This window comes from Bos indicus, chromosome 11 (assembly GCF_029378745.1).
Source record: "Bos indicus isolate NIAB-ARS_2022 breed Sahiwal x Tharparkar chromosome 11, NIAB-ARS_B.indTharparkar_mat_pri_1.0, whole genome shotgun sequence".
NCBI classification, from domain to species: domain Eukaryota; kingdom Metazoa; phylum Chordata; class Mammalia; order Artiodactyla; family Bovidae; genus Bos; species Bos indicus.
In genome coordinates, this window is record NC_091770.1 from 102,919,992 (window position 1) to 103,163,784 (window position 243,793).

At 56.6% G+C, this 243,793-nt stretch overlaps 7 protein-coding genes across 22 annotated transcripts; 4 read left to right on the plus strand and 3 right to left on the minus strand.

Annotated features, from left to right (window-relative positions):
* The first annotated feature begins 32,919 nt into the window (after nt 1-32,919).
* On the plus strand, nt 32,920-35,066 carry LOC139185964 (beta-lactoglobulin-2-like). Its single transcript, XM_070799844.1, has 4 exons — nt 32,920-33,015; nt 33,517-33,656; nt 34,229-34,378; nt 34,994-35,066. The coding sequence occupies exons 1-4, from the start codon at nt 32,920-32,922 to the stop codon at nt 35,064-35,066; spliced, it is 459 nt and encodes a 152-aa protein (XP_070655945.1).
* Nucleotides 35,067-51,115: 16,049 nt separating this feature from the next.
* On the plus strand, nt 51,116-55,829 carry LOC109566578 (beta-lactoglobulin). 2 transcript variants are annotated; one of them, XM_019971082.2, is made up of 7 exons: nt 51,116-51,234; nt 51,904-52,043; nt 52,908-52,981; nt 54,102-54,212; nt 54,888-54,992; nt 55,215-55,256; nt 55,646-55,829. In XM_019971082.2, exons 1-6 carry the CDS (start codon nt 51,145-51,147, stop codon nt 55,229-55,231), a joined length of 537 nt encoding a protein of 178 aa, XP_019826641.2. In that variant the 5' UTR covers nt 51,116-51,144; the 3' UTR covers nt 55,232-55,256; nt 55,646-55,829. The 2 variants fall into 2 exon arrangements, with proteins under 2 accessions (XP_019826641.2, XP_019826643.2); XM_019971084.2 differs by having other exon boundaries at nt 55,215-55,231.
* A 10,242-nt stretch (nt 55,830-66,071) lies between these two features.
* On the minus strand, nt 66,072-74,600 carry GLT6D1 (glycosyltransferase 6 domain containing 1). Of its 2 annotated transcripts, none has more exons than XM_019969760.2 (5): nt 74,486-74,600; nt 73,340-73,419; nt 68,817-68,864; nt 67,981-68,118; nt 66,072-67,307 (listed from the first exon to the last, which is right to left on the minus strand). In XM_019969760.2, exons 2-5 carry the CDS (start codon nt 73,411-73,413, stop codon nt 66,641-66,643), a joined length of 927 nt encoding a protein of 308 aa, XP_019825319.2. In that variant the 5' UTR covers nt 73,414-73,419; nt 74,486-74,600; the 3' UTR covers nt 66,072-66,640. The 2 variants fall into 2 exon arrangements, with proteins under 2 accessions (XP_019825319.2, XP_070655637.1); XM_070799536.1 differs by having other exon boundaries at nt 74,416-74,584.
* Nucleotides 74,601-74,797: 197 nt separating this feature from the next.
* Nucleotides 74,798-79,293, plus strand: LCN9 (lipocalin 9). 2 transcript variants are annotated; one of them, XM_019970077.2, is made up of 6 exons: nt 74,798-76,453; nt 76,588-76,724; nt 77,010-77,083; nt 77,330-77,440; nt 77,634-77,735; nt 77,875-79,293. In XM_019970077.2, exons 1-6 carry the CDS (start codon nt 76,358-76,360, stop codon nt 77,892-77,894), a joined length of 540 nt encoding a protein of 179 aa, XP_019825636.1. In that variant the 5' UTR covers nt 74,798-76,357; the 3' UTR covers nt 77,895-79,293. The 2 variants fall into 2 exon arrangements, with proteins under 2 accessions (XP_019825636.1, XP_070655638.1); XM_070799537.1 differs by having other exon boundaries at nt 74,799-76,453; nt 78,149-79,293.
* A 15,421-nt stretch (nt 79,294-94,714) lies between these two features.
* SOHLH1 (spermatogenesis and oogenesis specific basic helix-loop-helix 1) lies at nt 94,715-99,056 on the minus strand. Its single transcript, XM_070798149.1, has 8 exons — nt 98,938-99,056; nt 98,449-98,586; nt 97,879-98,026; nt 97,304-97,422; nt 97,116-97,213; nt 96,236-96,422; nt 95,733-95,803; nt 94,715-95,137 (listed from the first exon to the last, which is right to left on the minus strand). Exons 1-8 carry the CDS (start codon nt 98,994-98,996, stop codon nt 94,917-94,919), a joined length of 1,041 nt encoding a protein of 346 aa, XP_070654250.1. The 5' UTR covers nt 98,997-99,056; the 3' UTR covers nt 94,715-94,916.
* Nucleotides 99,057-114,711: 15,655 nt separating this feature from the next.
* Nucleotides 114,712-181,814, plus strand: KCNT1 (potassium sodium-activated channel subfamily T member 1). 10 transcript variants are annotated; one of them, XM_070799543.1, is made up of 32 exons: nt 131,691-132,061; nt 136,208-136,249; nt 142,446-142,525; nt 143,087-143,186; nt 148,420-148,476; nt 149,819-149,867; nt 149,956-150,015; nt 150,228-150,302; nt 150,370-150,453; nt 151,056-151,150; nt 152,153-152,327; nt 162,038-162,208; nt 162,566-162,702; nt 163,622-163,685; nt 163,796-163,904; nt 164,313-164,421; nt 165,177-165,326; nt 165,587-165,825; nt 166,069-166,303; nt 167,500-167,605; nt 169,517-169,689; nt 170,060-170,131; nt 170,238-170,372; nt 170,471-170,582; nt 173,943-174,044; nt 174,413-174,496; nt 174,743-174,868; nt 175,150-175,170; nt 175,884-176,208; nt 177,568-177,630; nt 180,642-180,726; nt 180,860-181,814. In XM_070799543.1, exons 1-32 carry the CDS (start codon nt 131,706-131,708, stop codon nt 180,978-180,980), a joined length of 3,912 nt encoding a protein of 1,303 aa, XP_070655644.1. In that variant the 5' UTR covers nt 131,691-131,705; the 3' UTR covers nt 180,981-181,814. The 10 variants fall into 10 exon arrangements, 9 of the variants coding, with proteins under 9 accessions (XP_070655652.1, XP_070655649.1, XP_070655644.1 ...); XM_070799550.1 differs by having other exon boundaries at nt 166,075-166,303; XM_070799546.1 differs by lacking the exons at nt 131,691-132,061; nt 136,208-136,249 and adding exons at nt 138,790-138,913; nt 139,338-139,407.
* A 7,913-nt stretch (nt 181,815-189,727) lies between these two features.
* On the minus strand, nt 189,728-233,099 carry CAMSAP1 (calmodulin regulated spectrin associated protein 1). Of its 4 annotated transcripts, none has more exons than XM_070799540.1 (19): nt 232,905-233,099; nt 232,578-232,737; nt 217,973-218,235; nt 217,064-217,225; nt 211,405-211,485; nt 210,506-210,538; nt 208,264-208,405; nt 202,867-203,006; nt 202,680-202,776; nt 201,892-202,021; nt 201,393-201,484; nt 200,586-200,670; nt 197,664-200,013; nt 196,610-196,746; nt 196,306-196,514; nt 195,980-196,082; nt 194,488-194,603; nt 193,915-194,033; nt 189,728-191,611 (listed from the first exon to the last, which is right to left on the minus strand). In XM_070799540.1, exons 2-19 carry the CDS (start codon nt 232,735-232,737, stop codon nt 191,309-191,311), a joined length of 4,722 nt encoding a protein of 1,573 aa, XP_070655641.1. In that variant the 5' UTR covers nt 232,905-233,099; the 3' UTR covers nt 189,728-191,308. The 4 variants fall into 4 exon arrangements, with proteins under 4 accessions (XP_070655641.1, XP_070655640.1, XP_070655643.1 ...); XM_070799539.1 differs by having other exon boundaries at nt 194,488-194,606; XM_070799542.1 differs by lacking the exon at nt 210,506-210,538.
* Between the last annotated feature and the right edge of the window lie 10,694 nt (nt 233,100-243,793).

The window sequence follows — 243,793 nt, forward strand, 5'->3', positions numbered from 1 at the left end:
GGACACCAGGGTCAAAGCTGACGGGAGAGGGGAAGTTCCGGGGTGGTCGGGGTTCTGGAAGGATGAAAGAAGTCAGGGAGCGGCATGAGTGTGGGTCCCACTCCAGACAGGAGGACGCAAGGCAGAGCCCAGGTTCCCTGAGCCTCCTACATGCCCAGGGGCCAGCACTCACGGGTCCTCCCACGGCTCACGGGACCCAGAGCCACAGAAGTGTGGGTTCCCTTCGGAAGGGGAGCCTCTGAGGCCCCAGAGACACAGTCAGTAGTTATTCTTTTAGCCACAAACATCCAGTGACCGCCCACCACGTGGCCGGAGCCCCCACTTTGGGGAACCGCAGGTGCAGCAGGGCAGACGGGTGGTGAACCCATGTGTGCAGGAACGAGCGGCCCCACTGGGAGGAGAGCATGCGTTCAACTGGAAACCCAGCCCCGCCTCGGGGTCCGGAGTGAGGGGCTGGGAGGCCGGGTTCCTCCTCTGGGGCCCCGGGGTGGGACACTCTCTGAGGAGGAGATATCCAGACTGACCCCAGGTCATAAACCAGCGCCCCCAGTCCCACCAGGATCCGGGGTTTGCTTCCCAGGCCTGGGACCAGCCCAGGCAGGGGTGCCAGGTGGGTGAGAAGTTGGCTCTGGGGACCCTGGGACTCCACCAATCACACCCCATGCGTCCCTTCTGAAGCTCAATCCCTTCGGCGGGCTCCCAGAGAATGCGCCTAAGATCCCAGCCCAGGGCTCCGGGAGGGGCGCGGTGGAGGAGGGGAGGAAGCCTTGACCTTCGCTCTGGGCTGGGGCAGAGACACACGCGGCCCCCTTGCCCCTCACTCCCTGGCTGACTGTCCTCCGGGCGGCCGTCTGTGAGCCAGCACCCTCGGGAGGCGGACCTGGGACAGCATTGCGCGTCATTTACTCTGGGGCACCCGCTCCTCAGACTCTGGCGCTGAGCACACACACGCCCCCCTGACAGGGACTGGGCCGGGGTGCTGGGTGGGCGGGGCGGGGTCCATGCCAGGTGCTCCGGGTATAAACAGCCGCCTCGTGTGGAGCCGGCACAACTTCCCCCAGACTTCCAGATCCGCCGGCAGCTGGGAGCCCAAAGCCCCAGAGATGAAAGCCCTGCTCCTGCCCATCGCCCTCAGCCTGCTCGCCACCCTGAGGGCCCAGGAGCCCCCGTCCTGCCCTCTGGAGCCCCAGCAGGTGAGCCTGGTGGAGGGGAAGGCTGTGACCCGTGGGGGCCGCGGACCAGGCCCGTCTCAGGAGGAGGGCTCTGGCCCCAGGCTCCCCGCAGGAAGGGGTCGGGGAGCAGGGGGCTCTCTGTTTGCCTCTCAATCAGGCCCCTGCTGGTCCCAGGGCTGCCCGGGGAGCAGCTCCAGCTCAGGGCCCAGGGAAGTGACTCCTGGGACCCCCATGGCATGGCTGCACCCTCCACAGAGAAGACGCATTGGGGGCGGAGCCTGCTCCCTGAAGAAGATGGGCGTCCTGCCTCTGTCTAGCACCGGGAGCCCCGCACGCCGGGTTGTTCTGACCAACACCCGGGGTGTAGACGTGCTGGAGCGCAGCCTGCACTGGGGGAGGCAGGTGGTGGGTGCGGACGCGAACCTGGCCTGCCCCACGCTGGAGGCTCACGGCCCCTCCTTGCTCAGATCGCAGGAACTTGGTATGTGAAGGCCATGGTGACCGACGAGAACCTGCCTAAGGAGGCGAGGCCCAGGAAGGTGTCCCCCGTGACGGTGACGGCCTTGGGCGGCGGGGACCTGGAACTCACGTTCACCTTCCTGTACGTGTCGCAACAGCCCCTGCCCCGGGCCTGCGGTCCCCTCCCCTCCCCGTAAATGCCCGTCAGGACACCTCTTCCCACCCCAGGTCGGGGTGCTTGCTAAGATATGCGTCCCCTGGACCTCGAGGGGAAAGAGTCCCGGGCGGCAAGGGTCGACGGTGCCATCTGGGGGATGCTGGGCAAGAGGCCCACGTGCCAGGTGAGCTCGGGTGGGCCCAGGCATGACTGCGGAGCGTGGCTCCTTTGCTCCTTGTGTGTCCCAGGCAGGAGGCCCGCTGCCATGAGAAGAGATCAAGGATGCAGCCAACCGGGGAGCCTGGCAAATACAGCTCCAGTGAGTCCCTGCCCGTCCCCTCCCCACAAGCAGAGCCCTGGCCTCGCCCTCCCCGCGGGGGGCCTTGCTGCCCGGGGTCCCCACCCTGACCCCACTCAGAGAGTCTGACCCCTCCCTTCCCAGGGGTCTCGTCCTGACACCAGACACCAGATGGGACAGGTCTGTCCACAGCAGGATGAAGGGACCCCCCCCCCCACTTCCTCTGGGTAGTCCTGGCCGTCCATTCCACAGGGAAGCAAGGTTCTGGATGGGGAAGCAGGCGGGAAAGCTGCTGGAGCCTGCAGGGTCCGGCCCAGCATCCGAACCCTCCAGCCTCTCTGACTCCACACCTCCTGTTGAGACTTTCCCAGGAGGAGGCTTCTCTCCAGGGTCGGGCCTTGGCAGCAGCATGTCCTGGGCACAGGCCCATGGGGTCCCTGGATGACAGGGAGCTGAGTATGGCTAGGGTGTCAAGAAGTCCGAATGTTCCAGAAAGTTCCTTATTGTGGTCTCCAGTATGTTCTCTAGGAACTGAGACAATCCAGACGCGTTTTCTTTGTCCATCCTCAGATGGCGGCAAGAAGCAAGTGCACATTCTGGAACTGCCCCTTGAGGGCCACTACATCCTTTACTGCGAAGGCCAGCGCCAGGGGAAGTCGTTCCACGTGGGGAAGCTCATGGGTGAGGCTCCGCCCTCCTGCCCTCAGATCCCCGTGTCCTGACCCGCCCCAAGGTCTCTGCCTCTAAAAGCCAGAGGAACCGCACCGGTCACTCCTGTTTCCAGAATACAGACCACATGGTCCGTGTGCGCCCAGCACAGTTTACGGCCCGGGCAGCCAGTCCAGGCTCCTTCTGGGACTTGACCACTCCCAGGGGTCACTGCATATGCAGAGTCCCGCTTCCTGGGGTCTCAGGCCAGGGTTTGGTCAGCGTGGGGGAGGTAGGAGGCGCTAATGGAGGAATTCTTGGGGCAGGGACCCTCACGGGGGGTGAAGTTCAGGATTCTCTGGTCAGAGGCAACGCAGTTCCTCTGGGAGAGAAGCCCTTCCAGGTCAGGGGTCTGACCGTGCAGGTGGCTCTGGGATCCAGCCTGGGTCCCCCCGGAGCCCCCAGGGACTCAGGTGTCCCCCGGGGCTTCCCCACCTCCTTCCCCGGGACCTGTCGGCTGGGAGGGGCCCATCTCCTCCGCACCTGCTCGGCATCCACCCCAGACTGAGCCCTCCTGCCCTGCGCCCTCCCCGGGAGCTGGGACGGACCCCGAGGCCTGACTCACCGGGCACCTGGCCTGCAGGTAGGAATCCCGAGGTGAACCCAGAGGCCCTGGAGGCTTTTAAGAAATTCGTCCAGCGCAAGGGCTTTTCCCTGGAGGACGTCTTCACACCTGAGCAGATGGGTGAGGGCCCGGCCCTATGGCACCCCCCGGGTCCCCTCTGCGTCCTCTTCATGCCCCGGGTCCCTCCCTCCACCCCCTCCCGCCCCTCCCCGGCCCCTGCGTGGGGAGACATCAGCGCTGTGACGGGTCACAGGGAGCCCCGGGGGGCCCCGCTCTGGGTCTCCGTGACCCACGTCCGGGCTGCGGGCGGTGAGGGGTCTGGGCCCCTGTGCGGGGCATCTTCTCACTCCTGGCTTTGTCTTGGTCTCTACAGAAAGCTGCAAGCCTGAAAGTGACTAGGGTGAGTGGTCCTTGAAGCAGTCGAGGGTCTCGGTTCAACGGGGCTTCAGGGTCCACCGGGCTCCCCGGGGCAGGCAGGAGGGACCCGGCGTGGCCAGGAGGCGGCGTCTCTGCTCTGAGGGCCCCTCCGGCCGGCCCCGCCCTGCAGGGTCTGTTCCTGGGCTGCACTCCGCCCAGGCGCCCGCTCTGTGCTCAGGGCTCACTGTTGGGTAACTCGGGACATCTGTGCCTGCCCGGCTGTGCACCGGGCGGAAGGTGCATTCTGCCCCCGGCGCTGCAGCCCTAGGGGCAGGGAGAGCCCCGTCTGCCCCCTTCCTCCATGACCTTTCCCCTCCTCTCCAGGGCAGGGGCACCAGGCTCCACGGCAGCCCCTGGCAGCGCCATCAGGACCCACCATCCTGCGGGACGTGGGAGGAGCCCCTGGGACCTGGGCCTCCCCACCCCCTGCTCCCCTGCCCCGCTTTCTCGCCCAGCCCTCCCTCCCCTCTCCGGCTTCAAATAAAAGGCTTCAGCATCCCCAGGGGCTCTGCCTGTCTGTGGGGCCCCTCGGGGGGTGAGAGGGAGGACAGGGAGGTGGAAGCCTTGCAGAAAGGACCAGAGGACCGCTCGCGTCCTGGGTCCCCATGGTGTGTGTCTCTGTCCGATGGGCCTGGGGGTCCGGGGAGAGGTGGGTGCTGGCAGCTCTGCCCGAGGTCCCGGGGGGTCTCTGCAGGTCTGATGCCCACAAGCTCAGGTTTGGGTGGTCATGTGGCTGGGGGAGGGAACTGATGCCCACAAGCGCAGGTTTGGGTGGTCCCATGGTTAGGGGGAGGGCTGTGGTACCTACGAGCCCAGGTTTGGGTGGTTGTGTGGTTGGGGGGAGGGGTCTGATGCCCAGGAGCACAGGCTTTGGGTGGTCCCATAGTTGGGGGAAGGTGTGAGGGTGGCAGGGTCACCCCTGCCCCAGGTGGGGACACGTGTGCGGGTGGGGATCGCCCGGCCCCACGGGCCCCCACAAGCTGGAGGCCAAGGTGGGAGTGAAGGAGGCCAGGCTGGCCCAGGCTCACAGGATAAGGATGGCCCGACACTCGGCCCCAGACCCGGACGACTCTGCTGGTCCTCCCACACAGGCCTGGCTGCACACAGGCGCTGCCCCTGGTCAGGGGACCGCGTCAGCAGGGACCTTCTGGCTTCTTCTGACGCTGACCCCACAGTTTGCCCAGATCCTCCTAGGGCCTGGCAACGTGCCGCCTGACAGCCAGCTGATGGTGACCATGGTCTCCTTTCTCGTGGTGGAAGGAGGATCCCAGCCCAGCCTCCCTGGAGACTGGGGACAAGGGGTCCCTCCACACAGGGTCAGTGAGATTCCCCGAGTCCCAGGCCCCGCCAGTCCCCAGTGGGGGCGGCCTGCTCTCCCAGGCCCTCCTGGACACAGCAGGCCCCACGCGGAGATACCAGGTTCCGGGCACTTGGAGTGTTCCTTCCTGACAAGGAGACACTGGGCAGGGGTCCCCCTGCGGTGTGAGCCTCTCACCAGTGTGGGGGCTCCTGGGGCCCAGACCGTCGCAGGCCTTCGTGGCATATGTCTACTTTCTGTCATGACAACTCTCCTGGCCCCACTGTCCCTGCAACGGTGCGAGACCATCACGCCGGGAGCCCGACCGGGGGTCACGGTGAAGGCTGCCTGGTCCTTGGGTTTCTGTGTTGGGATCTGGGCTGGGCACCATCTGCCCACTTGGTGGTGACCTGTCCCTAAGTGATGGGTCTCCTCTGATCTGGCTCTTCCCTGGGAGGCAGAGAAGCGGCCGGGGGCTGGCAGGGCCAGGGCTCAGAGTCCTGATATTCCGGGGTAAGACTCGTGGTGGGGGTGCGAGGACCTGCCTGGTGACAGTCCTGCTCAGACCTGCCCAGGAGGCATCCCTCCACCTCACCTGGAGAAACCCGGGCTGAGCCGGGGGGCCCTGTGTCCAGCTCTGGCTTCTGTGGAGACTATTTTAGGGGTCCATCTTCCTGGGGGGAGGCTGCAGGGCCCACATGGAGATGCTCTCCTGTCTGGGAACCAAGCCCAGCTCTGCCCCAGCACTGTCCGCTCCTCAACCACCCTGGGCCTGCCTGGAGGGGTCCAGCTTTGCGCTGGGCTGGGGGCTGTGGGGAGGATGGTCAGATCAAAATGAGCTGGGGGCAGCAGGATCTGAACAGAATCCTGTAAGCGCGTGTCCCGCGAGAGGGACAAGGAGGACCTCAGGCGGCTGTGTCCCGGGGCTTGTGTCCAGCCATCAACCACTGGGCTTGTCCCCAGCTGAACCTGGCTCTGGCGTGGAGGCTGAGGAGTGGCACCCAAACAAAACCAGCCCCACGGGCTGGACTGACCCTCAAGGTCTCCCGGCCACTGCCCTTCCCCCCCGAGGCCCCCCAGGGGTGGGGAGACCCAGTCTTTCCTTCCCACTGCACACTGCATGGGGCGGCCAGCCTGCATCCACTCCCGGTCACCCGCACGGCAACACCTCATCCATGCGAGGAGCAGCCCAACCTGCACGTCTAGTTCGAAGGTGTCAGGGAGAATCCCCTGAATCTCGCTGCTCTCCTCCCTGGAAACCGGGGTCAGTGGTTGGCATGTCCAAGGCCCCGCCGTCCATTCAGCAGGTGGAGAACACTCACACCCAAGGGGCTGGCCCTGCAGGGTTCGCCCACCTCCACCCCCTCTTCTTCTTGGGTCAGCCTCCAGGAGTCCGAGCCATAGGTCGTGGGCTGCCCAGGCCACAGTGGCCAGCAAAGAGCATGGGTCATGGCACCTTTGCTCCCCGTCAAGCTCAGACACTCGGTGGCCCCTCCCCTGCTTCTGGGAGGCACAGCCTCCCCGCCTCACCCCCTCCACCACCTCATTCCAGAACATTTTCATCACCCTGGAAATGCTCCTCACCCTATGAGCAGTCACCAGCCCCATTCCTCCTCCCCCACCCCCGAATCCTGGAGACCACCACTGGAGACACCTGGATATCCCCCACGGAGATGCTATCTCCACGCATTTACCTCCTCTGTGTGTTTCTTATCAGTGAAGTCATATCATACGTGGCCTTTCATGAGCCTCTTTCACCCAGCGTGAAGTTTCAGGCTCATCCGTGTGGCAGGTGTGGCGGAACCACATTCCTTTTATGGATGAATGTACACCACTGTGGCTGGACCACATACGGCTATCCACTCTTCAGGACGGGTTGTTCGCATCGTTTGGCTGCAGGGAATAAACCCGGAGAACAGGCTTGGCCATGGACTCAAGTCCTGGTCTGCACTTCTTTTGGGTCAGGTAAGCCATGCAGATGACACCACCCTTATGGCAGAAAGTGAAGAGGAACTAAAAAGCCTCTTGATGAAAGTGAAAGAGGAGAGTGAAAAAGTTGGCTTAAAGTTCAACATTCAGAAAACGAAGATCGTGGCATCCGGTCCCATCACTTCATGGGAAATAGATGGGGAAACAGTGTCAGACTTTATTTTTCTGGGCTCCAAAATCACTGCAGATGATGACTGCAGCCATGAAATTAAAAGACACTTACTCCTTGGAAGGAAAGTTATGACCAACCTAGATAGCATATTCAAAAGCAGAGACATTACTTTGCCAACAAAGGTTTGTCCAGTCAAGGTTATGGTTTTTCCAGTGGTCATGTATGGATGTGAGAGTTGGACTGTGAAGAAAGCTGAGTGCCGAAGAATTGATGCTTTTGAACTGTGGTGTTGGAGAAGACTCTTGAGAGTCCCTTGGGCTGCAAGGAGGTCCAACAAGTCCATCCTAAAGGATATCAGTCCTGGGTGTTCATTGAAAGGACTGATGCTGAGGCTGAACCTCCAATACTTTGGCCACCTCATGTGAAGAGTTGACTCATTAGAAAAGACCCTGATGCTGAGAGGGATTGAGGGCAGGAGGAGAAGGGAATGACAGAGGATGAGATGGCAGGATGGCATCACCTACTCGATGCACATGAGTTTGGGTGAACTCCGGGAGTTGGCGATGGACAGGGAGGCCTGTCATGCTGCGATTCATGGGGTCACAAAGAGTCGGACACGACTGAGCGACTGAACTCAACTGAACTGAAGCCAGGTAAGCGCTGCAGGCTCTCAGCACACCCTCTTGGGGGTTCCTATTCCCCTTCACAAGCTTGATGTCTCTTGGTCCTTCTGTCTGATGACCCAGCCTGAGGACACTGGAGGTGTTGGTTCTGCCACAGACTTCTGAATGCAGAAGCCACAGTGGTTATTTATTTATATATATATATTTAGCAACCAAACAACAGCTTCCCAGGTGGCGCTGGTGGTAAAGAACGCAGGAGACACAAGAGACACAGGTTCAATCGTTGGCTTGGGAAGACTCCCTGGAGAAAGGCATGGCCACCCACTCCAGTATTCTTGCCTGGAGAATCCCCATGGACAGAGGAGCCTGGCGAGGTACAGTCCATGGGGTCACAGAGAGTCGGACACGACTGCAGGGACAGCACAAACCACAGCCACATTCATCGTTTATTTGGCTTTGATGGTCTTAGTCGCAGCACGTGGGATCTAGTTTCCAGACCAGGGATCGAGCCCAGCCCCCCTGCACTGGGAGGGCAGAGTCTTAGCCACTGGACCACTAGTCAGGAACCTTAACTACAAATACTGGATAAGACTCTAGCTGATTTAAACAGAAAAACAGTTCAATGAGATTCACGGGCATCTGGATCCAGTCAGAATTTCTGGATCCATGCACAGGAAGCAGGGGACAGTGGTTGGCCGGGGACACCCCCACCCCAACTTTAGGAAGAGCCTGGTCCGCTGGTCACGCTGAGCCTTCAGACCCTGGGCTGTGGCCTCAGGCATCACCGATTCTGGACCTGTACTGTGTTATCTTGACGACAGCTTCGTTTCAGACGCCTGGCCTCCAAACTGTGCCAGGACATATTTCTGTTATTTTAAACCATCAACATTGTGTGTGTGCATGTAGACACACACTCAGGGACACACCGACACTCTCACACAGGCCACTGCCGTGCCCACAGGTGAGCTTCTCATCTCAGGCTGAATTATCCCCTCTGAAAGCCCACCTGGAGCTCCTCCACCCCGGCCTTTCCTGAGGCCTGCCCCTCGTGAGTGGACACCCAGATGCCCTCCTGAAGGGGCTGACGTGCTCCACTCACACCATCTGCCCGCAGACCGGCGCACCGGCTCCTCCTCGGGCTCTGGGCAGAGCCCGTCTGCTCTCCTTCCCGGCTCTAGGGCTGCCAGCCCCATGGCCCGTAGCCCCTCCGTCCACCTTCAGACCCCACAGCGTCCGTGGAGCCCCTGCGCCGAGTCCTCTGACTCGGCCCACCCCCACGTCCTCCCTGCCCAGCCCCTCCCTCCCCCTCCTCATATCAGGGGTGATGACACTGGGCCCAGGATCACCAGGATCATCTCCATCTCATGCTGAGCTGACTGTCCCCCTGGTCCAGCCGCACCTTCAGGTCTTCGCCACAAGCCCCACCTTGGCATTGCCTGGCGGGGAAGGGCACGTAGGTGGCGCTGCCAGGACCAGCGAGAGGGACAGTTCCAGGGCCTCTCAGGGGGCAGTGCCCACTCCAGGCTGACTGCATGGAGCAGACGTTCCTTCCTGCCATCCGACAGCAAAGAGGGCCCACTGTGTGTGAGGAGCCACAAGGAGGGGGACACACAGAAGGGCTGAGCCCCTCGGGAGCAGCGGGGGGACCTCCCAGGAGGGGAGTCCCAGCCTCGTCTTCAGGGTGATGCGCCCCCAGCAGGGCAGCTGCATGGTCGGGGGAGGTGTCACAGAAGGTTCTGGGGTCTGGAGGGATGGGATCACCCACCACTGGAGTTAAGAGCTGTGCAGTGTGGGAACAGTCTGGAGCCTTCCCTACCTGTGCACAAGCAGACACACTCACACAGACACACACGCACATGGACAGACGTACATACACATGTGCACATGCATAGGAGACACACAGACACACTCACACAACACAATACACACACAAACATACACACACTCAGGCAATACAATACGCACACCCGGACATGCACAGACATACCCTCTCACACAGGCACATATCCACGCACAGCTTTGCATGTAAGCTTACACACACAGGTGAGCATGAGGACACCTGTGAACACACAGGTACATACGTGCACAGTATAGACACACTTAAGTGTGCAGTTCAGTCAGTCGCTCAGTCGCGTCCGACTCTTTGCGATCCCATGAATCGCAGCATGACAGGCCTCCCTGTCCATCACCAACTCCCGGAGTTCACCCAGACTCACGTCCATCGAGTCAGTGATGCCATCCAGCCATCTCATCCTCTGTCGTCCCCTTCTCCTCCTGCCCCCAATCCCTCCCAGCATCAGAGTCTTTTCCAATGAGTCAACTGCTCGCATGAGGTGGCCAAAGCACTGGACTTTCAGCTTTAGCATCATTCCTTCCAAAGAAATCCCAGGGCTAATCTCCTTCAGAATGGACTGGTTGGATCTCCTTGCAGTCCAAGGGACTCTCAAGAGTCTTCTCCAACACCACAGTTCAAAAGCATCAATTTTTCGGCACTCAGCTTTCTTCACAGTCCAACTCTCACATCCATACATGACCACTGGAAAAACCATAACCTTGATTAGACGGACCTTTGTTGGCAAAGTAATGTCTCTGCTTTTGAATATGCTATCTAGGTTGGTCATAACTTTCCTTCCAAGGAGTAAGCGTCTTTTAATTTCATGGATGCAGTCACCATCTGCAGTGATTTTGGAGCTCCCAAAAATAAAGTCTGACACTGTTTCCCCATCTATTTCCCATGAAGTGATGGGACCAGATGCCATGATCTTCGTTTTCTGAATGTTGAGCTTTAAACCAACTTTTTCACTCTCCTCTTTCACTTTCATCAAGAGGCTTTTTAGTTCCTCTTCACTTTCTGCCATAAGGGTGGTGTCATCTGCATAGCTGAGGTGATTGATATTTCTCCCGGCAATCTTGATTCCAGCTTGTGCTTCTTCCAGCCCAGCGTTTCTCATGATGTACTCTGCATAGAAGTTAAATAAGCAGGGTGACAATATACAGCCTTGACGTACTCCTTTTCCTATTTGGAACCAGTCTGTTGTTCCACGTCCAGTTCTAACTGTTGCTTCCTGACCTGCATACAGGTTTCTCAAGAGGCAAGTCAGGTGGTCTGGTATTCTCATCTCTTTCAGGATTTTCCACAGTTTATTGTGATCCACACGGTCAAAGGCTTTGGCATAGTCAATAAAGCAGAAATAGATGTTTTTCTGGAACTCTCTTGCTTTTTCCATGATCCAGCGGATGTTGGCAATTTGATCTCTGGTTCCTCTGCCTTTTCTAAAACCGGCTTGAACATCAGGAAGTTCATGTGCACAAACACAGAGATACACAGGTGCACGGGAGTGAGACAATGCCATTTGCACTTGGGCGGAAAGTTCTGGGCACAGAAAGGCAGAGGAATGGGGGCTGGGGAAGAGAGACCTCTGTGTTTCTGTCGGTGGAGTCGCCCCAGCACCTTGGAGCTGGAACCGGGGAGGAGCGGCAGCGATGGGGGAGGAGGTGGATTTGGGAGGAGGGCAGACAGCTCAGGCTGTGTGGGGAGCAGAGAAGGTTCCAGAGGGTCAGTCAGGCCTCTCGGATCCACTGGGGTACTGACCAGAGCACAGGAAGGTCGATCCAGGCTGAAAAGGGGAAGGGAGCTGCCTGGAGGGCAGGGGCAAGATAGGCCCAGTGGGCAGCCTGGAGGAGGTGCTCAGAGCCAGCCTGAGGCTGCACTGGGGGCTCAGGAGGTCTGGGGATATTGGGGCATCAGCTCCAAAGCGGGAGCTGGATCCCGGACGGGGACGGGCTCTCCAGGGGCCTTGAGGGACCAGGGCGCGTCCAGGCTTCCCGGGGCTGGTGCAGTGAAGGCCACGGGACGGGAGAGGGGAGCACAAGGAAGCCGCTGTCTTATCTCCTGGCTCTGAACCCAGAGGCACCGCTTTACGTTCTGATAACATTCTCCTCCCAGACAAGGCTTCTCAGGACTTGTCTGACCCGAGAGTCATGGGAGCTAATGATACGATTGAGAACCTCCATTCACGGGATCCAAAGAAAACGATGTCTCCCCTCCCACCCCACCGGACTGAGGGGCCTTTGTGAAGGGGAGGGGGTGGGGCCGCTGGTCCAGGGATAAAGGGGTGACCCCGAGGCCAGGCGCCCCCGGAGCGGACACGGGGACCCTGGCCGGGCAGCTGCTCCTCCTGACGGCTGGGCTGGGTCTGCTCTCCGTGCTGGGGGCCCAGGGGCCCCAGCTGACCCCCACCAGCGTTCAGAAAGTGAAGGGCTCTGAGAGGGTGGGGTCGTGGGACGAGGGTGGCCCAGGTCAGGCGCCTGCGCTGGGCTAGGGTCCCAGTCCTGCTGCTCCCGCCCCGGGTGGACTTGGCCAGAGTCCCCTGTCTGCGTCTTCGGGGTTGTCTCCAGGCAAAGCAGAGGGCTTCCTCCAGGGCCCGGGGCAGCGGGGCTTCGTGAGGCCTCAGACAGACGGTTCCTGATAAGGGGTCTTGCGCAACCCCCGGACCTGTTTCTTTACGTCTCAGGCTGTGGTTCCCAGAAACTTCTCTCTGTTCATCTGAGAGGACTCTAGTCTGACCGTCCACTTTGCAGTGAGAGGCTAGTGCGTGAAGGTCTATGTGAAAACCATGCATTTGTGCCAATAGCTTGTGACTCTTAAAAGCTCAGCTAAGATTTACGGTGAGACTCGGGGCCCTAGAAATGCCCTCCACCACCAGGGCCCTGTCACCGGGCTTGGGGTGTCCGGTGAGCCTCACCTTTGCTGCCCTCACCCCATCCCAGGTGCCTCTGGGCATCCAGGCAGCTGGTCCAGGTGCCCCCACGCCCCCTAGTGACCAATCAGGCACTCGCATCCCCTCCTGACCAGGGGCACCCGTCCCCCTACTGCCCACCCACTGTGCCCCCCTGTGCCTCCCTTCTCCGGGAGCTGGTCAAGCCTGTACTGAGAAAGCCAAGGCAGGCCTGGTTAACCCCACCCTTGCTCACGGACCAGCCGCCCCAACCTCGATCCAGCTTTTAGGAAACGTGTACATCAGGCGATGGGCAGGAAACAGGGCGATCCCCAAGGAGAAGAGGGGACACCCCCTGCCCTCCTCCAGTTTGGGATGAACAGTCTGGGCAAGCTGCAGTTCAGGACGTCAGCTGAGCACCCCTCTCCCACACCTTCCCTCACCTGCTGGTGGGTCCCCGGACCCGACCCTCCACGTGGGAAACAGGCCCGCTTCCCGCTGGAGCCCTTGGCCCAGGCCTTCCCTGCTGGACACCGGCCTCCTGAAGCCCTGATCCTGTGGCCTCGCTCCCCCAGACCCACGAAACCATGGGGACCTCGCCCAGCCCAACGTGAGCACCATGAGAGCCCATCCACCACTCCCTGAGGGCCTCACACACTCCCTCCTGTGGAAGCCGCAGCCTGGCACTGGTCTGGCTCCCACGCGGCCTCAGAGGCCTCTGCTCAGGGCTCTGTGGTTGGTGAGCAGACTGGGCAGGAGCCAGAAGGATCCAAGGCTGGGGCTGCAGGCGATGTGAAGGACTGGGAGGTCTGAGACAGACCCCTACCGGGGCCACCCAGCGCCAGGAGAGAGTGGTCTGAACCTCATTTGTTTGGGGCAAAAACTGCCCCAAATTGTCCTGAAGTCTGTGAGGGGGTCCTTCTGACCCTGCCTTGCCTGGCTTCCCTCCTGGCTGGGACCTCCTGAGAATACAGGGAGGGGGCGAGCTGGCCATGGGAAGCCGGCCATCACGGGGAAGGACGGACTGGGAAGACAAGGACCTTTGGGAACCAGCTGAGGTCTGCGGCCGGGCTGTGCACGGCACGGCCAGCACACCAGACCTTGACTTGACCCCCCACCTGCTTCCCCTGTCTGAATGAGGCGACCTTGTGGTGGGGACCTCGCTCCTGGGCTTCAGGGAGGGGCTCTGGGAGCCTGGCAGGCAGGGTGGGAACAAGAGCCTGGGTGGGAACAGGGGCTGGCAGGGGCTGGCCGGATGGGAGGGCGAGGCGGCTGGGCTGTGCTGTGTCCAGGCACCCATCTGTAACTCCTGCCTTCCAAGGAGCCCATCGGATGCCTGCAGTACAAGCTGCCCTTGAGCAGAGGGTTGAACCCCGGCTACTTCGGCACCTGTGCGTGGCCAGTGCCCGTTCCCCCTGAAGCAGACGGGGGTGGGGGGCTGAGACCCTGAGGGTCCTTGTGTCGCCGGCAGGGTGGAGGCATGGCATCTCTACAGACTTCCTGCTGGGGAAGGGGTATGTGGTCGTGCACTCCCAGGGCAGGATGGACGGGACCTACTTCCACATGGCCATGATCATCAAGCGCCAGCGCTTTCTGAGGTCCAGGGGTCTGGCTCGGTGGGTCCTGGTCCCCGACTGCGCGGAGCCTGCCTGAGGGAGGGGGATTTGCAAGCTCTCTCGACAGCTCTTGTCCACCATCTCGTGTAACCATTTCCCTTGTCCGGCGCCCACATCCGACTCAGGCACCCACCTCTTCCGTGGCCCTCCGCCCCGTCCTTCCTCAGTCGGCCTCTGGTCTGGTCATGCCCTGGATCGGGGGATTCCAAACGGGGTCCCCGGGGGCCCTGGGCGATGCTGGGAGACGTCCGTGGTTGCCGTGACCAGGGAGGGAGGCGGTCCAGGCACCTGGTGGGTGGATGCTGCTCCGCATGGTGCATAGAACAAACGGGGTCGGGAAGCCCCGCCCTCGACCTTGGCATGGCAGTGACCCCGGCCAAGCCGCGTCCCCATTTTGCAGCTGCGACTTTCTGACAACCAGCTCGCCTGTTTCTCCCAAGGATCTCTGAGCATCCAGGCCGCCCCTCTGTGCACTGCCCCTGTCATGCCTGTCCTTCCAGCACCCCCAATGTGCCCAGCAGGGACAGTCCTTGCCACGCCCCCAGCCTTTGCACCCACCAGGTCCCAGCACAGCCAGGCTGGGCTGGGCAGCAAGATCCAGGGAGAGGACGCCATCTGGGTGCCTCCCGTGACTCAGACCACAGGGCCTCAGCGGCCCCCAGCCCTTGATGTCCCCTCAGCATCCGCACTTCAGACCGCATGCCCCACCATCCAGCCTCCTTCTCGGGACATCTGGGTGGGGAAGGCCCCATCCGTGGGCACCCCCTTGGAGAGCGGGCTGGAGTCCTGAGGAGACGTGGCTGGCCTGCTCGGCTGCCCAGACCCATGTCCACCTGTCCCCTGCAGGCCGCTCCCCGGAGGAGAGCCCAGAGGCCCTGAGAAACTTCGAGGAGTTTGGAGAGCAAAGGGTAAACAAGACAGAAATGATCAGTCCCCTGCACGGGGGTAAGAGTTGGATCTTCCCCTCTTTTCCCTCCTGGCTGGGACCAGAGGCTCAGCCCCAGGGGTGCCCGAGGGTGTGCATGCCCCGTCAGGCCCACGGGCAAACGTCCACGGGGCCGCATCTGCTTGCGCAGCTGCCTGTGTTGGAGGAGCACTTAGCACTGGAGCCCACAGGACGTCGCCAAGCGCCGCCCGCTCTGGCCCATGGAGACACCCCGTCTTCCCGCAGCCAACGCCGCCCCCAAGAGGGGCGGACGCACCCGTTTCTAACCGACAGGGGGACAGGGGACAGTGACACCGTGGTCTTTCCCCTGGAAACCCCAGGGCCCTTCACCACCCCCACCCACTCCAGTTCCCATAGGACAAATCTTGTGTGATTCCACCCACATGGGACCCCGTGGAGACTGGACTAGACGGTGGGGCCAGGGACTGGGGTGGGGGTGAGTGTTTCCTGGGGATTTAAGGTCAGTTTGGGAAGATGAGAAAGTTCTGGAGAGGACAGTGGTAGAGGCTGCCCAGCAATGGGAATGTGTTGATACCCCCACGCTGAGCACTGAAGCCTGGTTAAGATGGCAACATTTATGTTACTTATGTTTTCCCATAAATTAAAAAAAAAATATTCCATTGATCATTGCTCTTGAGAAAACTAACATTTTTACATCGGGTTTCCTTATGCAAAGTCTTAGGCTCCATCTTCCTTTTGAGTTGCTGCGTGCATCCTCAGTTGTGTCTGACTCTTTACGACCCCATGGACTGTATGTAGCCTACCAGACTCCTCTGTCCCTGGAATCTTCCATGACTGGAGTGGGATGCCATTTCCTACTCCAGGGGCTCTTCCCAATCCAGGGATCAAACCCACGTCTCTTGTGTCTCCTGCACTGGCATGTTCTTTACCACTAGCGCCATCTGAGAAGCCATGGGTGGCTCCCTGTGCCACCCAGGAAGTGAAGTTGCTAGGAGTCCCCAAAAGGCTTTGGAAGCTTTCCTGGAAAAGTCCCTGCTCTTGTCTGTTATCCGTTGCAAGTGTTTATTATTTTGTTCATATTCCAATGGACTCTTCACCTGCTTTAGGACTTGTAACCGTTTGTTGCTTACATATGTATGAAGGACGCTGTTTCCCAAACTACTTTTATTTGTGTTCTTTTTTTACTCTAGAAATTTATTTATTTATTTTTCAGTAACTCGGTGTTTGTCTTCTTATGAGTCACCGAGTGTCTATCATTTATAGCTGACTTCTAGTTGATTTTCTTGGGCTTTCTAGACACACAAGCACATCACCTGTCTGGTGGTCGGTTCACTTTCCTCTTCCCAGTTTTTATACTTCTGTTTGTCCTGCTTGTCTAATTGCACTAACAAATGGGCTGGTACGATGTTAGGTAGTAATGGTTTTCATGACAGACTCTTGCTGTTCCTGAAATTTAGGAAATCTGTCTGTATAGGTCGCCACATGCACAGATTGAAAGAAAACTCTATGAGTATGTCATTAGACGCTGAAAAGCGTTTGATAAAAAGCCCCACACAACCAGAGTTCCAAACCCTCCAGGCAAACTGCAAACAGAACGTTTCCTCAACCTCATGAAGTCTGTTTCTCAGAAACCTGAGTTCAGACCACACTTAACTCTGAAACAGCAGATGTGTTCCCACAGTTTGGCAATGAGTCTAGAACACCCATTTCATCTCTGTGGGCTCCATCGTGCTAGTGATTACTGTCAATGCATTAAGACAAGGAAAAAAGATAGATTTATAGAGACTAGATCCGGTGAGTGTGAAGGGGTAGCTACCAGTTCTGTGATTTTCTACTTAGAGAAACAGAACGTCAGCTGGGAATCCCTGAACCGAGGGCAGAGTGTTGCCCAGATGGTGGTTGTCAATGATAAAACATTGCTGCCTTGTCAGTAAACAAAGAATGTTGCAGCCATTGAGCCATCATATTTCAGCTGCTGGAGGGTGAGCCCTGAGGGAACTCAGGATGGAGGCAGGATGCCCCCCACCTAGCAGTCAGCCACCCTCCCATGCGGCACCCTGAGGAGACTCAGGATGAAAATCCCAGGACAGGGGCCCCAAGTAGCTAAGGTACACATCAAAGGAATGATTTCAGTGAGCCCAGACTTCGCATCTGCCCATACATAGAAAAGTGCTAAATTCCTTCACTTGATGTATCTGGTTTCATTTAACTTACAGTAATTGTTTAATGTTCCCACTATCTGGTATTCATTGTAAAAACGCCTAAATATCCTGGCTCTTCCCCCTCCTTGCTTCTTTGGAATATTTTCTCAGGGTTATCTGAGATGCTGCGTCCTGGGATTAAGTCCTCAGTTTTGTCTGTGAAATAAAGTGCAACTCAGCTTCTTAGCTGTGCTTTTTTTCCCCCTAGTTGACATGGTATAGGGGGTTTCTTTTCCAAAACACCAAAATCCAGCTGGATATTTGACAGAAGAACGATGTGAAGTCTACATCAGCAAAAGTAGCAAAGCACCAAGGAGTAAACCTCAGAGCAAATGCGCAAGACCACGCACATTCCTCACGACTACGAGGAATCTACACAACCTGAGCTACAGGACCCCAGCCGTCACCACAGCAACACCGGTCCCCAAATAAATACATAAGTATGCCCCAAACACAGTAAAATCCCATGGTTTTTTAATGAAAAGTAGCAAGGCATTTTAATATTTGTGCGGAAGGATAAATGCAAAGAATGACCAATCTCTTCTGATTAAGGGAACAGTGAGGGGAAACTTGGCTGACCAGATACCAACCAGACGCAGATCTGGTGATGGCAGGTGGTGCTCCTGGGCATGCTGGGCACTGAGGAGCCCAGGGACAGACTGGTGTGCAGGTGGGGGTTTGCTCTGTGATTATGTTGATAAACCAAGTCAGAGAGGGAAATGTTTTTCAGTGTGCACACATGCGCGCACACGCGCGCACACACACACACACACACACTGGCACATGCAACAAAGCAGCAGTATTTAGAAGGCATGCATCAGAAATACACATAAATCGCTCTGCCTGGACAGGCTAGCTTGCTGTGGTGAACCATCCTCGGCTCTCAGAGGCTCATGACAACATGATTTCTCAACTTATAAGATGCAGAAAAAGCAGGACAACACGGTCTCCTGGTTAGGACACAGTGGGTCATGATGGGCTAGTGCTCACAAGACAAATAGGGTACAAAACCCAGGAATATCTGGTGAGAGAGCGGAGCTCACAGAGGCTTCAGGTGACGGGGAGGAGCAGTGCCCGAGAGGACTGGGGATGGATGGGACCCAGGCCCTGGCGAAGACACAAGCAAGTTAAAAGGAAGAATAAATGTGCATTTCTGGTTGAAAAATAAGGGAGGCGATTTCCCTCCCCTCCCTGATCTTTGAGCATTTACCCCCATCTGTCTCTGGGGGGAGTGGGCATCTTGCTCCAACCTGAAAACCATCTCCCATCCTTGACGTGAGAAGCTTGATCGTCCTCCATGAAGCCAGTTCGCTAACATGGTCATCCCCAGGTGAATGTGTGACGGGGGCTGTCCGGCCCTCTTGCAGGGGACAAGGGGCCAGGGTGGCTCCCATGTGGGCGAGAGGATGTGGCTGCAGGGACTTGCTCTGCAGCAGTGGTTTGGCCAGAAGCGGGAACAGTCTGGGAGCTTGGAAAACACAAGTTAAGAAGTTTCTGGGCCCTGTGACTGCAGCCTCTCGGCCAATACTTCCCAGAGGTCACACATGGATTATTCAAGGGTTTTTCACTTTGCAAAAACTGTGGAAACTCTCGAGCGTGCAGGGAGAGGATGGTGGGGTGAGCCCTTTGGACCCAGCACTCAGCTTTGACTGTGACCAGCGCCCCACAACCCCGGTGGTCCTTCCTGCAGTGTCAGACCCAGCCAGCCCTCCATATCTGACATCTACAGGAAAACACATCTCTCTATGTGGGATCTAAAAAAATGATGCAAATGAACTTCTTGAAAAAGCAGAAGCAGACTCACAGACTTTGAATACAAACTTACGGTCACCAAAGGGGAAAAGGGGGAGATAAACTAGGAGTTTGGGATTAGCACACACAAACTACTATAGAAAAAATAAGCAGACAACAAGGACCTAGGGAACTATATACACTCGATATTCCGTAATAACCAACATGGGAAAAGAATTTTAAAAGAACGACTGCATGTATAGCTGAATCACTTTGCGGTAGACCCGAAACTGACACAGCACTGAAAACCAACTGTCAAAGTGAAAGTGTCAGTCCCTCAGTCGTGTCCAGCTCTTTGCGATTCCATGGACTGTAACCCACCAGGCGCCTCTGTCCACAGAATTCTCCAGGCAAGAATACTGGAGTGGGCAGCCATCCCTTTCTCCAGGGGATCTTCCCCGCCCAGGGAACCAACCCAGGTCTCCTGCATTGGCAGGTGGATTCTTTACTCTCTAAGCCACCAGGGAAGTCCCCCCAAATCAACTACACTTCAGTACAATCAAAAATGAAATTAGGAAAAGATAAGACGACCTTTCTTGGATGTCACCCCAAGCAGAGCTGTGTGCCATGATCACTCTTCACTGACATGCACAACAATTTCTTTCCATTCTTACGGTTTCTTTTTATTCTTACGTTAAACCCATGAGATAAACTGTCTATTTGTAAGGCCTCCTCAGATAGCCATTTTGCTTTTTTGCATTTCTTTTTCTTGGGGATGGTCTTGATCCCTGTCTCCGGTACAATGTCACGAACCTCCGTCCATAGTTCATCAGGCACTCTATCAGATCTAGTCCCTTAAATCTATTTCTCACTTTCATTGTATAATCATAGGGATTTGATTTAGGTCATACCTGAATGGTCTAGTGGTTTTTCTCCGCTTTCTTCCATTTCAGTCTGAATTTGGCAATAAGGAGTTCACGATCTGAGCCACAGTCAGCTCCCGGTCTTGTTTTTGCTGACTGTATAGAGCTTCTCCATCTTTGGCTGCAAAGAATATAATCAATCTGATCTCAGTGTTGGCCGTCTGGTGATGTCCATGTGTAGAGTCTTCTCTTGTGTTGCTGGAAGAGGGTGTTTGCTATGACCAGTGCATTCTCTTGGCAAAACTCTATTAGCCTTTGCCCTGCTGTATTCTGTACTCCAAAGCCAAATTTGCCTTGTTTCTTGACTTCCTACTTTTGCATTCCAGTCCCCTATAATGAAAAGGACATCTTTTTTGGGTGTTAGTTCTAAAAGGTCTTGTAAGTCTTCATAGAACTGTTCAACTTCAGCTTCTTCAGCGCTACTGGTCGGGGCACAGACTTGGATTACCATGATATTGAATGGTTTGCCTTGGAAACAAATAGATTATTTCTGTCGTTTTTGAGATTGCATCCAAGTACTGAATTTTGGACTCTTTTGTTGACTATGAGGGCTACTCCATTTCTTCTAAGGGATTCCTGCCCACAGTAGTAGATATAATGGTCATCTGAGTTAAATTCACCCATTCCGGTCCATTTTAGTTCGCTGATTCCTAGAATGTCGACGTTCACTCTTGCCGTCTCCTGTTTGACCACTTCCAATTTGCCTTGATTCATGGACCTAACATTCCAGGTTCATATGCAATATTGCTCTTTACAGCATCGGACCTTGCCTCTATCACCAGTCACATCCACAACTGGGGGTTGTTTTTGCTTTGGCTCTGTCCCTTCTTTCTTTCTGGAGTTATTTCTCCACTGATCTCCAGTAGCATATTGGGCACCTACTGACCTGGGAAGTTCATCTTTCAGTGTCCTATCTTTTCACATTTTCATACTGTTCATGGGGGTCTCAAGGCAAGAATGCTTAAGTGGTTTGCCATTCCCTTCTCCAGTGGACCACATTTGTCAGAACTCTCCACCATGACCTGTTCGTCTTGGGTGGCCCTACATGGCATGGCTTAGTTTCATTGAGTTAAACAAGGCTGTGGTCCCTGTGATCAGATTGGCTAGTTTTCTGTGATTGTGGTTTCAGTCTGTCTGCCCTCTGATGGCCTCTCTCAGCGCCTACTGTCTTACTGGATGTGAGAGTTGAACTATAAAGAAAGCTGAGCACTGAAGAATTGATGCTTCTGAAATATGGTGTTGGAGAAGACTCTTGAGAGTCCCTTGGACTGCAAGGAGATCCAACCAGTCCATCCTAAGGGAGATCAGTCCTAGGTGTTCATTGGAAGGACTGATGTTGAAGCTGAAACTCCAATACTCTGGCCACCTGATGCAAAGAGCTGACTCATTAGAAAAGACCCTGATGCTGGGAAAGATTGAGGACAGGAGGAGAAGGGGACAACAGAGGAGGAGACGGTTGGATGGCATCACCAACTCAGTCAACATGAATTTGGGTGAACTCCCAGAGTTGGTGATGGACAGGGATGCCTGGCGTGCTGCAGTCCATGGGGTCACAAAGAATCAGACACGACTGATTCTGAGCAACTGAGCAACTGAACTGAACTGATCATCCCCAACTGTTATATACATGAGAAAATCAAGATGCAGAAATATATATATATGTAATCTTGAGGACTTCCCTGCCAGCCCAGTGGTTAAGACTCTACCTTCCAATGCAGGGGACATGGGTTCAGTCCCTGGTCAGAGAACTAGATCCCACATGCCACATGGCCAAAAAAATAATAATACTTAAAAAAAATTTTAAGCAAAAAGGAAATATGCATATGTATAGTCTGAGGATCACAGAGATACTAAGTGATGAGGTATGAAATTAACATGAGGCTGTGTGACGGTTCTTCATAACCTCTCTCCAGTCCACATTCTTGCCTTGCACTCGAGTGTGGCAGGCCAGTCCCTGCCCCGTGGATCTGGGTGTACCCCGGGGGAACAGCATCCTTGAGGGATTCTCCAGGTGATTCCAAGGAGCCCTGAAGTGTGAGAACTACTCCCTAAACAATGGGGAATGCCAAGATGGACTCACATTTGTTTCAGAGAAAAGACAAATTGGGTCACATTTGCACTGGAGACTTCCCTCTGGCAGCTGAATGTGCGACGGGGAGGGGAGGGGTGTTTCAGTCATCTTGCCCATAAACACTTATTTGTGGGTCTAGAACCAGGGAACTGCTATGGGGAACACAACAGGAAAGGTGGATTTAAGAGATTATTTTGGGGGTGAAGATGTCAAGACTGTGTGGCCAAAACACACTGACCCCAGGTTTTCCTGCTGCCAAACACACAGAGCTCTGGGACACAGAGGTGACGGGGTTGGGGGAGAGAACCCAGTTCAGGCTGTCGTGTCCAAGAGGATGACCCCGGAAGTGCTCCTGGAGCTGATGACCAGCCTGGACCCACAGCCCAGACACCCCCCACCCCAATCTGGGGCCTACCAGGAACCGTCCAGGCCCAGGACACAAGGGGCCTTCCTGCTCGGCCTCGGATGGAAGAAGGCCTCCTATTGTCCCGGTGGAGGAAGCTGCCTGAGGGCCCGAGGATGGGCCAGGGGGGATTCAGGGAACCGCTTGGCTGGGGGCCCAGCCTGGTCTGGCTGGCCGGCCCTCCTGCTGTATAAGGCCCCAAGCCCGCTGTCTCAGCCCTCCTCTCCCTCCGGAGCTCAGAAGCGCCACCCCAGCTACAGCCATGAAGCACTTCTGCTTGCCCTGGGCCTGGCCCTCGCCTGTGGCGCCCAGACTTTCGTCATCACCCAGACCATGAAGGGCCTGAGGCTGAGGGTGGCCGGGGGGGCGGCGAGCTGCAGGGGATCTGGGCCTCAGAGGCCTGAAGGCATACCCAAGGAAGACACGATGTGAGGAAACCCTCTTCAGGGCGCACACGGCTTGTTCCCCAAGACCCAGACGGTCCTAAGCGAGGCTCATGACGTGGACTTTAAGTCCACCTGGGTTAACAGGGAAGCATTATTTCAGGTGCGGGAAATTCCACAGCTCGGTGACCACTAGCGAGCAGAGAGTCATCCTATGTCACCGCCCCCCTCTTCAGTTAGACCCGGCATGGCCTGGTGGGGGTGGGACAGAGAGCCCACGGTGCAGTGGGGACCTCCTTTCTGCCCACTCCAGCCCAGGTGGCCGGGACATGGCACTCCGAGGCCGTGGCAGCCAGCATCATCTCCCTCCTGGACGCCGAGAGCACACCCCCACTGGTGTGTACACGGATGAACTGAGGCCCATCCCAAGGGACTGGAGATCCTGGAGATCTTCCTGCAGAAACAATGGGCGCCCCTCCCACCCCCAACAAATAACCCCCTCCCCGGGCTGCGGGCCTGCAAGGGCAGGGCTCCTGGCTGGACCCAGCTCCACTGTGGGCGGGACCAGGGCCCCAGGGAGCGGGGATGGAGCTCACAGGTCCCTGTGCCCTTGGAGCCCTGCCCAGGGCTTCAGGCCTCACGGGATGGCCTGGGGGTCGGTGTGGGGAGACGCCCGTGTAGAGGCCGCTGGGCAGCCGCAGGCCTGAGTCCTCAGGGCCTGGCGGGTTCCCAGCAGGGGCCCTGAATGGATGAGGGATTATAGTGAGTGAGGGCAGCTCAGGTTCAAGCATCACCACGTCAGGCTGGCACTGCCGGGCAGGGAGGACAGCAGGCGTCAGCGGCAAGCTCTCTGTGGGGAAGATGAGAGCCGTGACGCTCAGCACCGACTGACGGCGCCAGCCCCATGGGCTGCTCCAGGCTCAGCCCAGGGAGAGGCCGGGCCGCCTGACTCCGACCTGCCAGCAGCGTTTTGTCGGGGGGCGGCGCACTGCCTGGCTTGGGGGCACCCGGGCCCGGACACGAGCCTTTCACACGCGGTTGCCTTCAGCCTCACGCTAGAGCCGGGGCAGCATGAATTCCTCCAAGACCATTCTCATGGGTCGGTTCTGGCTCACTAAGAGCGGGCCTGCCCCTGCTAACACGTCTCTCTGAGCCCCCGGGCCCTTTGCTGGTGGTACAGGGACCAGGGCATCGCCCGAGAGAGCACACACAGCATCTTCTTGTTCTATTGAATTTTCCATGACCGTTTGCAACATCTGGGGCTTTCTGGTGAATTATTAAAAAAAAAAAAAGTGGAGACTAAATGTCCAGGGTCAGAGCCTCTTGTCTGCTTGTGGACAACTGTCTTAAAACAGAAACAAAAGAGTGCAAGAGAAATTGCTGGTGGCTCTTGCCCTGCAAGCGGTCTTGCTTCTCACACTTAGACTCACTGTGGGCCATCCTGACCCTCTTCCGAGTCCAGTCCCTCCACGTGGCCTGCCCTCTCAGCTCCTCCTTCCCACGCTAACCCCCTCTCCCGCCTTCCTTCAGCTCTTTCCGCCCCGACCCCGCGTGCTCGGCGTGTTGCTCCGCTGTTCAGAGGCCAGAGTCCAGCCCCAGCTCCTTGTGCGCCATCTGTAGCATCTGCCTCTGCCCTGCCCACCTGGCCTCCTGCCCACCTGGCCTCCTGCCCACCTGGCCTCCGGCCCACCTGGCCTCGCACCTTAGGTGGGGGCTTCGGTGTTGCAGGACTTGGTCTCTCCTTTCCTGCTCCCTCCGGTGCTGCCCCCTGGTGGCTGTGGAATGAAGGATCCAGTTACCTGCAGGGTACACCCAGCAGCATGGCTGTCGCCTTCAACAAGGATGAAAACAACAAAAAACAAAAAAGAGAAACTCAACAAACCCAGGCACCTGTGTCCCAGATGTGGGCTGGGAAGAGACGTGGAGGGTTTAGTTCACCTGCCAGAAACACCTGGGAGACACAAAGTCAAACATTTCCAGGAACTATCAGTGGCCTTAGATCGAGGGGAAGTTATTTAAAAGAATCATAAGGCACTGATTATACTGTTTGACAGTAACCTAATGTGCTTAAAGCCCCAGATGGATGATTTTCAAGGCAAGTATAACCTGATGCAAAGAGACAACTCTTTTGAAAAGACCCTGATGCTGGGAAACATTGAGTGCAGGATGAGAAGAGGGTGACAGAGGATGAGATGGTTGGATGGCGTCATTGACTCAATGGACATGAGTTTGAGCAAGCTCTGGGAGATGGGGGAGGACAGGGAAGCCTGGAGTGCTGTGGTCACGGGGTCGTCAACCACAGCAACAGCAACAATAAGTGCCCCAAACAGATGAGAGCAACTGGAGGAAAAGGAGACAAGTCCCGCATCAAGACAGACTGAGCTCCCACCCCAGCACCCCCACCCCAGCACGCCCACCCCAGCACCCAGAAGGTGGCGTTCTGGGAATCCCTGCTCCTTTAGGGAGTAAGCAGCTCCTGGGATGGGGGGCACAGGCAGAGCTTCACATTCTCCTACAGCCCTGGGAAAAGGTCTCCATCCAAGCCTGATGAGAAAGCATGGTGAAGGAAGCTGTAACGCTAACATTTAGTGTTTGCATAGCATGGAGGACAGTCCTGTGTGACTTACAGACAACTGGTCATTTCACATACCTCATTTGCTCACTGAGATCCAACAGTGGGCTCTGCCTGGATCAGCAGCTGACCCAACGTCCAGGTACCACCCACCCCGCCTCCTGCTTTTATGGTCAAGATATTCTGTGCATCTACACAAAACCTAAATGCCTAGCTGTTACCAGAAGTGGGGTCTGACTGCTCACGGCTTCAAAGCCAGTAAAGAGGCCAAGGTGGTGGAAAGGAAGACTTGCTTTACTTTGGAGGCTGGCAACCAGTGGAGTGGGGATCAGGGCAGGGGAGGCCAGACTCGTGTCCAAAAGCTGACTCCACCCCCCACTGACAACCAAAGGGCTAGAGCTTTTATAGATGGAAGGAGCGGACTACATGCAGAAATAGCAGTCAGCTCTGACAGTCATCTTGAAATTGGTCATGCGGTGATCTGACCAGCGTCATCTTGCTTGTTTTAAGTATAATTAATCTTCAATTCCAGGGTCAATTGGTTCCCATTTCCTTGAGGCCAGTTCTTGGAATTGTGGCAGCTTATGTCATGGCTACAGTCTGGTCATCATGTAGTTACTTGCTTCCACCTGGTGGAGGTTTCGGTATCTACAAGACAGCTCCCAGGATATGGCTCAGAATATCATCTACAGCCCTTGAAGAGGAACGAAAGGCCCTTGACTTTGCTTATTGACTGAACTAGTATTTTGTCCTGATGAAACGTTCCTGGCTGAAGTTCTCTACAGAGAAAAGGCAGGTGGAGGAGATGGCAGGGGGACCACAGGTCCTGCTCCTTCAGAGTTGTCCCTAGCATCCAACAGCCCAGCTAGCCCCCCGGGCTACTGTGAGACCCAGAAGACACCTCCAATAATGAAGGTCAAGAGCAGCAACGATTTCCGTGTGGGTGATGAGGTCTGTTACAAGCTCTTCCCTTAAGTTCTCTAAAGTGATATGGAGCGATTTCCAGGATCACTGTTCATGAAGCAAAGGGAAAGCAGAAGCTCAAATGCCCTGTGTGCTGACTCTCTTGGGAGAGAGAACAGAACACACAGGTGTGTCTGGAGAAAGACGCTCTCCAGGGATGCACGGACACTACGGGACCTGCTTCCTGGCGGGGAAGAAGTGGGCGGACAGTGGGGAGAGGACTGAGCCTGTGGTGAGTGGACGTTTCACGTGACCCGAGTTTTGAATCCGTTGATGGCTTAAGACCAGGCACTTCCCCGGGCTTCCCTGGTGGTGTAGTGGTAAAGAATCCGCCTGCAGTGCAGGAGACACGGGTTCAATCCCTGGGTCAGGAAGATCCCCTGGAGCAGGAAATGGAAACCCACTCCAGTATTCTTGCCTGGAGTACCCCATGGACAGAAGAGCCTGGCAGGCTGCAGTCCACAGGGTCGCAGAGTCGGACACGACTGAGCAACTGACACTTTCACTTTCAGGGACTTCCCTGGTGGTCCGGTGGTTAAGACTCCATGCTTCCAATGCAGGGGATGTGGCCTTATTCACTGGTAAGGGAACCAAGATCCCACATGTTGTGCAGCAAAAATAAAATAATAAAATAAAATGGGAGACTACAATAGAAAACAGAGGCAGCAAGCCATAGGGTCGCAGAGAGCTGGACATGACTGAGCGTCTTGGCACGCACACGTCACGCTTTTTTGGCTAATTTTAACATCTGTTCATCCTAATTAGTCTTCTTTTATCAGACTGTTACTGGTTATCAGACTCCTTGCAACCCCATGGGTCGCAGCACGCCAGGCCTCCCTGTCCATCACCAACTCCCGGAGTTCACTCAGACTCACGTCCATCAAGTCAGTGATGCCATCCAGCCATCTCATCCTCTGTTGTCCCCTTCTCCTCTTGCCCCCAGTCCCTCCCAGCATCAGAGTCTTTTCCAATGAGTTAACTCTTCGCATGAGCTGGCCAAAGTACTGGAGTTTCAGCTTCAGCATCATTCCCTCCAAAGAAATCCCAGGGCTGATCTCCTTCAGAATGGACTGGTTGGATCTCCTTGCAGTCCAAGGGACTCTCAAGAGTCTTCTCCAACACCACAGTTCAAAAGCATCAATTTTTCAGTGCTCAGCTTTCTTCACAGTCCAACTCTCACATCCATACATGACCACAGGAAAAACCACAGCCTTGACTAGAACGAACCTTTGTTGGCCAAGTAATGTCTCTGCTTTTCAATATGCCATCTAGGTTGGTCATAACTTTTCTTCCAAAGAGTAAATGTCTTTTAATTTCATGGCTGCAGTCACCATCTGCAGTGATTTTGGAGCCCCCAAAAATAAAGTCTGACACTGTTTCCACTATTTCCCCATCTATTTCCCATGAAACTACCACACAATTGCATTCATCTCACACGCTAGTAAAGTAATGCTCAAAATTCTCCAAGCCAGGCTTCAGCAATATGTGAACCGTGAACTTCCTGATGTTCAAGCTGGTTTTAGAAAAGGCAGAGGAACCAGAGATCAAATTGCCAACATCTGCTGGATCATGGAAAAAGCAAGAGAGTTCCAGAAAAACATTTGTTTCTGCTTTATTGACTATGCCAAAGCCTTTGACCGTGTGGATCACAATAAACTGTGGAAAATTCTGAAAGAGATGGGAATACCAGACCACCTGATCTGCCTTTTGAGAAATCTGTATGCAGGTGAGGAAGCAACAGTTAGAACTGGACATGGAACAACAGACTGGTTCCAAATAGGAAAAGGAGTACGTCAAGGCTGTATATTGTTGCCCTGCTTATTTAACTTATATGCAGAGTACATCATGAGAAACGCTGGACTGTAAGAAACACAAGCTGGAATCAAGATTGCCGGGAGAAATATCAATAACCTCAGCTATGCAGATGACACCACCCTTATGGCAGAAAGTGAAGAGGAACTAAAAAGCCTCTTGATGAAAGTGAAAGTGGAGAGTGAAAAAGTTGGCTTAAAGCTCAACATTCAGAAAACGAAGATCATGGCATCCGGTCCCACCACGTCATGGGAAATAGATGGGGAAACAGTGGAAACAGTGTCAGACTTTATTTTTTGGGGCCCCAAAATCACTGCAGATGGTGACTGCAGGCATGAAATTAAAAGACGCTTACTCCTTGGAAGGAAAGTTATGACCAACCTAGATAGCATATTCAAAAGCAGAGACATTACTTGGCCAACAAAAGTTCGTTCTAGTCAAGGCTATGGTTTTTCCAGTGGTCATGTATGGATGTGAGAGTTGGACTGTGAAGAAAGCTGAGCACTGAAAAATTGATGCTTTTGAACTGTGGTGTTGGAGAAGACTCTTGAGAGTCCCTTGGACTACAAGGAGATCCAACCAGTCCATTCTGAAGGAGATCAGCCCTGGGATTTCTTTGGAAGGAATGATGCTGAAGCTGAAACTCCAGTACTTTGGCCACCTCATGCGAAGAGTTGACTCATTGGAAAAGACTCTGATGCTGGGAGGGATTGGGGGCAGGAGGAGAAGGGGCCGACAGAGGATGAGATGGCTGGATGGCATCACGGACTCGATGGATGTGAGTCTGGGTGAACTCTGGGAGTTGGTGATGGACAGGGAAGCCTGGCGTGCTGCGATTCATGGGGTCGCAAAGAGTCGGACACGACTGAGCGACTGATCTGATCTGATGTGATCTGATTTCCCATGAAGTAATGGGACCAGATGCCATGATCTTAGTTTCCTGAATGTTGAGCTTTAAGCCAACTTTTTCACTCTCCACTTTCACTTTCATCAAGAGGCTTTTGAGTTCCTCTTCACTTTCTGCCAACTGCTCCTTAAAGTTGTGCTAAATTTTGCCTGTAAAACTGTCCAGAACTGGTGTTTTTTTTGGGGGGGGGGGGAGAATAACTCTTTAATAACTTTTTTTCTAGATTTTCTTGAAAATTAGTCCATTAATGTAGTTTTTTCACTGTCAGGTTGAGTAATTTGCATTTTTCTAGAAAATTACCTGCTTGATGGACATTTTCATCTTCCCCCATGGAGTTAAGCAAACCTTTTCTTTCTAATGGTTTTTCAGTTTCTTCTCCTTTTGTGGTCACTTTCACAATAGCATTTATTATTTTATGTGTTTTTCTCCTTTTTAAGATTGCTACCTAAAGGTACATCTATTTCATGGATAGTTTTGAAGAATTACCACTTGGTGAGGTACAGCACGCTTCTGTCCGGCTTATTGTTTATTCACGGCTGTGACGTGTCTCTGTGGCTGCACGCCGGCTCTCTCTAGTTACGGGGTGTGGGGGCTGCTCTTCTTTGCGGAGCCTGGGCTCTTGGCTCGTGGGGTTCAGTCGTTGTGGCCCCCAGGCTTCGTTACCCCTTGACCTGTGGAATCTTCCCAGACCAGGGATGGAACCTGTGTCCCCTGCACTGGCAGGCGGATTCTTAACCACTGGACCACCAGGGAAGCCCTCATCCTTCGATTTTCTAATTCAGTAGCTTCCGCTTTTATATTTGCCTCTCCTTCCACTTTCATGCATTGGAGAAGGGAGTGGCAACCCACCCCAGTGTTCTTGCCTGGAGAATCCCAGGGACGGGGGAGCCTGGTGGGCTGCCGTCTATGGGGTCGCACAGAGTCGGACACGACTGAAGCGACTTGGCAGCAGCAGCAGCAGCTCCTTCCTTACTCTCTTGTGTCTATTTTGTGTTTACCCCCAATTTTTCAGCAGTATGGCTAATTAATTCCTTTTCATTCTTCTTGTCTATTAAGATTATTTTTAGGACAAGTTCTCCTGGAGCACTGCTTTAAAGGGGTCCCTCAGGTTCTGATGGGCTGTGCTCTCCTTTGGATTTTCTCATATTCTTCCATTTTCTCTTTAACTCAAGAGTTGCGCTGCGATCTTCACCTTCCTGTAGTAAAAGGAACAGTAGAATAGTCTGACTCGTGAAGGAGGAGGCGCCGATGTTGATCACCCTAAAACATGAGTTGCAGGGGCAGAAAGTGTCCCTTTGCCGGGCTCGTTGTGTGTATCGAGTCCATCTGGTGGGGTAGGGATGCTGAGGGACGACACGGCGCGTGTTCAGGACTCCGAGTCCCACTTTTTGAGTGTGTGTGAATATATATTGGCACCACCTCAAAGCCGTAACCACCGCCCACAGCCCGGGGAGCTGCGGCTCTTTCTTTCCTGCCTCAGTTGACTAGGAGACTCAGCTACCACTCTGCCTTCACTCAGGGTTTTTGACAAATTCCAGATGGAGCCAAAAATTGAGCCAGAGAGACACAAGGACCATTGTGAGAAATGGCCTGGGGGTCTGCAGAATCTGGCAGGCCTGGGGCCCACCCTGGGCTCAGGAGGATGGCCCCGCACCAGGCCTTAGGGGTCCCTGGAAGGAGGAAGTGATGCTGCGTCTCCGAGCCAGCTTCTGGCTGACCTGGCTCAAGGCCAGCCTTGGTCACTAACAACGGTGTATCGAGGTCAGGTCCTTGGCACTGTGCGTCTCGTTCCTGCTGCCTGTGTGGGAGGCAGAAGTGACATTGGGCATGAAAGCACCTTGAAAGTCAGAGGGATCATGAGACAGAGAAGCCAAATGGCCCATCCGATATGAGTTAAGCAAGCCATCCACACACCCATGCATCTATCCATCCACCTGCCTCCCATCCAATCACCCACTCACACTGTCCCTCCCACCCTCCCTCCATCCACCCACCTACAGACTCATCCATCCACTGATCCATCCATCTATCCATCCGTCCTCACACCCATGCAACCACCCATCCTCCATTCACGCATCTCTCCATCTGTCCATCTGCCTGTCCATCCATCCTTCCGTCAGCCTCTCTATCCATCCATCCACTCACACATCCACTCATCCATTCATCCACCCACCCATCCCTCCGTCAGCCTCTCTATCCATCCATCCATCCGCCCACCCATTCTCCATTCACTCATCTCTCCATCTATCCCTGTGTCTGTCCATCGATCCTTCCATCAGCCTCTCTATCCATCCACCCACTCATCATTCATCCATCCAGGCTGTAAGAACATGTGTGTTGTTTTAACCCACCACCAGAAAGCTCCCAGGGCTGCAGGAGCAGACTGCCTTGGACCAGTGCCTCAGACAGCACACTCTGCCTCTTAGTCCGGGGGCTGGGAGTCTGACGACCACGTGTGGGACATGCAGGACCTTCGGAGGCTCTGGCGGAGAATCTGGGCCCAGCTCCTCTCGGCTCCTGGAGGCACCTGTAGGGCGGAGGCCCCTGGTCTGCTTCCACCCTCACGCCCCCATCTCTTGCGTTTGGACTGTGGTCCCAAAGGCCCCTCCCCGCGTAGCTCCAGGAGCCCAGGTGTAGGGGTTCAGGGGGGCAGCTTTCAGCCTCAGCGAGCTGCTCCACCTGGGGACTTGGACTCCTGGGTCCTCAGCCCCCTCCCCTGCACTTCAGCAGGTCCACCCCATGCCCCGCTCTGTGCCCAGGGAGCCCAGCCTGTCTGCATCCCCTGGGGTGCCAGCCCCCTCCAGTCTCTTCTCCTGCCCCCACGCGTCCCCCATGCCTGCCTCCCTGCATAAATCTTCCGGCAGCCTTGCCTGCCTGTCTCTGCTTCTCATCTCTGGGACATGCTCTCATTTAGGGGCAGTGGGCCCCCTGCTCCAGCATTTCCTGAAGCAGGCCCTGCTCAAATAGGGGGCTCGAGACCGTGCAAGGTGCCACCACTGCAGAAGAGATGGAAGCAGGCCTAGGTCCCGGATGGGCTGGGGGTGGGGGCGAAGGAGGCGGCTGCCCACGCTGCAGTCACTTAGAGCCAGCCTGAGAGGGTGGCACCGGAAGGGGACAAGGTTCCAGTGTGGGGGTTGGGCCAGAGCCATCTGGGCACCCTGTGTGTTCTGACCACGGGAGCTGGCACTGCCCCCTGGAATGTGCCCCTGGACCACTTGAACCTCGAACAGGATGTTGGCCTTTCCCACGGATGATGACTGGGAGCAAGATGTGTGTGTGGGGGGGTCACTTGGGCCACCCGCTCACAGAGCACGCATGGCCAGGCCGTGCACACTCAGGCAGCTGTGTGAACCAGGCACACACCCACGGGGACAGCTCACACAGGGGACCCGTGAGGAGTGCAGTGACCCGAGCCCTTTGTGCACGCAGACGGCCACTCCCTGGCCATGTCCCTGGGTCCTGGCGGGCACGGGGCTCTCTGGTCGCTGGCTGACCCACGGATCCGCCCTCCAGGACACCCTGTCCTCGGTGCTGGCTCTCACCTGCCCATCACAGTCCAAGAACCTGACCCAGGAAGTGTTTCCAATGCTGGCAGCCAGCCTGGACCCAAAGCCCAGACCCTCCCCGACTAGGGCCTGTCAGGAACTGTCGGGGCCCAGGACACGGGGGGCCTACCTGCTTGGCCTCGGACGGAAGGCAATGACACGGTCCAGAGGGAGGGCCTTGTGCTGTCCTGGAAGATAGTGCCCTTGTGGCCCCAAGGATGAGTCATGGGTGATTCGGGGCACCACGAGGCGGGGGTGGGCGGCCCAGCCCGGGTTGGCCAGCCGGCCCTCCTCCTATATAAGCCCCCAAGCCCGCTGCTTCGGACTTCCCGTCTCTCCTGAGCTTAGAAGTGTGACCCTGGCGGCAGCCATGAAGTGCTTCCTGCTCGCCCTGGGCCTGGCCCTGGCCTGTGGCATCCAGGCTGCCTACATCCCCCAGATGGCAGGAGACCTGGACATTAGAAAGGTGTGGGGTCTGGGGTGGAGGGTGGGCGCCAGGGGCTGGGGTCCGGGGCTGAGAGGGGACAGGAAAGCCTGGACTGCAGAAGTCTAACGCGGGACCAGAGGAGGCTGGTCCTGGGGGCGCCACCTGGTCCCGCAGACTTTGGAAGGACTTGTCTCCAGCCACCTGGTCCCCAGACTCTCCCGTTTCCCCCTCCATCCCAGGATGGACTCGTCCTCAGAGGGTCCACACCCTGAATGGGGGCTGACTTAGGACAGTGAGGGGGTAGGGGGGCAGGCAAAGACAGGGGTTGTTCCAAATATTCAAGAACCTCCCCCCTCCCACCCACGTGTCCGCGCACAGCAGGTGGTCCCCAAGTGCACCCGGAACCCGCGTGTATCATACTTCCTGAGAACCCTGGCCATGTAGGAGACAGCCAGGCCCGGCTGGGGTGGGACAGAGGGCCCACTGTGGGGTTGGGGCCCCCTTCCCGCCCCCGGAATGCAGCTCAAGGTCCCTCCCCAGGTGGCGGGGATGTGGCACACGGTGGCCATGGCGGCCAGCAACATGCTCCTCTTGGACGCCGAGAGCGGCCCCCTGAGAGCGTACGTGGAGGAGCTGAAGCCCACCCCCGAGGGCGACCTGGAGATCCTGCTGCAGAAACGGTGGGTGTTCTCCCCACCAACGTGGAACTCCCCGTCCCCAGGGCTGTGGACTCCCCCGGGGGTGGGGTGTAGGTGGGACCAAGGCCCCAGGGACGGGGAACGGGGCTCAGAGGTCCCTGTCCCCTCGGAGCCCAGCCCAGGGCTGTGGGGCAAAAAGCCCATCACACGGAGTGGCCCTGGGGTCGGTGTGGGGAGAGACCTGTGTGCAGGATGCTGGGCATCGGGCCTGGGCAGCTGCTGCCAGGAGTCCTGTCTGTCCCAGAGAAGGCGGGCGGAGACTTGAGGAATTCTGAGCCCTCAGGAGCCCAGCATCCTCGGAGGCGCTGTGTCCAAGCCCCATGCGGACGGGGTTAGTGTTGAGATGACCTGTGCCCTGGGCCTCAGGCCACTGGCCTGCTGGGTTCCGGTCAGCTCTGCCTGCCCGGCTGTCCATCTCCTGGGTCGCCTGCTGGGGTCCATGGAGGGCCAGCCCAGGTGCCCGCCTGCCCTGTGGACACTTCTCGGAGCCCAGCTCCTGTCCCTCTGCAGGGCTCATGAATAACCCCTTCCCCCGCAACCACCTGGCTTTTCAGGAAAAACCACGAGTGTGTGGAGAAGACCCTCATGGCCCAGAAGACGGAGGACCCTGCTGTCTTCACGGTCAACTGTGAGTGGCCCAGCCCGGGCCCCGCGTGCCCTCGGGGCAGCCGCGGTCCACACAGGGCCCCGCCCAACACTCTGAGGTGCTCACCGTCCTGGCAGCAGGAGTCGGCTCGAGTCTGTGGCCTAGGGCTGCACGCCAGGCCCTGCTTCCTGCCCGCACGGAGGTCATTCTTGGGGTGACGAGGCCTGAGGCCCCCACGCCCTCCTGCCCTGTTGGCACTGCCTGCTTGGCGAAGGTGGAGGGCAGGGGGCAGGCATCCTGTGCACCGCGGGGTGGGTTCGGTGGACAGACACATGACCAGCTCCCTGTTCACTAACTGGCCTGCGGCTCCTTAAAAATCTCCAAAACAAAGCAGACCGGTGGGCGGGCGCACTGTGCATTTGCCTCTCCGATCTGGAACCTGCTTCTGGAACATTCCAGGCCTTGCCCCCCGACCCCAGCCCTGGCAGCCTCCCTGGGACACACCCTGTGCCCCCAGATCCAGCCCCCATGCCAGGGCCCAGCCGCCCTCTCTCCGATCCACAGGGCCTCTCGCCTCTGCTGCTTGTCACGGCCTCGTTTTCATATATATTTCATTTAATTTATTTATTTATTTGGGGGCACACCAGGTCTTCCTCGTGGCACGGGCTTTTCTCTAGTTGCGGTGAGCCGGGGCTACTCTCCAGTTGCGGTGCCGGGGCTTCTCTCGTTGCAGAGCACGGGCTCTGGGCACGCAGCTGCCGTCGTCGCAGCCCGTGGGCTCGGTAGTTGCAGCTCTTGGGCTCTAGAGCGCAGCTTAGTAGTTACAGTGCCGGGCTTAGTTGCTCTGCAGCCTGTGGGATCTTCACAGACCAGGGATCGAACCCGTGTCTCCTGCATTGGCAGGTGGATTCTTTGCCACTGAGCCACCAGGGAAGGCTCCCCCATCCTCTTTCTGAAAGGCAGTGGGTGTGGTGGGGATCCCCTGCTCCTCACCTGCAGGACCTCGGGTCTGCCTGGGAAGGTGTCTGGACTTACCATCGTCCTGCTCCCAATTAAGCAGGGAATGAGGACCCCAAGGATGCAGGGTCTCCCCACGCTCCCCCAGGTCCCCCCACCTCTGAAAGACAGAGCCATCGCCACCCTTCTTCTTGAAATACTCTCCCTTCTGTCTTCCACTCTTTGCAGTCCATGTATCACTCCGGACTCAAGTTCCATCCTGAATTATTTGTTGATTGCTCAGGGACCTGGGCACCTACCTCCAGGGAGGGGGCCCACCTGCGATTTAGTGCCTGGGGGTTTGGAGGAATAACTGACTGAATGGACGCCACGTGCAGGACACGGGAAGCAGAGTCTGCCCAAGCAGGCGGTGGGCACACAGAGCGGCTTTGCCGTAGCATCAACGTGTCAGAGCTGTCGCCAGTCTCAGCCCAAGTGTGGGAGGGGGTGGTCTCAGCTGGATGATGCTGTCGAAAGTGTCCTGGCTGGGGGTCCATCAGACTAGTGCAGCCAGGGGTGGGCTTTCCGCACCTGGTAGAGAGGGCATTCACTGGGTGTCCGGAGAGGATACTGCCTGCCCAGTGGCTGCCGTGGGAAACAGCACTCCCAGGCGATGCTCGGGGCCCCCCAACAGTTGTGGTGGAGGGAATCAGAAGAGATTTCAGGCTCCACTCCGGCCCCTTTTCCAGATCACGGGGAAAGGAAGATTTCTGTGCCAGACACAGACTACAGCAGCTACACGATCTTCTGCATGGAGGGCCGATGCCCACCGATGAGGGCAGCGTGATGTGCCAGTGTCTGGGTACGTGGGGACCCTGCAGAGCGTGTCCAGAGGAGCTGCGCCTCACCGAGTCGGCACCCTTGGTGCAACTGTTAATAAGGGGCACTCGAGATGCCCAAACTTCACGGCCCCTGGCGGCAGGAAGGGGAGGGGTCTGCCTCACTGGCCCCCACGGGACACGCAAGCCAAGGTCCCAGCCTTGGCGCCAGACACTGGTGGTCAGATGTATGTGACACGTAGGGGGCAGAGTGCTTGGGACAAGGTCTGGGACGGGCGAGCGGGCTGAGGCAGAAGGCTCAGTGGTCTCTCCCCAGGAGGGGCCTCGCTGCCCAGTGGGCAGAACTGGCTAATATTAATCCAGGAGTCTTCTAGGAGGAGATTTTTAATGACTTCAGAACACTTTCAGATATGAAAGCAACTTTAAAGGGCGACCTTCTGGCTGAAGGAAATATAGCCATGATGCTGCCCCTGCTCCCAGGGGGGCCGTGAGCACCGGGCAGTCGCGGCTCCTGGTCCTGTCAACCCACTAGGGGTGGGGGGGGGAGACCAGGCTAGTGGGGCAGGGGGAGCCTTTCCTCCCGTGACCGTGCAGACACCCCTGCACCGCCCCAGGGAGGAAGCGGAGAGGAACGGGGCTGAGGGGGTCGGGCAGGGGCCCGAGGCTTGCAGACCACCCTGGGAGGCGAGGCAGGACCAAGCTCCTCGAGCCCCAGCACACTGGTGCCTCCTTCCTGGGCTCGCGCCCGGGTGGAGCCCTCAGGGTCTCTGGGCTTTCGGGGCTGGGGCTGCTTCAGGGCCTGACGCCCTGCCCCACGGCCAGGACCCGAGATGGATGATGAGGCCATGGAGAAATTCGCCAGGGCCCTGGCGTCGCTGCTGGAGCATGTGCAGATGGTCCTGGACCTGCGCCAGGGGGCGGGTGAGCTCGGCCACCCCTCTTCCTTCCCCAGGCCTCCCGGGAGGAGGGGTTGGGGTGCAGCAACCTGTGGGGGCCCGCTCCCCAGCTCCCTCTGTCCTGGGGTGTCCAGTCCCATCCTGACGCCCCCCCACGGCTCTCCCTCCCCCACAGAGCAGTGCCACATCTAGGTGAGCCCCTGCCGGCACCTCTGGGGTAAGCTGCCTGCCCTGCCCCACATCCTGGGCACACACATGGGGTAGGGGGTCTTGGTGGGGCCCAGGACCCCCCATTAGGCCCGGGATCCCACCTTGGGAATGGCTGGAAGCTGGGGTCCCTCCTGGCAACTGCAGAGCCGGCTGGCCGCATGCCTGCTGTTGTGGGGTGACCTGTGTCCTGGCCTCACTTACATGCTGACCTCCTCCACCTCCTTCCTGGCAGACCTAAGGGCCAAGGTGGAGGCCCAGGAAGTGGGCACCTAATGGGGAGGCTAGGGGGGTCCTTCTCCCAAGGAGGGGCTGTCCTGAACCCCCAGCCACAGAGAGGCTGGCAAGGGTCTGGCAGGTGCCCCAGGAATCACAGGGGAGCCCCATGTCCATTTCAGGGCCCGAGAGCCTTGGGTCCTCTGGGGACAGACGACGTCACCCTCTCCTCCCCCATCAGGGGACCAGGAGGGACCGGGACCGAGGTCACCTCTCCTGGGACCCAGGCCCCTCCAGGCCCCTCCTGGGGTCTCCTGCTCAGGGCCGCTTCTCCTTCAGCAATAAAGGTGTAAGCCTGTGCTCTCCCTTCTGAGTCTTTCCTGGATGACGGGCAGAAGGTGGAGGCAGGGACGGCTCAGAGGGTGACGGCAGGACTGACCGGGAAGGGTGATGTCTGCCCGCCCCTCGCCCCCGGCGCAGCCTCCTCTGTTCCGGGGGCTGTCGGATGCAATTTCCCTTTACTTCACCCACCTCTACTATCGCAGGGCTGCGGAAACCTTATTTGCTGGTAGGGCTGTTCACCCTGGAAATCATACATTTTCATTTATGTTTCTTAACAAAATAGATTTCTTGGCCCCTCCTGCCCTCCCCAGAGATGGGGGTGTTGGAGCTCCAGGGCGGGGAGGAGCCGCGGCCTGCTCTGTGGGCGCATCCACAGGGACAGCATCAAAGAGGCAGGGCCGCTGTCCCCGCCCTCTTGGAGCTCAGGGCCCCCTCCCCACGGGAGCCATGGCCGGGCTGATCCATGCCCCAAGAGAGAAAGGGGAGCAAGAAACGTTCTGCCGTTTCGGCTTCCTAAGCCCCTGCATGGTACTGAGGATGCTTCTTTCTCTCTGTAAGAGGCAGGAGGACGGAGTTGGACGGTCCAGCTCAGGGCTGGACCAGGCCCCAGGCCATTCGGCTCCACACCCCAGCTCTCAGCTGACACCAAACCCCTCCAGAGGGAAAGCTCCCAGGCAGGAAAAGAGGAGGAAGGCCAAGACCCAGCCCCCAAGCAGTGGGAAGGACGGAAGCACCTTTCTGTGACCACCCAGAGCAGCGGCCATCCCGGCCAGGTGCTGGCAGGGGCTGCAGGCCAGCCTGCTCGATGTCCCGCTGTCACTGCTCCTCATCTGTCCCCTACCTGTAAAATGGGGCACGCAGAAGGGGCGACCCCGTGGGCCCCAGTGAGGATGGAGGGAGAAATCAGCCATCCTGCTCCCGGAGCAGCGTCCGCACAGGAAGTGCTCGGTGACCACCAGCGGCCAGCATGGCTGCCCCGGCACCCCCATCCTGTGACCCCACCTTCTCCACCATCACCACCACCCAGTGGGGCCTCCATCTCCCCAGACGTCTGGGCCAGCCCAAGATGGTGTGACAGCTCCCTAGTGGGTACCTCCTGCCAGCAACACAGTAGTCCAAGTGACCATCGACAATCGAATGGATAAAGAAGCTGTGGTACGCACACTGCTCTATTTAAAATGGATAACCAACAAGGACCTACTGTATAGCACAGGGAACTCCGCTCGGTGTTATGTGGCAGCCCGGATGGGAGGGGAGTTTGGGGGAGAATGGATACTTGTATATGTACGGCTGAGTCCCTTCGCTGTTCACCTGAGACCATATCAGTGCTGTTAATCGGCTATCCCCCAGTACAAAATAAAAGGCTTTGTTTAAAGAATAAAATGTGGTACATACATACAGTGGGATATTATTCAGCCATAAAAAATAACGAATTAATGCCATTTACAGCAACATGGACAGAACTAGAGATGATCATACAAAGTGAAGTCAGACAGCAAAAGACAAAATCATATGATATCGCTTATTTGTGGAATCTAAAAAAATATGGTGCAAATGAACTTATTTACAAGATAGAAATAGAGTCACAGATGTAAAAAAAACAAACATAGTTACCAGGGGGAGAGGGGAGGGATAAACTGGGAGGCTGGGACTGACGCAGCCGCACTACTATATATAAAATAGATAACTAATAAGGACCTACTGTGCAGCACAGGGAGCTCTACTCAGTACAATTGCCTGTATGGGAAAAGAATCTTAAAGAGAGAGGATATATGCACATGTATAACTGCTTCACTTTGCTGTACAGCAGGAACTAACACAACAGTGTAGATCAACTAAAAATTAATTAAAAAAACAAGAAAAACATAGTCAATTGAAAGCAAGCAGAGCCAACTCTGGCAGAGTTTAATAGGAAACTTTCCCAAAAGACCATGGTGGCCAGACTTTCAATCTGGACAAGATGGTGTGACCCCATCTCCCCCTGGTATTTCTCAAAATGTTAGTTGCTCAGTCGTGTCCAACTCTTTGCCACCTCTCCAGGCTCCTCTGTCCATGGGATTCTCCAAGAACACTGGAGTGGGTGGCCATTCCCTTCTCCAGGGCATCTTTGCAGGCCAGGGATCGAACCCGGGTCTCCCACGTTGCAGGCAGAGTGTTTACTGTCTGAGCCACCGGGGAAGGCCTCATGTCTTCCTGCTTCTCCCCAGATGTGTACACACCCAATGTCAGAGCTTCCAAGCACAAGAAGCAAAGCTGATGAGCCGAGAGGAGAGAGAACAGACCTACGATTCGAGCTGGGGCTGAACACCCAGCCCCTTCGAGCAGGTGACTGAGGGGACAGAGTAAAACCAGTCAGTGATGGTCTGCACTGTGCAACCAACCGACCGGGTTTGACTGGCTCGTACACAACACTCCACTTAACGCCAGGACACACCTCTCCCCAAGCCCATGGACCAGTCAGCAAGATAGCCCACACTCCAGACCCCGCAGGTGAAGGGCCCCGTCCTACAAGACTGCCCCCAGATCCCACTGCAGATGCCAACTGGAGCTCTTACCCGCACTCTGACCACTCCCCTCTGGGCTGAAGATGAAGGTTCCAGTGACCCCCTCCTCGGGTTTGGTTAGTCTGCTAGAGCAGCCCACAGAGCTCTGAGGAACATTTTACTCACTCGATCGCGGGCGATTTATAAAGATTATACCTAAGGAAGAGCCAGGTGGGAGAGCTGTGTAGGGCAAGGAATGGGAAGGGTTGAGAAACGTCTGTGCCAGGTGTAACGCTCTCCCCAAGTCCCCACATGTTCACCAACCTTGTGAGTACAGTCCACTTTGACAACCTTGACCGCACACCCTGTCCTTTGGCTTTATTCTTTGTGTGTGCATAAGTGCTCCGTTGTGTCCGACTCTTTGCAGCCCCAAGGACTGTGGCCTGCCAGGCTCCTCTGTCCATGGAATTCTCCAGGCAAGAAGACTGGAGTGGGTTGCCATGCCCTTCTCCAGGGGATCTTCCCACACCAAGGATTGAACCCACATCTCTTTCATCTCCTACATTGGTAGGCAGATTCTTTAGCACTGAGCCGCCTGGGAAGCTGAAGAAAACTACACCAGGACACGAATAGCAAATTATTAAAAACCAGCAACAGAGAAAAAATTCAGGGGAAAAAAAGGAACAAAGTTAAGGATGGCAGCACTTTTAAGAATGATTTTTGCTGGAAATTGTGGTTTTATACATTCCATTAGGTTAAAGAAAGCCCTTCTGTTTCTATTTAAATAAAAGGTTTTGTTTTGGCTTGCTTTTAACCAAGAATTGCTGTTAAACTCTAACCAACATGTTTTCTGCTTTGAGATAACCAAATCGTTTCCTTTAACCTACTGAGGTTGTAAATTGCATTAATACGTTTTATAACATCAGATGATCCTTGCATTGTTGGGGAAAAAACAGTCACGATGGATTGTTATCCAGTGCTGATTTGATTTTCTACTCACGCCCTGGGGTGCATTTACCGCTTACATTCTAGGTAAGCTTTCTTATACTGTTGCGTCTTTTCTTTCTAAACACCAGCTGATCAAACTCAAATGAGGTGTATGTATCTTCCAAGTGACAGAGCTCGAGTCAAACATATTAGAAGTAATATCATATGGATGTCAATTTAAAGATGTGCCATATTCTTTATTACCAGCCTCTGGTTCTTTCCACAGAAGGAATTACTTCAGGAGCTATTAAACTAAAGACACCGCTACTGCTATATAAATGTTCCGTAGTTATTAAAATAATTATACGTTTAATAGTTGCATTATTCAGTTCAGTTCAATTCAGTCGCTCAGTCATATCCAACTCTTTGCAACCCCATGGACCGCAGCATGCCAGGCCTCCCTGTCCATCACCAACTCCCGGAGTTTATCCAAGCTCATGTCCATTGAGTCGGTGATGCCATCCAACCATCTCATCTTCTGTCATCCCCTTCTCCTCCCACCTTCAATCTTTCCCAGCATCAGGGTCTTTTCTAATGAGTCAGTTCTTTGCATCAGGTGGCCAGAGTATTGGAGTTTCAGCTTCAACATCAGTCCCTCCAATGAATATTCAGGACTTGTTTCCTTTAGGATGGACTGGTTAGATCTCCTTGCAGTCCAAAGGACTCTCAAGAGTCTTCTCCAACACCACAGTTTCAAAAGCATCAATTCTTCAGCACTTAGCTTTCTTCACAGTCCAACTCTCACATCCATACATGACTACTGGAAAAACCATAGCCTTGACTAGATGGACCTTTGTTGACAAAGTATTGTCTCTGCGTTTTTAATATGCTGTCTAAGTTGGTCATAACTTTTCTTCCAAGGAGTAAGCGTCTTTTAATTTTATGGCTGCAGTCACCATCTGCAGTGATTTTAGAGCCCCCCAAAATAAAGTCAGCCACTGTTTCCACTGTTTCCCCAACTATTTGCCGTGAAGTGATGGGACCGGATGCCATGATCTTAGTTTCCTGAATGTTGAGCTTTGAGCCAACTTTTTCACTCTCCTCTTTCACTTTCATCAAGAGGCTCTTTAGTTCCTCTTCACTTTCTGCCATAAGGGTGGTGTCATCTGCATATCTGAGGTTATTGATATTTCTCCCGGCAATCTTGATTCTAGCCTGTGCTTCCTCCAGCCCAGCGTTTCTCATGATGTACTCTGCATATAAGTTAAATAAGCAGGGTGACAATATATAGCCTTGACGTACTCCTTTTCCTATTTGGAACCAATCTGTTGTTCCATGTCCAGTTCTAACTGCTGCTTCCTGACCTGCATACAGGTTTCTCAAGAAGCAGGTCAGGTGGTCTGGTATTCCCATCTCTTTCAGAATTTTCCAGAGTTTATTGTGATCCACACAGTCAAAGGCTTTGGCATAGTCAATAAAGCAGAAATAGAGGTTTTTCTGGAACTCTCTTGCTTTTTCGATGATCCAGCAGATGTTGGCAATTTGATCTCTGGTTCCTCTGCCTTTTCTAAAACCAGGTTGAACATCTGGAAGTTCACAGTTCACGTATTGCTTTTTACTTTTAAATAATTTTGCTCTGGAGAATGGCTTAGAAAATAGCTGTTTTCCAGAATTTAACACATCGTTTAACCAGACATATTCTTAGCAGCACTCAAGACGTTCCGTGGAGTGGGTGTATTTGCAAATTCTGGTCACGCAGAGCTGATTCACAACCACATTTCTTGCTCTGTGGCACCAGTCTTTTCCCCCAGTCTCTCTTCTGAGCTTCGTGTTATCCTTTGCTGAATTTCCCAAGGAGAAGGCGGAGAATCTGGCTTCAGAATGTGTGTTTCCCTCAAAGAGACACCAAGCAGACCTTTCATGAGGACTGTCTCAGCTGAGATACCCGTCCTGCCCCTGGCCGTGTTTCTGGGGTTAGGGCCATAGACCCCGCAGGGCAGACGGGGGGGTCTGGGCCTGGGCTCACCTTTGTTCCCAGTACTGGTAGAAAAGTCAGAGAAACATATTTTGCAGTCTTTAAAAAAGAATCTTTATTATTAGGGTTACTAAACCAAACTTGGATGCTCTCACTCACACGCAGTAAAGCCAGTCTCCTGACGCCAGGGTCGTGGTGAAGAAAAGGGCAGTGTTTCCTGGGTTGGGAATATTCCCTGGAGAAGGAAATGGCAATCCACTCCAGCACTCTTGCCTGGAAAATCCCATGGGCGGAGGAACCTGGTAGGCTGCAGTCCACGGGGTCGCAAAGAGTCGGACACGACTGAGCGACTTCAATTTCACTTTTACTTTACTGCAGGTGCCAAGCAAGGAGTCCAAGTGCTCAGAAGACCCAAACTCCCTCAAGGCTTTCAGGGAAGGGTTTTTCAAAGACAGGAGTGGGCTACAGGTTATGTGGGCTACAGGGTATCTGATCAGCTTGTGGACATTCTTCTTATCGGTTAACGTTGAGGTCATCGGGGGTCACCGTGGTCAGCCTTCTAGTTCCACCTGATCTGGGGTCCACCTGGTCTGTGGGCAGCATATAGTTACCTTCTTCCACCTGGTGTGGGGGGTGGTTCTCAGTATCTGCAGAAAAACTCACAGGACATGGCTCAGGATATTCTCCATAGCCCTGGTTTAGTCGCTAAGTCGTGTCTCACTCTTTTGTGACCCCATGGACTGTAGCCCACCAGGCTCCTCTGTCCATGGGATTCTCCAGGCAAGAATACTGGAGTGGGTTGCCATAGCCCTTGAGGAGGAATTAAATGTCCTGGACTTTGCTTAATGGCTAAGCTATTGCTGTATTTACTTGTTTGACTGTTTCCCTTTCTTCTGTATTTTCTCACTTCTCTGATTAAATGTACTCTTTGGAAGTGCGTGAAAGCTTAGGAGGCTAAAGCTCTTTTACAGGTGTAGGACATGGGGTGGGGGAAAAGCCTGTTTTGGGGAGACCCCATGGGGTCCTGCTCAGTTTCACTAGGACATTGGAGAGGGCAGTGACTCCTCCCTGCCCCAGGACATCGCTGACCATATTTTTCCTGATTTATTTGAACTATAGTCCTGTAAACAAACCTTCATTAAAACTCAATCATGCATCCTCCTAACTCACGCACTCCTGCGTCTAGTCTGTCCACAAACACGGACCCTGCTGGGAGATGAATGAGCTCATAGCCCTGACCTGGAGCAACTCTATCTCATCTCCCTTTTTTTATGTGTTTTCTCTCAGCAGCCCCACCATGCTTTTAAGAAATTAGGAGACAAAGAAGGAGTGATGACTCTCTAAGCCACTCAGTCTAGTCCCTACTAGTTAGATCCAGTCCAAACCATGTGTGTTGAGGCACGTGTGTTGCGGTGAACTTCAGGAGGCCATTCTGACAATTAGCACAGTTGCCCAGGAAACAGCAGTGTTTTGGACGCTTCCATTAAGCGAGGCTCAGAACCGAGTCATCCGCACTCAGGTATCGCAGTCCAGGTAACACGCCTGTCTCATCTGGGCCCTCTTAGCCACTTCTTCCGCCACACTCAGGACCAGGATCTCACCTGCTGCTTAGCTGCTCAGGCTTCAGCATGTGCAGCACCACCCGGGGCTTTGTCATCAACAAGGATCCCGAGCCCCGACGCTTGTGAACGGAATCTCAGTCTTGGTGTGGGCCTGGTCATGGCTCGTTAGCTCCAAACTCCCCTCATGCACATTGCTGCTGGAAGTCAGACCCAGAGAGACAAGGGCAATGGCCTCTTAATTCCTGTTTGTGTTCTTAATATTTCATCTAATGTATCTTAAATATCTTTACTAAGATAATCTTCTCAAAAATCTCCAAAGGCTCCTTATTGTCTAGTGAATTAAGTAAAATGTTTCTCTGACTTTTTGAGATTTCCAAATACGTAAACCTAGTTAAAATTTTAATTTGTTCACTCCTAATCTACACAAAATGTACACAGGGTTATTTCATGTTTCATAAATACACATTATCCTTCTTGCCTCTAGCTTCGCTCGTTCTAGTACCTCTTGTTAAATTCTTGTCGGTGCTGCAGGTCCATCTCAAATGTTTCCTCTTCCTTAAAAGGAACGCACTGCCTACATTTTCTTCTAGGACTTTTAGTTTCAAGTTTACATGTAAGTCTTTAATCCATTTTATTTTTGTATGCAGTGTTAGAAAGTAGTCTGGTTGGATTCTTTTGCATGCAGCTGAAGAGTTTTCCTTACGAACAAAGCGAGTGGAGGTGATGGAACCCCACTTGAGCTATTTCAAATCCTGAAAGATGATGCTGTGAGTATATTGAGTGCTGCACTCAATACGTCAGCAAATCTGGAAAACTCAGCAGTGGCCACAGGACTGGAAAAGGTCAGTTTTCATTCCAATCCCAAAGAAAGATAATGCCAAAGAATGCTCAAACTACCGCACAATTGCATTCATCTCACACGCTAGTAAAGTAATGCTCAAAATTCTCCAAGCCAGGCTTCAGCAATATGTGATCCGTGAACTTCCAGATGTTCAAGCTGGTTTTAGAAAAGGCAGAGGAACCAGAGATCAAATTGCCAACATCTGCTGGATCATCGAAAAAGCAAGAGAGTTCCAGAAAAACATCTATTTCTGCTTTATTAACTATGCCAAAGCCTTTGACTGTGTAGATCACAATAAACTCTGGAAAATTCTGAAAGAGATGGGAATACCAGACCTCCTGATCTGCCTCTTGAGAAACCTGTATGCAGGTCATAAAGCAACAGTTAGAACTGGACGTGGAACAACAGACTGGTTCCAAATAGGAAAAGGAGTACGTCAAGGCTGTATATCGTCACCCTGCTTATTTAACTTATATGCAGAGTACATCATGAGAAACGCTGGGCTGGAAGAAGCACAAGCTGGAATTAAGATTGCCGGGAGAAATATCAATAACCTCAGATATGCAGATGACACCACCATTATGGCAGAAAGTAAAGAAGAATTAAAGAGCCCCTTGATGAAAGTGAAAGAGGAAAGTGAAAAAGTTGGCTTAAAGCTCAACATTCAGGAAACTAAGATCATGGTATCCAGTCCCATCACTTCGTGGCAAATAGATGGGGAAATTGTGGAAACAGTGGCTGACTTTATTTTGGGGGGCTCCAAAATCACTGCAGATGGTGTTTGCAGCCATGAAATTAAAAGACACTTACTCCTTGGAAGGAAAGTTATGACCAAACTAGACAGCATATTGAAAAGCAGAGACATTACTTTGTCAACAAAGGTCCATCTAGTCAAGGCTATGGTTTTTCCAGTGGTCATGTATGGATGTGAGAGTTGGACTATAAAGAAAGCTGAGCACTGAAGAATTGATTATTTTGAACTGTAGTGGAGAAGACTCTTGAGAGTCCCTTGGACTGCAAGCAGATCCAACCAGTCCATCCTAAAGGAGATCAGTCCTGAATATTCATTGGAAGGACTGATGCTGAAGCTGAAACTCCAATACTTTGGCCACCTGATGTGAAGAGCTGACTCATTTGAAAAGACCCTGATGCTGGGAAAGATTGAGGGCAGGAGGAGAAGGGGATAACAGAGGATGAGATGGTTGGGTGGCATCACCGACTCAATGGACATGAGCTTGGGTAAACTCTGGGAGTTGGTGATGGACAGGGAGGCCTGGCATACTGCAGTTCATGGGGTCACAAAGAATCGGACATGACTGAATGACTGAATTGAAGAGTTTTCCCAGCACCATTTATTGAAGAGACTGTCTTCCTCATTGTGTATTTTTGCCTCCTTTGTTGTCGATTAATCAACCATTATAGTTGAGTTCATTTTTTTACTCTATTCTGTTCCATTGATCTCTGTGTCTGTTTTCATGTTAGGACCATACTGCTTTGGTGAGTGTAGCTTTGAGCTATAGTCTGAAGTCATAGAGCCTGATACCTCCAGCTCTGTTTTTCTTTCTCAAGATTATGTTCTGCTGTTTGGTCTTTAGTGTCTCCACACAATTTTTAGAATTATTTGTTCTAGTTCTGTGAAAAATGATGCTGGTATTTTGATAAGGATTGCATTGAATCTGTAAAGCTACAGATATAGTCATTGGTATATCAGTATAGTCAGTATAGATCAGTGTCAGTATAGTCACTTTAACAATATTAACTCTTCCAATCTGTGAGCATGATATATTTTCCCCTCTATATCATCTTCAATTTCTTCTATCAGTTTCTTTCATTGCAGTTTTCTGAGTACAGGTCTTATACCTCCTTGGTTAGAGTCATTCCTCGGTATTTTATTCCTTCTGGTACAATTGTGAATGAGATAATTTTCTTAGTTTCTCTTTCTGATAGCTCAGTGTTAGTGTATAGAGAAGCAACAGATTTCTATGTATTAATTTTGTATCCTGCTATTTTACTGAATTCACTTATTAGCTTTTTGGTGACATCTAAAGATTTTCTTAAGAAAATGGCATGGTATGGTATGACAAGCTGTCAAGCCACCTGCAAACAGTGGTGGTTTTACTTCTTCCTTTCCAGTCCGGATTTCTTTTATTTCTTTTTGTCTGAGTACTGTGACTAGGATTCCCAGTACTGTATTGAATGAAAGTGGCAAGAGTGTACTTCCTTGCCTTATTTTTCTGGTCTTAGAGGAAATGCTCTCAGGTTTTCACCATCAATTATGATGTTTGCTATGGGCTTGTCATATGTGGCCTTTATTATATGGAGGTTTATTCCCTCTATACCCACTTTGTTGAGAGTTTGTATCATAAAAGTATGTTGAATTTTGTCAAAAGGTTTTCCTGCATCTATTGAGATGATGTTTATTTTTCAATTCATTAATGATTTTTATTCTTCAATTTGTTAATGTGGTATATCCCATTGATTGATTTGCAGATATCTTTGTATCCCTGGGATAAATCTCACTTGATCGTGAGCTTTCGATGTATTTTTGAATTCACTTTGCTAATATTTTGGTGGGTATTTTTGCATCTATATTCATCAATGATATTGACCTAAGGTGGTGTGTTTTTTTTTGTAAAGTTTTTGTCTGGTTTTAGTATCAGGGTGATGCTGGCCTCATAGAGAGAGTTTAGAAGCATTTCTTCCTCTTTGATTTTTTGGAATAGTTTGAGTAGGATAGGTATTAACTCTTCTTTAAAGGTCTGGGGACTTCCCTGGTGAGCCCGTGGTTGAGAATCCGCCTTCCAGTGCAGGGGATGTGGGTTTGCTCCCTGGTTGGGGAACCTTTAATAAGATCCCACATGCTGCAGGGCGACAAGCCCCCACGCTGCAACCACTGAGCTGCACCCACTGTGTGCCCACGGGCCACAGCCAGAGAAAACCCACAGACGGCAATGAAGTCCCAGCACAACCAGAAAAAGAAGTTCGGTAGATACAGCTGTGAAGCCCTCTGGTCCTGGACTGCTTTTGAGGGAATTGTTTAAAAATTATTGATTCAATTTCATTACTGGTAACTGGTCTGTCCATATTTTCTATTTCTTCCTGGCTCAGTCTTGGGTTTGTACATGTCTAGGAATGTATCCGTTTCTTCTGGGTTGTCCCTTTTATTAGACATGTGTGGGGGCACACAGCACCGACCAGTGAGACTCATACCGGCTTCCTGGGGCCAGGGTGGGGGCCCCAAGCAGCACGGCATCCTAGACTGTGTGAATGCCCACTGACCCTGCCCAGCCCCACAGTTTCATTCTGAGAGAAGTGATTTCTTGCTTCTGCACTTACAGGCCCAGGACCTGACCTGCTTCTGAAGAGCAGGGGTTTTGGCAGGAGGGGGAGATGCTGAGAGCCGATGGGGGTCCAGGTCTCCTCCCAGGTCCCACTCTCTGGGGCAGCGCTTGGAAAAGATTGTCCAGCCTCCCTCCCATAGTGGTCAGTGCCAGGTGCCCCAGGCCAGAGGTGCTTTATTTCCGTCTCTCTCTCTGGATGGTATTCTCTGGAAGCTGAAGGTTCCTGGAAGTTATGAATAGCTTTGCCATGAAGGGCATGGTTTGTGGTCACGGTTCACAGGAACTTGGGAGACCCTGCAGCTTGGACGTCCCGAGGTTGGTGGCACCCTGATTTCCTAAGCTCGCTGGGGAACGGGGTGCTATTTCTCCCTGGCTGACCTCCCTCTGCTCTGCATCACCCAGTTCTGAGAGCAGAGTGGTGCTGGGGGCACGGCCTCTCGCATCTGACACTTGTGTTCAAACCACCCATGCTGCTGTTCGGGGGGCCACCTATGGGGAAGGCTCCTCACTGCAGGGGTGCCCCTGTCCCCTCAGAGATCAGAAGTTCCAGTCTGGATGTCGAATGGCCGAGCTCCCTCCAGAGGCTCCAGGGAGGGATCCTTGCCCCCTCCGCCGCCGCCTCCAGCTCCTGGTGCTGCACCCTTGGGCCCGATCTCGTAGACGCCTCAGTCCAGTCTCTGCCTCCATGTTCACTGGCATTCTCCCCATGTCCCCTCTGTGTCCCCGTTTTCTCTCACAAGGACACCGGACATAAGATTAGCCCCCATTCCAGCATCACCTGAACAGCTCACATCTGTAAAGACCTAGATTCCAAACAAGATTCCATCCTGAAGTTCCTGGTGGACGTGAGTTCTGGAGCAACGCCCTTCAACCCCATCACAGCTTGCGGTTCATCGCAAAACACGGAACCTGGGATTTATCGTAAAACCCAGGTTCTTCGTGAAACACTGAGCTTCGAGGCTTGTTGCAAGAATTAAAGGTGCTAATACAGATCAGGGCAAGGACCGAAGCTGGCCAAGCCTCCTCTTTCCATCACAGGAAAGGGAGGTCTGGGGGCGGCCGGGGGTCTGCTCCCGTGGGTGGGCTCTTTCTGGTACAGTCACCAACAGTCTCTCCGGGAAGGAAACCAGAGGCCAGAGAGCAAGCCAGAGCTAGTCTAGGAGATCCCTGAGCCTCCACCCAAGATGCCGACCAGGCCAGCGGGCCCCCTGGAAAGACCCTACAGTCTAGGGGGGGAACAGGAGCCGACCCGCCAGGCCCCCGCTATCAGGAGACACCCCAACCTTGCTCCTGTTCCCCTACCCCAGTACGCCCACCCGACCCCTGAGATGAGTGGTTTACTTGCTTAGAATGTCAATTGAAGGCTTTTGTACCCCCTTTGCCAGTGGCATAGGGCACCCACAGCCTGCTGGGTACTGATGCCCATGTGGACTCAGCCAGGAGGACTGTCCTGCGCCCTCCCTGCTCGGGCCCCCTCCATACTCAGCGACACACCCAGCACCAGCATTCCCACCACTCCTGAGGTCTGAAGGCAGCTCGCTGTGGTCTGAGCGGTGCGGAGGGAAGTGCCCTGGGAGATTTAAAATGTGAGAGGTGGGAGGTGGGAGGTTGGGTCCTGTAGGCCTTCCCATCCCACGTGCCTGCACGGAGCCCTAGTGCTACTCAGTCATGCCCCCGCAGCAGGGGTCAGGTCACTTTCCCATCCTGGGGGTTATTATGACTGTTGTCATTGTTGTTGCCATTTTTGCTACCCTAACTGGGCAGCGGGTGCTTGCAGAGCCCTCGATACTGACCAGGTTCCCCCCTCGGAGCTCGACCTGAACCCCATGTCACCCTCGCCCCAGCCTGCAGAGGGTGGGGTGACTGCAGAGATCCCTTTACCCAAGGCCACAGTCACATGGTTTGGAGGAGATGGTGCCCAAGGCAGAAGCCACCCTCCAGGACACACCTGCCCCCAGTGCTGGCTCTGACCTGTCCTTGTCTAAGAGGCTGACCCCAGAAGTGTTCCTGGCGCTGGCAGCCAGCCTGGACCCAGAGCCTGGACACCCCCTGCGCCCCCACTTCTGGGGCGTACCAGGAACCGTCCAGGCCCAGAGGGGGCCTTCCTGCTTGGCCTCGAATGGAAGAAGGCCTCCTATTGTCCTCGTAGAGGAAGCAACCCCAGGGCCCAAGGATAGGCCAGGGGGGATTCGGGGAACCGCGTGGCTGGGGGCCCGGCCCGGGCTGGCTGGCTGGCCCTCCTCCTGTATAAGGCCCCGAGCCCGCTGTCTCAGCCCTCCACTCCCTGCAGAGCTCAGAAGCGTGACCCCAGCTGCAGCCATGAAGTGCCTCCTGCTTGCCCTGGCCCTCACTTGTGGCGCCCAGGCCCTCATCGTCACCCAGACCATGAAGGGCCTGGATATCCAGAAGGTTCGAGGGTGCCCGGGTGGGTGGTGAGTTGCAGGGCAGGCAGGGGAGCTGGGCCTCAGAGACCAAGGGAGGCTGTGACGTCTGGGATTCCCATCAGTCAGCTAGAGCCGCCTGACAAATCGCCCGCCAGGGCAGCTTCAACCAGGCGTTTAGTGTCTTGCATTCTGGAGGCTGGAAGCCTGCAATCCGGGCATCGGCCCAGCTGGCTTCTCCTGCGGCCACTCTCCGGGGAGCAGACAGCCATCTTCTCCCTGTGTCCTTTGCGTGCCCTGGTTTCCTCTTCCTGTGAGGTCACCAGGCCTGCTGGATCCACGCCCGCCCACACAGCCTCACGTAACCTTTGTCATCTCTTTAAAGGCCGTGTCTCCAGTCCTGTGTTGAGGTTCTGGGGGTTAATGGGACACAGTTCAGCCCCTAAAAGAGTCGCTCTGCCCCTCAAATTTTCCCCACCTCCAGCTATGTCTCCCCAAGATCCAAATGTTGCCACGTGTGCGGGGGCTCATCTGGGTCCCTCTTTGGGCTCAGAGTGAGTCTGGGGAGAGCATTCCTCAGGGTGCCGAGTTGGGGGGAGCATCTCAGGGCTGCCCAGGCCAGGGTGGGACAGAGAGCCCACTGTGGGGCTGGGGGCCCCTTCCCGCCCCTGGAGTGCAGCTCAAGGTCCCTCCCCAGGTGGCGGGGACTTGGTACTCCTTGGCCATGGCGGCCAGCGACATCTCCCTGCTGGACGCCCAGAGTGCCCCCCTGAGAGTGTATGTGGAGGAGCTGAAGCCCACCCCTGAGGGCGACCTGGAGATCCTGCTGCAGAAATGGTGGGCGTCCCCCCCAAAAAAAGCATGGAACCCCCACTCCCCAGGGATATGGACCCCCCCGGGGTGGGGTGCAGGAGGGACCAGGGCCCCAGGGCTGGGGAACGGGGCTTGGAGTTTCCTGGTACCCCTGGAGGTCCACCCAAGGCTGCTTATCCAGGGCTTTCTCTTTCTTTTTTTTCCCCAACTTTTATTAATTTGACGCTTCAGAACATCATCAAACAAATGAACACAAAACATCATTTTCGTTAACTTGGAAGGGGAGATAAAATCCACTGAAGTGGAAATGCATAGGAAAGATACATACAGTAAGGCAGGTATTCTGAATTCGCTGTTAGTTTGAGGATTACAAATGCACTTGAGCAACAGAGAGACGTTTTCATTATTTCTGGTCTGAACAGCTCAGTATCTAAAATGAACAAGATGTCATGGAGACAAAGCCGGCGGGGGAGAGGCCCGTGTGAAGGCCGCTGGGCGGCTGCAGACCTGGGTCCTCGGGGCCCAGGCAGTTCCCACTACCAGCCCTGTCCACCCTCAGACGGGGGTCAGAGTGCAGGAGAGAGCTGGGTGGGTGTGGGGGCAGAGATGGGGACCTGAACCCCAGGACTGCCTTTTGGGGTGCCTGTGGTCAAGGCTCTCCCCAACCTTTTCTCCCTGGCTCCATCTGACTTCTCCTGGCCCATCCACCCGGTCACCTGTGGCCCCAGAGGTGACAGTGAGTGCAGCCAAGGCCGGTTGGCCAGCCGGCCCCCTATGCCCACGCCACCCGCCTCCAGCCCCTCCTGGGGCCGCCTTCTGCCCCTGGCCCTCAGTTCATCCTGATGAAAATGGTCCATGCCCGTGGCTCAGAAAGCAGCTGTCTTTCAGGGAGAACGGTGAGTGTGCTCAGAAGAAGATCATTGCAGAAAAAACCAAGATCCCTGCGGTGTTCAAGATCGATGGTGAGTGCTGGGTCCCCAGGGGACGCCCACCACCCCCCAGGGACTGTGGGCAGGTGCAGGGGGCTGGCGTCAGGCCCCGAGATGCTAAGGGGCTGGTGGTGATGAAGACACTGCCGTGCCACCTGCTTCCCTGGCCTCCCTGCCACCTGCCCGGGGCCTTGGGGCCGGTGGCCGTGGGCAGGTCCCGGCTGGGCAGGTCTGACACCCCAGGGTGACACCCGAGCTCTCTTTGCTGAGGGTGGGGTGGTGCTCGGGGCCCTCAGGCTGAGCTCAGGAGGTCCCTGTGCCCACCCAGGGGTAACCGAGAGCCGCTGCCCGCTCCAGGGGTCCAGGTGCCCCACGATCCCAGCCCACCCCACGGCTCCTTCATCTCCTGAAGACGAACTCTGTCCGCCCTCGCTCATTCACTTGTTTGTCCTAAATCCAAGATGAGAAAGCTTCGAGGTGGGGTTGGGGTTCCATCAGGGCCTGCCCTTCCGCCGGGCAGCCTGGGCCACATCTGCCCTTGGCCCCTTCAGGACTCACTCTGACTGGAGGCCCTGCACTGACTGATGCCAGGGTGCCCAGCCCAGGGTCTCCTGTGCCATCCGGCTGCACGGGGTTTGGATGCTGGTCCTGCCCCCAAGCTGCCCAGACACTGCAGGGCAGCTGGGGCCACCCGCAGGCCTCGGTCAGGGAGAGCCCCAGCTGCCCCCGCTCAGCGCTGCCCCCCAACAATTCCCCAGTCCTCAGGACGCATCCCTCTTCCCTTGCTGGGCAGTGTTCAGCCCCACCCGAGATCGGGGGAAGCCCTATTTCTTGACCACTCCGGTCCCTGGGGGAGGGCGGCCTCAGACTGAGTGGTGAGTGTTCCCAAGTCCAGGAGGTGGTGGAGGGTCCCTGGCGGATCCAGAGTTGGGCTTCCAGAGTGAGGGCTTCCTGGGCCCCATGTGCCTGGCAGTGGCAGCAGGGAAGGGGCCACACCATTTTGGGGCTGGGGGATGCCAGAGGGCGCTCCCCACCCCGTCCTCACCAAGTGGTGACCCCGGGGGAGCCCCGCTGGTTGTGGGGGGTGCTGGGGGCTGACCAGAAACCCCCCTCCTGCTGGAACTCACTTTCCTCCCGTCTTGATCTCTTCCAGCCTTGAACGAGAACAAAGTCCTTGTGCTGGACACTGACTACAAAAAGTACCTGCTCTTCTGCATGGAGAACAGTGCTGAGCCCGAGCAAAGCCTGGCCTGCCAGTGCCTGGGTGGGTGCCAACCCTGGCTGCCCAGGGAGACCAGCTGTGTGGTCCTCGCTGCAACGGGGCCAGGGGGGACGGTGGGAGCAGGGAGCTTGATTCCCAGGAGGAGGAGGGATGGGGGGTCCCCGAGTCCCGCCAGGAGAGGGTGGTCATATACCGGGAGCCGGTGTCCTGGGGGCCTGTGGGTGACTGGGGACGGGGGCCAGACACACAGGCTGGGAGACGGCGGGCTGCAGCGCTCTGGTGTGACCATCACGAAGGAGCCGGCGGTCACTATGAATCTAACAGCCTTTGTTACCGGGGAGTTTCAATTATTTCATCAAATAAGAACTCAGGCACAAAGCTGTCTTTCAACTGTCACGTCCTGAAAACAAATGGCAGGTGACATTTTCCATGCCATAGCAGTGCCACTGGGCATTTTCAGGGCCCATGTGCCAGGAGGGCGTGGGCATCGGCGAGTGGAGTCTCCTGGCCGTGTCAGCTGGCCCAGGGGGAGGAGGGGACCCAGACAGCCAGAGGTGGGGAGCAGGCTTTCCCCCTGTGACGCTGCAGACCCACTGCACTGCCCTGGGAGGAAGGGGAGGGAACTGGGCCAAGGGGGAAGGGCAGGTGTGCTGGAGGCCAAGGCAGACCTGCACACCACCCTGGAGAGCAGGGGTTGACCCCGTCCCGGCCCCACAGTCAGGACCCCGGAGGTGGACGACGAGGCCCTGGAGAAATTCGACAAAGCCCTCAAGGCCCTGCCCATGCACATCCGGCTGTCCTTCAACCCAACCCAGCTGGAGGGTGAGCACCCAGGCCCCACCCTGCTCCTGGGGCAGGAAGCCACCTGGCCCAGGACCACCTCCTCCCATGGTGACCCCCAGCTCCCCAGGCCTCCCGGGAGGATGGAGACGGGGTGCAGGGCCCCGAGGTGGCCCCCTCCCCACCCCCTCCCCAGCTCCCTCTGTTCTGGGGTGTCCAGTCCCATCCTGACGCCCCCCCGCCACGGCTCTCCCTCCCCCACAGAGCAGTGCCACATCTAGGTGAGCCCCTGCCGGCGCCTCTGGGGTAAGCTGCCTGCCCTGCCCCACGTCCTGGGCACACACATGGGGTAGGGGTTCTTGGTTGGGCCCGGGAGCCCCCATTAGGCCCTGGGGTCCCCCCGTAGGAATGGCTGGAAGCTGGGGTCCTTCCTGGAGACTACAGAGCCGGCTGGCCACATGCTCGCTCTTGTGGGGTGACCTGTGTCCTGGCCTCACTCACACGCTGATCTCCTCCACCTCCTTCCTGGCAGACCTAAGGGCCAAGGTGGAGGCTCAGGAAGTGGACACCTAAGGGGGAGGCTAGGGGGGTCCTTCTCCCAAGGAGGGGCCGTCCTGAATCCCCAGCCACGGAGAGGCTGGCAAGGGTCTGGCAGGTGCCCCAGGAATCACAGGGGAGCCCCATGTCCATTTCAGAGCCCGGGAGCCTTGGCCCCTCTGGGGACAGACGATGTCATCCCCGCCTGCCCCATCAGGGGACCAGGAGGAACCGGGACCACATTCACCCCTCCTGGGACCCAGGCCCCTCCAGGCCCCTCCTGGGGCCTCCTGCTTGGGGCCGCTCCTCCTTCAGCAATAAAGGCATAAACCTGTGCTCTCCCTTCTGAGTCTTTCCTGGATGATGGGCCGGGGGTGGAGAAGGCCCGGGACAGGGTGGGGAGTGGTCTGGCTCAGAGGATGATGGTAGGGCTGGGATCCAGGGCGTCTGCATTACAGTCTTGTGACATCTGGGGGCCCACACACATCACTACGGCTCTTTGAAACTTTCAGGAACCAGGTAGGGAGTCGGCAGAGACATCTGCCAGTTAACTTGGAGTGTTCAGTCAACACCCAAACTCGACAAAGGACAGGAAGTGGAAAATGGCTGTCTCTTAGTCTAATAAATATTGATATGAAAACTCAAGTTGCTCATGGATCAAATTATGCCTTTTTATGAATCCAGCCACTACAGTCGGTATCAAACTTCATGTACTCAAAACGCACTGATCTTTTCTGTGCTAAAATGAAATAAAGAGATTTCCCCAAGATACAGGAGCTGGGCAAAAGAGGTCACGGTTGGAAGGGGACTTGTTCTGCACACACAGCAAGGAGATCCAGCCAGTCCATCCTAAAGGAGATCAGTCCTGGGTGTTCATTGGAGGGACTGATGTTGAAGCTGAAACTCCAATACTTTGGCCACATGATGCGGAGAGCTGACTCATTTGAAAAGACCCTGATACTGGGAAAGATTGAGGGCAGGAGGAGAAGGGGATGACAGAGGATGAGATGGTTGGATGGCATCACCGACAAAATGGACATGGGTTTGGGTGGACTCCAGGAGTTGGTGATGGACAGAGAGGCCTGGCATGCTGCGGTCCATGGGGTCACAAAGAGTCGGACACGACTGAGCGACTGAACTGAACTGAACTGAATGGAAAAGAGGTATACAGCAACGTGGGGATTTTTTAGATAATAAGAATAATTTACGCATAACATAGTGTATACTCATATTTATATATATACGTGAATGCTCAGTCACACTCAGTCATATCTGACTCTGTGACCCATGGACTGTAGCCCTCCAGGCTCCTTCTGTCCACAGAATTCTCCAGGCAAGAATACTGGAGTGGGTAGCCATTTCCTCCTCCAGGGGATCCTCCCGACCCAGGGATCAAACCCATGTCTCCTGTATTGGCAGGCAGATTCTTTACCACTGCACCACCAGGGAAGCCTGTGTTACTGTCTGTGTCCCACTTAATTACCAAAGCTGCTCCAAGAAAAAGCCCCTATGCCTCTGAGCTTCCTGGCCTGCAGGAGGTGGTGGGGGGACAGTGACCTGGGAACACCCTCCCGCTTCAGAACTCCCCGGTGACCCACACTCCTGCAGACAGCCACGTAGTGCTGCTTTTCACGGCTCATTATCTTAAAAAAAAACTGAGGTCTATTTTGTGACTTCACTGCTGTAATTTCCGAACCTCCAGAGCGACGGACAGCTTCCTCCCCAGGCCTCAGGGGCTTCAGGACGCCGGCCTTCACCCACGAGTCACCAGACACACGGGGGCAGCCCCGCCTCCAGGGTGCTCACAGTCTTCCCATCGTCCTGATCAAAGAGAGAGATCAATGACTTCTCAGGAGCAAGCGGACACCCACAGGACACTGAGGTTCACCAGACTGAGCCGGTCCTTTTGAACCTAAAGACACACAGCTCTCGAAGGTTTTCTTGCTTTGAATCTGGATTTAATGCCTATTTGCCCCTCAAGAGGGAAGACACTCCTACATGTCCCCAGGACAGCCGCTCGGTGGCATCCGAGAGCACTTAGTATTATCTGACGGCAGCCTGGAATTAATTGGTCCAAACTGGACATAAACCTTGGTGGGAAGTTTCATCCCAGAGGCTCAGCCATCCTGCTTCTACCACCTGCGTCTTTCTTTCATGTGTATATATGTATTTTGTTCTCATTTTTTGGCTGTGCTGGCTCTTCGTTGCAGTTCAGCACGCAGGCTTTCTCTCTAGTTGCAGTATGAGAACTTCTCTCATTGCGGAGTGCAGTCTCTAGAATGCATGAGCTCAGTAGCTGCGTCGTGCAGGCTTAGATGTGGGATCTTTGTTCCCTGACCAGGGATCAAACCCCATCCCCTAGCCTGGAAGGCAGATTCTTAACCACTGGACCACCAGGGAAGTCCCCTGCCTGCCTGCATCTTAACCTCAGTTCAGTCGCTCAGTTGTGTCCGACTCTTTGCGACCCGATGAATTGCAGCACACCAGGCCTCCCTGTCCATCACCAACTCCCAGAGTTCACTCAGACTCACGTCCGTCGAGTCGGTGATGCCATCCAGCCATCTCATCCTCTGTCGTCCCTTTCTCCTCCTGCCCCCAATCCCTCCCAGCATCAGAGGCTTTTCCAATGAGTCAGCTCTTCTCATGAGGTGGCCAAAGTACTGGAGTTTCAGCTTCAGCATCACTCCTTCCAAAGAACACCCAGGGCTGATCTCCTTCAGAATGGACTGGTTGGATCTCCTTGCAGTCCAAGGGACTCTCAGGAGTCTTCTCCAACACCACAGTAAACCTAGAAAACTGCAAATGTAGGAGGACTCAGAGCCTCTTAACCGTTACAGGTGAATAGGGTTAGCATCCTGTCAGTCACCTGCGGTGGGGCAAGGCCGCTCTCCAGGACGTGCCAGCCCCTCGTTAACTGGACACGTCAGCTATAGCCCTTTCTCACTTAGCCTCTGATGCCTTAGCCTCGTGACTGTCCTGGGTCTGCTAAGGCTGGTCAAACACGGTGACCGCCACCTGTGAGCCATGTGGGTGGGGTGCCCAGCCTCAGAATCTCATGGGTGTCTCTGACTTGCATGAGCAGGGACAGATTGAGGAGGGAGGAGGGGGAGGGAGGAAGGAAGGGAGGGGGTCTGGAGAGCACCCCTGCCCACCCACGCCTGGATGAAAGCCCCTATTCCCCCTACTTTCCAGATCTAGCTGTTTCCGGCCTGGGGCCCCTCCCTTTGGCCTTCAGAGAGGCCATTCTTTAGCGATGTATTCACTCTTTCATCAGAGTTCTTTAAATTTTCAGCTTGTGCATCTTTTTCAGAAAGGATTTAAGTCTTGGGTGTTGCTTCCTATTAAAGAGCCCAGCAGATCCACTGGCTGAGCTCGATCCACGGCCGCGCTCACAGGGGAAAGTCTGAGCACTTGGCCCCTGAGACTGGACTCCAAGAGCCAAGACTGGGGGCGCCACGTGGCCAAGGAGCCTCACCCGCCCTGTGCCCACACCCCGGCAGGCGGGAGGTCGCTGTCTGACCAACCAGCTGGCCGCCAGCCACGCACACCTGGTCTCCCCAGCTGACCCCCAAGACTCGCTCTCGCTCTCCATGCCATCTGGACCCGAGACGAGGACACAGAGCTCGTCTTGCTCTGGACATGAGCGTGTTCCCTGTAGCTCTCGGGGCCTCCCAAGGGACAGGCCAGAGATCAGAACCAGAGGGACAAGTGGTTCAAAGTCGAAGGCCAAACTTTAAAACCTCCAAAGCTTTATGAGGAGGGGCCAGTGGGAAACGCACACACAGCCCCCTCCTGCGGGGCAGCCCACAACCCCCACCCCCGCCCCATGCCCCTGTGGCCGGGGAGCCCTGGGTGGGCTGTGTTTCCAGCCCTGGCAGGTCAACTGGGGAGACCGATCTCAGGGGCCAGGATCTGTGCTGACCGCAAGGATGTACCACGGCCTGGATGACAGTCACACCATAGACACCACGCGGACCCCCTGCAGTCCCCGAGTCTGTCGGCACACAGCCCCGCCCCCCACAAGAAACTGAAGGCCCCTGGGTAGGGGGGCACAGAGCGGGCAGCCTAAGGTCAGCTCAAAGCCCAGGTGACCGGGCACAGCCAGGCCCCAGCCCCCACCCCAAGACCTGGAACTGCCAGCCAAGGATGGAGTGGGGGCCAAAGCCCCTCGCGCCCCGTGCCGGCAGCCGTGCGCCAGCCCCCTTCTCTGGCTGGGAGACCTCCAAAGCCCGGGGGTCCGAGAACCTGGGGGATGCAGGAACCCCAGAACATAGGCCAGCACCAGGCCGGGAGGGTGACTCCAGGTAAGGTCTCTTGTCTTTCCTAGAGAGGGGGTGAGCAAAGGACTGAAGGTCACTGTCCATCCCACGGGGCCCCGAGGCCAGTCCCAAGGCCTGGGTGAGTAGCCCACCACTCTGGCCTGGATCCTGCAGGGGGGTGGGGTGGGGAGCAGGGGCCGCCATGCCCAAGGCTGGCCCTAGGGGCAGGAAGAGATGTCCTCAGGGTGGCATCTCACGGTCCACGGGGCAGAACCAGCTGGGCACCTGCTGAGGGTCCCCGCAGTACAGGGAGGCAGCCCCAGGCTCCTGCGCTCCGTCAGCCCCCACTACAGCAGCCTCATCGCCTACAGCCATGGCCAGGAAGCGGCGGGACCACCAGCCTGGGGGCACTCCTGGGTAGGTGCCGGCTGCCCCGGGTCAGGGCTGAAGGACAACATCTTGCAGCCCGCTGCCCTGCGCAGGACAGAGCAGCCCCGCACATGGACACCATGGAGTCACATTGGGCTTAGAAGGTGGAAGCGCCTCGGAGGGAAGACAGGGCCCTGGGGATGGAGTAGGGTGTGGGCTGTGCTGGGCAGGGGGCCAGGCTGTGCTGGGCAGGGGCCTGGCTGAGCTGAAAACTGGCCAGGCGTGGGGGACCCTCCGGGGTCCTCACCAGAGGGGCCCAGGCCTGATGTAACCTTCCAAGGAGGCCTGATGCACTCCGGAGTGGCCTGGAGGGTCCAGCCCCAACAGACCCTGTGCCAGCCGTGCAGAGAGAAGACCTGCTTTAGAGGCAACACTCAGGCAAGGGGACAGGGCCGCGGCCATGGCAGCAACCACAGGGCCTGGCAGGGAGCCGAGAGGAGGACTCTCGTCTGAGAAAGGCCCCCAGTTCCCCGCCTCCAAGCACTGGCCCCTCTGAATTCAGCCAGCACAACGCCAGGGACCTTGAGTGGCTGGGGCAGTATCTTGAGTACATCTCCAGGTTCTAGCCGCAGGAAGCCCCCGCCTTCCACCTGGACGGTGAGTGCTGCCCTCCAGCCACCTCCCCTGTGCCCCCAAGAGCAGGGACAGGAGGAAGCGGGGAGGTCCTCTCCCACTAGCAGGACAAGAGCAGCTGGAAACATGGCCTGCCTCTATTGGGCACCGACACGAATCTCTTATCTGCCAGACCTCACAAAGGCCCTGCAACATGGTGGGTGGGCAGATATCCATGTCCATCCTGCAGGCTTGGACTCCGAGGCTCAGAGAGGTTCAGAAACAAGGCCAAGGTCACACAGCCCGGGGGAGGCAGTGGGAGCCAGCCTCTCCCCTGTACCCCTCCCCTGCACATCATTTAGTCGATCAACAAGCAGGAGGGCCAGCCCCACTCTGGGAGTTCAGGATGCAGGTGGAAAAAAGACAGACATTCCTCGGCTCTTGTGCGGATTACCCGGGGCCACTGAGGCTCAGTCTCTAATTTATTGGGAAGGGGGACCCCAGAGCAGGGGAGCTCGGCCAGGGAGGCTGCCTGGAGGAGGGAGCGTGCAGGCGCAGATGGGAAGGGGAGGGAGAGGCGAGCAGTAGGTGGGGTCGTGGAGTCTTGTGGGTCATCTCGGGGCAGGGGGCCGTGGCTGGACCTGGGGCTGGACATCAGAAGACAAGGTGGTCGCGGTGGCTGTGTGCCCTGGGCTTGATTGACGGGTGGTCTTCAGAACAAACGGACGGAGGCCCTAGAGTCTGACCTTGTTCTCAACCCTCCACAGCCCCGTGGCTCCCCACGAAGCCTAGCTCGGCCCCCACAGCCCAGATCTTCCTGCCGGGTCCCTCCTGCCCACTGTCCTCGCCCCCCCTCCCCTCCCCCACACCCGGGCTGGCCGAGGGGCTTTCTGAACCCCTCTGCACCCCCAGGAACCTCCCCGACCCCAAGCCCACCCCTCCCTTGCCACGGGCCACCAGGTCCTGCCAACCAACAGCTCAGAGGCTGCAGCCTCTCCCAGCCTGGTCCACAGGCTTGAAAACACTCTGGGTGTTGGGAGGGGTGGCAGGCAGCCCCCAAGTCCCCACCGAAGTAGACACAGCATTGCTGTCCGGCGAATGGAGCCACCATCTGGATCCTTCAAGTGACCCTGGGCGGGGCAGGGCTGGCACTGGCCGTCCGGCCTGCACTTCCGTCGGGCTCCGGACTCCAGGAGCCCGCACCCCCGTCCCTGCCCAGCCCAGAGGGGTGCTGAGTGACCACAGTGCCAGCCCAGGCTCCCAGAAGAGTCAGGTGAGCCCAGGCCTGTGAATCTGCTGGAGAAGGGAGCCGAGGCCGCCTCGCCCTCCCCTCTCCAAGCACCCAGACAGAATGTCCCTCCTCATCCCAGGCGAGCCAGCGGCCACCTGCCTGCAAGGCCAGCTCCTAGGAAGCCGGGTCAGGACCTCAACACTAACCTCATGGAAATGCCGGAGGCAGGCGTGGCCGGATCCTGCCTCAGACACGCCCTCGGCAACAGCAAGGCCTCCTGGGAGGTCACACCTCAGGAGGGCAGCTCCCACCACGGTCACTGCGCTAGGACAGCACTGCCGCAGGGGGTCCGCCGGCCACCTGTGCAGACCTCACCTGCCTTTCATGCAAGGGGTAGGGTGGTGAACAGGTGCTCAGAGCATGGTAACTTTCTTATGGACCAGCAATCCAGCAAGAAAAAGACAGGCGGCACGTTAAAATCATGCTAAAAAAATTCTCACGCTGGGACATTGAGAAAAATGACCTGAATAAATACAAGCTTGATATTCTTGCAAAGTCTTCAATGTCATAAATATTTAATAAGTTTAAGCTAACCTATCAGTTCAAGCAATTTAATCAATATTTCAGTGGGATATTTCCCTCGAATTGTATACCTGAATCTAAAAGCCACAGGAAGGAATAAACGTTTTGAAATATTTTAGATAGAAGAGTAATGCAAGTTGATCTACCATTCAATCATAACTAATAGGGAACTAAAATGACCGAAAATGCATGGCTTTAGCTGGGAGACAGGAAGAAGAACCAGTAAAACTGGACATAAAGTCAGTAAATGAACACAAGTCAGTACAGTAACTTAATATGTTATACAAGTGGCCCATCTTAAAAAGTATTATTTGTTCAACACGCGTGTGTGTGTGTGTGTGTGCACGCACGCTTGACTCAGTCACTCAGTGGTGTCTGACTCTTTGCCACCCCATGGACTACTGTAACCCACCAGGTGCCTCTGGGATTTTCCAGGCAAAAATACTGGAGCACATTGCCATTTCCTACTCCAGGAGATCTTCCTGACTCAGGGATCCAACCCTCACCTCCTGCTTCTCCTACATTGGCAGGAAGACTCCATTCAACAAGAAGTGTGGGAGAAATGACCAAGATATCTTGAGGGAAAAAAATAAGGTTATATATCTAACTCTGCACATTATCTTAAAATTAATTCTGAATGAAAAGAAATCTTGAAAGCTCTATATTATCTATAACTAAGGGATGAGATACCTACCCTATGGATACAAATATCAATATAATTATGAAAACAAACTTTGGAACCCCAAAACCACCATCGACAAAACTGAAACAGGAACGACAACTTGAAATGAGTATTTTCAGCACATTTGACAAAGGGTTTACATCACATTACAAACTCACTGAAAGCGAAAAAGGAACACCATGTTAGAAAAGTGAGCCAGACAGAAATTGGTCATTTGTACACGCACGAATCAAATGACTGACGTGTGCTAAGTCGCCTCGGTCGTGTCCAACTCTTTGAAACCCCATGGATTCCAGCCCACCAGGCTCCTCTGTCCACAGGATTCTCCAGGTAAGAATACTGGAGTGGGTTGCCATTTCCTCCTGCAGGTCAAATGGCTCATTCAGTTCAGTTCAGTTCAATTCAGTCACTCAGTCGTGTCTGACTCTTTGTGACCCCATGAATTGCAGCACGCCAGGCCTCCCTGTCCATCACCAACTCCCAGAGTTCGCTCAAACTCACATCCATCGAGTCGGTGATGCCATCCAGCCATCTCATCCTCTGTCGGCCCCTTCTCCTCCTGCCCCCAATCCCTCCCAGCATCAGAGTCTTTTCCAATGAGTCAACTCTTCACATGAGGTGGCCAAAGTACTGGAGTTTCAGCTTCAGCATCATTCCCTCCAAAGAAATCCCAGGGCTGATCTCCTTCAGAATGGACTGGTTGGATCTCCTTGCAGTCCAAGGGACTCTCAAGAGTCTTCTCCAACACCACAGTTCAAAAGCATCAATGCTTCGGCGCTCAGCTTAACGGCTCATAACTATAGTTTAAAATGAGGTTTGACAGTGCCCCCTAGTGGTCCCGGGGCTAAGGCGCCAAGCTCCCTGCAGAGGGCTCGGGTTCGATACCTGGCTGGGGAAATGAGACCCCAACATGCCTTGTGGTATAACCCCCAAAAAATTTTTTTTTAATTTTTAAAATAAAGCAACTATACCTTAAAAACTAAAAAAATAAAATAAAATAGGCTTTGATGTCCCAAGCAATCAAAGAAAAAGATTCTATGTTTGCTTATCAAATTAGCAAAATTTTTTAAAAATTTAACTCAGCACCCACCATGTGGGGAAACATACTTTTTCTGGGGGGATGGAATTGGAAAATGTCATTCAGGGGTGACCTGTTTGCATGAGTCCTTTAAACAAGTTTGTTCTTGAACCTGGAAATTCTAGGCATTAAAAATCTTTCATTACCAAGGAATTCACAGTGCTTTCATATTGATTCCACAATATCTTTCAAGGTAGAAGTTTAGAACCCTTCTCAGTAAACCCCCCTAGCCTTCTCCATAAATTGTTAGGGGGGAAAAAAAGTTAGTTTTTGTCTGTTTGTTGGTTTCAGCACAGTAGCTAAATCACACCCTCCCCTCTCTAGGTATGACCTAGGAGAGCCGATAGTGATCTTTGTGAGGTAGGGCTTGTGGCTAATGGAATATCATACTCTGTTTTGAAGTAATTTTATAGATTTTTTTTTAATCAAGAGCTGCTCTGTGGTGTAAGAAAGGATGAGTCACTGGAAACAGCATCATGATTTAGCCACAGGCGACAACTGAGACAGAAAAGGTAGAAGGAGCTTGTCGTTGTTGTCGAGTTGCTAAGTCGTGTCCAAGTCTTTTCGAACGATGGACGGTAGCCCTCCAGGCTCCTCTGTCCGTGGGATTCTCCAGGCAAGAATGCTGGAGTGGGTTACCATGCTCTCCTTCAGGGGATCTTCCCCAACCAGGGATCAAACTTCTCCTGCACTGGCAGGCGGACTCTTTACCACTGCACCACGAGGGAAGCCCTATGGGATGAGCTAACCTTGACATGTGTTCTTTAGGGAAACCTTCCTGATGAGTGGCGTCCAGGGCGGGGTTGTAGACATACCACGGGCCCGGACAGGGCTTCTCACTCCAGGGCTGGACATCAGCGAGTGTGCTCCTCTCGCTCCTCTCGCCTATCTTTCCGTGGCCTCTGGCTTCCACTCCAGGAAGTGTCAGTCTTCTGACAGTTTTAGTGTTTCGGTCGTGATGACTTTTGGATCGTGCACTGTGTTACTTTGCCACAGACTGGGGGCTTAAAGGACAGAAGAGCCCTTCTCCCAGCTCTGAGGGCTGGACGTCCGAGGTGGAGGAGGCCTCTCTCCCGGGCGTGTCCTCGCTTCACCTTCCCTCTGTCCTGGGCACGTCAGTGCCCCAATCCCCTTCCAGTGGGGTCACTGGTCCTACTGGACGAGGACCTTCCCTAGTGACCTCATTTTGCTTCAGTCATCTCTGTAAAGGCCTTTTCTCCGTATTGGTTATGGTCTGAGGTCCTGGGGACTAGGACTCCACGTAAGAATTTGGGGCAGGACAATACTGGCCTTCACACTTACGCAGCCTGCGTCCTCTCCCAGGAAAGAGGGTTCATTAAGAAGAATGGCTGTGGGCACGCCCCTGGCCATCTGAGGTCGAGACGCCGCACTTCCCACGCAGAAGGTGCAGGTTTAACCCCTGGTTGGGAGCCTAAAATCCCACGTGCCTCGCAGTGCAGCCAAGAGAAGGAGGAGGAAGACGGCTGCCTCCTTAGGATACGGGATTCTCCGGCCCTCACACTCACTGCCAGGAACAAACCTCTGCTAGCCACATCAGCCCCCATTCCCACCACCCATGGGGGCTGGTTTCCCATCCTGAGGCTCATGGCGCTCCGAGCTGCCCACGTCGAGCCCTTTCGAATGTGCAAAGGGAGTGCCACAGAGTCGCATCTCCCCGCTGCCCTGCAGCTGCCCGAGGACTCGGGCCAGTGGTACCCTCCCTGCACCTGGCAGACATCTGCCTCCACCCCTGTGCTCAGCCCCTGTCTTCTCAAAAATAAGTAAAATGCCGAGAGATTTTAGAAATGAACTTGACACTTCTCTGTGTGAACAATAAAAGAAAGATATGTATTTGGTAGGAAGTCTCTAGTTCATACATGTCTAGTCACAAGCTAGATAGGGTGAGACGGTTCCAGGTGCTTAAACACAGCAATGTGCCTCCTCAGCCTGAAAAGCAACCCCCTTGATGGACTTGCAAGCCATGAAGTTTCATTTTCTCCTCTACACATCATCCTTTGCCCTTCTGTGTCCATGTATATATATATATTTTTTTTTTCTGAACTAGAGCTTTTCTGCATTAAAAAAAAATTCATTTTATGCCTCCAATTATGTCCAGGTTATCTACAGTGTATAGATATTAACATCACCATGTGTTAAACATTCAATAAGCAGCCTTTTATTCTTTATCCTGCAGTGGCCAAATTGGATGGCCCAAAATTGCAGGGAGAAAAATGTCTTGTGGGTGAGTATAAACATCTGTGTCTCTCAAACCTAGGACATATGAAGACATCCCACCTACCAGGGGGAACCATTGCTGGTGGGGCCTGCGGTCCCGGGGAGTCAGTGTCTCCTTTTGGACTGCTGGGCCACCTTGACGTACTGTACCTGGGGTGGCGGGTAGAAGTCAGCGTCCCAGTTGTACTCTGGGGATAAGAGCTTGGTGGGCTTCCGGAGGAAAAAGTATTTGTTGAGGTGTTTTTCGTAGGAGCTGTTCAACCTGAGTCCGAGGTCGTGGATGACGCCATTCAGGTACTCCTCCGCGAGGTTCAGGACCTCCTGGGGTGTGCCGCCCACAAATGCACCATCGTAGTAGAAATCGCCCTGGCCAAATGGGATGTAAGCTGCCGACTTGGGCCTCCTCTCGTAGGGGAAACTCGCACGGTCCTTGAAGTACCACCAGCCATGGAGCTGAGCCACCAACTCGCCCAGGACCTCCACGCCCACATTGTTCTGGAAGATCTGGGTGACGGTCATGCTGAAAAGGAAGTCGACCTCGCCCTGGATGTCCCAGATAATGTGCTTGGCCAAGCTCTTCATGCGCACGACGTCGTTGTCCCACCATCTGCTCTCAGTGACGATGAACACTTTGAACTGTCGGAGGGGCTCCCACTTGATCTGGGGCAGCTTGATGAAGGTGTCCATCATAATGTAGAAGATCACTCTGTAGCCAGTCAGGAAGTACTTATTTGCCGAGTTCAAGAACAGCTCCAGGTATGGATCTGCAAGCCTGCGAAACACAGTGCAGAGGAGGACGCTCGCCTCCCTAAACGTTTTCGGAAGGGCATCACCAAACACTATCCACATGGGAGGCGCCAGGTCGACACTGCAGAATTCCCAGGGAGGAAGGCAGGAGGTCGGGCCTGTATTTCAGCTGCAATGGTTACAGAAGGGGGAGGTAGTGGGCTGGGGAGTCTGAGAAAAGCCTCTGAAGTTTTGGAATGACTGTTGGAAAAAAAAGAGTGTGAGAGCTAACTGGATGTTAGTGGAAAGACAGCTAAGTGGTATTAATGATCCAGCTAAGGGAGGAGAAGGACTTCACAGGGGGCTCCCGCAGTAAAGAATCTGCCTGCAATGCAGGAGACTCAGGTTCGATCCCTAGTTGGGAAGATTCCCCGGAGAAGGAAATGGCAACCCACTGCAGTATTCTTGCCTGGGAAATCCTATGGACAGAGCAGCCGGGCAGGCTACAGTCCATGGGGTTGCAAAGACTCAGGCGGGACTCGGCGACTGAACAAGAATAACAACAAGGAAGGAGAGAAAAACAATGTCCTGCTTTTCACAGGCCATCCACAAACAGTGGTTACAGAGGCCGATGAGTGGCCCTTTGGAGGTGGGAGGTCCGTGGACAGAGGTGTGCATTTTTCCAAAATAAAGTGTGGCACAGGCTTGGCGACCCCTACCTGCCAGTAGCAAAGACGGCCAAGCCCGTTGTGAAATTCTGCCTTCTGTAGTGTTTTTCCAGCATCTTTCTGCTGAAAGTGCCTTCCCAGACAACGGGAGCAAGCCAGCTCGTGGTCGTGATCACATCGGGGCGTCCTCTGTTGAACAAAAGAGAAACCGGTGGAACGGGTACCTTTACAAGGACAGCAGCGATAACAGGTAAGACTTGTGGAGCCCCTTTCTGCGTGCCGGACGCCGTGGCTCCTGCGGTCTGGGTCGTGAGCATGTCGTGGACAATTTTTTTCAATCTTTAAAGAGGCATAATGTAAACAAAAACTTAAGTATCTGCCTTGTTTGACTTAATGACTCTTTTGGGAATCTACCCCACAGATGAACTCACCAGACAATGTCAGAACGTGTATTAATATGTACAAAGTTAGTCACTGGAGCGTTCCTGGCAAGAGCTGCAAGGTAAACCATCTAAAACCAGGAGGGAATTGGCTAATGGATGATGACAGGTAATCAGGAAGCAAGGTACCCCAGAATCACAACAGGGGACAGGACTCTTCCCCGAGAGCTGAGGCCAAAATCAGGAGAAGCCGCTCATCGAATTTTCAATAAATCAGGAAGCTTCCAACAAGTGGAGCGGGTCAGCATGTACTCCAGCGACTGGGACCTCCCAGGATGGCTGTAATTTGGTGATTGGGGAAAAAGAAAAGACCTAGTTACTGCAGATTGAGTTCCTGTGTGTCTGGGTCTGTGTCTGTGAGCGTGTGTGCAAGTGTGTGCCTGTGTTGTGCATGTGTGCATGGGTGTGTGTGTGGATGTGTTCACAGGCAGACATTTTCATCTTTACCTGGGCTTGAACCAGTCTGAGAGCTCAAGTTCTTCTTCTTGATTTTTCCTGGATGTGAAGGGAAAACCAAGTTATTATGAGTCAAGCATTCATTCAACAAGTGTCTGCAGAGCCCATGAAGTGCTGTTAGGTGCTGGCCCTACAGCAGTGGGCCCGCAGCCCCGGACCCCACCCCCAGCACCTGGGGCAGAGGGATGGCTCTAAAGAGGCCCCAGGGTTCGGTGCCAAGGGGAGCCACAGAGCTTGGAGTGTAGTGCTGAACGCGGCACATCCAGCCCTGATTTGGGACCAGAGACAGCCAGCTGGGGAGGAGACATCTTCCTGGGTTTGGAAGGGAGAGATGTGCAGGGGAAGGAGATGACGGCCAGGGAGGAAGGCAGGGAGGAGCGTGTAGTTGGCAAAACTAGCAGCAGGTTAGAGCTGTGTCCAGACAGAAGGCAGCCCTTCCCCCGCTGTCTACTGGAGGCGCCCCACCCACCACTGTCTCCAGGTCGGCTGCCCAGTGAAGCAAGTGGTGCGGGGCCACCATCTGGCGTCCTGCCTCTTCCTGGATCAACACCAGAGTTCTTGCACTTATACCCATGGTACACACAGCTAATGCACTGACAGAGGGCAGAAAAGAAAAAGTCACTCAGTCATGTCCAACTCTTGCAACCCCATGGACTATAGCAGGCAGGCTCCCCTGTCCATCACCAACACCCGGAGCTTGCTCAAATTCATGTCCTTCGAATCGGTGATGCCATCCAATCATCTCATCCTCTGTACTCCCCTTCTCCCCCTGTCTTTAGTCTTTCCCAGCATCAGGGTCTTTTCCAATGAGTCAGCTCTTCGCATCAGGTGGCCAAAGTATTGGAGCTTCAGCATCAATCCTTCCATTGAATATTCAGGGTTGATTTCCTTTAGGATGGACTGGTTGGATCTTTTTGCAGTCCAAGGGACTCTCAAGAGTCTTCTCCAGCACCACAGTTCAAAGATATCAATTCTTCAACGCTAAGCCTTCTTTGAGGACTTCCCTGGTGGCTCAGACGGTAAAGCATCTGCCTACAATGTGGGAAACCCGGGTTCAATCCCTGGGTCGGGAAGATCTCCTGGAGAAGGAAATGGCAACCCACTCCAGTATTCTTGCCTGGAAAATCCCATGGGCTGAGGAGCCTCGTAGGCTACAGTCCATGGGGTCACAACGAGTCAGACACGACTGAGCGACTTCACGTTCACATTCACGAAGCCTTCTTTGGCTTCCCAGTTAGCACTAGTGGTAAACAACCCATCTGCCAATTCAAGAGACAGAAGAGATGCAGGTTCCATCCCTGTGTTGGGAAGATCCTCTGGAAAAGGAAATGGCAACCCACTCCAGTACTCTTGCCTGGAAAATTCCATGGACGGAGGAGCCTGGTCCACAGGGTTGCAAAGAGTCGGACACGACTGAGCGACTTCACTTAAAATCCACACTGTAATCTTTATAGGGAATCGCTATGGCAGCCCACACATTCCGCCTCCTGCGGGGCAGTGTCTCCATCGATTACTCGGGATTCTTATGAATGGGGTGTTGTCTCTTCTCTGTCATCTATGTTCTTGTTGATTCAGTCCTTTATTTATATCAATGTGCACTGAGGAAGATCTGCTTTATGCTTTGGGATATAACCCAATACAACTTTCTTTTCTTGCTCAGATTCTTCCCACTTTATCCACTGGAAGCTCTTTCACAGGCTCTTTTGTCCCTTTGCTCCAGGCTCATCCTGTATACATTCTGTCTCCCGTCCTAGAAACAGCCACGTCTCCAAGGAAGCCTGGCTTGGGGTTTTGCTTTGTTTTGTAGAATAATATTAGAAACCAAGGTCTGGGGCTGGGAGTGCTCGCTGCTCCTGCGGGCTCCTCGTTTCTAGGTCCTCTCAGCTGGGCAAGCAGGGAAGGCATGTGTGTAGTTGTCCCAACTGGCACAGAGGCATGTATCTGGAAATACTTCCCCAGGTAACTCTCCCCTGCTCCATGAAGCTACAGGTCAGTGCAGACTGGTGTCTCCAGCTTTAATGCATCACCGCAGGTATCACCTAACTGTCCCTGGATTACCCATGCATGGTCACTCACCGTCCACTCACTCAACTGTTCCGTCCCCAGATGCATGCATGCTGGCATCAGAGCTGCCATCCTGCCCTCCTGTGGGGAAGTGATGTTATCCACTAGAGACAGTCCCCTGCGTGGCTGTCTTCCCCTTATGTTTGCAGACTCCAAAGAGCTGAGCCGACTCATTGGAAAAGATCCTGATGCTGGAAAAGATTGATGGCAGGACGATAAGGGGGCAACCGAGGATAAGATGCTTGGATGGCATCACCAACTCAATGGACATGAATTTAAGCAGATTCCAGGAGTTGGTGAAGGACAGGGAAGCCTGGCGTGCTGCAGTCCATGGGCTGAGAAACAACAAAGCACAGACTCCACTGGTTTCCAAGGTGACTTCTCTCAGCACCTTCCTCAGCCCTCAGGGAGCTTACTTCTGGCATGTTTGATACAGTTCGATGACTTTGGTCACATACAGCAATCCTTCCTGGGATTCCCTCGACTTCCTAAATGAGAGTTGAATTTGTCTAGGTTAAAATTCACTCTTCATTAGAAAATTCTAAGGGTTTTGAAACAGGTGTAGTGTCACAAGCCCACCGTAAGCAGTTCCACTGCCCCAGACCTTCAGTGCTCGTCCAGCCACTCCTCCCCAAACCCCGAGACCCCTGATCCCTTTACTGTCTCTGCAGTTTTGCCTTTTCCAGAATTTCACGTGGCTGGAATCATACAGTAGGTAGTCTTTTCAGATTGGCTTCTGGCTTCTTTCCCTTACCAATGTGTACTGATACTTCCTCTGTATCTTTTCCTGGCTTGATAGCTTGTTTCTTTTCATCGTTGAATCATATCCATTTATCTGGATGCACCGCAGTTTATTTACCCTTTCATCTACTGCAGGACATCTTGATTGCTTCCAGATTTTAGACATTGTGGATAAAGCTGCTATATAACCTTATGTGGGCTGTTTGTGAACATATGCTTTCAAATTACTTGGATTAATGATACTTAAGAACACCCAAGCTGGATCACCGGAAAGACCATATTTAGCTTTGTAAGAAACCATCACGCTGTCTTCAATGTGGCTATACCATAGGGCTGTGCTAACAGACGTGTCATGGTGCCTGGTTGGTGTCTTAATTTGCAATTGAAAGTGAAAATTGTTCAGTTGTGTCCGACTCTGTGTGACCCCATAGACTAAACAGTCCATGGAATTCTCCAGGCCAGAATACTGGAGTGGATAGCCATTCCCTTCTCCAGGGGATCTTCCCAACCCAGGGATCGAACTCAGATCTCCCACATTGCAGGCAGATTCTTTACCAGTTGAGCCACCAGGGAAGCCCAAGAATACTGAAGTGGGTAGCCTATCCCTTCTCCAGGCAGGGGATCTGCCTGACCCAGGATCGAACCAGGGTCTCATGCATTGCAGGCAAATTCTTCACCAGCTGAGCTACCAGGGAAGCCCAATTATCTAATGACAAATGATGTCCAGCATCTTTTTGGATGCCTACTTGCCATCTTTATGTCTTCTTGGGTGAGATTTTGCCCATTTAATAAAGTTTTTCTTTTCCTTGTTGAGTTTTAAGAGTTCTTTGCATATTTTGGATACAAGCCTTTTTATCAGATCTGCGTTTTGCAAAGGTTTTGTTTTTAAAGACATTGTCTCTCATGATAAGACTGCTTTTCAAATGGCATCTGGGAAGTTTGCACTGCTCATGAAGGAGCCCACAAGACATGGGCACAAATGAAGGAAGAACTTGCATTTTTCTCCATGAGAAACTGAGCTGGCACAGATGCATCCCTGGCTCACACAGGCTGCCGGGGCAGGTCACTGCTGTCCTGTTTATGTCCGAACAAGATGGAACTTTGGGACCACTTGTAATTTGTCTGAAATAGCAACTCGGTGCGATGACTGCATTTTAGTTTTTCTTGGTGACCTTATTTATGTAAAATAGGCTATCCCAGGGACTTCCCTGGTGGCCCAGTGGCTAGGACTCTGCGGTTCCAGTTCAGGGGGCCTGGGTTTGACCCCAGGTCAGGGAACTAGATCCCACTTGCCAAAACTAAGTGTTTGCATGTCGCAACTAAAGATCCCGCATGCCACAGTGACGATCGAAGACCCTGAGTGCTGCAACTGAGACCCAGCGTGACCAAACAAATAAATAGCCTCTAAAGTTATCCCCAACGCTCTGCTCTGTTTGCTCTGCCTTCTCCCCCTGCGACCTTCTCCCCCTATTACCGTGGCTCCTTGAGCACCTAGGACAGAGCCTGGGGCCCAGCCAGCGCTTGATCACTACGTGCTGGATGTTTAAAAATGAAAGAATGAAAGTATACTTGGCTTGGTCCCACAGAGAGGGGAGGTAACATCTGATTCATTTCGAAAGTGTTATTAACAGCTTTGGACAAAACTCGGGAGGTTTTGAGCAGCTCTGCCAAGCACTGCAGGCGTCGATTCCCTGAGATCTTCTATTTACCTGGAATAATGATCAAACAACAGGAGCAATGAAAGACCCAGAATCAACAGCAGCATTTTCCTTTTACAGTTCATCGTCTCCTAGAGGAGAAGGAGAGAGAAGTCAGTTTTAAACAGAGTTGAAAACTTCTGCCGCCTCCCGATGACGGACTCGTGGACTCATTCAGACACACTGGGGCGCCAACCCAGGCGTCTGGCCCCAGGATGCTCAGCCCTGGGGAGAGGGCGGGGAGACGGGGACACCTCTGCTCCACTAGGGTCTCCTTGGGGTGCTGGCCACTCCTCTGGGGACTGAGTGCCATCTTGGATACCCCTGGGCCTTATCAATGTCCACCTTGGCTTCATGGAAGACATGCGACAGACCCTCCACTTGAGACCAGGGACAGCAAAACGAGGTCGTGACGAGGACGCAGTCTGCCCCCAGAGTTAACCTTTTCCTCTTTCTCCCCCAGCGACAGTAAGATGCACCATTTGCCCCAGGACTACAGCAGGCTAAGCACGCGTGAGCTTTCTCCAGGCAGTCGCTGGAACGGGGATTATGACCTGAACGAAAGGCGTCAGGTGCTAACATGGAGACTTTGGCTCTAGCCAACGCCGGGGCTTATGTCACGTGTTCTATGCGGGGTCGCTGTGCGCATGTCTGCAGGGCTGTGGGCTATGCACTGAGCAGAATGGAGACGCTGAGGTTTCGCTGCCAGCACCCAGTTGACCAGCACGCGGCCTTAGCTTGCACGGACCAGGAGTAGCCACGTGTGGCCGTCAAGCACGTGAAGTGTGGCTGGTCTGAGTTGGGATGTGCAGCAAGTGCTCAACACAGACTAGGCCTTAAAGACGAAGGAAAGAGTTTTATCTCATCAGTAAATTGATAGCGATTACGTGGATTTGCTGAGCTAAGCGCAAATGTCTGACGAAACGTACTCTACCTATTTCTTTTGATCTCCTACTTTGAAAGCCAGCAAAGGCTGGTCACGTCGTACTCCAGCTGGACACCGGCCAGGCTTCCACTGCCCAACAAGGGGGCACTGCCTCCCCGACCCCCGCCCCCGTGAACCCAAGCAATGCCACGGGGCAGGGTACCACGGCGGGGGAGTCTCCAGCAGAGCGTCTCAGCGACAACACTCCTGAGGCAGGCGCCAAGGCAGCTCACCAGCTTGGATGCTTTTCAAGCATCTCTTTGGGTCTCTCTTTGTAGAGTCCCAGGCAGACACCGAGGTGGGCTCGTGTGGCATTGAGCCTTCTGTGGGTGGTGATGTCAGCACCCCCTTTGATGATGTAAGCCCCAGAAAGTCCGGGTCACAATGATGCCGCCCGGGGCTCCTCATGGTTGCCGGACGACAGGACTTTGTCCTGTTTGAAAAACTAAAGGGTATTTTTTTTTTAATATTTATTTATTTAGTTGCATCGTGTCTTACTTGTGGCACGCTAGATCTTCGTTGCTCGTGTGGAATCTTTCTCTGCGGTGCGCGGACTCCTTAGCTGTGTCTGTCATACGGGCTCAGTAGCTGCAGTGCACAAGCTTACTGCTCCAGGGCAGGTGGGCTCTTAGTTCCCCAGCCAGGGATCAAACCCACGTCCCCTGCCTGGCAAGGCAGGTTCTGACCATGGGACCATCAGGAGAGTTTCTTAGTTTAAATTCTCTCTTGCATCTCACTTCCTCTGTCATCCCTCCCTGCTTCCTAGAGACTGACCTTACAGAGGAGTTTTAAGTAGTTTGTGCACGGTTGTGACAGAGAAGGGTGGCCCTCTCCTCCGTCATCTCCAGGCCGTGGACTCCCCGAGGAGAGCAAACCCCTCCTTCTGCTTTTCAGCACATTTTTTAAGTACATCTTTCTGGTTATAGAAATAACACCTTCAAGTTACAAGATCTGTCAGATGCGTTAAAGCATCTGGGGTGTGGGATGGGGCCGTGTGCACACATGTGAGTGTGCATGGGTACGCTTTGACACGTGCATGTTTGCATGTATGTACTTGTGTGTCCATGTCTGTCATCGTTCCTGGAGCCTAACATCCATGGCTGCGTCTCGATGGGAAGGTGACCCCGGCAGGCACGGGGGCGAGGGTGGTGGGGACAGGCCGTAGACACTCCTCTCCCGGGCTCAAGAATCCAGCCCCTTCCAGCAGCCCTGGAGGGCCCTTCAAGCAGGCATCACCCTAGACAGAGTCACAGGGCCCCAGCGCCAAAGCACCGACCCCTCAACTTGTCCCGTGGGGTCACAGACGCCTTGACCCCGGAAGGCATGTCAGAGCTGTGTTGTGGTCACAGCCATCCTCCATGACAGAGTCTGTGACCTTCCAATCAGATCCCGGGGGCTGTCGGTGTGCAGAGAGCACTTCTGTGAAAAAGTGCCTCCCGGCCCAGCCTCCAGGAATCTGGCTCATGGACCAGAGGCATCTCCTGAGACTGGGTGCTTCACTCTAACCCTAGAGCCTGGACACAGTAGGTGCCCAATAAAAAAAAAATATTCTATCAACACATAAACCGTGTCTGTTCTCTAAAATAGGACTTAGCATCTGATGCCCCAGTTGGTCCAGCTCAGCCTGCACCCTGACCACCAGCCCACCTTGTGCCCGGATGCACCAGGGGAATGAGGAGCTGTCCATCGAAGCTTAGGACCCTGACCTGCACGCGTGGCTGCCAGGACCCCTCAGTGCTCTGAAATCAGAGCACCCAGGCAGGCTGGGCTGGAAGGGGCGCCATCCTCTGCCGCTCGCATCTGAAGGCTCGGATAGGCCCTGGTGCCACCCGCCTCTGTGGCCGGCGTGGCTTCAGGCCAAGACACCAGCCTGTCCCCACTTCCCTTTGCGACTTCAGACCCAGCCAGGCCCCCATCTGGGCAGCAGCCAGAGCCAGTCGTTGCCTGCGGAGGACGGGGGCGGCCACGGCGGCTTTTGGCCAAGTTCCCAGTAAGCGGAGGCCTGTGCAGAGGATGCAGAAGAGCTGGGGCCGGAAACCAAGGCACAGGGAGGGGAATAAAGGGAGCGGGCAGCAGGCAGGCCAGGCGCCCACCCACTGGAGGGCATGGCGCTGCTCCTGCTGAGTCTGGGGCTGGGCCTGGTCTGCGCCCAGGATTTCAACCCCCAGCGCATCGTGCAGAGGAACTATGATATTTCCAAGGTGGGGCTGCGGTCCGGGCCCTCCCCGGGGGTCTGGATGCTAGGTGGGAGCTGCATGCCCACGACCTGGCCCCGGGAGGGAGCAGGCACCAAGACGTGAGGATGCCCGCACCCACCGTGACCTCTGCCCTCCAGGTCTCTGGGACCTGGTACTCCATCTCCATGGCTGCAGACAACAGGAAGCGGATAGAGGAAGATGGAGACCTGAGGATCTTCATAGAGGGCATTCAGGTCGTGGAGGACGGTGGTCTCAAGCTCAGTTTCCACTTCATGTGAGTGTTGTCCCCATCCTCCGGAATTGGGGAGCACGGAGGCCCCCATCCACCCTGCCCCCCTGCAGTCTCACCCCAGGCCCCACCCATGTGGATTGGCGTCTGACCAAGCTGGGGGTGAGGGGGCGCTGTATGTGGGGCAGGGGGCACCGGGTAGGGGGCAGCAGAGTGCTAAGGCTGGGGCAGGGGTTCAGGGGACGTGGTGAAGGTGTGGGGAGGAGTGGGGGGCGCTGGTCACACGCGGTCAGGTGGGGCTGCGCTGTGAGCATCACCCCTGGGCTCCAGGTTGCATGCAGAGTGCACGGACGTGGCCGTGGTCTGCGGCAAAACAGGCAAGAGCGGGGAATATACCATCAACTGTAAGTGGACCCTTGTCTGACAGCCCCACTCCCGGTGAGCCCCGATTTAGGGGTTTATGGGACTCCCTGACAGCCGACCCCAAAGCGAGGAGGGTGGGCCTGGCCTGTAAAGGGCGGCGGGAGGGCAAGTGGGGGCCCGTGCATGGGGAGCTCTGGAGCACCAGGGGCCCCGCCGGCCCCTGCACCCTCGAGAGTCTGTGGTGCGGGCCCCAGGGGCTGCAGGCTCTGAGCAGAGCTTCTGTGCAGACCTGGGGGAGAACAGCCTGCGGATCCTGGAGGCCGACTACCAGCGTTACGTCATCTTGCACATGCGGAACTTCAGGAATGGGACGGCCACGCAAGTGCTGGCACTTTACGGTACCGTGTCCCGGGGCCCCTCCTTGCTTCCCGCGGCCCCATCCCCGGGGAGGTGCGGGTCTGGCCACGCCCTGAGGTGCCCGCAGCCCGTGGCATGATGTGGCGGGTGCCCACCTCGTCCAGGTGCCCCACACCTGCCACTCCTTCCCCTCGCCTCCCCTCCCCACACGGCCCCAAACTGTTGTGTCCACAGGACGGTTCCCAGAGCTGAAATCCAGCTTCCTGGACAGATTCCACAAAGCCTGCAGATCACACGGACTTGGCCCAGAAAAGATTATCCCCTTCAGCAACCAGGGTAGGCGTCACTGCCTTCCACGCCAGCAGCCTGGGCCAGCGAGGCACTCAAGGGGATGGGGGTGGGGACGGAGCCCAGGGCCTGGGGTGGGGCAGGGACCTCAGGCAGTCCCTGTCTGAGAACCTGACTGTCTTCCCAGATCCCTGTTACACGAGGTAGAGGCGCCCATCCAGGCCTTCTGGCGCGTGAGCTCAGCTGGGGGCTGGCCGGGCGGCAGAAGAAGCCGGAGGGACTGTGGGGGCCCCTCTCCAAGCCCATCCCTCACCCTGCATGCGAGGTTCATCCTGCCCCCAAAACGGGGAGCCTCCTGGGGTGGTGGGGGCTGGGCAAACATGCCTGCCTCCGGGTCTGGGGTGGCTGTAACGCTGGACCGCAAACCGGGCCCCAAAGAGCAGCAGTTCGTCTTCTTGCAGTTCTGAGCCCAGAGTCTGAAATCCAGGCGTGAGCAAGGCTGAGCTCCCTCTGGAGGCTCCAAGGCCCCTCCTGCGTCTCCCAGCTCCCCGGGCCCGTAGCCGCATCACGCAGTCTCAGCTCCTGGTCGCACTGCTCCTCCTCTGGGTCCGTGTCTCTCTCTCTTTCTGTCTCTTTTGAGGACACGTTGTTGGAGCGAGGACCACCGGCCTTCTCCAGGACAACCTCATCTCAAGATCCTCACCCTTATCCCTTCTGCAGAGAGCTTTCCCTAAACAAGATCCCATTCCCAGGTTCTGGACACTGAGATCTGAGGGCAGACGTCTTGTTGGGGTTGGGGGGACTGTCCACCACACAAAGGCTCCTCCTCCAGCTGACCTCCCCTCGCAGGAACCGGCCTGGCCCCTGTAAGCTCACCCTGTCCTTCTGTAGGGACTGGCCCGCCAGAGCGTCTCTTCTGAGAAGCAGGGGCCTGCAGGCCCCTCTGATGAGGGTCTGCGTGGTTTGGGGGGAGGGGTCCCCAAGGTCGTCAACCAGCCCATGCGCCTCTCTACTCCCTTCCCTCTGATACCAGCGACCCCTGCCCTCACCCCACCTCTTGGTGAGTTCACTGGGAGGTCCTGAGCAGCCCACAGTTGCTTCGTGGGTTAAAAGTTGACTGTCCACTGGGCATCCACCCGAGAGACATGAGATCATGCCCACACCACGACCTCTGGGCAGCTCTGCCCAGCGTCCCCCAGCTGTGACAGCCCGGGGCTCCCCGTGGACCAGCAGCCGAACAAAGTGTGGTCGAGCCTCACACCAGAGACCACGCAGACGACGGGCCTCCAGGGAGTCAGGTCGAGTGAAAGCAGCCAACCTCCAGGGCTCGGTTTCCAGGGACAAAACCGCAGCCATCTCAGGGGGCAGCGGCGGGGGGCCCTGGAGGAGGGCAGGGCTCTCACGGGGCCGGAGGCTCTGGGCAGCGGTGGACACGGCTGCCGGGCAGGAAGGACAGAGAATCTGCAAGGATGGGTGGTACCCACCCCAGCACGGGTGGGGGCAGCGTGCTGCCCCATGGCCCTGCAGGAGGTCGGCATCAGGAGAGGGGATGAGGGGGACTGGGAGCTCTCTGCACACCTGCCTGTGAATCCCCAGTGCTGCAAAATAAAAGGTTAAAAAGAGAGAGCGTTGGTCCTTCCTTCCCAGAAAATGTTACTAGGCTCCTCCCCCTCCCCAGGGCCTGGGGCACTTCCCACCAGCCCCGGCTTCACCGGGGCCCAGCCCCCACCACCCCCCAAGGCCCCTGCCCCCACCCCAGGGTTCCCTCTGCCTCCCCAGCCTGCCCTCTGAATAGGGACCAGACCACCCCCGTGTGCTTGCCAAACCCCTACCTGCCTGCAGTGCAGCTCAAGGGGGAGCTGCAAGGCGGGTCAGGGGGCACCACCCCAGGGTGAGGAGGAGTTGGTCCCATCCCTCCCCCTGCAGGGGCGCACAGCCTGCTGCCCTGGAAACCTTGCGGATGGGGGCCAGGGCTGCGTGGAGGACCAGGAAACCCACCCCGCCCAGGACCACTGTCTGTTCAGTTGCTGAGTCAGCTGCCCTGGGAACAGGGCCCCAGGCGGCGGGGATGGAGAGCTTTGAGTCCCTTCCTAAGGAGCCAAATGCAGGACAAGGAGACTCCATCTGGATGGCCTGGAGCCTGGGGAAGAGCACACTGTCATGGGCCCGGCCCCCAGCTCCCTATCTGGAACCCCACTCCAGCCTGCTGGGCCATGGCAAGGGACACGTAGGAAGCTGCCCACGTGGCTGGGGCCTGCTGGTGTGGAAAGCTGGTGTCTGGGGAGAACTGGGGCAGCCCAGAGGGACACTTGGGTGGGGGCTCATGACTCTGGACCACAGGGAAGCAGCATCTGCTCCAGAAGGAGGCTCAGAGGGGAGCTGAGCCCAGAGCAGGGTGTCCCCAAGCTGCTGGCTGTCTGAGCCAGGCTCTGGAGCTCTGTGTGGGACTGGGGCTGCCCACTGCCCAATGCAAACCCAGAGACTCCCAGGTGGAAGGAAACAGGTGCAGCGGGCAGCGAAGTTGGAGCCCACAGTCCACAGTCAGAGCACAGGGGTGAATATCCGGAGGAAACTCTAACTTGAAAAGATACACGTACCCCAGCGTTCACCGCCTCACTCTTTACAGCAGCCAATGCACAGAGGCGACCTAAATGTCCCCCTGCAGGGATAAATAAGATGCACATACATACAAGGGAACACTTATTTAGCCATTAAAAAGAATGACATAATGCCATTTGCAGCAAGATGGATGGAGCTAGAGATGATCATACTAAGTGAAGTAAGAAAAAGATAAATATCATGTGGTGTCTCTTGTGGAATCTAAAAAAATAAATGAACTTATTTACCAAAGAGAAATAGACTCACAGACATAGAAAACAAACTTGTGGTTACCGAAGGGGAAAGTGGGGTACATAATTTAGCAGTTTGGGATTAAAATATACACACAACTATGCATGTTGCTGTTCAGTGGCTAAGTCGTGTCCAATTCTACAGACTCCACGGTCTGTAGTCCGCCAGGCTCCTCTGTCCATGGGGAATTCTGGGCAAGAACACTGGATTGGGTCGCCATTTCCTTGTCCAACAACTATATATAAGAGACATGGGTTCGATCCCTGGGTTGGGAAGATCCCCTGGAGGAGGGTATGACAACCCACTCCAGCATTCTTGCTTGGAGAATCCCATGGACAGAAGAGTCTGGTGGGCTACGGTCCATGGGGTCATAAAGAGTCAGACACGACTGACTTATATTGGCTGCATATATAAGACAGATAATAACCAGGAACTACTGTATAGCAGAGGAAACTATATTCAATACCTTATAAAAACCTATAATGAAAAAAACTGAAAAAAATATATATAACTGAATCACATTGCTGTCCACCTGAAACACTATAAATACACTATACTGCAATTTTTTAAAAACTAAGTTGCTTGACGATGGTTCAGTTCAGTCGCTCAGTCGTGTCTGATTCTTTGCGACCCCATGGACTGCAGCACGCCAGGCTTTCTGTCCATCACCATCTCCCGGAGCTTGCTCACACTCATGTCCATTGAGTCGGTGATGCCATCCAACCATCCCATCCTCTGTCGTCCCCTTGAACAGTATGAAGAGGCTTGAGGACAGTAGGTAGAAAAGACATCCAGTTGCCCCAGAGTGCCAGTGGGGTCTTAAACAGGAATGTTCTTCTCAGCATCTGTATTCGTTTTACCTGCTATGATGTGAAAGACTTTGTTTCCAGGAGAGAAGGACAATGGTAGCCCTGACAACCCCCCATCCGGCCCTACGTGGCCCCACCTGAAGGTGCCCATTGCCAAGGCAGCTGGGCCAGAGTCAAGCACCCAGAGCGTTGGACAGGATGCCAGCGGCAGTTTTGGAGGCTGGGTCCGGCAGAGGCAGGGGGCATTGATGTCCTGAGCTTTCTGGACTTGTGAGCAGGGGTCCCCAGGACCCACGCCCACTAAGCCGCATGAGTTACTCCTGGTCGGGACTCTGCCAGTCCAGTGCGGGTGTGGGCAGACTCCAGGGCGGAGGCAGCCCCGGGGGGCTGGTGGAGTGCGGTGGGTCAGACCACACGGCTGGCCGGGGGAGGACAGGAAGGAAGGACGGCTGAGCCCTCCCGCCCAGCCGGGCAAGAGGCACCCAGGCATGCAGCTCTTTCATCCCCGATCCCCCACACCTTTCCTCTCCGGAAGGGAGCAGCCTTCTCTCTCGGCCTCGGGCGGCAGAGGGCAGGAGGAAGGACCCTCCGGTGGGCTTTGTCCAGACCCGGAGCCGGCCCGACGGGGCCTCTGGCTGAGCAGGAGCAGGGTGCGGAGGGCTGGGCCCCACATGGGTGGGCCTGAGGGCACGGAAAGCATCGCAAAGCCCCGTGTTGGGGGAGAGGAGGCCAGGAAATAGAGGCCAGCCGCCCCAGGCCACGCCTGAGCTCCAGACACCGCCCTGCAGACACGGCTGCTAGAAAGAGGGCCAAGTTGGAAAGGCCTAGGTTCGATCCCTGGTCAGGAATCTAGACGTCCCACGCCACAGCAAAGAGTTCACACGCTCAGAACTAAAGATTCCGCATGCTGCAACTAAGACCCAGCACAGCCAGAGAAATCTTTTTTCAAAAAATGAAGAGCATGTCAGCAACCATAAGCAGGATCCAAAGGCCTGATGCGCACTGAACTGGAGCCTCGTGGAGAGAAGGGAGCGACACAGGCCAACACACACACACCCCAAAGAAATGACCAGAACACTTTAAAGAAATAACGGAGAAACAAAAACCCAAACTTGATAAAGGACAATGTTTGGATTCTAGACACTCGACAAACTCCAAGCAATGCAAACCACTGTCAGGCCCCCTGAAACTCAAAGGTAGCATCACGCAGGAAACTCTGGCTTCGCTTTTCCTCCGAGATGACGGAGGACGGAGGATGAGAAACCGTCCCTGGAAAGTGCCGATGGGGTAAACAGACCTTGAGCCAGAGTTCTAACCCAGGAAGTGTCCACTTCTCCAAGGAACAGGGCCCCGCGATGGAGGCCGTCGGCTCTCGCCCGTCCCCCAGGGCCGCAAGCTGGAATCCGGGAGTGAGGCTCCAGAGGCCTCTCTGAAGGCCTTGCTACAAAGCCAACAGCGAAAAACAAACCGCCCAGTTTGAAATCAGGCAGCAGGTGGGAACAGACACTTCACAACAGGAGGCAGACGAATGGCCAACAAGCCCGTGAGAAGGTGCCTGCCATCACTAGTCACCAGAGAGGTTAATCCAAGCCAAGGTGTCCTCCGACGTCACACCCACTGGAACAGCTAAAATTAAGGGCTGACTCACCCCGTCTCCGCAAGGATGCAAAATGAGCATTCTGGAGTGCTGTCGGTGGGGATACCAAATGGTACAGCCATTCTGCGAAAAGCTTTTGTAGTTTTTAATAGAAGCACACCTGCTCAGGATCCAGCGATTCTACTCTTTAAATATTTAATTAACTATCTAGTCATTCCTTTAGTATTGAATGTTTGTTTAGTATGCAACACTAAATATTCAGTTTTGGTCCACAAATAAATGGAGTTGTAAGTCACTAAAGGACTTCCAGATTGAGGGCGGGAGGAGAAGGCGGTGACAGAGGATGAGATGGTTAGATGGCATCACTGACTCAGTGGATATTAATTTGAGCAAACTCGGGAAGATGGTGAAAGACAGGGAAGCCTGGCATGCTGCAGTCTGTGGGGCTGCAAAGAGCTGGACACGACTGAGCGACTGAACAACACCAGAGGACTTCTACGGGCGAGAGTCAAAGGCCACAAGGAACCCAAATGTCCACTGACAGCAAGATGATCCGAGCAACAGCACAGGACTGCTGCTCAGCAGTGAGGATGGCCTGACCACAGCTCTGTGTGACGAAGAGGAACATGGGTGTGCCCACGAACGCCACCCACACTGGAAAGGAAGACATAAAATTACCTGTTTGCAGATAACACAATCTTTTTTTTTTTTATGGTATATTTCTCCATCTATTAGTGTCCTCTTTGATTTCTTTCACCAGTGTTTTATAGTTTTCTATATATAGGTCTTTAGTTTCTTTAGGTAGATATATTCCTAAGTATTTTATTCTTTTCGTTGCAATGGTTAATGGAATTGTTTCCTTAATTTCTCTTTCTGTTTTCTCATTATTAGTGTATAGGAATGCAAGGGATTTCTGTATGTTGATTTTATATCCTGCAACTTTACTATAGTCATTGATTAGTTCTAGTAATTTTCTGGTGGAGTCTTTAGGGTTTTCTATGTAGAAGATCATGTCATCTGCAAATAGTGAGAGTTTTACTTCTTCTTTTCCAATTTGGATTCCTTTTATTTCTTTTTCTGCTCTGATTGCTGTGGCCAAAACTTCCAAAACTATGTTGAATAGTAATGGTGAAAGTGGGCACCCTTGTCTTGTTCCTGACTTTAGAGGAAATGCTTTCAATTTTTCACCATTGAGGATAATGTTTGCTGTGGGTTTGTCATATATAGCTTTTATTATGTTGAGGTATGTTCCTTCTATTCCTGCTTTCTGGAGAGTTTTTCTCATAAATGGATGTTGAATTTTGTCAAAGGCTTTCTCTGCATCTATTGAGATAATCATATGGCTTTTATTTTTCAATTTGTTAATGTGGTGTATTACATTGATTGATTTGCAGATATTGAAGAATCCTTGCATCCCTGGGATAAAGCCCACTTGGTCATGGTGTATGATCTTTTTAATGTGTTGTTGGATTCTGATTGCTAGAATTTTGTTTAGGATTTTTGCATCTATGTTCATCAGTGATATTGGCCTGTAGTTTTCTTTTTTTGTGGGATCTTTGTCAGGTTTTGGTATTAGGGTGATGGTGGCCTCATAGAATGAGTTTGGAAGTTTACCTTCCTCTGCAATTTTCTGGAAGAGTTTGAGCAGGATAGGTGTTAGCTCTTCTCTAAATTTTTGGTAGAATTCAGCTGTGAAGCCGTCTGGACCTGGGCTTTTGTTTGCTGGAAGATTTTTGATTACAGTTTCAATTTCCATGCTTGTGATGGGTCTGTTAAGGTTTTCTATTTCTTCCTGGTCCAGTTTTGGAAAGTTGTACTTTTCTAAGAATTTGTCCATTTCTTCCTCGTTGTCCATTTTATTGGCATATAATTGTTGATAATAGTCTCTTATGATCCTTTGTATTTCTGTGTTGTCTGTTGTGATCTCTCCATTTTCGTTTCTAATTTTATTGATTTGATTTTTCTCCCTTTGTTTCTTGATGAGTCTGGCTAATGGTTTGTCAATTTTATTTATCCTTTCAAAGAACCAGCTTTTGGCTTTGTTGATTTTTGCTATGGTCTCTTTTGTTTCTTTTGCATTTATTTCTGCTCTAATTTTTAAGATTTCTTTCCTTCTACTAACCCTGGGGTTCTTCATTTCTTCCTTTTCTAGTTGCTTTAGGTGTAGAGTTAGGTTATTTATTTGACTTTTTTCTTGTTTCTTGAGGTGTGCCTGTATTGCTATGAACTTTCCCCTTAGGACTGCTTTTACTGTGTCCCACAGGTTTTGGGTTGTTGTGTTTTCATTTTCATTCGTTTCTATGCAAATTTTGATTTCTTTTTTGATTTCTTCTGTGATTTGTTGGTTATTCAGCAGCGTGTTGTTCAGCCTCCATATGTTGGAATTTTTAATAGTTTTTCTCCTGTAATTGAGATCTAATCTTACTGCATTGTGGTCAGAAAAGATGCTTGGAATGATTTCTATTTTTTTGAATTTACCAAGGCTAGCTTTATGGCCCAGGATGTGATCTATCCTGGAGAAGGTTCCATGTGCGCTTGAGAAAAAGGTGAAATTCATTGTTTTGGGATGAAATGTCCTATAGATATCAATTAGGTCTAACTGGTCTATTGTATCGTTTAAAGTTTGTGTTTCCTTGTTAATTTTCTGTTTAGTTGATCTATCCATAGGTGTGAGTGGGGTATTAAAGTCTCCCACTATTATTGTGTTATTGTTAATTTCTCCTTTCATACTTGTTAGCATTTGTCTTACATACTGTGGTGCTCCCGTGTTGGGTGCATATATATTTATAATTGTTATATCTTCTTCTTGGATTGATCCTTTGATCATTATGTAGTGACCTTCTTTGTCTCTTTTCACAGCCTTTGTTTTAAAGTCTATTTTATCTGATATGAGTATTGCTACTCCTGCTTTCTTTTGGTCCCTATTTGCATGGAAAATCTTTTTCCAGCCCTTCACTTTCAGTCTGTATGTGTCCCCTGTTTTGAGGTGGGTCTCCTGTAGACAACATATGTAGGGGTCTTGTTTTTGCATCCATTCAGCCAGTCTTTGTCTTTTGGTTGGGGCATTCAATCCATTTACGTTTAAGGTAATTACTGATAAGTATGATCCCGTTGCCATTTACTTTATTGTTTGGGGTTCGAATTTATACACCATTTTTGTGTTTCCTGTCTAGAGAATATCCTTTAGTAGTTGTTGGAGAGCTGGTTTGGTGGTGCTGAATTCTCTCAGCTTTTGCTTGTCTGTAAAGTTTTTGATTTCTCCTTCATATTTGAATGAGATCCTTGCTGGGTACAGTAATCTGGGCTGTAGGTTATTTTCTTTCATCATTTTAAGTATGTCTTGCCATTCCCTCCTGGCTTGAAGAGTTTCTATTGAAAGATCAGCTGTTATCCTTATGGGAATTCCCTTGTGTGTTATTTGTTGTTTTTCCCTTGCTGCTTTTAATATTTGTTCTTTGTGTTTGATCTTTGTTAATTTGATTAATATGTGTCTTGGGGTGTTTCACCTTGGGTTTATCCTGTTTGGGATTCTCTGGGTTTCTTGGACTTGGGTGATTATTTCCTTCCCCAGTTTAGGGAAGTTTTCAACTATTATCTCCTCAAGTATTTTCTCATGGTCTTTCTTTTTGTCTTCTTCTTCTGGAACCCCTATGATTCGAATGTTGTAGCATTTAATATTGTCCTGGAGGTCTCTGAGATTGTCCTCATTTCTTTTAATTCGTTTTTCTTTTATTCTCTCTGATTCATTTATTTCTACCATTCTATCTTCTAATTCACTAATCCTATCTTCTGCCTCTGTTATTCTACTATTTGTTGCCTCCAGAGTGTTTTTAATTTCATTTATTGCATTATTCATTATATATTGACTCTTTTTTATTTCTTCTAGGTCCTTGTTAAACCTTTCTTGCATCTTCTCAATCCTTGTCTCCAAGCTATTTATCTGTGATTCCATTTTAATTTCAAGATTTTGGATCAATTTCACTATCATTATTCGGAATTCTTTATCAGGTAGATTCCCTATCTCTTCCTCTTTTGTTTGGTTTAGTGGGCATTTATCCTGTTCCTTTATCTGCTGGCTATTCCTCTGTCTCTTCATCTTGTTTAAATTGCTGAGTTTGGGGTGTCCTTTCTGTATTCTGGCAGTTTGTGGAGTTCTCTTTATTGTGGCTTTTCCTCGCTGTGTGTGGGTTTGTACAGGTGGCTTGTCAAGGTTTCCTGATTAGGGAAGCTTGTGTCGGTGTTCTGATGGGTGGAGCTGTATTTCTTCTCTTTGTTCAGTCGCACTGTGGGGAGGGAGGGAGGGATGCTGCAAACAAATAACACTGGCGAGCGCTCGCAGTGCCTCAGCCACATTGGGTCTGCCCCCGCTCACGGCGCGTGTAGCCTCCCTGCCCACACTGCTCGGGCTCTAGGTTGTTCCGCCGGGAACAATCCGAGGCTGGCCCTGGGTTGCATGTACCTCCCAGGTCCAAGCCGCTCAGGTTCAGGCACTCGGGTAGTCCTCAGAGGCTCAGACTCAGTTGGGCCTGAGTTTTGTGCTCTTCCCAGGTCCGAGCAGCTCAAGTGATGAGGTGTTTGGCGAGCGCCAATGCTGCGACTTATCACCTCCCCGCCACTCGGTTATCTGGGTGTAAAACCGGCGCACCTTCTCAGGCAGATGTTAACCGTCCAGACCCCCAAGAAGTTTTAGTTAGCAAAGAAGCCTGCTTACAGTTTTATAGATAATGTCTCTCTGGGGCTGCGATTGCCCCCTTCCGGCTCTGGCTGCCTGTCACCGGAGGGGGAAGGTCTGCAGCCGGCTATCTCTGTTCAATTCTTTGTTCCGTGCGCGGGCCTGGCGGTGTCTTAGCTTGGGGCTGGCTTTTCGCGTGGTAGATATCCCACAGTCTGGTTTGCTAGCCCAAATTATTTCGCTCAGATAGTGCTCAGGGTATTCAGGCCAGATTCTTACTCTAAGCGATGCAGCCCGCGCTGCGCCTCCCTGCCCAGCCCCCGCTTGCTAATGGCGCGTGCAGGCGTCTGCGCTGCTTCTCCGCTGGGGGAGTTACCGTAGGACTCGCAATCTTCAAGTTTTAATTATTTATTTTTTCTTCCTGTTATGTTGCCCTCTGTGCTTCCAAAGCTCAGCACAGATTCGGCAGTGAGAAGGTTTCCTGGTGTTTGGAAACTTCTCTCTTTTTAAGACTCCCTTCCCGGGACGGAACTCCATCCCTCCCTCTTTTGTCTCTTTTTTTGTCTTTTATATTTTTTCCTACCTCCTTTCAAAGAGTTGGATTGCTTTTCTGGGTGCCTGATGTCCTCTGCCGGCATTCAGAAGTTGTTTTGTGGAATTTACTCGACGTTTAAATGCTCTTTTGATGAATTTCTGGGGGAGAAAGTGTTCTCCCCGTCCTACTCCTCCGCCATCTTGGCTCCTCCCTCTCGGATGTTGGCCCAGATAACACAATCTTATGTGCAGAAAAGCCTTAAAGATCCTACCAAAAAAGAATTGAGTACTAAGAAAAGAATTCAGCAAACTTGCAGGACACAAGGTCAGCACATAAAAATCCGCTCTGTTTCTGTACACGGACAATAAAGAAAATTTGCAAACGAAATTGTGAAGACAATTCCATTTACAATAGCATCAAGAAGAGTGAAACACTTAGAAATAAACTTAACCAAGGAGGCAAAGACTAGGACACTGAAAAACAATGCTGAAAGAAATTCAAGATGCAAACAAATGGAAACACGTGCTAGGTTTGAGGATTGGAAGACTTCACATTGTGAAGATGTCAGTACCGCCCAAGCCTTCAACAGTTCATTGCAACCCCTATCAAAATCCTAAAGTTTCTTTTTCTTTTTTTCAGAAATAGAAAAACCCATTATAAAACCCATATAGATCCCAAGAAATAGAAAAGCCCGTTTAAAAATTCTTATGAGAACTCCAGGGATGCCAAATAGCCAAAACCACCTTGGAAAGCAGGGCAAAGTGGAAGACTCACACTTCCTGGTTTCAAAACCTACTACAAAGTTACAGTCATCAAAAGAGTGTGGCACTGCACAAAGACAGACTACAGAGTAATGCGGTAGAGCAGAGGGATCAGAATCTAACCCTCACTTCTATGGTCAAAGGCACTGCATAAAGACAGATTACAGACCAATGCGGCAGAGCAGAGGGGTCAGAATCAAACCCTCACTTCTATGGTCAAATGTGTTTTGACCAGGGTGCCAAGACCACTCAACAGAGAAAGAACAGTCATTTCACCAAACAGTGTTGGGAAAACTGGATCTCCACATGCAAAAGGATAAAGGTGGACCCTTACCTTACATACGTACAAAAGTTAACTCAAAACGGCTCAAATCGAAGAGCTAAACTGTAAACCTCTTACCACGTCCACCACTTCTAACGGGATGGCTCCGTGGCATCAAGCACGTTCACATCGCTGCACACTGGGTGCTAAGACGCAGGGAGAGCTTCGTAACTGCGGGTCACGCCAAGGTTTCTTGAATATGAAACCAAAAGCACAGATGATAGAAAAAAAAAAAAAAAAAACTGAACTATGTTAACAAGGAAACACAGAATGGGAGACAACTTTCGCAAATTCTGTATCTGATAAGAGACCAATATCCAGAATACATAAAGGTCTTTTCCAACTCAGCAAAAGACGCTTACTCCTTGGAAGGAGTTATGACCAACCTAGACAGCATATTCAAAAGCAGAGACATTACTTTGCCAACAAAGGTCCGTCTAGTCAAGGCTATGGTTTTTCCTGTGGTCATGTATGGATGCGAGAGTTGGACTGTGAAGAAGGCTGAGTGCTGAAGAGTTGATGCTTTTGAACTGTGGTGTTGGAGAAGACTCTTGAGAGTCCCTTGGACTGCAAGGAGATCCAACCAGTCCATTCTGAAGGAGATCAGCCCTGGGTGTTCTTTGGAAGGAATGATGCTAAAGCTGAAACTCCCGTACTTTGGCCACCTCATGTGAAGAGTTGACTCATTGGAAAAGACTCTGATGCTGGGAGGGATTGGGGGCAGGAGGAGAAGGGGACGACAGAGGATGAGGTGGCTGGATGGCATCACTGACTCGATGGATGTGAGTCTGAGTGAACTCTGGGAGTTGGTGATGGACAGGGAGGCCTGGCGTGCTGCGATTCATGGGGTCGCAAAGAGTCAGACACGACTGAGCGACTGATCTGATCTGATCTGAACAGCAACAGCAACATTTAAAAATGGGCAAAGGACTTGAATAGACATTTTCCCCAAGAAGACATACAAATGGCCAATAAGTACTTTTAAAAAAAAGGGTCAAGATCAATAATCATTATGGAAATTGAAATCAAGCTATCACTGCACACCCATTAGGGTGGCTGTTATAAAAACAAGCGTTGACGACAACGTGGAGAAAACTAGAACCCTCCTGTCAGTGGAAGTGAAAACCAGTGCAGCCGCCACGGGGCGCAGTATGGCAGTTTCACAAATAAACACAAGAGCTTTTAATTGATCCAGCTATTACATATCTAAGCACACACCCCAAATAATGGAAAGCAGGAACCCAAAAAGATATTTGCCCACCCAGGTTCATAGCAGCACTGGTCACGTCAACCAAAAGGTGGCAACAACCCAGATGGCCACAGACAGACAGGTGAACCCATGTTGCATGTAACAATATTTATTCATAAAATATTCACAATGGAATATCATTCAGACATAAAAAGTGAGAAACTCTGACACAGGCTTCTTTACCGTCTGAACCACCAGGGCCTGTAAGAGGTCCCTCAGTTCAGTTCAGTCGCTCAGTCGTGTCCGACTCTGAAACCCCGTGGACTGCAGCACGCCAGGCCTCCCTGTCCATCACCAACATCACCGGAGTTCACCCAAACTCATGTCCATCGAGTTGGTAACGATATCCAACCATCTCATCCTCTGTCATTCTCTTCTCCTCCCGCCTTTAATCTCTCCCAGCATCAGGGTCTTTTCAAATGAGCATCAGGTGGCCAAAGTATTGGAGTTTCAGCTTCAGCATCAGTGCTTGCAATGAATATTCAGGACTGATTTCCTTTCGGATGGACTGGTTGGAATTCCTTGCAGTCCAAGAGGTCCCTAGAGGAGTCAAATCCATAGAGACAAGTGTAGACGGTGGAGCCCAGCGGCTGGGGGAAGAGAGAAGAGACAGTTTTTTGTGGGGACACAGGGTCAGTCTGAGGAGATAAGAAAGTTCTGGGGAGCTAAGAAAGTTCTGGGAGATGGATGTGGTGGTGGTTATACAATGATGTGAGTGTGCCTGATACCCTAGATCTGCAACCTTCATTGTAAAGCAATTATCCTCCAATTTAAAAATACATATATATATTTAAAAAGCGGTTGAGACAGTAAACTCTACATTAGGTATGTCGTATCATAATGAAAATGAATTTAAAAGTAATGTGGATGAGTCTCACAAACATAATATTCCACACAGAATAACTGGACACAAAAAGATATGCCCTGTGATACTGCTTTTGTGGATTTCAAATACATGTAAAATCAAAGTATGAGAGACTCCACCACATATGAGAGCCATTCCAACAGCCGCGCCGGGGACCCCGGGAAGCCATATGCATCCTGGTGACAGGAGTCTCTATGCAAAAGCCAGGTCTTCACTTCCTGGTCTAAGGTCCACTGGGTCAGTGGCTTGGCCACCTGCACGCTTGCCACACTCACACCCACACCACTGGAGGACACAGCAAGGTCCGAGGCAACCAAAGGCTCCTACTGGGAGGACGTGAGCAACGCGGGCGAACCAGCCCTCCGGAAACAGCCCACTGGAGCGGAGATGCCTGCAGACACAAGACCAGCCTCACGCACGGGCCAGGGCCAGCGGGCAGCCTGGGGCCAGCACGCACGGCTGGATGAGACGCATGCAGGACACCTGAGTCTCCATCCTGCCAACCTGCGAGGTGGAGGCTGAGGGAGCCCTGGGTTTGGACCTCAGGGCCGCCAGGCTGGGGGCCTGCAGGGTCACTTGAACAAACACCCGTGGAAGGCCCGCGGCCAGCCCCCGGACAGGCTGGTCTCCTTCTGACCACCTGTCCAGGGGCGGCTGCCGTGCTGCTGCAGAGCTGGCTGTGGTATTAAACAGCTACCCACGGGCTGGCATTTTCAGGGCTACCCTGGCTTCCGTGGTCTCTGTGGTAGCTGAGCAAGTTGGGCACTCTTGACATGAATGCCCGCATGTGGCTGAGGTCACCTAGGCCCTGGGACAAAGAGAAAGCTGTCTGCCACGTGGGCAAGGACACAGGGGTGCAGGGGCCTCAGACAGGTCTGTTTCAGGAGGCGGCCTCCACAAGAGCTTTTGTTCCTGCGGAAAATTTGCATCTCAGGAAGCTGTTGTGACCCTGCCAAGGGGCCTGCCCGGGGCCCTGGGCAACGTGATGTGGAGCGGTCAGGAGCTGACGTCTGGAAGCACGTGGCCTCATCAGGAGACCTGCCTGAACTGGAAACACAGAGGCAGCCAGCTGAGCCCTGGCCACCTGCGGAGAACACCCTGGGGCCTGGGGAGCACAGGGAGGGCAGCGCCGGAGGAGGGGGCCACAACCGGACCGACCTACCACCAGCACTCCGGGCGCGACCTCGCGTGACCTGCCAAGCCTCACCCCACATCTGGGAAAACAGGCAGGGATGCGGTGAGCCCAGCACACGGCACTCCGGCCCCTCCGCGGCCCCTCCGGTGCCGGCGTGCTGGCTCAGGCCCCCCTCACAGCACCGCACTCCACAGGCCCAAGCGGGCTCAGCCCCGATGCCCCACACGTGGACCGTGACTTGGGCTCCCGGCAGTCACCGACCACTCCCAGCTTCCCCCATCGGCAGCCTCTTTAAGCCTCCCTCACGCACGCTGGTCCCCACCGGACTTTGTCATTCAACCTAAGAGAGTGCCCCAACAGGAGAGCTGCTGGGCTCCCCGTGTTCGCTGGAGTGTGAGTTTGAGGGTTCCCTCCTCACGGATGGATGTGTCCTTGCCAAGAGGAGGTCACAGCCTAGTGGTGGGCAAAGGACCCTGGGACCACAGCCCCCTCCCCAGTAAGTGGAGCCTTCCAGCCCCTGAAGGGCAGCAGAACCCGCCCCCTCCTAGCTCTGCGGAGAGCCTCCAAGCAGGCCATGCTCAAGGGCAGGACCTGTGACCAGAGACGGCGTGAGTCCTGGGTGGCACTGGGCACCTCTACCATGACACCAGCGAGTAGTGATCCGTGGTGGCCGCCAAGTTCAAGGAGCAGGGTGGGCAGCACAGAGGGGCGGGGGAGGCAAGCTGGACCGAGGGTGCTGGCCGACGGCTGGTCAGCTCCAGGACAGCCAGCTGCCTGCCACCGAGGCCTGGCCGCGCTGGCCCGAGCTGAGGGATGGGTGGGCCTGGGAGATGGTGCAGCCCCAGGGTGCCGGGGTCCCGCTGGGCCTGGCACAGCCTGCTGTGTCCTGGGGCCAGGCAAGCAGGACCCCCTGGGGTCGGGGGAAGGAGAGTGGATCACCTTGAGAGATGGGGGATTGTGCTGAGGCCTCCCCAACTCACAGAATTAGCCAGTAATCACCGGCTGGCTGATTTTCTAAACTCACCCCCAGACACACAATTGCAGCCAACAAGATACGCAATCAGCCTCGCTGATTTGGTTCAGCGAGGGCCAGAGAAGTGGAGGGGGCGGAAAGCAAGCAGTTTCGTGGACCCCAGCTCCTCGGCTCCAGCGGTCTTGACCAGGCCAGGCAACAGCCTGGGTTCTCCCCTCCGTGGGGGGGCTTTCTCTCTACTCCCCCCAGGCAGCTGCAGCGAGAGAGGCCAGGTCCCAGCCACCAGCCCGGGGTGGGGTGGTGGGTCGTCTAAAGCGTTCAACGCAGCAGCTTTGTGTGTGCAGCCCCAGGGCCCAGGGCGGGTGCAGATTTGGCGGGCGCTGCCCTTCCTGCCATGCTCCTCCCACAACAGCCCAGGCACTGCTGTCAACCCTGGCCCAGGACCATTTCTAGCACCGGGTCCAGCCCCCCGTCCCCAGCCATGGGATCGAGGCAGCACAAGCCTACCACCTGGGGCAGGGTCCTATCCCTCACCTTCTAAGCGTCCAAGTAAGACGTCTAAGGGTCAGGGTGCGTCCACCTGTCCCCCTGGGGCCTCAGTCAGGCTTCTGAAAGAGCTGAGCCCCTGTCCCATCCCCCTGCCTCCCTCCTGGGGTGTTGGGTTAAGGCTGCCCAGAGCTCAGATAGGGTTCCTCCAGGTGGGCCCAGAACCCGGAGTCTCCAGAAAGGGACACGCAGAGGCCAGAGAGGAGTGAGCCCCTGACCAGCCTGGCTCAAAGATTGGCACCACCTTCACAGTGGCTGAAAGGTAGCGGGACTCAGACAGGGTCACCCTGCCATACCAGAGTGGAGGGGCACTCCTCCCAGGAACCCAGTGCTTCCCAGATCCCGGGGCGGACGGGAACAGCTAGGAGTTCAAGCGTTAAAAGCCAGGCAGCCTCTGCCCCGGACCCCCAACAGGCCCCGTGAGGGGAGCACCGAGGCCCCCACCTCGAAGACAGAGGTCCGTCCTACCCCGGCACCTCCTGGCCTAGAGACAGGCCTCCCCGATGGATGTCTCTGGAGCTCCTGGGACCAGTATTGCAGGGGCAGACAGTCCCACACCCACCTCTCGGGGAGCAGGCCCAGGACACAGGAGTCTCAGTCCAGGGAGCCCCTGCCCCCGCCAGCCCCAGCGCCGTTATTTAGAGATCGCACAGGCCGGGAACCTCACAGAAACAAACCCAGGCAGGCGCCCGCACTGTGAACGGAACTGGTGCCACGTGCCCAGTGAATCGCATCAACTGCACAAAAGCTACACAAGTTTTGCTTCCTCCAGGAAATCGCTCTCCTCTTTAATCCTCAGCCTCCGCTCCCCACCAGCCTTCGCTGGAATTAGACCACAGCTGCAGCCCAAACCCAGAATAAAACCCCACCCGAGTGTGTGGCACGTGCTGCCGAAAAGGTCCCGTTCCCCTGGTCTCAGCAGGCGAAGAAATCGGGGAAGATGCTGTCCACCTCATCCCGCAGGACTGGGCTGGAGCAGCTCCCATCCGAGCCCCACGGCTCCAGGGGCCCGTCCGGGGACTCCTCCTGGGGGCCAGACTCGGGGTCTCCCAGGAAGCCCGGCTCGAGCCTGTCCAGCGGGCTGTTCCTGGTGGCTACCCGAGAAGGGGCGCCGCTGCCTCTGCCCTCCAGGGACCCTGGAAGCAGATGGGACGTGTCAGCAGAGCAGACAAGGACCCCAGGACCCATGGTGGGCAGGGTAGGGTCAGCGTAGAGAAGATGACACCCTTCCCCCCACCCATCTGTCCCACCCCACCAAGAAGTCCCCTGCTCATCCTCAGAAGGGCCCCTGACCAGGTGGGTGGGCCCACTCCTGCTGGCCCTGCTCAAGACCCCTGGGAGGGCCAGAACCAGGGAGGTGCACCCCCTCCACGCCAGATCCTGCACACGCTCGACTCACCCCGCACCCACGTGCCTCTGTGGGCACGAGTTCTTGGGGGAAAGCTCTGAAGCCGACTTGCAGCCACTGACACCCAGCACTCACACACTCTCACCCACAGATGCCCACCGCCGATCAGCATGCACCTCACCTGCCATCCCCCCCACCGACCCAGGGGTCCCCAAAAACACCAGCAGAGAAGGGAACGAGAACTCAGATGCAGACACTGGAACCTTGGCATCACTCGGCAAGCTGGGGCCCATCTCCCCACGGTCCCAGCTGCCTGCCCCCAGCCCTGCCTGAGGACCAACCCAGGCTCCAAGTTGGGGGTGGTAGGAAAGCGGTCCACTCACCCAACCACCAGTCAGGCCCAGGGCTCAGCAGAACGGACGCACCATCTGCCACGTCACATCCCGACACAGACCTGGACAGGACGAGAAGGAAGCCCCACCCCGGTCGTCCCAGGTGGACCCTGGGCCTTGCACCTCGAGAGGAGGGCGTGGGCCCGGAAAGGCAGCTTACTGATGGGCTGCTCCCTCCCGCCGGACCCTGCCCACCCAGCCCGCTGCCAGCTCCTCTCCAGCCCCCCGAGAGCTCTCAGCCCACGCCCCAGCTGGTGGAACTCACAAAACACAAACTCATTTACCATCAGCCAAAACAGACGACAATTAGGGAGACAGTAGTGTTTCCCAACACACACACACTACAAAGCCACACGGCAGAGTCTGGCCACCCGGGCACAGCAAGGACGGGACGGGCAGAGACCTCCTGGGCAGCGGGTCCGGGCAGCTGGGGCCGGGGTCGGGGGTCTGGGAGGAGGCCTTGGCAGCTCATGCACACGCACCCGGGCACCCACCTGGAGTCCGGCATCAGGGCCTTGTCAGCCCCCGTAGTGGGGCGCCCCGCCTGGCCCAGGCAGCTCCGGGGCTCCTCACTCACCAGTGGGGAAGGGGACTGCTGCGAGCGGACCGGCCACAGAGGGGACGGCCTCAGGACCTTGGGGGGTCTCGGGCCTGGGGACTGGGGGACGAGGCTGGGCGACTCTACGAGGGAAGCAAGGAGTGGGTAAAGAAGAATGACCCCCCCTCAATGAAGACCGCAGCCCCTGCCCATTGCGTCCCGCACAGGGAATGCCTGAGGCTCGGGAACCTGGTGCCAACAGGCAACCAGGAGAAGGTAAGGGTCCAGAGCTGAAGCACTCCACACCTGAGGCCAGGGAGGCCGCCTGCAGGACGTGGCCGCTCGGCCTCAGGCCAAACAGGTGCGGCTCAGACCCCAGGACCCTCACGCTCCACCGCCTCCTCTATCTCCAGGACCCGTCTACCCTGCTGTGTGACTCCTCCATCCCCACACCCCGTGTACAGCTCTCAACTTTCCCTGGAGGCCCAGCTCTGCTTGGAGAAGAAAACGGTAACCCACTCCAGTATTCTCGTCTGGAGAATCCTACGGACAGAGGAGCCTGGAGGGCTACAGTCCATGGCGTCGCGAGAGTCGGACACGACTCAGCGACTAAACCACCACCAGCTCTCCTGCCGGCCCTGACCACAGCAGGACCCCTCCCCGCCTGGGTGGGCACGCACAGTCTCGCCTCCTGCGGCACTCGGGAGCGGCAGTCATGGTCCGGGGAGCCACCCACAGCTGGGTGTCCAGCACAAGGGGGACGTGGTCATCGTGGCGGCCTCATGCACCTGGCTGTGGACAGCACGAGGGGAGGACGGGGACCCACTCACACTCACCAGGCAGCGCTGGTGGCCTGTCCAGCATGTCGGCCACCCCCGACAGGGCCTCACCCTCGTCCACAGCCGCAGCCTCACAGCTCGGGGGGGCCTGATGACTGCGTGGTGTGCAAAGACAAAAGGAGAGCCTCTGAGTGGTCTGCACGCACCCCCCCCACCATGGCCCCCGGCCCCACGGGGACACTGACATCACACTGGATGTTCCCACGCCGGCGTCCGGGGCGCCTGCCGGGGCCTGACTCGCCAGGGCCAGCTGCAGGACATCCGTCTGCCATGCGAGCCACGGCTCCTTGGAGGAAGTGAGAGCCTGAAGCGGAGACAAACAGCAGAAATGCAGCCGAGACTGTCAACCGGAAACCACGCACGGAAGGCAGGCTGTGGTCGGCCCTGGACAGCCCGCCTGGGGTCGCAGAGATCCACCCTGAGCGCAGACCCTGTGCTCCGGACTGGGCGGAGGGAGGCTGAAGTTGGTGCCCCCCCGGGGGAGGGGGGTACTTTTACCTATGCCAGCTTTGGCACCATGGGCGATGGCAAGGGATGTAAGTGGAAACCACAGTTCATCCCGAGTTCCCAAAGGAGGTGTGATACGCAAACGGAGATGTGTCTACGGGAAACAGCAGCCCTGGGCATGCGGGGCGGGGACGCCAGGGAAGCCAGGCCGCCCAGTGGTCGGAGCTGCCGGGGGACAGAGGGGGACTGGGAGCAGGGAGATGCCCGTGGCTCCTCCGCAGAGGGCTAACCCGGCGGTCACAGGACGACTCACAGCCTGCTGCTCCCAGCCGGGCACCAGGGTGCCTGCCAGCTGGAGGAACTGCACTGCCATCTCCAGGACCGAGGCCATGTCCTCCCGCCGGCCGTCAAACCGCGGCAGCAGACCCCGCAGGTGCTCACAGCTCAAGGAGATCCGCTTCCTGCTCGCAGAGAAGGGACCCCCGACTATAGGGTTGTCTGGCTTGGCCAGGAAACGAGAGGACAGCCCCAGAAAGCCTTGAGCCCTTCAGGAACCAGGTCAGAGCACTGCCCTGGCCCCAGGGGCCCTGGACCCCAGCTGCAGGCTTAGCAGGGCGTCTGCCACAGGCCACCACCAAGCCTAGACCACCACCCCTGCCTGGAGCGGGGACCGGCCCCAAACGTACAACCTCGAGTGGCCCTGAACTTCACGTCAAAGAAAGGGCTGCACTGGTGGCCCTCCCCCAGCACGAGGGCTATATTTACCTTGAGAACTCGCTACAGCGTGCCCTTACCAAACAGCTGTCTGAAACTAGGCGGCAGGCGCAGACCTGACCTCCTCGGACCCCCGCCCCCACCGCGCGGCCGCCACGACGGCCCCCACCTGCGCTCCCTCTCGCTGAGCACGTTCCGTGGCAGGTGGGAGCCGGGACCCTCCGCCACCGCAGGCCCCTTGGTCTGGCCCGAACCCTGGCCAGGGTGGTCCTCGCAGCAGACCTGGGTGCTCGATGGGAAAGGGCCACTGCCGCGAGAAAAGACACGAGCGCGGGGCTCTGTGACCCCAGAAAACGCCCCTAGCGCCCAGAAGCGGTGATGAACGTCTTAGAGGGGGTGGGCTCAGGACAAGGGCCTAGAACATGGCCCTGTAGGTCCTGCCTCTTGGCACCCCTCTGTCTTCCCCCCGCAACCTTCAAAGACCCGGGGGTCGGGGTGGGCCCCAAGCGGGCCCTGCTGGGTGGGGCTAGGACTCAGTTTCATTTCAATTGGAAAGAAGAGTCGGGCCCGGACCACCACCCGCCCCCCACCCGCCCAAGCATCCCTGGGCAAGGGCGTCCCAGCTGACCCCCTCCAGCAACCGCTCCCCAGTTCTCACCTGCATCCCCGGGAAACTCGCGGAACCCCAGCGCGGGGCTCAGGAGCCCGGGACGCCATGAGCGCGCGCACAGCTGCGGAAGAGAGCCGCAAGGCCCCGGACCCTGCCACGTGCGCCCCGCCCCACGCACGCCGTCCTCCCAGCCACGCCCCCTCACGTGCGTTCTACCCGCCCCCACGTGCTTCCCGCCGGGACGGAGCCTGCCCCGCCCCCGCGTGTTCTGCGCCACCTCCACCCTGCTGCCCTACTTCTGCCACCCTTCCTGCGGTGAGGTCCCTCTGTTGGAGAAATTGCCAGAAAGGCACACCTGGGTTAGTGCCCAAGATGGACAGTCCTCCCCCACCGCTTCCAGCTGGGCAGCCCAGCTTCCCACTGGAGTGGGGGTCTCCTCTCACCTGCCCACCGTGGGCACCCTCAGGTGCCAGTCCCGAGCTGGGGCTCTCCCCTGAAGGATCTCACAACTGAGGGTGGGGGGCAGGGGGCAAGGACTGAGGGTGGAGGGAGGGGCCGGACGGGGTCCATCAGGGTGAGGACCGAACTGCGCAAAGCTTCTCAGGGAAGGAGCCCAGGTGGGTTCCTGGGCTGGCAAGTGGGCCTGGTGGGCAGGGAGGACCGCCTCTGTGGCAGGAAGCGTTGGTCTTACCTGACAGCGGAGGAGGGAACTACAGGGCCGGGGGGATTAGAGGAAGGTTTTAGGATTCTTGTGGGCCCCCTTGGAGGCAGGGGTGAGAGGCTGGGGGAGCTACATGCAAGAGGAGCTGGGAGGCTGGTCAGCAGAGATCGCGGGACTTCGGCTGGTTAAGGATGGGCAGAGAGCCTTCACCCGCCTCTGAGGGCCTGCAGGTGCCCCTACCCCAAATCTCATCCTTGTCCAGGGGGGTTCTGCCTAAGCCAGTGCCACCACTGACCTAGGAGCCAGGGGCATCCCCACACCTCCCAGGCCTGTCTCTGATCCCATCCACCCTCTCTCTGCCCTCCCTAGCTTCTGGCTTACTGCAAGGCTGGCTGGCCTTCCTGCCCCTTCCCCCTGGGCCGTGGCCCACCCGCCTGCCCTCTACCTGCCCTCTGATTTTCCTGCCCTGACAGGGCCCTTGGCTCAGGCCTCGCTGCACGGAGCCGCTGTCTCCAGCAGGTTGGTGCGGGCAAACCTCCCTTTGCCCACTCCTGACGCTCAAGTGTGAGTGGCTGGGTCTCCAGGCCTGTGCTCCTTGCTGGATCTCTGGGGGCTGGCCCAGTGCTGGGCGTGCGGCCCACTAAGTCCGGTGGAGGGATGACGGAAGAAGGGAGGGAGGGAGGGGAAAGTGGAGACGCCGCCTCTTTCAAGGAGGCAGACTTCTAGCAGGAGAAGAGGGTACTAAGTCCTTATTTCAGTCGGGAGGATGTCAGAGCTCATGCTGAAGGGGGCTGCTGGGGACGTGCGGGGCCCTTCCTGGGGGAGGCCACGGTCGGGGAGACCTCATCTCCCAGGAGGGGAAGCAGAAGGGAGCTGGGGCAGGTGTCCCTGCGGTGAGTGGAGTCCACCCCAGGTGGTCGTCCTGGGACAGGGCCAGGGGCCAGAGCAGAGCCTCTGTCCCAGGAAAGCGAGAAACCTGTCTGCAACTGAGGAGGGGCTGGGGGCTACAGGAGGGCGTCCTCAGGTGGACTGTGGACCGTGGGGACGCCCGGAGATGGCTGAAATGTGGCCCTGGAGGTCCTGAGAGCTGATGGCTTGGGCCTGACTCTCCAACCCTGCTCAGCTCCACAGCCTGAAGGCAGCACGGAGGAGGGGCCGGTCAGCGCAGGCCAGGCCACAGGTCAGACGCTGGAGGACGGGTGGGGGCCATGACCCAGGGCCTGCGGTGTCAGGCCATGCAGGAGAAGAGGGAGGAGGCCAGGGCCTGGGATGAAGCGGGCGCTGAGCAGGGGACCCAAGTCACAGTCGACGGCGATGCTAAGAAGGTGTGTGGATCTGATGTCAAGTCTGGGAGCAGGGAGACCCGGTTACGCCCAGCCCACAGCCCGGCTTCTGGGCTGAACCCAAGAAAGGCTGGGGACGGTCAGTTCTGCTAGCACCTAGGGTCCGGGGTTTATCGGAGGTGTAAGGAGAAGCCAGGCTCCGTGCCCTGGGAGTGTTCCTGGTGCCCAAGGGAGGGCGGTGCTGGAATAGACCCCACGGAGAACATTGGCTGAGAGTGTGCAGGGGTCCCTGGGCCAGGGGGGCCAGGGGCAGGTGGGCTCCCTGCTCCCGGCTGGGGATGGATGGACAGGCCGGTGTTTTGGGGCTTGGCTCCTCCATGGCAGAGGGAAGCTGTGTTTTGTTTTCCTTGATGATGTCAGGAATGTTACCAGGCTTGTCTGTTTCCCATCACTGACAGAGCCGGCTAGTCATCTCGTTGACCAACCAGCAGGGCACCTCCAAGGGGTCTGTAAGATGGACACACACTGGCGGGAGTCCTGCTGGGGGTGGGGCGGGGCTGGGGCAGGGGTGGGTGGGACCGCTCAGGAGGGAGCAGGGAAAGCCCCCAGGGTGCAAGACTGCTGGTGAGCCGGTTGGGGGTGCACGCTGCCCTCCGGAGGACTTTGGGGCGATCCATGCCTTCACGGAGTGCCCCCTCCAGGAAAACCATGATGTTGAGCTTGCCATCTCCTGGGAGTAAACAGAGATGGGACCTCAGGAGCAATGCAGGCGTCAGGACCGCAAAGTACCTGCCATGCGCCCTCCCAATCAGCGGGTCCAGCCCTGCCCTGGCAGCCCCTACCCTGACCTCCTCAGGGGGGTGGGTTGGTGCCCAGGGCCTTGAGAAGAGCTGCCTGGGTGGTGCTGGCTCAGTGGCCCCTGCCCCATCTGGCGCCCCAGCCCCTCGCCCTCTTTTCAGAGGCTGCTCTCTTGCCCCTGTGTTTGTTTTTCTGCCTTTGCTTCTCTCCATGCTCCTGGTTCATTCACTGAGGGTGAGGACAGACCTGGGGGCTCTACCTGTAGGACTCTGCATGGGGTGCGGGGAGGGACCCGGAGCCAGGATGTCCGTGTTAGCCTGTGGTGGGTGTCACCAGTCAATCCCTCTGCTTCCTGAGCATCTTCCCTTGGGTGGTGGAGCTGCAGCAGGGTGCAGCCCAGCCTCTCTGCCTGTTTGCAAGATGCTCGGGGTGGGGCTGGGGCTCACTGCGTAGGCCTGGTGGGGGGGGGGGGGGGCGGGTCGCTCACTCCCGCCTCCAGCGCTCTGACCTCCCCTCCCTCTCCAGGCCCAGGGGCCTCCCAGGGGTGAGGCTGATGCGGATGGACACACGGGGTCTGTGGGCTGGTGTCTGCAGGAGTGACCGGTGCCGTGGAGGGCTGGGGGAGGGCGAGGAGGGGGGCGCAGGAGAGATGGGGGCGGGTCAGATGCTGACCGGCCGCCCCTCCCGCCCCAGAGGCGGGCAGGGTCAGCTGCGCAGGCACCCTCACCCGTGAAGCGCGCAGAGGCCCCCAGCCCCCTGGGAGCGCCTCCCACCGTGGAACCCTGCCCCCGGTGGGGGGTGGTCTTTGGGATTTTGGGGTTTTTTTTTAGCATTTGAAGAGCCTGTGCCCCGGATCTCAGGGTCTCAGGGTCTCAGGATTAGGCTGTTCGGCAGATGGGACGCGGAGGGACCACAGCCCCTTCCCTCGCGCGGTTCCCGGCATGGCCAGCAGGGGGCGCGCCCGCACCGGCGCCGAAACCATCCCTGGAACAGGATTTTTTTTTTTTTCCCACCCCCACCGAAATCAGAGAAATGTTTCAGGGCACAGCTCTGGGAGAGGGGTGGAGGGGAAGAAGTCTCCTGTCGCTCCCGGTGTGTCCCTTGCCTCCCAGTCGCAGCCGCCGCCAGCCCAATGCCGCTTCACGACGGGGTGCGCAGGGGTCCAGGAGATGTCTACAGCGGGGTGCAAGGCGGCGGCCACACCAACCGGACCTTCGTGTTCGACGACGGCCAGTGCGCCCCCAGGTACGGTCTGCCGGGCCCCCCCCACCGCCCATGCGGAGGGACCCCAGATGGAGTTCATGCCACCCTCCCAGTACCCCTCATCCTCAGAATCCCCACTTCCCTAGCCGCCTGCCCCTCTACCCCCATCCTTCCCCCCAACCTCCACCACCACGGTGAGCTTACGTCCCTACGGAGCCTGGGGAGCGTGGGGGAGAGGGCTGCCCCTCAAGGCCGGGTGGCAGCACGCTGGGCACTTACACTCAGATCACCAGCAGGTGCCCAGACTCTGTCTGCACCGTTGATGGAGGGTGGCCACGGCGTGGCCAGGCTTACATACATCTCCCAGGCACCGGGAGGCGCAGACGCTGCAGGCAGGAAGCTGGGATGCCCTCTGTGCCAGAGGGGCCGGGCACTGTGCCGGCCTCCCAGCCCCCTCTCTGGTCTGGCCTGGGGAAGGAGCCTGTGGGACGGCCTGGCCCAGGCCAGCAAGGCTCTGGGGGGGAGTGGGGTTTCCCCGCTTCCCAGGGGCAGCTCCTCCTAGGAAGAGCCCCGTGTGGGGCGTGGGGCGTGGGGTGTGGGGTGCAGGCAGGCTGTCAGACGAAGGGCAGGGGTGGGGTCTGGTCCCGTGGTGCTCGCTGGCCAGTCACTTCTCTGTCCACGTGTGAGGAGAGGGCTGACTAGCAGGGCCTTCCAGGTGGCCGGGAGGTGACCTTCCCTGTACATCCACGGTGCCACGTGGCCCCTGCTGACCAGCACCAAGGGTACAGCGCTGGCGGGGGCCCTGGAAGGGCAGAGCAGTGACCATCCCAAGGGGCTTTGCCCCAGGGCCCTTTCCTGGGACCCTCCCCCGACCCCACCAGCCCCCAGAGGGTCGGCACTCACAGGTACTCCTCACCCTCGGCCAGGAGCCAGACTCCAGGTCAGCCACAGCCACTGCCCAGCACGAGCCTCCCTAGCTCAGCAACACCCTGGCCTCTGGCCCCCACTCGGTCCGCCGTTCTAAGGCCAGAGAAGGGGTGGACACCTGGTTCAAGGCCAAGCCCTGTGGCCATTTTCTGTGGGACTCAGTTTCCCCACTTGTCAAGTAAGGAATGGAGCGGATGGTCTTGAAGGGAGGGCCGTGTGTGCTGAGTGACCAGGGTCGGGAGTGGAGGCTTCTGGCCACATGTCCAGGGTCAGGGTGGTCCCTCGGCAGGGACAACACCAGCCTGGCACCTGTGGGGTCCTGGGGGCACAGCCTGAGGCCAGTGCTCTGAGAGCAGGCCGCCCGGTGAAGTCCTTGGGAAGCAAAATTAACCCCATGAAGTAGGCACAGTCTGGACCTCCCCTGGGTCGCTCTGAGGGTCAACCAGGTAACATCCATCAAGCTCAGAGTAGGTGACCCCGAGAGGGTCTTGCACCATCACGGTCTGACTGCCCCTCTGCCCATCTCCCTGCTTGGAAGGGTGTCGCCCATCTTCCTGGTGACCAGTGTCCCACTCCTCCCGCTGTCCTGGACGGCCTGCTCCAGACGAGGCGGGGGCTCTGCGTCCTGAGGTCCAGGCTGGGTGGGCTTAGTCCCCCGGATGCCTCCATCTCCCCCTGGACAGTGCCCTTCCCCTGGCCGGAGCTGGCCTCTGTCCCTGCAGGATTCCCAGTTGTGCTGCAGGCATCTGGGGTGGCTGCCAGGGCCGAGGGCACGTCAGGCAGGCCAGGTGGGGACCCCTGCAGGGAAGGTCAGGCCGGGTGAGGGGGAAACCTGGCTGGGCTTCAGTGGGGCCTGTGGCCAAGGCCAGCAGCTCAGGGAGACGGGCTTCAGCTCTGAGAGAGGAGGTGGGGGAGGGTGCAGGTGGGGAGTGGGGGGCATTCCACCCCCATCTGACCCCCGGCCCTGCCTGGTCCCCGGGCTGCCCCCAGGCTGTGAGGCCTGGTATGGGGGGTCCCAGGAGGACTCCAGGCCGCAGGCGTCTTGGCCCTGGTGCCTGGTTCCCTGTCTGAACCCCGGGGCCTCCCCTCTGTGCCCAGGGGTCCCCTGCCTCGGCTGTCCCCCGCGGTCCCTGGGCACTGTCCTTCCAGCCCTGCTCCATCCCCAGGTCCTGACATCTCTGCCCTGCAGGTGGGAGAGGGAGTGGCTAGGGCACCCCCAGATGCCCCAGAGCTGGCTGGTGCCCGCCTCTTGCCAGCAGCCTTAGGGCGCTGCTTGTGTCCAGGTGCCGGTCTCTGTCACCTGTGTCCTTATGCCCGGCTCTGCCCACCGTCCGTGTGGGTGTCCCAGCCTGTCTGAGAGCCTGACTAACCCTGAGTTACCCTGGCACGGCAGGGGTCAAGCCTTGTTAGCACAACTTCCCCTCTCCTTGGAGGGTTTCCTGACTGAACTCCCCCCAGGGCCAATGTGGGACCCTCTGGGCCCTGATGCAGAGGGCACGGATCCAGGGCTGGCATCCCGCCAGGGTCCATGTCTGGCTGGAGGTCCATATTAGGGAGGCGTGCCTGCAGGGCAGCCGGAAGTGGCCGAGATTCTGTGGGAAAAGGCCTGAGGTCCAACGCAGCCCTGTCCAGCCAGAGCCGGCTTCCTGGTGTAGGGGCTGGAGGGAACTCGGGGGTCTGCTTTTGGCCGCAGCTCGGGTGGGCAGAGGTGAGTGAGCCGGGGATGGGGGGGTGGTACCTGCACAGGACTCTGCTTGTGTCCAGGTGCGGCTGCAGGTGTCACCGTGTCCTCACGCCTGGCTCTGACCACTGTCCACGTGGGTGTCCCGGCCTGTCTGAAAGTGAAAGTCACTCAGTCGTGTCCGACTCTTTGTGAGTCCATGGACTATACACTCCACGGAATTGTCCAGGCCAAAATACTGGAGTGGGTAGCCTTTCCCTTCTCCAGGGTATCTTCCCGACCCAGGAATCGAACCAGTGTCTCCTGCATTGCAGGCGGATTCTTTACCGACTGAGCTACCAGGGAGGCCCGTCTGAGAGTCTGGCTAACCCTGAGTTACCCTGCGCGGCGGGAGTCCAGCCTTGTTAGCACAACTTCCCCTCTTCTCAGAGGGTCTCGTGACTGAACTGTGACCTCTCCCCTGAGGTTTCTTGTTCCATCTCCGTGGCCGTGGGGCTTCGCCGGCTGTTCCCGGGTGCGTGGAGTCTCTGGGTGGAGCCTGCAGGCAGTGTGGCCCAGGAGCAGCGCCTGATGACATGGGTGTTTTTAAAGGAGTCGTGGGGACTCTCCCAGGCTGTGTGCTCGGGTGGGCCAGCCACGTTTGCCAAAACCTCTTCCTCCTGCGGAGCCGAGGGATGGGCACGTCTGGCCCATACCAGCTGCCAGCAAGTTCAAACTTGAGATAGAAGGCCCGCTCCGGACTGCGGTTCCTGGGAATGCCTGTCCCAGGAGGTCTTCCCTGTGCTTTGGACTTCCCACGGAGGGGTGTGTTCCTAGGTTCCTCCTGCAGTCTCTCTGGCTGTGGTCAGCTTGTCCTTCATGGGCCAATGAGGCCCGGAAGCCACCCTGCGGTGCCAGCCTTGCGGGCCTGGATGCTGCCCGCATGTTGACAATGACGTGACCAGAAACCCCGCTCCTGCCTCCACCCCAAGACAGGCCCCGCCTGGGCCTTCAGCCGCCTTCACAGAGACCCGGATTCCGGGCCGGAGGCCGCTGCTGGACGCCTCTTGGCAGGTGTCTGATCTTGGGAAAAGCTCAGAGTCTCAAACCAGAGGAAGAGGCCCCGGCTGCCGGGTGAACGCAGAATTTAACCCCGTCTGGCAGACACGGGAGCCCCTAGGGTGTGGGGAGGGGGAGCCCTAACATGTTGGCAGGTTGGAGGAGGGGGGCAAGGAAGCCAGCAGGGATCAGATTCTCAGGGACTCGGGGCTCTAAGGAGAGGGCCCTGTGTTATGAGATGTCCTGTGTGGGCAGGGTGTCCCTATCTGGGCCCCAGCCCCCAGACGAGGCCCAGGCGCCCCTGCAGGCCATGCCAGCCGTGGGGCCTAGGGCTCAGCAGGAACACAGCGGTGCCTTCTGCAGCCGTGGGAATGGGGAAGGCAGGGCAGCTTTCCACCTGCAGGTGGACCCCACCCACTCAGCCCAGGCCTGTCTGTGGTCCCCCCAACATCTGCCCCCACCAGCAGCCACCCTACATCCAGCCAGGGGACAGGCAGCCAGGTGGCGAGTGCTGGGCCTGTGATCTGGATGTGCACTCACTGCCTGGCCCCGAGGGGCCTGGGCACGCTGCAACCACTCAGGGGACTTGCAGCAGGGGCCCTCCACAGAGGCAGGCCCCAGTTCAGGTGGGCGGCTGGGCGGGGTGGGCGCTGCAGTCCCCATGGCTTCTGCTTCCCTGTGTCCTGAAGGTGGGCCCGAGGCTTGGGGAAGGCCAGGGAGCGGGGAGGTGATGGACATGCCCGAGGCCCCGTGTCTACAGGGATGCCAGGCCCCTCCTCGTGTCCCCTGGGCTTGCTTGGCGCACGGGAGAAGCTGCTAGGAGGAGTCTCTTTGGTGGCTCCAGAGCTTGAACTCAGCTCAACGATGCGTTTTGAGCTTTCAACTTTGGATTCTGATATCCCTCAGAGTGGGTGGTGATTGGCCATCCTCAGCGTTGACTCGAAGCCCCCTCCCCTAGTGAGAGGGTGGATATTTCCCAGAGACCGCCCCCCCTCCCCCCACGACCACCACCAGCTGCTGGGCAGCTTGAGCAGCTCTGGCTTTTTAATTACAGGACAGAGGAAGCACTTAGCTTTTCTGTCGTGGTCAGCAGAGAGTGGCGGCGGCTTTCTGCTTCCCTGGGCACCGAGCCCAGTGCTTGACTGCCCTCCACCTCCCTGGTGGTGCTGCAGGGTCTGAGGACTCTCCTGGGTGCTGGGCAGTGTGAACGTGGGGTACACACACACGTATGTGTGTGCACATGCACATTGTGTGTTCATCTGCACATCTGCGTGCACACACCGGTCCATGCACACCTCTGCACACGCACACATCCGCCATCCCTGTTGGTCGTGGCTCTCCAGAGTTGAAGGATGCATCTTAGAAGAAGGACCACATCCTTGAGCCAGTGGGGCATCCGTCAGTCACACTGTGGGTCGACCTGAGCATTCCAAGCCGTCTGGACTCCTGCCTACAGGAGCCTGGGTGGGAGGGACATTGTCCCAGGAGGTCGTATGCCCCTCCTCCCCAGAGACCCACCCGGGGGCTGCGGCTCCAACCCAGTGACGTGTGGGGGAGGCAGGTGGTCTCTAGCTTTTCTTAGATCCAATAAACTTGAGTCCCGCTCAGTATGTCTCCTGGTGCAGCACCAAGGATGAGGCGCAGGCCTGAATCCCCGCCCCACCCCAGCTCCCTGGAACTGTCCCCATGCAGTGGGGACAGCCTACACACGTGGTGTGAGCCAGGCCTGCAGAGCAAGCCTGTCTCCCTGGGGTTCTCTTGGAGCGGACTGTGTTCACAGGGCGATATGTCTTCTGTCGCGAACGTCCGGGCCGTCCAAGGTGTCATCCTGAGGCGGGGTGGGGGCCCAGTGTCCCTGGGGTAGATGAAGGGTCCGGGGCGGAGGCTTGCAGTTGGAGTCCCCCTGGCCCTGTTATGGTACTCGCTGGTCTGTCTCCTGCTGGGGTCCAGCCCCGGTGGATCCAGGGAATTTGAAGCGGGGACGGCATCGGCGAAGATCAGGAAACAATTGCTTAATTAAACGTTAATTAAGGATATAAAGAGTGGTTAAATAAGGATAGCTCAGTGAGGAAATTCAGTGGAGAAAAGAGGCTGAAATAAGGATAGCTCAGTGAGGAAATTCAGTGGAGAAAAGAGGCTGAATAATTCAGCCAGAAGGTGAGAGAAAGAACGACATGGGGAGACCAAGTTTCGGTGAACCAGGCCCGCACTTTATTTTCCAAAGTAGTTTTTATACCTTAAGTTATGCATAGAGGATAATGGGGGAAGGGATAGAGTCATGCAATAAGCCAGGCTTTCTTCCTGCAAACCTATCCTATGCAAAAGTTTAGGTGATTTGCATCATCTTCTGGCCCAGAGGCCTGTTAACATTTTAAGAAACTTATTTTTCTCTAAAGGTGATTACTCTAAAGTCAGGCGCCAGCCTCCAAAAAAGCATTGGACAAAGCTGCATTCCTATAGGGCAAAGGTGAGGTGGGCTCAATCAAGAAAAGAATTAACTCAAGGGTCCAAGGTTACACACACTGCCAGGGACACAGCAGGTAAGGGATATGGAGACCTGGCAGCAAACATTGGCCCAACAAGTGAAAAGCCCTTCACCAATACGATTTCCAATCAATCTTTTAACTGCTTGAAGGAATCTGTGTGTAGACAGTTTAGAACATCTCCTCCCTCTCACAGTTGGGAGGCTCTGAACAATCACATGTGGCCGGAAAAACCTATTCAGGCAGGCTAGAGGACTTCCAAAGGAGTTTGTAGGTTGAAACACTGTCAGGCCCAGGAACTTTATTAACTGGAGCTGTAAGTTAACTCTTTTTTTGGAGAGACGTAGTGGGGGACAGCCCCCCCACCCCAGCCGTAAAGTCAGAGGTGTAGGTGAGAGCACAAAGCAGAAAGTAGGCAGACTCTGGTTTTGGGGGTAGATGCTCGAGAATATCCAGGGGGACTCCTGAGGCTCGATCCCCCCTTTGCGTATGCCGAGCCGCCTTCCTCATGACCTTTGCCAGGGGCGGAGCTCCTGCTCCCGGCAGTCTCCTAATGACCAGGAGGGCAGGAAGCCCTTCACGCGTGTAGAGCTGGACTTCTGTGGCGTCTCCTGAGTGGCCACCTCTCTGTCCTTGGCCTCCTCTTGCCCGTCTGTCTTTCCTGGGCGACTTCCGGGCATCCGGGCACTGACCTGATTTCTGTCGCTGCTCTTCCCTGCCATTGTTGTTTCTTTAAACGGAAGTGTCTTGTTCCCACGTAGCATGTATACATCTGTTCTGCTAAACGATAGGCCTTCTCCACCGCAGACATCCCTGCTCTGTGTTCTCTTCTGGTCTCCTCCTCGGTTTGGGGCTGAAAAGTGGATTTTTTCTTATAGCTGATGGCTGGCCGGATGGCATCGCCCCTGAGGGTCTCTGGGCTCCGGGGCTGGGCCTGCCTGGATAGCTGAGTTCCTTCACTTCTCTGTGTCTCTGTTTCCCCATCAGCAAAATGAGGGGATGCCAATCCCACCACCCAGGACGCCGTGAGCATTCCATGAGTGGCCCTCGTTCCAACCCCAGCCCAAAGTGGCCGCTTCCCTCCCGAGATCGCCTTCCTCTCGTCCTGAATTCCCCTCCTCTGTGTCTTCTGTCGTGCCAAGCTCCAGCCGGTCCCTCTGCTGAGGCTATAAATTAGCCCTGACAGCTGGCGAGGCCCGCCCCTTCTCTGTTTTGCTCTCACACCCGTCCTGGCCGGTCTTGTGTATTTATTCTTCAGTGTAAATCTTGGAAACGGCTTGTCAGACTCGAAATGGCTGTGTGCTGATTGACTTTGCGCCCTCATCTGGGTAAGGGACCGTCGAGGGCTGGGAGCGCGACCTCCTCCCACCGTTAGCCGGTGCCGGGAGCGGTGGGCGGCCTCTCCGAGCGACCCTGTAGGCCCAGGGAGAATGAGGCAGGAGCTCCCTCTCGTGATGCTGCGGCCGCCTCGTTGCTCCTGCCCTCGCTTCGTACCTTCGGCGCTCTCTGGTTTGGCGGCCTCGTTAGAAGCTCTCATTTGTTCTGATCGGTTTCAGTTGACTCTTGGGGTTTTGAAGCAAATGGGGATGCTGCTGCTGACGAGAGAAAGAGCCCCCGTCTTCCTCCTCTCACATCTCCCTTCGTCTCCCTCCTGGGTGGGCACCCAGGAGGCCCGTTGAGCCTGTTGCAGCGGACAGTCTTGTGTTCCCCCTGGAGTGGGAATGCCCCCAGGATTCCACTGTTGGTTTTGCTAATCAAATTAAGAACATTTCCCTCTATATCTAATTTTACTAACAGATTTGGGGTCTTAACAGATCCTTTTTCTGTAATTGCTCACAAAATCATATAGATTTTCCCCTTTAATTCCTTGGCGTTGTGAAGTACATCACACTTGGGTAAATCCTCCTGGATGCTGGTGGTATGGTGTTGTAATGCACTCCTGGATTCCACTTACTAACAGTTTACTTAGGATTTTTGCACTTAGAGCCTTCAGGGAGGTCTCCTCGTTTGTATCAATACCTTGTGTTGTCTGCACCTGACTTTGGTGATGGGATTGGGTCCGCTTAGGGAAATGAACAAAATCACTTCTGTTTCTTTCTGTACTTTGGCATGGTTTGGCTGAGGTGGCAAACTTAAGCAACCACCAGGGCCTGGTGCCTTTGGTGGGAGAAGGAGGTTTTTGACCACTTTACCCTCCTCAGTCGTGCTTAACTCCTTGACCAGCCGGGGTGGGGGAGGGGGGATTTGGGAGGGGAGAGAAGTGGAAGTCCTGCCCCTCAGAGGGATGCCCCTTGGCCACCTGTGGGTAGTGTGTGCGTGCCAAGCTGCTTAAGTTGTGTCTGACTCTTTGTGACCCCATGGACTGTAGCCCTCCAGGCTCCTCTGTGCATGGGATTCTCCAGGCAAGAATACTGGAGTGGGTTGCCATGCCCTCCGACAGGGGATCTTCCCAGCCTGGGGATCAAACCTGCGTCTCCTGTATCTCCTGCGTTGGCGGGCGGGTTCTTTACCACCACTATCCCCTGGAAAGCCCTGGTGGGAAACAGCAGGGCTCTGCCTCAGGTGCACCTGGCCTCCCCACCCCCACCTGCTGGGCCTCTTCCACAGCGTGCAGTGCTGTGGCCCAGGCTGTCTGTCCCCTGGGGCCAAAGGGTCAGGGTGCCCGAGCTCATGTGCCCCAAACTGGGAGGTGACTTCCTGCTCTGTATATGCTGGGAGTGAGCTTCCTATCGCCTTGGCCTCCCTGGTCAGCATCCCAAAAGGCCCCCAAAGGGGCCTCCTGCTGAACTGGGGAGATGGGGATGGGGAGCTGGCCGTCCTAGGAACCTGACGCTTGGGGTCAGGGCCTTTGTCCACAGGAATTTGGCCAAACAACTGGCTCACCAGCCCCAAATTAAAAACTGACATGGATTACACACACTGACCACCTCAAACTTGCTGTCTCATTCCATCTCAGCCATCGCCTCATAACGGTAGAAGGCTTCAGAATATTCATTTACGAAAGAGGAAACTGAGGCTCAGAGGGGTCAGGTGACTTCCCTGGGGCCACCCACCATGGACTAAAGGGGCAGGACTGAGCCCTGCTCAGTCATCAGGACCCTGGGCAGCTTCCTGGGCCTGGCAGGTTCATGTCGAGGGGACTTGAGAGTCCCCCAAGGCCTTGTCTGGGAGGGGGTGCTCTGCCCTTGCTCCGAGGGGTGGGGGTCAGTGAGTCCTGCGATGAAGTTCCTCATCTTGTCCTGAGGGCAGTTGAGGGCCAGGGAAATGGATGCCTTCTTTATGCCATGGAAGCCTTGCGTTCTGTGTAGCCATCAGACAGAAAAGACACCGGGCGTGGTTTGGGGATCCTGGACTTCCTCCCCAGGTCCTCCGCCCCTCAGTCACTCTGTGAGGAGGAGAGGAAAGGGACGACGAGGAGACACAGGTGGCCCGCCCTCGCCCCACCTGGACCATCCCAGCTGTGGTGGGGGCAGGCATGGGCGGGGACAGGACCCCCAAGTCCCACTTGCCTGGAAGCTCTCAGTGACACAAGCCTTCAGGCTTAGAGACAGGCCTTGAGCAGGCCCCTGGACACGGGGAGCAGCTGCCCGGCCGTGTCCCTCCTACCAGGGGCACCGTTCCAGGAGCCCTGGGGCCTGGCCCTCGGCCAGCACAACAATCACTCAGGCTCGTGTGGGCTTTCGGCTCTGCTGGGGCAATGAGGCAGGACACTGCGAGGCCTGTGGGGCGTCTGCTCCCCGCTGTGTGCTCCCTCCAGGCTCCGGTGTTCCGGCCGCACCACGAGGGAGGAGGGGCCGCATTCCCGGTCACCCCCGGAGGAGAAGGGGTCAAAGGCGGCCATGCCCGGGGAGCTCTGGGGTTCTGCCGTTGAAAGAGGCGGTCGGCAAGAAGGGGGCAAAGGCTAGAAAACACAAGCCCAACCTCCTGCCACATGGCTCCCCTGCCTGCCTGCGCCTGCCCACGGCCCCACCAGCTTGTGACTAAGGAAAAACATGCAGCCACGCTGATGCGATTAGGAAAATGTTGTTTTACAAACACTGCCAGATCCTCGGGGTTGACCCTGTGACCTGGAGAACAGCACACAGGCATGCTGGGTCCACAAGGCCACTCGCAGCCTGGGCCCGGGATGGCCCTTGAGCAGCTCCTGAAGCCGTGGGATGAGGGGCTGACGCCTGCCTGCTGCTTGTCCAGGGGTCGGGACGCGTGGGCGAGGGGCTCAGTGGGGTTCCCAGGGAATGTGCCTGCCCTTCCTGCCTTGAGGAGGGAGAGGAGGGGACCAGAGTGCCTGCCGCCAACCCCCCCCCCCCACAACGTGGACCTCGTGCTCCAGGTGAGTGGCCTGGCCTCCCAGCCTCTCACACAGCTTGTCCATGAGTTTTCAGTTTGGGAATGAGTATGGTCAGTGGAGCACTGCACCTGCCCAGGGGCAGAGCCAGACTCCTCCCTCCAACTCCTGCCCCTTGGCAGGGACGGGCCTCACAGGGCAGAGAACCCACCACCCCGTGCCCTCCAGCTGGTCTGCCGTTGCGGAAGTGCCTCTGAAGGTCCCAAGAGGCCCAATCACGGGTCCACCACCAAAGGGTCCCAGCTGATATACTGCCCCCCCTCCGGGGGTCTTGACTCTTAGAAGAGCTGGGTGAGGGCTCAGCCCAGAGGGTGGAGGCTGCAGGGAGAGAATTCCACCTCCCCACCGCGGGCTGAGGGCACCACCAAGGGGTGGCCTGGGGCTGGGCTCACCTGGCGGGAGCTAGGGGTCTGCCCTAGCCTCCCACCTGCAGTGGTGGCCGCGCCTCCCCTGCCCGCCTGCGCCGTGGACGTAAGGTTCCCCAGGGCATTCAGTTAATGCTATGCAGCTGCCCTGCTGTGTGCAGCACCCACTGGGTGATGATGGGGCGTGGGGGCTGGCGAGCAAGCCTCTGCGTGGCGGGCAGAGAGGTCCTGCTGAGGTTGTCGCCCCAGGAGGTTAGGAACTGGGAGCCTTGGTGCTTGAGGGCGATCGCAGCCAAAATTCACCTGGATGTGGGGTGGGGGTGGGAAGGGGCAGGTGCCCCAGGAGACAAATGGGCCCCAGAAGACTGCAGACCACCAAGGGCCCTCGCAGTTTACCTGGTCTGATCCCATTCCTCTGCTCTGTCCTGCCAGGTGGGGACAGGGGCTTCTGGCCCCAGAGTCCTGGCGATACTGGGCAAAGGGCAGTTGGGGGCCCAGAGGGATCCTGCCGTCCCCACTGCCACCCCCTCCCAGGTTCTGATCCCACCTGAGCCTCTTGGCCCCATGGAGACCGCAGACAAGGGCCTCTTCTTAAGCCTCCTTGTCATATGCACCCCACCACCCCTGGCCCGAGCCCAGCAGCCTGAGGGTCTGGAAGTGGGGGTCTTTGACGGGGAGATGAGTGTTCTGGATCCTGAGGAAGGCTGAGTAGGCAGTCTATGTGGGGGTTGCCGGGAGGGCTTCCGTGGCCCTGGTGGAAGTCCAGGGGTGGGGTAAGTGCCCGCCTCTGATGTGGGCGGTGGTGAACCTCCCCCACACCCTGAAGGTGCTTTGCAGTGGGCTTCACAGCCCTGCAGGGGCAGAGGTGCAGTGGCCCGGGCTGTGCTGCACGGCCAGGCTCGTGGGGATGGGGGGCGCTGCGAGGGCAGGGCGGGCCGAGGGAGGCGGGGCCGTGCGGGCCAGGAGGGCCGGGGGCGCTGGGCGCGGGCGGGCGCGGGCGCGGGCTGAGGGGGCGCTGGCGTGTGTCCGCAGGCAGCCCGGCGCCGAGGACGGCGGCCGCGGGGACGGCGCGCGCCTGGACACCGCCGGCCTCAAGATGAGCGACCTGGACTCGGAGGTGCTGCCCTTGCCTCCGCGGTACCGCTTCCGGGACCTGCTGCTGGGCGACCAGTCCTTCCAGAACGACGACAGGTAGGGAGGGCGGGGGGTGGGGTCGGCGCGCGGAGCTGTCCGCGGTGCTGAAGGCCGCTGGTGCGCCCGCGACCCGCGCCCTTCAACTTTCCCGGGCTTCCGGGACCGGAGAAGTTTGGGTTGGGTGGGTGGGGGAGGTGGGAAGCATCTTCCTGGGAGGGTCCTGGAAGGTGGGACGGGATGCTCTGTGCTGGGCAGTCGCCCCAGAGACCGATTCTCAGGCTTCCCTCCCCGGGTCTGCCCACAGGCCCCCAGCCTCTCTAGCAGCTCTGCTGACTTTGGGCACAAGCCAGGGCCGGAAGCGCTCCGTCTTGGAGCCCCGCGGGCTGGCTGAGGACTGGCGTCCTCCAGACGCTGGCTCTGGTCATTTATTATTAATCGGGGGATATATGTCCTTCAAGCTCATGCCGTGGTCACTTACCAAGGTTGACAACATACCCTAGCCTCAGATTATCCTGGGGCGGGGTAGGGGGGAGGTAGCAAAAAGCAAAATAAACTTGAGTCTTTCGGCAAAGGACCAGCAAACTAAGCCCTTGGAAATAATTCATGTGCTGAGGGGGCTGGCAGGAAGCTGGGAGAAATGTTGCTTTTCTCTGCCTTTTCCTCAAATAGCTGTCTCAGTAAACACCCAGCACTTTAGCTCTGTCAGCCTCAAGGGAGGTGCTTCTATGCCTGCAGGGACTCACACTGGAGCCTGAGGGACTTCGGACGGAACCGCTTCCCTTGTAGTGTGTTGGGGGCGGTGGCCTGGTATCTGCGGGTCTCCTTCCCCACCCAGCCCTGAACCGGGGTCGTGAATCTGCAGTGTTCCCCTCACGGTGCAGTGATTTGAGTTAGCACACAAAGTCCATGAGGTTGAAAATTGTCAGGACAAAGATGGGGCTTTCAGAATAATCCACTGCTGAAACTGCAGCTGGGAGAGAAATCAGGCTTGTGAATGAGGCCAGGACGTAAGGACTATGCATGAGGCATGTGGAAAATGAGTTTGAAATCTGCTCTGCCTGCTGGCAACAGAACATCCTTCCAGACCTCAGATGGCATTCGCTTGCATTCCCTGGGTAGAATCGGGAGGAGAGCTGGAACCCAAGGACTTCACCCACTTAGACCAGTGGATGTGAGCCCAGCAGAGGCGCTTCTTAAGGCCATGTAGTTTTGTCTTGTCAGACTGAGTGCAGAAGTGATAGGTAAATCCACCCCAGGTGGATCACATGCCCAGGTGAAGAGTTCACTTAGCTCCCTGTGTGGGCAGAGGTGGAGGAGGGCAGGGCTGGGGGCTTCCCTAAGCTGAATGCAAGCTCAGCACCTTCCTGAGTCAGCACCAGCCCCTCCCTGCCTGCTCCACTGGGACTGTTATTTCTCTAAAACAGCAGCCCCGGAGGTTCTTTCCATATCGGGGAAACGACATCCATCTCCTGAGTGGGCCTGGGGCCTCCGAATGCTCCAGAAATGCCAGTGACTGCAGCTGACGTAATTGCAGTGACGCATCCCTCGGATTTCAGGAGTGGATGGCAGGTCCTCGCCTTCAGCCGAGGGTGGCTTGTGTCTGCCTGGAGGAAACTATCCCTGTCCCCTGGGACCTGGGAGGCTGGCACTGAGACCCCCACTGTGTTCTGGACCCTACAACTTGGGGGGTTTTTTAATCGTGATAAAATACACAAAACCTAAAATATAGAGTGAAGTTTGGTAACTTTACATCATCACCAGTATGTACTTCCAGAGCATTCCATCACCCCAGGGGGGAACCTGGTCCCCATGGGCAGTCCCACCCCCTGACTCCTGGCAAAACCCCAGTCTCCGTCCTCCTTGGCCTTGTTCTCAGGGTGAAGTCCTCCTGTGTGCTGGGCCCAGGGACCTCCTGCTTGTGTGCACATGGTGTTTGGAGACCCACTGTGTGTGCACATATATACACGCGTCGTGTGTATGTGTGTGAATCCTGCATAGGAAAGACCCCTGTGGTCCCCGGGTGGGCATGGAGACCTTGCACTGGTGTCTGCAGGACTGGCTGGCCCTGGGGGTGTCACCGAGAAAGAGGGGGAGCATGGCCTCTGCCAGGCTGTTGGGGGAAGGGCCCCTTGCCCACCCCACAGAGGAGCACAGGGCCTGGGTGCAGTTGGCTGGCCCTTGCAACAGCCAGGGGGCCCACAGGAGGGGCAGGGGCTGCTGGTTTGCACAAGGTGATTCTGCTCCTGTTCCCCATGGGGGCTGGAGGGGGTTGAGGCATGGTGCTGTCCTCACCGAGTACCAGCCTTGAGGGGCAGGGGCGTGAGTCAGTGGGGGAACTGGAAGGGGCCAGTCCTCCGAGCAGGCAGCTCATGGAGCCCCCCCTCTCCTGGCCCCGGAGGAGTTTCTCTCTCTCAAACCTTTGCCCAAAGGCAGCTACAGGTCTTGCCTCTCATGAACCCCTTGTGCTCACAGGTCTCATGGGGGCAGGCAGTGCCGGAAACCAGCTTGGGGTTCCTGGGGGTCCTGAGATCACCTGAGCCTCCCATCTTGAAGACCACGTGTGTGGAGACCCCTCCCTCCCTCAGCTCCCTCTCCTGCTCGGTGCCTGTGGCCCCCACCCCCATCACTGGTCCCAGAGTGGAGGACCTGACCTGCGGGGGCCCCTGCAGGTGTGTGGAGAGGTGGTAAGGTGTGTCCTGGGTGGGGGAGAAGGGAGCAGGCACTGGGTCCGAGAGGCTGGAGGCCAAGAAGGCCAGCCTGTCTCTCCAGCTGGGCCAGATGCACTCATCAGGTGCTGGGGGGCTCAGGCAGGCATCCATGTGCCCCAGGAACAGCCCCCCAGGGCACGGGGTGGGCCTAGGACAGGCTCCTGGGGCTGCAGGAGGAGGGTGAAGGCTGCAGGTGAGTCAGCACTGCCAGGGAGGTGGGGGGGGGGTACGCGTCGTGGGTCTGGGGAGGTGAGCTGTGCCCTCCCTGCACCACAGGCGGGGGCGCAGGGCAGGGTGCAGCAGGGCTCAGTGCAGGGCTCCCTGCCCCCCGGCATGCCCCTGGGTCCCTGCTGCCTGGCTCCTCTCCAGGCCCCACTCACTTGGCCCAGGGCAGCCTCTGCGGGCTGAGCGGGGGCGCTGCTGCCCGACTCCTGGCAGGCTGTGAGTGGGCGGGCAGGGCTGTGGGCTTCCTGTTCTCCAGGGGAATAAAGCCACAGCCGTGAGTCACCAGAGCCTCACACGCTGCGGCCTTGGCGGGGAGGAGGGGCTCGGCCCATGTGGGCGAAGGAGCTGCACCCCCGCGACCCCCCGCCTCTCCTGGTGGGGAGGGGCAACCAAGGAGGTGAGCAGAGCCAGGACTGGCACGCCTTACGGGGGCAGCCAGGTTCCCAGGGGACCTTCCTCACGGCCTCTAAGCCAGATCTCAGGACTCCTGGGGAGCAGGGCTCTGGGCAGAAGGGCACCTGGACCCTCCAAGGCCTGGAGCTTGGGGCTCCCTGCCCTGTCCTGGGACAGCTCACTGCGCCTTCATCCCAGGAGCCAAGGGGCAGCTCCGGGTCCCCTCCTGAGCACCTGGGGCGCCTGGTCCTGAAGGCCGGACTCAGGGGTCTGAGGGCCTCCCGCGCGGCTCAGGGCCTGTAGGCCTGGCCAGGTGGCACGCCTTCCCAGCCCCCCTGCCCCTGCCCCTGTCCCTCCTCCTCAGAGGGCTGACGACAACCTGGCCTGGAAAGGGCAGCAGTGCAGAGATTGGAAAAGCGCTTTTCAGGCGGGGCTTGGGCCACTGGCAGCGTCCTGCCCCCTCCTGGTCTGTAACATGGACGCAAGGTACCAGCGCCCTCCCCCAGCTTGGGGACATGCCCTGTAGGGGGCAGGGGCCAAACAGGGCTGTCACACCGCAGGCTCATCTCCAGCAAGCGGCAGAATCCACAAAGGGCTGGGGTGGGCAGAACCGCAGCTGAGCTGGGGCGGCCGGGTGGGCTCCTGGCCTGCGTGCCGTCGCCAGCTGCCTGTCCAGCTGGGACCCGGCCTGGCCTACGGGGACCCCTCACCACCATGGGAGGTTCTGTCAGGGTCCACGCCCCCCTTGCTCCCAGACATCTAGTGGGGGACGGGCGAGGGTGTGCACCTCCCCCTGGGTGGGTGCCGGCCTCCTGCAAGGAGGTGAGGAGACCGGGCCTCAAGGGGTCAGAGCACTGCCTGGAAGGGCTGGCCCCGTGTTTCCCTAAGCTCCTCCGACAACAGCCTGACCGCCCCTGTGAGGTTGAGCAACACTCTGTTGTTTCACACAAGCCGAAGCATGCAAGAGACTGGCCCGCCCTGCGGGGAGCCTGGGGGAGACCTGCGGACCGACCCCCGCCCCATCCTGCAGGGGCCACCACTGGCAGCTGTGGCCCCCAGGCTGGCTGCAGGGAAGGGAAGGCGGGGCTCAGAGTTGGGGTCTCTGCGAGAGGGGCGCCCCCTCCGCCCCTCCCCCTCAGCTGAGCAGAAGTGGACCCGCAGCCTGGGTTCCGGGGGCAGGGCGCTGAGGGGCAAAGCCAGGCCCCTCCAGTAGAGGAAGGTCCTGCCAGGCCTCCGTGTGCTAAGTTGCTTCAGTCGTGTCTGACTCTCTGCAACCCCATGGACTGTAGCCCAGGCTCCTCTGTCCATGGGATTCTCCAGCAAGAATACTGAAGTGGGTTGCCATTTCCTTCTCTAGGGCATCTTCCTAACCCAGGAATTGAACCCACACCTCTTAATGTCTCGTGCATTGGCAGGTGGGTTCTTTACCACTAGCTGCCTGCCTGGGAAACCCCGTGCAGGGGAGTCAGGGTGGGGACGGGGGTCTCAAGGAGCAGCCTGCCCTCCTAGCCCTCACCTGCAGTTGCTAAAACAGCAGTCTCCGGCGGGGCTGTAGACTGCTGCGAGCCGGGCATGACCGGGGTAGGGGTGGGGGAACTTTAGAAGCAGCCTTGGGTGCTGAAGTGCAGGAGGGGCACCTTCGCCTGCACCATTCAGCTCTACCTGGGTCTGCCCCCCACCCCGTGTCCTGATCACCACCACATGTGTCCCGTCCTCCACTCCCACCTCCCCATCGTCCCTCCACCATCCCACCTGTTTCCCTGCTCCAACTCAGCCCCAGCCTGCAGACAGGAACAGCCAGCCCCGCCCCCACCGCCCCGCTTTCTTTGGGAGGGAGCTCTGCCGGGTGCTCTGCTTCTCCAGGGTCCCCCAGCCCCTCCTTGGCTCTCTGAGACCCTCCAGGACAGTTAGCCGGGAGTCTGGGCTGGGCCGGCCGCGGGCTCCCCAAAGTCACACAGCTAGTTTCTGCATGGGCAGCTTTGGGAGGGGTTGGGGCACCGTCACCTGTCCTTCAGGGGTGCTCTGGGGACCCTGGGGTAGCCCCTGCCTTGAGGGCCTGGACAGGACCCCACCGGACCCCAGGTTCCTCAGGAGAGATGCAAGGGCTGGGCTTTGACAGGGGATCTGGTGAAGCCAAGGTCCACCTGCCCCCGGCTCTCCCCTCGCCCCAGATCCACGAGGTCCGCCTGGGGTCCCTGGGGTCCTTGAGCCTGGAAGACCCCTAAGACCCTTCCAAGCGGGCTTGTGTCAGAACCAGAGCCTTTCTGGGTGGTGCATTCCCCGGGGGTAGGTGCCTAGGGCAGTGCAGGGATTCAGGGACAGGCCCTGTGTTTAGGACAGCAGGTGGTGGACTCTGCCCAGGAGGCCAGGGTTGCGAGGCCCAGCGAGTCACAGCTGGGCACAGGCCAGCCCCTAGCCCAGCGCCTGGAACTAATTCAACTTGGTGTTCCAAGAGAGCACCCAGCTCCAGAGAGGAGGTGTGACCCCCACCCCAGTGGCTCCCTGGAGAGGGTGGGGGTGGGAGTGGCCTGGGAGCAGCAGGATTGAGGGGGTGCTGTGCTTAGTCGCTGAGTTATATCCAACTCTTTGTGACCCCATGGACTGTAGCCTGTCAGGCTCCTCTGTCCATGGGGATTCTCCAGGCAAGAAAATTGGAGTGGGCTGCCATTCTGTTCTCCAGGGGATCTTCTCAACCCAGGTCTCCTGAGTTGCAGGTGGATTCTTTACCATCTGAGTTGCAGGTGGATTCTTTACCATCTGAGTAAAGAATTCAGAGGGGAGGGACACCATTCTCTGCTGGCTCCTGCAGGGCCCAGGACCCTGAGGACCCGAGAGGGCAAGCACTTGTAGGGGTCTCACTGCTCGGGGGCAGGGACTGTTCAGGGAGGAGGTGGGGGCCATGAGGGACGATGTTGACCTCTGAGCATCCCGTGACCTGCCTGTGCAGCCTCTGGCCCCTGGGGTGGACGACTGGAGGGGTCACAGAGAGGAAGGGGAGGAGGGAGTCACTGCTGGGCCTGACCCGAGGTGAGGACCAGGGCCTGGGGCCCACAGTCCCTCTGGGCCTGAGCCTTGCACCAGGAGGGTGCTGTCACCGTGCAGGGTGACCACCCCCATGCTGGCCAGGCTGAAGCAGGCTGGCACTGGAGCAGACCCAGCCACCCAGGGGCCCGGGGTTCTCCCTGCTCGGGGCTGAGCTCAGGCTCCTGGGGTTAAACTCCCTGAGCCTTCCTTGCACTCAGGTGTGATCAGGACGGAGTAAGGTGGGATCCCGGCCCCGCCCTGGCCTTGCCCTGCCCTGGCCACGGCCCTGTATCCATCGCAGACCCGAAGGCCTCGGAGGACACGGCTGGCCTGGGAAATGGCTGTGACCCAGGCTGGTAGGGCCAGACAGGTTGGGGGTCCCCTGCCACCTTCAGCTCCATGCGGAACAGGACTGGCGGGTGCTAGCGGAGACATGTCCAGCATCCCAGAGTGTAGATCTAAAGCCAAAACCCCCACCTCCCCACCACAGCCCCTCCCCAGGCTAGAGCAGCCCTGGGTGTTCAGGCCCAAGGCCTGACCTGCTCCCTGCGTAAGTCGGTCACCCCTGGGGCGCCACTCCAGCTCCCTGGACAGCTGCCGCCCTCACAGCAGCCTCTCCAGCGGGCCCCCAACACTCCCAACTTCCCCCCACGCCCAGGCCTGAAATGCCTGTGCCCACTCAGGCCTTTCCCACCCGAGGCCAAGGGTCCTTCAACCATGAACAAACAGTGGCCAGGGTGCTGGGCGCATGGAGCTAGGAGCTGACCCTGGACACCACCAGGCTGCTCCCCGATGTCCCTGTCTCTCTGGGACTCACGTTTCCTCTGTGATTAGATCCAGGACAGGCCCGGGTGGTGCCGGGTCCTGACTGAGTCTGTGTGCTGTGTCCCCAGGCAGCATCCTGATTTTTCTGGCATTTTCCAGGTCTGGGGCTCGTTTGCTTGTATCTCCCCGACTCCACCGGGGAACTAGGGCCAGGTCTGACTCTGTGCCCCATTGCCACCTGGGGTCTGTGCCAGGGAGCAGGGTCCTGGGAGGTGGACAGGGGGGCAGCCGGGGCTCCCAGCACAGGTCACACTCCCCTGCCACCCTAACTCCCTCCCTGTAGGTGGGGGTGGGGAGCTTGGGTCACCCCCAGACTTGGGAGGCCAGGAGTGGGCAGGATAGGTAGGACGAGATGGAGGAGAAAGGAACAAGGGAGGGTGACGGGGAATGCACGCACATGTGAGCAGCAGTGTGGTCATCTCACCCAGCCGTGGGCACTGAGAGCGTTCAGCAGGGCTCCTGGACCTGGGTCTCCACTTTTAAGACAGTCCCGCTCTTGGTGATCCAGGATTAAGAGAACATCAGTGAAGGTGTCAACAGTTCTGTGATGAGGTGGGGCCCGGCCTCCCCTTGCCCACGCCCCAGGGATCCTGGGGGAGAATCTTGAGATGGCAAATCAGGTGTCCCCAGGAGCCTTGTCCACATCCCACCCTCTGGCCGTGCACATCCCAGAGCATCTCTTTGCCTCTAAGCCTGCATCCTGGGCACATGTGTGCACGGCTCAAAACTAAATTCCTGCCAATTAGTGCAAAGCAGGACACAGATGCCCAGTGAGAGGACAGCCAGCATCCCCCAGGGTCTCGGAAACCATGATCGGTTTCGGTCTCAAACTGCAGTTTATCAGACTCCTGATATGCTGCCCACCACGTGCCACTGCCGTGCACTCCGAGTAACAAAGGGAGGTGGGAGTGCCCAGGCTGCGGCTCAGGCAGCTCCAGCTGAGTGACAGACACCCCTACCCGGGCACCTCACCAGCGGACAGTTACTGCTCACAGTTCTGCAGCTGGAAGTCTGAGATCAGATGCCAACCTGGGGAGGTGGGGAGGGCGTTCCTGATGGGGCCTCTTCCTGTTGTGCAGATACCGTCCTGCCTGTCCTCATGAGAGACAGTGAACAAGTTGTCTCATGAGGGCACTAACCCCATCTCGGGGCCCCACCCTCAGGACCTCATCTATTAATAACTCTCATCACCTCTGAATGCCATCTCTTTGGGGGTTGGGGCTTCAGTGTGAGTTTGTGGGGGGGACACATACACATTCCATCCACAACAGGCTTGGGGAACAAAGTGGACACTATGAAATAGATGGCCGGTACCCTCTCCAGGGGTTAAGGTGTGCCTCGATCTCAAATTCCTTAAGCCCTGGGGCATCCCAGGATCCCTGGAGGGAAAGCCTGCCTCTCTCGCCTCCCCGACACCCACGAGGTGCAGGCCCCTGGTGAGTGGAGGAAGATCCTGCAGGAAGAAGCCCAGCTCAAGGTCTCCAGCTGAGAGGCAGAATCTCAGGAGGGGGCCTGCAGTGCTTTGAATGGTGTCCCCCAAGTTCCTGTCCACTGGCACCTGGGAATGTGACCTTATTTGGAAATAGCGTCTTTGCGGCTGTAATTAAGGTAAAGATCTTGAGATGGGATGATTTCAGATTTAGGGTGGGCCCTACATCCACTGACTGGTGTCCTTTTAAGAAGACACACACACACACACACACACACACACACAGGAGAAGCTATGTGAGAACAGAGCAGAGACAGGTGACGGCCACAAGCCAGACCTCCAGGGGCCTCCAGGAGTTAGAGGAGGCAGGAAGCGCCCTCCCGTGGAGCCTCTGGAGGGAGCATGGCCCTGTGACACTGATTTCAGCCCAGTGATGCTGACTTTGGACCTCTGGGCTCCAGGACTGAGAACAAATTTCTGTGTTAAGTCCCTCAATCGTGGTCCCTTGTTCCAGCTGCCCCAAGATACACACACCAGGAAATCTCAGGCATTTGGGGGACAGTGAATGTCGAGGAGAAGTCACCTCGTTTTTATCTAGGACAGAAAAGTACCACCTGCTGAGCAGTCTGGGGAAGCCTCTCCCACCCCCTACCCCAGCCCAGTGGCCAGGCCAGTCCCCAGGCCACTGTTAGGAAGGGAGACTCCCTTGGGAAGCACAGATCTCGTGTGGCATTTATGGGGCATCTCCCGAGACCAGGGCTTCTCTGGTGGCTCAGACAGTAAAGAATCTGCCTGCAATGCAGGAGATACAGGTTCGATCCCTGGGTTGGGAAGATCCTCTGGAGAAGGGAATGGCCACCCACTCCGGTATTCTTGCCTGGAGAGTCCCATGGATAGAGGACCTAGTAGGCTACAGTCCATGAGGTCACAAAGAGTCAGATAGGACTGAATGACGAACACTTCACTTTAACTTCTGAGACTCATGTTTGGGCTGGAGAGGGCAGCAGGAGAGGAAGCATCTTCCCTGAGAAGCCAGGGACCTCCAAGTGGTGCCTGTGAGGTGATCAGCGGGCTTGTGAACAGGGGAGAAGTCTCCCAGCTCTGGGTCTGCAGCCATGGCAGAGTCCAGGGAAGGGCAGCACATACCTGGCTTGGGGAGGACACTGCCCTGGTGGCCCCAACCTGACCTTCACAGCTGGTTTGTTCCATCCAGGAATATTGTGTTGCATCTGGTTATTAGGGTTTGCTAACTCCTTTTAATCCAGGATGGCTCCTACCAGGTATGCCCGCCTAGGTCCCCCACCCTAATCCCCAAGCCCATGAGGATGGTGAGATGTCTCCTTATTTGGAAGTAGGATCTTTACAGATAATTGATGAGCAGGTCATTAGGGTGGGCCCTAATCCAACCTGATCAGTGTCTATTTTAGTGTTTACTTTTGTTTATTTGGCTGCGCTGGGTCTGGGTTGTGGCACACAGGATCTTCTGTCTTCTGGCAGCATGTGGGGTATTTAGTTGCAGCACATAAGGCCTAGTTCCCCGACCAGGGATTGAACCCAGGGCCCCTGCATTGGGAGTTCAGCGTCTTAGCCACTGGACCACCAGAGAAGGTCCAACTGATGTCCTTTTTAAAAAGGGAAATTTGGAGACAGACGTGGAAAGATCCTGCCTCATGGCCTCAGAAGCAGGCCCTGCTAACACCTTGATCTCAGCCTCCAGAACTGGGAGAGAATGAATTTCTGCTGTTCACGCCATCCAGACTGGGCCACACAGCCCTAGGAAGCTCATGCTGTAGTCCAGTCGCTCACTGACTCTTTGTGACACCATGGACTGCAGCACACCAGGCCTCCCTGTCCTTCACTATCTCCCAGAGTTTGCTCAAATTCATGTCCATTGAGTTGGTGATGCCATCCAACCTTCTCATCCTCTGCCACCCCCTTCTCTCCTTTTCCTTCAGTCTTTCCCAGCATCAGGATCTTTTCCAATGAGTCAGCTCTTCGCATCAGGTGGCCAGAGTATTGGAGCTTCACCATCAGTCCTTCCAATGAATATTCAGGGTTGATTTCCTTGAGGATTGACTGGTTTGATCTCCTTGCTGTCCAAGGGACTCTCAAGAGTCTTCTCCAGCACCACAATTGGAAAGCATCAATTCTTTGGCCCTCAGCCTTCTGTATGGTCCAACTCACACATCCATACATGACTTCTGGAAAAACCATAGCTTTCACTATACAGGCCTTTGTCAGGAAAGTGATGTCTCTGCTTTTTAACATGCTGTCTAGATTTGTCATAGCTTTCCTTCCAACGAGCAAGCGTCTTTTAATTTCATGGCTGCAGCCACCGTCCATAGTGATTTGGGAGCCCCCCCCAAAAAAAATAAAATCTGTCACTGCTTTTACTTTTTCCGCATCTGTTTGCCATGAAGTGATGGGACTGGATGCCATGACCTTAGTTTTCTGAATGCTGAGTTTTAAGCCAGGCTTTCACTCTCCTTTTTCACCCTCATTAAGAGGCTCTTTAGTTCCTCTTCACCTTCTGCCATTAGAGTGGTATCATCTGCGTATCTGAGGTTGTTGATATTTCTCCTGGAAGCTCATACCCATGGCAATTTTGCATTATAAGTAAGGTTACTGATCAGTCGGCTGAGGTAATGAACAGGAGGGTGGGCCCTTTCTAAGCACAGTGGGCCTTTGAGAGTAGGGTGTTTTCTCTGGCCAGAAGTGGAAGAAAAGATTTGAGGCCTAGGAGTATCTGAGCCACAATTGCCAGCTTTAAAGACGGAGGGGCCAAGGGATGCGGGAAGCCTTTAGGAGCTGAGCCACCAACAGACAACAGGAAAAGGGAAACTCAGTCCTACAACCACCAGGAAATCAATCCCACCAACTGGATGAGCCTGAAGGTGGATTTCCCCCAGGGCTCAAGGTGGAAGGCCAGCCTTGCTGATGCTGGTTTCAGGCACATGGAACCCTAAGCAGGACACCAAGCTAAGCCATGCCCAGCCTTCTAATGGATGGTGAAAGATAACAGATGTGTCGCTTTAAGCTGCGAAGTTGGTGGTGATTTGTCGCACAGCACAAGTGGCTGATGCGCCAGGCCTCCCGCCCTGCAGAAGGTTCTGCTGTCTATGTGTCTGGCTGCCTCTCCTAGTATTTCTCATAAACTGGATGTTGGTTCTGAAGGCCTGGTGGATGGAACTCGGATGTTTCAGGCAAAAGGTTTTAAGTGCCACTGTGGTCCCCACGTTGCCATGTCCTGGTTGTCCCTCCGTTAGAGATGGCCAGATGGACACTGGCTAGTGATGACAGCCCAGCCCTTGCACTGAGCAGTTAGGCACAGTGATCCGTCAACATGTGACCAGGCACTCCCCCTCTACCTTGCAGCTGAGGAGGGCAGCCCCCCGGGACAGCCTCCCTGAGCCCCACATTCCATGGAGGCTTGGCCAAGCTCCTTTCCTGTTCTGCTCCACCCTCCTTGAGTATAAGCCACATGCTTCTTTAACTGGTGGTTTCACTTTCACTTTTCACTTTCATGCATTGGAGAAGGAAATGGCAGCCCACTCCAGTGTTCTTGCCTGGAGAGTCCCAGGGATGGGGGAGCCTGGTGGGCTGCCGTCTATGGGATCGCACAGAGTTGGACACGACTGAAGTGACTTAGCATAGCATTTCCTGCATCAATGGGAGCCGGTTGTAAGCCCTGAAACATAATTCCTGCTGAAAAAAGCAGGAAAACCGCTCAATCCTTTCCCTTTAATTACTAGTTTTCAAAGTGTATTATAGTAGCTTCACAGGATGACAGCTGAGGGTGTTTTTTCTGGATTCTTCCTTCTGGGTGTGACCTTTGAGTTTCTTAAGTGACAAGAGGGGCTTTGAAAATATGCTGAAAGGCAATGGCACCCCACTCCAGTACTCTTGCCTGGAAAATCCCATGGACGGAGGAACCTGGTAGGCTGCAGTCCATGGGGTTGCTAAGAGTCGGACACGACTGAGTGACTTCACTTTCACTTTTCACTTTCATGCACTGGAGAAGGCAATGGCAACCCACTCCAGTGTTCTTGCCTGGAGAATCCCAGGGATGGTGGAGCCTGGTGGGCTGCCATCTATGGGGTCACACAGAGTCGGACACGACTGAAGTGATGCAGCAGCAGCAGCAGCAAGGATCTTAAAAAAAAAAGTACTTACCTTAGAAGAAAGAGATTAACATTTTAAAGTTATTACTTATTTGTTTTATTTACTTTTGGCTGTATTGGGTCTTGGTTGCTGCACATGGGCTTTCTCGAATTGCAGCGGCGGGGGCTACTCTTCACTGCGGTGGCCTTTCTTGCTGCAGAGCACAGGCTCAGTAATTGCGGTGAACAGGCTTGGTTGCTCCACGGCGTGTGGAATCTCCCTGGACCAGGGATTGAACCCGTGTCCTCTGCATTGGCAGTTGGAGTCCCAACCCGTGGACTCCGAACCCGTGGAAGTCCAAAGTTAAGAATCTTGAAAAAAAAAAAAAGAATCTTGAGATGAGGCGGTAATCCTGGGTCACCTGGGGAACGCTGTGGGGTCACAGGGCTTTTCAGAAGAGGGAGGAGGAAGGCCAGAGTCAGAGAGGGAGACGGAAGGATGAGGCAGGGGCCAGAGCCACGTGAGGACGGGGCCCCAGAGAGGGGACGCCGGGGCCTCTGGAAGCTGGAAAAGACACAGAAGCATCTCCCCAAAGTCTCCAAAGGGAACCAGCCCCTGCCCGCGTGTAGACTTTAGGACCCAGAATTCCAGAACTGTTGAAGACGACAAGTTTCAAACCACTGTATTTGTAGTACTTGTTACAGAAGCAAGAGGAGACCCACACACCGTGTGCTCATCTTCCTTCTGTTTTGGTTTGGTTTTGGGTTTCTGGCTGTGAGGCGTGTGGGACCCTAGCTCCTCAACCAGGGATCGAGCCCACGCCCTCGGCACTGGAAAGCAAAGTCTTCACCACTGGACTGCCAGGGGAGTCCCGTCTTTGTCCCATCTAATATTCAGTTGTCCCTTCTTGGGCTAGTGGGAGCCCATCCAACTGGATTTTGTACTTCTTTTTTTCACAATTTTTAAAAAATTGTGTAAAACACATATGCTTCACAAGAGAAGCCATCGCAATGAGAAGCCTGTGCATTCCAACTAGAGTGCAGAGAAAGCCTGTGTACATCGACAGACCCAGCAAGCCAAAAGTAAATAAATAAAAAACACACATGATGTAAAATTCACCACCTTAATCATTTTTGAGTGTACAGTCTGTGATAGAATAGTCTTTCTAGATTTTTTGAATCAAGTATAGTTGATTTAGGGATTCCCTGGTGGCTCAGTGGTAAAGAATCTACCTGCCAACAGAGAAGATGTGGGTTCGATCCCTGGGTGGGGAAGATCCCCCTAGAGGAGGGCATGGCAACCCACTCCAGTATTCTTGCCTGGAGAATCCCGTGGACAGAGAAGCCTGGCGGGCTACAGTCCATGGGGTCATGGACACGACTGATCCCGCACAGACATTGGGTGCACATACATTTACAATTGTTACACAGTCTTCTTGCAGGGATCCCTGGATCATTGTGCAGTATCCCTTGTTTGCCTCTCATTCCAGTCTTTGTTTTTAAATACACTAAGCATATTCTTTTTTTTTTAATTTTATTTTATTTTTTAACTTTACAATATTTATTGGTTTTGCCATATATCAAAATGAATCCGCCACAGGTATACATGTGTTTCCCATCCTGAACCCTCCTCCCTCCTCCCTCCCCATACCATCCCTCTGGGTCGTCCCAGTGCACCAGCCCCAAGCATCCAGTATCCTGCATCAAACCTGGACTGGCGACTCGTTTCATATATGATCAGAATGGCTGCGATCCAAAAGTCTACAAGCAATAAATGCTGGAGAGGGTGTGGAGAAAAGGGAACCCTCTTAAACTGTTGGTGGGAGTGCAAACTAAGCATATTCTTAATGGGCAGCTGACACCACCATCCACCGCTTTCATCTTCCCCGACTGAAACGCATCCCCATCAAACTCACTCCCCACCCCCTCCCCCAGCCCCTGAAGCCAGCGTGCTCTTCCCTTCCCCTGATTTGCTTTGTCTCTCTTATTGCCTGAAGAATTCTGTCTTCATCCTCTAAGCCCAGTAGATTGGTGAGATTGATGCTGGGTGCGGCGCATCTTATTGTCCTGGAACTCCGTGAGGAGTCCTTTCACCATTCTGTTTCTATTTCCTAAATTTGTTTTAAATGCTTCAAACGGGCCGGGGCCCCTACCGGGGCATGAGCAGTTCTTCAGGTGTTTGCAGCTGCTGGACATTCTGCTCCGCGTCTACCTCTGTGCCAGCAGGGCCATCCCTCTCTCAGTTATTCCATGATCAGTCATTTCCCTTCTGATTTGGGTTCACCAGGTGGCGCTAGTGGTAAAGAACCCGCCTGCCAATGCAGGAGACGTTAAGAGACGGGTTAGATCCCTGGGTCGGGAAGATCCCCTGGAGAAGGAAATGGCAACCCACTCCAGTATTCTTGTCTGGAGGATTCCACGGACAGAGGACCCTAGCAGCCTGCAGTCCATGGGTTGCAAAGAGTCGGACACGACCGAAACGACTTAGTGCGCCTCAGGGATCGTGCTATGGGCTGAGGGCAGGCGTGTGTCCAGGATGTGCCGGAGGTGATGGTTTAGACGGCCCCACCCCTTTTTGGTGGTGTTGAGTACAGAGGCATTGCTCCTGACACCCTGTTTTTGCTCCCGGCTCTTCAGATGTGGCCGTTGGGTTTTTGGTCTTTATCTTTTGTCCATAATTTGCCCCACCTGAGCATGCACGCGGTTGTTTTTAGTCTCATTTAGTCTCTTTGTATTTTGTTGCTGAAGGAGAGGTGTGTCCAGGAGAAAGCACTGCAGCAAAGGGCCCCAGGTCCCAGCCCGGCTCACATGGACACACAGGCAGAGAGGCTCAGCGGGGCCCCAGAGAGGGTGCTGCCCGTGCCCTCGACCCTACTGGTCCTGTTTTACAGGCGCTGCGGTGTCTCGCTCACCAGCAGGCCGGAGGTGCTTCAAGCCCTCCCTCTTTGCAGCCACTCCCATGTCACCCCCTCCACAGGAGGGGCAAAGAGTGGCTGACACCAGTTTATCCCCCTGCCACCTCCTGTGTTGGCGGGGAAGGTTCGGGACAGGAGACCGGACAGGATGTGGAAGGTGGTCGGGGAAGCGCAAATATAAGTGTTGCTGAAACCACCCAATGGCTTCATCCTGACTCAGCACTGTCTGGGGGGAGGCCAGGCCAGGAGCTGGGTGCACAGAGGCCCACCTTCCTCTCACAGACCTTCTGTCCGCGCAGGGCCATGGTGGTTTGCTGGGCCACAAGACGGGTGAAGCAATAGAGGCAGGCCAGCTGGCCAAGTTGGAGCCTCCAGTCTGGCATCAGGGCTTGGACCAGACAGGAGGGCCTGGAGCCCCCCAGGGGCAACCTGCACAGCTGTCCTCTGAGTGCCCTGTACCCAGCTGGGCTCCAGGGCAGCCAGCCCACAGCCTGGGTCCTCCCAGCACCAACACCTGGGCAAGTCACCTCTACCCCCCGCCCCTCAGTCCCGGGCCTCCCTGGTCTGCAAAAATAGAAGGAATTGGGCAGAAAAGCCACATAATGTGGCAACAGGGAGAAGAGGCTCTGTCAGCTGGGAGGCCTCTCCCTGCCTTCCTGTCTGGTCTCCCATTGAAGCCACTTCCTCCCTCAGCGCCTCGGTTTCCCTTCTTTGCAAACGGACAGAAATCTGCACACTTCCTCAAGCTGTCTATTCCGTGAGGTGGTCCGAGCTCACCAGGCAGGGAAGGGGTCGGGCGCAGACTGAGCTCCGGGACTGTTAGCTGCCTCCTCCGCGTCCGGGATCCTATGTCCCGCCCCGAATGGAGCCTCGAGTGCGGGTACAGGTAAAGGAGGACCTCGTGGACTCCCTGGACACTTTGGGGGAGGAGGTGGGGGGCAAGGACCGCCCCTGAGTGCCTGCGGGAAGGGAGACAGCGGCGTCCCCCCCAACCTCGACCGTGGGGCTGGGCCCTCCCGACCTGGGCGGCAGGGGTGGGATCTGGGAGGTGCGCGTGGCGGGTCCCCAGGACCCACAGGCCGCCTGGAGTCCCCGCCTGCGGAGGTGACCGGCCAAGAGCCACCAGCTGCCACCGCGCTACTAGTCCTCCCCTTCCCCTCCCCCCGCGCCGTGCGGGCCAGCGTGACTATTACTACTCCTTCCATGGGAAGGCAGACCTCTCGCAGCCTGGGGCGCCGAGACCCCCGCTCCCACGTGGGGCGCCCTCTGCGCTCCGGGGATGGGCAGGGGGCCGAGCCTGGGCGCCCCCCGGTCGCGGCGGGAGGGAGCCCGACTGTCCCCCAGCATCCCAGCCCCCCCTCGGCCGTTCCACTGCGGCGGCGGCGCGGGGAGCGCGGGGCGGCGCGCGGAGATGGTAGCGCCCGCTCCGCCCCCGCCTCCCGCCGCCGCCGCCGCCGCCGCCGCCGTGCGCTCCGGCAGGATGGCGCGGGCCAAGCTGCCGCGCTCGCCGTCCGAGGGCAAGGCGGGCCCCGGGGGCACCCCAGCCGGCGCCTCGGCCCCCGAGGAGCCGCACGGGCTCAGCCCGCTGCTGCCGGCCCGCGGCGGGGGCTCCGTGGGCAGCGACGTGGGCCAGAGGTAGGGGCGGGGGCGCGGGGCGCCGCCGGGAGGGGCTTTGCTCTCTGCGCTCGCATCCCGCACGGGCTCCGCTCCGCTGCACCTGCCGCGTTGCCTGCAGCCCTGGGGAGGGGAGGGACGGCCGGGGTCTCCCCTGGGGACCCCCTCCCAAGCGCCCCGCCCGCTGTGTCTCCCGTCCGCCTGTGGGACCCCTGCTCCCTCCTGCTCTGATAGGCTGAGCACAGTGGGCCTGCAGCTGAAATCGGAGGAGAGAAAGGAGGTGGGGACCTGCTGACCCCTGCCCAAGCCCTGTCCCGCTGGAGGCTACACTCATGTCGGTCCCCAGCAGCCACTTGGGGTGAGGCAGGGCCAGCATCTGTGTCCCGCTCCAGAGGTAAGCAGTGTGAGGCCCAGGGCGGCCGCAGAGCAGATGGGAGCTGGGGCGCAGGCTGGGGGCTTAGTCTCCCTGGGGCTGGTGCCTGGAGCCCATGGCAGTAGAGGTGCAGGAGGCTGGTTCTCCCTGCCCGGCAGGGTCCTGCTGATCCCCTCCGGCCCCTCCTTGAGCACGGGCACAGCATGACACCCCCATTTCACTGATGAGGACACTGAGGCTCAGTCTGCAGCACTAACTCTCAGCCAGCATCTTTCCTGTGCCGGGAGCCCTTCTAGATGCTGCGGGGGAAACTGAGATGAATCAGACCCCCCTAATGTGGGCACACGTCGTGGGCACGAAAACCTGTGTGGGCTGGGCTGGGACAAGGAGAAGGGGGGCTTCCTGGGGTGCTGGCCCTGCAGGCAGAGCACTGGGAGATGGGCAGGGGCTTCCTGGCAGAGGAGACAGCCAAGGCCAAAGCCTGGGGGGCTGGGGTGTGGTGCCATGTCAGGGTTGGGGTGAGGCGTTGGCAGAGACTCAGCCAGGCAGATGGCAGACCACGGTGCCTGGGGAGCCTCCCTGCCCCTCCCCACTGACCACAGGCCCTCTGGACCCTCCACACTCTCGCACCCCATCTCCTGCTCCTTGACACGCCCCTAGGGGGCAGCTGCCCCGCGGTCATTCCCATTTGCCGGAGGAGACTGCTAAGGCAGGAGACTAAGTGCTCTAACGGGCACTCCTGGTGGACTCACACAGCTAATGGGCAGCCCCTGGGCAGGAGGGAGGCGAGTGCTGGCCAAGGCCCTGGAGACCAGATTCCTCTCTTCTCCATTCCCTTCCCGGAGGCTGTAGGGAGCAGTGAGTCCAGAGGCTTTGGTTACCGGCAGCCTGGCCCCTGCAAATGATTGGCTTCCTGCTGTCCCTGTTCCTGCAGGGACACAGGGATGGCAGGTCCTGTCCAAGCTGCATCTGAACCCGCAGTGCAGCACGGGAGCTGCGGTGGCAGGGACACCTCCTCCAGGAAGCCCTCCCCCCACTCCCACCCCTGCCGCCCCCAGTCCTGCACAGACCCTTCGTGTGAACAGCCTGGCTCGGTCCCCAAGCTGCCTCTGAGGGGCAGGGTCCTCAGAGCAGCTGCACAGCCAGCCCAGCAGCACGAGGGGCTGGTGCCTGCAGCTCATCTCTGGGAGCATTAGGTGCACGCTGTGGAGTTTGCTCCAGACAGGAGCAGTGGGGAGCCATGGCAGGTTCCGGAGCAGACGAGGACTTGCAGGGTTTCAGTTCTGCAAAGACCAGAGCAGGCAGGTGGGTGCCCTCTGCTGGAGGAGCCTGTGGCTGTAGCTTCTGCCCCAACCTGCGTGCAGTGTCTGGAGCCAGCCAGGCCTTGGCCCAGCCTAGGGAGGCCCAGAGCCTCCTGGAGGCCTCACCACTGCTGGGGAGGTAGCACGGCAGAGGCAGGGGTCTCCACTGCCCCCAGGGGACTGAGCCACAGGGAGGGGCTGGCTCCCAACTCCCTACCCAGATCGTCCCCCACCGCCTGCCCCTACCACCCTGCCGTCCTTCTCCTGGACGCCGTGGAGAGGGGAACACGGACAAGGGGAGGAGTGGGCAGCGGAGGCCAGGATGAGCTCTGAGCTCCCACTGGAGGCTGCTCGCAGAGGTCAAGGGAGCCCCAGGGCAGAAAGAAGGCAAGAGGGTCCAGGGAGGGGAAGGCAGGGGAGGCACAGGAGGACCTGGGCAAGGAGTGAGGGGCCCCCAGCAGGGGAGGCCTGTGAGCGGGACCTTGGGGTTGTCTGCGCCTTCCCCAGGGTAGTTTCAGGGGCAGGGCTCGCCAACCCAGGACCCTTACCAGGAGGGGCAGCCAAGGAAGGCGCTCGCTCAGAGCTGGGCGGAAGGAAGGGTTGGAGACAAAGGCGAAACTCTAGCCCAGGGGCTCTTCGTGAAAGGCAGGGAGGAGGGGTGGGGTCTTGGGGCGTGGGGTGGAGTCAGGCAGAGCCCGAGCAGGTGGTGCAGGGCCTGGGCGGGATCAGAATCAGCTGGAGACCCCGGGCGGGTGGCAGCTGCAGTGAGTGGCCTCTGGGGGCAACTGTACGCCCGGGCCCCCCCAACCCCCGCCGGCCCGCGCCGAACTCAGGACGGCCCCTCTGAGCCTGGCTCCCAGCAAGGACAGGCCTGGGGGCTCCGGGCCCACCTCTGCGTGCAGGGCCCTGGGGGCTTCTGTGGACGGTGGCGGCCATGGCAGGCAGGGAGAGCGAGGGCTGCAGGAAACAGCGGCTTGGCCAGCCCAGGACTGGCGGTGCACTCTGCTCTGGGGGCTGAGCCTGCCTGCCCCTTGTGCTCTGAGATCGGTGCCACCCTGCTCTCCTGCTGTTCCTCCCGGATCCCTCGCCTGTGGCCGGCCTCCTGCTCGCCCGCCCAAGTCTCCCAACGCCCCCTGCCCCCGGATTTTTCCCAGGAGTCCTCACTCGGGGGCCCCCTCCTCCCCTGCAGATCCACATCTTCATGTGCCCCCCACCCCCTGGCCAGGAATCCAGCCTCTTTCCCGTCCCTTCTCCTCGACGCTTCCAGCGAGTTCCTGGTCCGCCCTGACCTGACGCTGGAACAGGCTGTGGCCCTGCCAGGCTCCCGCCCCCGGGGGAGCAGCTGTCACCCAACTCAGCACTCAGGCAGTGCCTGGGCCAGAGGGGATCTGAGCTGGATAAACACGCAGAACCTGCCAGAAGCTTCCAGAGACCCCAGACCCAGTGAAGCCCAGGCCCCCTGCTCTCTGCAGGCCCAGCCAGCACCTGGCCCACCCACGGGGCACCCGGAGCTGTAGGCTGGGGCCCCACCCAGAGGGCCCTACACAAGGCAAAGCAGGCTGGCTCCCTCCTCCCTGCCTGTGGCCTTGGGAAGGCAGCGGTCCCCTCTGAACCTTGGTTTCCTCTTCTAGAAGATGTTTGCTTTAAGGATTGAAGGAGAGGCCCCATGAAGCTGGAGACGCTGGGCCAGACGGGAGGGACACCAGCAAAGAGCAGACCCTCTGTGCCCCGCCCCCCACCAGTCCCTGATGCTCCCACCAGCTTCTCCCTCCCAGTCTCCAGTTAGTGCAGGCCACACCCACCTTGGTGTTCTCTGGCTGCAGCCAGTCTGGAAGAACCCTAGGCCAAGGCAGCCTCAAGGGCAGCAGGTGTGTGTTGCTGGCCCAGGAGAGGGGGTGCCCCTGGGGGTCCCTAAGAAGCATCAAACTGTCTTGTCACCAGGAAGCCGAGGGGGCAGGGCAGTGGGGTGGCACCAGGGCCTGTAGAGGGCAGGGGCATCAAGGAGAGGTGGGCAGGCTTGACGACAAGGAGCCCAACTGTCATGTCCAGCTGGTGGCCCCTGTGTGTGGGGTGCCTCTCGCTGCCATCAGCTTCCTGGGTGTCGAGGGGGGCTCACCTGCTCCTTCCTGGACCCTGGGGTCACACGAGGCCTGGGGCAGTCTCAGTGCAGAGCAGAGCCGTGGGCGCTCCTGAACCTGCTGTCCAGCCACTCGCTTGGCTGCAGGCGGGAGCCCGTCCTGCGTGCCATCTGCTGGAAGCGTCACCCTGTCCCACCGGGGTGGGCACGGGGTGCATGTACCCACACTGCCGCGGGTGCTGTGCTGCTTCTGGGGCATCTGCGGGCCAGGCCCCACCAGGGGGTGTGCGCATGGGCGTGCCCTGCTCCCCTCGGCCCCTGCCCGAGTCCTCCCTCTGTGTCCGGGAGCCCAGGCTCTCCCATCTGTCCATCCGTCCGCTGTCTGTGTTGATGTGTCCGCTCCATTCCGCCCTCAGGCTTCATGTGGAAGAGTTCAGCCTGGACTCCTCTGTGTCTCAGTAAGTGCTTGGTTCACAGTGTCCTCCTGGCCCCGAGCAGACCCTGGGGGAAGGTGCTTGGGCCATGACTGCCCAGGGGGAGGGTCCGCCGTGCCCAACACCATCTGTCCTGCACCCAGGCCAGAGCAGAGCATGGCCGGGGCTGCTGGACCTTGAGTGGGGCTGAGGCTGGGGGCAGAACGGGGTGTGGCTCTCTGGGAAGGAGCCTGGGAGTGGGAAATGGGGTGTCCAGAGCCAGATACCCCACGGCCCCACAGTGGTGACGACAGCGGGGGATGAGGACCCCGCTATGGTACTGGTGTAGGGTCAGCAGGTGACCGCTGGGGACGCAGGCTTCAGCCCACTGCGGCCACCTGTGCAGATCCAGGACCCCAGGCGCCTGGCCCAGCTGCTCCACCATGAGCCCCTCCAGGCTTTTCCTGACTTCAGTTAGGGCCGCAGAGGACACTTTGAGGTCAGGGGACCCAAGCCCCTCAGCACCCCCGCCGGGCGTATTCCTGGGAAGGAACCCCTCACCTGCTCACGCCCACGGAGTCCAGATTGGCCACCACGTGGGGCCTGATTATTCTTTCGTTAATTAACACCGTTGGCAGTGGCCACCAGCACTCACTCCGGGCTTCTCCACGGTGCCTTCTGCAGCCTGAGGCTCGGGCATCATTACCCAGGCCAGCCCTGGGCCTCCGTCCCCCAGCCGCGGTGCAATGTGTAACCAGAGAGGGGGACAGTGCCTCTGCTGGCTCCCCGGGGGCGGGTCTCAGGCTGTTGGCAGGGTGAGGGGGGAATGGACAGTTGCAGCCGCCCGAGGGGCTGAGGCTGTGGTCCTCTGCCCCAGAGCTGCATGGTGACCAGCAGATCAAATGTCCCTGGGCCCTCGGAGGCCCAAGGAGGCTTGCCGGGGACCTGACCCAGCCAAGATGCCAGACCAGTACTGGAGAGGCCCAGGACAACACTGTTGCTTTGAGAGGTTGCTGCCCACCCTGCCTGGCAGCTTGGAGCCTTTGCTTTTCTTAGCATCCCAGACCCCAGGAGGGGCAACTGGCAGAGAGGAGGCCTGTGGCCGCAGGCTGGCCTGTGCCCCAGCCTGTGCAGTGAGGGTTGGGGGGGCTACAGCAGAGGCCCGTGTCCCCCCCGACGCCCCCACGGGTGAATCTGCAACGGGGCTGGGTGTGGCGGAGGCAGAACGGTCCCAGTGCCACCGTCAGCTCAAGGGCCCCGCCCCCAAACCAGACTAGCTCAGCTCCTTGCCGATCCAGCCCAGGACCTGGAGCAGAGCAGGCCACGTGTCTGTCCCGCCCGGGCCCCTGGGCGGGTCACAGGTTCTGCTCAGTCTCAGAATAGCTGGCCTCAGAGTTGGTGCTTGGGCCTGGGCTCTGCTCTTCCGTCTTGCCCGCGGGCTCCTCAGCCTCCTGCCTGGAGCTCCCAGGCACCTGCAGACAGCCACCAGCCTGCAGCAGGCCCCTAGGAAGGAGACCACCGGACCTCGGCCCCATGTGAGTGCGCGGCTGTCACAGCCAGGCGGGTGGGCCTGCCCGCGGCCATGTGCCTGGTGTCTGGCCACCCTCCCACCAGGGCTGGCCGCCTGGCCCTGCGTTTGCAGTTTCCCGGCACAGGCCATCTGTGCCGGAACTGCCTGCCAGGAATCCCTGGAAGGCCGCTCCCCAGCCTGCCAGTCAGCCCACCAGTCAGCCCCCCGGTCAACTGGGGGGGGCTGCAGTGTCCTCCACCTGCCGCGCCTGGCAGGACCCGTCCGGGTGTGGGGTGGGGTGGGTGGGGTTCGAGCCACTTTGCTGGCACAAGGGGGCCCCCTCCAGTCCATCCAGTGTGGACAAGACCCTGCACGCCAGCCGTGGGCCTGGGCCTGGGCCACTCGAATGCAAGCCGCGTGGGGATGGGCCAGAGCTGACTGCTGGACCCGAAACTCGAGAGCCCTAGGCTCCAGGGGGAGCCCAGAGGCCCATGTCTTTCAACCCTCTGCGTGACGTGAGCCAGCACCCAGCCTGGGTGGGCTTCCGTTTCCATGCGTATGGGCACGAGGCTCGCAGGAGCCCCCTGAGAGGCCCGGGGAGGGGCTGGGGGCATGGCTCTTGAGCTGCCCAGCCTGAGTCCCTGTCCTCACAGTCAGAGAGCTGCTCACTCCGAGCAGGACAGACAGACCAGGGCTGAGGACTGTCCCGGACGGGTGTGGGTTTGGCCTGGGGCTCGTGGCCTAACCCCGGGGGTGCCCCAGGGCCCTTCTGAGGCCAGGGTCCCGGAAGCCTCAGGGCCCCATGACTAGGCCTGCCCAGAGCTTGACACCTTCCTCCGCCCTGGGCTAAGCAGCAGTGGCCCCTCTGCTGTGCCCAGCCCTCCCCGCCGGCCGCCCACTGAAGGATTGAGTGGCTGAACAGGAGCAGGCGTGTAGGGGGTGGACACCTCGTCTGCCCCTGCCCAGGGCTCTTGAGCTTGTTAGCAGGGCCGTCGCCATGTGAGCTCTTGGTGGTGTCCCAGCTCCTGGCCCCCGCCCAGCCCTCCCCTGCTCCTCAGAGCAGCATCCCACGGGCTTGGCAGCCAGCTCCACCATGGGGCCACCAAGAAGCCTCGAGCCACAGCTGGTGGGCATCCACCACGTGCCACCTGCGGCCACACACGTGGGCTTACAGCACAGCGCCATCTTCTCTGGGTGACGTAAGTGATGGGTATCGGCCAGAGTCGGACTCAGTAAAACCACCCCTGATTGCTGGCACCACTGAGAGAGGGTGGCAGGGCAGGGCCAAGGGCGGGTATTCTCTCTCACTTAATCCTCCTCTGAAAACCAACAATTAGCTTGATTTTGGGGCTTCCCTGGTGGCTCAGATGGTAAAGAATCTGCCTGTAATGCAGGAGACCTAGGTTCAGTCCTTGGGTGGGGAAGATCCCCTGGAGGAGGGCATGGCAACCCACTCCAGTATTCTTGCCTAGAGAATCCCATGGACAGAGGAGCCTGGCGGGCTACAGTCCATGGGGTCACAAAGAGTGGGACATGACTGAGTGACTAAGCACAGCACAGCAGAGCCTGACTCTTCAAGGGAGAACCCGAGGTACAGAGGAGATTGTTTTGATTTCTCCACAGATGCAGCAGTGCTGCCAGGCACCCTCAGGATGCCCGGGGCAGGCGGTTGCTGTCACTGCCTGTTCCCCAGGTGAGGCAGCTGAGGCTCAGACAGGTGGGGCCAGGCAGGTGAGGAGCAGGGCTCTGTCGGACCAGATGGTCCATGCCCCCCTGGTGGCCATTTCTTTCAGGAGCCTTGCTGAGCCAAGAGCACACCCTCAGCTGAATTACACCCACCGCCTTAAACTTTAGGTTAAAGGGAAAGCTTGCAACTTGCATTCTGTGGTGGGAGAAGTGGGCAGCCACAGCTCGTGGAGGCAACATACTTCCCTGGCAGTCCAGTGGCTAAGATGCATGCTTCTAGTGTAGAGGGCACAGGTTTGATCCCTGCTCAGGGAAGATCCCCCATGCCACACGGTGCAGCCAAAAAAAGAAAAAAAAAGTGGAGGCGGCTCTGTGGATTTCCCCAGCACCCAGGCTCAACTTCCCAGGCCAGACCTGTCTGGGTGTCCATAGCTGCCTGGGCGTGGGGACTGACAGGTGATGTGGGTTTCTTGTCCACATCAGTTACTAGGAGCAATTCCTAGGCCACTAATTACTAGGAGTAACTGGTCCCAGGTCAGCCATCCTGACCCCTGGATCTGGGCAGGGACTTTCAGGGGAGGGGTGCCCAAGTGGAGGGCACGAGGGGTGGGGACCCCTCCTTGAGGCTTCGCTGTGCAGGCAGGAGAGTGAGGGGGCATGTGGTCCCTCGGAACATGTGGGCACCACTCAGGGGTGGCTGCCCCTGACCTGACCCCGGCCCAGCCCGGGTTGTCTGAGCCCCTCCTTCACAGAGAAGGCTTTTGACCAGCTCCCCCCAGGGACCCTAGGGAGCTCCACTGACCTGGCCCCAGGCAGCACCTACAGAGGGGGCTGGGGTTCAGGTCTAGTGGGGTACACTGGGGTGCAGTGGGGTGTGCAGAGATGTACTGGAGTACAGTGTACAGCGAGGCGTGCAGAGGTGCAGTGCAGTGTGCTGGGGAGCACTGGGCGTACTAGGGGGCCATGTACAGTGGGTTGTGCTGGGGTGTAGTCTACACTGGGGAACACAGGGTACAGTGGTATGCTCAGGGATATACTAGGACCCATGCGGGCTTCCCCGGTGGCTCAGATGGTAAAGAATCTGCCGGCAATGCAGGAGACCCAGGTTTGATCCCTGGGTCAGGACGATCCCCTGGAGGAGGGCGTGGCAACCCACTCCAGTATTCTTGCCTGGAGAATCCCTCGGACAGAGGAGCCTGGTGGGCTATGGTCCATGGGGTTGGAAAGAGTCGGATACAACTGAGTGACTCACATTCATGAGGAGTACTCTGGGCTGTGATGTACAGTGAGAGTGCTTGGGTACGGCGGACAGTGGGGTACACAGAGGGGTGCTGGAGTGCAGTGGAGTGTGCCGGGGTGGGGTGTATCATCGGGCGCACTGGCGGTATGGGCCCATCCCCTCTCACGGAGGGCTAACAGAAATGTGCCGGGGTGCACAGTGTGCAGTGGGTGCTCTGGGCTTGGACCCTGCTCTGCGGGAGGCCTGTCCTGCTGCCCCGCTGACCACACTGCATCCGGACCTGAGGGTGGGGGGCCCACACCACCGTCACTCTCCCTGGGCCCTGAGCCCTGTGACCAGGGGCGGCCGCTGTGGTCAGGCCGGGGCCCCCCACTCTGCAAAGATCAGGAAGGTGCTGGGGTTCTGCCCACGGCCCCTCCCTCGGGTCCATCACCTGGGCAGGTGCAGACGGCTGCTGCCGGCACGTTAGGTCTGTTTCACATGCTTTGGGTCGAACAGGCTTTGGGGAGCGATGAATATTTTAAACACTTCTCGAAGATGATGGGGTCACCAGCCCCTGGCAGAGCGGTGTCACAAAACTTTCAAGGTGACAGCGGCATTAATTTCTGCGTTGATCAGAGCTGGAGCCTGGTCAGAGGGGGAGGATGTTCAGAGCCTCCGCTCTGAATGGGGGCGGGGATGGGGAGCAGGGACTGGGGCCAGCGTGCACCTCACCTCTGACTGGACCACTGTCGTGCCTCCCAGCTGCTCCACCGCCACCTCCTCCATGCAGCCCTCCAGGATTCCTTGGGCCGCACAACTCTGCCTTCAGGGTGCTGGATGTCCCTGCCTCCTCTCTCTGTGTGTGTCATGACCATCACACAGAGCCGTGGGTGAGCCGCTGCCTCACCTGAACGGCCTTGTCCCACCTCCACAACATCTCCGGGGGTGGCTTAGCTCGCCTGGGTAACTTGGACCAGGCCTTTCAGGGCCAAAGCCTCACCCCAAATCCCAGGCTACCAGTGCCTCTGTCTGGTCAGGGGTCGGGGAATGGCGATGATGCCCGCGGGCCACTCTGGGGTCCTGAGACCAGCCTCAATTGCGGCTGAGGCAGCCTGGAATGGAGGCCGTGTGGGGGCCAGCAGGTGCCAGCCCAGAGCAAGGCAGTCCCAGCCCCAGACCCACTTCTGGGAGGAAGGCAATGCTAGACCCTTCCTGCGCAAGAACCTGGCAGCAGGGCCGTGGCTGTCTTGCCTGCTGCCAACACCGGAGTTCTCCCTGTGGTGGAACATGACACCCTGGCAGGCCACAGCGGGCCTGCGCCTAAGGTGTGGGCAGCGGCCCGTCCTCCCAAGCCCCACCTGCCTCCTCATTCAACAGGCTGCTCCTGCCAGTCTGTGCGGTCTGTTCCCCGGAGGCTGGGCACCCACCCAGGGGCTCAGGGTGTCTGAGGACTGTGTGGGGCAACAGCCACGGCTGGAGGGGCCCCACTGCCAGCCCTGACCATCCCACAGGCTACAGCAGGCTTCAAGGCACAAGCCACCAGGGGCCCCCAGAAAAGCACCTGGCCGTCAGCTTCTGGAACATTCTGTGCAAAGCATATGGTGTGTTTTGAGCCAAGGGCTGGCCACTCAGGCCACCTATAGTCCTGGCAGCTGCCATGATGGCCCAGGCTGGGGGCCATGAGTGTGCGCATCTGCAGGGCCTGGAGGGCCCCAGGCACTGGGAGGGAGGCAGCCAGCCAGCAGATCTTCTGGGGGCACGTGGGGATGTGGGGCTTTGGGCTGGAGCCCCCAGCCCCAAGCCCACGCCTTCCTACCCCCCAGGGTCCAGGTGGAGTTCTACGTCAACGAGAACACCTTCAAGGAGAGGCTTAAGCTGTTCTTCATCAAAAACCAAAGATCCAGTGAGTGGGGTCTGTAGAGGGGCAGGGCAGAGAGGCTCTGTTGGAGCGGGCGGGGCGATGGGCGTGCTCCTTGTCTCAGCTCCTTGCCACCTTCCAGGGTGGGAGATGCTGGGACCCTGGGGGGGTGCGCCCCTCCTGGAGGCAGGGCTAGCCACGGCCACCAAGGCCACCAGCTCAGCCCCCCGCTCCCTGGCACCACTGTGTGGCCCTCTCCTTTGCCCTGTGGGCTCCCTCCACCTGCCTTCCCAGCAGGAACCTGGCCACCTGGGATGCAGGATGGGGTGCAGAGGCGGTGCTTGTGGGTTCTGGTCCATCGATCTGTAGGTTCCTCCCCCAAGATCCAGGCCCGCCCCCAGGGCCAGCAGCTCAGGGACACTCTGCTCCTCGTCCATGAGGTGGGAGGGCATGGGGCCTCTCGGAGGCCGGCCTGGCAGAGCCCCCCCAACGCAGAGCCACCTGGTCAGTGTTGGTCAGGACAGCCGGGTACAGCGGCCCAGGTGCAGCGTCCCAGCCGCTCCAGGAGCCCTGACCACTGCCTCCCCCACCCACCCCCACCCACAGGCCTGCGGATCCGGCTGTTCAACTTCTCCCTGAAGCTGCTGACCTGCCTGCTGTACATTGTCCGCGTCCTGCTGGACGACCCAGCCCTGGGGATCGGATGGTGGGTGACCTGTGGGCCAGGGGCTGGGCCTTCCTGGTGCTGTGACAGAGGCTGATGGGGTTTGCACAGGGGTCTGTGTGTGGGAACCCCCCCACACCAGAGCCGTGGCTGGGACACAGCCCTCAGGCTGGCACTGACACTGGGTGTCCTTGCTGTGGACGGTGGCTGCACTTGCAGCTGCACCCGGACGGAACTCTCCCAGAGGGTCTGGGATGCCCCCTCCCTGCCTGCCCAGTGGCGCCCGGGGGTCTCGGTGAGGGACTCTGGCTCCCCCAGCTCCTCCTGGGTGGGTGGGGGTAGCAGGCCTCAGTGGGGAGAGGAGGTGAGCCCCTTTCTCTGGAATCCCCTGGTTCCCCTGCCTCTCCCAGCCCTGGGGCCTCTCCCTTATTTACATGGAACACCTGCTGCGGGGCTTCCCAGAAAGGCCATGGGCACAGTGCCCGCGCCTCCTGAGCGGATGCCCAAGAGCCCACAGCTAGACGAGGTACTTCCTGCCTCGTGTTGTCCAGAGGGCCCCGCGCTCCTGCTCGCGCTGCTGATGGGAAGCAGTTTTCTGCCCTGGAAGCTGGTGTGGCTGGCTCTCTGTGCCCATGTCTGTCACGTCTCAGGGATGCCTGGCGTGATGCCTTCTCAGCACCACGTTGGTCCTGGTGGACACTGAGCTGGGGGCATGCAGGGCTGGGCTCATCTGCAACTGGGTCCCCATCTGCCCTGGGAGCCTCTCTTGACTCCTTCATACCCAGATTGGGGTTCCAGAAGGTTCTGGAGTGGTCCTCTCTCCTGTTTCTCCTCTTTCTGGGGGTTTCCTCAGCTTCCTCTCCAGCCCTCTAGCTGAGGTTTTCACTTCTGCTCCCGTATTTTGTGATTTCCAAGAACTCTTCATCTTCAGGCGTCAGCCCCACTGCAGGTGTCCTGCCGTCGGCATCTCTGGGGTTTGTCCAAAACCCTTTCCTTTCTTATATGTTTCTCTTCTGCTCAGTCTCTGGGCTTGTGGGCAGGGGACTTCCTCAAATGTCCCGCCACTCACACTAAGGGTGGGCGTCCAGAGGCCAAGGGCCCAGCAGTCAGGATGTGTCCTTCACTTGTCGCCCCAGCTCCTCAGAGCAGATCCTTCCCCTCCTCACTGGAGGATAGGGCCTGGCCACTGGGCTCCTGCTGGCTGAGTTGGGAAGGAGGCAGGGGTGAAAGGTCGCTGTGCAAGCTTGCATCTTCCCCACCCCCACGTGCAGTGGGGCGGGTCGCCAGGCCAGACTCCTTCACCTGCTCCTGAGAACAGACCTCGTCTTCATCCTGAGTGTGGGAGGGCAGGTCGCACTGTGGTGGTTTGAGAAGGGCTCTAACTGACTTTGAGAGCACTCTTCTGTGTTCATCTCACCTTCTCCCACCTCCAGAGACATCGAGGCACCTGGCTTTACATCCCCAGGGAGACCAGGTCTGTTGTATTCATTGCACAGCACCTGGCACGTGGTGGGTGGGTGGGAGAGCAAATGGATGGATGGGGGCTGGGAGAGGCATGGGTAGAGTGGATGGATGGGGAGGGGGTGGATGGATGATGGTGGATGGATGGGTGGTGGAGGGTGGATGGATGGAAGATGGACGGACGGATGGATGGGGAGGGGGTGGACTGATGATGGTGGATGGATGGAGGCTGGATGGATGAGTGGATAGAAGGATGGATGGTGGGTGATGTAAGGACACTGGATGTGGATGGATGGGTCAGATGGATAGGATAGATGGGTGGGTGGGTGGTGGATGAATGGAAGGGTGGCTCATGACTCCTATAGGTATTAAGTTTGCAACAACAGGCTCAGGTGCAGGAGGAAGTGGGCCAATTGAGGAAAAAAGGAGGGAGCCACCTGCCACCATGGGACTCCCTGAGAGTCAGGTCCCACAGCTCGGCGACCCTGGCTTCGGCTGTAATCTGGGGCGGAACTAGCATGGCAGCCAGGCCCCTGCCCCCTTCCCGGTGGAGGGCGTCCCGGTGGCTTGGGGAAGCTCCTTCTCAGGAGTGACTTGGGGAACCTGCTTCTTAGAGTCAGCACACTGAGCAGGAGCATGCTTTTCTCTCCGTGTCGCACACACACTGTCCAGCCTCGTTTCGGCAGCTCTGGCCTCCAGGAGGCCCTGAGGGCTCCAGGTCCATCTCTGGCCGCGCACAGCCCTTCCCCTGCCGGCAGCCCAGGTGGAGCCCCCAGCCCCCTCCCGGGCTCCCCGCTGGTGTTCGCCTACCCGGCTGGCCCCTCCCCCTGCCCCTCCCCCCTCCTCCTCAGAGACCCGCCCCCTCAGAGACCTCCTTTTCAGAGACCCACCCCCTCAGAGACCCACCCCCTCAGAAGCCCTCCCCCTCAGAGACCCACATCCTCAGAGACCCGCCCCCTCAGAGGCCCGCCCCCTCAGAGACCTCCTTTTCAGAGACCCACACCCTCAGAGACCCGCCCCCTCAGAGACCCACACCCTCAGAGACCCACACCCTCAGAGGCCCACCCCCTCAGAAGCCCTCCTCCTCAGAGGCCCGCCCCATCAGAGACCCGCCCCCTCAGAGACCTCCTCCTCAGAGACGCGCCCCCTCAGAGACCCTCCTCCTCAGTTCAGTTCAGTTCAGCCTCTCAGACTGACTCTTCAGGACAGCCCCCTGTACTGCAGCACGCCAGGCCTCCCTGTCCATCGCCAACTCCCGGAGTTTACTCAAACTTATGTTCATTGAGTCAGTGATGCCATCCAACCACCTCATCCTTTGTCGTCCCCTTCTCCTCCTGCCTTCAGTCTTTCCCAGCATCAGGGTCTTTTCTAATCAGTCAGTTCTTCGAATGACGTGGCCGAAGTATTAGAGTTTCAGCTTCAGCATCAGTCCTTCCAATGAATATTCAGGACTGATTTCCTTTAGGATGGACTGGTTGGCTCTCCTTGCAGTCCAAGGGACTCTCAAGAGTCTTCTCCAACACCACAGTTCAAAAGCATCAATTCTCTGGCGCTCAGCCTTCTTTGTATTTCAACTCTCACATCCATACATGACTACTGGAAAAACCATAGCTTTGACCAGATGGACTTTTGTTGGCACAGTAATGTCTCTGCTTTTTAATATGCCGTCTAGGTTGATCATAACTTTTCTTCCAAGGAGCAAGCGTCTTTTAATTTCATGGCTGCAGTCACCATCTGCAGTGATTTTGGAGCCCCCAAAATTAAAGTCTGACACTGTTTCCACTGTTTCCCCATCTATTTGCCATGAAGTGATGGGACCAGATGCCATGATCTTAGTTTTCTGAATGTTGAGTTTTAAGCCAACTTTTTTACTTTCCTATTTCACTTTCATTAATAGACTTTTCAGTTCACTTTCTGCCGTAAGGATGGTGTCATCTGCATATCTGAAGTTATTGATGTTTCTCCCAGCGATCTTGATTCCAGCTTGTGCTTCATCCAGCCCAGCATTTCTCATGATGTACTCTGCATATAAGTTAAATAAACAGGGTGACAATACATAGCCTTGACATACTCCTTTCCCTATATGGAACCAGGCTGTTGTTCCATGTCCAGTTCTAACTATTGCTTCCTGACCTGCATACAGGTTTCTCAAGAGGCAGGTCAATTGGTCAGGTATTCCCATCTCTTTCAGAATTTTCCAGAGTTTGTTGGGATCCACACAGTCAAAGGCTTTGGCATAGCCAATAAAGCAGAAGTAGATGTTTTCCTGGAATTCTCTCGCTTTTTCAACGATCCAGTGGATGTTGGCAATTTGATCTCTGGTTCTTCTGCCTTTTCTAAATCCAGCTTGAACACCTGGAAGTTCATGGTTCACGTACTGTTGAAGCCTGGCTTGGAGAATTTTGAGCATTACTTTGCTAGCATGTGAGATGAGTGCAATTGTGCGGTAGTTTGAACATCCTTTGGCATTGCCTTTCTTTGCGATTGGAATGAAAACTGACCTTTTCCAGTCCTGTGGCCTCTGCTGTTTTCCAAATTTGCTGACATATTGAGTGCAGCACTTTCACAGCATCATCTTTCAGGATTTGAAATAGCTCAACTAGAATTCCATCATCTCCACTAGCTTTGTTTGTAGTGATGTTCCTAAGGCCCACTTGACTTCTCATTCTGATATCTGGCTCTAGGTGAGTGATCACACCATCATGATTATCTGGGTCATGAAGATCTTTTTTGTACAGTTCTTCTGTGTATTCTTGCCACCTCTTCTTAATATCTTCTGCTTCTGTTAAGTCCATACCATTTCTGTCCTTTATTGAGCCCATCTTTGCATGAAATCTTCCCTTGCTGTTGCTGCTGCTGCTAAGTCGCTTCAGTCGTGTCTGACTCTGTGCGACCCCATAGACGGCAGCCCACCAGGCTCCCCCATCCCTGGGATTTTCCAGGCAAGAATACTGGAGTGGGTTGCCATTTCCTTCTCCAATGCATGAAAGTGAAAAGTCAAACTGAAGTTGCTCAGTCGTGTCTGACTCCTAGCGACCTCATGGACTGCAGCCCACCAGGCTCCTCTGTCCATGGGATTTTCCAGGCAAGAGTACTGGAGTGGGTGCCATTGCCTTCTGCGAAATGTTCCCTTGGTATCTCTGATTTTCTTGAAGAGATCTCTAGTCTTTCCCATTCTATTGTTTTCTTCTGTTTCTTTGCATTGATCACTGAAAAAGGCTTTCTTATCTCTCCTTTTTGTTTTTGGAACTCTGCATCAAATGGGTATATCTTTCCTTTTCTCCTTTGCCTTTCACGTCTCTTCTTAGCTATTTGTAAGGCCTCTCCAGACAACCATTTTGCCTTTTTGCATTTCTTTCCCTTGGGGATGGTCTTGATCCCTGCCCTCCTCCTCAGAGAGCCTCCTCCTCAGATACCCTCCCCCTTCCCCTCCCCCTGCTCCTCCTCCTCAGAGACCCTCCCCCGCCCCATGCCCCTCCTCCTCGAAGACCCTCCTCCCCAGAGACTCTCCCCCTCAGAGACCCTCCTCCCCAGAGACCCTCCCCCTGCCCCTCCTCAGAGACCCCTCCCCGGCCCCTCCTCCTCAGAGACCCCCCTCCTCAGAGACCCTCCATACAGCCTCTGCGGAGTGGGAGCAGGCTTCCTCGTCCCTGAGTGTTAGAATTCAGATGCCCATCTGAGATGTGGGGCCTGGCCCTAGGTTGGGGAGAGTGCCCCCCAACACGCCCTGAGCCCGTGGCAGTCCTGGAAGGGTCCAGTCCCTTCGGGGGCGGTGCTGGGAGGGGCTGCGGCGGCCAGCTCTATCTCTCCACAGCTGGGGCTGCCCGAAGCAGAATTACACCTTCAATGAGTCGTCCTCCGAGATCAACTGGTGAGTGTGCCTCCCAGCTCCCACTCAGAGGTCCGGGGCAGGGTGGGGTGGCCAGAGAGTGACACTGCCTGGGCCCGCAGGACAGATGCCCAGTCACAGCCAGAGAGCCTCCTGGGATCCACAGGACCTGGCTGAGCAGGAACAACTCTGGGGTGGCCCCGCAGGGTACAGCCCCTGAAACCCTGGGAGCAACCTAAGGGTGGCAGCAGGTGTCACCAGGAGCCGGCTTGGCCCAGCGCCCTTCTGTGATGTTCTCCAGCCCCAGGGGCCCTGGGGGAGAGGAGACAGACAGGGGGGACCTGCCAGAGGGTCGGCCGCTGCCTCTGCAATTCATGAGCCTTTGGCCAAAGAGAGCAGGTGCTGCAGTCAGGCAGTGAGAAGTGACCCCAGAGCAGCAGAGGCGCCTGGGCCAGAGGCTAGGATGAGCTCCAGGACCTTGGCCGCCTCCCTGATGGAGGCTTCTCCCTTCCAGCCTCCCCAAACCCACAGCCCTGCTCTCAGCCTTACTTCCCTCACCCACACCCCTCCCCTGGCACCCCGGCCCAGCCTTGCAGGTCAGTCCTGGCCCTCCACAGCAGCAGGATGCATCTGCCAGGCCCCGGCCACTGTTCCCAGCCCGGTCACCTGTCCCTGGGAGGCAAGAGGGTTAGGATCGCAGGGACACGTAGGGACACGCCAGCCCCTCCCTTCACACCTGGCCCTGGAAGCCCTCCCTTTCTGGCCCAGTGGGGGCAGGACAGCTTCTGAGCCCAGCCCAACTCCCGCCCAAAGGAAGGCCTGGGCATTTCAGTCTCTGTCCCTCGGTGGAGAAAGTGATTACCCGACACCCCGGCTGCAGCAGGGGCCCCCGAGGGTCAGGCCTTGGCCATCTGGGCCTGGGGAGGTTGGGCAGGGTCAGCGCGGAGCTCGGCCATCTGGCCCCTCCTGCTGGTCTCACCCCAACCTTTGTCCAGAGGCTGCGTCTGGGCAGGGACGCCCCCTCCCCCATGTCACTCTCCTCAAGGGAGCTACGTGGGTTATAGTCAAGCAAGGATCTGAGGCCAGGAAACCCAAGAGCATGGACGACCAGCACAGCCCCCGTGCAGAGGCACAGGAACCTGACGAGAAACAGTGGCCACCTGGGGCTGCCAGGCCTGTCCCCAGAGCAGCCTTGCTCAGCCCCTGGTCTCACAGGCCCCTCCCCAAGGCCTCCTTTCTGGAGGAAGCCCCCCTCCTCTCCTGCTCTCAGCCCCTCGAGGGCAAGGCTGCCGCCCACTGTCCAGCTTAAGGAACAGCCTGGGATCGGCAGAGGCCCATATGGCTGGGGACCCCCAGCCTGGCGCTCACCTCCCTCTCTCCCCAGGGCCCCCATCCTGTGGGTGGAGAGGAAGGTGGCTCTGTGGGCCATTCAGGTGAGTGGGGCGCGGTGGGGCATGGCTCTGGGTGGGCCCTGCTGCCTCCCTGGCCCTGCTCAGAGGCTCCGTTCCCACCCTACCCCAGGTCATCGTGGCCATCATCAGCTTCCTGGAGACCATGCTTCTCATTTACCTCAGCTACAAAGTGAGTGCCCCAGGCCTGGCCCTGCCCCGGAGGGCCCCACCACTGACACCCTCTGCCAGCCCCCTCCCCTAGCCCCTTGCACCCCTTCCCTCAGCCCTCGGTCTCATCCCCTGACCTCCCACTGGCTCAGTTTGTCTGTCTCCTCAGCCCCCGCCCCACCCGGTGCCCCCTCCCCTCCACCCGCTCTGAAGCCCACCCCCTTGGCTCCCCAGGGCAACATCTGGGAGCAGATCTTCCGCGTGTCCTTCATCCTGGAGATGATCAACACGCTGCCCTTCATCATCACGGTGGGTGAGCCGCTGGCCGAGGCAGGGGCCGCCGAGACCCCTGCCCCCTGACCCGTCTCCTCCGCAGATATTCTGGCCGCCGCTGCGGAACCTGTTCATCCCCGTGTTTCTGAACTGCTGGCTGGCCAAGCACGCCCTGGAGAACATGATCGTAAGCCATCCCCTGCCCCCCACCCCCACCACTGCCTCACCTCTGTGAGGTTCCCCAGGACCCCAGGGCAACCACTTGCCATGCCCTGGTCCTGGCCCAGGGGAGCTGGCCCACTCCCTTGGTGCCCAGGCCGGTGGCCGGCAGACACATGTGCCTGTCACCACGAGATGCCCTCACACCTCCTTCCTGGCCGGCCGGAGCCTCATCCCTGATGCCCCGGGGACAGTCACCCAGGCCTGTCCCTGACCCCGGAATCATGGCTGGGGGAGGAAGCGGGTGAACACGCACGTGAGAGGGGGTAGGCCCCAAGACCCAGGGTCACGGGCAGCCCTGTGCTGCTCAAGGACCGTTTCCACCCGGGGCGCCCCCCGCCACACACCCACCGGCCCAGGCCTTGGCTCACCCCCATCCCAGCTGCAAAGGGAGGGCTCGGGGCTGAGGTCATGGCCTCTGGCCTATACATGGCGGGGAGCGAGAGAGCTGAGGTCAGGTGGAGTCCTTCCCCTGCTCGCTCACCTGTGTGTGTCCGGGGCGGCGGGAAGGGCCCTGGGCTCCGTTCCACCCAGGCTAAGCTGCTGATGACACCGTGTCCCGTCCCACAGAACGACTTCCACCGTGCCATCCTGCGCTCGCAGTCGGCCATGTTCAATCAGGTCCTCATCCTCTTCTGCACCTTGCTGTGCCTGGTCTTCACAGGGTGAGTCCCTGCCGGCGGCCACCCGCCCATCCCAGGTAGAGCCGGGCCCTCGCATCCAACAGGCCAGGCGGGCCTCAGGGTGGCGGGAGGCAGCCCGACTGGGACAGAGGGCCAGGAGGCAGCTCAGGGCCCACGTTCCAGACCAGAGCTGCCCAAGTCCAGCTCCTCCGGGGTCCAGGACACAGCGTGGGGAGGGGCACTGGCTCTCGGCCGGGTGGGGACCCTGGGCTCAAGGCCCAGCTGAGAATAAGGTCTGGGAGTCACCAGAGTGAGAGGTGGGGGGCCTGAAGGGGAGACCCCGTCCCCCTGCATGCCTGCCCCAGGCCAGGACAGGGGAGGCCCCAAGGCCATGTGCCTCCTACCCTCCCTCCCCCCCACGAAAAAAAAACACACAGACTTGAGTGGAGCAGGCTGGGGTGTCTGCAGGGTGGGAAACTGCAGGGTGATTCAGCCCGCCCCCGCCCCAGCCAGAGCGTCTACTCTGGGGAGGGCCCCTGCATGCTGCCCCGTGTGTGCACTGTGGGCCCCCCAGGCCCTGCCAGCAGCACCTCCCAGCCTGGGGACAGGACGTGGGGCCACAGGAGTAGCAAGGAGGACTCTCCAGCTCTGTGCTGGGCAGGGGGCTGCGTGTGCCCCATGCCGTCTGACCCCTGGGTGAGGATGAGCCTCTGAGGTGGGTGGCAGGTGGGGCTCACAGCCTGGGTGGCCACATCCGCACCCTCGGATCTCAAGCTCACACTGAGCCCACGCAGTGCTATGTCCACGCTCGTGGCCAATTTTCCAAGGGCCTCAAAGGAGCCTCGGGGCCAGAAAGGAAGGTCAGGTAGGAGGGACGTGCTGGGTATGCCAGCTCTGTAGGCCGGGGTCGGGAAGCGCCCGGCTGGACTCAGGCCCAGGCTGGGGGCTGTGTGGGTGACGAATGACAAGGAGCCGCAGGCAGGCAGAGCCTCACTCTGGGAGCCGGGTGGCCGAGGCCCCACCGCCGCCCCTCCCCGGCTCTAGGACCTGCGGCATCCAGCACCTGGAGCGCGCGGGCGACAACCTGTCCCTCCTGACATCCTTCTACTTCTGCATCGTCACCTTCTCCACCGTGGGCTATGGGGACGTGACGCCCAAGATCTGGCCGTCCCAGCTGCTGGTGGTCATCATGATCTGTGTGGCCCTGGTGGTGCTCCCGCTGCAGGTGAGCCCTGCCCAGGAGCAGAGCCGACGAGGGCGGGGGACGTGGCTTCCTGGTGGGGTCTGTAATCAGTGAGGCTGCTGCGTCAGGACAGGGTGGGGAGTGGCACTCTCAGACGGCTCCCCAGGACCTTTGCCGAGTGCAGAGCGGGAGGGGCTGCCAGGGTCTCCCGCAGGCTGGGGATCAGGAGTCCTCAGCCGGTGCAGCAGCAGCTGCTTCTTCTCACTTGTCACCAAGGCTGATCTGCCAGCTTAGCACAATGGGGACAGTGCAGGACTCCACCTGTGTTTAGCTCAGGACCCCAGCCCCAGCTGACACCCTCCCTTCCCCACTTGCCCCAATCCAGAGCACAGTGTACCTGCCAGGAAAGCCAGTGTCGCCCTCTATCAGTGATGAAAAAGGATGGTCCCGGTTACCATCCGGCATTCTTCTGTTTTTAATTTACTATTTCTTTCTTTGCACCGGGTCTTAGCTGCAGCACGTGGGCTCTTCAGTCTTCACTGTGACATGCAGATCTTCAGTTGTGGCATGCGGGATCTAGTTCCCTGACCAGGGATCAAACCCAGGCCCCCTGCACTGGGAGCTTGGAGTCCTAGCCACTGGGTCATCAGGGAAGCCCTGTCCTTCATTCTTCCTTATACCACATTCACAGTTAGTGTCCCTAGAGGTGATGACAGTGAGAACAACGCCCACCAGTAAATGTCCCTCCCAGAATAACAGTGACAACAGCTGACAACACCCTCCCCACTCGGGGCTGAGTTGTCGCGCGGTGCTTCCTGTAGCTGTTAGAACAAAGCACCCCACAAATGAAGGGTGGGGCTTGAACCAGAGGAATCTAATCTCTTGTGGGCTTCTCCAGTGGCTCAGTGGTCAAGAATCCCCCTGCAATGCAGGAGACCCCAGTTCGATTCCTGGGTTGGGAGAAGGGAAAAGCTACCCACTCCAGTATTCTGGCCTGGAGAATTCCATGGATTTATAGTCCATGGGATCGCAGAGAGTTGGACACGACTGAGTAACTTTCACTTCACTAATTCTGTCTGATCTCATCTTAATGCGTTACCTCTGCAAAGACCCTATTTCCACATAAGGTCACATTCGGAGGTTCTGGGTGGACAGGATTTCAGGGGTCATTGTTGGATCCTCTACAACTAGGCCACTTGCCCCTCGCTGCAGCCCTGGGAGGCAGGCACTGTCGGGCCGTTTTGCAGATGAGCTGCGCACCTGTGCCATGTGGGGCTGAAAGGTTGTTGTCAAATCACGCGAAGACACTGGGATTCTTGGCCCCCGGAGGAGAAGAATTCAATCCGGGGCCAGAGACGAGGCTTGATCGCTCAGAGCTTTTGTGTAATAAAGTTTTATTAAAGTATAAAGGAGATAGAGAAAGCTTCTGACATAGGCATCAGAAGGGGGCAGAAAGAATACCCGCTTGCTAGTGTTAACAATGAAGTTATATAATCCAAAGAATGTCTGGAGGTTGTAAAGACCTCATCAGACCTACTCCCATAATTTACATTTTAAGATAATACTGTCCTCAGGCAGGATACATCCTTGTAAAGACCAGGTCTACTCCCATAATTTACATTTTAAGATAACAGGTTTAATCCAAAGACTGTCCTTAGGCAGGATACATTATTGTTATATAATCCTAAGGAATGTGGAGAAAGAAAAAAAAGTTTGTCCTTTCTTCCTCCTTGAGAATTCCAGACCCCTCTCTCCTTGGGGACCCCTAGACTCCCTATCAACCTGCCTAGGAAATGACTCTCTCATTCCCCCCTTTTCTTTTAGGAGAATTATGTTGCCTAGGGAAAAGGGGCGTCATTCTCGTTCCATAACTGCTTCCGAGCTGACAAGGGGCGTTGTCCCTAAATTGGTGAGGCAACATATTCTCCTAATCCTCATATTGAGGATATCTGATCCAGGGGCCCCAAATAGTAGCTGGAGGAAGCTACAGCAGTAGCAGGAGTTTGAGCAACCATTTGTAACTTAAAAGCTTTCATGCGGCTAGAAACAAATCCAGTTATACAATTACAGGTGCAGGGAGCAAACAGCAAGAACAAAACAACCAGAATGATTGTAATTAAGATAGTTGTCCACCATGGGGAACTAGTTAATGTCTCCCAAAGTGAGGCAATTGAGGCTTCAGGAGTGTCCATGGCCCTAATCATCTTGTTCATGTGGTTAGTAAAATGGGTAACATTCGTGCTCATATCAGGTATATATGTACAGCACTGGGTATGAACAATGGCACAAGTTCCTCCTTGTGCAGCTGTCAGAATATCTAGAGCCAATCTGTTTTGTAAAACCACCTTTCTAATTTGTGCTTGTTCAGCATTAAGAGCTGAAATAGCCTTTTGAGAATCCTGTAATGCCTGTTGAGTAAAATTAGTCAAAGCATCCACTCGTAACATAACATCTGTAGTTCCCAAAGAGGGAACAAACGCTGCAGCCAAATAATCATACCAATAAAATACAGACCTTGCCCACCAAGTTCTAAGGTGGGGTAAATTAGCAGGCTTTTCTGGAAGCTCTGAAAATATAAAGCCATGAGTAAAGGCTAGACCCAGGGTGCATCTCCCTATCCAACCAGGGGGGAGCCATGCCCATAGGTAAGAGCCACATATCCAATAAGTCCCGTTTGGAGCAAGCCAGCGCGACTGAGATATCCAGTCCCAATTCGTGCCTGGCCAGACAAAGGGAGAACCTGAACTGGGACTGGAAAACACGGGAATGATTACATTGCATGTTTTCTGAGACAAATATCCCACTTGTTTCCAATCATTGTAATTAAGTTGTTGGCTAACTTTTGGGGACGGCTCTGTTTGTTCCCAGCATATAGAAGCAGTAGATATTAAACGTCCTTTTTCAGGAGTTAGCCATATAACCTCATCCCATAGTTGATAAACATCAGGTAAAAAACCATTAGATCTAGACCTATTTGCCTTATATGTAGCAAAATAGTCATTGAACCGAGACAATGTATAATCAAAATTAAGTCACATTATGTCCATAGTTAGAGTACAAAGTGTTGCACCAGTCCATTTTAGGGTTGGTAGATGTCATCAGATGACGAAGAGGCATCGCATGTGATTGTTGTCGAAGGTATTCACAGACTTGGAGAAAGTCTTTTCCTTGAAGTGGGGATGTCCACCACGGGAAGCCTTCCACTGATGAAGAGGGGAGCGCTCCGCAGACCCAGCAGTTAGACCGATTGTGGAATGCAGCATAGGAGTGAGCCCAGGACAGGAAGACATTGTCTTGAGGATCCAACGGCAGACTCAGGATATTTGGAGTCAGCAGAAGTAAGCTCACATAGATTATCAGGCCCATCTGCTGCCCTTTGCTTAACTCTAGAGCTCAGGTCAGAGCCACAAGCTCCGATAACTGAGCACTGGTTCCCTGGGGGAGAGATTTTGCTTCCAAAACCTGTTCAGCAGTCACCATGACGTAACCTGCTTTACGCTTTCCATCCCGAACAAAAGAACTGCCATCTGTAAATATTTCCATGTCACGATTGTCTAATGGGGTATCCTTTAGATCCTCCCGAGCTGCACAGTTTAAAGGTAGGAATTGAGAACAATCGTGATCAGGTGTTTTCATTTTCCTTCTCAGGAAGGAAAGTGCCAGGATTTAAATTTCCACAAACTTTAAGCTTAGTTTCTGGTCCTTCTAACAACAATGACTGATACTTAAGAAGCCTACTGTCTGTCATCCAAATATTAACCTTAGAATTTAAGATTCCACTCACATCATGAGAAGTCAGTACAGTAAGGTTTCGTCCATTAATTATTTTTAAAGCTTCAGGTGCTAATAAAGCTGCTGCTCCAATTACTCTTAGGCAGTGGGGCCACCCACGTGAAACTACATCTAATTCTCTGCTTAGATAAGCAATAGGTTGCTGGTGAGGCCCTCGGGGTTGTGTCAAAACTCCCAATGCCACACCTTTTCTTTCAGTGACAAACAAATTAAATTCTGACCCTGTGGGCAAGCTCAGAGCTGGAGAGCTTGCAGGAGAGCAGTCTGAAGAACCTTAAAGGCCTTTTGAGTTTCTGGAGACCAAACCAGTTTGTCGGTTTGGGCCTGCTGAGTTTCAGCTGTAAGTTTATACAAAGGCTGGGCAAGTTCCCTGTAACCTGGAATCCAAATTCGACAGTAACCTGTAATTCCCAAAAATCCTCTCAATTGTCTTAAAGTCATAGGTAGGGGGTGATTTGCTGCTGCTGCTAAGTCACTTCAGTCATGTCCGACTCTGTGTGATCCCATAGACAGCAGCCCACCAGGCTCTGCTGTCCCTGGGATTCTCCAGGCAAGAACACTGGAGTGGGTTGCCATTTCCTTCTCCAATGCATGAACGCGAAAAGTGAAAGTGAAGTTGCTCAGTCGTGTCCGACCCTGAGCGACCCCATGGACTGCAGCCTACCAGGCTCCTCCGTCCATGGGATTTTCCAGGCAAGAGTACTGGAGTGGGATGCCATTGCCTTCTCCAAGTGGGTGATTTAGTATAGGTTTAATTCTCTCAGGGCCTATGGCCCTAGTCCCTTCTGATATGATTAGGCCCAGATATTTAACCAACTATTGACAAAGCTGAGCCTTTTCTCTTGATGCCTTGTAACCACAGCCTGCCAGAAAGTTTCTTTCTCAGAAAGAAATCTTCTGAGGCTTGCGAACAAGCTTCCTCTGTCTCAGCACAGAGCAAAATATCATCTACATATTGTAACACCACGGCTTCAGAGCTATTAAAGTTTTGTAGATCCCGTGACAAACTTTGTCCAAATAGGTGAGGACTGTCACGAAATCCCTGGGGCAAAACTGTCCAGGTTAACTGAGAAGCTGATTGTGTAGGGTCTTCAAAGGCAAATAGAAATTGACTTTCTTCCGCCAAAGGCACTGAATAGAAAGCATCCTTTAAATCAATTACTGAGAAATATTTGGCCCGTTCAGGAATTTCAGACAATAGAGTATAAGGATTAGGCACCACGGGGTGTAAAGGAACTACAGCCTCATTTATTATTCGTAAATCTTGAACTAGTCTCCATTTACCATTCGATTTCTTTATACCCAAAATAGGAGTGTTGCAAGGACTGTTACAGGGAATTAATAGTCCCTGGTCCTTTAAATTTTCGATGATGGGTTTTAACCTTTCCTTAACTTCAGGTTTCAGTGGATACTGCTTCTTATGTGGAAATACGTGTGGGTCTTTGAGCTTAACAACTACAGGAATAGCATTTTGTGCTCGACCCACAGATTTCCCATCAGCCCATATTCTAGGATTTACATTTTGTTCAACTAAAGGGAGAGAAAGGGAGGGCTCCATATTCATGAAAACAGAGGCATGGACCTTGCTCAGTATATCCCTCCCCAAAAGGGGTGAGGGAGATTCTGGCACAATCAGAAACTTGTGTGAAAACAGCACAGAATCCCAGTTGCAAGATAAAGAATAACTGAAATAATACCTTTTGGCTCGTCCAGACAATCCCATTACGGAAGCGGATCGGGAAGAAAGTGGGCCAGGGGCTTCAGTAAGCACAGAATAAGTTGCCCCAGTATCTAAAAGGAAATCGACAGATTGGCCCCCCACAATTATTAATACCCGGGGTTCCTCAGGTGTAATTAGGACGGGAGCTTTTGTGGGGACCCCCGGGCACCTTCAGTCCTGATTGTCTTGAGAGTCCGACCCTGGAGACCTACACCTCTGGGGGCAGTCTCTCTTCCAGTGTGGTCCTTTGCAGACTGGACATGGAGCCGGGGGCGGCTTAGATGCCTGAGGGCAATCCCGCTTGCGGTGCCCCTCCTTTCCACAGTAATAGCAAGCCCATCCCTTTTCACCTGGGCCCCTCTGGGCATTTCTCTCAGGCTGTTTAAGAAAGTTTTTCATAGCCATGGTGAAGGCTTCCGCCTTTTCCTTTGTCTTTTTTTGCCTTTCTTTCTTTTCCTCATATTCCCTACCATAATAGACTGTCTGAGCCAGTTGTAACAGAGTATCTAAAGTTGATTTGGTCCATACGCCCTTTTTAATAGCTTACGGCGGATATCTGGAGCCCACCCAGTGAGAAATCTATCCTTTAAGATCACTTTTCCCTCTTCACTTTCGGGATCAATCTCAGTGAATCTGCGAAGGCCTTCTCTCAGTCTATCTAGGAATTTACCAGGAGCTTCCTTCTCCTCCTGTTCTATGTCTGCCAATTTGCCATAGTTTAAAGGCTTAGAACGCGCCTGCCTAAGTCCCTCAAGAATACATCTAACAAAATGACTCTGATCCCATCTTCCTTTAGCTGTGTTGTAGTCCCAGTCTGGTTCTATAGTTGGGACCGCCTGATTCCCAGTAGGGAAGGCCGCTATCTCGTTCTCCCTCTTCCCTACTGATTCATTACCAAGCCATTCATCTCCATAAGCAACCACTTTTCCCAAAACTCGAGTCTTTGACTCGGGAGTCAGCGTTTGTCCCAAGATATACATCACATCCTTCCAAGTGAGGTCATAAAGCAGAGTAACACCTTTAAAGGCTCTAATATATTTTTCTGGGTCCTCTAAATAGTCTCCCAGATCCTCCTTGATTCTTTGTATTTCTTGATAAGAGAAAGGCTTATTAACTCTCACAGACTGATTATTTCTCCCGGTGGGTGTTTCATAAAGAGGCAACAGCTTGTGTGGCTGTTCCTCAGTCTCTCTGGCTGCTCTGTGCATATGATCCCAGGGATAGATTGGAGAAACCTGTTTTTCCTCTTCTCTTTGTCTCCTGTCCTCCATCTCATCTTTTACTTCAATGGTCTGAGTTTCTACTGAAACCAGAGTAGTCTGAGGTCATACTGAGACAGGAGATGTAAAGGAGGGAGCTGAAGGTTTCACGCCCAAATCTATACCCTTAGGACATAAGTCTGGCATATTTCGCAGAGAGAAAAAGGGCGACACATATGCTACTTCTACCCATTTCCCTTGTTCCTTACAGAACCGGTCTAATTGTAGAACAGTATTATACTTAAGAGACCCTCCAACTGGCCACCGTTCGCCATCCTCCAATGGATACCGTGGCCATGCAGTACCACATAGGAAGACCAGGTGTGTCTTCTTTAAGCCCTGGGGATCAAATCTATCCCAGTTTTTCAGGATACAGTTCAAAGGAGTGAGGCTGGAATTGTTAGCTCCCATCTGTAAGAGAGAAAAAAAGCGACCAGCGCCATTTTTCTACCGGAGGCGTCCCTCCCTGCTCTAGATGGGGGTGTGGACAGACGTTACACCAAAAGCTTTTCCTTCCTGGTCAGACTTAGTCTGTCCCTTACCGACGCAGGCACCGTACTCGTCCCTCCCGGTTCTACCACCGAGATGGGGTGGGGACGTACCAGGGGTAGACTTGATAGCATCCCTACTTGACGTCCAGCTCTTCACCCTTAACCTTGCTTGCCTCTGATGTCACCCGGGGTGAATCAGAGTAACCTTCTGGAATGCCTCCCAAGCTAAGACTACTAGGGGAAACATTCACCACCTGAGTGCCTGTGCAGAACCCTGAGTATTTCCTGACCACAATAAGACCGACGCAAACATAAAACTGAGGTGTTATTTCCAAGCATCACCACACCAGTATAACAGCCTCCTCTGATCCACTAAGAGCCGGCATTACCAAAGAAAAAAAAACCCATTGCAGTCCCAATCTGAGTAACCTTTAACCTCAGAGATGTTCTGGGAGCTAGAGCTCCATCTAGCTTCCGAACTTTCGATTCCTAGCGAGGCTAGGCGCTTTCTTGACTACCAATCCAAGTTTGGGACCTAAACGGCAGTACACAATAACAGTATAGATCACAAGTCCCTTGAAAGTCTATGATCTGATAGATTAAGTTAGTACTTCTAATTCCCAAGGAGTTATAAAAGGGTCAAAGAGACTGAAAAGTTTGACCGAGAAAGGAGGGTTCTGTCCACACGCTTTGCCCATTTCTGGTCGGTTCCAGAAGGAGACATTGGGTGCCTCTTGGCATTGGCAGGTCGGTATAACACCCCAACAGGTTTCTGCCATAAGCTGTATGAGATCACCGTGGAACCGCAGAGCAGGGCTCCTTACTTGCTTCACACAGGGCATGCCATTCATTCACACAAGCACACCGTAGAGTTAGTAAAGCACAGCAGAAAACGTGTTCGCTAAGAGAACAAAGAACTAAAGCTCCAAGCATCCTTACCTTGTCCTGAAGGATCCCGGACGAGCCCCCAAGATGAAAGGTTGTTGTTGAATCACACGAAGACACCGGGATTCTTGGCCCCCGGAGGAGAAGAATTCAATCCGGGGCCAGAGACGAGGCTTGATCACTCAGAGCTTTTGTGTAATAAAGTTTTATTAAAGTATAAAGGAGATAGAGAAAGCTTCTGACATAGGCATCAGAAGGGGGCAGAAAGAATACCCGCTTGCTAGTGTTAACAATGAAGTTATATAATCCAAAGAATGTCTGGAGGTTGTAAAGACCTCATCAGACCTACTCCCATAATTTACATTTTAAGATAATACTGTCCTCAGGCAGGATACATCCTTGTAAAGACCAGGTCTACTCCCATAATTTACATTTTAAGATAACAGAAGGTTTAATCCAAAGACTGTCCTTAGGCAGGATACATTATTGTTATATAATCCTAAGGAATGTGGAGAAAGAAAAAAAATTTGTCCTTTCTTCCTCCTTGAGAATTCCAGACCCCTCTCTCCTTGGGGACCCCTAGACTCCCTATCAACCTGCCTAGGAAATGACTCTCTCAGGGCTGGAACCCAAGTGTCTGCCATCAGAGCCCGGACTCTGCACAGGTCTCAGGGATCACCCTGGGGTCTCTGGCCCCTCCCAGCAGGACCCAGTTCTGTGCTTCAAGGCCACGGGGTCTTGTTACTAGAACCTAATACATACTCAATAAATTCAATGAGATGATCTTAACCTAGATATAGTACATCAACCAGAGCAGGTGAGCATGAATGGACGTGGCCGCTGGCACTGATTTTAAATCATGTGAGAAAAATGAACAACCTCAGTGCTTGGGATGAAAACAGTCAGACTTTCATGGGACCTGGCTGTCACCTACAGACATGGAATCAGACTGTAGAGGGAGGCCCTGGGTGGTTCAGCACCGCGGACAGCTCCGCAGGGCCCTGGCATCCCCCTCACCCTGCCCACCTTTATGTCTCTGTCATTGTCCTATTTTTAAAAAGGGTTCCCAACACCCAAAGCTCATAATCAGGAGGTGTGGGCCAGGGTAGATGCAGGCTGCTGCCTCGAATCACCCACAACCTTGACTTGGGCTCAGGACCACGGTCTAGGTCCCTAATTCTGTGGCTGAGAATTCTCTAAGACCCATCCAGGTTTCTCCAAATGTGTTTCAGGTGTGGACAGAGACCCAAAGGTCATGTAGTTACCTGGATGTCCAGAGTACGTGCTTTAGCATCCACTAACAGTCAGTTGTTGGCCATCTGGAGCCGGGAACTGGCCCTGCCTTATATCTGCTACCCCACACATGGGCCAGACCATCCACTGTGCCCCCACCTGGCCCCTTGGGTTACCTGTGCCACAAATATCCAAGGCCTTCCGAGACATGGTCAGGACGGGGCTCCATTCTCGCCCTTCCTCCTCTGGCCTGCCTCTGGTCGCCAACCTTCATGCCCGGCACGGGCTGGCTATCAGCCTTCTTGCCCTGCCCTGTGCTGTCGCAGTTCCTGGAGCCCCAGGCCATCTGGCGCTCACACGCTTTACCTGCAGTTTGAGGAACTCGTCTACCTGTGGATGGAGCGGCAGAAGTCGGGGGGCAACTACAGCCGCCACCGGGCCCAGACGGAGAAGCATGTGATCCTGTGCGTGAGCTCCCTCAAGATCGACCTGCTCATGGACTTTCTGAACGAGTTCTACGCGCATCCACGGTTGCAGGTGAGGCCCCGCGCATGGCCCCACCCCACTGCAGGTGAGGCCCCGCCCACGGTCCCACCCACGGCTGCGCTAAGGCCCCGCCCACGGTCCCACCCACAGCTGCGGTGAGGCCCCGCCCACAGCCCCATCGGGACCCAGAACCCCCTGAGCTCTCTGGGCCTCTGTTTCCCTGCTTGTGGGGTGGAGTCTGGATGGTCTCCCACATTGTAGGGGGTGGGTCTGTGGCGTCCTGCCTTCCTGCCGTCACAGAGAAGGCCGGGGGTCCCGAGAGGCTATACAGAGGTGAAAACAGTAGGAAGGCAGGGTGGGCAGGGCGCCCGCGAGCTTGCCAGGGGGCTAACGGTGCCCTACCTGCAGGACTACTACGTCGTCATCCTGTGCCCCACGGAGATGGACATCCAGGTTCGCAGGGTCCTGCAGATCCCACTGTGGTCCCAGCGGGTCATCTACCTCCAGGGCTCCGCGCTCAAGGATCAGGACCTCATGCGGGCCAAGTGAGCGCCCGGTTGCGGGGAGGGTGCGGTCCTGCGCCGGCCAGCCTAAGCGGCGGCCCTGAGCACTACGCCAACCGGGAGGGGCCATCAGCCCGGCGGCAGCTCCAGCTTTGTGCCTGCTGCCCGCCCAGGCCAGCCGGGCCCCTCACTGACCCCCGCATAGCCTCCTGGGCAAGCCCACCAGCTCCTCTCCCACCCGCCTGGCTGTGTTTGCGGGCGAGGCGGGGGCTGCTACTGCTGCGCCTTGGGTGGGAAGCTGAGGCTGTGGGTGGATATTCTTCTAAAGACGAGGTGACAGGGTGACTTGAGGTAAGGAGACTGAGTTGTGAACAGAACTTTCCAGAATCTGCTGCAGCACATTCTGAGACACCCGGGAGGGGGCCCCCCCACCCCTGGAGGGCCCTCCCATCCCCCGCCACTCGTCACCATTTTATTACAGAGCCTGATGTAACCTTCGTGGTGAAACGGTAAAATGTGGGTTGTATGGAGGCCAAGGCGGCAGGAGCCCGGGTAGCCAGGGCCCCCATCCACCCATCTCCTGAGCCCAGGAATCAAGGGCCCAACAGGGACAAGCAGGGGGTGCAGGGTGATGGGGAGCGAGGCGCCAGGCCTCCCTGCCCTGGGGCAAGTGGACCCTCTCTCAGGCGGCCTTTCTGCAGCCAAGGGCTGGGGGCGGGGCATGAGGGGAGCAGACCTGGCCATCCCCAGACCTCTGGCAGCCTGTCCCAGGAGGGGACAGGACAGCAGGCGGGGTTCAGCATCTCTGCCACAAAGTACACCCCCTTCCATGCCTCAGCCCCACTCTGAGTGTGTAGGGGCCCATCCTCAGCCCGTCCAGGGCTGGTCAGAGTGAGGCGGGGTCCTGATGGCCCAGACAGGGAAGGCCGGTCCTGTGGTGCTCAGACCTGGTGCTTTGCAGGATGGACAATGGGGAGGCCTGCTTTATTCTCAGCAGCCGGAACGAGGTGGACCGCACCGCTGCGGTGAGTGCCCCCCGGCCACCGGCCCCCCGCCTGCCCGCCAGCCAGAGGGGCAGAGCCCCTCCCCCAGCCTGCTGGCTGCCCTCAGCAGTGACCGTGGCCTCCCTGCTCAGGACCACCAGACCATACTGCGTGCCTGGGCCGTGAAGGACTTTGCCCCGAACTGCCCCCTCTACGTCCAGATCCTCAAGCCTGAGAACAAGTTTCATGTCAAGTTTGCAGGTATGTTTGGCCAGGAGTGGGGGGCACCCGTGTGGTCCAAGGGGAGCATGCTGGGGGTAGGGGTGGGGTTGAGGCAGAGCCCATGCAGGTGCTGCACCTGGGAGCCTGGGGGTCAGTGAGGGCAGGGGCCAAGGGCGGGGGAGGGGCAGGAACACCATCTGATGAGCACCTCTAAGATGAACAGATCTATGCTGGACACCTGGGGGGCAAAAGGTGTTGCCAGCTCCCTCCCCCCACTCCCAGCCCTGGAGCTCTCCGCCAAGCCTGGGAAACAACCACAGAAGAGCCAGGAGAATTAACAGCCTCGGGAAAGTGGGGCGCTGGAGGGAGCCTTCTAAGGAGACGAGGGGGCACCTACTGTGGGGGACAGTGAGAGGCGCTCAGTGACCCTGACCTTCCTGCCCGCAGAGCACGTGGTGTGCGAGGAGGAGTGCAAGTATGCCATGCTGGCCCTCAACTGCATCTGCCCAGCCACGTCCACCCTCATCACCCTGCTGGTGCACACGTCCCGCGGCCAGTGAGTTCTGCCCTGGGACCACCACGTGGCATGCAGCGTGCTGCCCTGGAGAGGAGCAGACACTGGAGGCAGGGGACGTGTTGAGGAGCCTGTGATGGGGGCGGGGGGGTGAGGAGCCCGAGATGGGAGTGGGTGGCGACCCGGGAGGACCCAGCTGGGAAGCAGTAGGTGCCTTGCCAGGATTGGGAGCTGGGGGCGGCCTTGGGGCTGCAGGGAATCACAGGCAGGGACCTCCATGAAGCACAGGGCCTAGTGGGGGTGGGGGGCTCAGGAGAGCCACCGAGTCTAGAAACAGCGATAGGGGCAGGGGTTGTGGTTGGGGGACACGCTTGGCCTGTAGGAGAAGGCGCGTTGGTGTTCAGCACCTGAGCTGGGGTCCCAGGTAGAGCGGGAGGTAAGGGGCTGCCCGGGACAGAGGAGGGGTCTCTCTAGCAAGACACCCCAACGGGTGGCCTTGGCTCCTTGTGGGGCCTGGGCGGCCCTCGGGGAGGGACCAAGGAGATGTCGGAGGACCCACAGGCCACAGAAGCCGGTCTTGACTCTGAAACCTTTTGACCCCCCTGAAAGCTGGACCATTATGTTCACAGCTCTTTAAAACTGGCGGAGGGACCCATCAGGCCACACCCGGGTGTAGTCTCCCACAGACGGGGAGGGGCGGGGTCAGGGGTCACGTTGCCTTCCACTCACCCTGGAAGCCTGGAAGCGGCCAGGCCAGGCGGGGCAACGGTGGGGGTGACGTCCTGCCCGCGCCCCAGGGAAGGCCAGGACTCGCCAGAGCAGTGGCAGCGCATGTACGGACGCTGCTCGGGCAACGAGGTCTACCACGTGCGGATGGGGGACAGCAAGTTCTTCCGCGAGTACGAGGGCAAGAGCTTCACCTACGCCGCCTTCCACGCACACAAGAAGTACGGCCCCTTGCACCCTGTCCAGGCCAAGGAGGGAGGGAGCGCTGAGCGGGACTCGGAGGCAGAAGTGGGCGGGACCTCGCCCACCGTCGGGAGGGTGGGCGGGGCCTCGGGGCCGGACGCCACGCCCACTCAGCGTGAGACCTGCGCCCAGCACCTCTCTCTGAGGCAACCCTCTGTGGGTCTTCGGGGTCCCGACCCTCACGAGGAGCCCGAGAGGGGCAGCTCTGGGCTCCACCCCCGTCCGTCCGTCCGCCCAGGTACGGCGTGTGCCTCATCGGCCTGAAGCGCGAGGACAACAAGAGCATCCTGCTGAACCCGGGCCCACGGCACATCCTGGCGGCCTCCGACACCTGCTTCTACATCAACATCACCAAGGAGGAGAACTCGGCCTTCATCTTCAAGCAGGAGGAAAAGCAGAAGAGGAAGGGCTTCGCGGGACAGGGGCTGTACGAGGGCTCATCCCGCCTGCCGGTGCACAGCATCATCGCCTCCATGGGTGAGGCCGGGCACCCGCTCCCACCTGGGCAAGCGGGCAGGGGCCCCACCGGAGACTCCAGTCCTCAGGCCTGCATGTAACCCTGGGCAAGCCCCCTCTCTCTGGGCCTCAGTTTGCACGTCGGTCCGGCGGGGTCATCCCTGCCTTCCTGTGGGGACATCACTGTCAGCACTGGGAGGGAGCCTCCACCCCCAGGACAGTCCCGGGAGGGGCTGCCAGCCAAGTCCAGCCACTCTGTTCCAGGGACAGTGGCCATGGACCTCCAGAATACGGAGTGCCGGCCCACACAGAGTGGCGGGGGCAGTGGGGGCAGCAAGCTGGCGCTCCCCACGGAGAACGGCTCAGGCAGCCGGCGGCCCAGCATCGCGCCGGTGCTGGAGGTGGCTGACAGCTCAGCCCTGCTGCCCTGCGACCTGCTGAGTGACCAGTCAGAGGACGAGATGACGCCGTCGGAGGATGAGGGGCTGTCCGTGGTGGAGTAAGTGTCTCGGGGCGGGGGGAGGACAGGCGCGCTCCAAGGGAGAGGGGAGGCACAGCATGTGCGTGCCTGGTGCCCAGGAAGAGGGGCCGCCAGCACTGGGCCTGGACCCATGCTCTGAACCAGGCTTCCAAACAGCCTCTGCGGAGACCTTGCTTGGCAAGTGGAATCTGGGGACCCAGCTCCTGGGCAGGAAGGCTGTGCTGTACCCCCTCACCCCTCCTCCTCCTCAGCCTCGCACTCTGGGCCGGCAGCCAGACCTGAGTACCACAGCCTACTTGATCGAGGCGGCTGCACTCTGAGCACGGTCTGCGGAGCCCTGGGTGAGGTGCCGTCCAGGTCCGGAGGCTGCTGCCCTGGGTTTGAGTCCAGATCTTCCTCTGAGATCATGAGACGGAAAAGACTCCAGTGTGTCCTGGAGTCTCAGCCATTTGGCCTCGTCCCAAACAGATAGGCAGCACCTGACCCCAGGGCCATGGCCAGTCACAGGCCTGCACAGCCTGTCCCTCTCAGCTGGGCTGTCATCGTGCTGTGGCCACTCTCTGCTCCTGCCTCTGTCCCTGGGGTGGAGTCAACGCACTTTAAAGATGGGTTGCTGGAACTGGGTCCAAGATCTAGGGGGCTCTACAGGGCTCCTGCACACTCGGAGCAGGTGGCAGACTGGCCTCTGACGCCGCCTCCCTTAAGCCAACTGGAGGCCGAGCAGAAGGCCAGCCCCTCTCCAGGTGGCCTGGTGGCCTACCACCCCACATGTCTGCACCGGACACTGAGGGGCCAGTGGGAAGGTGGGGGGCAGCCTGTGGGGCACCCAGCCCAGCCTGGCCACCAGTAGAACAGGGACCAAGGGCCAGCATCTGCCCCAGCGTTGGGGCACTGGGAACACCAGGGTAGGGGAACCCCTTAAGGCTCTTCTGTGGCTCCCAGGCCTGTGTGAGCTCATGTGTGTGTGTGTGTGTGTGTGTGTGCATTGCATGGAATCTCCTTCGATCTCGAGAGAACAGACACGGGTCCTGGTCACAGCCCTCCTTCCTGCCTAGGGGTTGAACAAAGGGGTCCTGGGGCTTCCTGGGCTGGAGGGGCGGTGGTGAGGCTCTGAGTGCCCCAGCCCAGTCTGGTCTGCGAGGCCTGGCGCCCCCGTGTGGCCACCCAGGGTGCGGGGCACATGTCTGAGGTTCCTGTCTCTCCCACCCCTCCAGGTATGTGAAGGGCTACCCTCCTAACTCACCCTACATCGGCAGCTCCCCCACCCTGTGCCACCTCCTGCCCGTGAAAGCCCCCTTCTGCTGCCTGCGGCTGGACAAGGTGGGTCACAGCAAAGATGGGGAGGCAGCAGGGACCCTGAGGACATCCTGACTCAAGTCCACCTCCCCGGTGTCTATTCCTCTGAGGGGGGCAGGTTCCCTCCCTCCTGCATGCGCATGTGTGTCTGAGGCGAGGGTGTGCCTCTCCTGACCACAGTCCACTTACCAGCACCAGGATGTGTGTGTCAGACCCTCAGCCCGCAGTCCAGCTGCCCTTCTTGCCAGAGCCAGTCCTGACCCACTTCTGCGTGCCCGTCATGCCTGCCTCCCTCCGTCTCAAGGCTCCTCGCCCCCACCTTCCCTGGGTTTCTTCCGTATTTGGGGAGTGCAGTCATCGATTCAGTGGAGCGTCCCTGAAGGGGGGCAACTCAGCCTTTGCGATGCTGCCTTAGAGCGTGTGGTTCGGGTCCACACCTGGTCTCCCTGGAGGAAATATAGCTTCACCTTTGCAGTCAGGACGTCACTGTGGGGAGACACGTGGGGACCGGGTACAAAAGCTGCTCATCACCGACCCCCTGATGCGTTTCCTCTGTAGTTGATGGATGCAGGTTCCAGTTCCTTCCATGTTTGAGTCCACTTTTCCCCGTGAGGAGGTTCTTCCCCTTTCTTAGCCATTTGTGCACATCAGTGTGGACTCAGCGTTTCACTCAGTAAACCCGCTGTGCATTACTGCCACGTCGGCTTTCTGTGCGGATCCTGCTGGTTTTGACACTCAGACTTTCCTGGTTTTGCTGATGGGGCCTCCAGGTCTTTCCGACGCGTCTCCTGATCTGTGAAGATGTCTGTGCTTCCGAACTAATGGTGCCTGCCCCCGCTTTTTGTTCCTACTCCAGTCCTGGGACTGGCTGCTGCTCCAAGAAACCTGATTCCTGTTAGTGGAAACCATGTTTAGAAACAAGATGGGGATTTGGGGTGCTCACTGCTGCCCTGCATCTGAGCCTCTCTGCAAAGAGCTAGAAAGTGGGCACACACACAACAGAATGTGTACACACATGACAAAATGTGCACACACATAAAAAAGTGTACACACCACTTGAAAGAATGTATACACACATGACAAAACGTGCACACACAAAACATGCACACACAACAGAATGTACACGCGTGATAAAACGTGCACACACAAACATGTATACATACGCACACGCTACAGAGCATTTACACACATGGCAGGACATGTGCACACAAGATGTGTACACACGCGCACACACTATGGGATGTGTATACACATGACAAATGTATGTATACACACAACATGTATACACGTGCACACACTACAGAATGTGTACACACATGACAAAACGTGCACACACAAAATGTGTATACACACGAGAGAATGTGTATGCACATAATATGTGTGTACACACGAGAGAATGTTATACACATAAGAAATGTACACACACATACAAAATGTGTACACACATGCACACACTATGGAATGTGTGTATACGTGACAAAATGTGTGTGTGAACACACAAAACATATACAAATGCACACACTACAGAATGTGTACACACATGACAACATGCACACTCAAAAACGTGTATACGCACGAGAGAATGTGTATACACATAAGACGCGTGCACACACGAAAGAATGTTATACACATAAGAAATGTGCAACACATACAAAACGTGTACACACATGCACACACTGCAGGATGTGTACACACAAGACAAAATGTGCACAAATACAAATGTGTCCATGCAGACACATCTGTGTCTGCATCTGCTAAGGCCACAAGCTCACAGACACCTCCCTTCCCACCCCCGCAGGGCCCCAGCTCGCTCTGTGGGGTATGGTGGATGGCTGGCCTGTAGCCCCGGTGACACCAGGTGCCATTTGGCCTCAGGCTTCCCTGGAGCACCCTCCCTCCCCCTCCATGGTTGATTCCAGCGTTCTCCCCTTCCAGGGCTGCAAGCACAACAGCTATGAAGATGCCAAGGCCTATGGCTTCAAGAACAAGCTGATCATCGTCTCGGCAGAGACGGCGGGCAACGGGCTGTACAACTTCATCGTGCCGCTGCGCGCCTACTACCGGCCTCGCCGGGAGCTCAACCCCATTGTGCTGCTGCTGGACAACAAGTGAGGGGCAGAGGGCAGGGCATGGGTGCCCTCACCTTTGGTGGGGAGTGAGGGGAGCGGCCCCACCCCGCCTGCCCCTTCCCACACCCTGGTGCTGCTCCATCATCCTCCCGATGACCATGAACCTCCCCCAGGGTGCACCCCAGCACCTCTACCCCCAGAGGCCTGCCAGCCCAGAGCTCAGAGTCCAGTCTCAGCTGTCCTGGGGCCTTGGTTTCCCCTTGGGGACAATAAAGAGCAGCCCCGTTGGCCTCTAAAGGGCCCCCGGTCCAAGCCATCATGGTCCTGGGGCCCCTGCTCCACCCAGGTCAGAACTGGTGTGGGGGTGGGGGAGCCAGGTGGATGCCTGCAGGCCCTGCTGTGCCCACAGGCCCGACCACCACTTCCTGGAGGCCATCTGCTGCTTTCCCATGGTCTACTACATGGAGGGCTCCGTGGACAAGTAAGGTGCCTCTCGGCAGGAGGACCCCCGCCCCGCTCTCCTCCCCCCAGGCGGGGCGTCCAGGGCCAAGTAGGGGGTGGCTGCACCCACGGGCGTGTCCCCGCAGCCTGGACAGCCTGCTGCGGTGCGGCGTCATCTACGCGGACAATCTGGTGGTGGCAGACAAGGAGAGCACCATGAGCGCTGAGGAGGACTACATGGCCGACGCAAAGACCATCGTCAATGTGCAGACCATGTTCCGGTGAGGCGCCGGGGTCACCCTGAGCTTCCCCTCGTCGGTGGCCAGGGGCCCCACCCCCAGCCCCTCCCCATGTCCATGACCAGGACCGCCCGCCCCAGGCTCTTCCCCAGTCTCAGCATCACCACTGAGCTCACCCACCCGTCCAACATGCGGTTCATGCAGTTTCGCGCCAAGGACAGCTACTCTCTGGCTCTCTCTAAACTGGAGAAGGTGAGTAGCCCCTCGCGAACCACCCCTTCCCCTCCCACCCCCACATGAAGTGCCCCTTCTGACTCTGCCCAGCTGAGGGCCTGCACCAGGCCTGGAGGGTGTGGGTGCCTGCCCTCCTCCGGCGGGGTTCTAGTCCCATTGTGAGGCTCTCGAGCGTGCAGCCCAGAGACTTTAGGGTCCTCGGCCAGGAGGGGACACCGTCCCCTTACGGCAAGGTCCATCCCGGCCTTGTGCTTGGCCAAGGCTGCTAGTTATACCAGAAATTACTAGCCCAGTGACACCAGCCCTGACACCACACCCACGTCTGAGCCATGTCCGTTCTGTCAAACGCCGGTGGGGACGTGTTCATCCTGGTACTGACGAGGGCTCTGGGACCAGAGCGGGGAGTGGTTGCCTCAGGTCACGCAGTGGCTCATAGGCCAGGTCAGCAGGGGCCCGGGGGGCACGGGGACCCGCCACGGACCAGTGTTGCCGCCCTGGCATGTTTGTGGACCCCAGGCCCTCCCCAGCCCCTGTCTGGGTCAGTGTAGCACTGCCCTCCACTGAAAGGCAGGGCCGCGCTCAGGTGGCCCCAGGTGAGACCAGGAAACAGGTGGGCCGCTATGAGGAGACCCAGCTAATGAAGTCGGGGGCAGTGACCATTCCCTGCGAGCCCAGACAGGGGTCCTTGTCAGGGGGCAGCTTGCATTTGCATGGCTAACCCCACACCAGGCCAGGCCTGGCCCCAAAAGCAGACAGGGGCAGCGTGGGAGCTCCACCTGCCCAGAACCCAGGTGGACGATGGAAGTACGTTTTGCCAGGAGGCCCATGGTGGCCCCGGAGCCCCTGGGTCGGTAGCCAGAGGCCTCAGTCAGCAGCCGAGGAGCTCAGGCTGTCCTGCCCCTGGAGGAGGCTTGGCCTGCACCCCACACGACAGCCCATTGGAGCCCACTCAGAGCCACTTCCTACCAGCCCGTGAGCTGATCCTCCGTCTGCTCAAACTGGGACTGTGGGCATCGGAAGCGGCCCCGGCCAGGACTGTGTCCAGGTGCTTGGGCCAGTCTGACCCAGTTCAGGCAGGATGACCAGCACAGAACTGGGGTCAGGGCTGACATCCTGGCGCTGGTCCTCACTCGCCGCCAGCTCCCTATGGGCCTGGCACCCTCACCTGTTCAGCCAGTGGGCTTGAAATAGATCCGTCAGCAGACACTGGCCTTCCTCAGCAGACACCACAAGTCCACCCCACTTTGCCCTCTGTGGCAGGCATCACCAGTTGACCACACCTTCCACCTTCCCCTGCAGCATCACCTCCAGGGAGGGGCAGGGGCAGGGGCGGCCCACTCCCCACCTCGTGCTCTGGTTTTGTGATGGGGAGAGAAGTTAGCAAGTGAGCACGTGTGACCTGGGGAGGCTGCAGCCCAGGGTTGAAGGCCCTGCCGATGGGTACGCTGGGCAGGGCCAGGCCCATGCAGTGCCTGGGGGCTGAGGACAGAGGGGCACAGAGCCACATGATCCACCCCCTCTGGAGAGATAGCCAGAGCCGGTGCCTCCCCCGACCTATGCACGCAGAAGATTCCACAGAGGACGGAGTGGGAGTGTGGCATCACGCTGTACATACAATCTGGATGAGGGGAGTCCTGTTTCGTGAGCGGAAACTGCAGGAACATCGGAAACGCTTCTGGCATTCAGATCAACGTGCTTCCCCGAGATCGAAGTGGCACTAGGGCGGGGGTGGGGGTGGGGGATTCAGGAAGGCGTGGAGGGCAGTGGCTGCATCTCCCTGGAGGTTCTCAGGAAGGTCTCCCAGAGGCTGGGCCACTGCCCACCCCACTCCCCACCCCGTCCCCAGACTCAGGTTCCTGGTGGCATCATCGTTTCAATATCCGCGGCACCTGTGACAGTGACGTCGACCAGGGCCCAGCCTGCCCATTCAGTCCTGCTCCCTCCAGACACGTGGTTCTCAGAAGGGCTCGTCCACGTGGGCTCCCATGTCTCGCTGTGACCTGTGACCTCAGAGCTTGGGCTACAGCCTCCAGTCCCTCCGTGGCCACTACAGAACAGGCGGCATGAAGCCACTGAAACATCAAGCCCTCCTTCGTCCACAGTCTCCCTGGACCCGCCCTCGGTCTTTGCTTCTCAAACCATTCACTGTTCTTAGTGAAGGGAAACCGACAGCTTTAATGATCTTGGGAGTCTCCCCACTTGTCCTCATAGCGTGTGGCGGGAGCGTGCAGCCTGGAGTCAGCAGGCCACGCAGGTTGGATTCCAGGGCTTGTCCATGATTCGTTCTTTCGGGACAGCAAAACGCCGCTCGGAACTGACACACTGTTTCCCTCTTGGACACCCATGTGCCAGCACACCCTCGGGCTCCCTGCTGCTGGGGAGGGACAGAGGTGAGGCCCGCTGTCCCAATGTTTGTCTGCCCTGCCGGCCGCCAGCCGAGTTTGCAGGAGGAAGCTGCCGCAGCAGGAAGCAGCCCCAGGAGAAGGCCCCGGGAGGGCTCCTGCGTCCCACCTTCTGTCTGTGTGGAGCGTGTTCTGGTCCAGAGGGAAGGATGACTTCCTGGGTTCAGAGGCACCCCTCAGTTGTAGGCCAACCTCACGCGGTGGAGACACGCGCCGAAAAAGTTCGCGTCCCAGAACCAGCATGGAGTGGGGAACACGATTCTGTGAAGGACCCTGAGATGGAGGAGGCCCTGGTTCGCCCCAGGGCCCCACGCCATCACCAGGGCGCTTGCAAGAGGGAGGCCAGAGGTCAGCCTGCCAGCCCTGGAGGTGGAGGAAGGGCCCAGGGCCATGGTTGGCTTCTAGAAAATGGGAAAGGTGCAGGAAAGGAGTCTCCTGGCCAGGCAGGGGTGGGGGAATTGGTCACCGGCGGGAGCCCTGTGACACGTGACTCCAGCCCCACATATCTGATCGGACTCACAAAATCTGATACCGTGAGAGAAGAACCGTGTGGTTCTGAGCTGCGGGTCTAAGGAATCCACGTGGGGCCTCGCGTTGCTGTGCTCACAGGGGAGGCAGGAGCTGTGACACGTGTCGCTGCTCACGAGCACGCCCTGCTGTCCTCGCCACCTCACTCACAGGACATGAGCTCCAGGACGAGTTGCTATGAGAGTGAAGGGCCCAGGGCGGCAGCGGCTGGGCATTAACCCCAGCACGGGCCCCTGGCTCTCGCCAGCAGAGCCATGAGTCCTTACTCCTGGCTCCGGCCCCCTGTGTCTGGGGGACACGAGCCGGGTGCTTGGCCTCTGTGTGGGGGCATCTGCTGGCCCGTGTTCATATACTCACCCCACACACGTGTGCATGCAAGCCCTGGGCTGCCCGCCCCGTGCGGCTGTGGCCGCGGGCACCAGCCCGTCTGAGCCGCCCTGTCTTGCAGAGGGAGCGTGAGAACGGCTCCAACCTGGCCTTCATGTTCCGCCTGCCCTTCGCCGCCGGCCGCGTCTTCAGCATCAGCATGCTGGACACACTGCTGTATCAGGTCAGCCTGGGGCCTGGCTGACGTCCGATCCTGAGCCACGTCCATCCTGGGTCCCCAGGAGACCAGTGGGACTGAGTGGCTCTGGGCCCCGTCCCTGACCGGGAGCCACAGGGGTTCACCCCTGAGCATCACCATCCTTTCCTCCCAGGAGGGTGCTAGCCTAGGGTCATTCCTGGCAGCCTTTGGGTTTCTGATCCCTTCTAGCCTAAGGCGCATGACCAGGCGAGCTACCAAGGCCAGGAAAGGCCGCCCAGCTCCATCTTCTGGCACGCTGTGCAGGGGACACTGTGGGTGCCCGGCGGGCATGTCCCGCCAGGGGGTGTGGAACTGCCCACAACGCTGGCCTCACTGCGGCCCCTCTCCTCCAGTCCTTCGTGAAGGACTACATGATCCCCATCACCAGGCTGTTGCTGGGCTTGGACACCACGCCGGGCTCCGGCTACCTCTGTGCGGTAAGTGCCTGGGCCGGAGAGGGGAGACGGGCGGGGCCAGATGGGGCGTGGGCGGGGTGGAGGGGCGTGGGCGCGGGGGTGGGGCCGGGGTCGGGGTGGGTGGGGTCGGGGGGCGGGGTGGGTCGGGCCTGGGCGGGTGGAGGAGCGGGGCTTGTGGCAGGCTGGGCTGGGCAGCCACGCCCTGCCGGGGAGGCGAGCACCGCCTCTGCGGCCTGAGGCCCGCCCAGCCCAGGCTCTGCGTTGCAGATGAAGATCTCGGAGGACGACCTGTGGATCCGCACCTACGGCCGCCTCTTCCAGAAGCTGTGCTCCTCCAGCGCCGAGATCCCTATCGGCATCTACAGGACCCAGTGCCACGTCTTCTCCACCGAGGTGCGGGGCAGGGGCCTGGAGATCCGGGCCCTTTTGGGGTCAGGTTCACAGGGGCCCACATGGTTCCTTGGGGCGCTTTGGGGGAGGGGAGAGCACCGAGGGGCGCCCGTGCGCCGCCAGACCGTGCAAGGCGGCCTGCCCGCGAGTTATGAGCCCGCCGGGTGGGGGGGGGGGCGGGGAGATGGCGGGGGGGGGGGGCGGGGGGGGGGCGGTCAGACAGCCTTGGTGGTCAGGGTAGGAGGAGCCCCCAGGTACTCAGGTGGCTCTGGTTTCCTTTGCAGCCCCCCGACCTCAGGGCCCAGGTGAGTGGTCCCTTCAAGCCCACGGGAGTGCCTAAGCTCAGCCCCACGCAGGCCTGGCGGGGGCAAGGGTGGTCAGGAAGCAAGTCCCCAGGTGGCACCAGCCAAGGTGCAGCTCAGAGAGGACTCCTAGCATCACTCTCCTCCCCCGTGCAGATGGGGAAACTGAGGCCGGGGTGGGAAGCCCAGGGTCCCCCCACGCCCAGGCTGTCTGCCCCTCAGGGCACAGCCCCCATCCTGGCAGGTACCCCTTCCTCCCCTCATCTGTCCCCACTTCCACACCCCCCAGGCCCCATGTCACCCACCAAGCCTTGCAAGGCTCTGCACGTCCCAGCCCACCATCGGGCTGCCCCTGTTCTCTCCTGCCCCTGCGGTGAGGAAACTGAGTCTCCTAGAGGGGCTGTTCCCTCCCCTACCCCACCGTGGTAAAGTCAGAACACGCTGCCCCAGAGAGGTGGAGGGAGGCCCACCTCTCACCAGCAAGTCAGGGACGGGCCTGAGCCAGGGTCTGGGGAGAGGAAGGGACTTCCACCTGAGAGAAGAAGGGCCTGGGGTTCCCCCGGAACTGTGACTGTCCTCCCCATCACCCCAGCTGCTCCGTGGGTCCCCCCAGTCCTCTGCCCAGCTCCCGTTCCCCTTCCCTGTACCTGCCCCCGCCCCGCCCCTGTCCCGGGACACCCTTCCCCTCCCAGGCCTCACCCCTCCTCCCCGGCCAGTCCCAGGTCTCGGTGAGCGTGGAGGACTGTGAGGACACTCGGGAGGCAAAGGGGCCCTGGGGTGCACGGGTGGGCACGAGCGGTGGCAGCACCCACGGCCGGCACACGGTGGGCAGCGACCCAGCCGAGCACCCGCTCCTGCGGCGCAAGAGCCTCCCATGGGCGCGGAGGCTGAGCCGCAAGGGCTCCCGGCACACGGGGAATGCGGCAGCCGAGTGGATCAGCCAACAGCGGCTCAGCCTGTACCGGCGCTCGGAGAGGCAGGAGCTCTCAGAGCTGGTCAAGAACCGCATGAAGCACCTGGGGCTGCCCACCACTGGCTACGGTAAGGGGCAGGGCGTCTGTCTGCTCTCCTGGCCCGTGTGGGGAGGGGGGCTCCCCTAGATCCAGCACCAAGCCCGGCAAGGAAGGGTTCATTCACCCTCTGCTCTGGGGCCTCAGTTTCCACATCTGTAGGAAAAAAGATGCCTATTGCCTGAGCCAGTAGGCAGCCGTCCTGGAGGAGGCGGCTGTGGGTGGGGACAGCCTTGCCAGGCTCCATGAAAGCCAAAGGCACCGGCCTCAGCCAGGGGGCAGATTGGCCACCTCCGGCCGGTCCTGCCGGGATCAGGAACACAGGACCCCATCATGTTCCTCTGAGGATAGGAACAGGGGCGTGGCGGGGACACCCCAGAGCCCTGGCCACCCCTCCCCGAACCCTCCCTGCAGCTGGAGCTTGTGTGGGATAGGGGCGGCGCAGGTCAGGGGGCCCAGCACCAGGACACTCCACCACTGCTCCTGGGGCAAGGCCACCCCATTCCGGCGACTTCAGGGCGCCGTCGCCAGGGCGTTTGTTGTCGTCAGCAGATTTTCTCTGTCGCTTGATTCGGGGAAAAGTTTGTGACTCTGACCGTGAATGGAGCTGGGGTCCCCGGCCGGGCCCGAGGAGACTGGCCCGCCCCTCCCTCGCTCCAGAGATGCTGCCTCTGTTGATGGGGCTGAAAGGGGCCCAAGCCCCCCGCCCCTCCACTGCAGCCTGGCCTCATCCACACCCCAGGCTGGGTGGAGGCTCTGACCTCCGCTAGGCCCCGTCTCTGGGGGACTCTGCCCCACACCCCACCTCGGGCCTGGCTATATTTTTCTGGGCACCCACTCCCCTACCCCGCCACCTGCTGCTCACCTCCTGGGCCAGGGGCCCTCAAGCCCGTCCAAGTGGGACCAAGCGGCTTTGGGCTTCACCCAGAACTGCCCAAGGGTCTCTCGGGTCTGGCTGTATGCCAGGCCCAAGGAGATCGCCCTCTGGGAGAGCCGCCCAGCCCCTCCCGGCCACACCCCTGCCACACGGCGTACGTTGTCCACTTTGCGCCCTTTCCCCGGGCGTGTGCTGTCACCCCCATCCCGGGTGGCGTGCAGGCTGCTCAGGCTCCCAGTGGGGGTCCCGTTTCACGGCCCCATGTAACACCCTGGCAGACAGACGCTCAAGCCCAGCTGAGCCCCAGAGCAGGCCCCTGCCCCTCGGGGCTCCCCTGGGCCTCCCCGCCAGAGCTTGGCAGACAAAGAGCCGACTTCGCTTTTGGGACAGACGGCCGCCTGCGGCCTGCGTGCACCTCCCGCCCCTGCTCTGCCAGCCACCTCCTCTGCGCTGCTCGCTGACCTCAATCTCTCTCTCTGTTTCTGTCTGTCCCTCTTCCTGTGTGTTCCGTAGAGGATGTAGCAAATTTAACAGCCAGTGATGTCATGAATCGGGTAAACCTGGGATATTTGCAAGGTAATTCTGCTCCCGGGGCCGGAGTCTGGCATAGGGGGCGTGCCAACCCTTCCTGATGGTCCACCCGGTGGCCGCCCGCCCCGGCCAGGCAGGCAGACAGGGCGAGACACGAGAGAGGGTCCCTCCAGGCAGGGCCCCACGAGCTCCCAGGCCACCCCACTGCAAGGACCCTAACTTTCTCCCCACTGACTGCTGACTTCAGCACGGCCCCCTGCACCCCAGCCCTTCTGCCCACTTTGTTGTCTGAGATAAGCCCTACTCTGGACACGCAGGCAGCCACTGGCCGGCCCCTGGGAGCCCACCCAGCTCTCAAGAAGCACCGGCATGGAGCACCCCAGGCCAGGGTACCCGCGCCCCCGGCGTGGTGGAGCACAGTGAGACCTGAGCTGGCGCCTGGGGCCTTGAGGTCTGCAGCACCCTGAGCCTTCGAGGGCCACCCAAGCCAGGTGGACGGTTGACCTCCACTCCCCAGCTGGGGCTTCACGAGATGGGGACCACTTCAGTTGAGACAAAGCCTGATGTACCACATTTTCATCCAGGTGCTCAGGTGCTGCTTGGGCCCCTGTATCTTCCAAGAAGACACCCCGCAGCCCCCAGACCCCAACAGGGGTCAGAGCAGAGTCCAGGCCCCAGACCTCACTGCTGGGACCCCTTCCTTACCTGGGGGCTCCCCAGGCTCAGAGCTGTGCAGGCCTCCTGAGCCCAGGTGGGTGTTAGCTCAGATGGGCCAGTTTCTGAGGACAGCCGGGGCAAACAAGACTCAGGATTGAGAAGCTCTGGGGTGCACCGCGGGGGAGCTGCGGGGTGGCCCAGGGGGCAGAGCCCTGACCACACCCCACCCCCCGCCCCGGGTTCCTGTGTTTTTCTTCAGTTGCACCCACAACCGTGTTCACAGCAGACTCCCCACTAGGCCAGCGCGAGTCCGAGCCTGGGGCTGCCCCGAGCGGGAGGGCTGGGTCGCCACCTCCCTGTGGCCGGCTGCACCCCTACTTCTCGCCAAGGCTCGCAGGCGGGGTGGCCGCACCCACAGGGTCACCGCATGGTGTTTGCTGAGCCCCTGCCCCTGGGGTGTGGACGTTGAGAGGTGCCTGGGCCAGGACCTAAAACCAGAGGAGAGGCTGGTCCCAGGGGGCTGCAGGGCGGTCCTCCAGGGGGACACCGCCACAAAGCCCCCTCCCCGAGCTGGGTGCAGATGAGGGAGGAGACGCCCCCAGCCGTGACATGTAGACACAGCCCCTTCTACACAGTCACCCCTGGGGGGAGTGGTCCAGCTGTCCCCAGTTCACAGTTCTGGGGCAGGGCCTCCAGAGGAGTGGTGTGGACCCCCAGGGGCTGTCGAGAGACTGGTCTGCGGGTCCAGGGAGGAGCCCCCATGGAGGGGCCCCTTGGTCATGGGCCAGCCCCCGGCCCCACAGCAGGCGCGATGAGGTGGCCCCTTCTGGGAAGTCGGGGTCAGGGCCTCGTGGGTCACCCAGTCCCCGGGCGTTACAGCCGGACCCCACGTGCCTCCCCCCGCCACCTCTCAGCCCAGCACCCCCAGAAACACAAAGCCGGGCCCAGCTGGGGCTGGGACAGCCCATAGCCCGCCCACCCCGGGCAGAGGCAGGGCCCAGGCCAGGTGGGGAGGGGCCGGTGAGGCAGGGGCCACGCCCACCCTCTGCAGCCCCGCCCCTGAGTGAGATGGACAGGCGACCCCGTCCCTTGTCAGCCTCTCCGTTTTCCTTGTTCTTGGCTGTGCTCAGGGGTACAGGGTGCACCAAAGCCTCCCGCTCCCGCCCGCACCTCCGCTGCCCCAGCCCGCTCTTTGCTGCCCTCCCTGGACATGCGCCGCCTCCATGAGCCAAGCCCGCCAGGGACCCCGTGCGGTGGGAGGGGTGGGGGTCAGGCCATCCACTTGCTGGGTGGGGACACAAGCCTGGAGCAGGTGATATCTGTAAGCCCCGACCCCCGTTTGGTCTGCACCCCCACCGCCAGCTGTCCCCTGAAGCATGCCGGACTCCACCTGCTGCCATGGGGGGGTCCCGAATCCAGAGTCAGATTCGGCCCTGAGCTCACCAGTTCAGGGAAGTCAGCCGCAGCACCCCTTGCTGACCCGCTAGCAGCTGTCCCACCTTCCCTGAGTCCCTGACCCCCATGGCCAGGGAGCCCTCCCGGGACGGGAGGGGCTGGGGCAGAGGTCACCCAGGGCCCTACCCAGCCCCGCACCAGGGCTGTCCCCCCCAGTGCCCAGTCCTGGGTCAGGAGGTGCCTTTAGGCATCGCCAGATGTGTAAACTGAGGCCACGAGCCATCCACCTCCTGCCACTCACTGAGCGCAGGGTCACTGCTGGACAGTGGCCAGCCCGACCCCATAGTTGGCCAAAGAGACATCTATGTGGTGGCCAGGGTTTCTCTAGAACCAGTTCACACCCCTATGGGTCGCATCCTGGGGCCACCCCGAGAGCCGGACACTGGGCTGGCTGTACCCGTGGTGGGCAGTGGCCTGGCCCTGTGCGTGCCAGAGGGGACCTCCGGCAGGGTGAGCCGGTCGGACTCTGGGCTGATGCTGCCGGACAGGTTTTGGGAAACAGAGGGCAAGTCCAAGATTGACAGCTGAGGAGGGGATTGGGGGTGGCCTGTATGGGGCAGGGGTGCTGGGAGGGGGGTGAATGAGCCTGGGTTGGGTGTGTGTGTAGGTGTGTCGTTGTGTGCTGGTGTGTGCACACGTGGAGGTGTGCACAAGTGTGCTCCACATTCAGGGTCACCACCTCCTAAGATGCTGGTGACTCAACAAGCTACGGGGACGGGCAGGGGTGGTGGCTGCTCCCTGCCGGTGCAGTGCTGGGCTGAGGCCCACGTGGATCAGGGAGGATCGGCCAGGCTGGGTTCCCCAGGACAGGGCTCGGGCGGGACGGCCCCACAGCCAGGAGGATTCTGCAGCTGACTGGAGCTGCCAGCTCCTCGGGGCCCGGCGGAGCAGAGGTGGGCAGGGGCTGAGGGGTGACCGCCCGCCGGGCCCTGTCTCCTCCGCAGACGAGATGAATGACCACCAGAACACCCTCTCCTATGTGCTCATCAACCCCCCGCCCGACACGCGGCTGGAGCCCAACGACATTGTGTAAGTACCGCATCCCCAGGCGAGTGTAGACACCTGCCCTTCACCACATGGACTGGCACTGCGCACCCACATGGGCGTCCAGCCTGGCCTCCGGGGCAAAGCGTGAGGCCAGCACCCTCCACCCTTCCCACAGATATCTCATCCGCTCCGACCCCTTGGCCCACGTGGCCAGCAGCTCCCAGAGCCGGAAGAGCAGCTGCAGCAACAAGCTGGCCTCCTGCAACCCTGAGACTCGGGACGAGACACAGCTCTGATCTCCTTGCAGAGTCCGCAAGCCCATGATGCGTGTGCGTGGGGCCCTGCCCGGTGCCCAACCCCGAGATGCTCCTGGGACTGTCAAGAGGGAGCGGACCTTAGCTGGGTGAAGGCTCGGGCTGCCCTGGGCACCGCCAGACGCTGGCGGGAAGACTTTTTAACCTGTTTTTATGAGTCTATACAACCCTGATCCTTTGCACAAACGCACCGCAACTCGTGACCGAATCTGGCCACGGCAGAGGGAGAGGAGCCGGGCTGGACCACGGGGTGAGGCTGGGGTGGATCAGACAGGTGCTCGGGCCGGGGGCTCACACCGTGATAGGAGAGGGATGCTGCAGCCCAAACTTGCCATGTTTCCTCAGCTGTGGACCAGTCTAGCCTGTGGCTCTTGGCCAAGCCACAGGGTGGGGGGGCCGCCCTTCTCACCTGGGTCCCCTGTGCGCTCATTTGAGAAGGAAAGGGAAAGCAGGAGGGTTTTCAGCTTGGCCAAGCCCCTGCCTGCAGCAGTATGGGCTCTGGAGAAGCGTCAGGGTGGGGCCCGGCTGCGCACTGGGGATCCCGCGGCCCGTGACTTTGTGGAAGAGACTCGGACAACTGCCTTTTCCTGTATTTTTACGCTGAACTTTTGCAGCCGCACCATCTGACACCCTTTTAAACGAGAAATCTGAAGCACAACACAGCCGCTGGGCTGCTGCCGGCCCACGTCTCCAGGACGGGGACTTCTTATCACGGAGGGACTCTGGGCGTTACCTCGGTTCCTTTGTGACTTGCTGACAGGTTTGCACGCTCAGTGCTGGAAACTCCCATTAAATGGATGCACTCTGCAGACAGGAGGTCCCCTCGTGAGGCATTCTCTCCGTGGTTGCATGCTCTGGGCCTGGGTCTGCCCCAGCCGCCCAAGGGTTAGGAACAACCCCTGGGACCCCACAGGAAAGCCCCCAACCCAAGGAAATGAGGCTGGCCCGGGTCCTCCCCAAAAGCAGGAAGCAAGTCAGCTGGAGGCAGGGGTTCCGGGCCGAGCCCCGGGACAGGTCTGTGCGCTTCCCCAGCACAAAGACACCCCTGTTGGTTCTCAGCTGGGGGCTCTTGCTCTTACAGAGTACCCCCAAGAGTCTGGCAGGGAAAGGACCAACCCAGCCCCCAGGGGGGTGTGGCTCCAGGCCAGACAGGTGCTGGAGTGGCCTGCCCCCAGGGAGCGACATAACTCAGGGCCACCCTCCCCTTCTCCAGTCAAGGCCGCACGTCCAGCTCACCCCCCACTGGCTGCCCGGGACCCTCTCACCTAGAGAGGGTCTCCACGCCTGGGGTGGGGGGAGCTGCTGGGACAGTGTGGGCTGTGGGGGGTCAGGAAGGGTGTCTGATTGAGGAGGGGAAACTCAGGGGCCCTCGATGGGGTGACAGGCTGTTGATGTGGGCTCGGGTGGCCTCTGGGGTCAGGGCCTGTCCCAGTGGGGTGTCAGTGGCTCCCAGGGTCCTGCCAGTGACTGTTCCCTTCCGCACCCGCCACCTCTCCTGGCACCCACGTGCTAGCTCCCTGAGAGGAGGAGGCCCCTGCAGGAGTGGAGAATGAGGGGACCTTCTTGGCTTCTGGAGCAGGGTCTCCATCCAGGTGGGGTTGCAGCCCCTCAGTCCCCCACTGGGAAGACAGCATCCGACTGGGATCTCTGGAGGTGTCTGCTTGAGTGTGGGTGCAAGGATGGGCGGTGAGGAATGGGGTCTCCTCTGGGCCAGACACGCTCCTACCCAGACGCACTCTCACACCCATTGCCACATGCAGAGGCTTCAGCAAAGGCCTGAGACTGGATCCAGGCATCCTGACCCGGCAAGCAGAAGACATTTCTCAATGTTTTGACAGGTTTTCAGACATATAAAATGAGAGAGACACCTCTGATTTTTTTAATTCCTGTAGAAAGCTGGTCACGACCATGACACCGGCGACAAGCGGGCTGTTGTGGCTCGTGACGTGACGTGGCCTGGGAACGCCGGCCCTGAGGTGCCCGTCCGCCTCCCCCCAGAGCTGAGCATTTAGGGATGGACGTGGGGCAGGTGTGAACTGACTCAGGGCAACCACCCAGAATCTCAGAAAGAAGTGCGTTCAGTAGCTGGGAGATGAAAGGAGATGGAATTGTATTAAGCGCTTATTAAAAGCAGAGTGGGCAGAAAAAGGGACAAAGTGTGCACAGCACAGTCAGGAGCAGGGCAGAGACCACCCCACCCCCAGCCCCTCAGAGGCCCAGCCTCGGGAGGACGCTGGCCCACCCGTCGTGGACACGAGCTCGGCTGCCAGGCAAGAGTCCACACGACCACAAAGCGGGCACCCCCATGACATTCGCACCTCGTCTTCACCCCAGGCCAGACCAAGAGTCTCAAAGGTGCCTCTCCCTCTGGGGGCTCAAGTTCAGGTCAGGATCCTTGGCAGCTGAGCCCCCTGTCGGGTGGGCATCTCAGGAATCGCGGCATTTTCTTGTGAGATTGGTGAGCTATGGCTTCCCGTATCTTGGGCAGGGCTGTGTCCCCGGTGCCAGACAGGCGTGCTGGCTGGGCTAGGGGCACACAGGCATGCCGTCCGGGACCTCAGCCCACTGCCCTACTGCCAGCCTTGCCCCCCTGGGGCTTGAGAGGCTTGGATGGGGCCTCCAGGGGAGGAGTTCTCCAGGGCAGCCAGCTGACCAGGGCCACGTCCAGGCCCGGTGAAGTCCGTGGAAGCTTGAGTGCCAAGCAGGGTGGTCTCAGAGGACTCAGGGATGCCCAGAGAAAGTAAGTAAAAATCTTTACCCAGGACTGCTCCAACTCCAGCCTCCCAAGTTCTAGATGACCACATGGGTTCACAGTGGGCCTCCATTCCAGCCCTGGGCACCTCCAGGAGACCACCCAGCCCCCACAGATCCCTTCTCTGGCTGGGACCCCCATTATCTCCAGGGTCTCTCCAGGGCTCTGCAGGGGAGAACAGCTCACCCAGAGAGCCTTCCTGCTGCCCCAACTGTCCCAGGGACCCAGGCCACAGCCCCCGGGATGCCAGGCAGGGACTGCAGACTCGCTCTCAGCATCCATAGCCCCTCTCCAGCCCAACAGCTCCAGGAGTCTGGATGGAGGGGTCACGGGGAGCCCATCGGCCCCCTTGGTGCTGAGGCAACCCCTGTGGCTGGTTCCCAGCTATCCTGCTGCACAGGGTGGGTTGGGGGTCTTCCCAGGGGAACCCTCCCCAGGGCCTCCCCAAAGAGCTGGTGCTAAGCCTGGGTCCTCAGCAAGAGGGGCTGCAATGGACAGGGAGCCAAAGAAGTCTAGAACCTCTGCTCATCACAGCTCCATCAAGAGAGTGCAGAAGCTCTGGAGGCAGAAGATAACTAATACACAGAATATATCTTTTACGGGGAAAGAAGCAGAACACTTGAAGAGACATTTCACAAAAGAAAAACAAGATGACCAACAAGGACATGGAAATGTGCTGCATTCATCTCTACCCAGGAAAACAGCAATTAAAATCACCAAGAGCAGGGGTTATATTCCAAATACCAAAAGTAACAGTCAAAAACACAAAAAGCCAGGGAGTTCCCTGGGGGCCCAGGGGTTAGGGTTCCGGCTTTCATTGCCACGCGGTTGTTGTTCCGTTTGCGACCCCACGGACCGCAGCACGCCAGGCCTCCCTGTCCTGCACTGTCTCCAGGAGCTTGCTCAAACTCATGTCCATTGAGTCGGTGATGCCATCCAACCATCTCATCCTCTGTCGACCCCTTCTCTTGCTCCCTTTCCCTGCATCAGGGTCTTTTCCAGTGAGTAGGCTCTTTGCATCAGGTGGCCAAAGTATTGGAGCTTCAGCATCAGTCTTTCCAATGAATATTCAGGGTTGATTTCCTTTAGGATGGACTGGTTGGATCTCCTTGTAGTCCAAGGGACTCTCAAGAGTCTTCTGCAGCACAACAACTCAAAAGCATTAATTCTTCAGCACTCAGCCTTCTTTATGGTCCAACTCTCACATCCATACATGACTACAGGAAAAACCATAGCTTTGACTAGATGGACCTTTGTCAGGAAAAGTGATGTCTCTGCTTTTTGATATGCTGTCTAGGTTTGTCCCTGATAGCTCAGTTGGTAAAGAATCTTGGAGAAGGCAATGGCACCCCACTCCAGTACTCTTGCCTGGAAAATCCCATGGATGGAGGAGCCTGGTAGGCTGCAGTCCATGGGGTCGCTAAGAGTCAGGAATGACTGAGCGACTTCACTTTCACTTTTCACGCGTTGGAGAAGGAAATGGCAACCCACTCCAGTGTTCCTGCCTGGAGAATCCCAGGGACGGCAGAGCCTGGTGGGCTGCCGTCTGTGGGGTCGCACAGAGTCAGACACGACTGAAGCGACTTAGCAGTCACCTGCAATGCAGGAGACCCCAGTCCGATTCCTGGGTTGGGAAGATCCCCTGGAGAAGAGAACGGCTACCCACTCCAGTGTTCTGGCCTGGAGAATGCCCGGTGGGGCATTCCCCCTGGGGCGCCCGTGGGCCTGCTCACCTGCTGGGGCCTTGAAGTCCGTCCGAGCCCAGGAGAGAGGGTGACAGCAGGCGCCGTGTTCAGGGCTCCTGGTCTTGGGTCCCCAGTGCCCAGCCCTGAATCAGCAGCTGAGGCCCCCTAGAAAGGCCTCTGGGGACTTTGCCTGTGGTGGCGGTCCATCTACACAGCAGGAGACTGAACCTCTGGCTGTCACACCTCTGGGGACACTCTAAGTGACCAACTTCCCGTGACCGCCTTTGCCTGACGCACCTGCTGGTACGGCAACGCTCTGGCTTGCATGCTGGTGGTGCCAACGCTCGCCACCTGTCCTCCGCTTTTCTAGGAGGGCCTTCACCTCTCAGCTAATAAAGACCTTTAGGGCGTTTCTTTTCCTGCCTTTAATCCCGATGCCTTATTATGACAACTCAGATATCCGGGAGAACCTTGGCTATGGACTCTGGCCTCCGGCGACCTGGGCTCCACCCTGACCTAACGGGGGACACTTCCAGAGCTTCACTGTTAAGGAGGGGTCTGCTGGAAATCCCTGCTGAGTATTATCAGAGTATGAGAATTCTAACTGTAGCACTTTCATCCTGAATAATACATGCTGAGTGTGATCAACTTGTTTCTACCCCTGGTTTTCCTCTTCGGCTCTCCACATGAATCACGCGGATACGTTCTCTCATGATGAACGTTTATTCCTGTTTAGATGCTGTCGAGCATGATGTCTTCGTCTGGGTTCCCTTGACTTTTTATCCCAGTGTTTGTACACATTATGCTCGGCAGCAGGAACTGGACCGTAATCTTATGCTCCTGGGCCTCTGGCCAGGTTTTGATGCAGAGAAATCTAGTTTTATTCATCAGTCTACAGGTGTCCTCGCATGGACCCCAGCCCGAGCCTCCTCCCCCGGACACACCTGAGCCTGAGACCAGGGTGTCTCCCAGGCGACGACGTGACACAGTCTACACGGCAGGGCTTCTCTTGGCGGCACACAACAGTGGTGTGTCTTAGACTTCCGGACGCCTTAGACCAGCGAGCGTGGGTCCTTCTAGTCAGCGGTCTAGAGGCTCCAGGACAGGGCGCCCAGGGGACGCCTGGCACACACTCCCCCTCAGCAGCGGAGCTGCCCTAAGCTCTGAGGCCAGTGACGCCTAATGCTGGAAACTTGTGGAACCCGCCCCAGGGGGAATGCCCCACCGGTGCACCGACCACCCCCTGGAAGAGGCATCTCAGCACCCACAAGCTGAACAGCAGTGTGAAGAAAGACACGGAAATAAGGACGTACTTTCCACCCCGCAAACAGCCGCTCTGCCCTTCCATCGTCTCATGCTTCGGCTGACCAACTCCTACTAATAAAACTGGACCAGACACCAATGTAATGGAGAAGCAAAACCTTTAGGGATGACTTTAGTGGCAAGTGCTGAGGACCACTCATTTTAAAATAAGAATAAACACTCAAACTTTATATCAAGTTCTGTGCATGCAATTCGTTACTTTTCTGTAGGTATGTTCTACTTCAATTAAAAAAAAAAAAAGAACAAAGACTGTACTGCACACAATGAAAATTTAACACCTGGAATAAAAAAAGGCAAAAAAAAAATCGTTTCTTACAAAATAAGAGACTAGAGAGATTTATCAGTTCAACTGGAGACAAATGGTTGAAAAAAAACCCTTTAAATTCAAGTGCTGGGACTTCCCTGGTGGTCTAGTGGTTAGGACTCCACTCTTCCCTTGCAGGGGAGTTTGATCCCTGGCCGGGGAGCTGGGATCCCACACTCCACATAGCCAGAGCGAAATAAAATAAAAAGGGATGTATGAAAAAACCAAAAAGGAAGGTATGGCTGGTTCACGTTGATGTCTGGCAGAAATCATCACAACATTGTAAAATAATTATCCTGTAATTAAAATTTTTTTAAATAGATTAAAAAAGAAATGAACTGTCAGCTGAAAGGAAAAATGCACAATATAAGAAAAAAAGTTGAGAATTGAGGAAAAAAAAGCCCTGATGCTTCAGCCTGCCTGGCACTGCTGCTGACGCCTCCCGGATGCTCACAAGCTTCCACCACAGGCCCCCGACCGGGATGAGCCAAGAACAGGCGGCGTCTGGGGCACGCGAGTCCCCATTTCAAAGCTCGGTCCCTGCAGCGGCACGCTTGTCAATTTAACCAGGCACATCACAGAGCATTTCAAGCTGTAGATGCGGAACATGCGTACAGATAAGTGCCCGACAGTACGTCTCAGCAGCCCCAACCCCAGGCAGCATGCAGCCTGGCTGAATGCAGCTGAGACCCACGGTGAAGGTACTTGGAGTTCCCACTCACCAGATGAAAACACAGACCCAGACGTGAGCTTCCAAGTGTGTGAGCTTCCGAGCTTCGTGACACCACCAGTCTAGACTTCACTTTCAGGGGAGAGTCGAGTTCTGTGCTGCTGCTATTTCCCTGTACAAGGAGCAACCCCAAGCTCTCACGGCCAAGAAGGGCTCCCCTGAAACCACCTCTCACAAGTTACATCTGGGAGTGAGGACGTGGAGATCAGACTGCATGGTATGCTACACTTTATCATTCATTCCTGCCAAAGTGGCTTTTCCTCGCTATTTAGGAAGTAACTTGGAAAACGGTAACTTGCTCTTTCTAAAGAAGAGAGAACACACAGATCCCTCTGCTGGCTGAGCACAGGAAGCGGGGAGGGAGCCAGGAGCCAAGCTTCTTCCCAGGGCAAGTTCCGCCCCTGAGACCTCACACCCCAAGACCTCAATGGGATCCACAGCTCGGGCCTTGCCACGGAGACCCCGAAAGAGAGACAGAGCCGCACGACTCTGCTGGCAACGCCAGGCCCGTGTGACGCGGCCTGGGACAGCCCCGACCTGAGACCCGGCCTGGCGAGATGCCACCACGAGGCGCTCTGCCCCCCACCCATGCTGGACTTGGCCGTGACCCTGACGCGGCAGCCCAGCCCATCCGCCCCTCCGCCAGAAACTAAGGCCACCAACTGGGAGAAGAGCTGCTTCGAGGCCGCCCACACCCGCTTCTCAGAAGCCAACCTGCCTTTCACCAAGTAGGTCGCCATCAATTACGAAAGGTTATCCGAGTTCACCTTAACAGGAGACTTTATTTCAGGTAACTTTTCCCCCACCAAGTAACACCTACAGTTTTAAGGAACAGATGTACAACCTAGGGACTTCCCTGGCGGTCCGGGGGCTGGGACTCTGTGCTTCCCCTGCCAGGGGCTCGGATTCAATCCCTGGTCGGGGAACTAGGATCCCTCAAGCTGTGCAGCCAAAAATAACAAATAAAAGACACCACCAAAAAAAGAAAACGTGTAACACGGATGTAAATTTGGAATTATGCTACTTTTCTATGTGCCAGAGCAGAGAACAGAGTTTGGACCCAAACAGCCCAATCAGACATGGCTCTGCGGTGACATGCAGTCAGAGGACACATGGGAAGACAGCCTTCCTCTGGCGTGTGCAAGCATGTGTACAGACACATTAACGCCCCTGCACATTTATTGATAAAGTAAGCGGCTCACCCGTTTCACCTGGGCTGTGGGGATCCCAGGTCACAGCCAAGGACTCACTCGAACTTCCTCACTCGGGTGGACAGGTGGTGGGCTGGAATTCTGCAGGGCAAGAAAGGGATGCCCGGCCCTCCGCAGTGAAAGCAAGACAAACACGCAGCTGCCCGGAGGGCAGAAGGTCTGCAGGGCGTGACCCAGTCCTGGGACAGAGGCAGCGACTTCACCGCCACAGCTGAGACGCGAAAATCCCCGCCTTGGGAACATGCCTGACCCTCGAGGCGACGTGCAGGGGGCCCAAGGGGCACATCCGGCCCCACGTCCTGAGCGCTGGCCCAGCTGAGCACCCAGGGGCCGTAGTGCCGCGGGTCCTTGCTGAGCTTGGCAAAGGGTGCCCAGCATGGGAACAACCCCCATGATGCCCCACAGCCGACTGACCATGTCGGAAGACCCAGAGTTTGCCCAGAGGTTCAACAGGCCTGGGACATCTGGCCTGGGGGCCGGAAGCACCTCTCGGTCTTCCCTGAAAACCTTCCACCTCCTCTGACTCCAGCAGGAGTGAATGTGAATGAGCTCAGAACGTCACGGGTTCTGGCCTCGTCAAGGAAGAGGCTGGAAGGGCGTCTTCTCTTGATAAGAGGGCAGTTAGCCAGAAACCACTGGAAGCTTCTCCGCAGTGCGGAGTGGGGACCGTGACCCACAGAACCAGCCACGACAACCTCACACAAACGTGGCCGTAAAAAGCAAATTAGTTAATTACTTTATTACATTTTAGTGCTTTCTTAAAATAAATATAATAATATAATTATCAAACATACAGTGAGAAGTAAAGCACACGTGTGAACGGCATGTCACAGGAGTTCACTCAGGACTGTTTCAACACTCAGCACTGGAGAAACCGCACAGGCCTACCTATGTACAGACGACCCAACCGGCAGGGCGAGGCCACCGCGTCCCCTCCGTCCTCATGGACACGGTCACTCCCCTTTGCGTTGGAAATGACCAGTTTGCATGTTTTAACTTTTTCTCTCCGTTGAGCTTCAGTTTTTTTTTTTCTTTCTGCAGTTTTGAGATAAATTCAAGTAACACTCCCAAGAAAAAAAAAATGTGCAAAACTAAATAAGTGACTCCAGAATGTCCCGGCGGTCGGGTCAGCGGGTCAGTCGCACAGGCAGCGTGTGTGCAGGCCGCGCCGGAAGGTCTGGTCCCGAGAAGCACCGGGGGCCGGCAGGAGCACCAGGCCCACCATCGGAGGGGAGGTGGGGGGGACCGGAGCGTCCCGTGGACTTGTGGTTCCCAAACAGCTGCCAACGACCACTTTCTGTTTGAATAGGCAACGCGACCAAATGCTCTGTCGACACGGAAAACCGCAAGCTCCCCGGCGGGCCCGAAGCTCTTCCGGAAGCCAGAATTGGGACAGGACGAGTGAGGACGTGATAAAAACACTAGAAAGAACTGTCAGCTTAAGTGCATCATCACCTTTTTAAGAGAAACATGCTCAGAGTAAAAAATATTCTACTTTACCAAAAAATCTGTCTTTATTAAAGTGAACAATCATGGGCGCGTGACCCCCAACGTACCGGGCGAGGGCTGTGTTGGCACGGCTCGCCTGCCTCCAGCCGGGCAGACGCCAGCAGAGTACCGTGCCTCCCTCGTGACTGCGTGGCGGGCGAACCCGCCGCACTTGTAAACGTTATTCTAGCAGAAGACAGACCGCAGATTTCAGTGCTTTTAGGGAACTGCTATTTTCAGTAAACTTTTTCTGAGCAGCAAGAAACAAGAATTTTTGTTTTTTTTTTCCCCAGAAATCTTAGAATTGGATATAAACGTTGGCAGTAGACACAATCAATAAATATTATACAATTCTCAAATGAAAACAACTCCCCACCATGAACTCCTTTCCTACAGACATTCAAACACCCTGACCCGAGACCAAGTCTCAGTCCTGTGATCCCGCGAGATCACAGCCAGCCACAAGAGCGGGGGGTCAGGTCATGTGCAAAAAGGGGTGAGGTGGGAGGCAAGGAAGCAAAGGAGATCACTTTAATTTACACTGAAGGAGAACTTCAAGTAAAAGGACCCCACTGCCGGCAGCTCTGGGACACACCCCGGCCGGGAGCCTCCGAGCAGCAGGGCCGGGGCGACCGCTGGGAGCGATCGGGCCCCGGCTCCACCCCCGTCCTGGTGCCGGGGGCTCAGGGAGGGGTTTTCTCTTGTTGTCTAGAAGCCTCTTTGAAAAAGGTCTGTGATTCTGCATACTTCGTACCCAAAAGGAAGAAAGCAATAAATATCCACCCAGCCGGCGTCCGCAGACTTTGCCGAGCCGGGGTCATTTGCGAGTCTGCGTCTTCTTTGGCGCCGAGGGCCGCTTGGGCTGCCACAGGTGGTTGTGGATGGTGAGCGCGTCCACACTGACCGACATGGTCTTGGCCGGGATGAGGCTGAACTGCTTCCGGTCCGAGCTGTACTTATACAGCTTGTCGATCATCTTCTTGGCGATGCTCTTGGGCCCGGTGCCCGTCAGCTTGCAGATCTCCTCGGTGTCGGGATAGTAGCAGTAGAGAGCCCGGAACTGGCAGCCGGCGTCCCGGAACAGGATGATGTAGTGGTTGGCATCACACTTCTCCAGCTCCTGCGGGCGGGGCATGAAGCGGGGAGACACGGAGTGTGAGCCCCTGCTGTCGGACCCCGCGCCCACCGCCTGCTCACCCACCAGGCTAGACCAGAGCCGGAGCGGGCGTGAGGAAACGGGCCCTGTTCCCCACTGCCAGAGGGTAGGGCACAGCCGCCGTGGAAACGAGTCGGGCAGGTGTTCGGAGGCTGGAACACCGAGTCACCACGGGACTCAGCAGCTCTTTTCTCAGGGACACGCTCCAGAGAAATTAAAACACGCATCCAGGGAAAACGCGTGCAGACGTCTCCAGCCGCATTATTCACAACGATCAAAGGCTGACGCCACCCGGACGCCCCTCAGCAGACGGATGGACAAGCCGTGGTCTGCACGGAAACGGGACGCTCTTCAGGCGCAGGAAGGAGTGAGGCACCACGGCACTACCCCTCGGATGGGCGTGACGACATCCTGCCAGTGAGAGACGCCGCCCAAGGGCCGCCTCGGGATGAGCCCCTCCAAGTGACACCACCGGGGGGTGGTGAACGCTGAGGGGACCACAGAGCCGGGGGCCAGGGGAGCGGCCCCGGTCCAGGGTCCCTCTGGGGGGCGGTCCTGGCCCTGACTGCAGCCCTGACGCCGCTACAGGGGGCTTCACACTGGGAGAAGCGTCCCTCGCCAGCCATCACAGAAAGGACCTGGAGCAGGGCTGACGGCCGCTCCTTGTTACGGCGTCTGCCGCACCAAGCTCTCAACCTCAGAACGTCGTTACCGCAAAAACATGTTGCCCAACGCCCCTCACACTTGAGAATGCTTAGCTTCCTGCCCTGCAGTTCTCTGAGCCTGGTCTGGGGTGCCGCACCCTCCGAGAGTCTCCGCTCACCGTGAGGACGTCTCCTCGTCCCTCTCAGACCTCATCTGGCCCCCCTGCCGCCCTGTTCACTGGAGCCGTCCAGCGGCCACAGGACCCGCGGTCTGTGAGACTGCGCGTGGAGGTGGGGAAGCCAGGGGCTAAGAAGATCCCTGTGACGCAGAACAGTGCCCCTCCTCCCACTATTTGTGTTTATAGAAAACTGATTTTCACAAATAGATACTATTCTTCTCAGTATCTAATGGGCTTCCTGTTATTTTAAATAAATTCACATATTTATAAAATTAAGAGTAAAAGGCAAAATCTCAGCGATTTCAGCAACATAAAAACTGTCTGAACACGAGCCAAACCGGAGGCGGAGCAGCTCCAGGCCCTCCCGCCGTGCCCCCACCCTCACGCGCCTGTCCCAGGCCGGCAGCCCACGCGGCCACGCCCCACAGAGGCCCTACGGTAGCGACCCCTTGACCTCTGACCCCGAGCTCCCTGGTTCCAGCCAAACTGGGGGATCAGTCCCACCTGGACCCTGGGGAGCCCCCAAACCTGCACGGCACCCCTCCCGACTCCAGGCCTCTGCTCAACGACCCCTTCCAGTGAGACCCCGCTGGCTGACCAGCCTGCCACAGCTGCCCTGGAGCCCCATGCTGCCCCCTCCGCTCCTTCCAGACCATTCATCACCGTCTGACCACAGCCACAGTCAGAATCAGTCCAACCGCTTTTGTGGACAGGCTTCTGGGAGCCGGGCCGCCCTCCGGCCGGCCTGTGGCTGTCTGCACGCTGTGACGTCTGAGCCAAGCTGGCAGCACGTCCCGTGGGTGCCACTACACGGCCGCCTCGGACCCGCCGGCAGCTGAGGAGCTGGTGACCCAGGGCAGAGAGGAGCCCCCGTGAGGCTACAGGCACGCACCCAGTCCTAACCCGAACCCTCTGTCCGGACTCTCCACCTGCTGAGGCCACCGCCACTCACCATGAACAGTGACTGAGGCCTGCGGCCCCGGGCAGGAACCATGAAGAGGACACAGATAACCAGCAGTTTACCTCAGACTTCCATTTCTCCAGCGGCCCCAGTGCAGAGCTGGGGAGCCCTGTCTCCACCCCAACACTGTCTATGACACTCGAGGACAGCCCCCTCCTCGACAGCATGCCAAGCCAGCTGGCTTCCCTGTGAGGAGCTCCACCCGCCTCCCCTTCCCTCAGGGCCGTACCCCAGACCCCGCCCGACCAGTGCAGCCTCTGTCCTGCTGGTCCGAGGTCTGCTCTTTCGTGGAGCATGCTGAAAGTGAGGGCCAGGGCACGCCGAGCGGCGTGAGCAGATGGGACTGTGTGCCCACACCTGATCACACGCGTGAGACAGAGGCCTCTTCTGTCAGCCATCAGGGTTCTCCCCTCTAGGGAAAACCTTCATTCACAAATACCCTTCCTCTACATGAAAACTTAGGTGTGAAACTTTGATACTTGCCTCTAATATTGAATTTTTGTGAGGTTCGTTCACTTTTCCTGCGAGACAGCAATGGGATATAGCGTTGTGAATGATTGGTTTGTTGGATTTGCTGCTGGGCTCCTTAAACAGCTTGGGACCTGTGAGAAGCAGGCCAAGATGTGCAAAGTGAGTATCTGTGGCGCGCGTGTGCACACACACACACAAAAGGCCACAATCATAAAACCAAGCAGCAGACAGGCTAAACTAGGAGTGTTCATAATTTTCTGAAAACGCGGAGTAACAGCCAGTTCAAATCTATGAGAGAATTCTAAGTTACAGATTTTAAATAAACTAAGGAAAAGGTTAAAGTAATTAATAACTTACTCCCTTTCTAATTTCAGTTTCTTTGATACACAGAAAACACAGAAGCGGGACTTTACACCCTGAGCAGCGCGGGGCTCCTACGGGCCCAGGACGCACAGTGAGCCACGAGCAGTGCAGGGGCAGAGGCTGGGGCAGAGGCTGCCCCTCCGGCGCCGCGCCCGCCCTCCCCACGCCGTGCCCTCCCCGCAGGGCGTGGCTGGGCACGCCCCCTGAGCGCACGGCCGTCACCTGTGTACTCGGCCACGGAGGCGAGTGAGGACGCGGCGGAGGCAGTCTCCCAGTCTCTGTCAGTGCTCCTGCTGGGGTTGCGGCTCAGCACGGGCAAGGCTTCCAGGGACTCGACTCTGCTGGGGAGGGGGACGGGGCAGGGATGGGAGGGTGGCAGGCACACCTCTTCTCGCCCGCGACTGGTGCCGGCTGGTGGGACCCCACCCCGAAACGGGCCGGGCTGCACCGCCAGCATAGGAAAGGCTGTCGGCCACGGCAGCAGCGGGGAGTATGGCCAGTCTGCCCCAGCAAAACACGGCATCATGGACAGAACCCAGCCCGGGGCACCAAGGGGCCTGGGCGGGGAGGGCGACCCTCAGGTGGCACCGCGGAGTGGGAGGGCAGCGCCTGTCCTGCTGGTGTGAGAACCAGGTGACCAGGGCCCGGACATTGCTGCCCCCAGACAAGGGACGGAGCAGGGGAAGAAGGGGCCTGGTGGGCAGAGTCCAAGCCCAGTGGGGTCTCAGGCCTCTCTGCTCCCCTACGGCCTCAGCCATGGCCCTTGGGCCACCTCCACTGAGGGGGACACACTCGTGCCAGGAGGCAGGTGTGGGAAAAGCCTGAATTCAGTCCCGGTAACTGACCGTCTGACCAAAGTTCTAACTGGAGTCCAGGGTCCACAGGAGGCGTCAAGAAGCCCCCAGAGGTGCGGCAAGGCAGGACAGCGGGGACCTGCCTGCCAGGAGGCCAACCCCAGTGTGGAGGCAGCGTGGACAGAGACCCGCGGGGGCTGCTGAGGCCTGTGGGCAGTCAGTGCCATCAACAGGCTCCCCAACACCACCTCCTCCTGACTCACTCCTTAATCACAAAGGGAAAAGCCAGTGCCCACGGAAACAGCACCTTACCCACATCAAGGTGACACCACGACAGGCTGCCGTGGGAAACGCACAGACCCCTCTCCACGGTGCTGCTGCCAGAAACGCACAGGCTGGACTGGATCGGGGGAAACCTGCCGAGGGCCAGGCCACAAAGCAACTGGCCTGTCCTGGGCAGAGCGTCCAGCCCCGGGGAGACGCAAGGAGGTGAGCGCCCGTTTCAGGGAACGAGCACGAGCACTCAGCGAGACCGTGCCCCACGTGGGCCTGGGCTCACGGAAGGACACTGGGGACGGCCACGGCGAGCTGGACTGCGGACCCAATGGCAGTGCTGGTCTATGATCGCGGTGACGAGAGGCAACGCCCCTGCTCAGAGACACACGCTCTCAAGTGTTTAAGGACAAAAAGGGTGTCGTCAACTTACTACTCTCAAAAGGCTAGAAACACAAACGTGTCCAGAGCTGGGACAACAGGGAGGCAGAGAAAGCCAAACACAAAACCGTCTCAGCAGTGGGCGAGCCTGGGCCACAGGGATTAGCTCCCGAGACGGCACTGCCGCAGCTCTGAGCTGCCCAGGGCCAGCCGGACGGCCCGCCGCCCACACTGCACAGCACCCCCGCGGCACCCCGCCTGCTCACCGCTGCGAAGGCGTGCCCCCCGAATGCACGCTCTCGGGCTCTGTGGTCGCTGCGGAGGCCAACGACAGGCTGGAGCCCGACTGGGCCCGGCTCAGGTTATCAGCTGCCGGAGACAAGACGAGGCGCGCTTCCGTGAGACGCGCATCCCCCACACCAGCCGTCTGTACGGGGGTGGGAAGGGCCCGCCGCCTCTCAGCACCGGAGGATGCCAGTGCTCGACCCCAACTTTGGAGAAGGGAAGTGGGAGCTGACAGCCGGAGGGGCGGCGGGGAGCGGAGGGGCAGGGCCCACACACCACCTCCGGCCCTTCCCCCGGCCCTGCTTACGGGGGGAGGCGCTCTTAGGTCCCAGGTCGCTGCCTGGCTCCTCCCGGTGGACGGACTTGGGCCGCGGCTTCCTGGGCCTGGTCTTGGGTTTGCCCAGGCCCTGCTCCTCCAGGATCTGCTGCTGCTTCCGCCGCAGGTACTCCTGCTTGATCAGCTCCCGCCGCGCCTTCTCCTCCTCCTTGCGGATCCGGTCTTCCTCTGCTTTACGCCTGCAGAAAGGACCGGCCGGGGCGTCCTGCTCACGCCCAGAATCGGGGGGCGGGGGGCGTGACAGACGGGGCAGGCAGGCGCCTCGGTCACCTACCGTGCCTCATCTCTCTTGAGCTCGACCTCTGCCTCCAGCTGCTGCCTCCGCACGCGGGCCTCCTCGGCCTTGCGCTGCTGCTTCAGGAGGAAGGCTGCCCGCTTCTTGGCAAGCTCGTCGTCCGCCTTCTGCTCATCCTACAAAGCAGACGTCACCTATGAGTGGCCGGACGGACCCTCGGGGGACCCCCAGCACGGTCATGCCCTGGCCCTGCCCTAAAGGTACAGACGCGACGTCTGCAGTCACCTATGAGTGGCCGGGACCAACCCTCACGGGAACCCCGGCACCATCAACCCTGGCCCCGTGCTTAACGCCCTGAGAAGAGGAAATGTAGTCCAGACGCTTCCTTACCCTTTTTAGAAGAGGAAGGAGCCCCCCTTTAGAGGTGCTAAAATGCAAACAAGAAACAAGCCGCGCCGTTCAAAAGGCATTCCGTGTGCCGACGCTGACTCTATCTGCCCGAAAAACCACACATTCGTTTCCACAACAGGAGCTAAAGTGTGTTTACAACTGAAGCACACGAACGCCAAGCAGGGGCCTGTGTGTCCTGACAAGACGGCCCTCATTGCTCCATCGGTGTCAGCCGCCCCCAAGGGCCAGGACAGAAGGAGAGGCTCTCAAGACAGAGAGGAGTCTCACGGCTCATTGCCCTCTCCTCCTGAAGAAAAAGCTCCAAGATGTTTCCTGAAGCTTCTCCACCTGCCCAGACTGCAACAAGGAGAAGCCAAGCTCAGCCCAGAGGCCAAACACCACCTGCTCTGCGGAGCCTTTGAACTAAGAGTGCTTTTCACTCTTAAGTGGTCAGAAAACCACCACGAGAAAATCACCTCGTGACACGTCAAGACCACACAGAATTCCTGCTCCAGGGCCCGAGGAGAAGCTCTGCCGGGGCCTGGCCAGCTGCCCTGGGAGAGCTGGGTCCTTGTGGAGACCCTGCAGCCAGGAGGCCGCACGCGCACCCGCCTCTACCCCCAGCCTCTGCAGCAGCGGCTCCGCACGGCCAGGGTGGGTGATGGCCTGGCCACCGCGGGACGCGGATGCCGCCAGCCTTTACCTTGAAGAAGAAGCCGACCCCTGGCTTCTGGTCCCCCTCGCTGCCGAGGTCCACGGAGCTGTCCCGGCCTTCCGTCTCCCCGTCCTCGTCGGGGGCCTTCAGGTCGGAGAGGTCCACCTCGATGAGGCTGGCCTTGCTGCGCGGGGGCTCGTCCAGCGGCACGTTCTCCTTCCCGGGTGCAGGCAGGGTGCTGAGCCCCGCCTCCTTCGCGCTGCCTTCCAGCCCCTCCCTGAAGCCCCCCTGCTCGGACAGGACGTTGGCGTCTCGGGAGGACGAGAGGACGAGCGTCCGCTGGTTGCTCTCGTCGTGCAGTCGGTAGCTGTCGAAGACGCACTTCTCTGAAGCCTCACTCCCGGGCTCGCTGGGCCCGTCCCAGCCTGGCTCGGGGGGCGTCCGGGGCGGGAAGGACCGCGAGTGTGGGGCGGTCTCGAGGCCCGGGGTGGGGGTCTTGCTGCGAGAGGAACCCTGCTGTCGCTCCTTCGGCACCTTCAGCTCAGCCGGTCTCCCTGACCGGGCGTTCCGGCCCTGACCGAGGCGGGGGGGCTTGCGGTGACCGGTCAGGGCCGTTGGAGAGAGCGGCTCGACAAAGTGGATGGCCGCCTTGGCCTTCGGGTCCTGGGCGCCGTTGCGGGGCCCGGGTGAGGGCAGGGTGGGGGACTTGAGCAGCAGCTGCTCCTGCTGCTGGGAGATCCTGAGGATGGCTTGCTGCAGCGTGCTGATGGTCTCGTTCAGCTTCTCGATGGACAGGTCACACTCGCCCACGTCCACACCCTCAGTGTCCTCCAGGAGCACCGCCGACAGCGCCTTGCCGTGCTCCAGCTCGGGGAGGCTGGCGGGGTCCCGGGCTTTATGCGGCTGGACGAGAGCCAGGCCCTCCCCGTCCACGTCCGGAGACCCCAGCAGTGCTCCCCGGCCCTCCTCCTTGCCGAGGAAGTCGTCCCCGTTGTGCTGGGCGTGCTCCCCTGCGAGGGACCCCACTTTCAGCGGCTGCTGGGTGGCGTCGGCCCGGCCCTTCTTGACCACGTGTAGGAAGGCCGCCTTGCCCAGCTGCAGCCGCTGCCGTGCCGACAGCGCCTCCACCTTCTTCTTCTGCGCCTCGATGGCCCTGCGCTTCTCCTCCAGCTGCATGTGCAGCTGCAGCAGCTCGGAGGCCAGCAGGCTGGCGTGGTCCCCGCCTGGCCGGCTCGGGCTCTGCTCCCGCCTCTGCTTCCACGTGGTCAGCGGGGCCGGGCAGCTCTCCGACGCGTCAGGCGTGGTCTTCTGGGAGCTGCTCGCACTCGACTTGGTCTCACAGCTGTTGAGCCGCTGGAGCTTCCTCTCAGCAAAGCTGGTCATCTTCGCGCTCCCGCTGGCCATGGACGCGCTGCTGGTCTGGGAGACAGTGCTCAGGCATGGGCTGGAGCGGCCGCTGGCATCGTCTTTGTCATCATGCTCCTTCACCTTCAGGTCCTCCTGCAGCTTCGCGGACTCCTCCTCCCCGCCGTACCCGGCCCTCACCGCAGGGTGCTCCTCGCCGGCAAAGTCCTGCTCGGCCTCGTCCAGGTCTGCAACGTCCGAGTCAGAGTCCTGCCGCAGGACGGCCCAGGTGTCCGGGCTAAGGGCGCCGGGGCTCCGTGCACAGCTCATGTAGAGCCTGCCCTCCGCGTCCTTGTCAGCTCTGCCTACGTGAAGGAAGAAGCCGTCGGCGGACTGTCCCTGAGACGATGGGTCAAAACTGCTGCCGGCCAGAGACCCGCCATGCGTGTCCCCCGCCACCTGGGGCCCCACCTCAGCGGGCACGGCCTCGAAGCCTGCAGACATCTCTGAACAGGAGATGGGGCTGAAAGTCCTGTTCAAGTCCCGAGCGACGTGACTGCTGGGCGCCTTCTTCCGCCCCAGAGGCTGGTGGCCATCGCCAGACCTCCTGGACGTGAAGGCCCGGGGCCGCCCCTCTCCACACTCGTCCTCCTTGGTGACCACCTGCTTCTCCTTGGCTGGCCTGAGCACGGCCGGCATCAACGGCTCCAGGAAGAAGCTGTCGGTCTTACTCTCGAAGGCATCCACTAGCCTGTGGGGAGACCTGGCACCAGCCATCGGGCCAGGGTCGCCGCCCTGGCGAGCCACGTCCGTCCTCACAATGGCCAGGAGCTCCTCGTCTTCGTCCTCAATGTCAACATTGCTCAGGAGGCTCCTCCCATCAGTCCTGAGGGCTGCGGGCTGGGGCTGGTTTTGCGGGGTCAGGTGGACGACGCTGGAGGCTAGGCTGTCCTTGCTGATGGAGCGGGCCAGGCTGACGCTGTCGCCACCGCCCGGGTCCATGTCACAGCTCGCGGTGTGGTGGAGGGCGAAGGGCGCCGGCTGAGACACAGGCCTGCAACGTGGGGAGAGAGGCCACGGGACACGTCACGTCTCCGCGAGAGGCTTGTGAGTGACGAGAACACGAGTCATGAGAGAGAGTCCTCCTCTTACACAAAGGCCGCGTAAATGACTCTCCCCTGGGCGAAGGAAAGCCCGGAGGCCTGCAGCTCAGCGATCCGCAGACACTCTGGCCCAGCCCCCTTAACCATGCTGAGGATCCCAACGAGCTTTCACGGATTCGTCAATACGAGTCCGTTATGTATCACCCTAGGAATTTGAGCTGAGACGTTTTGAAAACGATTAAAAAATTCCGATAAGAAATCCATTACATGAGCTGTGGCCGTATTTTCTAAAACAAGCCAGGGCAGAGTGTAAGGAGCGGCCTCAGTTGCGTCCCTGGCTGGATTCTCGGGCCCGACTGAGTCAAGCCGCTGTGACCCCACACCGCCCAGGGCCTCAGAAGGCTGAAGGCAGCAGCGTTGCTGTGGGTGCACTCTGGGGTCCCTGGGCCACATCCGGGGCACTGCTCTGCTAGGCTAACCAACATTTCCAGCAGAAACGCATTTGGAAACGTGGACAGGTCACCTGTTTTTTTTTTCCGTCCATGCTATGGCTGCTCCTCGGGGCTGACTGTCGGCTCGGGTTAAGGAATTGGATCGGTGTCGCTGGTCTGCGGTTTGGAGAAAACAGTGAGTGAGCTCAGCGTTAAGTAACCAGTTTTATATCACTTGAAATTTCTTCAATATAATAACCACTTCTCAAGGAAATGCATCATAACTCAGCACACCACAACTGCTTAGGGAAGCAAATAATCCCAACACAATTTTCCACAGTTTCGACAACAAGTAGTGTATAAGTCAGTCCAAGTCATGAAATCATGAGAATGTCAATTACACGGCAGTATCAATAAATGATGGGCTTCCCCGGTGGCTCAGCTGGTAAAGAATCTGCCTGCAATGCGGGAGACCCTGGTTTGATTCCTGGGTCGGGAAGATCCCCTGGAGAAGGGAAAGGCTACCCACTCCAGTATTCTGGTGTGGAGAATCCCATAGACTGTATAGTCCATGGGGCTGCAAAGTGTTAGACACGACTGAGTGACTTTCACTTTCACTTTATCAATAAGTGATGTCAATGTCAATTAAAAGAACCAGTGAATGTCAAAGTGTAAATTTTTGACACGATGTACTGCCATGCTTTATGGAATTCACTAGGTTTAATATGGCCACTGTACAGACTATAAATTGTAAGGTACATGAATAAAACGCAAAAAGCATGCCGCCAGTCTTCGTAACCAACATCGCCACATCATGACCAATCTGTTCATTTTGGAACTACGATGTAATGGCCTCCAGAGAGGGACGGGGGTGGCGGGGGTGGGGTGGTGCTTCTCACCTGGGGGGTCCTCTCCCTGCACCGTCTTCTGCTGCTTCTGTCTCAGTGGCAGTAAAGGGTGTGATGGGCTAAAAGCTGAGGCTCCCTTCCCCCTAAACAGAGAGGATGGGAGAGAAAAATCACCAGCTGCTGGTCTTCAAGTTCAAAACCAGACCAGCATGAATCACACCGACCTGCAAAAGATTCAGACTCCCTGGGAAAATTAATTGCTGTAAAAATGAACCCAAAATGTACCAAGAACATCAAGAATTCAAACTTGGATAAACATCCAGACTGCAGCTCAGAGACACACTGACCTCTGGTCATGGCCTATCATACAACAGGCTTCAAGTTTCCACAGCAAATTCAAGTTCGTGTTAAGGCCACCCTGCTCACCTGGGCAGGGGGCGCCCACAGAGGAGGTCCTCGCTGCTGACTCCCCGCAGCTTCCCATCGCCCCAAGGAAAGGCGACCCCAGGGGGAACATCAGACGGTGGGGGTGGGAGGCGGGCGGACTTACGGGGGCTCGGGCTCCCCGAGCTGCAGGTCGGCCGGGCTCGCCGCCGCGGGGCTGCCCAGGAAGCTGCGCTTGGTGGCGTTGGAGATGGGAACTGGGGGCCGGCTGCTTTTGGGGTGCGACACTGATTTAGCTGCAGAAACAATTTTATAGGAATAGTAGTCTTGTTATTTACCGCTACTGACAACACTAGCGAGAAGAATCTTTAAGAAAAATAAATCCATTTTCATGAGTACTAAAAACAAAACTTTTACATGAAACTAAACTTCTCAGAAAAAAAAAAAAAAAAACAACCTGGTTTCAAGGTCATTAGGTATATTTTGTAATGAATCAAACAAATATTTTAACAAAATAAGTACTAAAATCAAAAGACACAAGCCAGACTAGAGCAGCAAGGGAGGGTGCATGGACCCCTAACACGCAGCCTCCTCACTGGGCCTGGGGACCGAGCCGACCAGGGCGCCCTGCAGCCAAACCCTCAGGGGGCAGCCGTCGGCTGGGCCCAGCCTGTGACTGAGCACCTCAGTGGTCACTGCAGCTCAAGCCCCATGGGCTCAGGGGTAGAGGTCGGGCCCAGCCTGAAGCTGCTCCCAGAACACTCGTCCAAGAAAGATGGTGCCAGTGACAGTCCTGGTGGTCAGACCTGGACTTTGGAGGCAGACCGCTCACAGCCCATCGAGCTCCCTGGTGCTCCCTAGAGAAAGCCCTGATTAAACTCCACTGCTGCATGAAGGCAGGAGCCTGTAACCACACCTCCTGAGCACTCTTATGCACAGAAGTTTGCCACTCACCATCCTTCAGTTCCTGAACATCCCTGGGCTGGACAAAATCTGGCTTGACGTTCTCAAACCACCAGAACAGCTCAGCAATAAAAACCATAACATTTGGCTAAAAGAAAAAACGGAAAAGATCAAGGACATAGTAAATAGCTTATTCCCAAGTGGTTTTAAAAATGTGCTTCTGATAATTGATTTTTACCTTCAACACTAAAGGAGCATACAGCATATCTTCTAGGGTGAGATAAAAGCATTTGTTAAGATATTCATTGGAGAATTCTCTCAGAAGCCGAATGTTATACAGACTGTCAGCCATCGACGTCACCTCCTTCAAGCATATATCTAATAGATAAAAACAAAACTATAATTTATTATAAAGATATGCTGTTTCATGATGTGCATGAACACAGATCTGTGTGCGCATATATATATACACAATTTTCAACTGAAAAATATTTTAAGTGAAGATAAAGGTGACATTTAAAAAGGCAAAAAGCATTATTAAACAACACAAGTGATTATAAGTAACGCTAAATATAGAAAGAAAACACCAAGAAAAAGATAGGAAAATCTCCAGGACCTGAATTTAACTGTTAACATCTAAAAAATATATAGAAATTACTTGACCTTTTAAGCATGAACTGTGACAATCACCTTTCACTTTATAAAGACCTGGCTGCATAAGGTCAGTGCACATTTAACCAAGCTTCTCCCCCGAGTCCTTCCAGTGACTCTTATCTCCATGGGTGGGAGAGGGGAACATAAAACGGGAAACGTCAGGCTTGTCCCGCAGAAATGTACGGGACGCGGCTAATCACAGAAGTCAGGAGACCCACAGAGCTCGGTCTCCCTCTGCTGGCTGTCTGCACCCGGAGCAGGACAACTGTTCCGTCTCATGCTGCTCTGCAGGATGCCAGACCCTCAGCCAGAAAATTCCAGCAGGGACACCCACACTGGGCCACTGAACAGGCTCTTGAGGGGATGTGGGCCCACCCTCAGGAGCCACCGGAACACCCAGATACCACCCTAAACTAGATACCAAGGCTAAACTAGAAGTGGCTGCACTGACGACTTAACTCTGCCTGTAAATAAACAAACAGGATCGAGAAACTTACTGTAAAAAACTTTACTCCTAAGAAGTCATTTTCAACCATTTAGAAATCTCAAGCACAAATGGGATTTATGTTCGAATTCTGTCCTACGTGGCGATGCCCTAACATTGTGAACTCTCAAGAGAAAACTTTCATAAGTTGAGTAACAGTTATATTCCTAAGAAATGTTCCTTTTACTCTAAAATTCAGATTGTGAAATATTACAAATATAAAGACCAGACTCCCAGGCACCCTCTGCCGAGTGAGCAAATGTTAACATTGTCCCTTCTCTGATCCGAATCTTATTTCTCTCAGTACAGCACCCAGCGCTGACCCGCCTGTCCCCAAGGCAGCACCCTCTAAGCCCTGGGACCCGGCGCGTGCGGCGTCTGCACCACGGGAGGCCTGCCCCGTGAATCACGGACACAGCGCCCGGCTGACTGCGGACGGCACTCAGGACAAGAAGCCACGCCTAGCAAGTGGCAGCCTGTTATTTCCCCCAGGCCCGGAATTATGTCTCCAAACAGTTCTATGCTGATGTGAGCAGATTTTGTCATTCAACAGCTGTATTTATTGTTGTTCAGCCACTAAGTCGTGTTCAACTCTTTTCAACCCCACGGACTGTAGCCCGCCAGGCTCCTCTGTTCTCCACCATCTCCTGGAGTTTGCTCAAACTCACATCCATTAAGTCAGTGATGCTATCTCACTGTCTCATCCTCTACCACCCCCTTTCTCCTTTTGCCTTCAATCTTTCCTAGCATCAGGGTCTTTTCCCACAATGGTATTCCCATCTCTTTAAGAGGTTTCCACAATTTCCCAATGGCTATATATTAATTCTGGGCTTCCCTGGTGGCTCAGCTGGTGAAGAATCCACCTGCAATGCAGGAGACCTGGGTTCAATCCCTGGGTTGGGAAGATTCCCTGGAGAAGGGAAAGGCTGCCCACTCCAGTATTCTGGCCTGGAGAACTCCATGGACTGTGTATAGTTTGTGGGGTTGCAAAGAGTCAGACCCAATAGCGCGGCTTTCACTTTCGCTTAGGATTCCACAGTGTTCACTACTGTGCATGCTCTCTTCACCGGGAACCCTTCCCGAAGGGGTCACGAGCCACGCTGCCCACACCTGGCCCTGGCCTGTCCACACCCCAGCCTGCCTGTGGCATCTCGCCCTCCCTGTGCTGGGCCATGTGCCCGCCTGGACCGCCGCTTCTGCGAAGAGCACGCTCTTACTCCCCCTCGGGTTCTTCAGACCCCACTGACGTGTGGGGACTCTTCGTGTGTGCCGGCCACAGCACAGCGGAGCGGCGGTCCACCGTCAGCTCACATTTACTTCAAGCGTGTTTTGAGGCCATATTTTATCGCTCAGTTTTATGATGCTCCTTTGTCGGCACAGGGAATTTTACATGGTTAAATGCGGTAATCTTTCCTATTGCTTGTGCTATCCCATTAACAATGTGGTAACACTATTTTCCTTTTTTTTCCCCAAGTTTTTAAAATTTTGCTTTTCCACTCTTCTGACTTTGGTCCAAGGCATGGTATTTGGCACGTGTGGGCTGGGGTCCCACTGCATCCCCCTCACAGGTGGCGCCCGCCTCACAGTCTGGGCCACGCCAGGTTCCCACTGAGCATCGGCGTCTGAGCCCCTCTGCCCAGCTCCCTGTGCTTTAGCTGAGGCAAAGGGAAACACACAGGGTCTGGGACAATCAAAGCGACAGAATGATGAATGGGTCAGTGTGCCGAACAAAGCAAGACTCCACGAGGCCATCCCGACGCAAGGAGACCGGCTCCCGGCACCGCAACACCGACCTGCCAACCAACAAGCAGGGCCAGAAATTCCCATCTGACGACCACCCTGGGGTTAAAAGTGTGACCAGGAGACCAATGTCCATGCAGCCTGGTCACCGGTCAGTTGTAAAGCAAAGAGCAGCGGTGTCAGAGAGGAGAAAGGCCGGAACCCAGGGACCGTGGCGCGTCCCGGACATAGCGCCCTGGGCAGCACGGCTGGGACACCGGGCCCTGACTCCCACTGGGAGGGAAAGCCCGGACCTCTCCTCTCACCCCTCCTGCTCCTGGTGCCGGGGCTGTTGGTTCAGGAGGCTCCCAGAGCTCTCGCTTGGCCTCCTCTGCACCCCCTGCTCCGCCCCCACATGGGGGAGCACGTCCCCCAGGACAGAACCTGCAGCGCAGCCTGGGTCCCCCTTGTGCTCAGATGATTTCCGACCAGCAGAAACAGAAGGTCACTCTTGATTCTCCTTCCTCTGCTTTTTCTGGTTTGTTACTCTATTACTGTCAAAGGCTCTGAGGTCAGCCTGGCATCCTGATTTTTAAACTCCTTGCTCTACAGGACATGTGCTGAGGCGACAGTTCAGTCACTCAGTCGTGTCTGACTCTTGGCGAGCCCATGGACTTTATGCAGCATGACAGGCCTCCCTGTCCATCACCAAACCCTGGAGTTTACTCAGACTCAAGTCCATCGAGTCAGTGACGCCATCCAACCATCTCATCCTCTGTCATCCCCTTCTCGTCCTGCCCTTAATCTTTCCCAGCATCAGGGTCTTTTCCAATGAGTCGCCTCTTCGCATCAGGTGGCCAAAGCACTGGAGCTGAGACAAGTCTCCCTTTAAGCCATCTGAGCTGTGGCCTGTGCATTCAGGCATGTACGTTGCTCATTTATTCCGCAAACATCTACCAAACGCCAGGCTGTCCCGGACGGCATGGGGTGTATCAGTGAGCTGAACGGATAAAGACACCAGCCCTTGGTGAGCCCCAACCAGGAAACCCCACTGTGACTCCAAGTTAGATCATGAAATGCTTTAGAGTAAGTTGTTTGGTTTCCACACATTCAAGATTTTAACAGTTTGGAGAAAGACACTGCACGTTTCTGTTACTGATTTCTCGTTTTACCGTGTTGTGACAAACTCTGTTGAGGTTTCTTTTATGGCCTTTATCAAGCCCGTTCTTGTAAACGCCTCCATGCACTCTCATTTAAGGGGGCAGGTCCCCTGTGAGCTGGAGCCCTGGGCCCGGCCTGCGCCCCTGTGCCCGAGTCCCCTCCAGCCTTCCTGTCCCCATCTGTGTCATCAGGCGGTCCTACAAGTTAGGTCACAAGTGCGCCTCCGGTCATCTCACCCTGTGTTGCTTTTAAAACCCCCTTCTTAAGTTCTGCTACAGACGCAGCGCCTCAACTCTCTCCTCCTGCGGGCTTGTGCTTCATCCGCACCACAGACTCTCTGCTCCTAGTACCTCTGTCTCCAGACCCCGGTGGAGAGGTGAGACACAGGCTGGACAAAACCAAAGTCAGAACCACTGAACCAGTGAGCCACAAGGTAGCCGCAAGAGGTGCCGAGGGTCAGGGAGACCCCAGCACACACAAGCACACCACTCCAGTCTCTCCCCCAAAGTCTTCATGGCGAACGCTGCACGCTCCGTCAGATGTCCGTCTGCACAAGTCTGTCTGCTGCGCCCGCCAGCCCACTGCCTTCCCGTGGGGACGGGACGGGGGCAGGTGGCCCACTCCTGCACTGTGGCACTCTAAGTGAGACCCACATGTCTCCCGAGTCCTGACTCGGTCTCACATAAACTCACTGCACACCTGTCTCCCCACCCAGGATGTAGCCCAGTGGCCCACCTCCCCCTGAAAGACCCCCCTCAGCCCCAGGCCTGGGCGTCCGACAGGGCTCCTGGCTTTGTCCTGCCAGCAGGGGGTGCCCTCCAGTCCTCCCAGGGCGCTGGTCACGGCTCCCATGGCAGCTGGCCCAGGCCACACAAGCACAGAGGCCTACCAGGCCCAGGGCAACCAGGTGCCAATCCAGGGGTTTTCACTAAAGATGGGGATCCCTCCTGGAATCTGAGACCCCCCCCCTCTCTTTCACACTCAGCTGTGTGTTTTACAAACTACCAAGCCCAGCATGTCTGTGGATCGGGGAGGGACCACAGTCAGCCCTGTGCCAGCCACGAGCCTGGCAGACACTCCCTGTGCAGCCAGCAGTCAGGACATCTGTGGAACTCATGCCCCCGTCCCGCCCCACGTCAGAGACGAGGATGCAAAGCAAACCCACATCAGCAGCCCTGTTCCTGTCGGCGCTGCGCGGGGCATCACTCACACCTCCCCCACAACCTGGCGCGGGCACCACAGCGACACGCGACCTGGTGATGCCGCCGCCACCAGGCCTACGGGCACCCCTCATGGTGTGTCCATAGGCTGGCTTCCGCACTCGTCTTCCCAAACCGCATTCGGGACGCTTTACCTCGACTGCAGTGGGGCTGACCGGCTCTTGGCCGTCCCGAGACGTTAAGTCCGGTCACTGATAGGGAACGCGCTACCATGTATGTCCCAGCCGCCGCCCCCCCGCCCCCCACCACCAGGCAGAATGCAGGCCAGGCCCAGGCACGCCGTCGCCATATCTACGCGTCCACGCGCTGCCCCAGGGGATGCCGAGGCCTTGGAGTTGCTCCCGCCCGCTTCGTCACTAACACCAGCAGATGCCCTGGGGGGCGTGGCCACACTCACCGTCCAGCTTCAGCTGCCCCGGGCAGTAGTAGTGCACCACGGCCAGGAGCGCCGCCCCGTGGCTGCCGTCCCGCATCAGGTCCTCCAGCAGCGGGAAGTGCGGCGGCTGCCGCGCGCACAGCTGCTCCCGGCGGTAGCGCACCTGCGGGTGAGGGGGGGCCTGGTCACTGCGAGCGGTGCTGGCGCTCAGCCAGCGTCCACGGCAGCTGGCCGGACCACGGTCAGAACAACGGCAGCCACGCGGGAAAGCCTCCGGTCGGGGTAACGCCCTCTGCCTGGAACATGCGTCCAGACCCAGGGAACCGGGCTTCCTGGCCACAGCGGGCGACTGCAGTGAGCTGCTCAGGACGCCAGGGCCGTCTCCCTCTGAGGGCCAGGCACCCCGAGGAAGGAGGCAGGACACATGCCTACGTTGCCAGGGGCTGCACACGGTCCACGGATGAGAAACAAGTTACATGAGCGCCCTATGCCAGGAAGACCCACATGACTGGCCCTTCTTAGAGCCAGCAGCAGCTCGGCATCATGAAAAACAGAAGGCAGCGTCCACAGGAGCCCTGGAAACTCCCGAACCAGCGCAAAGGCCACCGACCGTCCACCGGCCCCTCGGGCAGGCGCACGCAGCCGGGAATCTGACGGCACATGAAGCGCTATAAGAACATAAGCGCTTTCCCAAGGTTTCTGTGCCGCTGTCTTTACCGACAGGAAACAAGTGCTCAGAGCGGAGCCTCCCCGCCTGCACGTGCCGCCCTGTAACTGGGCCTCGCTCGGAGCGTGGACACGCAGGCCGCCCGCCGGGTGACCACGTCCTGCCGGTAAGCCTGGCATTTCTGCAGCCACGCTCTCCCCAGGGTAGAAGAGCACAGTGCCAGCTCAAGGGACAAAGCCCGTGCTGCTCACGGCGGGTTTCTGGGAGCCGCGTGGGAGAGTCAATCAACCCAAGGAAAAGCCTCCGGCAGCGACGTGTGCACGGAATACGCCCCACCTGGGCCCGTGCAATGCACACCACTCCCACCAGTCTCCACGGGGACTTTTAACTTGTTTCTCGGTCTGGTGCAGGCTCCCGCCCGGGGCCAGGCCCAGGGGTTCCCGCGTGCAGCCCAAGGCATGCGCCCGACCAGCCTCCACACGCACACGCACACACACAGCACACGGCAGAGCACAGCATGCAGGAAAGCGGATGGTTTCTCACTGAGGACAGATGGTGTGCGTCTGCGTTGGGGAAAGCGCTGACCCCTGGGTCCGGGAGCAGCGACCGCCCCTCGAGGGGGCCCCACTCCCAGCCCCGGGCCCGCCCACACTCAGCCCGCTGCCGACAAGTAGGCTGCGCGCTCAGGCAGCCGAGGGGACCGACGACCCTGAAGGAGACCCCGAGGCTCGAGGCCCTCGTCCCGCCTGACGCCCTCCTTCCGGGGGACCTGCATGCCTGACGGTCCTCACTACGCCTTGGACCTGCTTTCACAGTTTGACTCTGGCCTTTGCTTTTCAACAAGTTAAGAAATATATAAACACTCAAAAAAAAAAAGGCCTTCCCCCTCTTTGTGATTATTACATTTCAAAGAAGGGAAATTATCCATCAGCCACAAAGCAGACTCTTTCACTGTTCATGCAGATCCCACTGACAGTTTATATCCACCATATCTCCTTTATAATCGAATCCTAAGGACCATTTGATCCAAACAATTAAACTAAAGGGACAGGCAAAAGTAAGGGAGCTTCGAAAAGGTCCGTCCTCCGGAACTTCATTTTAAGGCACCACTTGCAGCGCCAAGTATCTGTCGTGGGAAACGGTGCAACAAACTGGGTCCATTTCCAGAACCTTCGCCGGTGGACCTCGCCACCAGGAAGAGCAAGCCGAGGGCCGCTCGGCAGAGCATGCCACGGGCCACTCCTGCTAAAATCTATAAGGAAGGGAATGGATCCTGTCAATGACCCTGAAGTTCATCACATAAAGCAGGAAACTACCTCTTCAAAGGAGAAACACGAAGCTGTCTGTTAAGTTTACCTAAGAAAGTGGGCAAACCACGCTCTCGGTGGCAGCTACAGAAGGCCTCCCTGGAGCTGAGAGGGCCGCACCACGGTCCACTCTGCCCAGAGCGGGCCAGCCCTGCCCCGCGGGAAGTGCAACAAACCACCAGGGAGGACACTCAGACAGAGACACAGGCGGGAGCGGTTTGAAATGGAAGCAAGTGATGGCGGCGAACAGCCGTCTGATGGCGGCCGGGTGCGCGCGGGGTCCACTTACGGGCACTAACTTCCAGTACCACTTGGAGGGAGACTGCTCAGGAGGCGAGGGAAGGAAGGCAGGAGAGGAGTCAGCAGGCAGGTCCGTTGAGGACGGACGAGACACACGCAACACGCCACGTTCACACGGGAGGTGCTCCGCCTCCGAGAGGCAAGACGTGCCCAGTGCACGCGGCCCGGGACGCTCTGCACTGGCAGGGACCCAGGGACCCCATGGGCACCACCGCGACGCCGGCAGCTGGAGGCGTGCGGGCTGGGCCCTCAGAGGACAGGCGCAAGCCCGCTCAGAAAGGGCCTCGGCAAGCTGTCTGCGCCCGTCTGAGGAGGGGGGTTCACGGCAGCGTGGCCGGGGTGAGAGACCCACGGACAGCATCCCAGGGCCCAGGATGGAGTAAAAGGAGGCTCCCTCGACCTGCAGCCCTGGGACCACAGCCTCGGCCGCCACGGTGTGCACAGGCGGAGGAACGTGGATTCAGTCACACACACACTCGGCACCCCCATCCCCAAAAAGGGAGAAACAGGAGGAAGCGTGTCGTTTCACTGGATATGGGACCTTCGCCCTCCTAAAGCCCACACTGGACATGTGGCCCACGAGGGCCCCGAGGGGACTACTGGCTGCCAGGAACATCCCCTCCTGTGCTGACTCCCCTCGGGTGACCCTTATGCCCTCCCTCCACTCCCCCACCCTCCCAAGTTCAAGTTCAATACTAGGCCACGCCTGCCTGGAAGAAAGGGCAGCGTGCTGCCAGGCCCCCGCCACCAGGGCAGGGCCCCAGGGCACCCACTCCCCGCCTGGCAAGTGAAACCGAAGAACACGCAGGGAGCCCACACGGACGCGATTCTCTGCGACCAGGAGCCACGGCGACGGAGCGTCCCCCAGAAGTGAAATTTACCCTTTACCTTTTGATGAGCTGGGCTTTCCAATAACTGCTGTTTTAACTTAACTTCTTTCTCTGTTATCTCTCGCATTTTAAGATTTACCTAAAGCGGAAGAAATCAAATGCGTTAGGGAGGCAACTGAGGCTGCCTTTCAGCACTGGGTGTGCGTCCCTCCCTCACAGCCCAGACCCCACCCTGCCCATGTGAGCTCCTGACTCCCAGGTGCAGGCAGTGTCTAGACCAGTACACACCTGTGGAACACGCAGACCCCGGGACCTACGACTCTGACCCCGTGATCCATGGCACGGAGGAGGGGGAAAGGCCCGGCAGCCCTGGTGCCTGTGCGCTGCTCCCCGCCTCATCGCCTCACCCCGGTGCTCGGGCAGCACCACGTCACCAAACACCGCCAATGCCGCGGCCTGGCTGAGACCCGCCCCAGACACCCGACAGGAGCTCGCACACTCCCTGACACCAAAGTCACACCAGCAACCATCGTCAGACGCCCGGAAGCACTTACTACAACTGCTCGGAAATAAAAATACCTTTTTCTGGAACTATTAACCCAAAGATAAGATCAAAACTGCAAATTACAAAATAATACCATGGAGGAAAAAACAAGACTAATGGGCATGTGGTCAAAGCTACGATCAGATGAAATGCCACAGAACTGAGTGTCTTATCGTTAAAAAAGAACACAGATAAGTGAACTCATGCAAATCAAATCAAGGACGGGAAAAAAACCTTTTTTTAATATTTATTTATTTGCCTGCATCAGGGGTCTTAGTTGAGTCATGTGGGACCTTCCGTTACGGCACACAGATTCTCTAGTTGTGGCATGCGGACTTCCGGAGTCACTGCGCACGGACTTCCGGAGTCACGGTGCACAGGCTCAGCAGTTGCATCTCGCAGGCTTAGCTGCTCCTGCGGCAGGTGGGGTCTTAGTTCCCCAACTAGGGATCAAACCCATACCCTCTGCATTACAAGGCGGATTCTTAACTACTGGACCACTGGGACAGCTGGAAAAAATGGATTTTAAAACAAAAAGATAAAAGTAAATATGGAAATATTCTAAAATAAACTAGAGCGTACATGCACATGGATAAGTGATAAAGGAAGTGCAGTAAAAACAGCGGCTGTGAAATCTGGGGGCGCCACACAAGCCACAGACATCCTCTAGTTCTTGCAACTCCTCTGCACGTCTGAAGTTTTTCACAATTAAACACTGGAAATTAAAAATTTGGGGAAATTTGATTATGCCATAAATTACCTTCCTAACATGGAAATGATTTTCTGATTGAATTGATGCAGTGTTAACAAATGTAGTTTCTGATGCTGTATCATGAGGTGTGACGCCACTGGGAAGATCCATACACGTCAGAGAACAGCTTTCCCAGTGACAAGGTGCAGCCTCAGAAAACCACGGTAACGGGGCCAGGAAAAGTGTACGAAAGATTCCAATATGACAAGAGTACAGAAAGTTCACTGCGCTACTCGGGGAACTCACAACCTAGAGGGATGGGACGGGCTGGGAGGTGGGAGGGAGGAGACATATGTATACCTGTGGCTGAGTCACACGGATGGCACAGCAGAGACCAAAACAATAGTGTAAAGCAATTGTCTTTCAATTAAACATAAGTAGAAAAGAAAAGAGCAAGACCTCTCAAACGTCATGTACCACAATGGTTTTCAAAAAAACAAGGTTCACTGGGCTAGTACCTAGATTATATAAAAAAAACCTTGCGACAATACCAAGACAGTCAGGTTTTAAAATGAGTAAAAGATCCGTATAGACATTTCTCCAAAACAGACCTACAAACGGCCAATAAACACATGAAAAGAGGTCCCCATCACCACCATCAGGGAAAGTGAAAGTCGCTCCTGGAGTGGGTAGCCGTTCCCTTCTGCAGGGATCTTCCCAACCCAGGATTGAACCTGAGTCTCCTGCACTGAAGGCAGATTCTTTACCAACTGAACTATAAGGACGCCCTTCATCAGAGAAATGAATTTCAACTACAGTGAGACACCACCTCACACCCTCCAGAACGGCTGGAAACAAAGAAGCAGGAAGTGCGTATTAGCAAGGACATGGGAAGCTAGAAACCTCAGGTGCTCAGGGAAAGGCAAATGGTGCGCCTGCTGTGGCCAGCCTGCCAGTTCTTCACAGGGCCCTGTGCAACCCGGCAATTCCACCCCGAGATACAAGCCAAAGAAAGACGAAGACACAGCCACACACACATTCATACAAGAACGTTTACAGCAGAACTTACAACAGCCAGAAAGTGGAAAACGCAAATGTCCGTCGGCTGAAGAATGGCTAAACAAAACTTGGGACAGCTGAACAGCGCGGCATTACACGACTACAGAAAGAAGCAGGTACTGTAAGTGCCACAGCAAGCGTGCGCCGTGCAAACGCCGTGGCAAATGGAGAGTCAGACACGAGGGGCCTCACGCTGTAGGCTTCATTTAAATGAAATGTTTGCAACAGGCAAATCCACACAGACACCAAGCAGAGGAGGGGCTGGCGGGGGCTGGGGACGGGGCGGCAGGCACGACTGCCGACACGACCGGCGTGACGCAGTGTCTGGAGTCGGTGGTGGCGGCCGCACAGCCTGGTGGGACCTTAAAACCCCACGGAAAGATGCACCTTAAAACGGAGAATTCTACAGCATGGGAATTATATCTCAACTTTAAAGAAAAACGTTCATTAGTAATGGTTTCGAATTCCACATTTCGGTTAACCTTCGAGAAACTAGTCAGGTTTTGGGGTAGAATCAAAAAGTGATGTGTATGATTATCTGGAAAGATTGTGAAAACACTCTCTCCTCTTCAACTATGCATCCATGGAAAATCAGATTTTCTTCACGTACATCAATAAAACCAACATGTTGCAGCAAATGAAATGCAAACCCAGACATCTCCAGCATCGGGTTAAATGCAGTTCATCTAAAACTCCAATTGCCTAGAAGAGATCTGTAAGAAACCCATTTTAAACAGAAAGACAAGGAGAGATTAAACATAACAGGAGGGGGGATCCCTGGAGGTCCAGTGGTGAAGAATCCGCTTGCCAACACAGAGGACACGGGCTCAGCCCTGGGTCCGGGAAGGTTCCACGTGCCGAGGGGCAAGTAGGCCCGCGAGCTGCAACCACCGAAGCCCAGGGGCCCAAAGCCTGTGGTCTCCAACAAGAGCAGCCCCGCTCGCCTCAAGGAGGGAAGCCCAGGTGCAGCAGTGAAGACTCAGCGCAACCGAGAACAAGTAAATTTTAAAAATAATAAGAGGAAGGGGAGAGATGTGCTGGTCGTGAGAAGGCTGGAGGCAAGGGCCGCCACCTGTGATAAAGGGACACTTTGCGAACACAAGAGAACAGAACGATCCTAACAGCACACGACGTAGCAACACGCAAAAACACACAGAGCGAGGACAACACGCCCAGCAGGCAGAGCAGACGCAGTCAGGCCTGGAGACGCCAGCGCCCTCTGGCAGCTGCCTGACGGGGCGTGAGGCCCCCGGAGATGCGCCCCACCCACAGCACCCTGAACCCACACGTGCGGCACGCCGGGCTGACAGGAGAGCACGGGCGACACCGGCAAGACCACACGTGGACCCAGAACAGGCCTCAGTGAGCCCAGAAGGACGGCAGTCACAGAGCGCGCGCTGACCACGCCGGAACGAGAAGCCAACGCCCCGAAAAGTACCCAGAGCCACCCCACCACACACGGGGACTGAGCCACAATCTTCCAGACAGCCCACGGATGAAACGGATCCACAAGTGAAGTGAAGTATCTTAAAGGGAAGGAAGACCACAGCACGTAACACATGCGCACAGTGCAGCTGAAGGATGACTCAGAGAGCAGCTATTAACGTTAAACGTTCACACCAAAGTGAACAGGTGTGGAAACTAATCTCCTACTTTACCCAGAAAGGAGAGAAAGTTAAACTCAAAATAAGTGGAAAAACAATAAAAGCAAGAAGAGACGTTACAGAGAAAATAACTGGAGAAATTAATAAAAACCAAAAGCAGGTTTTTAGAACGTTAATAAAGTTGACAAACTAGACCAACAAAGGGAAGAAAAAAGGACAGAAATTACTAAGAGCGGGCAACGAGGGGACGTCACTACAGACCACACATACACCAGAGGACAACGAGGAAATAAGGACGTGACGATAGAGTCAAAATTTAAATAAAATTAACAAATTCCCTGGAAGTCACAAGTTGCCAAAACTGACATGAAATTAAACAGAAATCCTAAATACCTTACATGTACACTGAAAAGTTAAATTCATAATTAAAATCTTCCCACAGAAAACTCCAAGCCCAGATGGCTTCAGCAGAGAATCCATTAAAGACTTCAGGACAAAATAATACTAATTGTACAAAAACTGTTTCACAAAATAAAGGAGGGAATACGTCCCAACTCATTTTTTTGACACTGGCCATCATCCTGATGCTGAAACAATAAAAACACAAGAAGATACACCGAAGAAAGTACTGGATCTCTAGATCTTTATATACATAAAATACTCTCGAAACTCATTAAGACAAACCACCTCATTAAACCTGGGCCAACTATCCGAACGGACACCTAACAAAATACACAAAAACACCTTTAGTTGTTAGGGAAATGCCAACTAACACCGCGAGATATCTCTACACAGCCACTCATGGCTGAACGGAAAGACTGACGCCACCACGGACATGCAGAGCGTAGACGCTGGGCCCCTCGTCCTGCACCCGGCCAGGCCCCGCTTTGCCTCCAGATTCCCGCAGGGCGCTTCCCACCTGCACCCCCACAAAGCTGGAGGGTGCATAAGACAGGCTGCCGCCGCCGTGAGACAATCTCACAGGCACTGGCCGGGCGCCACATCCCGACCACGCCCGGAAGTCCACAGTGAGCCCGAGAGCCCCCACCTTACCGGCGTCCCTCGCCCCCGGGGCCCCGCCCTGCACGGGGCGGAGGAGGGGGAACCAAGAGCAGGGTGACTGTCTCAGCAGACATCCTGGCAGAACGTCATCCCCGAGACACGCAGGCCCCGCCAGGCTCTGCCCTGCTCCTCGGCTGACCCTGGATAAAGCCCTACACGACAGAGGACGCGTGTGCGAGCTGTACAGTGAGGAATGCACAAGCTCCGGGCACGGAGCACCACCCCATGAGGGCCGGCTTCTGCCCCTCTGCTCTGTGAGCGCAGTGTCCCGCACGCAGTACCTGTCTGCAGGGAGGGGCTTAATAACCACAGGCTCCAGTGGAATCCCCTCACCACACAGCCCGGAAAACGAACACTCTTCACATGGATCGTACAGACGGTCACACTGTGAGCGTCTAAATGTCAAAGGAGAAAACAGCATTCAAGAAGATACGCTTTCCTCTTCATCAAAACACCTTCTAAAACTGAGATCTCCATGAACGCACACTGGGTGCCTGAGATAAAAACAGCAAGAATTTACGAAGCGGGACCACCAACACAACACGGCACTCCGCAGCCCCTCGCCCTTCCGTCTGCACATGCAGGAGGGGCCGGTCCGTCTGAACCACAGCGGACAGTCTCCTGGGCCTCCGGCTGGGTCGCGTCTCAGCAGGACACACAGGAAAGTGATGCTCTCGGGGAGAAAGGACCCACACCCACGGGGCACCCCTGGAGCTTCAGGCCGCTCGCCCACCTCCGGCAGGGCCCCCGTGCTCACCTTGTTGACCCAGAAGACCATGGCATCCTCAAGGTCATATGGGAGCTCTTTGGAGGCGCTGAAGGTGGAGAAGCGCTTGACGCTGGCCACCACCTTCTCGATGCTGATCATCTCCACGGTGTAGGCCATCATGAGGGCGTCCACCATCGCCATGTGGGCGCTCTGTGGGCAGAAGCAGCAGTCGGTCACCCTCCCCTGCCCCACAGCCCAGGGTCAGGCAGAGACCCTCCCTACACCCACACAGGAGCCCTCCTCGGGGTCAGGTCAGCTTGGCCCCCCGTCCTCCTCTCCGAGGACCCCGTGAGAGCTCAGCCGTGGGAGAAGACATGAGACAGGCCCGAGGCCACGTGACCACCACTGGTCCCAGGCAGTCCGGGGTCTGCATGCTGAACTCACACCTTGAAGCCCTTTTTTCCCGGAACCCGTAACATCCTCCCAACCTGAAACACACCCAGCCAGGCCAAAAACCAGAGGATGCAAAACACCCAAGAACAGGCTAAGCTAAAGCCACGTGGGAGACACCAGGAGGTGGCTTCGACCTGGAGCAGCCTGGCCCAGAAACGCCAGGCTGGTGAGCGGCTGCAGAGAAGGATGGGGAGGGGGACACTCGGGGGGAGAGGCGCGTCTATTTTGGCACGAAAATTCTTAGAAGTTAGACGTGAAACAATCTCAGAGCGGGCTCCACAACTCCATGTCGCCACCTCTGAATGCAACTCGGTTTACCACAGCCAGGGTGGGGCAGCACTGCCCTGGGGACACACTGGGGGAAGCCGCCCCCACCCTGTTCCAGCCCAGCCACATCCCACCAAGAGAAGGCGGTCTCAGGCCCAAACTTTCGGGGCAACTCCGCTGTGCTGCAGGGACACAGCGGCCGCCCCCCAGCTGCCCCCCACCGCCCAGGCCACTCACCATCTTGATGGGCGCGTGGCTGAGGTCGGGCTCCGTCACAGGGGTGTCGTCGCTCTCCATCACGTAAATCCCTTTCCGGGACAGGGCCTGGATGACAGACTGGTGTCCCTGCAGGGAGGCCACCTGGTCCCCTTTGAGGATGAGGCTGCACACGCGGCAGTACAGCTCGCTGGACAGCAGGAGCTTGATGACCGGAGGCTTGATGTGCTCCTGCTCGTACTGGTCGATGTAGAAGGGGTCCCTGAGGTCCTCGGGGATGTCATCTGCAGCGACAGGAGACCCCCGCGTGTGGGTGTTACCCCCAAATGCAGCCGCACCGGCCGCCCACAGTCGCTTCCCGCCTCCTGGAGCTGCTGGTGGGATGGTAGCCAGAGGATGTCGAGTTGGGGACGTGGGTGTGGGGACGGCTGTCTGCAAGGCAAGGTCTGCAGAGACCTTGCCCTTGATTCACCAGGAGTGTCGGGAGCCAGGGCAGACGTGGGTCTGCCACACCACAGCGATCCAGGCTCAGGACTCTGGAGCGGCCATGGGAAAGGCCACAGAGAAGAGAATTTGGACAAGCCTGTAGTTAACACGGGGCCACAGCTCAACTCAGAAGATCAGAGCTCGAGGTCTCGTGCAAGCAGGACCGTGTGTGGGCCGAGAGCAGGGCCCGAGCGTGGCGGCCTGGCCTTGGCCGGGCGCACCTCTCACGGCCGGTCAGCCTTGCCTCAAGGGCAAATCCCGGACGCTATGAAGGCCAATCTCCCACGGTCGGGTGAGGATTAAATCACAACCCGCGAGTAAGTCACGGCGCTGAGAGCAGAGGCTGGAGCTCCACAAAATTCACACAAGTATTGGTTATCAATCTTAATATCAATCAGGCTAAAAAGACAGTCAAGGAAATGTCTTCCTGTTGCTGTGTGCCACGCTCTGCCCCATCCTGCCAACTGAGGCCTCCTCGCTAGCCTGGGACAGGATGGTGGAGACCTGGAGCACGCAGGGGCAGAGGCCCCCAGGAGGCGCCCTCCCCCAGGCAAAGGAAAACGCAGGCTACGGGCCTCCATGACACGGCAGGACAGAGAGCCCTAAACACACCATGCTGCCCAGCCCACCCCAGACCAAGCAGACTGGAAGGCCCTGCCAGCACCAGCGTCTGTTCCGCCGAGAACTGCTGCATCAGAGGTTCTGCAGGTGGCTGACAGTCTCCCTCGAGAGCTCACTCACTCCTTCACGCTGGTCGTGGAAACAAGCACTCAGAGGTGCTAATTCTGGACCCCTGTGCACCCCACCCTTCGCTGGAGATGCCAGTTGGAAGAGAAAGAAAGTGGGGCAGCTCCCAGTGCCCGTCCCCACTCCACCAGGCAAGGCCCAGGGACAGAACCAGCTCCCCACGTGCAGGCGCGGGCAGCTCAGGAGCGGGGCCCTGGCCTGCCGGCCGAGGGGACGCCAGAACGAGTGCAGAACCCAGGACAGGAGGGAGCCTCAAAGGGGACCCTCGTTCACAGGTGAGCCCCTCCTGCGCCAAGTGCGAGCAGGACAGACCCGAAGAACCGAACTGACCTCGGAACCCACGGCCTACGAACGGCAAATAGGCGTCTGTTCTGGAGCCCAGTGCGGTTTACTGCGACCCGGCTGCTAAACAAACCACCAGATACACCAACATCCTCCAGGGGATTTTAGCGGGACCCAGAAAACAGCCTCATGCTGTTCAAAATGTCCAGGACCCAATCCATTATTTACTCAACATATACAGACAGGAAAATGCGATCGATTCTCAGGGGGGAAGACGGTCAACACACACCAACTCTGAGACGACCCAGATGAGAGAATCAGCAGAGACTTCACAGCACCTATTATACAAGGCTCCATGAAGCCCTCCTGAAACAGATGGAAAGAACAGAAGGTATTAACAGAGAAATAAAACTTATTTAAAAAAAACACCTTCAGGATTTCCCTGGTGGTCCTGTGGTGAAGAATCCACCTGCCAATGCAGGGGACGAGAGCTGGATCCCGGGCCCGGGAAGACAGCACAGGCTGTGGGGCAGCTACACCCGTGTGTCACAACTGCACGAGCCCACGTGCTCCAGAGCCCACACCCCGCAACCAAGAGGAGCCCCCACTGCCGCAACGAGACAAAACCCGAGCACAGCAAGAGACCCAGCACAGCCATGAATAAATACACAAATAAATTTTTAAAAGCTTAAAAAAAAACCAAAAAACCTTCAGAACTGCAGAATCTAGTTATCAACAGGAAGTTCAATGACAGATTCAAAAAGATGAACAAAGCAAATGCAAACGCACAGATATGGAGAAGAAACCAGTGGTTACCAGCGGGGGCGGAGGGGCAGTGGGCAGCATGAAGGCGGGGGAGCGGGGCTACAAACAGAAACACTGGGAACAAAGCGGCTCCAGGGCAGCCTGCACAGCCCTGGGAAGGTGGCAGTGTTTTGTAATAACTATAAATGGGAAGTAACCTTTAAAAATTGTATAAAAAAAATTAAAAATTAACTGAAATTTTAAAAATACAAACAAAACAGAGAAAACAATCAGTGAACCTGAAGACAGATCAACAGAAATAATCCATCTGCAGACAGAGGGACGATGGAATGAAAAGCAGAGGCCCCGTGACTGCTCCCACTGAGGGGAGCCTGGGGCAGGAAAAATATGAGAATGAATGGTGCCCAGAACCCCAGCAAACCCAAACAGAACCAACTCGAAGAAAACCAGGCCCACACACTTCCTAATCAAACTGCTGGAAGCCAGAGAAGTAACGGGCCCAGGGGACCCCTAACTGGAGGTATCAGCCAGACCTTCGATGGCTACACTTAATGAAAGGAAACAGGATAAAATTAAGAATTCTGGCAGAAAAGTGGAAATTATTCTTAAAGAGAGAGAGAGAGAGAGAGAAAAGAACTTGGCAGATTAGAAAAAGAACCAAGAAGAAATTCCAGAACAGAAATATACAGTGACTTCACGGACACACTGGTGCTGACAGCACACTGCACACAGGGGAGAGAAAACACAGCGGACAAGGGGAAAGACAGGCACTGCCAGCGCCAGGCAAGATGGGAGCGGAAGCAAAGGGAGAGACAGGGTCCAGCAGAGCCGGCAGGAAGTCCCAACACTGTGAATCCATGCTCCCCAGCAGGGGTTAAAAGAAGAAGAAAGAAATCGACAGACCAAAGAACCTCCCTGTAACACGGGTAAAACCCAAAGACAGAGGAGGATCTTGTAAAGCGCCAGAAGGGGCCCTCTGGTCAGGACAAGATGGCATGGACCAGTCTCTCCCTGCTCCTCTCCACTGGGCACAACCACAAACCCTGGCGTATCTCACAGGAGAACCCACAGAGAACTGGGAAGGTGGAAGACGACCCCAGACGGGAAGAGCACAGCAACAGGGTGTCTTCCCACCTCCCACCCAGCAAAGGTGACCCAGGCCTGGTACTTCCTGACCCCCAGCCTGGAAACAGAAGGTAAGGTAAGCAGGCTCATTCCTGTTGCACAGGGGAGGTGAGGGGAGTCCGACCCACTGGCCCGGGCCATCCCGGCAGAACCAGCAAGGGGCAGGAAGCAGCCTGAACACCCACCTCCACCAGGAACCCAACCTGGAAGCGCCTCTCCTTCCCCACCAGGCCGGAGACACCCCCTCATCAGCCTGCACAAGGGGAGTCCAGCGGAGGGAGTCCAGCCTGGACACTCCTCATCCTGGGGGAAGAGAATCCCGCCTCGCCCAGAGGCACCGGGCAGTCGGCCCCAGGGGCCACCCTCCGCCTCCGAAAGCAGCACCAGCAGGGGCAGTGGAACCCCAGACACACCACGAAACGGCACCGCAAAGGCCCTGAGCAGTGCACTGCCGCTGGAACCGCAGTCCACACGGTGGCCCGGGACCTGCGTGCGGAGCCTACGCGGGGAGACTGCCTACTATGATAAAAAAAAAACCTCAGTAACACCTAGAGTCACCTAACGTAACAGCCAAAATGACCAGGAAACAATCAAAGATCGCCTATCACACCCAGAACCAAGAAAATCTTTAATGAGAAAAAGAGAATCAACTGACACCAACACCAAGATGAGTCTGATGTTGGAGTTATCTGACCAAGGACTTTACAACAACCATCGGAAAAAAGACTACAAGCAATCACAAGTTCTCCCGAAACAAATGAAAATTGAAAAAAATTCAACATAGGAGTTATAAAAAGAATCAGATAATGAACTGAAAAATAGAGTAACATTTTAGAACTTACTAAATAGTCTCCGGGCTCCCCTGGTGGCTCAGATGTTAAAGAATCTGCCTGCAATGCGGGAGACCTGGGTTAGATCTCTGGGTCGGGAAGACCCCCTGGAGGAGGGCACAGCAACCCACTCCAGTACTCTTGCCTGGAGAATCCCATGGTCAGAGGAGCCTGGTGGGCAAAGTCCATGAGGTTGCGGAGTCAGACACGACTGGGCGACTAAGCACAGCACAAACAGCCTCAATAGTTTAAGTGGTGATAACAGAGCATGGAATCACAGAGAAAATACACTCAAAAAACAAAATGAGTTGAGTGTCAGGGACCTGAGAAGGATAACAAGAGACCCAGCATTTGTATTGCTGGAGTCTCTGCAACGAACGTGAGCAGGGCTCAAACAGAAGGTAAGGAGACAACAGTGGACACTTCCCAAACACGGCAAAAGACGTCCACTCAGATTCGAGAACTGAAGGGACTCCAAACAGAATAAACCCCAAGAAATCCACGCCAACCAAACACGGCAAAAGACATCCACTCAGATTCGAGAACTGAAGGGACTACGGCAAAAGACATCCACTCAGATTCGAGAACTGAAGGAACTCCAAACAGAATAAACCCAAAGAAATCCACGCCAACCAAATACGGCAAAAGACATCCACTCAGATTCGAGAACTGAAGGAACTCCAAACAGAATAAACCCCAAGAAATCCACGCCAACCAAATACGGCAAAAGACATCCACTCAGATTCGAGAACTGAAGGGACTCCAAACAGAATAAACCCCAAGAACTCCACGCCAAGACACTGCACAACCAAACTTATGAAAACGCAAGAAAAAGTATTTTGGAGCAGCTGGAAAGAAAGAGAATACAACTCAGTGAGCAGTGTGTTTCCCCTCTGAGCCAAGGAGGCGCAGGAAGTGGCACAGCATACACGTGCTTGAGGAAAAGAACGTCCAGATCTGGCAAGGCCATCCCCAAGGAACTGAAGAACTAGAGACGCTCTCGGGCAAAAGAAAATTGGGGGTGGGGGGGGGAAAGGGGGGAGGAATCTCTAGCAAACCTTGAAAGATTGGCTAAAGAAAATCCTCCAAATAGAAAGAACATGATTAAAAAAAAAAAAAAATGAACCCTGGAGAACCAGGAAGAAGCAGGTAATATGCATGAGGAAGTAGACTACCCTTCTCCCTGTGAGTTTCCTAAATCACACCCGGTGAGACAAAGTCCCCACCTTTAGGGACTCGAGACGATGACGACTTTTAAATACTTTTAAAAGTGGGGAGAGCAAAGGAACCGAAATGGAAAAAAGGTTTCCACACCTCGTTCAAAATGGTAAAATAATACCTGTCAACTGTTGGAAGTCACATATGCATACTGTAATACCCAAAGAAACCACTGAGATAGCTACACAGATACACCCCAAAATGACAAGACGGAATATATCAAGATGGAATCCCAAAAAATAGTCAAGTAACCCGTAACAAGGTCCAAAAAACAAAACCAACACACAAACAAAACCAGGAACAACAGAAAACAAATAAATAAGATCTCAGACTTAAGATAGCAACAATTACACTAAAAGTGAATATTCTAAGTACATTGAAAGACAGAGATTGGCAGAGTGGATTAAAAAATAGATACAATTATAGGTCATTTACAAGAAAATTACTTCGAATTCAACAATATAAGTAGGTTGAAAGTAAAGGGACAGAAAAGTCTATACAGGCAAATATTGTTTAAAAAAACAAAGCAGGAAGAGCTATATTAACATTTGATAAAGTACTAAATAGGAAGAAAATTACTAGAAATAAAGTGGAACATTATGTATGCCAAGTTGCTTCAGTCGTGTCTAACTCTTTGTGACCCTCTGGTCTGCAGTCCACCAGGCTCCTCTGTCCATGGGATTCTCCAGGCAAGAATACTGGAATGGGCTGCCATTTCCTTCTCCAGGGGATCTTGCTGACCCAGGGACTGAGTTCAGGCCTCCTGCATTGTAGGCAGATTCTTGAATAACGACTGAGTCACCAGGGGAGACCCCTGAGCCTGTTATGTAAAGTGGGACATCACGTAACAATAAAGGGTCAACCCACCAAGAAGACTTTACAACCCTAAACGTGGATCCACCAGGCTACAGAGCCTAAGAGCTGGTATTAAAAAACATGACAGAGCCGTCAGCCACAGTTAGGGACTTCCTTCAACATCCCCGCCTGAACTGACAGAACCACTAGACATAAAATCAGCACGGAAAGAGATCTGAGCAACACAAACCACAGGCAGAATCTAACTGACCCGCGAAGAACACGCCACCCACAAGAGAAAACACTCTCCTTCAGATGCTCACAGAACACTCACCAAAACAGACCTTCAGTTCAGTTCAGTTGCTCAGTCGGGTCTGACTCTTTGTGACCCCGTGGACTGCAGCACACCACGCTTCCCTGTCCATCAGCAACTCCCGGAGCTTCCTCAAACTCATGTCCATCGAGTCGGTGATGTCATCCAACCATCTCATCCTCTGTTGGCCCTTCTCCTCCCACCTTCAATCTTTCCCAAGATCAGGGTCTTTTCCAATGAGTCAGTTCTATGCATCAGGTGGCCAAAGTATTGGAGCTTCAGCATCAGTCCTTCCAGAGAATATTTAGGACTGACTTCCTTTAGGATTGACTGGTTGGATCTCCTTGCAGTCCAAGGGACTCACAAGAGTCTTCTCCAACACCACAGTTCAAAAGCATCAATTCTTTAGCCTGGGCCATAAAACAAACCTTAACAAGTTTAAAAGAATGGCAATCACAGAGTATGCTATCTTACCACACGGATTCGGACTAGAAATAGTAACAATTTCAACAACTGGAAATTTCAACAACTGGAAATCACACTTCTAAATAATTCATGAATCAAATAGGCAGTATCAAAAGAAATAAAGAGAAATACACAGAACTGAATGAAAATATAACATATCAACATATGTGGGATGCAGCCAAGGCAGTGCCGTGTGGAAAATTCATAGCACTAAATGCTTACGCTAGAAAAGTGGACAGATCTCAAATCAACAGTCTGAGTCCTTACCTCAAGAAACCAGCAGAAAAAAAAATAGGGCAAAATAAATCTCAAGCAAGCAGTGAGGAAGGGAGGCAGATATGACTGTAATAGGGCAAGAGTAACAGAAGAGGTCCTTGTGGGAACAGAATGCTCAGCATCTAATTATACAACCTCACTATCCCAGTTGTGACATTATATTATGGTTTTGCAAGAAGTTACTACTGGGGAAATCTGGTAAAGGGCGACCAGGACCTCTCTGTATGATCTCTTACAGCTACATGTTAGTATATAATTTTCTCAAGATAAAACTTTCATTTTTAAGAAAAATTCGCCAAAGATCAGAAAAGGCATCTCCACAGAAAAAAGATTCAACTGGCCCATAAGCACACTTAAAACAAAAGAAGACTCATCATTAGTCAGCAGGGAAATGCACACCGAAACCGCGGTGAGGCGTCACAGCCCCCCCACCAGGACAGCCTCCACAGAAAGACTGGCAGTGCCAGGTGCTGGCAAGGCTGCCGAGCAACCGCAGCCTCACCCCGCGCTGTGCTGGTGGAAATACAAGATGACACGGCCGCTGCGGAAAACAACCGAGTGGTCACACACGCTCACACGACCTGGGAGCTCCACGCCCAGGCACTGACCAGGAGAGACGGAGACACACGCCCACACACACTCGGACACTCGTGCACGTTTCACAGCAGCTCTGTCCGTGGCGGATAGAACCAGCAGCAATCCAAGTGTCTGTCCGTCAACAAGTGAATGAATACGCAAAATGCGGGGAGCCAAACAATGAAGACCACCCCCAGCACTAAGCCAAAAAGGTCTTTATGCGTGGACGCATCTCTAGAGCATTATGAAGAATAAGGAAGGCAGACCAAGAACACCTGATGCCCCTAGATCAGGGGCGCTCTGGGCAAGAACTGACTGCAGGGGCTCAAGGCAGCCCTGGGGTGATGAGCATGGCTCACCCTGCCTGTGGCCCTGAGCATGCAGTGAAGACATTCATTCAACTCATCGGACTATATACTCTCACAAATGGGTGCATTTTACTGGATGTGAAATTGGTTTTCTCAAAGGTCCAAGATAAGATTCTTCACTGTATACTCAACAGGAATCCACTCCACAGAGATTTCTCTAAAAAACCAAGGTTTAATGTACATCTCTTCCCTCCTAAGAAAGCCTTCAATGGCTTCCCAACTCATATACAAAAACAGCTATCAGCTATTTCAGGCATTCCAAGATCTGGCCCTAGGCGGTCTCTCCAATCCACGTTTATCTTACAGGCGCTAAACTCACATTCCTTTCCCTTAGCCTGGGGGAGGTGGCATTGCCCCCGCCCCACCGGCCTGGTTCTCACCCACCTGAGCCACACACTCAGCTTCACTTTCTTGAATGGAATATTCCAGATTCCCCCAGGGGAGCTGCTCGCCCTCCCTTCCAGCTTGCCCTCCCTTCCGCACCGGCTCCTCTTAGGCACTACAGTCTCCTGGTCTCACATCACAGGTCTGTGTGGGCAAGGCCCATGGCTGGCCCTCTGTGAGCCCTGAGAAGCACACCAAGGACCCACACGTCACAACACAAGGCTCAGCCGAACTGATGCAAGTTTAATTCTGCCTGAGTCTGAAGCACCTGGAGCACAGTGACTGAGGGGTGCTTAAGTGAACTAGTTAGCATGAAGTCTCACAGAGAGGGTAAGGTGAGGGCACAGCAGAGAAGTCAGAAATAGAAATAAACTCAAAGATCATCTCTCTCTGTGACAACAAAGCCAGGAAGGCAGGGAGGTTCTAGGCAGTGAAAACTATAAATACTCCTAAAGGGTCCTGCAGGCTCCGGCGGCTGCCCAGCTGACCCTGCCCCACCTCATCAGCCAGCCAGTCTCGGGGACTCCGCCCTCTCAGCATCTGTTGACTCAACCTACCTAATTCCCACTGCAGACAAACTGGCCAACGCCTTGGTACTTCAAGTCAAAGCGACATCAGCTCTGCTATGGGCTCCACGTTATGTGTCCCCCAAAACTCACGTAACAAAACCTGACCACCCCAAGGCGAAGGTGTTAGGAGATGGGCTTTGGGGAGGCAATTAAGTCATGAGGGTGGAGCCCCATAAGTGGGGTGTGAGCCCATCCAGCGAGGCTCCCTCACCCCTCTGCCACGAGGGCACAGCGAGAAGATAGCATCTACGAACCAGGAAGCAGGTTCTCACCAGAGACCCAGCCAGCACCTTGATCTTGACCGTCCACACTCCCGAATCGTAAGAAAAAAATTGCTGTTCTTAAGCCACCCAGTCTATGTCTTGTCATAGCAGCCTGAACGGCCTAAGCAGGGCTCCTGGACGTTGCACTGATACAGCCCCTACCCGCTCCAACCTGTCAGAAGAATCTTGCCAGGCTAGCTCTCAACCCGTCACCCCTACGCAAAGATCTTCCCTGGCACCCATGGGGAAAGAAATCCCTAGCCAGCTGGGAACCCCGCGAACAGTCTGGCCCACACTATTTTCCACGCTAATCACCTACTATTTCGGTCCACAAATCCTCTGTCACAATAAGGTTAATCGACTCAGACCTTCGAACACTTCCTCCTCTGCATAGAACCTGCCAGATGCCCTCCCCTCTACTACCTGGGTGGGGGGACTACCCAAATATCTGCCATCCTTCAAAGGCCACCTCCCCACGAAGCACCCCCACTCCAAGCAGCCCCCACAGGGACCACGGCGCCCTGCAGCCCAGGCACTCGGGTCCCATGGAAATGCCTGACAATTCCATCTTTCGCCTTGAGACAGGTCCTGTACTAAGGACATGCTGCCGTTTTTCATCATGCATTACTTCATTTTCCTTTGTATACGTCAACAGTTCATGCGAATTTTCAGCAAATAAGGAAAGAACATCACATAACTCCTCCCCTTGTACTCCCTACAGTGCAAAACGCAACCCTGCCCGCGATAGCTATGAGATTGTTACTGGTTAAATGAACATGACCCTGGCTCCATCCCTGTCACCTTCACGTTAGGTGAAAAATGACAGCCGTCTAAATTCCTCAGTGTAGGAAGTGAAAAGGAGACTGGTGCGTAAAATGGTGATACGGCCACCAGAAACCAGCTTGGACGCCTGTGAGCGATCAGGAGGATACGCGGAATACAAAGGAAATACGCAGGGCTCTTGGTAAGAACACTTACACCAACTTAACAGCGTAAAGCACAACGGTGGCCAACGCTTTTGATTCAAAGGGTCAGGACAGTTTGAACTTAAAGACAGATTTACATTCTTTGGTTAGTGTTTAATTTGTGGCATCAGGATAGAAAAGAGAACATGTACAAACGGTTCTATTTTTAGAAATAAAAATTCAGCCACGTACAGCCACCAGGACAGAAGTCTTCCTATCTCACCTGTTTCAAAGGCGTTTCCAACTCTAAGCAACCTGATAAATCCGTGAGCACAGCCTCTGTCCTGCAGACACAGCACTGAACGGGACAACCACAGCTACCCTGCGCTCAGACGTGGGCAGTTCTCAGCACACCCAGGCAGAGGGGAGGCCAGGCCACACTGTCAGCCAGCGCCCTGACCCCCTAGTACTCAGCACCCACTGAGTAGACGCAGCCAGGCTGCCCTGCCACCTCCATCTCAGCAGCATCCAAATCCCATGCTAAAAAAAAGACTGAAAACACAAAACCTAGGGAGGGGCCTCGAGGGAAGGGACGTGCGTGCGCGTACAGCAGCAGGAATGAATAACGCTTCGAGCAGTTACACTCTGATTTTCTAAATACGTTTAAAACATATTCCTGAAACACTCAAAAACCAATCACCTGAACAAATCATATCAAAAGAACTCGTCAACAACAACAATAAACCTGCCAACACGCTCACGAACGAGGCCTCCCGGGTGACTCGAGCGGCCGCGTCCAAGCCGGTCCCGGGACGGACGCAGCGGCCACTTCATCCCCAGCTCTGGGGCCTGGAGGAGTGCTGACCACGTGCTCCCTCTCAGCCAGATGTCGGACAACAAAGGAAAGTGGTGGCCCCCCCGGAGCACACAGGGAGGGGCTTCGGCTCCTAACATCAGGCGCCGAGCTGGCCTTGGGCTCGACCCAAGGCCTGCTCCCCAAGACCCCACTCGAGGCTGCCCTGTTCTCCCACCCCACAGCGTCGTTTCCTAGTCAGTTAACGAGGAGACTGCTGAGAGAACAGAGTGCCAGCCCCTCGCCAGCAGTGGGCTCTGGAGAGCCTGGCGGCCCCTCCGATCCCCTGGCTGCCAACAGAAAGGGAAGGCGGACCCTGGTGGCCTCTAGGTCCGGGCAGCCCAGCTCATGGCGAGCTGCAACTTGGTTTCCAGGGCTCCTCAGTCACACAGCAGCACATCTGCAAAGAGCAGAGTGCCTTCCAGTGCTTTCCGTGGGTTACTTTCTCAACACTGTCCTCGGGAGGTAACAGAAGCTGTTACTCCCCCACTGTCCCTGAGACTCAGGCCTGAATACCTTTAAGGTTCCTAAGGTCACGGACTGAAATCAAAAGCCAGGAATGCAGTAGCTCCAGTCCAGCACCCTGTACTGTAAAATCAACTTCAAATCACCCCTTTAAACTTGACCAACTAAGACTTTCACCCAAAAGGACATCACAAACATTCCAGCTGAGCAGGTTCTACTCTAATGACTCTTCTAAGTGAGTAACTTTCAACATGTCCAATATGTTATTTCTGAAAAAATCAATAAGACACTGTCAATAAAACAAGAGCTACACCTAGAAAAAAGAGAAGAATCTAAAAACAAAAGCACAAGCTGGCCCACAGTTCTTGGCTGCGGCACAGATGAGGAAAATCGGAGAAAGCCTTTCTGCACAACCATATGCCACCTCCAGGCCCGGCCAAGGGTGAGCTCGCCTGAGCCTCCCCACTTACTACAAACGGCAGACGGTGGGCCCGGGGGAGACGTGAGTCCCAAAAGGTGTGCACGCAACAAGGCGGCCTCAGAGCACGTGGCCCTGGAGAGTTCACATGCTTTCCGTTCCTATGCAAACAGTGTAGCTACTCAATGAACAATTGTGTAACAAGCAAAGATGTAAGTCACTTTCACCATCATCCCCCTCAAAAGCTGACTGACAAGTAAAACATGCAGACTGAAACCATCACTTCTAATTAACTGAAAATCAAGCTAGAGAGGAGCATGGAGGCATCCAGAAGATTAAACAAAGAACAGGCCTTTGGACGAAGAAGAGAGTTTGGGGGGAAAGACCTACACGGTCCTCTACCAAAATCCCCGCCTCACACCATCTCCTGAAAGACAAGACCCCACGCTGAGTCACGGGGAACCTCCCACCAGGCCGTGACCCCCCATGCCACGGTACAGACCGGAAAAGCATCCTCATTCTGCAAAAATGAATGGAAAGCACACCTCCCGAAATCTAGTGTTTGAACGCACCAAGGCAGTGGACGGGCAACACGCAGCCCAGCCTCAGAACCTCAGATGGCCTCCAGTCTCCTTCAGCCCCTGCTCACGCTCTGCTCTATAAATACCCAGTCATCTCAAAATTTTACAGCCAGTTTTCATATCAGCTCTCGAATTAATTACCTGAAGCGCCAACAAGTAATAAAGGGTGATTTGGTCCTGGAAATAAAACCAAACTAATCCAATCCCGACAGTGAGAGAGATGCATATTTACTGCCAGAGAGCTGACAAATCCCACGCTGGATGCCAAAGCTAAATGCAACAGGATAAAAATGCATTCACTAAGCTTAAGAAATTGGAGAGCAAACAACGAGAGGGCTTTTTAGAAGCATTCGTGTCTGTACAGCATTCAGTCCCACTCCATATGCAAAAGTCTTAAAAATACACACAGGAGTGACGCTGCACATGCGCCCCAAGAGCCACGCCGGAGAACGCGCTGTGCCGAAGCGCAGGAGAACTGGAAGCCAGCCAGCCAGCGCCCGGCAACGGTGAACAGGCTTCCTGTGAAATACTACACAGCACTGGAAAAGCGAGGAGGGGGACGCAGGAGGATGCGAGGAGGATGCGAGGAGGACGCGAGGAGGGGGACGCGGGAGGACGCGAGGAGGAATCCAAGAACCTGATGAGGATGAAGCGGTCGCTGTGACAGGCGCAGAAACACGTAGAACTAAACCAGAAGAGTTCAGTGGTGTAAAAATACGTGGTACACGTAAGGAAAAGCAAACCAACAGTCAACGCGAGACGTGAGGCAGGCATAAAGGCAGGCCACAGACTGGGGACCCATCACCCTGCAGAGTTCAACAGCCACGTCCTCTTCCTTAAACTGGACACCTGAGTAGCCGCTCTAGGATGACTCATTCCTTACCCCATATTCTAAAACTTCATACAGGCCCCCCCCCCCCTCCCCCCGGCTGCTCCAAAACATTCAGGATCTTAGTTTCCCAATCAGGAATTGAACTCACGCTGCCTACATTGGAAGTACAGAGTCTTAACCACTGGACTGCCAGGGAAGTCCCCAAAACTTCATACGTACTTTTTACCAATTCCATATTTTCCTCAAAATCACTGTTTCCCCATAGTACTATACAGAAACTGAATAAAGCTGGGTGGAAGCATAAAAAAGAACTGCAAAGCTGAAAACCACAAAATAAGGGGTGGGGGTTGGGGGAAGAGAAGCTCCCTCCGTAGCTATAAACCAACTTAAAACAAGGCCCTGCCTTTAATCCCCAGGACTTGCAGGGCGTGTCTGTGCTCCTGACCGACTCCATCCACAGCACAGGCCACTCCAACCGGTGAGATCCTGTCACCAGGAACCGCCCTGTTCAGCAAGTTTTCAAAACCGGTCAACCAGACTCTTTTTTTTGAAAAGAGTCTCTCTCCGATTCTGTCTCACTCCACAAACAAGAACCGTTTTCCCCAGAACAAAGGCAATTTTCAAAAAAATGCTTCAAATGAAAAGAAAGATGACATAGAACTCCCTCTCGATTTTGCACCTGAAATTAATCAAAGAAAGCCTTCCGAGCCAAGCAATAATCAGGAGAATCACCCGGGCCTGTAAAACCGCGAGAGCTGGAAGAATAGGAGCGTCTTAAATCCACTAAGCATATTTAAGGCCTAACCAGTAACAAGGTTACCCAGTTCTTCAAAACTGGAATTAACCGAAGGGAGCAACTCGGATGAAGCCCGATCCATCCGAAACGAATGCTCGTTAGGGAATCCCACACCTGGGATTCGGACACACTGGAGAAGGGCAGGGGTCACAAGGGTTTCGGCCCGGGACTCCCGCCCGCACAGGACCGCGTTCGGCCCGCGGGGCGCAGGGGCGCGCCGACCCTCGCCGCACCTGCGGGACCGGCGCCCCCAACCCCGCGCGCGGGGACACCGCACAAAGGCCGGCACGGCCCCTCCCCCGCGCCCGGCCCACCTCGGCCGTAGGCCTTGGCGCAGATCCACTGCAGGTTGGCGGCGATCTTGGCCCGCGCCGGGTCGTAGCGGTCCAGCGGCACGATGTCCACGGCGCCGTCGGGCGCGGCCTCCATCCTCCTCCAGCCCTCCCCGGCCGGGCAGCCGCCCGCGTCCACCATCTGCACACAAAAGGGCCGCTGCAGCGCGGGACGCGCAGGGCCGCGCGGGACAAAGGCGCCGCGCCCCTCGCCGCGCCCGGGACCCGCGTGGGGCCGCCGGTCACCGGCCGCCCGCGCGCCCCGCGCCCCCCGGCTCGCCGCCCCGGCCCGCGCCCCCGCCGCCTCACCTCAGAGCCGCCACCGTCGCCGCCGCCGCGGGTGCTGCTGCTGCATGCTGCGCGGCCGAGCCGGGGCCCGCGGGGCCGGGGCGGGAAACAGGGGGCGCGGGCCGAGGCCTCGGGCCGGGGCGGGGGGCGCGTGCGCGGATCCGGGGGCGGCGGCGGCGGCGGCTGAGGAGGCGGCCCACCGGCGGGAGCGCGCGCACACCGCTCACACACACCCCGCCGAGGCCGGCGCAGGCGCAGTGGGCGCGGCCGCCGGCCCGCGCTCTCCCCGCCCCTTTGCGCAGGCGCAGCGGGCGCTGGCCCGCGCTCGTCCCGCCCCTCCGCGCAGGCGCAGTGGGTGCCGACCGAGGCCCCGCCCTTTCTCGCCGGCGCGGGGTCGCGCACTCGCGCGCGCGGACCGACAGGCCTCGGCGGGTCCCTCAGCATCTCTTTGTCTGGGCCGCGCCTCCCACTTCCCCGGCGCTGGGTCGTCCGGACCGCTGGACCCCAGCCGCCGCCCGACGGGCGGAGCTCCTGTGGAGCCAAGGGCGACCTGGGAAAGCGCTCGGTGCCTGCGGTCCAGCGCCCCAGAGCAGCCCCGGGGTTCCCCCCCCCACACTCTGGTATCGCAGCGCGGGGAGCCGCCTTCCCCCCATAGTGGACCTCGGTACCCAGAGAACCAATCTCCAGTCAAGTAACCCAAAGAGCCTGAGGGCGCCTCCTACCTCAGGGTGCTGGGAGCTCGGGGACCCCACGCCGAGAGAGTCGCCTCTGGAATACACGCCCCCCCCCCCACCCCAACCCCATCCCGCGGCCCTGGCAGCCCGGGAAACCCCCTCCCTCTGCAGCTTCTGGAGCCTGCCTGGACCACCCGCGCCTGGGAGAGCCCCGTGTGGGCCTAGCCGTGGAGTCCAGGGCCCGGTCCGGGGAAAGTGGGCATCCGGACACCCGAGACAAACTGCACGGTCCTCACCCACGAGTGTAGCCTTGGGGACGAGCCTCAGTCACGTCTTCCAAAAGGGGCTGGCTCCGTCCTGACGAAGTCACCACCAAAGGGCCTGTGTTGGGCTAGTAACATGGCCAGACCTGTGTAAGTGATGCTCAGCTAAGGACCTCACCACCTAACACTTGAGAAAACCCTAAGAAAGGGCTCCTGGTTTCTCTGCCAAACACCAGCCTTCTGGAGCCCAAGGCCTGGAGGACAGCAGAAGAGAGACAGTTTTCTATGAGCAAGGGGCCCAGGAGGAAGGTCACCTCCACTCCACCCAGCGTCCTAAGCCAGAGAAGACCCAGGTTGTCAAGTGACTCAGGCTCCAGGACCCAGCCACAAACAGTCCTGTGCAGGCAGAAGCCTCACTCGGGCTCACAGCAGGGGACAAAACACAAATCCCTGCCCCTCTCTCAGCCCCCAGGGAGCTGAAAGAATGTGCCTGCATGCGAGGAGGTGAAAGTGTAGGCGGATCTGGGGGTGGGCAGGTGAGGTAAGCTGCAGGGGGGAATTTGGCAAAGACCTGCAGGAACTGAAGGGCAAGCAGGAGCGTACCTGGGCAGCTGGGGTCTGGGCAAGGGAACAGCAGGTGCAGAGACCCCGCAACAGGAGTGCCTGGTATGGAAGAAAAGGGGAGGGGCTGAACCCAGGATCCAGGGACACTGGTAGGAAAGAGGTGTGGGGGAGGGGTGGTGCAGATTCTGCACAGGGAGAACCTTGACCCCGTTCTCTGAGATGGGAAGCCAAGCGCTCAGTCATGTCCGACTCTGCAACCCCGTGGACTGTAGCCCGCCAGGCTCCTCTGTGGGTAGGAACCTCCAAGCAAGAAGACTGAAGTGGGTTGCCATGCCCTCCTCCAGGGGATCTTCCTGATCCAGGGCATGACCGTCTCTTAGGGTTCCTTGGTAGCCAGTTTCTTTACCACTAGGGCCACCTGGAGACTTTGGAGGGACTTTGAACATGGGGAGGAAGGATGTGACTGACCCTTTAGAAGGGTCGTTCTGGTTGCTGGGTGAAGAGTAGGTGGTAGGAAGGACAAGGAAGGAAGCAGGGAGACCATCCCCTGATGGCTGGGGTGTGAGTTCATAGAGCAGGGATAGAGGGTGACTCTGGGGGTTTTCATTGACCTTGACTTTATTTCCGGCAATCTTATTAGTTATAACTGTCTTTTGGAGGATTCATTAGGATTTTCTATATATGAGACGCTGGGCCTCTGGGAATAGAGTCAGTTGTACTTCTTCCTTTTCAGTCTGGGTGCCTCTTATTTCTTCTCACCCGGGCCAGAACCTCCAACACAACATTAACTAGAATTAGCTGAGCAGGGACTTCCCTGGTGGTCTGGTGGTCCAGGGCTTAAGACTCCACTCTGCCAACGTAAGGAGCTTGGGTTCAATCCCTAGTCAGGAACTATGATCCTAAATGCCACATGGTGTAGCCCCCAAAATAAAATTTTTTAAAAGTAGCAGAGCAGATATCTTTGACGTGTTCTGCTCTTAGGAGAGAAGCGTCCAGTCGTGGACCACAGGGTATGTATGGTGTCAACTGCGGTAGGGGGTGGGGGGTGTATTTATCAGGTTGGGAAAGTTCCCTTCTATTCCTGTTTTGTTGGGTGTTTTACTCTTGAAAGGTGTTGGATTTCAGCAAATGCTTGGTGTGTGTGACTATGGAGATTATCATGTGTGGTATTTTTACTTATTCTGTTAATGTAGTTCTTTACATTAATAACTTTTGGATACTGAACCAGCCTCAAATCCCTCTTGGTCAAAGTGTATAATTTTTTTTCAAGTTTAGCAAATCGTTTTGTGGAGTTTTATGGAGATAAATGACATGATATTGAGTAAGTTTAAGGTGTGCAATGTGATAATTTGCTCTGTGTATAGGTATACACTGTGAGATGATGACCACAGTAAGGTTGCCTAACACACTCATCGGTCACCTAGTTACGTGTGTGTGGTGAGAACACATACGATATGCTCTCCTAGCAACTTGCAGGTATGTTAACTAGTCAGCGTGCTGTGCATTACACACCCCAGAGGTATTCATCTTGTAACTATGCATTTCTATACTTTGATCAAAATCTCTCCGTTTCCCCCACTCCCCAGCCTCTGCCAACCACCAATACACTCTTTGTTTCTATGAGTTTGATTTTTGTAGATTCCACATATAAGTGAGATCATGCAGTTCTTGTTCCTCTGTCTGGCTTAGGTTTCTTTAGCATAATACCCTCAACACAAGTTCATGTTGTCATAAATGGCAGGATTTCCTCATTTTTATGGCGATATTCATACACTTCGTTATGTACTACATTTCCTCTGTCCACCCATGCTTAGGTTGTTTTTGTGTCTTAGATATTTTGAATGCTGCTGCAATGAACTTGAAGGGTGCATGTATCTGTTTGAGATAGTGATTTCATGTCCTTCAGATATGTGCCCAGAAGTGAGATTGCTGGATCATGTCGCTAAGTCGTGTCCGACTCTTTGCATCCCCATGGACTGCAGCACATCAGGCTCCCCTGTCCTTCACTGTCTCCTGGAGTTTGCTCAAATTCATGTCCAAAGAGTCCGTGATGCCATCTAACCATCTCATCCTTTCTGATGCTGAAGCTGAAGCTCCAATACTCTGGCCACCTGATACAAAGAGCTGACTCATTAGAAAAGACCCTGATGCTGGGAAAGATCGATGACAACAGGAGGAGGCGGCGGCAGAGGATAAGTCCCTTGTTTCCGATCTTAAAAGGAGGGACTGCCGTGGCAGCCCAGTGGTTGCAGCTCTGCTCTTCCCCTGTTGCAGGGGTCTGTGCAGGTTCCGTCCCTGATTGGGAAACAGATCCCACATGCTGAGCCACCAAAACAAAATAAGGAATTTCTTTAAAAAAAACAACAGGAAAGCCCTCAGCCTTTCACCACGATGACGTTACCTGTGATTGTCATATATGCCCTGTACTATGTTAACTTAAATTCCTTCTATACCAAATTTGTGGAGACTTTGACATAAAGTATGTTGAATTTTGTCAAATTCATTTTTTGTGTGCATGTATGGAGATACTCATGTAATTTTACCTTTTACTATTAATGTGTTTTATCACATTTCTCTATTTACATATTTTGAACCATCCTGCATCCCAGGGATGAATCCCACTTGATTATGGGGTATGATCCTTTAATGTGCTATTGTTAGTCCCCTGTTGAGAATCTCTATATCCATATTCTTCACAGATTAAGTCTATAGTTTTCTTTTCTTGCAGTGCCCTTATTCAGCTTTGTTACCAAGATAATAATGTTGGCCTTGTGAAATGAATATGAGAGAATTCACCCCTCTAAAAGTTTTTGGAGGAATTTGAAAAGGATTGGCACTGATTCTTCTTTAAAGGTTTGGTAGAATTCACCAATGAAACCACCAGGGACTGGGCTTTTCTTTGCTGGGAGATTTTTTACTTTTTGTGTACTGACTTACCGGCTGTGCCGGGGCTTGGCTGCTGCAAGGCTTCCTCTAGTTGCAGCGAGCTGGGCTGCCCTCCAGTTGTGGTGACCAGCTCCGCACTGCGGTGGCTTCTCTTGTGGAGCTCGAGCTCTAGAGCCCTCAGGCCGCGTGGTTGTGGCATGCAAGCTTAGTTGCCCTGAGGTGTGTGGGATCCCCCTGGACCAGGGATCGAACCCATGTCCCCTGCATTGGCAGGCAGATTCTTAACCACTGGACCACCGGGGAAGTCCTGCTGGGAAACTTTTGATGACTCAATCCCTTTAGTCCTTATTGGTCTAGTTAGATTTCCTCTTTCTTCATGATTCAGTCTTGGCATGCTGTATGTTTCTGGAAATTTATTCCTTTAGCTCTAGGCTATTTAGCCTGTGGGAGCGTGTTTACTGTAGTCTGAGTCTGTATTTCTGTGGTATCTGTTGTAATGTCTCTTCTTTGACGTATGCCTTTGTTGATTTGAGTCCTCTCTTTTTCTTGATTAGTCTAGCACAAGTCTTGTCGATTTTACTTTCAAAAAAACTGACCCCTAGCTTTGTTGTTTTTTTTTCCTATTGTTTTCCTTTCTGCTCTAATCAGTGACCCACCAGCTCAGAGCTTGAGGACACAGGGCGGCACCTGGTCCTTCAGAGTCCAGCCCGGAAAGAAAGGTGGAAACTCCCTCCAGCACCGGGTGCCTTGGGCTAGCAGCCCTGACCTACCTCCTCCCAAGCTCTGCTCCTGAGGCTTCTTCCCCCACCACCCCAGCTGACCCAAAGGCCCTCCCATACCCTCAGAAACAGAAATGACCGTCCTTGGGGGTTACGCCAGCTTGCTTCTGTTTCTTTGCCTACTTCTCCCCCAAGGCTCTCACAAGTCCCAAGCTCCCCGCATTTTTCCTTATTCACACTGATTCTCTTGGTGCGCCCCCGCAAGTCGCCCCCATGCACACTCCACGTGAAATGTCAGCTTTACTCGGGGAAACACAGAGCGCAGAGTAGGAAACCAAGCGGCCACCTGATCATCTGGAATGAGGACCTGAGACACAACGGCTGGGCGGTGGCAGTGACCGCTTTATGCTGAGCCCTGAAAACCCAGTCTGAAGAAAATGCAGAGTTAACCTTTCTATTGACTTGGCAGCTGCCTCTTCTTTACCGAAATAAAATAATGCCGTCTCTATTTTTAGTCTCCATTCCATGAATTCTAACGGATTTTGGTTAGATTCCCACAATGTCAACAGGGAAGAAGTCTCGTGGAATCAAGCACCATGTGGAGCGTGTAGGATCCTGACAGCTACCTGCTGGCTTCATACACGTCACAAGGCTTCCGTAGCCCCCAAAGAACAGGCGGGCCAGCCCTGCCCAAATAAGCCTGGACATTAGCTGGAAGCTAACTGCCAGCTGGAAGTGCCAACACACAGAGAAGGCAGCCGTCGATGTCCTGGGGCGGCCTCTGCTCACCACTGATCACAGGACCATGGCCAGAGTTGCTTGTTTAAGGCATGGATAAAGAAGCACACGTATGACTCTACCATGATTTAAAATCATTTAAATAGTCATGTTTGGGGACAGCTGATTTCCGTTTTCATCTCACAGTGTGTGCTGGAGCAGGTTATCTGAGAAGGGGCCCATGGGCTCCCTCCGATTACCCACTGGGTACTTGGTACAGAAAAGGTTAGTGGCAGGTCACCTGTAGCTGGCAGGGGGGCCGGGAGCCTGGAGAGGCACCCCAGCCTCAGAGCCCTATAGACCACACATCACGTACATACCTGCTCAGAGAAGCTGTATTCCCAGTAGCCAAAGGGAGGAAACAGCTTAGACCCCGAGCAGTGGGTGGGTGTGGGTAAACAGGATGGAATATCCCTCAGCCATAAAGGCTCTGACAGACATTGCAACGCGGATGAACTTGGAAAACATGATGCTGAGTGAGAGAAGCCAGACTCGAGAGGCCACAGAGCGAGCGATTCTGCAACCGAGAGGACCCTGGGGGGCTCCTGGGCACGGGAGCTTTTCTGTGTCCCCGTTTCTTGTTGGCAGGGAATAAGCTTCAGCCTCCAGAACCTTCCCTGAGAGCCAAAGGGCAGGTTCAAACTGATCAGGGAAGGGAGGGAATGCAGAGACAAGGGAGGGGCAGACACAACCCTGCAGCCTCAGGGCAGGGTCCTGGTTCTGCCTCAGGGGACACTTATGACAGTCTCCTTCAGCTCTCCTGCAGAAAACCCTCAACAGACAGGCCATGTTAACCACCTGATGAAGCCTTCCTCATTCCAGAAAGAAGGTCATGAGTCATAAACATGAAGCTCCTCATGAGATCCCCCGGGGCCAGACTCAGGGAATGAAGGCCCTGCACACCCTGATCAATATCAGCACCCTCTCCCCTCGAGCCATTGCTATGAAACCCCAGGTTGGGGTACACAGTGTTGAGGGGCATGAGCTGCTGTGGCCCCCTTTGCCTGGCAAAGCAGTAAAGCTCTTCTTTTCTGCTTTGCCCCAAACTCTGTCTCTGAGGTTCAGTTTGGCACCGCTGCCTGGAGGCCAAGCTTTCAGTGTTGATGTGAAATGTCCGGATCAGGCAAACCCAGAGACAGTGCAGCGCGCAGGGGCTGGATGGGCGGAGGCAGATGACAGTCAGTGAGTGCAGGTGTTTTTGGGGTGATGAGAATGTGCTGGGGAACTATGGGCTTCCCTGGTGGCTCAGACAGTGAAGAATCCGCCTGCAGTGTGGGAGACCTGGGTTCCATCCCTGGGTTGGGAAGATCACCCAAAGGAGGAAACAGCAACCCACTCCAGCACGCTTGCCTGGAGAATTCCATGGACAGAGAAGCTTGTGGGGCTGCAGTCCAGGAGGTCGCAAAGAGTCAGACACGACTGAGTGACTTTCACTAAGAATGTGCTGGAAGTGCTGATGGGCACACACTAAAAACCACTGTACTGTACACTTTGAGGGAGTGGGTTTTATGATGTGGGAATCAGGACTCAGCAGAAAGCGTCCCTGGGGGTTCAGCGGCCAAGAACCCGCCTGGCAATACAGGCGACACGGGTACGATCCCTGGTCCGGGAAGATCCCACATGTTGCGACGCAACTAAGCCTGCGCACCACAACTGCTCAGCCTGGGCTCTGCAACGGGAGAAGCTGAGGCAGTGAGAAGCCCAGGCACCAAAGCAAGAGAGCAGCCCCGGCTTGCCACAGCCAGAGAAGAGCCTGTGCGCAATGAAGACCCAGCACAGCCACAGGTAAAGAAATCTTAACAAATTGAAAAGCAAAAACGCATCATAGAAGCAAGTTCTCACTGTCTTCATTGTATCACACTTGAGGTCAAAGGTACAGTTTCCTGTTTCCTGACTGCCCCCACTCAGGGTGGACCAATGCGCTCCTTCCCAGGTACTGGGACTTTCCTCGTGGAGACAGAAACCTCTCTTGTTGTTGCTGCTTCACCGTCTGTTTACTCAGTGGCGGCTCGGGGCCGTGCTTGCGAGTGGGGGCAGGTCTGTCCTGCTTGACAATCCGGGTAAAAGCCCCAGGCCGTCCGTCGGCGTGGTGCACACGTGCGTGCCACACACCACTTCCTGAGAGCAAGCCTTACTTCCATTAAAAAGGAAAAGAGGAAGGGAATTTTATACATCCTTCATTGTTAAAGAAATTATCTTCTTGGCACAAACCTAAAATGTGAAACAAAATACGAGAACATTAACAGCACCTAGAGCCCAGCTGGTCTGCGGGGCAGCCAGAACCCTGGAGCCTGCGTGAAGGGCGGCAATGGACTTGACTCAGGAGCCCACGGCCTTGTGTTCAGGAGGCCAGTTCCAATGTGGCAGAATCTGGACTTCAGAGCGGCTGCCGAGGGCATCCTATCTCATCCGGCATCTTTAACTCACTGGAAAACGCTTCCGATAGAAAAGGGGAAAACCCTTTGTTCCTGGGACAGAAGGAGCAGCAGCCACTCCCCCTAGAGTCCTTGAGGCAGGGATAGTGAGTGCCCTGCCCTATTGCCTAAACGTCCTTACGGTGCAATGGCATCTGATTGACAGGAAGGAAAACTAAAGATCAAGTCACGTGTCCTGTGCAGGTGGTCATCAGGCTGGGTGGGCGCCATCACAGGGGCAGCCCCTCCGGCCATCTGTGGGTGAATGTCATGATGTAACTGAACCTCGTTCACACTCCAGTCGCAAGGTGTGGGGACAGGTTCAAGGAGGTCCGGCTGCTGCGGGCAGGAAGCATCGGGACTTTCTCAGTGGGATGAAGGGGGGCCTCCCCCATCAGTCAGCCTGTGTGAGAGATGCCACCGGTGCCAGGGTCCTTCTGATGGAGACACCTGGCCCTCGACACCCCTGCCTGGACCAGACGGTCCGAGGGCAGTGCTTGGGGTGTGGACAGGTGCCCAGGGCTTCCTGAGCCCCGTGAAGACTGACAGACACCCCGCATCGCACCAACAGTGTCCTTAGCGGAGAGCGCCCATGCCAGGATGTGGCCTGCCCACCACCCCTCCCAGCAGTGCTCCAGGGAGAGGAGACCGGGCATCAACTGGGAAGGGGGGCCAAAGCTGGGGGACTGAGGTGCCCCCCGATGTCCCGGGCCAGGATGCCGAGGGCAGGGTAGCTGGGAGATGGCCTGCCCCTTTCGCCTCCGTCAATGCCCAAACAACACCCGTCGCCCCCCACCAGCTCCCGCTTAATGAAAATGACACAGGTTCAGCAATTGTGCTCCTGGCTATTTACCCGAAGAGCTGGAAACTCCTGTCCACACAAAACCTGAACATGGGTGTTTGTAGCAGCTTTATTCTTAACTGACAAGGCTTGGGAGCAAACAAGATGCCCTTTTCAGGAGGTAAATGAATAAACTGATCCACCCAGTCAGTGGGCTGTTATTCAGCACTGAAAAGAAATGAGGTATCAAGCCGTGAAAAGACATGGAGGAGACTGAAATGCATATGGGGCGGTGGGAGGAGCCAATCTGGAAAGGCTACACTTTCCAACTAAGTGACACTCTGGAAAACTGTGGAGACTGGTTTTTTAAAAAACCGGCGGTTGCCGGGAGGAGGGAGGGAGGCGTGAACAGGCGGCGCACACGGGACGTTTAGGGCAGTGAAGCTGCTCCGTGTGATGCGATGCTTTTAACCGTGTTTATTTACTTGCGGCTGCGCTGGGTCTTCACTGCTGCACGTGGGCTTTCTTTCTGGTTGTGGCGAGCGGGGAGCTACCCTCTAGTTTCGGTGTGCGGACTTCTCACTGCGGTGGCCTCTCTTGTTACACTCTAAGCACACGGGCTTCAGTAGTTGCTCGCTCGCTCGTGGGCTCTAGAGCACAGGCTCAGTAGTTGCAGCACTTGGACTTAGCTGTTCCTCGGCGTGTGGGATCTTCCTAAATCAGGGATCGAACCCTTGTCCCCTGCATTGGTAGGCAGATTCTTAACCACTGAGGCACGAGCGAAGTCCCTCTGTGCGATATTATAATAGTGGATTGCCCTGCGTGCCTGCTCAGTCCTGTCCGACTCTTTGCAATACCACGGACTGCAGCCCGCCAGGCTCCTCTGTCAGCGGAATTTCCCAGGCAAGAATACTGGAGTGGGCTGCCATTTCCTCTTCCAGGGAATATTCCCGACCCAGAGATTGAACCCACGTCCCCCACGTCTCCTGCACTGCAGGCAGCTTCTTTACCGCTGAACCACCGGGGAAGCCTGGGTACACGTCATTATGTATTTGTCAAAGCCCATCAAATGTGCACCCCCGAGAGTGAATCCTAACAGAACGGTGGGGTTTAGTTAATAACAACACACTAACAGGGCTTCAGCTGGAACACACGCACTCGCTACAGTGAGATGTTAAAGGGGACACTGGTTGCAGGGGCCGGTCGTGAGAACACTGTCAGATCAGTCACTCAGTCGTGTCCGACTCTTTGCGACCCCATGAATCGCAGCACACCAGGCCTCCCTGTCCATCACCAACTCCCGGAGTTCACTCAGACTCACGTCCACCGAGTCAGTGATGCCATCCAGCCATCTCATCCTCTGTCGTCCCCTTCTCCTCCTGCCCCCAATCCCTCCCAGCATCAGAGTCTTTTCCAATGAGTCAACTCTTCGCATGAGCTGGCCAAAGTACTGGAGTTTCAGCTTTAGCATCAGTCCTTCCAAATAAATCCCAGGGCTGATCTCCTTCGGAATGGACTGGTTGGACCTCCTTGCAGTCCAAGGGACTCTCAAGAGTCTTCTCCAACACCACAGTTCAAAAGCATCAATTCTTCGGCGCTCAGCCTTCTTCACAGTCCAACTCTCACATCCATACATGACCACAGGAAAAACCATAGCCTTGACTAGACGGACCTTTGTTGGCAAAGTAATGTCTCTGCTTTTGAATATGCTATCTAGGTTGGTCATAACTTTCCTTCCAAGGAGTAAGCATCTTTTAATTTCATGGCTGCATTCACCATCTGTAGTGATTTTGGAGCCCAGAAAAATAAAGTCTGACACTGTTTCCACTGTT

Bases quoted from the DNA above. Each gene is read 5' to 3' on its own strand.
- KCNT1 (XM_070799543.1), top strand. From the start codon at position 131,706: ATGGGCAGGGGGCCGAGCCTGGGCGCCCCCCGGTCGCGGCGGGAGGGA. The intron at 149,868-149,955 runs GTGAGTGGGGCG...ACCCTACCCCAG, and splicing joins TGGCTCTGTGGGCCATTCAG to GTCATCGTGGCCATCATCAG. The intron at 174,497-174,742 runs GTAAGTGCCTGG...TCTGCGTTGCAG, and splicing joins GCTCCGGCTACCTCTGTGCG to ATGAAGATCTCGGAGGACGA.
- LOC139185964 (XM_070799844.1), top strand. From the start codon at position 32,920: ATGAAGTGCTTCCTGCTCGCCCTGGGCCTGGCCCTGGCCTGTGGCATC. The intron at 33,016-33,516 runs GTGTGGGGTCTG...GTCCCTCCCCAG, and splicing joins GAGACCTGGACATTAGAAAG to GTGGCGGGGATGTGGCACAC. The intron at 34,379-34,993 runs GTGCTCACCGTC...CTCTCGTTGCAG, and splicing joins GCCCCGCCCAACACTCTGAG to AGCACGGGCTCTGGGCACGC.
- SOHLH1 (XM_070798149.1), bottom strand. From the start codon at position 98,996: ATGGCGTCCCGGGCTCCTGAGCCCCGCGCTGGGGTTCCGCGAGTTTCC. The intron at 98,587-98,937 runs GTGAGAACTGGG...TTCTCGCGGCAG, and splicing joins CGAGTTTCCCGGGGATGCAG to TGGCCCTTTCCCATCGAGCA. The intron at 96,423-97,115 runs GTGAGTGTGAGT...CTTCCCTCGTAG, and splicing joins CAGGCCACCAGCGCTGCCTG to AGTCGCCCAGCCTCGTCCCC.
- CAMSAP1 (XM_070799539.1), bottom strand. From the start codon at position 232,737: ATGGTGGACGCGGGCGGCTGCCCGGCCGGGGAGGGCTGGAGGAGGATG. The intron at 202,777-202,866 runs GTAAAAATCAAT...TTTTTCTTTTAG, and splicing joins ATGCTCCTTTAGTGTTGAAG to CCAAATGTTATGGTTTTTAT. The intron at 200,014-200,585 runs GTGACCTGTCCA...CCCACGTTGCAG, and splicing joins TGGACGGAAAAAAAAAACAG to GCCTGTGTCTCAGCCGGCGC.
- LOC109566578 (XM_019971082.2), top strand. From the start codon at position 51,145: ATGAAGTGCCTCCTGCTTGCCCTGGCCCTCACTTGTGGCGCCCAGGCC. The intron at 52,044-52,907 runs GTGGGCGTCCCC...GCTGTCTTTCAG, and splicing joins GAGATCCTGCTGCAGAAATG to GGAGAACGGTGAGTGTGCTC. The intron at 54,213-54,887 runs GTGGGTGCCAAC...CCGGCCCCACAG, and splicing joins CCTGGCCTGCCAGTGCCTGG to TCAGGACCCCGGAGGTGGAC.
- GLT6D1 (XM_019969760.2), bottom strand. From the start codon at position 73,413: ATGAACTGTAAAAGGAAAATGCTGCTGTTGATTCTGGGTCTTTCATTG. The intron at 68,119-68,816 runs GTAAAGATGAAA...TTTGTTCAACAG, and splicing joins TCAGACTGGTTCAAGCCCAG to AGGACGCCCCGATGTGATCA. The intron at 67,308-67,980 runs GTAGGGGTCGCC...TGTGTTTCGCAG, and splicing joins GCCGTCTTTGCTACTGGCAG to GCTTGCAGATCCATACCTGG.
- LCN9 (XM_070799537.1), top strand. From the start codon at position 76,358: ATGGCGCTGCTCCTGCTGAGTCTGGGGCTGGGCCTGGTCTGCGCCCAG. The intron at 77,084-77,329 runs GTAAGTGGACCC...GCTTCTGTGCAG, and splicing joins CGGGGAATATACCATCAACT to ACCTGGGGGAGAACAGCCTG. The intron at 77,736-78,148 runs GTAGGCGTCACT...GTCTTCTTGCAG, and splicing joins TATCCCCTTCAGCAACCAGG to TTCTGAGCCCAGAGTCTGAA.